The sequence below is a fragment of the Fistularia commersonii genome, chromosome 29, assembly GCF_037954325.1.
Source record: "Fistularia commersonii isolate RoL2024-O1a breed Wild chromosome 29, RoL_Fcom_v1.0, whole genome shotgun sequence".
In the NCBI taxonomy this organism is placed as follows: domain Eukaryota; kingdom Metazoa; phylum Chordata; class Actinopteri; order Syngnathiformes; family Fistulariidae; genus Fistularia; species Fistularia commersonii.
The window spans coordinates 11,037,583-11,269,287 of record NC_141312.1 but is presented as its reverse complement, the minus strand read 5'-3'; the positions used below and the strand labels follow the sequence as shown (position 1 = coordinate 11,269,287).

Below are 231,705 nucleotides of genomic sequence, written 5' to 3'. Positions count from 1 at the left end.
CTCGTTAGGTTTCTGTTTAAAAGATAAAAATAAAATACACATCACTTTCCATATTGCACACCATTAGTGCATAAATAGTAAGGCTTTTCAATGATTTATGTTTCTATATTTTCTATTATTTTCTGTCATTTTTTGGGGGGGGAGCATGGCACAGGGTGTTGAGTGATCATCCTTGGAACAAAACATTCCTGTTTTGATTCCCCCCTCCTCCTAGTGTGATGAAGTACTGTTGAGCGAGACACTGAACCCCTAACTACTCCCTTGTTGCTGCTAGACAGCATGCCAACTGCTCATGGTTTGTCCATGAATGGATTTCCCACAAGGTATGTATGTATGTATGTATGTATGTATGTATGTATGTATGTATGTATGTATGTATGTATGTATGTATGTATGTATGTATGTATTTATTTATTTATATAATTTACAAATGGAATGCAGCCTCGGGGGGGGGCATGGGCCAGTGTCTCCCTGAGCCAGGGGGGCATCCAGCGTAAAACTTTTGCCAAAACCACACATGCGAATCAATCATAATAACCGAATCAAACCAGATGGGTCGACGCCCGGGTTAACAAAAACCGCCATTGGTACTGATGACCGACTGGGAACCAATGGAAACTGGGCTACTGTAGGTCAAAGAAGGAGAGGAGAAAGGCATGTTTGGAAGCAGAGAAGATTTATGGACGTAGTGAGAGAGCATATGAAGGTAGTTGGTGTGAGAGAGGAGGATACAGAGAATAGGGTTCGATGGAGAAGGTTGATTCGCTGTGGCGACCCCTGAAGGAAAAAAACGAAAGGAGAGGAAGATACAGTTTACAAATGTGCAGACTGGCATGATGTTACTGATAAATCAATTACATATTATCATGCAGAAAACCAAAATTTCAGGTGAACAGTGTATCAAACTGGCCAAAGTGAAAATTGTACAGGCTGTTGTCTCAAAGTGGTATAGCCCATGGCAACAATTGTCACCTGTCTTAAAATAAAGCACTGGCATTCTGTTAGGGTCTTCAGGTATTGCTCTCTTTGCAAAATCAAAAACTTTATTTTAAACCCACAAGATACCAAATGTTTTTCAGGGAAAAGAGAAGGAGAAAATGCAATAACAAGACCCAGCAATGCTGGGAGCTTTAGCATTTGGTGTAAAAAAGACACTTCTTCTGTGGCCATGTGTAGCAGCTGTTGCCCTAAATTACCCAAAGACTCATTAAGATGGCAAACTGCAAGCATTCACCATTTTAAACATGCACACACTTAATTCTATTCACTGTAACTTAGCAAATCAATAAACATGTACTAATTGACTGTAAGGTATGACACTGTTGATAATTCCATACCAGTGTTTAAGCAATTCATTAAGGTGCCTCACAGGATTTTCATTCTAATCAACCTTATTATTAAAAGGAAAAAATAACTAGGCAACTTGCTCTGAGCCCCTTCTTGTTCGCAATGGTGATGGATAGGCTGACAGATGAGGTTAGACAGGAATCCCCATGGACCATGATGTTTGCGGATGACATTGTGATCTGTAGTGAGAGCAGAAAACAGGTAGAGGAAAATCTAGAGAGGTGGAGGTATGCTCTGGAAAGGAGAGGAATGAAAGTTAGTCGCAGCAAGACAGAATATATGTGTGTGAATGAGGGGAACTCGGGTGGAACGGTGAGGCTACAGGGAGTGGAGATCAAGAAGCTGGAGGATTTCAGGTACCTAGGGTCAACAGTCCAGAGCAATGGAGAGTGCAGAAAAGAGGTGAAGGGACGGGTCCAAGCAGGTTGGAATGGGTGGAGAAAAGTGTCAGGGGTTCTATGTGACAGAAGACTTTCAGACAGAATAAAAAGAAAGGTGTACAAGACAGTGGTGAGACCAGCGACGATGTATGGACTAGAAACTGTTACAATGACCAAAAGACAGCAGGCAGAACTAGAGGTTGCAGATAATGAAGATGTTGAGGTTCTCTTTGGGAGCGACCAGGATGGATAGGATCAGGAATGAGCCTATCAGAGGGACGGCACATGTTAGATGTTTTGGAGAGAAGGTCAGAGAAGCCTGAATGAGATGGTTCGGTCATGTACAAAGGAGGAATAGTGAATACATTCGTAGACGGATGCTGGAATTGCAAATGCCAAGCAGGAGGTCTCGAGGAAGACCAAAGAGAAGATAGTGAGAGAGGATATGAAGGTAGTTGGTGTGAGAGAGAGGACGATAATGAGTCAGAAATGAGTCTTTCAGGGAACAGCGCATGTTCGATGTTTTGGAGAGAAGGTCAGAGAAGCCAGACTAAGATTGTTCGGTCATGTACAGAGAAGAGATAGTGAATATATTGGTAGACGGATGCTGGAATTGGAGCTGCCAGGCAAGAGGTCTCGAGGAAGACCAAAGAGAAGATTTATGGACGTGGTGAGAGGATATGAAGGTAGTTGGTGTGAGAGAGGAAGATACAGAGAATAGGGTTAGATGGAGAAAGTTGACTCGCTGTGGCGACCCCTGACGGGCAAAGCCGAAAGAAGAAGAAGAAGAACTAGGCAACTTGCCAAGCATGTAGAGAGCACAGCCTCTTTGAGCCAAACGTGTGCCTTCCATCAAAAGGAGGAACATTAAAAAAAAATTTAAAAATTGTGGCTTGCAATTAGTTGCTCTCTTGATGTGCATGGTTTTTCTGCACCATTTGGGGGCAGACAAGTTATTTGGCATCTTTTTGCAGCTTAGGCTCTAGGCTCACATTATGATCTGTGATTGTGAAGTAACATACATCAATATATTTCAGAAATCGTTCAAAAAATCTAAATCAAGACAAAGCAACTCTGTAGCTTTGGGTAATAAAATGAGTTTTTTTTTAAGTTGAACTAGATATATGTTCAGATGTCAGTGATCTCAACAAAAGAAAAAAGGTCACTATCATTTAAGGTAGTGTTTTACCTATTTGATCCAAATTCAGATGAAGATTAGATATCTGTTATGTTGTGTTTTCTGAAGAACAGGTGAACCAACATTTGAAGTTCTTTTGGAAAACAGAAGTCAACAAAATGCAACAACCTGGTTGTATCAAGTATGCATATTTTTGGATTTGAAGTGACCTGGAAAGAAACCATTTACATATCAAGGAAATTAGTTACTTATTCAACTTAAAAACTTCATAATCACAACTTCCTTTTCTTATCTTTTTTTCCAGCAATATCAGTAAAAGTTGCCAGCATTTATTTTCAGACCTTCCCTGAAAATTACATACTCCTTTTCAGGAGCTGGACTTAGCCCTTAAGTTTCAGTGAAAGGAACTCTGAATGCTTCAGCATACCAAGACATTGTGGACCATTCCATGCTGCCAACTTTATGGGAACAGTTTGAAGCTGGTCCCTTCCTTTTCCAACATGACTGTGCACCAGTGCACAAAGCAAAATCCATAAAGACATGGATGACAGAGTCTGCTGGAGATGAACTTGACCGGTCTGCACAGAGTCCTGACCTTGACCCGATAGAACATCTTTGGCAAAGATGTTGAATTCATGAATTCGAGCAAAGACTGAGAGCCAGGCCTTGTCGTCCAACATCAGTGTGTGATCCCACAAATGCGCTTTTGGAAGAATGGTCAAAAATTCTCATAAACACACTCCTGAACCATGTGGACAGCCTTCCCAGAAGAGTTGAAGCTGTTATAGCTGCAAAGGGTGGACCAACGGCATATTGAACCCTATGGATTACGAATAGGATGTCACTTAAGTTTACATGCAAGTCAAGGCAGGTGAGCGAACTCTTTTGGTCAGATAGTGTACTTCTCTGCCACTCCCGATCTTCTCATACAACACCATCATTCATCTCTTGACAGCCTTTTGTATGCTTTTTCTAGGTGTACAAAGGCACAATGTTGCTCCCTCTGACCTTCCCTGTTCCTCTCTGCGAGCATTCCTAAAGCAAATACTGCATCTGCAGTACTCTTTCTAGACACGAAACCATACTGCTGCTCACAAATGCTGACTTCTGCTCTAGTTTCCACTACTCTTTCCCATCGCTTCATTGTATGGCTCATCAACTTTATCCCTCTTTAGGTTCTTCAATTCTGCACACCTCCCTTATTCTTAAAAATTGGCACCATCACATTCCCCAGGCATCTAGTCAATGAATAATTGAATTGAATAATGTAGACAGAAACTGTACTCTTGCGTCTCCTGGACACTTCCATACCTCCACAGGTATATCATCAGGACCATCTGCCTTTCCACTCTTCATCCTCTTCAATGCCCTCCTCACTTCACTTTTACTAATATCTGTGCTATCTATGCTAATATCTAATATTGTATACTAATATCTTACCCACATCTGCTACTTTGTGGTCCACTACCCTTCTTCTTTTACATCTAACTTCTCTTTCATTTGGGAAGAGAGAGATTATGAAAGTATTGCTTCCATCTTCCCATCACTTCTTTAGCATCTGTCAATACAGTTTCCTCTCTATTCCGAACATCACATGTACATCTTTTACATCTCTATCTCTCTGTTTTGCAAACCTGTATAAATCGATCTCTCCCTCTTTACTCTCCAACCAAACATTCAAGTCATCATACACCCTTTGTTTTGGTTTTATAATCTTTACCTTGCGCTGTATTTCCCTGTACTCCTGTCTGCTCTCCTCAGTCCCCTCAGTGCCCCTCTTCTTCACGAACGTCTTTCTGCACTTCCTCATTCCACCACCAAGTCTCCTTATCTACATTCTTTCGAGTACTTTCCAAGTACTTTAGTACATATCTCCCCGATCAAATTAGCTGTAGTTGTCCAGTCATCTGGAAGCTTTTCCTGACCACCCAGAGCCTTTCTCAACTCCTGCCACTTTGTCTTCTACTCTGCCTTTGTCCTCTGCACCTTTCTTGTCACTAGATTCATCCAGCAAATCACCAGCCTATACACTCTCACCTACAACTACCTTCATATCACATTGTCTATACTTTGTCTTACATTGTCTATACAAGATGTAGTTTACTTGCGTGCCCTTACCTCCATCTGCCAGCTATTTTCTGTCGCTTATCCTGCACTTACGGGATGCTGGACACAGACAACAGACAGACAACCATTCACTCACTCATTCGGGGCAATTTTTCCTCTGCATGTTTTTGGACTGTGGGAGGCCCAGACACAAAGAGAACATGCAAACTCTAAACAGGAAGGCCTCCTTGTCGGGATCGAACCAGGGCGTGAAGCCGGAGCGCTAACTTCTGCGCCACCATGGCATACCCCTATGCCCCTGCCTTTGCAGGAAAAAAGTATTCACATTTCCATTCTCTTTGCAAAGTCTACCACCATCTGTCCCTCTGTGTTCCTGTTCTGGATACCAAACCTGTCCATTACTTCGTCACCTCCATTGCCCGCACCAACATGTCCACACACATATACTGTGTTTCTCCTGGACACACAGTGTAAAATAAGATAAGATAACTTTGTTTATCCCCATAGGGAAAATTCCTTTGTCACAGCAGTGTAACAGTTATGTCAAAAAAAATGAAATAAATATGAATATAAATATGAGTATAAATAGAAATGCAGAAGACAGGATATAGCAAGACATAAAAAAAATCTGCTTTTCCTCCTTCATCTTGTCAACCAACTCCTGCTTTTTCTGTAATCGTTTCAATTTTCAGAGTCCCATCTCTCGGTCCCATACGCTTGCCTTTCCTCTTCTATCTCTGCTTCCAAAAACGCCTTCCTCCTTGCCATCTTCGACCCACAGTAACCCAATTTCCAATGGTACCCTGTAGGTTATTGGCACCAATGGTGATTGTTGTTAACCCGGGCCTCGACCGATCAAGTATGAGAGCCATAAGTTTGAGTCGCATATTTTGTTTTGGCACAAGTTTTATGCCGGATGCCCTTCCCGACGCCACCCTCTGCATTTATTCAGGTTTGGGACTGGCTCAGAAATACACTGACTTGGTGAATTGGCTGACCTGGTCACATTCACAATTATATATCATATAACTAAAATCATAGCAAGTAATTTTGTGATTTAAACCCTTGAATCTGTCAACATGATACATGTTATATTTAGCATGCTGAAATGTTTGAAATGTTCGATTTTTAAAAAAAAAAGAATTTAATCTGATGTAATCTTGACATATGTTTTGTTTTTAGCTTACTTCTTAGGGAACATCTACCAGGGATGACGAATGGAAATTAGCTGATGGCAATAATCTCGCTTGTTTACTTTCACTGTATGGTGAGTAATATGAACTTCTACTGTCCCCTCTGAAATAGAAAGAGGAAAACTGCAACAAAAGTTTAAAAGCAAGAAGAATGAGATTGTTGCATGTTCACTGCTGAGCAGACATTATTTTTTGGTTTCTCAGTCCAGTAGCAAATGCTCTAATTTGTGCAAGAATACCAGGTATTGCAACGCTAAAGAGTCCAAAGAAATCCAATCATGTTTGATTCTGACCCTGGATGCACCCCGAGGAAGTAAGACTTAAAATTTGGCAGTGATAATGTGGGGTATAAGTTCAGAAAAAAGAACCTCCTTGTTCTTTACAAGAGTTTTGCCTGTGTTGTCCTTCACAACAGAACAACAGAAAGTTAAGACTGTCTTGGTCACGAAACTCATGTTACATGTTCACCGGATGTAATATTTACAGAAAAATGTCAAAAGGAGAAGCTCTGTGCCATATTTTGTGCAAGATGTGTTTAAACGTTGTTTTTAAGAGCAAGTGACCATACGCAGTGAAATGAAGCCATCAGTTTTTTAGCTATAAAAACAGTGTCACTCAATGCCCTCTAGATGTCAGGCTTGTTTCGTCGCAAATAATCCACCGTCGGCAAACTTCCGATCGACGCTTTGTCACGAGGAAAAAAGTGTTGGCATTGCTATAACAGTGACTTTAACTGTGGGTGAAAATGTAAGCGAAATATGTATTTAAATAGCAAGTTTATGACAAACTTGTATCTAAGTGTATTACCCTACGCTACTTAAATAACAGCTAACATATCTCTGTTTGTGTTATTGTTGGACTCAACTGGCTTTTCACGGCGTTTTTAAGATCTTGTGACGGTATTCCACCTCAGGAATCGAACTTTTACAATTTCCTGAATAAATGTCTGGCGGCCACAATCCCCGACACAACATCCCTAAGATAACCACGTGGTATAAGCCAAAAATACTAGCCAACCACAAAATTTGTAGAGGCAACGGCGCCTGGTCAGCCAATCAGAAAAACGTAGTGGGTTACCAAGCAGCTCCTGTGACTAATGCCTGTCATATGACTGTGACACTAATGGAGACAGTTACAAGGAACAAGATTTGCGCTTGGATTTGAAAACAAGAGACGAACTGTACCGAATAATTTTGGTACAAAATGCCTCCGACCCTCTTTCAGAAACTTTTCAACAAGAGAAATGCGTTTTCGTCGCCACCTCAGAGATGTAGCAAGGAGTACCCAGCTTTCAGGTAGCTGTATTTGTGTGTGTTTGAGTGTGTAACGTTAGTACGTGTGTTTGCTAACGTTATTACTTCAGCTATGGTTTCGAAAGCCCTGACACATGCTTCGTTTCGTTAATCCTGTGAAACCACTAGTATGCGTACTAACAAATGCTACATACGTTTGCTTTTGTTTAATTTGTAACTGTTTGAGCAGATATACTTGGTTAACGTGTTTTGTCTGTTAGTGAAATTAGCCAAATGCTAAAGCTAGCTATCAGACGTTAGCAGTGCTGATGTGCATGCCATTTGGTGGTGGTCTGCTTCCTTAGTGTTTTCATTCTTTTCACCAGTATTGTTGGGAACTTGCCGTTGTTTATTTAACATTATTACACATATAATAAATGCCCCTTTCCTGTTAAAATATGAGACAATCTGCTTATCAGTCATTTCATGATAGAAGTGTCCACCGTCCCGTGTTCTTTGTCACGTCCGTGTCCTCCTTTGCGTTTCTTTGGCTTACACACACCCACCCACCCACACACACACACACACAGTGCGCGCGTGCATTGATATTTAAGTCTACATGTTGCGATAATATCAGGATGCAAACGTGATATCCCCGTTTGTTGCTCATCGCAGAAACTGGCAGACAACTTGAAGCAAAATTTATCCGACACGTCTCAGTTCTTCCGGCGGTATTGTAATTGCCACTCGCCTGCGCAGTCGGATAGCTGAGGACACATTGTGCTCTAAACACATGTGATCGACTGGGCTAGGCTAATGCCAAACACGTTAACTGTTTCAGCGTCCGACGAGTCACCGATGGGTATCCAATTTTTAAAATGATCAGATAATTGCTTGACCTAAAAGCAAAGTAAAGGAACTGTAAAGGAACTCTATGTAGTTTCATCGATGACTATCTCTCACGGCTGATTGTGTGAAACTGCACCTACACTTGGTAATAGGCTACTTTTGAATTTGTAAGAAATGCATAGGATTTGAAAATGCATAAAAAATTCCACACCTTATGTACGCACATGAATCAAAAATTCCCTGCTGTATTAAGCCTGAATTATTGATACAGTTATAGTAACACTGCACAGTAACTTTGCAATACCTATACTACTGAGACACTCTCAACACGTGGATAGTTTAAAATAAGAATTTGCATGATTTTTTTCATTTCATATTTTTAAACGGTTAATATAGTTGCAGGGTACAACAGTTAATATAGTTGTAGGGTACTATATTGTAGGATACACTCTCCCCAATTATCGGTTTTTACATCCTTGATTCCATTTGTGGCCTCCTCTTTAGTCTTTGTCCCTTCAAACTGCAGTATCTGTCAGTATTGCATTTGCAATTTCTGTTGCACCTCATAACCATCTAGCCATATACAGTAAATTCAATGTTGTGTATTTGTGATCATTACTTGATTTGACCAATCTTTTGGGGTAAAACCAGCAATGTAAGGTTGCAGATCAGTTTTGTGGCTGATTGGCAAGAATGGGTTGTTTCAGGGCCAGGGTCTTTTCTCCTTTATACACAGAACTATAGCAAACAAAGCCTGAAACAATTTGGTTGTCTCCCTGTGCTCATTGTTTCTTGAATCGTAGGTTGTTAAAAGACTTGCAAAGGATGTATGCCTTATTCAAATGTTCTTCAGTGTAAGTCATTATTCAAATGTTCTTCAGTGTAAGTCATTACTTCTCTGTCCTCTAAATGCGTTTTAGGAATTGCAACTTCATTCAAGCCAGGATCTAAGGTTTTTTTTTTTTTTTAAATCAGAGATGGTAGGATGGATATATTGGGAGACAAATAAATATTTTTGCTGTTTTGTTGCTACACACACTGGATGAACAGTGAATTATTTTGTTTATTAGCTAAAAAAATGACTAGTAGTCTTGTAGTTTACTGGCAAGCTGATACTTGCACCCTGGCCCATATACAGTAAATATTGTGAGTGCAGCTGGTGGTCCTTGATCCTATAACAAGCATCCAAGCAGAAGGGAACTCAGTATCCAGATTTATGCTCTATCCAGGTGCCATCAGGTTCAATACAGGGGCCAGGACAATGATGGGTGGCCAGGTAGGTGAGAAGGTGGATAAACTAGACTTTTGGGGTATAGCAGGAATGTGCTTGACTAAAATAATCTGTATTGTCAGGAATTCATAGTGATCTTTGGTGGATCAGTGGGGGACGGTTCTGAAATGTAATATGTAGCCTTTTCATGAGAAAAACTCATCGTTTGACAACTTTAACAAGATTTTCAAGACTCCTCCAATTCATTTTATAATTGCAATGATTTGACTAATTTGAGATTATGAAAACAGCAAAAAATGATAGTACAAAGACTGAACAATTGAATTGTTCACAGTATGCTGATCCTTTTTTTAAAGGAGGATGGTTTTTAATCTGTTTATACAGTAACTGCTTATGTACATGAGCAGAGTGGAACAGAGCAAAAACTGTTACAGTATATCATGATTTTTAGGTGGGTCATTTCCAAATGCACTAGAAATATGTAAAGTCAAGCAACAGGTCCAAAGTTAAAATTATTAATTATGTTAGTAAATAAATAGATAATTAGGACCTGCCATATTATATGAAGTCTGGAAACATTTATACATTGTGTCAGGACCAACAAGAGCACTTTTACAATGTATCCATTTTTGGTCACTCACAAATTCACACATTTGTGGCCGATGCTGCTATGCAAGGTGTCAACAGACAAAAATACATTCACAAAGTAAGTATATTGGTTTATGACTATTACCACTATGTCTGGAGGAGTTGGGGATAACCCCAATTTTCCTTTCCAATAAGACATATAAATTAATAAATATAGAGAGTAAGTGTTGCTTGCCGAGCATTATGTCTCACCCAAAGCTCTGCTTTCTGTCATCCAGAATAACACAGAGGGCATCAGGTTGGCTGACCCTGGAAGGAAAGCCCAAAAAGCCTCTCCTCTTTCTTTGGCTACAGCACATGACCACAGACAGCATACTGTACATTACACTGAGAGCCCCTGGCTCATCCTGTAGTCACTCACAGACCAGACTCTCTACTAACAGCTTTGTCCGACCCACCCATACTCAGACTATTTATCTTGTCTGCCCCCAGCCACCAGTGCTTGCTGCTTGATCTTCTTCCTGACCTGGGCATTACAGCCCAGCTTTGTTTACCTATGGAACAGTGCATATGTGGTTTTGGGCATGTTTTTGTTGCCTCAAGCTATTCAAACCTTTGAAAAGGTAATGTAATATCTGTAAGCAACAGCTTTTCTTATGAAGCAACATAGGTCACAGTACTTCAGAATACAGACAAGTGCACCTATGTGGATTGTTTAGTGATTTTTTTTTTGTTGTTGATTTTTTTAAGTTTCTTTGCAACCATATCATTATGTTTATATTTAAAGATGTGAGAAAACATTTTTTCTTTTTTGGTCATATTTTTATGTAAATACTTGTCAAAAATGTTAAATCTCTTTGTTGCTTCACTGATACATTTGAGTAAAATAAATGTTTGAAGAAATCCATGGATAGAATATTCCCTCCCCAATTTTGAAAACGTAATCACATTGCACATAAAAAACACGCTGTAGCTTAAGTCATAGTGATGTGTTTTCCTAGAGTTTACATAGTGTCTCATGTTTCCAACTGGTGCCCTTTTCCAACTACATACTTTCAATGTGTCATTTGAGGCTATCATCAATCTTGAGCTGTCATGTGCATAACGATCACATGGCAATGTTCTCAGATATTGCCCAAAAGCACTGAGTCAGAAGGTAAGAGTTGTGTAACCCTGTTAGCCATAACTTGTAGTTTTCATATTTCTTATGCAAATGAAGAATTTCATCATGGATTTTATGTTTCTGTATAATTCATGTATTTCTCATGATTGCCATTGAAAGCTTGCTTGGCTCTCTTTGTCCCTGTGACTGCGTCATGCAGGCCTGCCAGGGTTCTTTCAAGGTATGGACTGTCATCGGGCTTCTGTAAGTGCTATTTTGAGTTGCAACACAGGGTTCTCAGAGCTGCAGGGTCACAATATAGATCCAGTTTTACGTTAAGACTGTCTCCCACAAAACAGATTTGGTACTCTATGTTGGCTTAACATCTAGTTAGGGATGCAAGCAGTGGCGACCTCTCACTGCACCTCTATACTCCCACTTAATTTGATAATTTCTTCGAAGCTTGTGGTGAACGACCTGGTCTTTAATTGTTGCCTCTCTAGATTTTAGAAAACCAACATGCAACTGTCTTGCACATTTTATATCTAATTAACTTTTTTATTGTACTTTATTAATCCCTTGCTGGAAATTCCTCTCTGCATTTAGTACACCATGGATGAACCATGATCAGTTGACAACCATCTAGCAGTGCCAGGGGAGCAGTTAGGGGTTCAGTGTCTTGCTCAATAACACTTCGACAGGAGTGGCGGGAATTTAATCAGGAATGTTTAGTTTTAAGGACAATCGCTGAACCCCCTGCGCCATGCCCCCCTTATATATTTGTTTGTTTGTTTGTTTGTTTTTAACTTTTATAAGGTTGGGGAAAAGCCCGCGGGGTGCTCCACCCTGCTAGGGCACCCCCGACCCCCCGAAAAAGGGTGTTGGGGCTGGAGCGGGATGGGAGACATTGAACCCCCCCGGATTGCCAGCTGCCGCTCCACAGTGATGATTTGTTGTGTTGTATAGTTTGTCTGCAGCAAAGACATGCAGTAGGTTAATTGGAAGAAATTGGCCCTGATGTGTGAATGAGACAGTGAATGGTGTTCATGTCAACTTCAGCAATGACAGAAAAAAATCAATGGGACTGCCTTCCCCTCTATTCAGAAACTCCTGGGCCTTGCTCCAGGGTGGGGCCCCATTGACCCGCGTCTGGCCAAGGGAAAACTAGGTTCAACGTTTGTTGTCTTCATGAGGGTCTTCTGAGCCACACTTTGTTCGGTCCCTCACCTGGGACCTGTTTGCATTGGGTGACTCTTCCATTGGCATAACGCCTCTGACAACATAGCTCCCAGGATCACTGGGATGCGCAAACCCCTCTACTACGGGAAGGTGGCAGCTCACAGTGGGGTCTGTTTTGACTAGCCCTTTAAAAAAAATTTGCCCTTTGAGTGATTCACATGGTAGTGCTTTTCATGGGCGTGTATTACTTCAAAACAGCTGTTATTGGGACAACTTGCTTCAGTTATTTGTCGCTTAATCGCTGCTGTATGGCGCACATCCACACATTACAGGGTTCAGACAGACAAATCTATATCCTTCGCAGCATTTTTCAAAGCTGATATGCTCATTTGTATTAAAAGACAACAATGACAATATCAATATGCCCAAATTTCAGAAATTTTGAGGTGTCTTCCATTTTTTAGCACAAATCATAGTATTTACTGTAGCTTTCTTCTTCATAGAAATGAAAGTACATGATGCAGGTCTATGCATAGTCAGGAGTAGAAATTTTATTTCGTCCTCTGTTAGTCATTGTAGTCTGATGAAACACGTTTGCACGTATAACTCCACGTTTGCACCCACATTTCATGCCTCTTATTTACATGTTTTTTTCTTCTCACCTACAACTTTACATAGTTATTCCATCAGCAAGTCTGTTGTGTATGCCTGACAGTAAATTGGAAGGAATAATTTTATCTTTCTCCACTGAGTAAATTAGCAAGCCCTTATCTGCACATGACACAAGTATTCAAACAATGCTTTGGCCAAACCAGCCATAGTTGTTCTGCGTGTACTCACTAGTATTACAGTAAGTGCAGTATCCCGAGGGCGTTGCAGCATCTTCACCTACTCAGGATCATGTGAGTGCTGGAATGCAGAGGCTCTTGATACAACAAAAAAGAGAGGTTAGTTGTGTGCAAGACCTGCTTGCCAGCTCTCTGAAGGGGTTGCTTTTTTATTTGATTTTATTTTTTACCAAATCTTGAAGAGTTGCTTTGCCAGGGAAGTACTTCTAATGTTTATTGCATTTCTTTTTCTTTTTTCCAATGTGTAGGATGAATTGAAAGCAGTTGCCTCATGGTATTAACTTTCCAGTGCCTTTCCACTTGTTCTATTTGATATAATTATATTTCTTTTGGTTAAATAGTATCTTAAAGTAAGATGTTGGGAGTTTGTTTCAATTTTCAAAAATTCACTGTCCACAACAAAATTTCTGCAGGATTTGTGCCTCCAAAGACTGCAGGAAAGCTTACATACTCAACATCTCAGCCAGTAGCATGCTACTAAAGATGAGATGCTGTTATCATTGAGACCTCTCTCATCCCCAGGTAAACAACTCATTATGGGTTAGGGTACACTTCAGTGCGAATAAAAAAAAAATCAGAAAATCACATTGCCAGCTTTATTTAAGAATTTATTTGCTTATTATGGTGGAAAATAAGTATTTGGTCACCAAAAACAAGCAAGATTTCTGTTTCTCACAGACCTGTAACTTCATTTGTAAGAGGCGCCTAAGTCCTCCACACGTTACCTGTATCAATGGCACCTGTTTGAACTGGTTATCAGTAAAAAAAGACACCTGTCCACCACCTCAAACAGTCACACTCCAAACTCTATGGCCAAGACCAAGGCTATCAAAGGACACCAGAAACAAAATTCTAGACATGCACCAGGCAGGGAAGATTGAATCTGCAATAGTTAAGTAGCTTGGTGTGAAGAAATCAACTGTGGGAGCAATTATTAGAGAATGGAAGACATACAAGACCACTGATAATCTCCCTTGATCTGGGGCTCCACACAAGATCTCACCCCGTGGAGTCAAAATGATCACAAGATTGGTGAGCAAAAATCCCAGAACCTCACGGGGAGGACCTAGTGAATGACGTGCAGAGAGCTGGGACCAAAGTAACTCAGGCTACCATCAGTAACGCCAGGGAGTCAAATCCTGCAATGCCAGACGTATACCCCCGCTTAAGCCAGTACATGTCCAGGCCCTTCTGAAGTTTGCAAGAGGGCATCTGGATGATACAGAAGTGGATTGGGAGAATGTCCTATGGTCAGATGAAACTAAAATAGAACTTTTTGATAAAAACTCAACTTGTCATGTTTGGAAGAGAAGGATTGGTGAGTTGCATCAAAATAACGCCATCCCTAGAATGAAGCATGGGGGTGGAAACATGCTTGGTGGCTGTTTTTCTGCAAAGGGACCAGGACGACTGATCTGTGTAAAGGAAAGAATGAATGGGACCATGTATTGTGAGTTTTTTTAGTGAAAACCTCCTTTCATCATTAAGGGCACTGAATATGATATGTGGCTGGGTCTTTCTGCAGGACAATGATCCCAAACACACTGCCTGGGCACTGAAGGAGTGGCTTAGTAAGAAACATTTCAAGGTCTTGGAGTGGCCTAGCCAATCCCCAGACCTCAACCCCAGAGAAAATCTTTGGAGAGAGTTGAAAATCTGTGTTGCCAAGTAACAGCCCCAAAACATCACCGCTCTAGAGGACATCTGCATGGAGGAATGGACGGAAATACCAGCACCAGTGTGTGAAAACCTTGCGAAGACTTACAGAAAACATTTGACCTCGGTCATTTCCAGCAAAGGGCATATAACAAAGTATTGAGATTAACTTTTGTTCTTAATCAAATACTTATTTTCCATTAAAATTTGTAAAGAAATTCTTTCAAAATTAGACAATGTGATTTTCCGGAATTTTTTTTTTTCTATTGTTTCTCATCGTTGAAGTGTACCTGTGATGAAAAAGACAGGCGTCTCTCATCTTTTCAAGTGGGAGAACATGCACAATTGATGGCTGACTAAATACTTTTTTGCCCTACTGTATAACTAGTTAGTATGCACTTGGCATAAATTTAATCATCCGTCCATCTTCTGATGCTTATTGGGTCACTAGTTTGTTGGATCATAGGCTGCAACAGCAAAAGCAGAGAGACTCAGACTTCTTGGCTTGGTCACTTTGTCCAGCTTCTCCAGGGAATTTCGAGGTGTTCCAAGGCCAATCAAGACACATAGACCCTCCAGCTTGTCCTGGATCTTCCCTGGGGCCTCCTCCCAGTGGGATGTGCCCGAAAACACTTCAACAGAGAAGCGTTCAAGAGGCATTCTTACCAGATGCCCCAGCTACCTTTGAGCCAATCGCTGATGGCCGAGCTTCTCAATCTATCTCTAAAGGCAAGCCTGAACACCCTGTGAGGGAAAGCCATTTTGCTCGCTTGTATCCATTCAGTCATTCTTTTGGTAACTGCCGAGTGACCGTAGGTGAGGATGGGAATGTAGATCAACCAAAAAATCAAGAGGTTCTCCTTTTGGCACAGCTTGTTCTTGACAGCAACTGACCGATGCGGAGTCTACGTCACCGTCGATGCTGCGCCAACTTTCTGTCAGTCTCCCATTCCACTTTTCCTGAGATACTTTAACTATGCCACTTGGAATAGGATCTCGTCCCCCACCCAGGGAGGGCACTCCACATTTTTCTGAATTTAGGGTTTGGAGGTGTTCTTTTCATCTCGGCCACTTCACATTCAGCTGCAAACTGCTCAAGCGAGAGCTTGAGGTCACGGTCTGATTTAAGCCTATCATCTTCAAATAGAGGTTATGAACAGAATTGGATACACAGGACAGCATTAGCATACTGTAAGTACCCCCCCCCCCCCCCACACACACAAAGCTCCCCAATGAACACTGTCAAATGCTTTCTTAGTCTACAAAGTCTACAAAGCATACAAACATATATATCCTGATTTAAGCAAAGTTCCACGCCCTCTCCAGGACCCTCCTGAGGTTGCCGAGTCGTTATCGTAATTTCCGGACGATAAGCCGCGACTTTTTTCACTTTAACAAGGATGCAGTTAATATATGTTTTTTTTTCGGTGGGGGCTAGCGAGCCTGACGCCGCCAAAACATTTATCCTCGTCACATCGGACCGATGAAATGACAGGGAAATTCTGAGTCTGTTCAACTGTGACACCGAAGACGACGACTTTGACGGTTTAAGTGCACAGGAGGAAGGCCAAGATAGCGATTGGCTGGCTGTTGCGGCTTATATTGAAGTGCGCTCGATAGTCCGGAAATTACGGCACATGACCAGGACAAAAACCACACTTCCCCTTCCAAATCTGAGGACCCTCCTCTCCGGGACCCCCAAATAGACCTCTCCAGAGAGACTGAGGAGTAAGATCCTCCTTTAGCTGGAATACCCCCTCCGCCTCCTCTAAGTTGTAGTCTGGCCATGTTAAATGTCTCAAAGCCTAGCATATGTGGCATGAGGGATGGTTTGACTCCTCCCTGATGATCAAGTGAAGTTACAAACTTAATTGATCCCTAGTTGATCCCTCTGTTGTTGTCGTTACTGCATGCAGTTCTGAAGTACACCCATGCATGTGGAATCATGCATCCATGGAAAGTGACGGAGTGAGAGCGCTGCCCCCTTATAGGCACAAGGGAGCAGTATAGGGTCCCATAACTTGCTCAAGGGCACATTGGCAGTGCTCTTGAGGTGAACAGAAATCTTACCAGCACTAGTTCATACTTCGTATACAGGTGTCCAAGCCTAGTTCCAACAGACTACGCCACTACTACCCTGCTCAACAATTTCCTTCGGGATAAATAAAGTTGTTCTTATTCTTATTCTTATTTTACGCACCGATACCTTCACAACAGACTTTATCAGGGTGATGGTGTCCAAAAATAGAACAACTTTGTGCAAATGTTTAGAATGAACCAAAGATGAAAACACACCTACACAGCTTTGAATTGTACTTGTGGAATTTTTAAACCATATGATTAACAATTTTTGCTTCAAAGACTTCTGTAGAAATTAACAGGATATGTGTTTTTTTATAATTCTGTTGAAATGTAAGCTTGGTGAGCAAAAAATTATAACAGCTTCAAGGGAGAGAGGGCACAAGGAAGAGGGGAACAAAGAGCTGGATAACAAAAAACACAGAAACAAATCACTCCTTTATCACAGTACTCTGTGGTAGTCAGCAGCCCAGACTGCTGTTTCTGCCTCTGTCCTGTCCAGCACACACACGCTGCTCCTACGATCACCTGACAGTCCCATGTTGTGTGAATTTAGTTCAGCGCTATTATTAGACCCCTGCTTTGGCTTTTGGAGAGGGGAGAAGAGAGGAATAGAGAGAGAGGGCTGGGGAAAGACTGGCACAGTCACAATGATGCCCAGGTAGGATTCGATAAACTTGAACCAGACATTCAGTTTTTAGTTGGGTTTGAAAGTGTTTTTCGTTCCTGCTTGTTGTTTTCTCAGTGTTGTCCTCTGCCTTGTGTTGGAGAACTGTGGTAATCCTCACCTACTGTAGATAGAATTAATAGTTAATCAAGGCTACTGTTTCTAGTACTTGAGATTCTAGTTATGAGTGATCGCTTCATCACAAGCTTAAATTGTGCAGTTTAAATTTCACTATTGGTTTGGTCTATTTTTGGCTTCAGAAGAAATGTTCAACCTTGAATATGTAGTTCTAAACTCTGGATTTTCTTTTTACATGTACTGCATACTTTGAAGTTGTTTGGAAGGAAAGATTCTAAATAAATGCAACTGCTCGATGTAATAATACATACCTGTATTTAACTGTACTACAAGGTAGAACATTTTGAGTAAATTCTTTTGACACTGAGGTCAAAGCGGTACAAGTACTAGTCATGAAGTCATGTGCTGCTTTTATGAATGACTCCCCTTCTCTCCTCCGTCAGCGCTGTGACAGTCACAAGCTCACTAGGCAAATACTTCCTCATTTGCTTTATACTCTTTCTTGTTTTTGCTTCAGATGTTTTTGTGACTTGGATTTCCAGTTCATTCCTAAAGTCTACTTACTTTGGCCATTCTCATCTTTCTTAAGTCTAAGTATATAATTCACTTGTCAGATCTGATATTTTATTTTTATTTAACTTATATTCATTATTTTTTTCCAAGTCTCTAGTTAAACTAACTAAAACACCATCTTTCATGCTTTATGTCCTTTATTCTGTTACTTCTCACTGTCTTTGTTACGTCTGAGACAAAGGAAGCAGTCATCTTGGTGTCTACAAACTATTCAGAGTTCCTCTGGGCTGTTCTGTAAACAGCGCATTCTCACTTTTTGTTGTGTTGACATTTGGACAGTACAGTACATCAATTGCTATTTAGGTATGGTTGAAATATATTTTCCAGCTTGGTGATTTCTAATGGTATTGTTTGATAAAGTAACACAAATTCAGTCAGATACTGTAGAGCAGTTAAAATGAATAACAATAGTGAAACTGAATTTAAAAGTAAGCAGTCAGTTTGACATCCTCTTGACTTTTACAGAAATCTTTGAAGCAAGTAGTATAAAACAAATAGCACAAGTACAAGTCAACGCTGTGAAGGTGTTTATTCATCCTTCCTACACCTCTACACCTTCTGACAGTTTTCTATAAAGTTTACTTACAGATTACACTTGGGTTTTTGACATGCACAATTTGCGTTTTGCTTTTCCATAGGGCTCTGAACCCTGACAAATAAAACTTGGGTTTAAAAAAAAAAAGAATGACTTATCTGATGTCATTTATGACTTTAATTAAATTTTGAATGGGCTGTTTGTAATTCTATCTTCTTCTGTTGTTATTTCCCTGAAGAAATGTCTCATACTATCAGTTGAGCTAGGTACTAGCACTGTGACAACAATGCTTCAAGTTATTACTATTGTGTATGGTTGCTTTGAATAACAGCATGTGGGAAGGGGCATCTTGAAATTATCAAGGCAAGGAAACTGAAACATTTCTCTGTTACTCAATATATGTACTAATATTTTCAAACCTAAGTTCATTCTAAATATTGCTTCATTAAAGTCCCATGACTAATTGTAAAATAAATTTGAAAAAAGTGTCATTGAATAGGGAATGATGATGATGTTGATTCTACAGCCTTCAGTTTCAGTAAATGATTAGAGCTGTTTGTCCTGGTCAAAATTCTTAACAGTCACTAACAGTTTCAGACTGGTTATGCTGGACAGTTGTAATGTGTTTCACTATGAATTTAAACACAAATATCAAGGATAATACAAGAAAATATATTTCATTTATTTTGCTACTTTATACATTTACTACCTGTGTAGTTGCATAGGAACCACAAATCTACAGAATTTTGCTATGATATTCAGTATGACAATAATAAATAATTATTCATTGGGCAATTAGACAATGTTTTAGCTTGACAAGTGGGAAAAAAGGATTGGCCTTGTAATTCTATAAAGCTGTAATGTTGTATCAATGCTTCACTCAGAACTATGCATTCATACAGTTTTTTTGCGGCCGTAACATGGGAGAATATTCTCTTCAAAATGTGAACTACATAAAAGAATATATATGGTACTTTTCGCATTGTTTTCTCAGCCTCAGGGCAGCTGGTGTCTCCCTGAACCAGCCTCAGGGGGACACAGGCCAGTGTCTCCCTGAGCCCCAAGCCCAGATAAATGCGGAGGGTTGTATCAGGAAGGGCATCCAACATAAAACTTTCACCAAAACCAAACATGCAATCAAACATAATAACCAGATCAACCATTGATACCCATGACCTACAGGGAACCAATGGAAACTGGGCTAGTGTAGGTCAAAGAAGGAGAGGAGGAAGACGTCTTCGGAAGCAGAGAGAGAAGAGGAAAGGCAAGAGTCTGGCACTGAGAGTTGGGGCTTTGCATATTGGGACGATGACAGGAAAAGGTAGAGAGTTGGTTGCTATGATGCAGAGAAGGGAGGTGGATATACTGTGTGTCCAGGAGACCAGGTGGAAAGGTAGTAAGGCTAGAGGCTTAGGAGCTTTAAGTTGTACTATCATGGTAGACAAGACACATAGAGTAGGAGTTATCTTGAAGGAATGTTTTTTAGAAATGTTATGGAGGTGAAAAGAATGTCAGATAGACTTATGAGTCTGAAAGTGGAAATTAAAGGTGTGATGCTCAATGTTGTTAGTGGCCATGCCCCGCAGGTGGAGTGTGAGTTTGAGGAGGAGAAGTTCTGGAAAAACCTAGATGAAGTGATGCAGAATATCCCCAGGAATGAGAGTGGTAATTGGAGCAGACTTCAATGGGGGTGTTGGTGCAGGCAATAGAGGGAATGAAGATGTGATGGGCAGATTTGGTATACAGGATAGGAATGCAAAGGGACAGAAGGTAGATTTGCAAAAAGGATGGCGATGGCTGTAATGAACATTTTTTTCCAGAAAGGACAGGGACATAGGGTAACTTATAAGGGTGGAGGTAGGAGCACGCAAGTGCTATAGACTATATCTTGTGTATATATAGGAGAGGTAACCTGAAAGAGATTAGTGACTGCAAAGCAGTTGTAGGTGAGAGCATAGCCAGACCGCATAGGATGGTGGTTTGTAGGATGACTCCGGTGACAAGGAAGATCAAGAGGACAAAGGCGGAGCAGAGGACAAAGTGGTTGAAGCTGAAAGCGGGGAAGTGTTGTATGGTTTTCAGGGAGGAGTTGAAAGGCTCTGGGTCGTCAGGGTGAGCTTCCGGATGATTATAGAACTACAGCTAGTGCTATCAGAGAGACAGGTACGAGAGTATTTGGTGTGGGACACTGAGATGACTGGTCTGTCATCTGGAGGGAAAGTAAATAAGGAAACTTCTGGTGGAATGAGGAAGTGCAGGAGTATATACAGAGAAAGCGGTTAGCAAAGAAGTGGGACACTGAGAGGACTGAAGTGAACAGATGGGAGTACAGGGAGATACAACGTAAGGTAAAGATAGAGGTAGCAAAGGCAAAACAATGAGCGTACTGTACAATGGCCTGTATGCTTGGTTGGACAGTAAGGAGGGAGAGAATGATCAAAACAGGTTGGCGAAACAGAGAGATAAAGTTGGAAAGGATCTACAACAGGTCCGGGTGATTAAGGATAGAGAGGGAAATGTATCGACAGATGCTAGAAGAGTGATGGGGAGATAGAAAGAGTACTTTGAAGAGCTGGTGAATATGGAAAATGAAAGAGAGGCAAGGGTAGAAAAGGTGACTATTGTAGACCACAAAGTAGCACAGATTAGTAAAAGTGAAGTGAGGAGGGCATTGAAGAGGATGAAGAGTGGAAAGGTAGTTCTTCCAGATGATATACCTGTGGAGGTGTGAAAATTTCTAGGAGTGGTGGCGATAGAGTTTCTGACTAGATTATTCAATCTTAGAAGAGTGAGAAGATGCCTGAAGAATGGAGACGGATTGTGATGGTGCCCATTTTTAAGAATAAGGGGGATGTGCAGAATTGCGGCAACTAAAGAGGGTTAAAGTAGATGAGCCATACAATGAAGTTATGGGAAAGAGTAGTGGAAACTAAACTGAGAGCAGAAGTCAGCATTTGTGCTCAACAGTAGTATGGCTTCATGCCTAGAAAGACTACTACAGATGCAGTATTTGCTTTGAGAATGCTTATAGAGAAGTACAGAGCAGGCGAGAGGGAGCTGCATTGAGGTGGGACTCCATCAGGGATCAACTCTTAGCCACCTCTTGTTTGCAGTGGTGATGGACAGGCTGACACATGAGGTTAGACAGGAATCCCCATAGACCATGATGTTTGCAGATGACATTGTGATCTGTAGTGAGCGCAGAGAACAGGTTGATGAAAATCTAGAGAGGTGGAGGTATGCGCTGGAAAGGAGAGGAATGAAAGTTAGTCGCAGCAAGACAGAGTATATGTGTGTGAATGAGAGGGACTGAGGTGGAACTTTGAGACTACAGGGAGTGGAGATCAAGAGGTTGGAGGATTTCAGGTACTTGGGGTCAACAGTCCAGAGCAACGGAGACTGTGGAAAAGAGGTGAAGAGCAGGTTCAAGCAGGTTGGAATGGGTGGAGAAAAGGGTCAGGGGTACTATGTGAAAAAACAACTTTCAGCCAGAATAAAAGGAAAGGTGTACAAGACAGTGGTAAGACCAGCGAAGCTGTATGGCCTAGAAACAGTTACAATGACGAAAAGGCAGGAGGCAAACCTAGAGGTCGCAGAGATGAAGATACTAAGGTTCTCTATGGGAGTGACTAGGATGGATAGGATCAGAAATGAATCTTTCAGGGAACAGCGCATGTTAGATGTTTTGGAGAGAAGGTCAGAGAAGCCTGAATGAGATGGTTCGGTCATGTACAAAGGAGGAATAGTGAATACATCCGTAGACGGATGCTGGAATTGCAAATGCCAAGCAGGAGGTCTCGAGGAAGACCAAAGAGAAGATTTATGGACATAGTGAGAGAGGATATGACGGTAGTTGGTGTGAGAGAGGAAGATACAGAGAATAGGGTTAGATGGAGAAAGTTGACTCGCTGTGGCGACCCCTTACGGGAAAAGCCGAAAGAAGAAGAAGAAGAAGAAGAAGAAGTGAGAGAGGATATGAAGGTAGTTGGTGTTAGAGATGATGATACTGAGAATAGGGTACGATGGAGAAGGTTGATTCACTGTGGCGACCCCTGAAGGGGACAGCCAAAAGGAGAATATAAAGTTTCTCAATCTTTTACTTCGCTTTCATTCATTCTCATGGATCCCTCTGTCTTGTGTCCATTCTTCCCTGAATCTAGCTGGCCAATTCCACAGTTGGACCCCAGTCAGATCCGGCTGATAGTGTACCAGGACTGTGAGAGGCGTGGCAGAAATGTTCTCTTCGACTCTAATGCCAAAAAGAGGAGCACAGAGGAAACCCCCATCACAGTGAGTATTGTGTGGGTTCAACTATTATCAAAATATGTATTCAAATACATTGTTTTGAGACTGTATTGTGATGTGAACTGTCATATAGGATCTCCACTTTGTAAAATTATTTTACAATATTTTCAAAGTTCTTCACTCAAATGTTCAACCCCTTAGATAGTTAACCAATTATATTTTCTTTACTAAAAAAATATTATTATTCATCTTTTCTTTAACCATGTTTTCAGTGTGTATGCATGTATTGTATAAGTTCACATGTCATAAGGTTGGCATCTCTTCAGTAGCATAGGTATAACATTTAAAGAACAGACATGGTGGATATTTTAAATAGTATGCACTTATATTTTCTTGTGCGATAATGGTACACAGCCACCATCATGGTATGACCTGCGCACTGCACCGTGTATTCCTGTCTGACCCTGACCGGTTTGTCCTGGTGCTCTTATCTCCAATAATAGCCTCAGCTGACAGCCCATGTGTAAGCAGCATTCTTTCATCCTCACATGACATCCATGTCATATGCTGTCTGGCTATCTTTCTTTGTCTTTCTGTTATTTTAACATTTTTTTTCTACCGATTACGTTTTCTGTATCCCCCTTATTGAATATGGCCACCATAGCTATGACTTGATACGAAAGTGGACAATTACATGGTGGGTGATTTGGTAATAAGAGAAGTACAGGGGCTGGGAAACACCCCTGATGGACACCAGGTCTAAGAGCACAGCCTCTGAAAAGGGATTCCCTTTATGAGACCTTGTAATATGTTAGATTAGTAGAATGAAAACAAGGAGTGTGCAGAGCCAATAAGCCTCTATTCCGATAATATAGATGTAATGATGATTTAGTTAACTATCAAAAGCAACAGGAACAGTGAAGGAGGACTAAAACAGGAGGAGAAGAATGAGGAACCTATAATGTGACAGCAAGGAGAGTTTGCTCAGTAGAATGAGGAACCTTTTTACTTAAAGGGAACCAGCAGGTAATTGTGGGAGAGATGTGGTTGGAAATAAGATTTGGAATGGGTTTTGGATAGAAAAAAAAACACAAAGGCATTTCTGTGTTTCTGTGTGGCTGTAGGATCAGGTAGGGTATTCTACATTGTTTTTGTTGGGTTGAATGAGGTCAAAAAGCACACAATAATTAAAATCTAAAGACAAATATGGTTGTTGGGCCTACGCATTTAGTAGGCTTACGCTTCTGTAATAAATAAGAAAAAAGCTGGGGGTGGATACTTGTACTTATGATTTGTGAATTGATGGTCTTGACTATCCTTGACTGAACACAGCCTTTTGTTCAGTGTTTAGAATGTGTGAGCAAAAAAATATCCATTTTGGCATACTCTGCATCATTCTCAGGTATACCCTGATTTTAGGTGGTGTATGTGTCTCATCAGATTGATGTGTTGTCCAGCAAGTTGAGCAAAATACAGACACCTGCCACATTAGAGATATAAGCGAATGGACCAAAAATATGTAATTTGAAAACCAGTGTTCCATCGAGAACTTCTGGTCCAGTAGCTGTCCTGTTTCTTCTTCATCCAGAAATACACGTGTTAGATAGATAAGATAAGATAAACTTTATTGATCCCCATAGGGGAAATTCCTTTGTCACAGCAACGTAACAGTTACGATGTCAAAAAAAAAAAAAGAATTAATATAAATATGAATATAAATAGAGAGACAGATGATAGAAGATAGCAAGAAATCCACAAATAAATAGACAGCAGCAACAACATCGGGGATAATAATGGACAACATAAAGGAACAGTAAGGGTGAAAATACGATACAACCAGAACTAAACGACAATATTACTTGAGTGACAATAGCAATGACAAGAATAAAATAAATAAACAAAAATAGGCAGGATGTGTGCGGGCTGGGACCAACAAGGATAAGAAAAACAGCAGAGTTCAGACATGACATGTGAATGGGTGAGGTAGTGATATGACAAGAAAATGCTGAAATATAAATGAATTGTGGCTGAGGGAAGAGGAAATGCTTGCAGTGCTTCTCGATCACAAGTTCTGAAAACAAAGTCATATGACTGTCAGTCACATGCTGCAAGCTGCTGTGCGTGTACACACCTCACTTTGCACTACAGCAGACACAGCAACACTAAAATACGTTCTTGCTCGCAATTGCTGGCTTCATTAGTGTCACTGTGTGCGTGTGCGTGTGCGTGTGCGTGTGTGTGTGTGTGTGTGTGTGTGTGATTACCTATCATAATGATAGGTAATTTTATAGGGCACATACCACATTAAGTACAAGTCTACAGTGTTTCCAATCGTAGAAGTAAAAAACTCACCCCCCTTCTCTTATTGATTGATTGCAACATTGATTTCAAGTGAGCCATTACAAAAGCCAGGCAAAGAGCACACACACACCCATGGGCTCCCCATCCCCCAAAATACATTCCTTTTCAACAGGCTGTGGAGTTAAAACAGCACATGACAGGCTGATGAGATCACATTGCTCAATGCGTGTTGTTCAACTTCTGCTCTCACTGTACCTTTTTTCTTCTAGTAATGTATCTGAAAAAAATAGACTTGCTTTTTACTTCAGATAAGAAAATTGTATCTGATAAGGATCTCACACTGTTTTTAAGTCTATCTTTGTCATAACTTTAATTGTACTGCTGCCTGTGTTGGCTGGGACACCTTTCTATATTATGTTTTTTCTATTTTTGCAGCTTTTTCATGATACCCCCAACACACAAAAAAGAGGGAAAAATAGCCCAAAGCAAACCTTTGATCATATGTATCATATAGTCTACACAGTCAGGCACAGTTAATACACATATCATGACCATTACATTTTACATGACCACTCTAGTAATAATAGCATAAATATTTAACTCAATATAGGACATGGAAGGCTCCCATGTTCTGTGAAATATATCATCTTAAGCATGTAGCATACATGTTTAGTAGTCCAGTTCAGTAGTATGACTTTGTGCCACAGAGTTTTGGATGGGACTTTGTCTTTTATCCAGTTTAAAAATGCACTTTCTTGCACAAATGTTAGCAATTTACAGAACTTCTGTACTTCTCACTGATTCTTGGTGTCCCAAGATGCATGTGTGCTGGTTAATTTTCTCAATTTTAGCCTAGAACCTATTGTATTCCAAAACCTCTGTATTTTCCAACAAGACCATAAGCAATGGGTGAATGTGGCTGTCCCTTTTTTGCATTTTGAACAGGAATGTGAGAGATTTTTCTCAAATTTCTGACATTCTGATGAAGATATATGAGCCCCTTTTGAGTTGTATGTATTTTTTCTGTTACAAGCACTTAAAGTCTAAGCACTCCTTCAGACATCCTATTACTCATCATCTGTAAAACCTAGAAGGTCTTTTTCCCAAAGTTGCTTAAGGCAATGGGTGCCACCACTACTATAGTCCCAGAGAGCATCATGATACAATTATTGATCTATCCTCTCTATAAGAAGAAAAGATGAATGGATGAATAACTGATTACAAAATAATGCAGTAGCCCTACTGAAATCATCACTTATGCTGTGTCAATATTTTATCCCAATTGAGCATTTCAATAGATTTTGATTTAAAACACTGATAATTTTGGGTAATTGTGGTATGAAATTTTCATCTCTGTTAGAGGCAACCATTTTTTTTCTCCATATACTGAATTAAAGGAAAAGAAAATCAGTCGTACTTCGCAACTCAGAATTAAAGAATGAATAAATATAAAACAAATAATTTTTATGCAATGCATAACGGTGCAGATATTTATTGTAACTCATTGGTTACAAACAAAACAGTGAAAGTGGTTAAGTATTTGAAGTTGAGCATACATGGTTATATGTTTGAGTAAGTATGAAAGACATTTTTATTTAAGGAAGGTGGATGAATTATTGTAAGCTAATGTTAATTGAACATCACTTTCCAACACCCCATAGAGCACAGAGGCCCAAGTAAAGATGTTTGGGAAATGCTGCCCGCTCCGTCCCACAGGAGGCAGCAGTAGTTCTTTAGACAGCTCCTCCTCCTGCACCTCAGAACCTAAGGAGACCAAAGAGCAGGGCTTCCGCTTTCAGGTAATATCCATCAATTAACATGTCAATTTAATAAAAAAATCCCCTCTCCCATTATGAACTTTCATCCCTACAAATTCAGAGATACTCCTCTCCTTGTGTCTGCAGGGTTCAAGGTGTTCATCTGATGTAGTAATGCTGGGGGAAATGATGTTTGGCTCTGTGGCTATGAGCTACAAAGGATCCACTTTAAAAATCCACCAAATTCGGTAAGAATAGATGCATTAGTATCCTCTTCTCCTTTCGGCTTTTCCCCTCAGGGGCTGCCAGAGCAAATCGACCTTCTCCATCTAACCCTATTCTCTGTATCCTCCTCTCTAACACCAACTACCTTCATATCCTCTCTCACTAAGTCCATAAATCTTCTCTTTGGTCTTCCTCAAGACCTCCTGCCTGGCACCTCCAATTCAAGCATCCATCTACCAATATATTCACATACCTCCTCTGTACATGACCGAAACCATGTCAGTCTGGCTTTTCTCGCCTTCTCTCCAAAGCGTCTGACATGTGTTGTTCATCTGATTGACTCATTTCTGATCTTATCCATCCTGGTCACTCCCAAAGAGAACCTTAGCGTCTTCATCTCTGCGACGCCTTGCTCTGCCTCCTGTCTAGGCAATACAGCATTGCTGGTCTCACCACTGTCTTGTACTCCTGTCCTTTCATTGTGGCTGATAATCTTCCATCGCATAGTACCCCAGACACTTTTTCCACCCATTCAAACCTGTTTGAACCTGTCTCTTCACCTCTTTTCCACACCCTCTGCTCCTCTGGACTGTTGACCCCAAGTACCTGAAATCCTCTCACTTCTTGATCTTATAGATGCTTTAGTAACTTCTTCCTAAATGCTGATTTGGCATCAATAAAAGCCAATCCAATAGCTATTAGGTTTTTAAGAGCTGAACACCTTGCATTTATTACTGAATTCTTTTGAATTACTTATTCATTCCAGACAAAACTGTTAAAAACTGTAAGGAATACAGGTAGAGGCAATGGAGTAAGAGCAGAAAGGGGGTAAAAAAAAAAAAAAAGTCATACATTGATTTGAGAAATGAATCAATTGTAAAATGTAACAGTCAGTCAAGCATGTCGAAACTTTGGACAGAGTATACATCCTTAGGTCTTTCTGTCTTTCCATTAACATTTTCAGATCTCCACCTCAGCTGATGCTGAGTAAGGTTTTCACTGCCAGAACAGGAGGAAGCGTTTATGGCAGCCTGAACACGTAAGTATACACAATATGTACCCTCTAATCATGTGTTTCACATTGATTTCAATTACATTGCAGTTTGTCTTGTGTTATTCTCACCCCTTTTTTGTCTGTCTAGTTATGGCCCTATATGGGTCAGTGTTATAATAAAGATACCGTATTTTTCGGACTATAAGTCGCAGATTTTTTCATAGTTTGGCCGAGGGTGCGACTTATGTGTGAAATAATTGAGTTCTCTTGCTCTGAGTGTGAGTGTGTCTGTGTCTGCGTGTGTGTCTAACATTACAGCGATCGTCACACAAACACGCCAACCAATCAAAATTCTGATTGTTTGGTTGTAGCATGTGCTATATGCTATAGTTATTTGAATGACTCGTATCGTAATATGTTACATTAACATAGCCTACCAGGCACGTTCTCAGTTCATTTTTTTATGCGTCATATAGGCTATACTAGGCTATACTTATTCAGCCTCTTGTTCTCTATTCCAATTTTTATTTTAAATTACCTTTCAAGATGAAATGTCTATTCTTGATGTTGGATTTTATCAAATAAATTTCCTCCAAAAAATGCGACTTATACTCCAGTGCGACTTATATATGTTTTTTTTCATTCTTTATTATGCATTTTTGGCCGGTGCAACTTATAATCCGGAGAGACGTATAGTCCGAAAAATACGGTACTATTCATACCATTATATTCTGCGTCTTTCTTCTAAATCCCTGACTGATATTTGTGGTTGTGGTTTTCATTTGACATAGGTTACAAGACAGTCTGGAGTTCATTGGACAGGACAACAACACCCTAAGGCCTGATCAAAATACTGGCACAAACAGTCTCCTGGGAAACATAGGTAATCACAACAGTCCAGTGTCCCCTCAAGCACCTTGAGCGACTGGCCTCAGATAATCTTTTGACTTTATTTGTAATGATAGCAATAGTGTCAATGTCTTTCAAGCATCTGTGTCATAATTTATGACACCAGATTAAATATGACTGATTTTTGAAAGTCAGACTTGGTTAGGATTAATTTTACAATTTTAATTTTATTCAAAGTGTTTATTGTCATGTGCGTAGTATTGAAACATGTTTCCCTGTACAATAAAATTCTGTCTTTGCTCTCCACATTGAATGCCAAAAAGTTTAATCTAAGTATACAATAAATTTCTAATAATACAGCATAAACTAATTCAAATGTCAGCATGTGAAAGATACAATAGAAATATATACAAAAGTTTGTATTATAAATAAAGTACATATGAAAGTTATTGTTATTTACTAAAATCCAATTTATTAGTAATAGTTCATATCTGTTCATGAAAAAACTCAAATATCTAAAGGAAGAGATACTTGTAAAAGTATAGTATTCTTGGAAGTGAACTCTGGCCAAGTGCAACTTGGATTTGACCCTTTTTCCCTTGATTTTTGCATTTATGAAGTTCTTCTGCAGGTCTACAGGGCTTCTGCATTTTTGCTTTTTTCTCTTTCTGACTCTTAAACATTCCTTTCTGAATACAAAGTAGGCTGGATAGACTTTGCCAACAGTTCTCCCTTAGTGGTCCCCCACAACAAGCAAAAACAATTGGAAATTTTTCAAAGTGGCCTTTCATGTCAAATATATTGCACTAGAAATGTTCAAGTTATACAAAGATCAAGTGCTTGTGTAAAATATTTTTAAATGTAATATTTGATGTTTCCCTCATATGCCTTCAAGGCTTGAACTACAACAAACTCCACCCATATGTTTTGAAGAATAACCTCTAACTGTTGGCCAATTCTTTATTATTCTTGCTCACATTTTCAAGTTATCCTCACAGAAATGACAAAAAAAGTATTGTGTACCTGTGTGGTGTAAAGCTTGTCAGACTTGAATAATATGGTTATCTATTTTTTCTGTGAGTCATAACAAGCTTTCTTCCTCAACTCAAAAGTCCCTGTAACAGTTGTTTACAAAGAACTAGTCTTATGACCAAAGGCTACCAACTTTCTATCTAATTCATTCACTAACCACGGTTCATTTTTTTGTGTGTGTCCCCCCTTCCCTCTTATCTATTCCATGTTGTCTTTGTGCTGCGCAGGATTTTCCCAACTCTGCAGCCCTCGAAGGGCCTTCTCTGAACAGGGCCCTCTGCGTCTCATCAAAAGCGCATCTTTCTTTTCAGGTTGGCGCTTAAAACTGGCCATGGCGTTTGCCAGTTGCATGCATTTGCATAGGCCCTGATTATTGTGCTTGTGTAGTCTGTTAGCAGCATGCCTGTGTGGCCATTTTTGGCATTGGAGGTGGTAGCATGTGATCAAACTCTGATCACATGGGTCAGATAGCAGCTGCACATGTAAATCGTAAAAGAGCTTCTCTGGAACCACTTTGTTTTTCTGAAAACAGGATCATTTTAATTGCTATAAACACCTTGACAGATGACCCAGGTCTGTCACTTGTCAAACTACAAGGATTGAAACCAGGTGGCATCAGTTAAAAAGGCCCTTCTTCATCCCATACTGTAAAATTATTCAATTATTCCCATGTGACTTTACATTGACACAGAAACACTTCAACTACATAAGAAACCAAAACAACACAGGTTTACACTACAAATCACCAAGAAATATATATTCATTTTAAAATGCTCCCTTTCGGTTAAATTGAAATTTGGGATTGCAAAGTAACATGTAACGGTAACGGTAATGTTACTCCATTTATCTATCATGAAGTGCAATCAAAAAAAGTACTCGTATATATACATACATCTGCTACTACTCTCTGACCTTGGCCCTTGGGTACATGAAAACTGCTGGAATTCGATGCACAGATGCTCACAGGTGGCTGTGCGTGTAGTTGCAGTCAAAGTTGTCACAGATTCTTCTTACTTTAATCTGAATTCACATATCTTCACTAACCTGATTTCCTTGGCAACATTCATGATACTTTGACAATGATTTTCAGCTCAATGACCATATTAATCACCAACTGTGACAACAATCACACTTATTCTGCTACTTTCTTTAGCTTCTCTATTCTGTTGCGTGTGTGTGCATGTGTATGTGTGCGCGTGTGTATGTGCGCATGCGTGTGTGTGTGTGTTTGTGTGTGTGTGTGTGAGTGTGTGAGTGTGTATACACACACACACACACACACACACACACACACACGGTAACATTGTCACTTTCATAGAAGTAGACGACCTGTTTTTGGTTGTTGCGTAGCTGTTGGTGGAAGAGGGACCTTAAAAGTACTTGTTAAAGAGATGAAAAGTTCCTGAGTTCTGTGTACAGTTTGACCATCAAAAATCCTTTGCTTGAAATGATCAGGTGTGAGTGATGCTAGTGAAGAAAACTTGAGAAGAAAAATTCCTGACTACCCCCATTATTCTGTTTTTTTTTAAGCACGACCACTTAAGCTTATTTATTCAGCCCTAATTTATCACTGATTGTACAAGAAAGACCAGCGAGCTACACCAAGATCTAAATCACAAGTATTACTCTGTCTCCAGCTGGCACCCTAAAATACTAACTTGACTCATGACAGCATTTGAATATTAATCTTAGGTATGAGTGTGAGTATAAACAGTATGTTTTTTTCAGTGAGCTAAGTTAAAACAACAAATCTTATAGTTAGGGAGGTTTATGATGGACCATGTTCCATGGCAGTCTGGTTTAGGGCATCTTTTGATGGTATGGCATGCTGCTCTGTTATGAATTTGTGGAATGGACACAAAGCTCTACAACAGACATGCCCTTACACATATGCAATCTTGAAATACAAGGGCTCATGTTTACTTGCTCATTTATCTTGCTGAACCATGTTTTGAACTGCACATTCAAACATTACATTATTGCTATTCACACCCACTTTCTTAGTGCAGCTTTAACATTTTCACCCATTTAGCTCAGTATGCATTAGGATGCGTGAGGTTCTACAGACTGACAGACATACTATATGATGGTGTCCAGTTATTCAAAAAGCAACTTACTTCAACAATTTTGAGACCCTGTGATTTTTGTTAAGGAGTTGATCACTAACAGCCATTTAACAAACACAGCCGATTCCACCTCTCGCATGAGTTTGAATATATTAAAAACCATATGGTGCATTTACTGACATTCCATGTAGATGTCTTGGGTTTGTCTGTAAAAGTGCATGAGGTTTGAAGATGTCACTGGATGGCTTTCATTTTAATTTATTTTTTCAGCCATGATAAAAGTAATTCCAAATAATTTAAACCTATCTTTATGATGCATGTTGTACTACCGCTTGAGGTAAAAATTATTGGCCAAGCAGGAGCCCCCCCCTCCCCCAATTTCTTTTTTATTTATTCAACTTTCAAATGCATACTCCTGATGGAAATGGCTGCTTATATTTTGTAGATACACTGAAATTTTGTCTGTAAGGGACAAATACAACTATTCAACTATTCATATGTGTGAATTGGAGAGCTCCATAATGCTCTGTGACCATGTTTAGAATGACTGATAACCATTCTATGAGGACTATGCGCTTCCTCTTTTCTCCATTGTTCTCTTCTTTATAATCATTGTTTTTATCATCTGACTCTTTTTTTGCTGCTTTTCCAACTGTGGTTGTTTCCTTCACCCAAAACACACCCACCTATTACCGCAATCCTCATAACTCTGTCTTGCTCCTTTTCTTCCTCAAGGCTACAGCCATCCAATGGATATGCCTGGCCGAGGGCTGTATGATGAAAGAGACAGCGGCATCGCCAGGTCAGGTAGGTTAATCAGTATGCTAAACCAGGCCTCCCGAGACGGGCTGGAGTCATTTTTATTCTGGAGTTGACCCCTGTGAGAGGTGCCTGGCAGGTTTAGGCTTATTGATTGCCCCTCGTCTCGCCGCCTGCACGTTAGGGTTCAAGCCTGTGACGAGAGGGTAGCCTCCCTCCGCCTTCAGATGAGGGGATGGGTTCTGTCTGTTGTTTGTGGCTATGCACCCAACAACAGTTCAGTTTACCCACCCTTCTTGGGTTCCCTAGAAAGCGCTCCTGTTCTACTGGGAGACTTGTTGCCCAGTTCATGTGGGCAAGTGGGCAATGATAGTGTGACTTGGAAGGGTGATTGGGAGGAACGGCCTCCCCGATCTGAACCCAAGCGGTGTTATGTTATTGGACTCCCGTGCTTGTCATGGATAACAAACATATATCGTAATTAACACTGCGTTCAGGCATAAAGATGTTCATATGTGCACTTGGCACCAACACAACTTAGGCCACAGTTCTTTGATTGACCTTGTGGTCGTATCGTTGGACTTGCAGCTGAAGAGAGGGCGGCGCTGTCAACTGAACACTATCTGGTGGTGAGCTGAGGGGGTTAGGCGTGCTGGGAACGTCTGGCAGAGTCCCCTGTCGGAAGGAGTTTCAACTCCCATCTCCGGCAGAACTTTTGCTGTGTTCCGGATAACCACTGATGTGAATGAGAATGGTGAGGGATTAGGGATTGAGAAGTTCTTTCTTGAGTCCTCCTTTACTCCTCATTATACAGTTTTGAACATTCATCCTGTCAGAAAGCTGATTGTAATGTGAGGTGGAAAGGACTTTTGTGGCTGTGTTCTGGAAAGACTGCAATGGAAACCGCCCCTACCAAGCCCTCCACAATCACCCCTCAGGGGTATTATCGGTATAAGGGAGTTTTGGACTTCTGCTCAAACTGAGGTTGCGTGTAGAGAATTTAAAATCCTAAAAACCTGTTACAAGTAAAGATCTTCTCATTTAAACCTCATTATTTCCTCTCCACCTTAGGACTGTGGTGAAACTGAAGCACTAATTAATCCCTCTCAGTTATGGTCACCAATATCTTACCCAAACTGATTCAGCACTCTCCTGAAGGTGTCTCACTAGGATCATGCCAAAGACTGCTGTGTAAATATTTCACTTTCCCACTTATCAGCATCTTTTCTTGGGCTGTAAACAACCATGTGATCAGGGGTTACTTTAACTTTGTTTTAAGGTGCCATTACTGTGCTGGACCCTTGTAAAACCAAGGTCAAAAGCTACATGTCACTGTTTGGAGGTTCCCTTTCATTGAGGGTCGTATGAAAGTCATTGAGTAATTTGGGGCTGTGTGGGTGAACTAAGGATGGTTGTGAGAGTTCATGATTTGTCTATGTTTGGATGGCAGATAGATAAGTTAATATAATACTTTATTGATCCCCATGGGGGAAATTCAGGTGTTGCAGCAGCACAGGGCAGAGGACAGGTATCAAAAGACATTAAACAATAACAATAACAATAAATATAGAGACATTAAAAAGGACAGACACAACAACAGTAAAAGGATAAAAATAGATAAACTGTGATGCAAAGACTGGAGTAAAGTGACATGAGTGAGTGACAATTGCTGGTAGTAGCCATTGGTACACTCCAGCTGGTCATAGTTGTATGCTGTCCAGACTGCTGTTGTACAGTCTGATACCAGTGGGCACAAGGGAGCATCTAAAGCGTTAGGATGCTCCGCTCATTGAATGAGCTGCCAATCAGACACAGCCTCAGTTTCCTTTCAAAGAACATCCTAAAGTTCCAATCTCCTTTTAAGGGATAAAATGTTTCTATGATATAAACCCAGTGTGTGCATGCATGTGTGACACACTGCATTGACTCAATCTTATCCCATTACCTCTTATATCTTCCCCCTTACCTTACATTTGTTTTCTTCTTAACTTCTTGTCCCCCCCTCAATGTATTTTAAACTGTCTTTATTTTTTGTCCTTTCCTCTCGCTCTTCTTTTTGCACCAACCATCTTTCCCTCCACCCCCTAACTAGCATCCCTGAGCAGCCTATTGATCACTTCCTTTCCATCTCCTGGATCCTCGGTGACGAGTAGCTGTGCATCGAGCTACCAAAGGCGATGGCTCCGCAGCCAAACAACCAGCCTAGAAAATGGTGTCTTCCCCAGATGGTGAGGCGCATTGGATCATATATGAGCACACTTTTTTCCATATGCAACATATAGATTCCATGTACAAACATTTTGAATAGCATATACTACATTGCAATCATGAAATTAGCACATTGTATCTGTTTATGGAGTGAAAAATTAATGGAGAAAAACTAGACTTAGACTTCAACAGACTATTGTGATTCTGTACGCAGGACAGAACATAATTTCGTTTTGCCTGGGTGTGTGTGCAGATAAACTAGACTTATTTGACAAAATGGGTGATCGGACATGCAATTTAGCAAAGCATTACAGGATTTAGCATAATGAAGAATTTTAGTCTCTGGGGGTTTAGACTTTAATAGGGAACAGGTAGCTGTAAAATCACACACAACTACTAAACTATTACTATAAATCTTAGCAGTTTTCACAACAGCAACTGGTGCCAAAGTCTTAAATATCTTTCATGAGCAGTTAAACAAGTTGTCTGGGTACTTGATATAGTATGAATATTAAGGTTAATATCTATTGAACTACAAAGGCCTAATACTGGGTTACAGATTTGATGTCACCCAAACATTTGAAAGTTTCTGTAGCTGCATACATATTTCAGCCTTTCAGTGACTGTGTTTGTTTGGTAGTAAACAATCTATCTCTGCACATGGGTCTAATCAGGTCAGTGGAGGAAAGCTTCAATATGTCTGATGAATGTGGGGGACCCAGCCTTGGAGTTGCTCGCAAGAAGAAGATTGCTATTGGGGTCATCTTCATGTTGTCGCCGAATCCTGATGAGAACAACCACTTCCAGGATTTCTTCTTCTCTCACTTCCCTCTCTTTGAAAGCCACATGAACAAACTGAAGAGTGCAATTGAGCAGGTGAATTAATGTGCATGACTGCAACACTTGACACAGGATTAGAACTAAATAGTGGGCTAAGGTTTGTGTCTGAACCTGCTGCCACCTCATCCAAACCTGGATTATATTGATAATTTACTGAAAATTGCAATTTCTGTTTTTGTCAATGTACCTTTTCTACTCTGCAAAACGAGTGTCCCAAAAACTCAGGCAAATTATTCAAACAATCTCATGAGACAACTGTCAGCTTCCTTAATATTAAGCTAAGCATTTCCGTTTTAAAACAGTGCTTGTATTTTTAAAATGATTATTCTTTTAGTTAAGCAGAGAAAAGTGGCTTTCAATAAATGTTTTGCATTGAATTTGATGATTTTTTTTTTGTTTGTTTGTTTTATTTTGCTTATTGTTGATTTCTTGTTTAATTACTTGATTAATTGTTGACTACTCTGACTGTTGCTCTGAAGATAAGCCTGACAAGGCCAGAAAATATTCCAAAAGTATTTCTGTTAACCTTTGCTTTTGAGATGAGCAGCTTCTGTCCGCCTCATTAATGCAATACCTTATGTCTGCTGTTTGTAGCATCAAAGCCTCTGGAATACTTCTACTTTTAAACTAGTCTTTCACCTTATTAACCACCTTCTTATGCCTGCTCCTCTGTCCCCCTCCTTTTTTTTGTCTCTCCAAAGGCCATGAAGATGAGCCGACGATCTGCCGACGCCAGCCAGAGGGCATTAGCCTACAGCCGAATGGTAGAGGGACTCAATGAGTTCAGGTTTGAGCAAAACTCACTTTCACTCTGTTAATTGAATAAATGGATGTAATTCATATATTTGCTGTCCCCATATTCACCAAAGATCACACTCTGACGCCATTAAAAACAACAGCCATTGCTACACGTTATTTAAACTTTTAATGTTCAACTCTATTCCTAATATCAAGACTAGGTACATTAAATTTCTCATTTAAAGTCCCCAAATTAAGTTAAGTTGTATCTACCTTAAGTCCAGCTCTAAGTCCCAATATTGTTTTTTATTTTTAAATCCTTTGTCTAAATGTTCATTACAGCAGATTACTAAGTGCCAATAGGTCTACTCTCTAAACATGTGTTGAGACACAACATATGGAATGCTGATTAATGACCTGAATAGGATCAGACGCAGAGCCTTTATTGCAAAAGCTTTGCTTAGACGTCTGGGCTTCATCTACTCTTTCTCCGAAGAAAATGAAGCAAGATGTAAAATTATTTGCTTTCATTAAATGTTTGAAATTCAAACAATATCGTGCAGACTGTAAGGTATTTGTGTCCTGCCAATATGGCATATACAAGATAATTATAGCATTACAATAACACTGCTATTAAGTTACCCTAAGCTTGTTTGTTTCAGATTTCAGTTTTTCCACAGCTATAATTGGAGCAAGACCATAAATACCCTTATAAGGCAGACCCTTTATTTATGACTGATATTAATCAGCTGCAACAAGATAATTATGGCTAGCATATTTATACATAAACAAAGTAAAGATTCTCTTCCTGTATGATGTTTCATTTTAAATGAATTGCATTCTGGGATGTTTTACTGCTTGTTTAATTGGCTGACATGCTCTTATTCACCCAAAGTAGCACTATGTAAAAATTATACTGGATTTATGCTTAAATACAAAACTCTAAATCAGCACTGACAAAGCTTAAAATTGTGTGTGTGTGTGTGTGCGCGTGCGCTATTCATGTGCGCGCGCATGAATAGCTGTCTACACCACTACTTTCACTTCTCTACACATGCTGACAAGCAGTTCCCTGTGCCTAGCTAGTCACAGCAACCCAACCTTCCTGATTGACGACCATATCTACTTGAGGCACTGGCCACGAGCTCCAGGATAGTAAATAACACTCAGGCACCCCAGGGGAGGAGATCATCGCATAAACAAAATATCTATAATATGTCACCTTCAGATAGCAGCTAAATGTAACTTTGCCACCTTTGCCATTAAGAGGGTTTGACTTCATGGAACACTACAAATGGAAGCTGAAAGTAATGCCTTCCCTTGACGTGGATGCTGCTTTGACGTAGTTGAAGAGTGGCTATGCACACATACCCACGCATGCTGGCAATGATAAGCCTTGCTCTTAGCAAAGGGATGGCTGTATAAAAGTCACACCAGCCTCTATTGGGATTGTGTTAGGTTTTATAGTCTGTGCACTCATGTGGTAAGTGGGGCAAGTCTTATTTCCTGCTATATTTATGCACAAAGCAAATATAACAAATAATTAAAACTCATATCTGAGCAAATACCAAACTACCAGGTGTGTTATGGCTCTTTGCAGCATTGTAGTTGTTGAACTGCTTAACACAGAATTCATACCCTAAGTATCAACAGCGTAAGTCGGACTCACTTGTAGCTATCATCGCTATCATTGTATTGATAATCAATTTCTCTTAATGGAAAAGGATTATGGCTGGTTTGGAACATTTTTAGATTACAATGTTATATTTCTTGGAAGAAAATTTGGTCATTATTACAACTTTAAGACTTATGGAAATGTCTACACCAGCAGGTTCCCTGTGATACTAAATGAACCATGAAAAAAGTCCTTTGTTACTTCAGTTGTTTCGCACAAAATAGTCCAAAAGACTTGGTGTGAATGAGATGGATGGGTGCAAGACTGTTTGGACTGTCCTTTTGGTTTTGGTTTGCTTTTACATTGCACTTCGTCAAAGTAATCATATCATCCGTATAATATTATTTGGTTGAGACAATCTCTGGCCTGTATAGATAATGTATCTTCTAGCTGGATTAACCAGTTGTCACTAAACACCAGGAAAGAAGACAACCATTCATCCATCAGACAGAACGAGAATTGGAAATCCCCTTCTGCTAGCTTATTCAATGAGCATGACACAGTTTTTTGTAACTTCAGTACAATACAGTTAAACTGCGGTTAAAACCCACTGCTGTACTTCTGTTGAATATTTTTATATCAACCTGGCCCCTATAATGCAGTAATTTTTGCTTATATGGATCATTGTCCATTTGCAATGGCCTTATTCTTTGCATTACTCATACTGTACTGGAGAGTTTTCATCTGGCTCTGGGTGAGACATGCTCACCAAGGCACCCCTTGTCCCATGGAAACTCCAGTCCCTCTCAATGGACAAATGAGCCACATATAAATGCACAAACACTCAGTGCATGCCAAGATGGACGTGATTTTGTGCATATCTATAAACTGGACCGTCAGAAACACGCATGTTCAATCAGGAACTCCCATGGCCCTAATGTGGACAGCACAGAACTGTGAGATGAAATGAAGAGACAATAATGTATCTGTTCTATGTTTTTCTTTCCACATGGTCTCATCCATCGGCTCACTCTGTCTTTCATCCCTCCCCAACTGCAACTTCTTTCCAGGATGACCATCTGTGATCTCTACAGTATGCCTAGAGTGGCTGATCCTGTTTGGTTGACAATGATGTCGGGAGCATCTGAGAAGAACCAGCTCTGCAGTCACTTTATGAGGGAACTCTCCCTTCTGATGGAGCTGGCCTCCAAGAATCAGTTGAGTTTTAAGTCTTTCAGTTTGATCCCTAGCTCAGGTTATAGCAACACTATCTAAATCCCACATCCCACACAAAGATATATCACATCCAGTTTTTCTAGAGTTGTATGAACATAGCTAATCCTCGTAAGGAAACAGGTTCACTTGCTTGTCTTAATATATTATTCCTTCCTCTAAGCCGGAAGGCATGCATTGATAGGGTCTGATATTGTGCAGCTCTCTCCAGAGTGAAAGGAGCCTTAAAACAACACAGTGTGCATAATTTGTATCCTCTATTCTAACTTAAATGTATTTAAAGATACCAACAATATGCAAATACTGAAAGATTTATTCAAAAATCGTTAATAGAAAGGATCCAATTAAATATAGTAGTTCCACATCATGTTAGCTTGTGCTTCTTGGACCTTTCTCCTCAACAGAACATGCTCATCATTCAGTCGGTCGGTCTCTCTCTCTCGCTCTCCCTCTCTCAAACACACTCAGACTCTGTTGTTTTTCAGTCCCTGCCTTTATTTGTTGGCCTAAGATGGGAACTGAATAAGAAGATCCTTGCCAGTCTCAAACCACTTATTGTTTCAACGACAAAGCCATGTCAAGTCAGGGCCAGTTGTAACTAACTGAAATGGTAGCAAGGCCTTTTATTGAACATAGCACCCGTATTCAGTGCAACCTTAGAGTTTGTCTGAGTAAAAACTTTTAACTTTAAGCTCCAGTAGTCCAAATTAATATTTTTGCATGAAATATTTTGTCTTGATGAAAGCTAATTTCCAATTGATATACCACTTACAAATCAAAAAATTGCAGATACACAAGCAACACTCTTCTTTTTCTTTCGGCTTTTCTGTATTCAATATTGACAGTGGATACAAACTTTGTTCATTCTAGCATTACCTCTTAGATTCCACCTTAAATGGGGACTTCAATTTTGTGACTGAGGATCCTAAACTGAGGCACCTCAGCTTACTTGCACAACAGTTTGGTGTTACTGGACCACATCATTGGTTTTAAGAGGCATCCAGTCAGTATTCCCATGTCTGGTGTCAATTACTGCCTTACTGTGTCCTTACAAGTGATTGAACTTGATCATCATGACAGTGTTGAGTCATAGGACAGGAAGGGAAGCAGACACTTGTGGCTTGTGAATCATGCGGACAAAATGCATATGTAAATAAGTGCTTCCTCATGATTGTATTGATGTGACATCCAGGAATACATATAGAAATAATTTGACTATGCCTGGAACACAAAAGAAAAAAAGTGACAATAGGCTCTAAGAAGTGACTCTTGAAACTGTTTGTGTACCCCAACTGATAAGCCTCTCTCATGTTACAGATTCCTGCCTGCATTATTGACAGCTGTCCTGACAAATCACCTTGCTTGGGTTCCCACTGTCATGCCCAATGGGCAACCCCCAATCAAGATTTTCCTGGAGAAACACTCCTCACAGAGTGTGGATATGCTGGCAAAGACGCACCCCTATAACCCACTCTGGGCACAGTTAGGTAAGAGGGTCAAAACACAAACACCTAGGATTGATATACCCCCATAATATGATGTCTATACAGTTGGAGAGTTTAATTTTTACGTCTTAAACTGAAGTGCGCCCTTGTTACTAGAGCCTCAAGATTTTATCAGGAGTTTATTAAGTCTTGGGTCTGCAGCTGTTTTTTCTGTAATGGCAGCAGCGCAATGTGTTTATAGCTATGGCACATATTTACTTTCAGATGTTACATTGTAAATATTTAAAAGCAATATGATTTGATGCCTCCCCCCATTGTATTTTGTTGAACAGTAAAACTTTTGTTTTCACCTCATGTTACATGGAAAACTTTAGAAAGTGAGCAAATTGAGACACCCAGTGGCCATATTTGAGAATTGCGTTGTTTTTAAAAACAAGGTGATGAAAGTACCGAAGTTTTTAGACAGAATTTATTGTCATTCTGTACATAGCAGTTGTGTACAAAATGAAATTTCCTGGCATAGGCTTTATGGTATTCGGACATAAACCACAGTAAAGTGAAGGTCAGTAAGTTGCAAGTGGTAGATAAATAAATAAATGAATATCTGATTGTAGAATTATGCAACAAATAGAGAGCAGCTGAACGGTGGGCATGTGCAATGGGTATGTGCAGTTTGGAGGTGGTGCCGTTTTTAATTGCAGCAGTGGGTGGTTTGTACTAAGTGAGAAAGACAAATATCCCAGCAGTGAAATATACATTTACAATTAAATAAATATATGGATATCTGATTGTATAAACATGCAGAGCTATGCAAAAGAGGCGTGACTGAACAGTGAGTATGTACAGCAGATAGATACAGATAGGGAATATTTACAGCAGAATAATGTTTTTTTTTTTACTGTAGTATAACATTTAGTGTACAGAGGCAGTGAGTGTTTGTCTGTGTTTAAGGCACATGTGTCAAATTCAAGACCCACAGGCCAAATATAGCCCATGGTGGGACTATTCTTGGCCCACAAGATAATATTTACTTACTACTAGAACCAGCCCGCCAATATGGTGCAAGCACCATTAATACTACAAGTCCCACAATGCACTACGAGTGCTGTGGCATTTCAGTCAAGTACCAGCAAGTGTGAGCCCCACTCACTCATCAGCTGGCCTTGCTTAGTCACCTGTTGTCAACTGTCAGCTATCACTCTCCCCCAAAAATGGGTAAATGAGAGGTGGACTTTGAAAACTGGACTTCAAGACAGGTGGGAGGCAGAATATACGTTCGCGGAGAGAGCAGTGACACTTCTGATATTGTGCAGCTTTCGATTTTTATCCATTGAGTGGACTCAGATATGCGTAACAAAGGAACTTTTGGGGTTAAGATCAATGCAGGGCACAACTAGATGAAAAGATCTCTTTGAAGCGGTGTGCAGATGCGTAAATTAAATGGGGCTGCCTCGGGATAAACTTGTGGCGCAATGTGTGGTCAAAAAGAGCGGACTGTGGGCCGGATCCGGAAGAAAATGCGTGACGAAAATGACTCAGGAAACTTCTCAAGAAAAGCAACTACTCGCAGCCCACACCCATCCCAATGCATCAACTGTGGAAAAAACATTTTCATTAGAAATTACCTGGAAATTACCCTGGAAATGCTGCAGATAGAGCCATAAGAAATTATTGCTACTGAGTTTTGATTTATTTAATGTTTAATGTAGTTTTAATAGGCATTAGTTGAAGAGCCTTGTTACTTTCAGGATCAACATATGTGCAATAAATTCATCTCAGTAAGTTTTTCAATAAACACTGAACCATTCAGGCCCTCGACTTGTACCGATTTTGAAATTTTGGCCCACTGCGTATATGAGTTTGATACCCCTGGTTTAAGGGTTTTACAGTTCAATGATCTGACGGCCTGGGTGATGAAGCTGTTGTAGAACCTTGTCGTCCTAAAATAAATACTGCAGAGCCTCTTTCCAGAGGCAAGCGGGGTAAACAGTCCATGATGGTGCTGTGATGAGTCACAGCATTTTCTGAATGCATGATCTTGAAAAGGACCAGTGTCCTCTTAAAATGGGAAATTAATAATATTTACATACCAATTGTGATTTGTACAGCCTGCCTTTTCAGGTTTGGCACTGATGATTGTATTCCCCGCCGAATTCAATAATTGGCAAGATATTATTGTTCAGTTTCATCTGCAAATTTTCAAGGAGACATGTGCACTACCACATATTAGTACTGAGGACTTGTTCAGTGGTTCTGAGTGTGTTTGTCAATTTTCTAGGTGACCTGTATGGGGCCATTGGTTCTCCGGTGCGGCTATCAAGGACTGTGGTGGTTGGCCGCAGACAGGACCTGGTCCAGAGGCTTCTGTATGTTCTCACTTATTTCATTCGCTGCTCTGAGTTGCTGGAGACTCACATGCTGGACAGTGCTGAGGATGAGGCCATTGTCATGCCGGGTTCCCTCATCACTACCTCTCTAAGAAAAGGAGAGGTAGAGGAGTCAGACTATGTCCTTGTCACAGTCCATAAACCCAGCGGGGACTACTTGTCCCAAGAGACCCATGGGCCGCAACCAGAGGCTGACGATAGCAGCTGCCCTTCAGACAACAGCCTCCAGAGCAGCACATACACAAACACAGAGATTGAGCAGGGCTCAGGGAACACACTCAAGGAGGGAGAGGAGGAAGAGGAAGACAGCAGTGATAGTCAAGGGTCCAGGAACAGTGTGCTCACACACAGCCAAAGTATCATACCTGTTATCAGGACTGCACAAGTAGCTGAACCTGGGGAGATTCGAAGGGTGTCCAGCAGCCCTCTGGCTACAAAGGCTCGACTTGAGACTGTTTTTTGTGTCAGCACAGCCTCCGCCAGAAAACAAGTCTGTGGAATGGATGAACAGCACAAGGGGGAGGCGAAACTTCTTGTCCCATCCATTTCCACATTATTTGCAGCAGGGTCATCCACCACTTTTGACACTACGGAGGGTAACCAACCCATTAAAGTGCTAGCACCTCGGCCATTGGGAATTCCTCTTGAAAAAAAGCCCCCAGACAAGAACGTAACTGCTGCAGCAACAGGGCCTGGGATACTCAGAAAGAACATGACAGGGCCAATGTCTTTGACACTGGCAGAGGAGGAAGAACCAGCAACAAAAGTCACTTTCCTGATTGGCGATTCCATGTCTCCTGAGTCGGACACTGAGAGCCGCAGAAAGAAGGTAGAGGAAGAGATAAAAAGGCACAAGAAGAATCTCAAGGACAAATATCTGCTTCACCAGCAACAGCTGCTGCTCCATCAGCAACAGCATCACCAAGGACAACCTTGTCAAAAGTATCGAGACATGCAGAGAGCGGCAGTATTAAAGACCAGAACTTTTCCTGAGCCAGAGGACCAAACCAAACCGACCAACGTGGTTCCAGTCCTTCAACGGGTATCAAGCAAAATGCTCAATTGGAATTGTAATGATATAAGCGGTTCTGACGAGTTTTTCAGCCTTGAGAACTTTGGGGAAATTAAAACAGTAGACAATCTGGCCAAAGGGCGGGAGGACAGTTCCTCGGACAGTATGCACAAAGATTTGCTGGATCCCTCGGGTGTCCACCAGCCCGGTGACTATGAAGGTCACAGCATTAATGATGCAGAAAGGAGTCGGGATTTGGGTGTCTCTGTAAATTCAGGCAGTGTTGAGGTAGGGTCCAGCAGGAAAGAAAATATTTTGTTAGATGTCCAGAGGAGATGTAGGTGTGGGTCCACTGATTCCACCGACACCTGCTGCTGTGAGGGCTGTTCCGCTGAGCAGGACAAGAGCCTAATGTTGTCCATACCCATTTCCCACAATGGAAGCCACAGCAGCAAAGAGGACCAAAAACACAAGGCAATGCCTCTCAATGATTGGGAGATACCGCGCAATGAGAGCTCGGATAGTGCACTTGGGGACAGTGAAAGTGAAGAGGCAGAGGATTGGCAGGAAGAGGTGCTGGTGCCTTTCCCAGGGTGAGCAGAACATGCATGCATAGAGCCATTATTTCTCATCCTATTCATGAACTTTAATGACGTGATTCATTTTACGTTGCAAGCGCTTCATTGGTATCAGTTATGTACTGTGATTATACCTAATGCAGAAAAAGAAAAGAAACCATTTTCCCTGTCTTTCGTTGTTCGGGAAACTGCAAATGTATTGTTTTATATCTTTATACTCACAGGTCGAAGTTGGTGGAGAACTACTCAAAGCCAAGTGTTGCCAATTTTGGCCGGTCTCTGTTTGGAGGCTATTGCCCCACCTATGTGCCAGACTTTGTACTGCATGGCATGCCCAGTGATGAGAAGTTAAGACAGAACCTTATGGCTGAATTAACCCACGCTGTTCAGGTGAAAGACTGTGTTTGGACTTTTAACCCCAACTTTTTTAACACTGAATTTTCTATCATATCGAAGAAAAAAGTTTGTTCACCTATATTCATTCCAAATAATACAAAGCTTTGTTAACATGTTTCTTTAGTAATCAAGATTGTTTACGTTGAAGAAACCACGATTATATTTTTGGGTCCTGGTAATCATTCAGAAAATAATATATATATAAATATGAATGAATACTTCAGTATACATAGTGAACAACTGTTGTGTGTGAATGAGAGGAGCTCGGGAGGAACGGTGAGGCTACAGGGTTCTGCATATTTCTTTGGTTTAAATACACCTTCTTGCTCTTGCAGCATCCGGTATTGGATGAGCCAATAGCTGAGGCTGTCTGCATTATCGCAGACACAGACAAGTGGACGGTGCAGGTGGCCAGCAGTCAAAGACGAGTCACAGACGTCAGCAAGCTTGGGAAGGAAGTGCTGGTATCCAGTCTTGTATCCAGTTTACTCCAGTCCACTCACCAGCTCTACAAACTCAACCTCTCCCCAAACTTTGTATGTATAATCATCTAAGAAATTTGTAGAAACATCTAGTACTTTTCATAGATATTTTTCTGTTGTCATTGCTTACATTTTGATACACAGAATTTCTGATTTAACAACTGAAAAGGTGTGTAGGTTCTCAGTCATCCAGATCATGGTCAATTGTCAAATCTTATCGTGGGAACTGGACTTAGTTTCTCTCCTTTGAGATGTTTTAAATCTCATCCAAAGGCCTTCTTCATGTTCACTTCCTCACAGTTCAGAACTGAAGAAGCCTTTGAAGCTACTGAAGACGTCCATTTGCCATGATAAGATTTCACTTCACAACAACTGAAAACGTCTTCTGCTTTCAGCTGTCAGTGCTTTGAAAATCATTGTGCTTTTCATTTTTAAGTGTATAATGCACCTTGAGGACCGCCTGCAGGAAATCTACTTCAAAAGCAAGATGCTTGCAGAGTATCTGAAGGGCCAGACGAGAGTCCATGTGAAGGAACTGGGAATGGTATTGGGGTAAGCGAATCACTTATGATTTTGTCTCACGGATACTGAAAAAAGCCTATATTACAAGGTTGACTTTGATCAAATGTTACAGCTTGAAGTAAATAGGAGGTGTGTGAAGTCAATGTAAAGATAATTTGGCTGTTGACAGGAATGAGATAGCTTTCAGTTTCCTCAACTGTGACAGGGGCATGGGAAGAATTTTGATTTACGTCATGCACAGATTGACACATGCTGGTGTTCCGCAGTCACAGGAATGTGAACATGCCCGCTGAAGACAGTGCATGCATCAATATTTAGCAAGTCTGAAATAAGCTGTGCAGAAGACAAAAATAACTAGAAACAGACTCAAACTTAACAAGTGTTTAACATTAGCTGCATGGAAAAGGCCAATAAGCTGGCAAAGGAGAACCAGCAAAGCCAAAGCAGTTCACACCAGGGGTAGGGGTATTTTTTCTACCTTTTAAAAATTGTGGGTAAATCCACAACCTTTCCCTCATTTGTTTGCAGAATTGAGTCCAGTGACCTTCCCCTGTTGGCTGCAGTTGCTAGCACTCACTCTCCCTATGTGGCCCAGATTCTACTGTGAAGTAGCGCTGAGGTCTAAACACCAGTCAGACCGGGAAGGTATAACTGGCTCCAAAACAAAATGCCCGTCCAAGCTCTGCAGAAGACCTCGATGTGGTGGCATAACTCCTGGGCAAAATGCAGACTTGGCCTTGAATGTGACCTTGAACAACGCTGTTCTTTCTGGGTCGTAGTCCTGGCCAGAGCCTCCAAGCCGCTGCTATCTCTTTCAGTGCGATGCTGATATTTCACCACAAGAGGGAGCTCATTACCACCGGTGGAGTGTGGCTCTGCAGATAACCAGAACATTACAGAAATGATCTCCACCTCTCGCTTGAATGTTTATTTGAGTAAAAGACTGTTTGGACACAAAAGCCAAAGACTTCATTTTTTTCCATATGAAAATGAAAGTTAAAGACGCCTACCATGTAATTATGATGGGGTTTCTTTCTGCTACTGCTATGTTTTTCTTGTCCTTTTTTCTGTACAATCTCAAACCTAGTTGTATGACGTGGTGAACCATGTTTTAAGGAATGAATGAACCTTTCTAATCTACTTTGAGGTCGATGTCATTGAGAACATCATTTTAATGCAAATTGTCTTTTTTCTATGTGTTTGTTTACAGGCTAAAATTTCCCTAATATTTAAACGACAAATTGCATTAAAAGCTTATTTTATTTAGGCCAAGTGGGGCTAATTGATGCCTACTCTGGTTTGTAGTCCCATCAAATGGTTCTGGAGTGTGTAATGTTTATTTGACATTCTTTCCACAGGTACAGCACTACCTCAGATCTTCATATGGGCTGTGGATGATATATTTATAGGTGCCCCATAGAAAATCCTGAGGTATTTGATTTAAGCTATTTTAATCAGAGGAATGTCAGCATCAAATACATGCAGACTCTATGCTGTGATTTACTTTTTTAATTTAATTTTTTAAAGGGAAGGCTGTTTGATTGCTTCAGTTTAACATTACACACAAAAGAAATGAAAAAGAGAAAATCTCAATACAATGAGAGGTCCCTGTCTTGTTGAAATTAAAACGTGCATTATCTACAGTTATTTTAAAACTTAAATGCGGGTTTGTAATTATAGGTAGTGCTTTGCTATCTTCTATAGTTATGACTTTGATGTTTGCTGCACAGAGGGAAATAGTTGAACTCCTCAGGCCAGTTACAGACGTAGATGTGTATCAGCTCACACCGTTTTCATGTTTCCAGACAGTTACCAAATCAGTTACATTCACAGACAACACGCAAAAAGCACAGTACAAAGTATTATGTCATGAAACTTCTCATTAGATCCCTCAAACATTGACATGTGAAGTAATTCTATTTCATTTTATCAGGGTGCAGTTTTCTAAGGATGAAAGGGTAAACCGAGCTGCTTTCACAATGTCTTGGTTTTAAACTCTTTGCCGGATGTATCTTGCAGTGGGCCGGTTTGCATAATTTAACTTTTTTATTTTATTTCCTTTAGAGGGTAGCCAAAGACTCTGCCCCTTTTTGTGGAACTTGTTTTTAGGGGGGAGAATGATGGCTGCCTCTTAAGCCCATGCAATTTAAGATGTCTATGTGTACTCTAAATAGAGTTTATTTCAAAGAATATTTTCAGAAGATTACTCAACAAGTAAAATATAAGAATGGTAAAGTTGTAGTACTACTTCACTAATGAATTAGGCTATGAATAAGGTTTCCTCCTGGAAAGCATGTGACCTGTATGCTAGCCAGCATGGGATATTGAAATTGGCAACTTCCAACTTTGTGCCAGTAACCACACCTGATCAAAATACCCTAATAGATGACAATTCATAAAGTAATTCACAAAGTAAATAAGTCGTGAGAAAGTGTTTCAGACAGATACGTGCATCTTCTTACTCTTCTTCTTTCAGCTTTTCACTTCCCTTCTGTATCATCCTCTCTCACACCAACTACCTTCATATCCTCTCTTATAATTATCAATGGAACCTGAAAGCAACCAGAAATGCAGTAAACATTCTTTTGTTCAAGTGTTCAAGTTTTTACACATTATTTAACTTTGGAACATCGCTCAAGCTTATCAAAAACTGGAAACCAAGCTTGCTGGTAGGTAACAAAGTTAACATTCACTTTACTCAAACTCTTCTGAAAATAAAAAAAAAAAAATCACCCTGAATACAACCCAAGTCTTAATAGAAATGTGGCATTATGTCATTGCAGGCCCATAAAGAGCTCATTTTGCTGGGTAAATTAGAATACGAATGTATCGAAGATGCATCACAATATCAGCCTGTTTTGTAAAACTGCCATTGTTTTAAATAGTATGATTTTTTTTTAAAATCTACTTTCTTTGTACATGAATATGTCACTTAGTTCCTCATGGTATGTGTTACGGCTCATGTAAACTGTAAATACTCAGTTTGTTTCCATGTATTTATACTGAATTGTCTCCTCAGATTATTTTTTTCTCCCAATTTTATGGGAATGTTGTGCAATAAATTTGCCAATGTTGATTGTGTGTCTGATGAGTGTCAATTGTCAAAGAATCAATGGACTTTACACACAGTTGCACCAAGAGTATATGCATGACAGTCAAATAGTTATTCCAAAACTGAAACCGACACATGAAGAAATAATATGAAATAATTCACTTCTTGGAAGGAGGGTGGAAAACGTCTTGGTGACAGTTCACATTCGGGACAGTCATTGTTTACGTAGTTCAATCTATCCGATGAGACAATGCATGCATTTTGTATAAAAAGAAAAGGAAACAAAAAACATGCCTGGGTCTCATTCAGCAGAGCGTGTATTTTATTGACTCAATCGTTTCTTTCTTAGTTTATAAAGAGTAAAATGTCATCACACACTCTTGTCCGTAGTTTTCTTTGTGTGTACTCTACCCGGAATGGCTTGACTGAAAACTGTACCTCAAAGGTCCCGCCATTTAAAAACCTAAATAGCACCAACTGTCCCTTGCTGGTGGTTGTTTTGACTTAACAGTGGTCACTGTGTGTCATACGTGTGTGTCATACAACTAATGGCGATCTGTATATTTGCCTGAAAGTGTCCAAGGTTCCATTCTACACTCCCTCCGGCAGACGGGGTATTACAAAACGAGCGCACTAACCGCAGTTACGCAATAAAGAAAGGCGTGCCCCTCGATTGAAAGCAAATACACGTAGCACCCATGAAATTACCCCATTGGGGAGAAAAGTACTTCAATTACATGGACTTGGGGGCTGGGAAAACATACCATGCTTTGGAGCAAGTTAACGCAATTGTAAAAGCGCGATTATTATTAGTGTTATTATTTTGCAATTTCGGTTTTATCAGTACCCACACTTAAAGCTTAATGCGAGACTATTAAGTTAGCTTGTCTTATGTGATAGCAGTCTGAAGCAGAAAAGAACCCCAAAATTATCGTGTTGAATTAACTAAAGTAGTGTTATTCGTATTCTGAGCGGCGACCATTTGAAACAGCATTGTGACTTTTTATTGATGTAACGAGTCAAAAGTCGACGCTGCCTTCAGGAGCCATGGAGTTCCTACGTCCGCCCAGCTGCTATACCAGAACACAATCAGATTTTGCCATTTAAACCGATGGGGCCAAGAATTCAACACGACAAAGTGCGACAAAAAATAGCCGTACTGTTAAAAAACTGAATTTTGAGGTGGAATTGCCCTTACATCACTGTCCAAATCGCTTGATGTGTCCGTGGTCTTTTCTCCCTGATCGCCCTGAATGCAACGTCATCGCCAGCCGTCGTTAACTCTACGCTCGATTTTCCAAGAGGTGAAATCGGGATCTGATTGACGACAGCTATCGATTCAGTGTGGGAATTTCTGTCTCCAGAAATGTACAGACTTAACCACTCCTGGTATCGGAGATGTAACTTTCTGTCACATTTAAATAGTAGGTTCGGTTTTTCTGCTGTGTAGCAGAAAGGGGAAGTTTTTGTCTTTTTTTCTCTCCCTCGCCCGGTCCGCGTAGGGTAACTGCTCAACTCTATATATGCTCAGCTAAGCGAGAACAAGAAGATCCACCGGGATGTGAGAGTTTGTCAAAACCGGTCAGAGGCTAAAGTTGGACTACTTTTCCGAGGCAGTGGGTTCTGATGCGGATTTGAATCGAAGTTATGAAAATGACCGGAGCCATGGAAACTTCTTTCAAACTGGCTTTGAAGAAACCGCCCTCATCGCGGACGGCAGAGGTAAACAAAACGATCGTTTCTCTAATCTTTCGCCATGAAAACGATTTACTAACAAATAAAAAGTAACAGACTTCATTTCAATCTATTTTACCTTTGTGTCCACATTGGGTTGGTGGTTTTTCCATATCAAGAAATGTCTAATGAAGCCATTAGTAACCGCTGACAGCGTTAAAACATAAAGCTGTGGTTTGGCGGCGAAGTCTCCAGATGTCAATTAACAGCACTTCTAATTTGGGGCTGATAAACTTTTTATAAACTATGTGCATTTTTCTGTCAACTCTGACACGACAGGTACCGGAGTTTGCCTGTTTATTTAATGAACCACCGAGAGAAAGTTCATTCTTACAGCCGGAGGACGTCGCTTTTGCACAATTAGCCATGTTTTCACAAGAGCGCAGACCAAATGCTGCGTGGGTTAATGGCCGTTGCGTTTTTGGAAGTCTCTTAACCCACCTCACTGTCGCCCTGCAAAACGCTAACTTACTAAATGACAGCTTCCCATTTGAGGGTCGGTGTCAAAAACACAAGAGGGTGCTTGGTTTGCTAGCCGGGGGGGGGGGAATCGCTGCAGCTTCCTCCCTCCCCGCATCAAGCTTGGAAACACAGCTGGGTTGTCGTCCGCTTTAGTTAAACTCTCAGCCCCCAACCAAAAATAGCTCTCGCTGAAGTCCGCGTTCAGCTTCTTGTAATAGTTTCTGAAGGGTAAGCACTTTTCGAGGCGCTGTCAACTACACACACATACACAAAGGTAAAATTAAAGTCAGCACACATTCTGCTTTTTCAAATGGCCTCCCTTTTTTTAAAGAGTCAGATCCTTTTGTTTTTGTTTGTGGCTGTATGGTGGGTAAAAAGCCCCTTTCACACCTTTCATAGAGGGCTTTTGTGCTCACTTGAGTGACCTTGCTAGTGGACAAATCCACTCTGATAAAGCCCCCCACCTGCCAAACTACTTTTTCAAATACTGCACTCTTTATGGTGGATGCTGAAGGACTCAGTTTCGCTTCAGGTTTTGGAATGAGCAACTCTGAAACCGAGATTAACTTTAAATGTTGCTTCCTGTCTCTGTCTCAGTGTCTTGTAATGGGAAAAAGATGCACTTTTTTTTTCTGGACCATAGTAAAGTGCAATTGCTACACATTTAAGTATACCAACATATGCATATAGGTCACTATGATGCACATGTACTGTCAATCATTTGTGCCAGCAGGCCTCTCAGGAATAAAAAATCATTTTGCGGGACAATATTGTTTGATCACTTCCAAGCTTTGATTTGATTCTGATTTCTGAGCTGTAATTCTATTTAATTATCAACAAGTAAGTAATTTCTGTATTAGTTGGTGGTTTGAGGGGGAAAAACCAAAACCAATATATTGCCTGACCCCCTTTTAAACTAATTCTGAGATTTCCCCATTGTGAGACAATTATAAACACATTCTATACTATTTTTATTCTGACCAATCCATATTAACTGTTTCAAACTTATCAATTGTGAGACTTGTATTTTATTTGTTTTCTAGAAGATAGATTATTAATTTTATTTCTAGGATTTCATTTCGACAAAACATTTTTCATATTTTATTACATTTTGTTGATTAATGATCATTTAATCAGCTGTTATTGAAAAAAAAAGTAGCCCAGGATTTTGTGAGACAGGACGAAAAGAATCGTTTGGTTCCTCAAGTAACCAAATTTGACATTCCCAACATCCAAAAACCAATATGGGATATTTGTCTGTTGTCAAAAGTTCATCTCAGTCGAGACTGACAGCCAAATGTCAGAGATGTAAAAATGTTGGGTTGCTGTATGTTGCCGTGGATGTGCAGATGTTTGGCTCTTTCTCTGATCTTATAGCTGATCCAATGTGATTCAATGTGTGTTTCTCCTGTTTCAATGCTCTTTTGCATAGCTAACAGGTGTTTTGCTGCATTTTTGACTGGGCCAAAATAAAAACTACTATATTGGTGGCTAGACTAGTTTTTAGAGTCTAAAGTCTTAGCATTACGTCACAGTAACAACTCGCCCCAACTCCCATAGACGGCCTATTGCTGCAGCTTTTGCCCTCCTGGAGTTCTGGCAGAATGACCCGGCATCCTTGTTCTACCTTATCGAGGCACTTTTCCACCTGCGTGGAATTGTCTCGGATGATGTCAGGTACTTCCTTGTGCTGGACCAGCGGTCCACAAGGCGAGTTTTGTGCGACCCACCGCGACACAGTAAATACGCTGCCTTCAAATGGCTTCTGCTCTGCCGTGGACTTGATGGACAACATGATGTCGTTGCACGGATTGGGTGACGCTGCTTTCCTATTCCCGCACATCTTCCTGCGCCAGCTCCTGCCTCTAGTGCGCACGGCCTTGGCTTACTTTCAGTGACTGCCAGCCCCCTGCCCCTGCAGACGGTGTCAGGTAACGTGGATCCGACCGTGGTGGCCTGAGTGACCGTCCAGAGGCGATGTGGGATAAGCCTCTGCTTTTTCCACCAGCAATATAGCGTTGCTGCATTCCACCGTGCTCCTTCAAGATGCAGAGGAGATCCTAGGTCAGCACTCAAATGGCAGCCGTGTATGCTGGCAAACACGCTGAGCTGCTGTTCATCAGGGATTCGAGGTCAGGAAGACAGTTTTTGGTGGACTCTGGCTTGCAGAAGAGCCTGCTCTCTGCGACACGAGTGGATATACAGACCAGAGGCAGCGACCCGCGGATGTGCACTGCTAATGGTTCGTCAATTGCGACATTTTGCTCATCCAGTGTCTGTTTTTTTTTTTCATGGCTGCCATTTTGAGTGGGATTTTGTGATCGCCTTCACCACAGTCCCCATCATTGGCATGGACTTCCTGTGTGTGAATGGTCTGTGTCTTTCTCCACTTTTTTGTATTTGACGGGGGAGCTGGGCTTCTAGCTCATGCCAACTTTTTAGCATTCGGGGATGCTTTTCAATGTTTGCTCGCAGAAGTTCCACGCTCAATATGGCCACCTTTTCTACCGTGTCTACTAAACATGGTGTGCACCACTTCAACCGCAGGTGGGACCTCCTATTTTCATGTGGGTGCAACACATTGACATGGTTAGGCTTGCTGCTGCTAAAGAGGAGTTCGCTACCATGGAGCGTCTGGAGATTGTGAGGCAGTCCAACTGCCTCTCCGCTCCAAATGGTGGCCAAGGCCAACGGGTTGTGGTGCCTTTGCAGTGACTTTCGCAGGTAGAACAATGTCAACGCTACTCCATCTCCCTTATTTAGGATTTCTCCGTCGGGCTATTGGGCGCCACCATCTTTCCCAAGGTGGACCTGGTGCGCGGTCATCACCAGGTGCCCATGTGCGTACGATGTGTCCAAGACTGCGGTAATCACCCCATTTGTGCTTTTGAGTTTCCTTGCATGCATTTTGGTTTGAAAGGAGCTTCTCAGACCTGGCAGAGGCTCATGGACTTAGTGCTGCGCGACCTTGCATTTTTATTCCTCAATTTTGACGACATTCTGGCAGCCAGTCCGTCAGCTGATGAGCACCTGACACAGGGTTTCCGTCATTTAGATGAACAAGGCCTCATTGTCAACCCGGCTTAGTGCCAGTTTAGATTACTTGTGATTGACTTCTTGGGGCACCGCATTTCGCTGCAAGGTGCTGTCCTGTTGCCTTCAATGGTGTAAGCATTAGCTGATTGTCCTTGCCCGGTCGTGGCCAAGGCATAGCAGAAGTTCTTGGGCATGGTAAATTTCTATAACCGTTTCCTCTCTCACGCTGCCCGCTTCCTTCAGCTGCTTTACAGGCAAAGCACATGGTTGACTGCATGGGTTCAGGCTTTCAACGGGGCTAAGAATGCCCTGGCTGATGCGACCCTTCTCGCCTATCCCACACCCATGGCTCCCATAGTGTTGATGACCGATGCATCTGATGTTGCCGTTGGGGGTTTGGTGGAACGGCGGGTGGTGAATGCGGGGCAGCCCCTTGCTTTCTTTGGCAGCAAATTTCGTGATAGGGAGCGCAAATATAGCATTTTTGCTCATGTCAGCTCAGTTCATGTTTGTAAGGTATGACGCTCACTGCATGCCTCTTCAACAGCCATATGATGGACCTTTCCGTGTTCTTTAGGCAGGTGCGAAGAGTTTTGTGCTGGACGTGGGCGGGCAAAGGGAACGTGTTATGCTGGATCGGTTGAAACCAGCACACGTGGTGGTGCCCTTCAAGGTTCCCCACCATGGTTGTCCTCTGTCCAGGACTCTGGCAGCGCCTCGGCAGGTCCAGAGTCCGATGCCTCCTGCCATTTTGACCGAGGCACACTAAGGAACTAAGGAGGTGGACATTAAGGGGCGTAGCCTCTCATCCCACAGGACTAGGGGCAAGGGGGCGTTGTTTAGCCAGGGATATATTATTGATCCCAGAGGTTCACAGTTGTTGTTGGTGTTTGATGAATGGTTGGAACTCGTCTTTGTCTCTGCAATCCTTCCTTCTTTCTCTACAAGTGCAATAATAATAATAATAATTTATCCTATATTAATCCCTGTGGGGAAATTTGTTCTCTGCAATTAACCCATCATGGATGAACCATGAGCAGTAGGCATGTTGTCCACCAGTGCCAAGGGAGCAATTAGGGGTTCAGTGTCTTGCTCAACAACACATCGACACACTAGGAGGAGCTGGGTATCAAACCAGAAATTTTTGGTTCCAAAGACGATGACTCTACTGACTGCGCCATGCCATCCCCAACAATGTCTAAACAACAATGCTGTCTAGATGGAAAATGTATGTAATAAACCAATTGAAGTGCTAGCATTACAAGCATTAAAGTAAACTGAATTTCAGGTGAGAAAACATACACAGATGGTGACATATTCAATTAAGACCTGCAGAATCATCTGTAGTCAGAAGGGCAGCTGGTTCTTTGACTAAACTTCAACTGAAAATAAATGTGCTGAAATGGTGAAGTTCTTGGGGCATGTGTTTCACCCTGGACTGCTGTTCAGTAGCTGTAGTAGGTAAAAAATATTGGGTAAGGCCAAAAAACAAGCTCTATGTTTCCTAGTTGGAATTGTAGTGCAGCACTTTGAGGGCAAAATGCCAAAGTCTGAGAAGGATTTGTTGTGGAGTTGTCTGCATCTGGGCTGTGGGACTTGAGTTTGATGCATTACCTTTCAATCCTGCTTTGTGATTTGTGGTCGTAACATTTGAGACATTTATGGAAATATGAGTTTCCCAGGAAGGTGCAAGAACAGGGAAAATGTAATCTTTCACTAAGCTAAATATGTAAGTACAAAGGAAGTCAGTGGAGGCACACTGGTGTCTGGTTTATGCTGTAAGCCTACTGTTGTACCACATTTTTCAGAGGACTGTATGTGTGTGTTTTAGCTGAACTTGGTGAACTCTGGTTTGGATCCTTGATAACAGTGGTCAACAACATAAAGTTCACGGATCACACCTTTGTTTTTATATTTTTTGGTGAGATTAAATGTCTTTTGGACAGATGGTGGCATGCGTTCTCAAAATTTTGCAACTTACATGAACCAGCACTTTTAACTCTACCGAGTTTGTTATATTAAAATTCTATGAGTTAGATTGTCAAGACATACATAAAACACTTCATAAATTAAAGTATGATCAACTGAGAGTATTTTGTACAACATGGGTTTTGATACTGTGGTTAAAAACAAATTCTCAAGGTATGATAGCTGTTAATACCACAATGTCTTGTAATGAGTGTCTTAAGTCTCATTAAGTGTCTTAATGAGTGTTTTAAGTCCTCAACAATGTTGATTGTTATTATAAAACATGGCCTACAAAAATAATTTCAATAAAACCAAAGTCTTGACACTCACTCTGTTGTTCCTCTTTGACAGAAAGAAGGAAAGAAAGATGAGGCACTGTTGTAAAAATGCCTTTTGGTTTGAGGGATTGCATTCTTGGTGTTAAAAGAGATCCTGGCCACAGGCAGATATGGGAAGCTACATGGGAAGTGTGTGTGTGCGCGTGCGCATGTGCGCGTATGTGTGTGTTTGCTCTCAGTGTCTGTATTATAGTGCATGTGTATGCATACTACACTAAACTGAATATGTGCAGTTATACAGGAGCGGACCTTCATTTTCCTGTATTGATTGATACATTCAGGAAATTTCTGTCTCGTGCCTCAATCTATTTTTTTTTTTGTTCTTTGAGTACATGCAGCTCAACAGTGCCTGGAGCATCATTGCGTTAGTGGTACAAACTTTTTCAAACAATTGTTTGAGTTGACAATCAAAAATGGTGCACCTGCTTACTTCCGGAGATGGAGATATTTTCTATCAATGCACATATAATTTGCATCGTCAGCCACAGACTGTAATATGAGAATAACAGGAGTTGTAAGCTTAAAGTCACATTTTTTAAAATTCTTTGAGCAACATTAACTAATTAAATCAATTCATTGATATTAACCAGAGTTGGGCAACAGCCTTGACATTCAAAGTAATACATTTTTCCACTTTCTTCAGGTGATAACCCATAATGTAACAATAACTTTTGGTTGTTTATTCATTTCTAATTTGGTAAAAAGTGCTATGTCAATAGCTGTCTAAGATTAATTCATCATTTCCTGTTGCAGTGAAACACCTGTCATATTTTCACATGAGTCTTTGGACTCGCTCAGCTTGCCTGTGATTGGCAGCTTTTACCATCAAAGCTATAAAAAGTCTATTTCAACAATTTTCTTTTTTATTGAACATAAATTGTATAAAAAGATATACATATGCACAAATAAACATGGCAAGGTAGAATCGAATGTCAAATAAACAACCAGGGATGAGGAAGCAGAGGACAGAAGGCCATTCGTTCTGTATGTAATCACTTAACTGTACAAGTTAACAGTGTAAAAGGTTTGTGAGAAATGTTTAATGGTAGATGAAAAAGAAAGTAAAAGAAAATAAATAATACACATAATTCATTTCTTTTTTTGCTTAAAAGTAAACCAAATGTTATATCAGATACATAGTTTGCAGCGTGGTAATCGATTATCAAATTTGTTTAAAATATTATCTTTGTTTGTATGTTTGGAGCCATATATTCAATTTAGCTTAACTTTTATTGAGTTAAGATTCTATGTTCCTGGATTGATTTAACTTTTGGTCCTTAGAAAGGAAAATATCCAAGAATTTTATTTCTGATTTAATAGGGACATTGCATATTTCTTTTAGTGGCATTTCTTTAAGTTTAATGATAATCCTGAAGCCTTGGAGAATTTTTTTAATTTTTTCAACGGTTGTTGGGACTTGATGTTCAGTTTTCCAAAATAAAGTTGTGTTATCTGCCAGCTGGCTAATAATAATTTCTGTACCGCAGAAAGTATTGTTAGTATTATTACATAGTTGTACAGCTGTGTTCACCTTCTAAAAAAATAAAACAAAACACCACCACATAGAATGCTCTGTAGAAAAGTTAGTTTACTTGTCTGTATTCAATGCAAATGACAACTGATCATTCTATTTCCATTCCTTTTTGCGTCAGTTTGCTAACCCCTTTTTTTAGCTTATGGATGTTCGCGTATGTTAATATAGATATCTCAAATTGGTCTCCTTCCAAAAGTAGATGTTAGCTGTTGGTGGAAAAAATGGCTATTTGGCCACAAATCAGAGATTGGTATAAAGAACAGTAATGTAAATACAGCCTTTGATGGTATGCATTTCAGTAGCAGGCAGTTTTTGTGTGCATATGAAGTATTTTTTTAAAAACATGCAGAGATATGGGTGGCAACATGTGATTTGCAAACATGTGATTGAAACAGACAGGCATTTAAACCAGAAATGTAAAATTCACCTGCAAAACACATGCTTACAAGACGGTCATACAATTTAACTTCAAATCATCCTTAGAGCCTTTGTTTTGATAAACCCAAGTCCCACGAGGTTTGTACTGTACCCCAAAAGGTATTGCAATTTATTGTTATTACATTGTATTGTAAGATTAGCATGAACAGTCATATGCTACTTATGCTCAAGCTGTTGCAGTGCAGGTGATCCTGTTGGACAGTAATAGTTTGAAGGCATTTATGCCCTTTATAGAAAATTTTAGCCAAGGGTTATTACTTCCCCATCTCCATTTATGTAATTCCAACGAGACCTTAAATGTGTTCCACATGTGCATACACAAAAGATGCCGACAAACAGCAAATGAGGCAACAAGCGGTATGTTTGAGTCTAAAATGAAAAGGATACAGAGGAGACTGTGAAACAGACTGAGGGAGAAGAGGGAAAGTTTCTGCATGTATGTTTGTGTTTAAATGGGTAAATAAACACAGCCCTCCCCTGACCCAGGCACTAAAACTCTCCTTGTGGAGTCCATAATGCCCGTCCTAAATGAGTTGAAGAGCCAGTGGATTGTGAAGGAGGAAAAGTTTGAAATTGCTGTGACTCAAATTTTTAAATGGCCCTGCTCTGTGAACTGTCATTTTAGAGAATCGTGCAACCAATTCTTCAAGATAAACTGTATATTCAAACTGCCAGAAAAGTATCCAAATATTAAAATAGCCACTTTTTTGTATGTGGTTAGATAGGTTTGTTGTTATAAAAGTCTCAAAATTGTATGAAGTTGTTCAAGAGTGATATTTTTCAGGCTTTTGGAAAGCTCAGTTTATTAACTGACTATTACTGACAGATGTGATTTCACATGCTAACGTGCACCATCATAACTCCCATTGGTGATTGTCATTCATGCTTCTCATAATTCACAATTAAATGACTGGGTTTGAGTAATCATCACAAATCATCACAGAAATCATCACAAATCTTTGCTGCCAGTTTGACATTTTTAAAATTTCCACCCAGTAAGCATTCAGCATTATTCTCTTCATATGGAATTTCTCTTTACATCAGGTACTGCATATGATCATGTCATCCTGAATATGGGAACAGTATAATGTATGTAGTTCAAATTTAGACATACATTCGGTGTTTTTCATTAACAGGAATGCTAATTCTGTTTATGGGTGGTTTAGATAACTAATTTTAAAGCCAGGATGAGATACTGATGACTCACTAGTGATATATAAGAATGAGAATAAGAATAAGAACATCTTTACTTATCCCGAAGGAAATTGTTGTGCCAGAGTTAAAAGTAAGACATAACAATCATAAATAATAGTAGGAAATTGTATAAACAGTATAAAAAAGGGAGGAGAATAAGAAATACAAATAAAACTATAAAGTGTCTAAGTAACGAGTCAAGGCTATAAAGTATATATACTTTATAGTATATATACTTCATGCTCATTTTTGGCATGAGATATACTTTTTGTTTAGTAGAGAAATTATATTGGAATCCACTCAAATGACTAAAAAGACTACATGAACTTTTCAGTTAAAATACTTATTTTCTCAAATATCTGAATAGTTTGCCATTTAAAACCTGTTTTAATTTCCCTCATTCAAACTCCCAACAACAAGCTTTTAACCACAGGGCATTGTTTAAACGTAAACACAGCTTTTCTAGTGGCTACCAGTAACCTGAAAGGACAGTGGCTTAGGGCTCCTACTGTGCATGCATGTTTGCATGCTCATGCATATTGCAATGTTGCAATTTGCAATATGTGTGTTTGCACATGGTTGAAAGTGGCTGCATTCCACTCAGAACAGCAGGCGTGAACAGGCAGATTTTGTCAGCTCTGACCTGTTCATTCAGAATGCAGACTGAGGCTACAAGTGGGCCCACCTTGCATAGTTCAGTGAAATAATAATGATAGTTTACCTTTATTTTGATCCTCACTTGCTTTTCTCTCAAGGATAGATTTTGTATCAAATGAAAGACTTTTAATGAATATTTTTGTTGTCTATTGTATATACAGTTTTGAATGTTGCAGATACTGTCTGCTCAATTTATTAATTGTGATTCATTTGGGGCGAAAGAGTCTCTTTGTCCTCACAAAATGAATGTCACGGACTCCTTATTCATGTTTTTTTCTTTCTCCTAACTGTAGAATAGATATGGGGTCCAGAATATGGGAAGGGGAATCCCAAAACAAATAGAAAATAAAACATACCACATACCATACTATAACATTTGCGCCATATAACCATTTATATCATTGAGTGATAGTGTAGACCTTTTACCTGTCTTCAAGACATGTTCAGTGTTCTCTGAATTTTCTGGTGTAAGTGGTCAAAACCTAAAATGTGATGATGATTTCGAGTTTTTAAATCTTCATTGATCGAGCAGACATCTTAAGAAAAAAAACAACCGCTTGTTACCAAAGTACATTCAAAGGATTAGTCACACAAACGGACACTCAACTCATTCTTGTAGGTTTAATTGGGCAATAAGATGCTAAATGGAGAGAATCCCCTTAATCTCAAGTATTATTACTTTTTTTGTATTATGTCTACAGGTAAGCTGCCAAACAGCCTTCAAAAGTGCCTGTAGCTGCAGCACTCAAAGCAGGTTTATGATCTAGCAAAACTGGTCCAAAATTTGTGTCAAGAGAGAAAAGCATGTGATGAATCCAGCTTTGTGTTTTTGGTTTCATGTCACAGTTATGTGTGCCTCTGTGAGACATACATGCAAAAAGCTTGTTTTCTTTCAACTTACAAGATCTGGTTGGTTTTCACCAGGGGAGCAGTGTTCAGTGTCTTGCTCAAGCACTTCGGCACTTCGGCAGGGAGAGCACTTGCCCTCCCTGGCTAAAACGCAGATATAGCTCTCATTTAAGGAGTGTCTCTTGTTCTGAAGATATACATGGTATGCTGGGTCTTGACCCAAGGATCTTGCTCTCCTGTGATGGACTGCCTGCAGATCCTGCTGTCTTTGAGGGACTGTACCTAGTTCTTATGATGTCTATGGTATATACAGAGCTGGCTCTCTTTTGTTGTTGCATCTTTTTATGCAGTGTTATTTATCTTTCTCTATAGACACGTCTACGGTTTCATTGTTGCAGTAGATGGCATACAAGAAGAACCCAAGAACCTAAGAACAGAACCTGGTCTCCTTTAGCTGAGGAGGTTCAGGCATTAGATAACAATGCATCTTTGGTACTGTCCATCATTCAACTATTTTGAGGCACTGAAACGAAACCAAAACAGAAGGAGTGCTTTGGTGTCAAGTCTGATAATGCCTTCAGGAACCCTCAGAGGACACTGCACTGTTCTGGATGTGAGTCAGAAACTGGAAGAATTGACTATGATTTAGCCATTATTTTAACATGTCTGATGAAACCTTATTTCCTCCCTGGCAAATTATTTGGTTGTCAGCATCAGTCACTCTTCAAACAGACTGGCTGCCAGCCACTCCCTGTACAATTAGTCTGGAGCCTTGCTTGGTAGCTCTTACTTGAGCCACTGTCTACATATCACAAATCTTGCTGCCTCTGCAGTCAGCCATCTTCTACCCATACTGTCCTATGCTTCAACACTTTACATGTGTCCTAAGAATGATTTTTACACACTTTCTGGATAGACTAAAAAGGTTAGCGTTTGGACCCAGTTAAGCATGATCTAAGAGCACTGTTTTGAAAGATATAAAGCAAGCTAAGTAGTGTGATAATTTAAATTAGGTCTCTAAACAAATTTGATATTGCCCAGTCAATGCTGATCCCCGCCATCAGAGTTATAGCGATGTACTTCTGAAGTCTTTCACATTTACTTTACCAAATGATTTTACATCATCCGCATACTTTTTGCACTCAGTCATTTTCTAGACAATTCTTTGTGATCTGGATCACTTATTTGCTTGTTTGGACAACTGCTTTGCTGACAAATTTCAAAAGTATGCAGAGAGGAATGCTTACCTTTGGAATGCTGTGAATGTGACACAGGGAGTAGAGCAATCATCTTTGGAACTGAACATTCCTGGTTCGATTCCCGCCTCCTCCTAGTGTGTCGAAGTGTTGTGAACCCCTTACTGCTCCCCTGGCGGTGGTGGACGGCAGCCTCCTGCTCATGGTTCTTCCATGATGAGTGAATTGCAGAGAGTGAATTTCCGCACGAGGTATGGATAAATGATTATTATTATTATGTCAGCCCTGTAATTACTTGAGTGCACATATGTCAAAGTCAAGGCCCGCGGGCCGGATCTGGTCCGTGAACAAATTATCTCTGGCCCCTGGGATGAAATTGAATTATTATTAGAACCGGCCTGCAGGCTGAAGCCATCTGCTGGTGTTATGGCCCCACCAATACTACATTCCCCACAATGCAACAGTACTGCAGCGCAGCTAGCGGGCTTTGGTTTCATTCTTCATCAGCAGTCAGAGTAGATGTCAAATTTCAGCTACCTCCTCCCCAAAAATGGCTAATGAAAGGTGGACGCTGAGAACAGCAGATTTCAAGGCAGGTGGAAGGCAGAGTACATCTTCACGGAGGGTAAAAGGCAAACCTGTGTGTCTTTTATGTGGAGAAATATTTGGCTGCAGATAGAAAACTTGAGCCACTTTCCCAGCTGCCAGACCATGAAAGAGAAGCTCGCCACCGCTGTGTTCCCGAGTGCACAGTTTGCCGATAAACTCAACATACTTGCTGCCGACTTCCGATGCCGATTTGCTGACTTTGAAGCCCAAATTTTTTTAGTTTTTCATTCATTAAATGTTTACATTTGTTTCTACAAGACATGTGATTTTTCTTTGAAGAAAGTATTGTTTTGTGTGTGTGCCATATATTGTTCTATTTTAATTTATTGTATTTTATTTATTTATATATATTTTTCAGTTAATGGATTTCTTTTTCAGTTAATGGACTAATTGCAGATAGGAGCCATCAGAAAGAATACAACCAATTTTATTTATGTATTTTTATTTTCTCATTTTACTATTTGAAAGCAGTAATTGATATGATCATAGAGCAGCACGATGTTGCATTTTTAGTTTATAATGCATGCAATTTCATTTATGCATTTAGGTCTTGGTTCAATAGGCTATGTTCAGTCTGTTCAATATGTGTTAATAAGCACTGAATTAGTCCGACCCTCGAATTCTAACAAATTTGTTTTTTTGGCCCACCGTGTATTTGACTTTGACACCCCTGCTCTAGTGGTACCAAGGGTCAATTATTGAATTGTTGCTTCTTTTCCTTGACCCTCACATGACAGGCATCATAGATAGTTAATAGACAGATTGACATATGGCTTAATTAACTGGTAGCATCTTGTTCAAAAAACTGCACAGTTGGAATCGGACTGACTTAACAAGGCAGAGTCATGGACAAACGGACAAAAAAAAAAAACAAAAACGTCAATAATGTATGTATCATACATCATGGACTGCTATCATTAGTCTTGTTGTTGCTCATTTTTACCATCAGCCACATGCCATCACTATTGTTTTTAAATGCACATTTTTGCCATTACTATTTATTTATTTGTTAGTTCAGTCAGATTTTATTCATAAAGTGTCAATTCACAACAATTGTTTTATGACACTTAACACATTGTCTAATCACAATTGTATATTCATGTAAGACCTGCATTATACTCTGCTCTCTCTCTCTCTCTCTCTCTCTCTCTCTCTCTCTCTCTCTCTCTATCTATCTCTCTTTCTTTCCTCCTTTCTGTCCTCCTCTTTCCTTTTTCTCTCAGCCCATCTGGTTGAGGCAGACAGCTGCCCACCATGAGCAGGGCTTCATTGAGGTTTCTACCTGTTAAAAGGGAGTTTTTCCTTTCTGTTGTTGCCAAAATTTCTTATGGGGGAACTGTCAAGTCTCTGTAAATTATATGGTAAAGTTTATTGTATAGACCCACGCAATGAAAAGTTTCTTGATATAATTTCTCTTGTGATTTTCCACCATATCAATAAGAGCTAGAACATATCTTTGAGTTTTATTCAGTTTTGGCTTACTTTGTATTGTAACTGGCAACTTTTTTTTCTGACAGTGTTGATATGTAGCAAAAGTGACATCCTACCTCACTCTTTGGCCAGAACTCCGTGCCCTCAAGGATTTAAATTGACTGGGTTCAGGCGTGAGGATTGCACTTGGTCAAGGTCAGGGTAAGAATCTCAGCTAATCACAAGCAGAGATGGGCAGGCCTTCACTGAGTGGAGGCACAAAAAAGTTGCATTCTGAGTGAAAACAGCTGGTTCTTTTGTGGCAGTGATAGGTGAGAAAAGGATTGAGAGGATGAGTGAGAACAGCAATGAAATTGGGAGTCGGTTTGCCATGGATTGTGCTGATTGGTAGAAGGTTGAAACCAAAAAAACAGCGTATGTTATCTGGAATGGACTGAGGTGTTAATGTTAATAAACCTTTAATTTTTCAGATAGGCTTGGGAAGTAAATGGTCTTAAACATCGACTATGATGAACACGTTCATTTACTGGTCAACAACTCACTAACGACTGTTCCCTCAGAGTTATATGGGTTTTGGGAAGCCACAAAAAACATTCGGTGACTGAGGCACTGTCAGGGAGGGCCTGGGTGCAGTGGGTGATTCCTTATTTCAGGAAAAACCAAAAGAGAAGCTCTGGGAAAACAAAACAAATACCTCTACAACAATAGCCACAAGGAAATGTGAGTTGCACTGAAGATTAATATTTTGATACAAGTTTGTTTTTCATTGATTTGTTCTCTTTCTCCTACTGAAAAAGACTTCAGTTGGCTTGTATGTGCAAATGTCATTTTGTTGCTAGTAAGTTGTTGTTGGATGCTTTGCAAGTACAATAACTTTATAACTATTGTTACTATGTGAAATTTCATACCGCAAGATAATTTCGTTCATGGTGGAGGGGTTTTGTGAATTCCAGTGATCCTAGGCCCTAAGTTGTCTGGGGTTTTTTGCCCCTGGTAGGGTCACTGAAGACAAACAGGTCTGACATGGGGGTCCAGGCAAAGTATGGCTCAAAGAACCCGAAATGAAGAATAACAACAATGGACTCAGATTTCCCTGGCCCTGAGGCAGTCCCCCTCGGGAGCCAGGCCTTAGCAAGTAAAAAGGTGGATTGCCCTCTCCAGGCAGGGAATGAGGGTTATGGTTAGCCTAACGTCACCCTCCCCCCAAACTGCAGGAGTTCAACTATCTTGGGGTCTTGTTCACGAGTGAGGGGAAAAATGGAGTGGGAGATTGACAGGGATATAGGTTCAGTAATATGGACTCTGCATTGGCCCGCCGTGGTGAAAAATATGTTAAATGCGTATAAGTGGGTGTGTGTTTAGCAACAATGTCAGCTGAATCAGTGCTTAAAGTCGTTTTTTTGAGGCATGCTACACTTTTTGGATGACAGATGTCCCACAGCACACCACCATACACATTTTTTTTACAAAAAATTCTACTCAGTAGTTTAATACCATCCAGCGATGTTGAGGAGTATTTAATTGTTGGACCAGTCACTATATTGAAAAGAAAGACATTAAACAATGGCAAATTGGTTTCAGTCACTGAATAATACTTATAATATTTTTTTGAACACTTGATAATTTCTCACAATAGACTAGTGTGCCATGGCACAGTGGTGGAAAATGACTGGGATAAGTAATTCCAGCTGTGATCTTAACATTGAACTGAGCTGTGTCCTATACATTGGAATAGTTATCTCAGAAGCTAGAAAGGAGTGGGATCTTCTACCAAAGTATGAATGACTCAGTTGCAGTATTAAGAACAAGTATTGCAGCTGACAATTTGGGTCTGGAGTACCCTACCCATATCTCTTGGGTCTGTGAAAGCACTGCTGATATCAGTAATATCTTGTCAAACAGGAAACAAGACAATGTTCCAGACAAAGATAAGAAACACCATAACTTCATGTAAATGTTTTTCAATAACTCCCTTCAATAATTTTGGAGCATTTTACTGTAGGGTTAATAAAACCCTACGGAAAACAAATATTTTTTTCATTGACATTCTTCCTGTTAACTTTTATAGATGCTGTTGAATTACAGTTTTACATTAAGTATTAAATTATATTAAAGGAATATCATTCTTTGTGGACAGATTACATACAAGGAAGGAGATCACTATAACTATAACTATGACTTTATACTCATTGTACCAGGGGGTATACAGGTATACATTGCAAAGAGTGAGTGATGTAGATATATGCAAAATATTAATACAACTGTATCAAGAAAAGATGCAGCCCTGATCACATTCCAAGAATCAAGTCAAACCTTGAAACTCAAAAACATATATCATATCTTGATTTTAGTATTTCATCCCTTTTTTATGGTCAGGTTTGTACCTATACAGAGCATCCATTTATCATCACCAAGGGAGTACTTAGGGTTCAGTGTCTTGCTGAAAACATTTCAATAGGCTAGGAGGAGGTTAAAAAACAAACCAGGAATGTTCAGTACAAGATAACCGCCCTTACCACCTGAGAATATTGGCTTCAAACTGATTGGGGCGATTAAATGAAAAAAGGAATGTGCCTCCTGTGAGGTACATATCTGCTTGTATACTGTGTCTTATAACAGATTGATACAACACTATTCAAGTTATACAATCATAAAATTAACACAAAAAATTTGTTTAATAAGTAATCGGCTTTGAATGTTTAGTTCCAAAGTATGAATTCAAATTATAAGCTTTATAATTGATGGCAGTTAACAAAATGTTGACAGTATTTTCATCAGCCAAAATAGATAACAGATGAACATAAACTTAATTTAATAGTGTAAAGAGCCCCAGAGCACAGTATCAAATGATGTGAGTGGTAGCATTTTAAGAACATGGCATAATAGGTCATCTCAAAAGGGAAATTATTTCCTCTGTATTAAACTCAGCTTGTATGGTTTATTAATATCACTGTGGCATATTGTGCTAATTTTTTGAATCTTTCATTGTCTTCAAGGGGTTTACTAGTGGAAATATTTGTCAGTGTTGTGAAAAAAACAAACATGTTTATATATCCATACTTAAAAACAGAAGAAAAAGCCTTAATTGTTTTTGGTAGAATTCAGCTAAGCCTTCAAAAAGGCTCAGATTTTCCATTTCTGTGTGTGGCAGTGTTTCTGTGCGCGTGTGTGGCTATTTGGTTTGGCCGGAGGAGTGATGGCAGCTGTTGCACTGCTTTTTAGGCCCAACATGATCTCTCTCATGTCTGGTAGGAGGGGCCCCTTCTTCCAAGACAAAGTTAAAAAAGAGGCAAGTGATGAAGCTTGTTCTTGATTGTCATATATTTCTGACCCTCTTCTGCAAAGTACTATTAACACCTTATATTTCAATCAATTTTGGCACAACAACCCAATGGCTTTAGAGAACACTTTTTCTCTGTGATTTTATAAGTTTATACTGTTTTCATGTCTAATTTAACGCAAGTGTGAGTCAAGTTCATGGTTTTGTATTTTGGTCATGACATTTTCCCCTTCTTTCTCCTCCTACCCACTGTTTCCATAACCCTTTTCATCACCAGCACCACAGCTGTTGTCACTGGGTTTTTTTTTTATGAACCTTAGTTAGTTTTCATTGTGAAGGAACTCAGGATTCAGGATTTGCATTCTTTTTTAAATTTTTTTATTTTTTATTTTCATTTTGCTTTGTGGATTCAACTTCGATTTGCCATCTGATCTTTAAATGATTAGCAAGTGAATCATTGAGTTGTGTGATGTGGAAGTTTCACCTTATGGTGAAAGCTAGAGCAATTTATTTAAAGCCTGCATGTAAAAATGTTTGCTGGTCTCACCCTGTTCTGTTTTAAAAATAACTATATTGTCAATAGAAGTTGAGGTCTGAGCATCAAGAAAGGATTAGGTCTAATGGCAGAACATCTACAATCTCACACTCATGCTGACACTGATGTCTTTCTATACAGGACTGACTGAAAATTAAAATGTTGTGATAAAGTTCTTTATTTTCTGTAATGCAATTAAAAAAACAAAAATGTCATACATTCTGGATTCATTAAAAATCAACTGAAATATTGCAAGCGTATTATTATTTTAATATTGCTGATGAAGGCTTACAGCTTAAGAAAACTCAAAAATCATATCTCAAAATATAAGAATATCAAGAAAAAGTATACTAGTAGGATATTCTACTAATCACCACTTGAATCGTCTAATTAACTCGAAACATCTGCAATTGTTTCCTGAGCCTTGAAAAACACCAATCCCAAGTATCGGGAAGACTGCTGATACCCTCCATCAGGAGGGTAAGACATAAAAAGAAATTTCTCAAAGAGCAGTCTGTTCACAGAGTGCAGTTTCAAAGCACATTCACAAAAAGTCTGTTAGAAGGGGGAAATGTGGCAGGAAACGCTGCACAACCAAGAGAGATGACCGCAGCCTTAACAGCATTGTGAAGAAGAGCCACTTCCAGAATTTGGGGGAGCTTCAGAGACAGTGGATTGAAGCTGGAGTTCAGGTATCAAAAGCCACTGTTCATAGACGTGTCCGGGAAATGGGCTACAATAGCTGTATTCCCATGATCAAGCCACTTCTGAACTCAAGACAACGAAAGAAGCGACTTGGGCTATGGAAAAGAAGCACTGGGCAGTTACAGAGTGGTCCAAAGTCCTGTTTTCAGGCGAAAGCAAGTTTTGTATTTTATCTGGAAGTCAAGGCCCCCAGAGTCGGGAGAAAGGCTGGAGAGGAGCAAAATCCAAGTTGCTTGAAATCCAGTGTGAAGTTCCCACAGTCAGTGATGGTTTGGGGAGCCATGTCAGCTTCTGGTGTTGGTCCACTGTGTTTCATCAAGTCCAGAGTAAATGAAACTGTGTACCAAGAGATTTTAGAGCACTACATGCTTCCGTCTGCTGAAAAGCTCTATGGAGATGATGATTTCATTTTCCAGCACGATCTGGCACCTGGCCACAGTGCCAAAACCACCAGTAACTGGTGTACCGACCATGGCATTACTGTCCTCGATTGGCCTGCCAATTCCCCTGACCTGAACCCCATTGAGAATTTGTGGGGTATTGTGAGGAGGAAGCTGAAAGACTCCAGACCCAACAATGCAAATGAGCTGAAGGCCGCTATTGAAGCATCCTGGGCATCCATAACACCTCAGCAATGCCACAGGCTGATTGCCTCCATGCCACGCCGCATTGATGCAGTATCTGTGCAAAAGGATTCCTAACCAAGTACTGAGTGCGTTAATGGACGTTTTCAAGTGATTGATTTTGTTTTGCTGTTATAATTTTTTTTTAACTCGGTCTGATGAAGTATTCTAATATTTTGAGATATGATATTTGAGTTTTCTTAAGATGTAAGCCATAGTCAGCAATTTTAAAATAATAAAAGGCTTGAAACATTTCAGTTGATTTGTAATGAATCCAGAATCTATGACTTTTTTGTTTTTTTAAATGCATTACAGAAAATAAAGAACTTTATCACAATATATAATATTCTAATTTTCTGAGACAGTCCTGTATGTTCTGTTTTTGTTATTTGATATTTTTCATCATGTTCTTAAGACTAAATGTCCAGCTTACACACCTGCTTGCATGCTTTTATTTCCAAAAATTTCTAAGCTATTCATGTTATTTCTCAGTACAACAAGTTTTTGTTAGTACTCAAATAGAAGCCTGACTATCTAATCAGATAATCTATTCACATGAGGAAAATCTCATGATCTCTACAATGAACTGAGTCCAATAGCCCTACAATTAGGCTGAATCTGTGGAGTTTCAATTACATTTCACTTTACAAAACCACTTTATCTCTCTCAAATCAATTTAGGTTTGCAGGTTTGCTCTGAGGTTCGATTCTTAACTGCTAAGGCAACGTTGAACGGATACTATTTACCTAACATAATGAATGAACAATAATATATATTTTGCTGTGAAATATGCACTAGACTGCAGTAAAAGTATGACAGCATCTTGTTGCCAGTTTAATTTGGTTTCACCTCTTTCATGTCCACTATTTTTCTGCTTGGTATTTATTCTATTGCATCTGCCACAGACTTACAGGTGGCACATATCGCCCATTATGTAAAAACTAAACATAAAGCTAAAGTGTTTAAACAGTCGACAGATTATTATGATTATTATTATATTTAGTATTCTAGTCTTCCTCCTCTTTTGGCTTTTCCCTTCAAGGGTTGTCACAGCAAATCAACTTTCTCCATCTAACCCTATTCTCTGTATCCTCCTCTCTCACACCAACCACCTTCAGATCCTTTCTCACTACGTCCATAAATCTTCCCTTTGGTCTTCCTCGGGACTTCCTGCCTGGCAGCTCCAAAGCCAGCATCCGTCTACCAATATATTCACTATACCTCCTTTGTACATGACCGAACCATCTCAGTCTGGCTTCCCTGACCTTCTCTCCAAAATGTCTAACATGTGCTGTTCTTCTGATAGACTCACTCCTGATCCTATCTATCCTGGTCACTCCCAAAGAGAACCTCAACATCTTCATCTCTGCAACCTCTAGCTCTGCCTCCTGTCTTTTGGTCATTGTTACTGTGTCTAGGCCATACAGCCTTGCTGGTCTCACCACTGTCTTGTACACCTTTCCTTTCATTCTGGCCGATAGTCTTCTATCACATAGTACCCCTGACACTTTTCTCCACCCATTCCAACCTTCTTGAACCTGTCTCTTCACCTCTTTTCCACACTCTCTGTTGCTCTGGACTGTTGACCCCAAGTACCTGAAATCGTCCAACTTCTTGGTCTCCACTCCCTGTAGCCTCACCGTTCCACCCGAGTTCCTCTCATTTACACACACATATATTCTGTCTTGCTACGACTAACTTTCATTCCTCTCCTTTCCGGCGCATGCAGTACCTCCACCTCTCTAGATTTTCCTCTGCCTGTTTTCTGCTCTCACTACAGATCACAATGTCCTCTGCAAACACCATGATCCATGAAGATTCCTGTCTAACCTAATTTTTCAGCCTGTCCATCATCATTGCGAACAAGAAGGGGCTCAGAGCTGATCCCTGATGGAATCCCACCTCCATCTTGAACTTCTCTGTTACACCTACAGCACACCGTACCAGTGTCTCACAGCTAGCATACATGTCCTGCACCAGTCTAACATACTTCTCTGCCACTCCAGACTTCCTCATGTAACACCAGAGCTCCTCTCTTGGCACCCTGTCATATGCTTTTTCTAGGTCTACAAAAACACAGCTCCCTTTGGCCTTCTCTGTACTTTTCTATTAGCATTCTCAACACAAATACTGCGTTTGTAGTACTCTTTCTAGGCATGAAACCATACTGCTTTTCACAAATGCTGACTTCTGCTCTCATTCTAGTTTCCACAACTCTTTCCCATAACTTCAATTTATGGCTCTTTCAGGTTATCTCGTCTATACAAGATGTAGTCTACCTGTGTGCTCCTACCTCCGCTCTTAAAAGTTACCCTATGTTCCTGTATTTTCTTGAAAAAGGTTTTCACTACAGCCATTTCCATCCTTTCTGCAAATGAGATGTAGTATTATAGTGCTCTGCCTTATCTGAGCAATGACTCCTGATTTTCAGGACTTTATTTAGACTTGTGCTAATCTCGGCCCCGAGCGCTACGATGGTACCAACTAACATAATGGCATGAAAACACAGAGGTGTCATTGTGACATCTGGTAACATCTAAAAATATTAACAGTTGCATTTCTCATTTCCTTAAGCCTAGTATTTGAAAGAAGAACACTATTTAAAATCCTCATTTCCAGATTTGAAGTGATTAATTATAGTTTTCAATATGAAATTAGCAGGAGAGTGCGAACCAAAAACTTAACAATTACAGTTAGTGCATCCAGAATACATTTCCTTTAGAAATGTTAGGGCACTGATTTTGAGTCCTGTTTTTGCTGCAGGTGTGTACAGTCTTTACACAGAGGCTTTGGTGTGCATTGTTCATATGAGAAAAATATGAAAGGCTTGCTATGCAGCCTGGGTGTTAGCCAAGCTAGTTGTTGTGTTAGCTTGAATGGATGTGCTGTATTGTCTGCCGACAATGTCCTTTCTGTTAGCAGCATGCTTGATTCAAATACTGTACATTCTGGTGGAAGTGGATGTGGGCTGACTGGTGAATTGACCTTGTACAAAGTCAACTTCAGCCAGAGCCAGACTGGGTTCCTCCAAAAGCAAGTTCAGTCAAGTTCAGCAAATAAGTTGGAACTCAAAAGAAAATGTTTATATTAGTGTCACCTTGAAATCTTGTTGAACAAAATGCCTTTAAATAGTTAAAAGAAAAAGTACACAATACCCATTTGAATAATATTTAAGAAATGTCATCACACAATGTTTGTATTTAAGTTGCCTTGCGGATATTAAATATTACTTGTTTCATGAAAGTCCTTCAGTTTAAAAATGTAAAGCTAAAAGAATAAGGAAGTTTGCTCTCTGACTGATGTAGGAGTGGTTTTGCATATCATGAATTCTTTGTAAAAGGCTGCTTGATTATGAGAGACAGAGAATCCAGTGGGAGGAATAGCAACTTGTGAGATTGATGCATCACTTTGGCAACAAACAAACAAACAAAAATTGAATAGATAAAAAAAAAAAATCTACAAGCAAAAAAAAAAAAACAAACAAAAACATGTTCCAAGGTAATAATGATTGACAGACCACCATGCACATTACTACCATTACAAACACACACACACACACACACACAGGGACTGACACTTGCAGCAACATGGATCATGTACTTCGGCAGAATGTAATTTCTTAATTTGTAAATCATATCTTATATGTTGCTGCTGTTTAAACAGTTGTCTCCTGAAGGTAACCATATTTCCAACCTGAATTTGTATTTTGATTGGAACCTTTTTGAGTGTGTTGTCTTATCCAGGAGGTGGCAGTAGCATTGTATTTGATATGTCACATGTTTACCTTTGGTCAGCATACTCTGTCACCGCAAGCTCAGAGCATCAATAATCAACCCTTTTTTCTTAACGGTCACACTTGTTTAGATTATAGTTCAATACAAAAGTGCAAAATTGATGCTGCATACAGTTGCATGGAAAAATATTTCATAGAACTTTTACACTAAAAGATCAGTTACAACTGGTCAAGAGCAGGGGCTACACAAGGTCCTGAGCCACATGACCTTGCCACAGCTCAAATGGAAAGTCAGAGACATGCAGGAGAAAAAGCTAACTATGCGTCAGAAAGTGTACTAATTAGACATTTGGGACCTGGGATCAGATCAGCTTGTAAACCATGCAAACCTGAGAAAAGAAAGATTGAATCATGAGAGAAAGACAGGAGACCCTGAAGGAACAGAGAAAGTACTACCCTTTGAGCTGGGGTGGGAACAGAAGAGGTTTAGGAGATGTGTTCTATCCAGTTTCACACTGTACAGTAGGGCAGATAGACTATAATACTTGGTGTAACACGATTTACTGAGACCAACAAACCAGGCGAAGGCAAACAATACATAAACAGACACCTCAATAATTGAGATGCATTGCTTTCATTGCATGCATTTTGATGAAAATAGGTCTCCATTCAATTTGGACAGGAAGGTCATATTCCTTATCACCAGAGTCATCCTACATACCACCATCCCTGTGCTGTCTGGCTACACTCTCACCTACAACTACTTTGCAGTCACTGATCTCTTTCAGGTTACCTCATCTGTACAAGATGTAGTCTACCTGGGTGCCCCTACCTCTGCTCTTATAAGTTACCTTATGTTCCTGTTTTTTCTGAAAAAAGGTGTTCACTACAGCCATTTCTATCGTTTTTGCAAAATCTACCATCATCTGTCACTCTGCATTCCTATCCTGTATACCAAATCTGCCCATCACTTCTTTATCCCCTCTATTGCCTTCACCAACATGTGCATTGAAGTCTGCACCAATTACCACTCTCTCATTTCTGGGGATATTCTGCATCACTTCATCTAGGTTATTCCAGAACTTCTCTTCAGATTCACATCCCACCTGCGGGGCATAGCCACTAACAACATTGAGCATCACACCTTCAATTTCCACTTTCAGACTCATAAGTCTATCTCACATTCTTTTCACCCCCATAATGTTCCTAACAAACACCTCCATCAAGATAACTCCTACTCCATTTCTCTTCTTGTCAATACCATAATAGTGCAACTTAAAGCCTGCTCCTAAGCCTCTAGCCTTACTACCTTTCCACCTGGTCTCCTGGACACACAGTATATTCACCTTCCTTCTCTGCATCATGTCGACCAACTCTCTACCTTTTCCTGTCATAGTCCCAATATTCAAAGTCCCTACTCTCAGTCCCAGGCTCTTTCCTTTCCTCCTCTCTCTCTGCTTCTGAACACGCCCTCCTCATCTTCTTCTTGTTCTTCGACCCACAGTAGCCCGATTTCCACTGGTAAAATGTAGGTCATCGGTGCCAATGGCAGTCGTTGTTAACCCGGCCCTCGACCGATCATGGTTGCCTCGCATGTTTGGGTCTGGCAAAAGTTTTACTCCGGATGCCCTTCCTGACGCAGGCCTCTGCATTTATCCAGGCTTGGGACAAGCTCAGGCAGACACTGCTCCGTGCCCCCCCAAGGCAGGCTTGGAGAGACACGGGCCAGTGCCTGCATTATATGTACATACAGGTATATTGCGTGTGTATTAATGTACATAGATATATGTGATAAATGTGGTCCACAGTATTTTCTATGAAGTAATTGCGGTAATAAGTATTGAATGTCTGCCAATTTCCCTCCTGTAATGCATTTTTGTGTATGACGGATATGACTTGTTTGCAAAAAGTTGATCAGAATTTGAGGAAAGAACTGAAGAAACATGTAAACACACGCAGTTTTATAGTGGTTGACCATTTCATTAATCTACAGTTTAAATTTTCAAAAATAAACAACAGTGTACATAGTCACTTCCATTTGAGTAATAATGAGGGGGTTGGAAATTCATTATTCTGTAAATTTATGAAATAAACCCAAATTTGCTGAACACATCCAAGTTTTCATCTCTGGGCTAAGCCGTTTTCCTTGGCATCATTCAAATGCTTCTATGCTTCTACTCCCTGCAGGTTATATTCTGTCAGCCTCTTTATCTTGACAGCGAGTCCTGATCGAGTGCTATTTTAGAATTTGGGTCAATGTATTTGTAAGTGCTATGTCTACTCTAGATTGAGGGTGTCAATTCGATAGACAATGTTTTGGCATCAAATTCATGTCATACTATTACTTCATTGGTGATCTACAGTATTTTCCAGATTACAAGTCACAGTTTTTTCATAGTCTTGCCGGGGGTGCGACTTATACTCTGGAGCCACTTGTGTGTGCAATTATTGAACTCTCTTGCTCTGATGTGTGTGTGTCTGTGTCTGAGTGTATGTCTTTAATATAACAGCGATCGTCACACACACACACACGCCAACCGATCAAAATTCTGCGGGGGAGGGTCATGGCAAAAGTATGTTGTGAAAAACGATGCTACCGGCAAAAGAAAGTTTGAAGATAGTGAGAAACTTGTAAGGGACTGGTGAAAAGCGGAGATTACTCCTACTGAAATGAAGAAAACTAAAAAAGCAAATTGCGGGCTAAAAGCTAGGTGGCCACATCTATAGGAGAGGCTTGTCAACAGTACAGTTGCGTCTTCACATCCAGGTAGTTGCAAAGGAGATGAATATAAATGAGTTTGCGGGAGGGCCCTCCTGGTATTACCGCTTCATGCAACGCAATCGCCTCTATCAGAGCAAGGACACCATCCTGTCGGGATTCAGAAAGGCTGGAATAATTGGAACTGCAAGTGACGATGACTCTGACGTAAGCCACATACCAGTACAAGAGGAAGCGGCGCATTGTCTACCTTCGGAGTTGACGGAGTTGTTCAGAAGTGACACAGAAGAAGAAGATTTCGTTGGAAATGTTCTTAGTGATTAAGAGTGACACATATTGTTTGGTTGTAGCATGTGCTATGTGCTATAGTTATTTGAATGACTCTGACAGTAATATGTTTCGTTAACATAGCCTACCAGGCACGTTCTCAGTTCGTTGTTTATGTGTCATATAGGCTATACTAGGCTATACTTATTCAGCCTGTTGTTCTCTATTCTATTTTTATTTTAAATTGCCTTTCAAGATGAAATGTCTATTCTCTGTGTTGGATTACATCAAATAAATTTGCCCCCAAAAATGCGACTTATACTCCAGTGCAACTTATATATGTTTCTTCGTTCTTTATTATGCATTTTTGGCTGGTGTGATTTATAATCCGGAGTGACGTATAGTCTGAAAAATACAATAATCACCTACTTATCCTTTTAGATTGTGCGAGTAACTCTGAATCAGTGATATATCATAGTTACATTACCTAGGTAGATTAGTTTTCCTTTTTCCATAATTTCTACTGTTTTAACTTGTTTTTCTCTTGCCATTGCTTAACCCATCCATTATGATACTCAGCCCTACAGACACCATGTTATTATAACTGTGAGATGCTGTGTTACTTATTTCGTATTTCATTGGATATCGATGTTCCTCCACGGTAATTATTGAAATGCTCCTCTCCTTTTTAGGACCTGCACACTATTTACAGTCACCTTTATCACATGGATGTCCTTTCTCACCTCAGGGAACATCAACTAAGGTTTGTCATCTTCATTTTTTTGTGATGCCTAAAATCAGACTTCCTCCTAATTTGTCTTAATGTGTAGCATAAGATTCTTAGAAGATTCTCAGAACAGGGACATTTGCTTGTAACTGCCCGAGGTTTCTTTTGAATAAGGAGACTAATCCTCACAAAAAGGCACAGTTGTGATTACAGCAAATAAATATGTATAAAAAAAATCAAATAAATAATCAATATCTAATATCTGATATATGAGATTTACTTTTATGCTTCTTGATATCTTTTGTCAGCTTGAATTTATTTTTGGAGAAGTGACCATGAATCCTAAAAGCTGCACAAAGACCAGCTTTAACTTTCTTAGAAGATATGAACATTTTTAGATTGAATCCAAAAATGTATAAATTGATAGGATATCGAGCCTATATAATTATGTACGTGCAGCACCTGCTTTTAAGACATTTCCCTTTTTATCAAATTCAACAATCTGTTTGCAATTATTTCAGGAAATGTTAGCCTGGCTGAAAATAGAAATTTTGTAAATGGGTCACCTCAGCTGAGGTAACAGACAGTAATGAAAGAATTAACATTTTTGTCTTTTGTGTTCAGGTCGATGTGTTCCTCTGCCAGATATGAGAGACATGAGGCCAACCATATCCTATTCTAGTAAGTACAAGCGCTCCCTTAAGTAGGAGTATAAAATAATCCAGAGATTATTTTATACTTTTAAATTCTGATATTTACTCAGATTAATAACATTTCAGGACTCCTGTCCTTGAATCCTCAAATTCAGCAATTCTTGAAATAAGAAGTAATACTAATAATAATCAATAGTGTGCCTCTTACCGTTATTGCATAGAAGTGCATGTCTCAGCAGTTATTTCTTTTTAAAGCCAATCATAGTCTTTATGTTGAAATTGGCACAGGAACCTCATAGTTTGTATCTCGACTCTTAAACATCTTCTATCTCATAGAATTATGGATAAGTTATCTGTTCATTTTTTTGGTATCAAGGTTCCTGCATGTTTTATTTATTGGTCATCTGGCTATAGGACTTTACCCTCTGTCAAGTCTTTCCAGAACAGTCCGAAGTACAGTCTTAAATGCATAATAGCACAATAGTGCTGGTGTTTATTAGCTTATATATTTATCCAATCAAAACCAGCAATGTCTTTGACTGACATCCTTGGTTTTCACATGGCACCAAGCGTTGAGATGGTTCATTGTCACAGATGTTGTAAGAGCTCATAAAATGGCTCGGAAATGAAATAGGACAAATAAAATGCTTTCCTGCTCCGTATTTTGGTTGTTAACAAAGATGTGATCTAGTACAGCAACTGATTTATTGTGGAAACAATTTAAGCACTGGAGGTGGTCATTGTTGAGTGACAAAAAGTATCTCGGTTTGATTAAGGATTCAAAGGATATTTTTACTGTCATGTATACAGTCAGGAAACACGTTTCCCTGTACAATTGAAATGTTCCTTGGTTTCTTTTACTTTGCTGACCACAGTGGGTGCCAGATTATTTGAGAGCCTGTTCGTAAGTAGAAGAGACATAGTTAAATTACTGAAAACGTAAGATAATAAATAAATTAGCACAATAAGGACACTGAATGAAATATGTAGTGGAGTAGTAGTGCAGTTGTAGTGCAGTTGGTGTAAACTCCATTTAGTCCCAGCTTGCTTCATAAAAAAGAGGGAAGAAAAAAAAAAACATTAGTAGTTATAGACACTTTTTGCTGAGGGTCTTTTGCTTCTGTTTTAGTCTGTCAAGGTGTGTTGGGACAAAGTACATACTGAGGGGAGAAATAAGAGGAATAGCAAAGCAAGCTCTCTTAATTTGTAAAAATACCTATTAATTAGGGTGGTGGGTCCAGAGGTGAGACTGCCATAAGTAAGAGGACAAGCTGTAGGAGAGGAAGGGGTGGCAAATATGAGTATGGAGGAGAATATCAGTATGGAGTAAAGGACTGAGATAGCAGATACAAATTTTAATCAGTGTAACACTGTCATTTGTGATTTTTGCCTTTCTGCATTCAAGTGTTGACCAAGAAACATTATCTTATTCTAATTGTAGCTATTTGGCAATGGAACATAGTTACTGGTTTAAATACCACAGTCTGACAATATGCTGCCTGAGATTTTTTTTTCGAGGGGCAGAAAGGCAAACATGTCTACCAGCATGTCTTCTCAGTCAGCTCTGGGGGTGACATGAAAAGCTCTATAATATAGAAGTCATATTACTCATGTAATTGTACTCCCACTAATATAGTCTTGTCTTTCTTTCCTCAAGTCCAGACACCATTGCCACCTGTTGGTACATCCTGCTCTCTGGATCAGTCTTCGTCAAGGAGCACATGTACCTGGCAAGATGCTGGTATGTAACCATCAGAACACACACTCTGAACTTTTACTCTTCAATGCATTATTGGATTGTTTCTTCCTCCTCACATTTCAAGCAGCCATGTCAAATCTTTTTTAAGTGATTTTTTTTTTCTTCTCTTTTTGATATGTGACTTCATTGCTTAGTCAAAATGTTCCTTTCATATACTTCTAAAAGACTAATTTTAACAGAGGATTTTTAAGATTGGTAAATAGGTCTTGTTTCTTTTGTTGCATCCCCTGTTCAAACATTCCATCAATTTTAAATTCCTCCTGTTGTTAGTTCAACATTTTGTGGATATTTTTCACAATCAATACATTTTCTTCCTGGAATCAAACCTATTTACATCATTTTCAGTGCATTGTGAGTCCTCAAAACCTTTCCTTAGATGGAAGGTTATTCCATATATTATCATAGTTTAATAATGCATTCAGAACCACACTAAGAGAACTTATAACAGCTTTTGTTACCCTTGATAAGGATTGTGCTTCTGATCCTTCTCCATCTTCTTCTTGAAGACTTTCCCCTCCATATTTTGTTCCTCAACTGCTCAATGGTCTTGGCCAGGGGTTGGCAACTTTTAACACCAATTTCCCCACAGTAAAGAAGGCACTGGGAGCCACACAACCCTTTTGAATTTTAAAATAAATTAACATGGCGTATAACATTAGATATTTTTTTTGCCTTTCTCCAAATGCACTATGGAATTTCACTGTCCAGGGAATGTATTAGCAAAATGTGTTGCAAAATGTGTTGCAATGAACAACTGCAGAGAAAATGAAATTATATTTCTGCATTCAACTAAAAATGTTGATCTCCGAAAGAAAGACATTTGGTTGAAGGTTACTTTTGAGAAAAATTCTTTGGGCCTGGTGCTGAAGCAGATCTTGCCTGCTGGAGCACCTGCCTAACCCCGCTGAGCTTGGTTGGTGATGCATCAAACAGGGCCGATGGTTTTGAGGGTCTAGGCACATACCATGGCGAGCATTTGGGGGGAGGTATTCCTTGCTGGGTCACTGTTCTGAGTGTGGATGTGGTCCTGCAGTTCTTCAATGGAGATATCCAAGGGTCCACTTGTCTTCTCCTCAAGGAGCCTGCATGCATGCCAGAATGGATTCCTGAAGAAACTTGATCTTTCCTTCACCTTCCTTTTCCTCACTCTTCTGATGCGTTCTGCCCTCCGGAGGTGAGCAAGACATCCTCTGATCTCATCCCAGAAAGCTTTTTGGCCCCCCTTCTCAGACTCCTCTGCCTTCCTCCAATGCTCAAGGAGCTGCCTTCATCTTGCTACCAAGTCATCGATCGCTTCCTCTCTTCTGCTGCATTCTTCATACGGGATTTACCCAAACAGGTTTCGCTTGGCTACTACAGATCCGCACAGAGCATTTTGCAGCAGCCTGCACAGATGTTTATCCAGCTTTCTCCACTCTTCAGCCTCGTTGATCTTTGACCACTTGATCTTGTTCCTTCGGAGAGGGTTCTTCAGGTTCCTGGCCATTTGGCTCGACTCCATTCTTGGGTCACTTGGAGGTGCTACTGGGTTTACTTCTTGGGGTTCATCAGCCTTTCTTCCTCAGCCTTCCTTTCCTCCTACCCTGTAACATTGTGCCCTTCGGCACTGTCGTTGTTGACTTGGCCTTAGATCCTATAAGTCTGACCTGCCCTTACTAGTGCAAAGATGCACTGCACTTTACATTGCAGTGCAAGGATGCATCAGGCTATCGCTGCCACAATTCTTCTTTCCCATGTGGATGAGAAGTCCCCTCACAGTTGTTGTTTTTTCCCAGCCATACCCACACCTCCTTGAGATCTTCTCTTTTGCCGATGTCTTTGCCTTTGTTGCCGTCATACATCAGACATAAGAAATATTTGGAAGAGACTTTGGAAATTTATCACCTCACACCAGCTAACATGGAAAGACTAGTTCGTAGAGTTTTAAGTCTCAATTTAGGCTGAGAGTAGGCCAAGAGTGACATTTTACAAAAATTGTCAATATTCATCTGGATATCCTTCATCATTCCCGTTCATCCATACCGCTAACAAATACAGTCTCTGCCTCCAATACCGCTTTGGTGATTGTTTGTCTACCAGGTTTCCTTTTCCTGGTTTTGTAGGTGCTCATCTATCATCGTAAGCCCAAAACTAGGAAAAGACTGATCCAGAACTGCTCTAGGACTGCCAAGAATACTACCTTACACTTAACGACCGTCATGACAGGAGCCCACTGCGATTCCAGAAAGACTCCAGTAGAAAAAGATTTCCTTCCCCCTTTGAATTTTAAACATTCTATTGCATTGTGACTAATATTATGTATGTTGCGGTTCTGAGTTGTTTATCCAGGCCCTGGCCACATGCTGGCTAGTTTCGTATCGTTGCTAATAATTACTAATCTTAGTGACCATAGAGCCAAACGATTGTCTGGGCTAAGTAAGCGAAACCTGTCACAGTTTACATCTTTCTAGGTTTCTTTTTGGAAAACGAAAAAAAAAAAAAAAAAGTTTTTTTTTTTTCCTTAAACCTCCCTGGGTAGCGGCAGTCACTGTAGCAAGTGCTCCAGGCACAACTTTTGACCATAGCCATACTAAAATGTGTCATTCGGGTATGGTTTAGCGGAGGTTGAATTCCCTGTAGCACTTCGAGTCATGATCAAACAGCTACAGAACATCATCAGTGTTTACAAAGGATATTGCACTTTTATTGTTTTGCTTTGGAAGCTCAAGTAATAATATTTTCAGGTTTCATTTAATTGATAGACACAACATTCTGCTAAACTGAGCACACTCAAATTATTTTTGGGCAGACTTTCTGACACTGACGATTATTACATTGTTCGATAACCAATTAAAATGTATCTTGCCAAAACCTATCATATAAAACTCATGGAGACATCTTAAACTTTACTGGCATTATTCGTCCGTCAGGCACAAACATCCAGTCTAAGGACATTTCCATTTCCGAGTAGAAGGAAATGGAATGAAAATAATTTCAACCTACACTTATTTTTAGAAAAGGTAGCTTTTTTATGCCGTGAAACTAAAAGTAAGGTGAAAGTTCCAAGTCTGACATAGAGTCAGCAAGAACAGCAACACAAAGCACCAACTGTAGCAGAAAGAATTGCTGGTCAAGTATCAACAGCCTCAGGGCAGCTAGTAGTGTGTGTGTGTGTGTGTGTGTGTGTGTGTGTGTGTGTTCATTCCAGTGCGGGTCAGTTGATAAAAAGAGTAAAGGGTGGGGCTAGTGTCTGTGTGTGTGCGTGTGTGTTCGTTCTCGTAGCAGCGGGAGGTCTTGGAAGAGGTCACAGAGGGAGGTCATAGTAGGGAGTGGTGTGCATGTACACACACACACACACACACACACACACACACACACACACACACACACACACACACTCGCTCGCTCCCTCACTCATGGATGTGTATGGAATGTAGAAACTGTGGCGGAACAGTGGCTGGCCATGTGTTCCTGAGCAGCCTGCCCGCCTGGAGCTCAAAAGCACATCCAGGCAGGAAATGAGCAGGCTACACACATGCACGCACACACACTTGCACCTCCCTGGAGCCAGTTGAGAGGCTAACAGAACAGTGGAGAACAGTTTGAAGAGGGAGTGCACGCACTCTTCCCTCATTGAAACTACCATCTTAAAACCTGACTGTCACCTCATGTTGCCTTTTTACGGCAACTTTTGCTTGTCTGCTCTCTGGAGTACACAGCAAAAACACTGGGATCTACTCAAGAGCGCAGGAACAATCTTCACTTCTTCCTCTGCATTCGGATAATATGCTGGATATAATTTCATTTACTAGAAATCCAAAGAAGTGGACGACAGAGTTCCTTTTCCCGGTTAGTAATGTTTTTTTTTTTTCTTTTTAACGTCCCTTTTAAACGTATTGCTTTTTAGCCAATGAGATTGAGATGGAGAAGTGAGCTAAGGCTAATTCAGCTCAGATTTTTAAAACTCCTTGTTTTGCCCTTTCTTTGTGCGCTTTAACCCAGTAAGCTCAATTTCCTGTTTGCCGTCATTAAAGCAAGGGTATCGCTAGGAATTCCCCACGATGCTATGCTGAATAACCACCCATAGGTCACGCTGAAAAACACGGCTATTTTTTATATCTTGTTCTTTTGTTCTGTGTCTGAAAGTTGAGTTCACCGGAATAGTTGATGTTTTTGTTGTGTGCCAGTGTTGTAATGAAACATTGAATTTGTAACAGTGTTGTTTGGCAACATAGCGTATCTGTTATCCTGTGTGTGTGTGTGTGTGTGCATGTGTGTGTGTGTATAAACATATATATACAGTGATCAATGTTAGCCAACCAAACATAAAAACTGAGAACTGCCAAGACAGCTGAGAAGTAGAGTAATGTAAGTATGTTTCTATGGTTTGTGGTTTACTTTCTGTACTGTTGATCATCATGACCACAGAAACATGCTTGGAATCTCTGTCTTGATGTTTTTCATTGCACTACTTTTTTCTAAACTTTTGATTAAGCGAAATTGCAATCCCTAAATTTTACTCCACACATTACCCCAAAAAGGCTTCATTTTGAAGGTGACAATTGAGCCTGTTACTCTACGGTTTATATACAAAATATATCAAGTCTCTGAATGTCAGTTCAAAAGTATTTTTTAAAGATGACAAAGAAGCTGGTCATGTAACTTTACCACAGTCTTGATTTCTAATAACATTAAGTGGCAAAATGAAATCCGAATAGACTCGCAAGTACTGTACCAAGCAGCTGTGAGGAATATTCCATCTCCTTTTTAAAAACTGTCCTGCAGCATAGTGCGTGGCTGTACTCAACAGTGATTCTGATCCCAAAACGGGTACCACAAAGGTCCAGAATGACCTCAGACCTGTGACTCTTACCTCTCTGATGATGGAGGTGTTGGAGCAAATTGTAAAAACTCATATCACCATAACTGAACCCCTGCTCGATCCTCTCCAATTGGCTTACTGGCCAGACAGAGTGGTAGATGATGCTAAAATCCTCATAACCGACTCAATATATTGATGCCTGGAAACCCACAACATTGTCACTTTATTTACACTTTATTTTCCTTTTTTTTATCTTATTTTTATTTAATTTTATTCTAACTTTTTGTTATGATTTTATTCTGTATATCAACAGATATTTGATCTGCTCTGGGTTGCTATAATGACTCTTGTGGCCTGTTTTTTTCCTCAAATTCCACATTTTTGTCAGATTCTGTTTTCGAAACATAAGTGCAAAGTTCAGCACAGGTACGATGATTCATGGGTCACGTGGTCATTGTAAAGCAGGTACATTTAAACTTTTTACCTAAATAGCTTATAACAAAATATTTTTTTTTCAATCTGCTCTGACATTTACACACATGCTGAGCATTTCTCCCACTGGTCAATAGTTTTAACTGACAGAGGAGCAATAAAATATTTATTATGAGTTTCTTAAGCCAATCCATTTTGCAGGTACTCTTTACAAAGCATTATTTTTACACTTTCACACACGCATGGTTGTGCATGTGTTCAAGGGATGGAGACTTGATTAAAAAAAATTCAATTTGCACATCTGTATTTTAATCACATCACAGAAAGTTTGATTAATTGACTGATATACATTAGCGTAAATGTCAAAATATCTAATTTTTTGTACCCCATAATTCTATGACACAGACCAATAGAAGAGTGCAGAGAACACATTATATGACCAGTTTTACTTCCCTCTCATCCTTATACAGCTGCTGGACTTGTCTTGATATTGTCTTTCTTGGTGGTAATTTGTAATATTAATCAGCTGAATTAATCTTCAGTGCATCCTGTGAGCCCTAATCTCCTACCATGGAGAGTGGTCACAGTCCACAGCGATCTATCCTACCTGTGAATTGGTCAATTTATCAGACGTGGATTTGGAAATTTTGTTTCTGTAATTTAGCCCTGGCATGCAGTCAAGTGTTGACTGGCGGCACTGCCTGCTGTTATGCTCTGAGGCAACATTAACATTACTTGCCAGTGAGCTAACCCAAACAATTTTCACATTGAGCTGGTAATGAAGCATGTATGTGCTCCTTTGATACACACTCTCTTTGATGAAGAAAGTCCAAAGAACATTTTTCACTATACGATGTTATACTGTGTGTGATAGCATGTGTAATTTGCATGTTTGGAACTCATACACGGAGAAACAAGTGAGGTAAAAAAAAAAGTGTGATTAAAATGCATGAATTTTCACAAAGCAGTACATTTCTGTAATTAATAAATCAAAAGTAATGTATTAAAATTGTCTGTGTTTGTGTGTTTTACGCATACATTATGTATGCATTTAGAAGCAACCTCTTGTAGATACTGAAAACCAGTAGCATTAAATATCAGGCAAGTCCAAAGCACATTTTATAGTAGTCTATATTATAGTCACCCTTTTTATGAACACAATTCATATATCTCACTATTCCCTCTGGCCCACAACAATAGTCACTTTCTGCTTTTCTGTTTTTGACTCTGGCTAAAGGAATGTGTGTGTGTGTGTGTGTGTGTGTGTGTGTGTGTGTGTGTGTGTGTGTGTGTGTGTGTGTGTGTGTGTGTGTGTGTGTGTGTGTGTGCGTGTGCGTGTGCGTGTGCGTGTGCGTGTGCGTGTGCGCGCGTGCGCGTGTGCGTGTGCGTGTGATTACTGTTTTTGCCGGCTGTCATGGTTTACTACCCTGCAGCTGTCACTGGAACCCATCTCCCAAACACACGTCTCCTGTTCATCTTGACTCTGTAAGAAAAGAGGGGAGCAAAGTGATAACTGACTGAAATCTGGAACACTTTCAGTGCTGTGGGAAGAGCTTGTCGCAAATGACATCTAAATTAATGGCAGTTAAATGCATAGTCAGGAGTTTCAAGAATAGGATCCAGGTAGGAAGGGGTAGTTTTAAGTTTTGCTTGGATTTTGATTCTTATTGGACTGTTTATTTTCTTCACCAGACTAAACATTTGGTCTCATGTTCAAGAGCTTTTGTCTAATTTCCTGTGTAAGACTCAGGAAGATAGACAGGTAGCCAGACAGCTGGCGGAATATGGCAGGCGGAATATGATAATCAGTCTCCCAAATCATGAATAAGTTGTAACTGCCTTTCCTTTACTTACCCCCTACAAACAAACACACACACACACACACACACACACACACACACACACACACACACACACACACACACACACTGGCTTGGCAGCGTTGGTGTCACTGAAAGCAACAATGTGTCTTGCCTCTGTAGAGAATGTTGAGTTCCATAAAGGGTCTTGCTGACTTGCGAGCTTTAAAAGCACTCAGATTCCAGGATTTTGCCTTACTCCTTGGGAATTTCTTCTTGAGGTTCTAGATGGTCAATACATTATTTTCTGATTTTTTAATGAAACTCACATTTGATTTCATGGGAAAAATGATTTACAGAAACCTCTATCACTGTGTACTTGCAAGCGCTTAACTAAATGTCATTGACAGATTAACATATTGCTGCTTCTGGAATGCTTTCTTTGGCTGACACTGCCACCTCCCTTTAACATTGGGGTTACCATAGATAGTATTAAAATCACTATTCAAACAGATAAAGCTATTTACCGAGCTTGGATTTACATGATCAGTGCACTTTGTCAGGCTTAAGTGATCAATATTTTGCTCTATTAGTTTATGATTTTATATGAACAACAGTATACATATTTTTTGTCTTTAGAGGCAGAGACTATGTCAGTCGGGCTGGGTTGTCTTAGGTTGACTTCACGCCTGTTGCAGCCTGTTTTTGGTTAATTTTTATTTATTTTTCTTAAATGGGGGGACTGTAACAATTGTGTTAGAATCATATGCAAAAATGACAGGTAATATTGTCAGTATCTTTAGGCAGCATGTTTGGTTTCTCAATGCTAAATTACTCAAATAGGTAGTTCTTGTTACAAATTGCTATAGATGGCAAATTCACCTGTTGCATTGCTCTGTCATGCAGCTTGTTCAACAGTTTATCAGTCCTGTACAATGAGGTGATGTGGAGGTGGACTTACCAGCATATCCCTTTGTGGTCCTGCACAAACTGCTAGCAGCTTTGCTATTATGCATCTTTAAACAATGTTATGCATAATCCAGAACAAATTTGTTCCTGATTAAGAGTCCAAAATTCACAGTTTTCACACCACAGAAAAGGCCACTTGGTCAGCCATTGTTAAAGAAGCAATTGACCATGGTTATCCTGGACAGACCATTTACAGAGTTCATGAGTTAACCCATGTTTATTCAGGTCTTTATTTTCTTTAAGTACTGATGGACTGTGTCATCTGCAAATATAACCTTTAAAATAGTTGCATGAGCCTGTATTTAAGTTTGTGGATTGATGGTACTCGCACTTTCCAATTTAGAACCATAATATATGAGTTTGAATGGATATGGCTTCCCTTGTTGAATATGTCAGTGATGGGAAGTGATGGAGCAATTTTACACTCTCCAAACAACACACCAACTCAACATCACCAAGAAATTACAAGAATCAGTCTAACAGGACCGGAAGCCTAATAATAATAGGAACTAGAGAAAGTGTGTAAGTGTGTGTGTGTGTGTGTGTGTGTGTGTGTGTGTGTGTGTGTGTGTGTGTATGTGTATGTGTATGTGTATGTGTATGTGTGTGTGTGTGTGTGTGTGTGTGTGTGTGTGTGTGTGTGTGTGTGTGTGTGTGTGTGTGTGTGTGTGTTAGTGTGTGTGTTAGTGTGTGTGTTAGTGTGTGTTAGTGTGTGTTAGTGTGTGTGAGTGTGTGTGTGTGTGAGTGATTTCTATTTGAGGCAGGGGTAGGAAACACCAGAAGAGAATGGAAAAAAAATATTGCGGAATCGAATGATCTAAAACCATTGTAGAATAGGGGGACAAAAGCAGCCAAAGGAAAGACCTATAAGCAGACAAGAGCTAGACTCAATTACTAATGAAAAGGATACAGGTAATATGGGCCAAGACAGAAACCTATTGAAAAATGCACAAACTGCAGACACCAGAATGACTGTGGGGCACCATACTCAGCAATGAGATGTGAGAATGAAACTTGGCTGTCTCCCAGCTCAGAAAGTTTCCATAATTAATACCAGCCATGCCTAGAATCCTTAAACGGTGCTGAGTCACCATATGTGTGGGCCAAAAGGCCTGAGATGTGTTCACTACTGCGTCCGTTCTCAGGGAATCCCGCATGCATCATGCTGCTACCAAGTGACGCTGGAAGCAAAGATAACATATGTTTCTTGATGGTGTAAGTGTTTTTGTCCATACTACCAAGTAAGTATTGCTTAACCCGCTCCAATTAATGAGGTCTTTTTTGAACCATAACTGTAACTGATGGCTGATCAAAACAGAGAAAAATTTGAGCTTGGTGGATTGAGCATGTATCCAGGCTAAAGTATCTTTCAAATGTCAGTATGATTGGGCAAATCAATTTGGTACTACGAAACCAGTATTTGAAGCGTTGCACTGCCAGAAATTAGAATGTGAGAAATTTGAGTTCAAACACCTCGTATGTCAGGGGTGGGCAAACTGCAGCCCGCGGGCCACATCCGGCTCGTTGGTCTTTTTAATCCGGCCCGCCAAAGATCGGTACAGAATTCACACTTGATTTGAATGATTGAATGATTGGATCAATGAATGTGGGAGCTCAAACAGGAGATTATTTCATTTTTGGAGCTACTTGAGAACACTTGAGAATTTTCCTGAGCTGAATGACACAGATTGGCTTTGTGATTTAGCCCGGTGATGTTCAACCAGTGTGCCGTGAGAGATCGTTCAGTGTCATGTCTGTGACGCGATGACGTAGAGGTCAATGTTTGAGTTAGTGCTGCCTGACAGTGGCAGTTTGGCATCATAGCAAGACGAGCGAGTGACAGTGATGGAGATGGACAAAAGAAAAAAGAAAAGATGGTGAGCTCGAGGCAATACAGCAAAAGCCATCTTTCATTTGGATTCACTTTCACCGGGGATGCAGCGGCACTGACTCCCCTGTGCTTGGTGTGTGGTGAGAAGCTATCCAATAGCGGCATGGTGCCAAGCAAGATTAAACACCATCTCCAAACAAAACACCCTTCCGTTCAAAACAAGCCGATGGACTATTTTGTAGGCTTGCATACAAACTATGAGAAAGGGGCAATGTTTTGGAGAAAAACCACAAAGGTAAACCAGAGAGCCTTCAAAGCTAGGTACCTTGTTGCTGAACTTGTAGCTAAATCAAAAAAGTCCCACACTGAGACAGAAACATTAATACTGCCAGCTTGTAAAGCTTGAGCAAGAGCTTCGTGTGTGTCTTTCTACCATTACTGCCAGGATATCCATTTTGTGTTCATTAAAAGAGCCCCAGGTTTCACACGGAGTATAAATACATTAAAAACTATATTATTAACTATATGTGTGATTTGTGCTGTGATAGACTGTCATTTTGGTTGGTGGTGTGCCCCAGGACTTTGGAAATGCAAAAACTGTGCTACAGCTCAAAAAAGGTTGAAAATCACTGATTTAGCCTTTACTGTAAACATTCTGACACACATGAATGAGCTAGACATGAAGCTACAAGGGAAACACTGGTTTGTCCATGAAATGCAAGCAAATGCCAGAGCCTTCAAAACCAAGCTGGTTTTATTTTCAAAACAAATGTCCGATGAGTCTGATATGTACCATTTACAAATGCGTTTTTTTTCATATGTATTGGATCTTATGGTGACCTGGCCCATCTGTCAAATTTTGAAGGCCAATGTTTGGTCAAAATGTTTGCCAAAAAGTTTGCTGTTCAGACCTTGCAACAATACAAAGAAAAAAGCTTTTGTTGTCGAAATTGATGTGACTATTGGAAGTATTCTCAAGTCATACTGCAAACACATATTTTCCCGTGTCAGTTTTTGGACAGTTGTTTTAGAGACAGGAGACAGTCATTAGGAAATCCCACCTTTCCTGTCCAGCACATTAATCAAAGTGCTGTGTTTTTTATTATAGTTTACAGGATCCAGATTACTGGCAGAACACACAATACCAGTAAAAGTGATTTCAAGGGACCCACTGGATCACCTAGTATTTCTCAACACTGAGGTAGCAGTTACCTGCTGAAACACACTCATTGCTCGCTGCCCTTTGTGATTAGCGAAGCCAAGCGTTAAGACAGCAGGGGTTTTCTTAGCCTGAGCTCAGGCTGCCAGGGTAGTCATAAGATAGTTGCCACAAAGAATCAAGACCTTGAGGCAGGATTGGATTTGACAGAAGTGTTGCTACACCGTTTTCTGTGCCATAAAACATCATGTCTGTGGAAAATCGTTCAAATAGTTCAAAACTATTTCTATCCTGTTACCAATTACCCTTGAGAAACACACAGCAATACTGAATGAGGGAAAAACCATAGTGACCCGCGTGGTTTCAGCATCAGCTGTTCTCTTTCCAGAGAATGACACAAAGGCACAGCAAAATGGGATCTGTAAAACCGTCTAACAGAGACCCACATTGTGCATAAAATGTCATGTTTCCTTTCTCACCATTACAGTATGTGATAAACTGAGTTCATTTTGTTTCTTTTTTGCTTTAGAACTGGAGAGCTGCTTGACTCAAAAAAGAATTTGCCATTTTCGCCACACTTTCATTGTGCATTTCTGTAGATATTTATACAGGTTTCATCTTACTTTTGATTCAGGAACTATATGGCCTGAACTCACCTGCAAAGTGATGTTTTGAAAGACAGAGAAGAGGATTTTTTTTTTTTTATAAAAGGGCCAGTTACACTGGCCTTTATGTTAGTGTGTCAAAAATTACCCAAGCTAATGCAGATATCCATATGGAGACCTTTGTGTCTCCATTTCCAGTATACTATAATTGTAATATTCAGAGTTTTGCACATACATTTAGTTCCACAAAAAACTAAGGAAAAATTGACCCCCAACGATAAGTAACAATCAAGGCATCTTGATGTGTCAAGGCAATTTTTCTAAAGGTCATTTTAATACTTTTCCATCAGTCTCCGACAAAAGCAATTCCATAGCTATGATGTAATTTTCTGTTAAACCCTAGTCCATTTCCAAGATTGTGACACCAGATTCAGTTGTTAATATAATACATCAAGGGGCGGAAGTGCCATTATTGACATCTTTTCCTTATTTTCACTTATTTTCTCTATCTACATAGTTTTGGCAAGCAGCTGGGGGGAAGACGAGGCTGTGAATGCATCACCTTGGAGCCATCAGAAATGATTGTGGTGAGTAGCATTTCCCCTATTGCCCTACAAGCACTACTGTAACACATCAAATGACAAATTTAAATGTCAATGAACAAAACACATGCCAGAAAATGGAATGTGCACATCACACCTGCATATCACTGTGATGAACATAACTATATTGACTTTTTCTATGTGAAGCAGCGAGAAAAGCAATGCAATAGCATCTATAACCAGAATTAAATTTATTCATATCCAGATTCTTCTTCTTTTTCTTCTTTCGGCTTTTCCCTTCAGGGGTCGCCACAGCGAATCAACCTTCTCCATCTAACCCTATTCTCTGTATCCTCCTCTCTCACACCAACCACCCTTATATCCTCCCTCACTACGTCCATAAATCTTCTCTTTGGTCTTCCTCGAGACCTCTTGCCTGGCAGCTCCAATTCCAGCATCCGTCTACCAATATATTCTCTATCCCGCCTCTGTACATGTCCGAACAATCTCAGTCTGGCTTCTCTGACCTTCTCTCGAAAACATCGAACATGTGCTGTTCCTCTGATAGACTCATTCCTGATCCTATCCATCTTGGTCACTCCCAAAGAGAACCTCAACATCTTCATTTCTGGAGAATAAGTCATATTCATAGTTCAATTCGGAAAAATTAGGACGTCGGAAATGTAGAGGCATCTTGTGTTTCTCACTGCCACCTCAAGGATGCAGCACTTGCTGAGGGTCTTGTCTCTCACAGTCCCGTTTGCCTTTGTCTCAGACCTATTCTATCAAGACATACCAGTTCCATTGGCAATTTTTCAAAAAATAATTATCTTCTCTGTAATTACATTATGCAGAGACGTCGCATCGAGGTTAGAATCACCATGAGGAAATAGAGAAATAATTTAAGAAGCTGAACAATATGTAGGAATAGCATTCAATCCCAGTTTGACTGTATTCATTACATGGGTTACCGAGCAAAAACTGTAGTTTTCCATTCAAAATGAATCGCATTTAAATTGCTCTTAATTCTTCAGTTAGAGCAGGTAAATCAACATTTTCTCTAAAGGCCTTAAAACTCTTATTCAAATTTTGCTGACGCACAAATTGTATTTAATTTTAGACTTAGACTTAGACAGACTTTATTTATCATCCAGATTTACATCAAAATGAATCTTGGATGTGGCTCAGAGCGTAACAGGAATATTGACAGAAAAAAATATAAAAATAGAATAGTTAACAATAGTTTATGCAAAAACTTTCGTATCAATGATAAATAAAGGTAAGTGTATTACCCAGTCCAATTACAGGGAAACTTTAAGCAGGAATACAGCACAGAGGTCCCTAGTGGAGCAGTCCTGTGTATGTGTGTAGGTGAGGAGGGAGAAATATAATGAATCAAGCAACGCCTATTTATAAAAAGTTATTATTATATTATCACATAATTTAAATTTGTGAATATCCTTTTCTATTTACCCCTTTCTCCTTTTTATCGTTATTAAGTTACAGTAAAGTAGTTCTTGAAAATTGTCATTCAAAATTTAAGTCTTTTATGTCTTTCATGAAGGCATTGCTTATTTTCAGTCAAGTTACATAATGCATACAGATTGATCAGAAGTAATGGTTTGTGGTTATTGGCATTGAAGAAGTAACAGTAAGACAACAGGGTTAAGAAGGCTACAGGTTAAGAAAGGCACAATTCAAAAGGGGAAAAACTGGATTAACCAAACACATAGTTGACATAGTTTTGCTGCCCTATAAATGCTCCACTAAACAAGTAACTAGAGCAGATACAGAAATTAGGGATATTTCACAAACATTACATTTTTAATAATCATATAAATTTCAATTATTATTTGGACTTTATCATATGTTTTTTTTTTTTTCTAATCATCCAGTTATCCCTCAGCAATAGTGTTGCGCTCACAAAGAAGCAGCACTGACATAAGTACCTTACTCGTCAGCAGTCTTCACTCATAAACTAAAAGTCGTGTTAATTATGTGTCTATTCAAAATAGTAAATCCAAAGTTCTTCTGTGTTCATTTACAAATGACACATAATATCAAAGGCTTCAACCATCTTCTGTTTTTTCTTGGCATGATTTGCCCTGACCTGTTCTGACATTGACAAGTGTCCTTATTGATTGCAGTTCTACATTCATGCCTGATAGCAGAGCTTAATACTCAGGCCTGATTTGGAAGTTGTCTGCTCCACATGTGGGCTCATTCTCGTAGCAGTATTAACAGAAGTAGGGTATTGGCTACTTTCAAGGACAGAAAGTAATTCTGACCTCTGCCTTCCACAGATAATCACTGATCCTTTAAGTCCCACTTTTATTGTTCTTTTTTTAACAGCGACAGTTATATAATGAGTCGATTAAAGATGTTTGTAAGATCTCTTCAAACAGCATGCTGTCATATAAAATGATCAAGACCTTTTGAAATGACTTTATTACAATATCGTACTTGATTATAATCAGTAAGATATTTAACAATCATTTTGCAATGTTACATTTAGAATTATCAGGGAGACAGGTAAGAGAGTACTTGGTGTATCAGCTGGAAGGAAAGTAGATGACGAGACTTGGTGGTGGAATGAGGAAGTGCAGGAGTATATACAGAGAAAGCAAAGAAGAAGTGGGGACACTGAGAGGACTGGAGAGAACAGACAGGGGTACAGGGAGATACAGGGCGAACGATGACTTGTACACTCGGTTGGACAGTAAGGAGGGAGAGAATGATCTATACAGGTTTGCGAAACAGAGATAGCGATGGAAAGGATGTACAACAGGTCCGGATGATTAAGGATAGAGAGGGAAATGTGTTGACAGATGCTAGAAGAGTGGTGGGAAGATGGAAAAAGTACTTTGAAGAGCTAATGAATGAGGAAAATGAAAGAGAGGCACGGGTAGAAGAGGTGACTATTGTAGACTGCAAAGTAGCAGAGATTAGTAAAAGTGAAGTGAGGAGGGCATTGAAGAGGATGAAGAGTGGAAAGGCAGTTGGTCCTGATGGTCCACCTGTGGAGGTGTGGAAGTGTCTAGGAGAGACAGCAGTAGAGCTTCTGACAAGAACATTCAACAGGATCTTAGAGAGTAAGAAGATGCCTGAAGAATTGAGACAAAGTGTGATGGTGGCCATTTTTAAGAATAAAGGGGATGTGAAGAATTGGGGCAACTATAGAGGGATAAAGTTGATGAGCCATACAATGAAGTTATGGGAAAGAGTAGTGGAAACTAGACTGAGAGCAGAAGTCAGCATCTGTTAACAGCAGTATGGCTTCATGCCCAGGAAGACTACTACAGATGCAGTATTTGCGTTGAAAATGCTAATAGAAAAGTACAGAGAAGACCAGAGGGAGCTACATTGTGTTTTTGTAGACCTAGAAACAGCATATGACAGGGTGCTAAGGGAGGAGCTCTGGTATTGTATGAGAAAATCTTAAGTGGCATAAAAGAATGTTAGACTGGTGTAGGACATCTATGCTAGCTGTATTTGAGTATATGTGTGTGAATTAAAGGGACCCGGGTGGAAGGGCGAGGCTACAAGGAGTGGAGATCAAGAAGTTGGAGGATTTCAGGTACTTGGGGTCAACAGTCCAGAGCAACGGAGAGTGTAAAAAAGTGGTGAAGAGACGGGTTCAAGCAGGTTGGAATGGGTGGAGAAAAGTGTCAGGAGTACTATATGATAGACGACTTTCAGCCAGAATAAAAGGAAAGGTGTACAAGACAGTGGTGACATCCGTGATGCTTATGACCTCGAAACAGTCCCAATGAAAAAAAGACAGGAGGTAGAGCTAGACATCGCAAAGATGAAGATGCTAAGGTTCTCTTTCGGAGTGACCAGGATGGATAGGATCAGGAATGAGTCTATCAGAGGAACAGCACATGTTAGATGTTTTGGAGAGAAGGTCAGAGAAGCCATACTGAGATGGTTAGGTCATGTACAGAGGAGGTATAGTGAAAATATTGGTAGACGGATGCTAGAATTGGAGCTGCCAGGCAGGAGGTCTCGAGGAAGACTCAAGAGAAGATTTATGGACGTAGTGAGGGAGGATATGAAGGGAGTTGGTGTGAGCGTGGAGGATACAGAAAATAGGGTTAGATGGAGAAGGTTGACTCGCCATGATGACCCCTGAAGGGAAAAGTCGAAAGGAGAAGAAGCCATTTTCCAAATGCCACAAATTAAGCAGCTTTAACATGAGTTATTGCACTTTGTAAATGTGTAGAATGTTGGTAGCCATAGAATTATTTTTTATTTCGATTAAAATGTTTTTTGTTAATTTGTTTGATGCCTGAGTTTTGATGTCCTGTGATAAATTTGGTTTTATTCAAGCATTTCTGGTCTCAAACTGCAATAAGCCAGGTCTCACATATTTTAAAGCTAAAGTTCTACCCCTCTGCATAGTTAGACTTACAACTAAGAATTAAAAATTTTGTCTTACAATGTGAAAAAATTCCAGATTAATCCTTGTGAAATTTTGAAACCAGAACAACTCAGTAAGTCCCCCAGAAGTACTATCTACATACATCAGTACCATGCAACGTCAGCAGAATATTATTAAATCATTGTTTAGTACCAGATAAGATCTTGGCTGCTTCTTTAGAGAAGACACTGTGAGCATTGTACCGCTAGATTTTGTTAGGGTAGGCTGAATTTGATCACTTTTGGTTATCTGCATATAAGTGAGGATACATTTTAATGTTTTTGGATGTACAGTATATAAAATACCTACCCCAAGAGAAATAATTGCATAGTTACTTTATGGTCACAAGATACCAAGGGCTTAAATAGCATGAATATAGCAAAAGAGACTAAAAACACAAACAAATAACAGAAGCAAAAATACAAGGTTACATGCATGAATACACGGTATACTGTATACATATACTGTATGAATGCAAATACACACAGGTGCCTTAAAACCGTGTTGACATCACACTGCAGCTATGCTAGTCAGCCAATAGGGGCTGTGGGAATAGGCAAGGTTGTGATAATGTGAGCGATTGTCATGACTCTGGTCACATGAGTTATAGTCACAGACATTCAGTTCTAATGTGTGTGTGGTAGAATGCCATCCCCAGAGTCTAAAATAAAATAAGCAGTTGGAAAAAGTAAATAAGGAATGATTGAAAAGAGCTGAAAACAAGGATGAAACTCACAGACTTGAGGAGTGCTACCAGGCTTTATAAAATAGACAGTCAGTTAATTGCACTTGGCAAGTGAGGTTAGTTGCATACAGATGACTGGAGAATGTTAAGATGAAATATCACCACGCTATTTCAATGATCAACAGTTTGACAAAGAAAGGCAGTTGTCATTGACTGAACGCACTGGTGATCACAAGATAAATGGGGTTTCCATCATGGGAACAACTTAGGGAGACACACAGTGAGAGACTCTGATTATTATGGTCACAGGATAGAAGTTTCACCCTTAGGTTCAGTATTATCTTAAGACTGTGTCATGAGGCTTGTTAAACAGGGACAGATTTCTGTCTGCTGTAAAATGCCAGAGAATATTATTGTTCACCTCTTTTCCACATGGTTTTACTTTTAAGTCCTTGAAAGTACAACAAGCTGTCATGCAGTAGTTATTAGGTATTATTATATGAAACCAGTCCAATTTTTGGGCATGGAGGCGCAGTGGTTAGCACTTCAGTCTCACAGCACGAAAGATTTGATTCCGACAGGAAGACCTTTCCGTGTAGAGTTTGCATGTTCTTCCCGTGTCTGCGTGGGTTTCCTCTGGTCTCTCCAGTTTCCTCCCAGTCTAAAAACATGTGTCAGGTTAATTGGAAAAAAATTGGGAAAATTGCCCTAAATTACTGAGTGAGTGGATGTTGTCTGTCTTTGTACGTGGCCCTGCAATTGGCTGGGAACAAGTCCAAAGTGTTCCCCGCCTCTTGCCTGATGACAACATGCTCCAGTATCCCCTGTGACCCTGAGTTCAGGATAAGTGGTAGAAGATCGATGTCTCATTTTAATTTTTCCCAGAAAGTAAGAACCATATGAAAAAAAGACTGCCACTGAGAATAGTATGCTTTAAAAAATAATTTCCATTATTTCATGAATTTTCCTGTTTTGATGTATTTTAATCGCATTATCAACATCGGGCGTAAACAAAAGTTTAAAATAGAAAAATCTGCTGAACAAAAGGCTCTAGATACAATTCAGAACGCTTAACAGACATGCTTCAGATGGAAGACAACACCGAACGAAGAATTATGAGAATTAAAAAACTACTACTACTACTACTACTATCCACCTTGACTTCAAAAATGTCAAAATGTACACTGTGTGCACAAAGTGATTTTTTGAACATATCATAATTTTATCTATAATATCTAACTCCAATCTGTATAAAATTGAATGCTCAACACCTTATATCAAGGTGTGCATAACTATTGGGTACTTCTCAGGAAAAATGGCCCAAAAAAGAGATTTAATTGACTCTAAAAAGTCAAAAATTGTAAAAAGTCTTTCAGAGGGATGCAGTTCTAGCTGAGCTAGCTGGACCTTTTCGAGTTGAAAATGGACTCAAAATCAACTCTCAGGCCGATCGCAAATTTTTAGAAGACACTTTCTTCAAGCAGTGGTACAGGAAATGTCTGCATCTTTCAAGAAGACTTTGATTTTAATGTAATGATTTTAATGTAATGTATCACATGCATCAAAGTACTCCGCTGTGTGGCTGGCCAGTAAAATCCTTAAAGATGAAAACTAATGACATGGCCCCCTTCTTCACCTGACTTAAACCCTATTTTGAACTACTGGGCCGGGCCCTTCTTAAGCAGGAAATTTACAGTGAAGGTAAAACAGTATACCTCTCTGAACAGTGTCTGGGATGCTGTGGTTGCGGCTGCACAAAAAGTTGATTCTGACCAGATCAAGAAACTGACTGACTGTGAATGGAAGGCTTGTGACTATTATCAAGACTATAAGGCTATATTGGAGTTTTTTTTGTTTGTTTTTTTTTTTATTTCAGAAATGTTTATTCATAAATTTTGAGTTTTGAGCAATTGATACCGGGCCGCGTAAGAAATAATCAATTATTTCTGTTGGATTTATTATCTGAGTCTGAACAATCTTTATTTTGAAAAATGACCGGAATCTCTCGGTTACATCTCGGTCATTTTAGCGCCAAAAATGTAACCCTTAAGCTAGCAAAATGAGTAAAAAACAGACATCAGATGGAAAGTTTCTTTTCGAAGGGGAAAAGTTCTAGTGAAGAGAGAGAGGAAGAGCCCACAACTTCCAAGCAAAAGAAAGATTTTAACAGACAATACCAGGAGTTCTACTTGAAATATGGATTTATTGTAACAGGTGACTCCCACAGACCAAGCCACTCTGTATAATATGCGGCAGTGAGGCAATGAAGCCTTCATTACACTCCTATTATGTTGCTGCTGCAATGCTACAAGGAAGCTGCTAATAAAGTTACATACAAGTACACAGTGGGTTCACTTCTATTATTATAGTCGCAATATAAACAATCTGTGTGCCCCCCCATCCCCCCCGGTTTGTGGTAAAATTGTCGAGCGTTGACCGGTCCGTGGTGATTAAAAGGTTGGGGACCACTGATTTTGACATAAGATGTGTTTTCTTAATGTGGCACAACATGCATGAATTAGTACATTTTCAATTTCCAAAACAGATTGGCTGGAACAGATGGGCCTTAGATTTAATTCTAGAGCCAGTATCTGCGTGCTGTGCTGTTTTCTTTCTTTCTGCCTTGCGAGGTTATTCATATATTTACGGTTGGAGGGCTGGAGGAAGCTGTGAACACACGTATCAGCCAGCCTCAGAGAATAAGTATGTGAGTCAGTCTGTGAGAATGCAACGTGCTGAAGAGGACTCAGTCTTGACTTCTCAGGCAATTTTCGAGCGGGCGAACTCTTTCCAAATCTAAAATTAACAGCGGGGTCACATCTTTATTTTTTTAAATCTTGATGCAAGTACTGAAGAATGTGATTGTACTGGAATCCTACAGCATTATGGACCTTAAAAGTTGGATAAAAATTTGCATTCTTTTATACAAAAATTTTTTCCTCCCCCCTTGTGGAATTTCCTGCTCTTTGTGTTGAGTTTGTCCTTGTGTCCAGATGAATGTGCTACACTGGCACCGGCTCTCTATGTTCTGGAAGAACTGGATGTTCAACCAGGAACCAGCAACAGAGCAGGGCCAGAGCTCAGAAACTGAAGACCACATAGCACAGTTACAGAAAAAAAAAGGAGAAAAACTCAAGGATCAAAAGTTGGAATTTCAGAACCAAAGCGTGGATTACTTTCCTCGGAAATCAGCAGTTAGAGAGCACAACGTTGAAGATTCAAATTGTATTTCTGTCTGCAAGAACAGCAAGTCAAAACTGCTGAGACGAAGCTATTCTGAGCCATTCTCTCAGCTCTCAAACTGTGAAGATCGGTCTTGTAACTGTACAAATACACCTAGAAGATGTGACTCTGGTCAAAGCTGCTATTCTGAGGACCATGTTGACTGTGTATCACAGGTGGATAATGCCAGTGAAGGAGATGACGGCCTCTTGCAGAGAGAGGGTTCTCAGCGTCGGTCCAGGCGACGCTTTAGGAGGGTCAACCCCAGGGGAGAGCGGGAACTTATTACAGATGGACAAGAGCCCCTGACCTACAGCACGGTAGGAGTAACTCTGCACCTTCTGACAAAAGTTAATGCTCTCTTTATTCTAGGGAACTTATTTGTGCCATTTAAAGCAGAAGCTGTGGCTCATCCATTTTTCTTTGCCTTTATTTTTCTTTTTTCTTGTTTTTCTGTTTTGCAACTACATGCAGACTCTTTAAAATATCACATAAAAAGAAAATAATACATCATGAATATATATTTGAACTCAATGTTATCCAAGTTGTCAATGACATTCAACAATGATATTCAACAAATGTGGCTGCAGAATTAATCTATTCAGAGATGGCACAATAGAAAACATGTCTGTTTTCAAAGATTTTTACAAATATTCCTTGCTGTATTCATTAACTCCATAAGCTTATCAAATATTGGATTGCTTTATCAAATTATTTAGATGATAAAGAATGTTTTAAGAGGATTGGTAGGGAACAGATACTTGTAGAAAGTTCTGTGCTCTTACTACTGTATATACTGGTAAGGCTAATTCTTGTTCGAAAGGAAGTAATACAGAATCTAATAAATGGTATGTGCAAGGGATGATGAAGTGAAAAATACTTAAGTGCTTTTGTGGCCCAGTGATGTTGATTTTGTCTTTATGTTTGCTTTTGTTTTTTTACAATGTGAGGATTTCCCAGCCCAAAGTAAATTTTTATGAGAAACATCAAAAATGCCCGTGTCTACAGTACATTTTTCCCCGCTGATAGCATCGCTTGGGCCACCAGTGTGACAGTTGCAGTTTACTAATCACGTCTGGCAATCAAGTTGCCACATCACGTCTGCACACAGACGTGCATGAGTACACACACTTCCTTCTTATTTCAGTTACATATTGAGGGAAATAAAAAAAAAACTGGTGACAGGTGGTTATTTTGCAATGGCATAAATCGTGCTAACTATGAAGTGAATAGATCCTTTGACACTTGTGCAATTATGATTATCCTTTTGCCCCTTTCACTCTTCATCCTTGTGTTTGGGCATTTTTCCCTGGTCTTCAGAATTATGGCAACAATCAGGTTGGTAGAAATACAGAAAGAAAGTTCCTGTGCTTCTGCCTGTATTTATTTATTTTTTTTCATCGTTTTGGTACTGGATTAATTTACCGTATTTTTTGGATTATACGTCGCTTCGGAGTACAAGTCTCACCAGCCAAAAATGCAGAATAAAGAACAAAAAAAACTATTATATAAGTCGCATTTTTTGTGGAAATTTATTTGATAAAATCAAACACCAAGAATAGACATTTCATCTTTTTAAGATAAATTTAAAATAAAATAGAATATAGAACAACAGGCTGAATAAGTATAGCCTACATTATATGACGCATAAACAACGAACTGAGGAGGTGCCTGGTAGGTTATGTTAACGTAACATATTTCGGTAAGAGTCATTCAAATAACTATAGCATAATAGCACATGCTACAAACAAACAATCAGTGTCACTGTTAATCACTAAATCCAATTAAATCTTCTTCTTCGGTGTCACTTCTGAACAACTCCGCCAACTCCGAAGGTAGACAATGCGCCGCTTCCTCTTCTACCGGTACATCGCTTGTGTCAGAGTCATCGTCAGTTGCAGTTCCAATTATTCCAGCCTTTCTGAATCCCGACAGGATGGTGTCCTTGCTCTGATAGAGAGGCGATTGTGTTGCATGAAGTGGTAACACCAGGAAGGTCCTCCCGCAAACTTATTTTTATTCATCTCCTTGGCAACTACCTAGGAGTGAAGATGCAACTGTACTGTTGACAAGCGTCTCCCAGCAGCACGTTGTTCAAGAACCCATGTGTGAACTCGTTCCTCTAAATGTGGCCACCTAGCTTTTAGCGGTTAGCTTTTTTCTTTTCATCATTTCAGTAAGAGTAACCTCCGCTTTTCGCCAGTCTCTTACAAGTTTCTCACTAAGTTCAAACTTCCTTTCTGCTGCTCGATTGCCGTTTTCTGCTGCATATTTCACTGCTTCCAGGTTGTAACCTGCAGAATATGATTTTCTTTTCGGTGCCATATTTGCTCAGCCCTTCTCAGTTGTTTTTTTAAGTTACCGCTCATGTTGCAATGATCAATTTTCATGGGTACAGAAGTAGCAGGTAGCATCTTTTTTTCACATTGCACTTCTGCCATAACCCGAATTTTGATTGATTGGCGTGTGTGTGTGTTTGTTTGTGCGTGACGATCGCTGATATGTTAAAGACACACACGCAGACACAGACAGACCCACATCAGAGCAGTAGAGCTCAATAATTTCACACATAAGCGGCTCCAGAGTATAAGTCGCGCCCCCGGCCAAACTATGAAAAAAAATTGCGACTTGTAATCCGAAAAATACGGTAATTGTTCTTGGTTGAGACACCGGTTTGAGTGACAACAAATTGGTAGAGTTGGTTGTTTTCATTGTTTTCACACAGACTGACTATTCATTGTCTGCTAACACTATGTGTGGCAGGGAGAAGGAAGCTATCTGTGGGGTCAACAGATTCCTGACAGGAACGAGTTAGCAAGAACTAGTCATCCTGATACCATCTTTTTTTTACAAGAATCACATTTTTTGCACATACTTAGAATTAATAGAATGCTTGGATTTTGAATTCAACAGAAGCATTAGACCTCATTGTCCAGTTGATTATGTATTACATTTAAATTCTCTCTATATTTCAGAAACCAGCCAGGCTACTTACAAGTTCAGCAATATATTAACCTAAACAAAATGTGAAAAATATGTATTTTTGGATTCCCCTTTTGATAACGTGATGGCATTCAATAGATATTACATTGCCATATATAAAGAGATGGGGAATAAACTTCTGGCAGTTGATCAAAGGGTGTTGATTGGATGCCTTGCTGGACCCTAATAACATCAGTCATTGATTATCTCTGGGGTTTGCTGCCACTCCTTGTCTCTTAATGTCCTGCTCCACTGTGGATGAAGTTCTGTGCGGCATTACGCAGGAGGTAGCAAAGTCATCTCTGGAACCGAACATTCCTGGTTCGATTCCCGGCTCCTCCTAGTTGTTGATGTGTTGTTGAGCAACCCTAACTGCTCCCCTGGCGCTGGTTGACAGCAGCCTTCTGCTCATGGTTCATCCATGCCGAGTTAATTGCCGAGTAAAAACTTCCCCACTGGGGTTGATAAAGAATAAATTATTATTATCATGATCATAGAGCTTCTATCTCAAATCACACATGAGCACGTTTAGAGAAAATTGCACTACAATTAATGGTAGCTTCATTAAATTTATATTTTTTTGATGATTGTGGTTTTGATTAACCCCTGGTAACCTATAATCTGGATTCACAACTATATATGCCTTCAAATCTAATTTTCAGGCAATTATTGACAAATACACCCACATTTGTTTTGCAGAGTAAACAACCACTGCAGGCTGTCATTGGCTTGCTACTCCATGTTGCCAGCTAGGATCATTAATTTCATATAATACTGTTATCATGGTTCAGCATTCCCAACACACATTAAACTGAAGTTAGATTATTATTATTATTGTTACATTGCGGATACCAACAGCTTTTTACTTAACTGTTTTCATTCATTTATTATTTATACCATTTATCCTGTACTCTGGGTTGTAGAGGCATGTGGATTGTTTTTTTTTTTTTTTTAATTAATGAATTCATTATTTTTTAGTTATTTGATTGTCATGAACTGCGATATAAAGCTCTTGGTTTTGTCAGAACTAATTTGGCTTTGCTCTTAAAATGTGAACTGCATGAAGAAGCATCCTGTTCACTGGCTTAAATCAAACTGCATCAGTCTGTGCCGAAACACTGTCTGTTGCAATGCCTGTGGTTCGCAGCTTCCTGTGTTAAATAGGAAACATATGTTTTTCTCAAAATATTTAAACATCTTCATTTTGCTCAGCAGGGCATCTTATTCACATGAGTGAAGTGTGCAGTCAAAGTAGCATCAATATTGTAAAAGCTAAACTGCAAAACATCTACCCAGATTCTTAAAGTAATGACAGGTAGACATACTTTTAACCATGTCATACTTGCTCTTACTTTTTTCCCCACATATCTATAAATCATTTCATTAATTATTTGAAATAACATACAACAAACAACATTAGTTCATTATAAAAATACCACAATGATACCAGATTATTGTAGACTGTGCCTATGATTTAGGGTAAAAATCTAAGCATTTTAACTGCTTTAACTGTATTATTAAATATGAATGCTGAGAAGGCCAATAATTCGATGACTATTTAGTTCAAAAGCTACTTGGATATGTTTGCAGAATTATTAGGCAAGTGATTATTTTGACCATATCATTTTATCCATAATTTCCAACTCAAAGCTGTATAAATGCTAATTGAATGCTAATTGGATTTAATGCATATCATGTGTATTTGTATAATGACGGAGGGTGTGGCCCAAGTCTTTCAGAGGGATGCGTGACTCTTGAAATACCTAAGATATTGGGGCATGATCTCAGAACCAACGTTTTCTTGCAAATAGTCAACAGGATAGCAAGAAATGTTTCGAGAAGAAAAGACACAAGTTAACCACCAAAGATTTGAGAAGAATCAAACATGAAGCTACTAGGAACCTATTATCCTCCTGTGCTGCCATATTCTACAACTGCAACCCACCAAGAAGTAGGTAGGCTTAATGATGAAAAACCAATGACCCTTCTTCACCTGACTTAAACCCTATTTCGAACTTTTGGACCCTTCTTGAACAGGAAATTTACAGCAAAGGTAAACAGTACACCTCTCTGAACAGTGTCTGGGATGCTGTGGTTTTGGCTGCACCAAAAGTTGATTCTGACCAGCTCAAGAAACTGACTGACTGTGAATTGAAGGCTTGTGACTGTTATCAAGAAGAAGGGTGGCTATTTTTTTTTTTTTTTTAATTTCAGAAATGTTTATTTGTAAATTTTGAGTTTGTTTATTCTCACTTAAACAGGTGAAAATAAACAAGTGAGATAGGAAAACTTTGTTTTTCATTTTGTTGCATAATAATTCTGCACACTAATAGTTGCCCAATAATTGTGTGCATATAGATATTCTCTTAAGAATGCCAAAACTTAACTTTTCCTACTTAAATGTTCAGGTCTGAGGGGTTTTTAACATTTTGGATAGACCAAGAGCACTGTAGGTGTACAGTAACAAAATTAGTCCTCAAAAATACAACTTACCTTGTAATTGTGCACACAGTGTATGATCGTGACGTCACACAGTCATAATCACAATTTAGAGTCAGATTATATCATTCATATTTAGTCTGTTAACGTTCAATGAAATTGTAAAATTATGAGCAAAGTTACTTTCAGTTTCTCAAACATTTAACATGCTGAATGTCCAACACGTTTTCACATCGAAGCAACATTTTATCCTTGACCTACTGTTAAATGTCAAAATAGCGTTGCGTTCTAGGTACAATATCTGTCTCATATGCATATGTGCGTGTTTATAAAATGTAAAGTATTTTGTATGTACAAGCTCTTGATCCGATAACTTACCAGCAATGGTCTATCTTACACTTTTTTTTTCACTAGGCTGTTTTTGTTCACATGTTTAAACAAATACTGTTTTTTCTAAGAGTAGATTTCATTCATGTGTTTCAATTATCCTCTTAAGACCGCATCCACATCAGTACATCTGGACAACTGCTTTTTTTCCTGGTTTTGTGCCATTCTGGTTTCATCACACACTCTGTTGTCTGGTAGGGCTGGGAAAAATGCTTTGGGACAGCTTCATTGTTGGTTCAAACACAGTGAGAGGGCCCAATACATTTGCTGAGGAGGATGGAAGGCTCCAGGAAACTGGCCTTGATGGGAAGTGTTTTTTTTTTTTTGGACTACTAGAGTGACACTTAACTTTTAAGAATCCTGTATAGTTTTACTTGGAAGTGCAAGATTTTTTTTTTTCCTTTAACTCCATTTGGAGCATACACAGTCACTATTGAGTAAATGAGTTTTGCAATTGTCGAAATTAAATGCTCTGTTACATCAGTTTCTGTTGATGCATCCACAAGCAATGACTTCATCTGAATGATGTTGACTGTATCATATTAGCTCATTTTGACAAGCTTATCATGGAGTGGCATTGATCAGGCTACCTTAATGTCTGTGAAATGACACTCAGTTTTCATGTGTATTGAATTATCATTCAGTGTTCAAGTCACTGATATTACTCATGCTTTGTCACATCATGAAACTGCTCAGGATCCTTTCTGTCCTTCCCAGCTGTGGTTTGAAGGCCACTAGAATTGGGTAGATTTCATTCATAGGGCATCGGAATTATAAAGTCAATTAAATGTTCGTTACCTTTTAAAGGTGCTGGAATTTCCATGAATTTGAAAACCCATATATGTTTATATGCACATAAGATAGAACATCTATGGACTTACTTTGATGATTTGCAGTAAAAAACTCACTCGGTAGTGATTGCAATGGAATTTTGGTTAGTTTAATGGCTTTTACTCAGAATAACTTAGTAACATGAAGCAAAGCATGACATTTTAAGACTTTTGGCTTTGTTTACACTAGCTTGTGTGTAAGGTATTCAGCAGGGCTTTCCATCTTATTTTCAGGTGTGTTAGGGATACCGTACAATGACACCACAAAGCATTATTAAATAACAAGTAATATGTCTGCATATTCTTCATGCAGTCATTTCAATTGTATAATAATTAGGTTCTAAAGTCCCTCATAGCGCAGGTTGTAACAGCAAGACCCAAACTTCCCTGTTTCTCCACCAAATCAGTGATTCAGTGATTCAAACAGACTGGCTTTCACGTAAAAAGACAGAAAGTCTTATAGTGGAAAATCAAAAAATGAAAATTACAAAGAAAACTGTTATGTGGATTATTAAAAAAATGAAAAAACTCTATCCACATCTAAGCAGGACTGATGATATATCCCTTTAGAAGGACCCCTTTATCGTTGCTAATCAGAGATTTCATTATATTGTTCAAGTATGATTTCACGGTCTGTGTTTTGAGGAGTAAAAGGGGAAAAAGAAAAAGTATCCATGTACCAGGACATCAGTAGCTGATCCCCAGAATCTGTGAAGTGTTGTGCAAAATACAGTATTTCAAATTTTCTCTTGAGCAGGGTGGTACCAAGCATGCCAACCTCCACCCTCTCCACCAGAATCTGTGAATGTGGGACTAAATAGAAATGTGAAAGGGATACTTAATGAATAAATGTTTTTACAAGTTTAACAAGACATGGCAGTTTCACTTTTGGCACACATTTTAACCATCTTAACCTAGAGATTTTTACCTGGCTTAGTATAAGAGACTTTTGCACCCCCTATATCTGCTCAAACTGTACTGCAAAGAGAATGGGCTTGCCTTTACTCCTGCTGCTAAAGCTTCACAGCTTTAAAATCATTTCACTTTCGTCACTTTCATTTTGCTTTACATCAGAAGCAAATTAGATTTGCACGTCAATAAAATATTTTTAAGCTCTTAAGCAATGGTAATGAAAACTATTCAGCATTCATCCTACTTGAATCCCAGAAATTGATATGCCTGGTTTGGCTTAACGTTTAAATAGATGAATTTATATTTCATCTTTGCTGCCCCTCATAATTGTCTGACTCTGTCTTTTGAAACAAATGGGTGGTAAGAGAATACATTTTTTAAAAGTAAAAGAAAAAAGTGTTTGTGGTGGTTGCAGCTGGGTATATAGGATGACTGGATGGAGATTAAAGATAAAAGTACAGTGAATAGAGGAAAACATACTGTATAATTGGCCTGAAGTAGATTGAAAGGCATCAATGCTGAAATGCAACCTCAGTACTAATGCAACACAAGACAAGACAGTGTTGTTTGAGCACCAAAAATTAAGAATTGGAGGGTGAGCATCAATGAAAAGTAGTTAGTGAGGTGAAGAGACGACTTTAAAGCTATTAGTTTAAAGAAATTAAGTTGGTGTCCAAAGGATAGATGGGTAACAGAGAAAGAGAGCTGCAATTTTTATTTTTTTTGTCTAATAAGGTTTAAATGGCGGGCAAGTGCAGCAATGTATAATTTAGCAAGTTCAACAGATTTCAGTTTAGTCAAGGTTATTAATCATATTATGGCCAAGATGACAAAGGCAGAAAAGACCATTGTAGTTTTGATTCATGCAATATGTGGGTCAAACGTAGTCAAAGTTAGCCTTTAAACATCCAACTGAGACATGTAAGTTAGAATTTCAGTATGTATTTTTTCATTGTCACTAAAAGCACATTAGGGCTTAATGTTTTTGTACTGTTTTGTATGTGCTTTGAAGGTTTCCTGAAAGTATCATGCTTTGAACTCCAACATTTTTTGAAACTATTTTGAAATTGTAATCCAACTGGCGTTTGTTAACTGTTGTAAATCTACAGTAGTGTGCAACTAGTTAGGGCTGTTGTTCCTGCTAATTTAAGGGCACAAAGGCGACAACCTTGCTGAACTCACTCTCTATTTTTTATTCCTCCTCTCTTTCCCCCTTACGTTGTTCTTTTTAGCACCACGACCCATAGCTCTCTTTTTTGAGATACGTCCACCAAGAAAAGTAAATTTTATATCAAATTAGGCCACACATATTAATGATTAGCCATACTTTTATCAGTTTTATTTGAGATGAGATGAGAACAACTTCATTTATTGCGAAGGAAATTGTTGTGCCAGAGTTTCAAGCAAAAACATAACAGTAATAGATAATAGTAGGAAGGAGGGAGAATAAGAAATACAATAAAATATAAATGGTCAAAGTTAAGGCTATCAAGTGTTTTAAGCCTTAACTTTGACAATTGACAATTTGTTCCATTATACTTCCCTTTAGTTGGGTTTTGTGTTCTTAATTTCTTTCTGAAAGCTTCAGACAATGTCAAACTGGATTTTCAATGTCCCTTTCGTTAATGAACAGCCTGTTCAGCTGATTGCAGCTTATCCTATCAATTAATAGCCAAACTACAGGGTCAGCACAGAACAAAGCAAAAAGCCTTGCAATGCTTAAAAGCATATTGTGTGTCAAAACGACATACATCCTGTCAAAGAAATCAGACCTTTACTCATCCTCCATTACTTCTCCATAACCCCTGTTGTTAGCCCTCCTTTTCTCTCTGTCAAGATGCATCACTGAGCACGCTGCTACTGCTCAGTGATCATTTGGCTATTTCTTACTGTCTGCTCTTTAGCCACCCCCTATTTAATTTTGCTTATTTGTTAGTTTTGCTGTTTCAAGCCTTTGATTGAAAGTCTTGAAGTTACCCAAATCACTATTGAAATTTTACTGCCTTAGAATAACAATGATTTGCTGACCAAGTTCAAAACAAGTTTTGCTAAGAAATATTTTTTAATAAAATGATAATGCCACATTTCATTATGCATTTGTTAATTCTAAATTAGTTGTTTTTTTTTAATCTGTCTCTTGGACTTTTCCGAGACTAGAAAGGGAAGGGCTTGTTTAAATGGCAGGAATTCCTGTCATTCAGTCAAACATACACACGCATACACACAAAAACAAAGATACACCGACCTGTACAAATACACAATCTTATTGCAGTCATTGAATTCACAAAGTTGTCTCTTGTCACTGCGTGGTTTACTGCAGACCAGGCATTACCTGCGTCTACTGTACATACATTACAAGGAGCTTACAGTATGGTCTTGTATAGTCTTCTATATTGTATAGAAACTCCTCTCCACTTCACCTCATTGTGGAATGTGAACACACAGGAAGCATTCAGAATCTCATCATTCAGCAGCTTGACCAAAATCCTCTGTAGGTCAACATGAAAATTGATATGTCTACATTTTTGCAACATCCTGTCTGTTCTGTTAAGGTGTTGGTAAACTGCAGTTATCATTTGATCGTTTGGAGATATTCACTTTTTCAACCACCTAAACTCAGACTTAGAGAACCCAGTAGTAGTCAGTGTTTTTGTGCATGTGCATGGCTGTTATTGCATTATGTTGCTACAGGGACTTCAGTAGGCGTACTGTTTGAGCCCTGCAGAACTGTTGCTGTGAAGAAACAGACACATGCACATACACCCACACTCTTCGAATGCAATTTGTGTATTGTGAGACTGTTATTTAAACTTAAATCAACATTGTAATGTGATGTGTGAATCAAAACACACATACACCAACTCGGCAGTTTCCTGTCTGGTTTTACCGCCTTGGATTTTACCACAATACACTGAGATGAAGTACAACATGTTAACCATGGGTCTATTTCCTTAACACATAGATCAAAGTTTAAAATCTGTGATTATAAAGACATTTTAAGTTTAAACATACATAAAAAACTTAATTAATATTATAAATTATATGTGTTGTCAGTCATTTTGATTTAAAGATGGACTCAGTGCATAAGCTTTAACCAGTGCACTGGTAAGCATGATTGAGCTAAAAAGTTGTCGGCGTCGACACTATGATTGACTGAACTGCAGCAGTCCTTTCACTATCAGAGACGTTGCAGACAAAAAATACACGCGCTAACAGTTGCTTGGCTGCAGATCTTTTACTTGCTTATTTTCTTAACAAAAACTATGCTACATTTAGGGGAAGTTGAATAAATAAAAATGTGTTCATGCATTGGAAATTAATTGGAACGACAATGTCATTTGGATTAGACAACCAAAACCCTACCTCCAAAATAAAATCGATAAATAAATAAATTAATTTATTAAAATTATAGATTGATAAAAGTTGGTCTATAACAGTCATGCCATTATTTGTGTGTACCATAATACCATACCATTATTTGTGTGTACAAAATAGAATAATTCAAACGTAATAGAATATAATTGGCGGGGATGTCACTTTTATCAAATTGTTTTTCATTTCTGTCATATCAGTGACATGATTTAAAAAAAAAATATATATATATATATATATATAGACTATCTGTCATTTCACCGCCCTCCTCTCACTGTCTCTCTTGTGTATATACACTCCTCCGAAGGCAGGGCTCCATGTGCTGGCTTCTGATTGGCTGCAGGGTAAAAGGATGATGTCATTGTAGTCAGGAGCTGCGTATCATTTCACACAAACACATATGGAGGAGTGAGAATGTGAGTGGGGATTCTGGTTTGTAGCAGCAGGCAGAATGAGTGAAATCGGTTCAAAGAGAGGAAAAGACAATAAGATGGAAAACTGGCATTGTGAACAGATCTTTAGGGAGAGGTGAGACTAGAGACCGATGATCTACATGAAGTGAAATGGAGTCTGGAGAAAAGGACACAGCTCACTGGTGGCATTTGTGATAGCAAAATTGGATTTATGTTATGTATAAAGAGCAGGGCAATGGAGAATAAAAATAATAACTTGGAATGTGAAAGGGGAAATGTTAGGATCCTGTTCTCTGTGGAGAGTTTGACAAGAGAAACAGATCTCTCCGGGTTGAGAATCAACCGTTCAAAAAGCAACAACTCAGTATCAGCAATGGACCAATTTTAAGCAAGGTTGATAATTGGGCATTGGATGTTGATCCCCCCACCCCCATTTTCTCAGGAAATCACTCCTGAATGAAATCTTCCAGGAACAGTTGTAGACATGTGAATAACCGAAGTGAAGGTGGTAGTTGTGTTCTCCCCCAGAGCTTGAAGGGTTGAAAGCTTGAAGAAGTTGATGGCAACTTCTCTGTCAGTCCCTGTTGTATTTCCACATCTGAATGCATGTTGTTTCTTGTGACCGTCACAACAAATTCTGCATGTACTATGCTTTATTATCCCTGGATTGCACTCATTAGTGTCCTTTTTGTATTATGTTGTTGCAGTGTGCCTTTCTTGTATTTCAGATCCTATGTACTCGAAAGCAGATTGTAGTGATGGGATCTTTTGGGAGGGTGACATCTGTTATCTGTTGGAGATTTTTACTTTTTTTTTCTTTTTTCAGATTTATTTATTAATGCAGGTCGCAGCTAACAAAGAAGAGAGGGTGTCTCAGTGTTTCAGCTTAATGTAAAAAGATTTAAAGATTTAAAAAAAATCTTTTATTCTTCTCCATTATTGTCTTCCTTAAATACTCACTCTGTCTGTGTTTCTCTCCTTGAGTGCATTTATTTTTTACTCATCCACATTTCCTCAGAAGTCAGTCCATTTACTGCAGTTTTCCCCTGCTTGCTCTCTCACTTGCTTTATCTATGCCACCTCCCATCTTCTCCCCCTCTCCACTGCTCTTGTTCTCTCTCTCTCACTTGCTCACTGCACAGGTGATGTCATTCTTTTTCAGCTGGATTCTCCTCCCTTCTCCAGTCTCCCTCCTCCCCCACTGTATCCTCAATGCCTCAGTAGCAACTAGCTCTCCCCAGCGCAGCATCGTAGTCACAATAGTTTGCCTACAAGAATGGAGGGGGAAAGAGGGATGTCAGTATGAGTTCAAGATCTTAGAGTTGGCGTACAGGAGCAGGATAGAATTCTGCAACCATGGAGCTGTCCTGCAGGTCACACACATGCACTGCTGGAGCTCTGGAGAGAGATGAAGAGTTGTAAGGAGACAGAAGAAAGAGTTTGACGGAAAACAGCAGGGGAGGAGAGTAGAGCTGCAGACAAACCTTTCAAGCTTTTGGGTGGGGAGTATGGACTGCTTGGATGATTATCAGGCAAGACACTTCCACACAGGATAATGCTGATACAATGATGAACCTCTGTCTTTTGTCAGCTCAGGATCATCCATTGAAAAGTGGAATATCTGCATGAAGAGATTTGAAAATAATCAAAAGGATTTTTCTTTTCAAGTTACTAAAGAAATGTCCACTGAACTTTGCTTCATCTCGAGGCATGCAGTCTTCTTCTCTTGGATTATATTTACATTTTTTTGCACACTGGCATTACTCATGGGTTGTTTTTTTTTTTTGACTGACTAGAAAATAGAAGAACTGGAACTGTGCTTTGAGATTAAGTCTTTTTTTTTTTTTTTTGTCATCACCTTCTCAAATGCTTCTCAATGAACGCAGAGGATTTATAATAAATCACGCTGCTGATTTCCGTGCAGCAGATCCCCTTTTGTTCTACTCTCCGGCTATTTATTTCTTTGGTTGTCTTTTCTATTTTTTTGTTATTTTCATCTACTGGTGAACAAGGGGAAACTTCCCCTCACTGCCACCCTCCCTGGAAATGGCTTTCCTGGTTCGTTGCTATGCCAACTGCTTGCAGCCATGGTCCTCCAAAGTAAGCGATGTCGTAATCCCTTTTCTGGCCTGCTCCCTTGGCGTAGGATGCAGTTGGCTGCATGTATGTGTGTGCGTGTGTGTGTGTTAGAGCAAGAAAGAGCGTCGGGAGAGGTAGAAAATTGGTCACATATACATAAGAACATTTTTCCAAAAAAAGATGCATGCACTTTTCTTTTTTCTTTTGCTCTGCAAATTTATTTTCATCTGAAAGTGTCATAGAATGATGACACATGTCTAATGATGTTATGCAAAAGCCCTCACTGAGGCCTGTACAGCAAGGAAGTCTTACAATATCATCTGCTGTGCATTTGTGCGTTTGTGCGTGTGTGCGTGCGTGCGTGCGTGCGTGCGTGCACTGGTATTGATTTAACTATATTCTAAAAATACACTTAGGTGTGAACTGACATTGGTAGGTTTGCATGTTGTTTTTTTTTTTAAGTTTTTTATTATTATTATATTACTATTATTAAATTGATAAAATTACTTATATTTAATAATTACTAATATAAAATTGCAGTATGTATAAAATAATTCTGAATGAAACAGACAGATAATCTCTGATTTCTCTGCAGTAAAAATGCTAGTGTAACTGTTGCAACCTTCGCATGTCTTTCCAAACTTCTCGATGTATTTAATTTAACATTTTTTGTGTCATCATTTTATCTACTGGTTCATTATAATCTGCCTGCTGTTCACTTAGGGACATTGGAGCTGGTTACCATCAGGATATGGGTATACTGTTTTATATTATCATTTTACCCTTATTTAATAAGGTTTGCTGCTTCTAATGCAGGAAACAATTATGTTATTAATTCACAGAAGTATGTGATTTTTGCTGTGGCGGGCTGTGCATTTTACACTTAGGCCTTCAGTGGTACTCTGAATCAATCCACCCCCCAATAATTAGTTTATGGCAATAAAAAAACATTTTATTATGCAGAAATGCAGTATAAAGAGGGGCGCATCGCAGATGGATAACTCCTTTAGTGTTAAAATTCGCCCGCGAAATGCATCACGTGACAACGAAGGGATACCCAACTCTGGACTCGTCCACTGACACCCCTGCGTGTTATCAATCGCGCACCCCGCGGCTTTGTCCGGGACGCGGCCCGGCACCCCAAGTGCCCAAATTCCAAGTGTGTGTAAAGCAAGTTCTTATTAGGAAATAAACCCGACCGTTAAGGCGATGGTATGAAATGACCTCGCCTCCCCGGCTCGGGGCCAGAACCTCCTCACCTGCACATCCGCTGGACGCGTCTCAGCGAGTCTGCAGAGAGGGTGAACCATCCTCTCGGGATGACATTCATTGTACCTCGGGATATCTCTGGCCCAGGATATCTAGTAAGTGTATTTCCTGGCTTTGAATAAACCATTCTTGCTTGATCAGTTCCTGACCATTATGACGTTTTTCCCTGAATGAAATCTGATCACACCGAGACAAAGTCCGGTCCCTGGCGGGAGTCAGAAAAATGGACAGAATCCACAATAAATGCCTTTGTAGCAATCAGCTGCAACACATAAAAAACACCAATAATAACCTTATAAACTTTTAATATTATTAAGGGAAATAGCAGCATTTTACTCACCAAAATTCTGATCATTTGTAGACAAAATCCATCCTCCTTCCTTTCCTCAAAAAGAGTTCTATTATTCTGTTGTACAGATTATCTGTGCGCTTCGGCGCCAAGCACTCCCAGCAATACAATTTGCAGTGTACCTTGGAGCCTGTGAGCGGGGGGTACCGGTCATAGTTCTTGCTTGAAAATGTCGGACAAATCCTTTACCTGGTTGTGACAGGTTTGCTAGTTTAGGAGTTGCCCAACCTTTCTTTACTATGTCCAGCTTTTCTTCAAAACTCCATCTAGAAAACAGCTTTAACAATATATTAGCAACTGAATCGGTTTCTTCTCCTCCTGCAGCTGTTGTGGGTTGACAATACCGATATTAAAGAAACACAACTATATTTCTGTTCGCAGCTCGCTAGTACGCTTCTCCTCACTAATACACTTGTCCACTCTGACTATGCAATCAGAGGGTGTGAATACGCTGATGTTGCTGTAGCCTGCGAGAAGGCTTTCATGTTGCCAACTCAAAATCCGATTGGTTGAAGCAACAGTGTCATCAACACTTATTATTTGCGTAAAGGGCTTGCAGAACTGATGGTGCAGCCCCCACACCCCCCCATCGCAGATTCCTTTGACTGTGACCCTGCCTGACAACGGATTATGGCTGGAATGTGATTGGTTAATATGAAAATGTATGTCTGGAAGAGGCACAACCAGGAGAAAAGCTATGAAAGGAAGTGAACAGACCATTTGGAATCATTTAAAAGTATTCATGGACAAAATATAATAAATGTTTGTGATTCAGATATTTTTTTAGGCCAGCAGAGAAGGCCTTGCAGGCCCTTACAGCCCACTACTGGATTTTTGTGAGATTTTCAAATAGAAGAAAGAAACCCCCATCTTAAAGGTTACATGCCTGAGCCACATATCCGTCAAATTTCTTTGAAAAACGCCTACCAGAGGTCCTCATATGCCTGTCTCTTCAGGAAACCCTGTCTTAGTGCAAGAAGGCCTGCTGTGTTGCGTGTGTTTGGGTGTGTGGATGCTTTCACTAGGCTAATAGTAAGGTCCCTGGAGATGCAAGGAGGATCATCTGAAATGATTCTTAGTCTAAGACAACATGCTAAATTCTCTTAAACCCCTAATTACTTGATTTACTTAGCCCCAGATGTCTCAATCTGACCAGATGTAAGTCAAGTGTAGAGACTACAGACAAGGAAAATGTATTGTGTATGCAAAAGCAGCATGAAAATATAAAATGCCTCAAATTATTTTTCCATTTTTGTTCAAAAATGTGATTTTCAATTTGACTGTCTAATTTTATTTCACTTGCAAACTCCCCAAAACCCTTGAACACATATTCAGATGGCTCATATTTAGACTCTGACTTTTTTATGCACAAATTCAAAATGTTTGTTGGCACCCTGACTTGCTGTTGCTCCCAAGATTTTCTGGTCCACCCTAAGCTCTCGATTCTCTGCCTGTTTCTGTGTTTGTAAATTGGTCGTAAGAGTTCCTCACTAACAATGATTTGTGGATTGGTGTGGCAAGTTTATGATAACGGAGATGTAGGCAAATTCAAACTTTATTCCTTGAGACCTTAACCAAACTAACAAAGGAACATCTTGTACTAGAAACACTCGGGACCGGCTCACAGTCCTATAGTGTGAGAGGCTCTGGCTCACGAATGTGCCACACAGCCCCCCTCCCGAACACCTTTGAAGGCACTCCTTGTAACAAATTAGTCTCTTCCTGGAGGCTTAAGCAGCCTGCCATATCGACAGTGTCGTTCCCCAGACGAAATTGCAGGAGAAAGAATGTTTAATCTGTAGAGGCACTGTTGAGGTCCTGGCTGGGGATCACCCCGACAGGAAGTCATTCGGAACCACAACTTCATCAGATACCCTGTGCTCCAGTTTAGGCTATGTGTGATCCACTACCTATTCCCACCCATATACACCTCAAAACCCTTCGGGACTTGTCTCAAGAACCTGAAATGGGCCATCGTATGGGGCAGGCCTGGCCAACTTGTGGCTCCCAAGCCACATATGCGGCCCCTACACTCATGCCAATTTTTGTGTTTGTGCTGTTTTTTTTTTTTCTATGCGCAGAGAACGCTGGAGCGGCAAGCGTTTGCACAGGTTGGCCAGGTCTGGTATGAGGTTTGGAACCTCACCAAGCAGGGACAAAAAGCAGCTGACCTCGAACCAACTCGGAGGGTAATGTGTCGAGGTCCTCTTTAGGAGCTGAATGCAACCCAAGCATAACCTAAAGTAAACGATCCACCCAGTTGCCATCCAAGAGCGCGTTACACTGTGCTGCCTTAGCGGGACAGTCTCTCGCCACCTGATGAGCTGATTCACAATTGTGAGCAGGTGTGTAAAACCCTGCGAAGGAGTTAGTGGGTGCAACTTAATGTGCTGGTGAACACTGGCCACTCCCATACATGTAGTCACCCACCCATTGATTTCCTTGCAGAGGCCAGGTCACACAAACTTGGAACTAACTAACTTTACGGACACCCAAACTCCCGGGTGCAAGAGGGGAGTGTATTGAGTTGAAAACTTGATGTGCGCAAGGTCCCAGGAACCCTGCAGCGGGGACCGCGGGTGAAGACATCACACAACCCCCCTCCATCACTGCATCCTTGAGGCCAGTGTGCATCATGTGAAAGGCAAGGACAATTGTCAAAGGCCTGGACATGTTCTGGAGTCCAGTCAACAGGGTAGTCTGCCTTTTTAAGCTTCAGAGATCCATAAAGTGGCTAAAAGAGGTGGCCAGCATAAAGGGAGAATACTGTTAAAAAAAAAAAAAATCATATCTAAAAGTCTTGCAATGTTATGACAGCGACTCAGTGTGGAAATTCAGCCACTGTTTGCACCTTAGAAGGCAATGGGACTGCGCCTTGCAGTGAAATGCTGTGACCTAAGAAGATGATCACCAGAAGTCCAAACTGACAATCGGCCAGGTTGACTATCAGTCGGTGTTTGTCAAGATGACAGAAGACCTGTGTCAGGTGCTCTTTGGCCGATGGGCTGGCCACCAATATGTCATTGAGATAAACAACCATGAAGTCAGGGTAACGCAACACTGAGTCCATCAGCTTCTGAAAGGTTTGTGCTGCCCCTTCAAACCAAGAGGCATGCGTATGAACTCAAAAAGCCCAAACGGGGTGGTCACCGCAGTCTTGGGCGCATCCTGCATGCACGGGAACCTGACGATAGCTGCGGAAATGGGGGATGGAGTAGCGGTCATTTGCAGTGATGTTCAAATGGGGAAAGATGCTGCAAGGCTGCCATTACCCATTGACCTTGGGCCCCATGTGAAGCGCCGAGGCCCACAGGCTGTCTGACCACCTCACTATCCCCAGGTGCTCTATGGTGGCAAACTCCTCCTTAGCTCTGGCCAATTTTACCACGTTTTACAGTGGGAATGAAATGCTCTACACCATGTTTAGTAACTGTGGTGGAAAAGGCAGTGCCGTGATCAATGGACAATCCGCCAACATTACCGGATACTTAAAAAAAAAAACATCACACAGTACTGAAAATTAAGCGTGCTAGCATCTGGCTCCCCCTTTTGCACTCAGAAAAGGGGTGAAAGACACAGCATCAATTAAACAACTGTTTGTGACGTCAACTAGCAAAACATAAACACACAGAAAATCAGCAACAATAATATGAATATTTGAGGTGATTACAAAGTTCCACTCAAAATGGCATCCGTGGAAACAAACAGGCACCAAACTTGTCCCAAATTTTGTAATGGATGGCTTAATCTCCATCAGACGAAGAAATTTTGAGGATTCGTGGCCTATTGATCAATGACATTCCAGCCAAACACAATTGAAGTTTGAGGGCTTGGTTTTAGGAAGGAGAACAAGGAAAGCAAAATATTTGTCATTCCTTACAATCATAAGCTCTGTTCTTGTTGATGAATTACTTAATAAAAAGGCATATAATCACAGACATTCTACATCAACTCAACCTTTTAGAGAGGTACAATAAGAATTTTCCCACATCAGGGAAACGTTTGCTGAATTTTTTGAAAAAATGGCAACCAAAACAAGTGGCAGTGGAACTTTTAGACCGTTGCAGGTTTCAAAACTAATTTTCAAAAATGTTGAATATCATTTTATGATATCCAATTGAGAATAAGACAAGAAAGAGGAATAGTAATGACAGGCTATATTTAAAAAAAAAGCAAAATACATATTGAAAAGAATTAATACAAAAAAAGATGATATATCAATGTGATGTAGGTTTGAAACTATAACTTTAATTCTGAATGAGGGTACTAAGTTTTTCTTATTGGTTGACTTGTCAGCATGGCAGCCAATTAATTCACTCTAAATAGGTCTCTTGACATTTTTAGATGACCTGCACACAATAACAATAATTGTTGTAAACATTTTCTGGCAGAGAAATACTCTAAAACAAATCCCAAAGCAAATGGCGCATATCTGATAAGAGAAGCATATTGTTGTACTTCTCCATATTAATCTGCAGCTGTTTTTTTCCACTCTCCATGTTTACTATGGTCTGAGAAGACCCCCTCATGCAAAACAGTATTGTGTCAACTGTATTATTTTATCAATATATTAGCCTTTGTCTTGTTGCAAAGGTTCCTAGACACTAGCCCTTACCAAAGACTGCGCCATATTTTCCTGCTCTAGTTTCTAAGGTTAGAGGATAATCATTGAAATATGGACAGACTGCCAAAAATTTGGCATCAGATGACAGACAGCAAAATGTAGGCCAGGGGGGACCACTTTAGTGGGCAAGTCAGGCCTATTTATCTCAGGTACAAAGCACATAAGAAGCCTGGATTTACTCAGCTCCCCCATAGATAAGGCATCAATAGTTAGATCTGTTGTAGACCACAGGTTTCTCCTCTCAGAGAAAAAAAAAAACAGATCAGAGCTCTCAACACTAATATGTATGATATCCAGTCCTTTTTGGTCGAACTGTAACTTTAAATCAAATCCTTCCCCTTCCCAGTGGAACACAACCTCAGTCTACCTCCTCCCACTCCAGGAAGGCTTGTCAAAAATGTTCTGCTGTATCCCCTGACCTCAACTGCTTGCACAGAACTGGTTCTCTTATCAGTTTTTTAAGCAGTCTGTATCAAATTCTTTCTTATTTTGCCTGTCATGCATCCTGTAGCTTCCTAATTTTTTAAGTCAGATTACCTACTTTTTGGCTCCTTTATCATTTGTTTTTTGTTAGTAACTATTCCATCTTCATGTGCTAGTTCATCTGTTATTTTCCCACTCTCTTTTCCCCATTCATAATTTAAAAGTAAGTAATGGGTCATCTCGTTTTGCTTAGCTCGCTGCTGCTGCTTTTGTTTTCCTTCTGGGCAGTGCTCTGCTGCTTCCTTTTCCACAAATCGCACCTACTCTTTCCCACACCATTTGCACAGATACATGCCACCCCTCCACTCGGCTGCAGACATCTATGAAGTTGCTGCAGGTCAAGATTCAGCTTCCCTTTGCAATCAATGCATCTTGCTGAATATTGGCATTATCAGGGTGTGAAGGTCCGTGTTGTGTCGAATAGTAATGCAACTATAGAGGATTCGATAGGGAAAACAACAATGGGGTGATTGATTCTGTACTTGTATAGAAAGGACAATGAACACCAGTCATTGACATGAACAGATAAATCAGCAAAGTGTCTTGTATAAACAGATAAGTGACATTCCTGACCAACAGCATATATATATATATATAAACATATAAACTCATAAGTTCTATATTTTAAGCTAATATGGTTTTGGAAACATTTTGTTGGGTTCTGGTTTGTGCATTTCATAACTCGTGCTTTTCCTCTCAAGGTGCTTACATTGTAGACAGATTACTTTCGTAAGTTATGTTATGCACAGCCAAGTGTAATCAATTAAGTAATTAATTTGTTTGTTTCTCTAAATCTTAGTTGTTTTTACATTCTGTGATGGTTTGGTCACTAGGTTGTGGCAATGGAAGCTGTCAGTCCCAGAAAAGCGTGACTCATTTGAACAGCAAATGCAAACTGCAGGCCCCATTTAAAGGTTATTAATCACCCAGTGGACCCACAGGAATTTGGGTATGTTAATAGAATTTTTTTTGCACTGAAAGTGTGACCCTTGGTTGATGATGTAATGCCAAGCCACTTCACATTGGCCTTGATGGATTTCTAGTCTGATCTCTCTCGCATTGTCAGCATGATTGATTGAGAGACAGAGCTCTAACAAAGGGCAAGGCAATGTGGCCTCTACGCCATAAAAACAGAGATAGAGGGGTGATGGGGCGTGTTAGATGAGTGTGTCAGATGAGTGCATAACAAGAGCAACACCGCCAAGGATTGACTGAAAGAGTGACGATAGGGAGCGAGAACATCTGTCCAAGCTCTGACAATATAGAGAGAAGGCTCTTTGAATTGGATGACTGAGGTATCATTTTCACAGAAAGTAGGTGTGATCGAGATCAATATAAATTAAATTACACCAGACCATCTGCCTCATCTTCTATAAGTCAGAAATTATGATTCAACCAAAACAAAAATAAATTCTTGTGGTTGCTTTTATTTTACACTCTAATCTTACCTAGCCTTCCTTGAAATTAATCTTGTTGTGACTGTGCTTTAAAGCATCGGTTATGTATTCTACATATCGTCCAATCTATATTCATCATGTTGTCTTTAGTTGGTCATTGGATGACTTTGCTGACTTTTTTTTTTTTTTTTAAAGAAAGGAATTCAGTGAGACACTGACCCCCAGATATTTGTGGGCACAATCAGTAAAGAATTGCCATGCTGTCAAACAGTAGATTTAAGTTGGTAGACTTCAGTTGTGAAGGATCCGGATGTTTCACTCTGAGGCTTCTATGAATGGATAACTTATAAAAAGATAACCTGTCTGTTATTTTGCACCTTCTTTTTCTTTTATGCCAATGGCTCAAAAAAAATTGTGTAGGGCTAAGATGTTCAATTACTCATGGCAAATATGACTGACTGACCAGCAAGCAGCTGACTAAGCCTTACACTTTAAAAACTCACTTTTAGATAGACATTCTGCTTTTCTACTATCGATCAGAAACATTATGTTTTCATTTTAGTAAAACCTTTATAGGCTTTTTGTTAAAGGAAATGTTCACATTACATACCATCAAGCACATTATAAAAAAAGAAAGAAATCATACCTTCCTTTGGCAGGACTATCCACAGGTATTTAAATGAACATGTTTTATAAGAAATTCCACTCTTCATTTTGCTACATACAAATTTCTCTTTTCAGCTTATAGATAAGGCATTTTTACACTAATATGTTTACCACCAATTGTCTTTGAACCTAAAAGTCATATAAACCAGCATAGTTTGATAGTTTGATATATTAATAAATGCATGTAATCCCGCCGCTCTTCCTGGTCTCTTTCAAAAGCACCCACGTGTGAACTCGTTCCTCTAGCTGTGGCCACCTAACTTTTAGCCCGGGATTAGTTTTTTTTTGTTTTCTTCATTTCAGTAAGAGTAACCTCTGATTTTCGCCAGCCCCTTACAAGTTTCTCACTAACTTCAAACTTGCTTTCTGCTGCTCGATTGCCGTTTTCTGCTGCATATTTCACTACTTCCAGCTTGTAACCTGCAGAATATGATTTTCTTTTCATTGCCATTTTTTTTTGTTCAGCCCCTCTCAGTTATATTTGTAAGTTACTGCGAATGTTGAAATGATCAATTTTCAGAGGTACAGAAGTAGCAGGTAGCATCTTTTTTTCACAACGCACTTCTGCCATGACATACCCCCGCTGAATTTTGATTGGTTGGCCTGTGTGTGTGTGTGATGATTGCTAATATATTAAAGACACACAAGCAGACACAGACAGACACACATCAGAGCAAGAGAGCTCAATAATTTCACACATAAGTTGTTCCAGAGTATAAGTCGCACCCCCGGCCAAACTATGAAAAAAACTGAAAATCCGAAAATACGGTACACATGTTCACTCTTGCACGGCAGTTGATGTTGCTAAAATATGGAACTCTGACACTCAAAATAGGAAAATGATAATACCTTTAAACCACAGCAGAAAGTGTGGTCTTCTGTCTGCCTATTCATAGATTTTCACTTGATTTTCTTCTATTATTTATTTAAGTTTTGTTTTGTTTTGTTTTGTTTTAGTTGGTAAATAGCCAAGCCCAGGGCCTGAGTGCCCAACCTCAACAGTAGAATAAAGTCCAAAAGGACCAAAAACAAAGCAGTAACCACAGAGTGGAGTTGCCAGTCCAACAGACTTTGTAGTCTGTGTAAAGAAGAACTGTTCTCCTTTGCTTTTTTGTTTTTGTCTGTTGTGAGTGTAAGGCAGGAAGCATCTGTTAACAAAGGGGAGCCAGGAAGTGCTAAGGTGTGTTTTTCTGCCTCTGTCTGTCCCGAATTGCTTGTGCGTTTCTGTGTGCATAATTGCCTTTTATGTCAGCATTTCAGTGTCAAGCCTGCCCTCCTGTATCCGGTAGACCTGACCATGGCCCACCTTCCTCATTGGCTCCAGGCAGCGATGCCTTGCAGCTTCCCGTAACATACATAGCAACCCCCAAATGACACAAACTGAACAAACAGAGGAGTTACTAGTCAACAATAGTCAACAATTCTGTCAGTGTACAAATATTGAGCTTCTGTAAAGAACAGTGACCATGGCACAGGTTGCATTCAAGACATTTAGCACAAGATTATTAAGTCAGCAGGTGCATTTTGCAGATTTTTACATCCACTCCATCTGAAATTTTAAACAATGAAGAGTCTATCTTTTTGTGGCCCAGATATGTTTTTACTTTTTTTGTTACCTACTTAAGCCAGAACAGGTAAAGGTAAATCAACAGATAATGAATGACTAAATAACCTGTGAAATGCTTTTCATGTTTTTTTATTAATCTCAGAGGAAAACATTGTTACGTACAAAACCAAGTTAAATAAAGCTATAATTTTCCTGACCTGATCCATGAAAATGAAACTGAAAAAGTGATGAGCCTCTAACAGGTTTAATCACAGTTACCTTCCTGCCATGAAAATTTCCTTAAATGTGTGTCAAAGCAAGTGATGGGGCGAGTAGAAAAGTAAGATATGTAAAAGTACAACATCTACTGTTTGATAACTGTTACCGCATTTTGAAACTTGCTGCAACACATACACAAACCCACTCTCTATATGCCAATTACCCTGAATTTTCCACCACTGCCTGGTTATGACGGCTTCATCTTCCGCTACAGTTACGCTCAGCCCTGTAGTTTCTGACCCGTGCTAATTGCTTTCTTCACCATTTAAGCTGCCAGAAGTCAAAATAAGTAGTTAAGACTTTCCAGGATGAATGATCATATAGCCATTAGTAGGATCCCCGCTCTCATGATTTAGGTTGATTCCACGGAGAGACTGAAGTTTTATTAAGAATATATTGAGTATATTTGTGGTTATTCCTACAGCAAGGTTGTCTTTTTATTTCTATTATTTTCTGATATTGAGGTCCGGTGATACATTCTTACATTCACATCAATGCAGGGATTTTGCCCACTGACAGTCATTTCAAGTTGTGTTTTGAACTCTAACCTCTTGTTTAAATTCAACAGGAGATCTTTAAATTCCGCAAAAAAGGAGACTGATAAGCGCTATGTTAATATGACAAAATAAAATGCAATATTGGAAATTTACATTTCATGTATCTTTGAGTTTGCCTCAGATTTATTGTTTCTAATAGTTTTTTTTTTTTTTTTTTTTCTGTCAAAGCATCCATGCTTTGACTAGCTTTCTAAAATGAAATATCTTTTATTTTTACCACTGGTGATTAGTACTTTTCCATTGCCATGGTGACCACTTGTATAATATTTACACATACGCATGCAACACACACACCAATATCCGCATGCAATTACATGAAGTCCAATCCAAACTTATTGGTCACCAGTTCTTTAGAGTTTTAGAAAGGCACGGCCCATTTAGCATGAAATGGGCACCAAGTAGCATCACACAGACTTGCATACTTTCTTTCCACTTCTCCTTGTGGCTCTTCCTTCCTGTGTCTCATGCCTGCAGCGCTCCCAAGCAACTGGGGCAAAAGTCACAAACCTCTGGCAGAGCTAGTGACAGTGAAATTCAGCATCCTTTCTGTCAAAGCATGTTGTGAAAATGTCAACAGGACAACAAATTCCTGTCGACCTACTGGAGAACTCTACTGGCAAACATCTGTCCCGGGGTCAGGCACACCAAAAATCACTGTAATCTACTTGAAACAATAGGTGGCATTTCATTTCTCTTAAAACTGTTGAAGTGTATTCCTAAAGTAATGTTTGACCCAAGAGAATCCTTATCTAATATTGACTTTAAGTCATTGTAGAAAAGTAATTTCTTAAACCAAGTTAAAGCCAGAGTAACTATTTCTGAAAATATCTGTGTCCAGACCACCATTTGGAATTTGCAATCAGCAATAAGTGTACAAATACATAGTTTTACATCATTTTTTCCTCACTGTATTCCAAAATGGTCGTTTGGATTAATATACTATTACTTACACACACACACACACACACACACACACACACACACACACACACAAATTCATCTGGGCTTAATCATATGTCGCACTCCCGTTTGTAGGGCTAATATAATCCTTTGTCAATAATTCATACACACTATTGCTCAAAAAATAATAGCTGAGAAATTGAAGTCAACTGCTATTGACTCCTCATGTCCTAACTTGTTTCATATATTTTACTGGACCTCACCTTTTTCAATTTTCCTTTTTTTTATTTACTTTTTCCTTTTGAATATCTGTGCTCAAAATGGTTACAATGACATAGTATGCATTAAAAAGGCTTTTAATGGCTTAACAGCAGTGTCTCATTACTGACATCTGCTGGCCTTTAGTGTGCATGTCAGATGGCCAACCTTTGACCTCTAGCAATCGTTGCCTGTAGTAGTCTGACTTAGTGTGGGGCCCTGGTTGGAATTTCAAGCTAATTGAATTTAGAAACAAGACTCAAGTTTTTAATATCTTCTGCCACTGTGCATAATCATATCATAATGAAAATGTAACTTAGATTAACACCGTATATTTTTTGGACAAAGGCAATTGCATTCGGTATACTTGGTTGATGTTATATACTTAAAATTTAAGCTGGAATTCCCCCTCAATTAAGGGGTTGCTAGCATCTCAGCCAAGTCAAAGATTCCTCAGTAATCCCCGGCAAAAGGTATGAATGTCAACTCAAACACGGTTGTGAGATGCATAAAATAGTACATGGATATTTTATTTGTTTATCTTGACAATGAATGCGGCATGATCTTTAAGTGTTAAGTCAGTTTAACCATGATTTTCAGCTGCTTTAATATTCATCTTCATTGAAATTGATGGTTTGTATTTCATTGTCCTTACGTACGTCTGTCATAGTTATTCATCTCAGTCATGTCTTGTGTCAGTTTGACTGCCTGTTTTTTTGATGTTAAAGCAACAGCTGACGTGTTGACATCAACAGTGTTTTAACATCAGCCGGGAAGATTTCTTCAAAAGAGACAGAGAGACATAAACTAATTAATACAAGATAATTTACTGCTCAATATGTTCAACACAACATCATTTCAATTTATTGTGCAGCCATCAATATTCCTTGTTCAGAGACTTTCGTCAATCATTAATTCATATGTAGCAGAGTAGATTATGTAACAGCCATACATCATTTTCCTTATAGATATTGTTAGATTTCACCCGCTAAAATTGACTTGAACTAAATCCTATTCAATCCATACTGTGATATAATTTCTTTGGTCATGATCAGACTGTGGTGCAGTGAAACTGTCAGTTTGATCGTAAAATTATACCAATCGTCAACCTCGTCCTCTTCGCTGTCATAATGGGATTGTACATTTGGAGGAAGCTTATGCATTCATATTTAATCTCCTAACTATCATCTTTTATGCATGAGAGGAGTGAGAGACCCCACCCCCACCCTGGTTTGCCCATAGGGAGAGGGAAGGAGAGGATTAGAGCTGGATTAGGTGTGGCGGTGTGACTGAGAGCTCCTGCAATACACTTACTCATTCTCCCCTCCAGTCTCAGTCTTTCACATCAATGCATGCCCCTCTATGTCAGGGCACCTCCAAAAACTAATTCATACAAAACCTCAATATTTTTTCACCACCATTTATTCTATTGCATCTATGAAGGTTGGAAGTTATCCAGGTCATGGTCAATCACTGTCAAATCTTGTTATGGCATCTGGACATAATATTTGTTCTTGTAGACATTTCACCACTCATCCATGAGGCTTCTTCAGTTTGAATGGACAGTGGAGATATTTCGGTATCTGACTACTGGGGTTGGTGAGGGGCGTTGGTCCAAGTTTAGAGGTTTCATAATATTAATGAATGAGTTGTTAAGCAAAAACTAGGTTGAATAGGGTTATCATGTTGATGTGTGCACCATTATATATGTCATTTGAGGAATAAAGGTACGTATTTGGGGCATTCACCTGATTTTTAATATGAACAGGTAATTTAAGGCAGATAGATTGCTTAAAACAAAAGAAGGCTGTTATTTTACTTGTACTGAGGCTCATGCAAGAGTAACCAAAGCCTAGTTTAGTTGTTGTCAGCCCTATGTTTTCCTATCCTGCCAGTTGTCTTAATATTCGCTGCCAGATGGTTGAGAGTTCTGATGACCACCAGTTTGTGTCCAAGGGTGGGATTAATCGGTGTACTTTTGTTTTTAGTAGAACCTCATGTCCAAGCTTGTTGGATATGAACTCAGCAGCCCAAAAAGGCAGTTTTTAATCTGTAACATTATAAATCTTGTAAATCTAATGTGGTTATTAACCCTCTTGAAGTGTGCGGGGAAAGCTTCCATCTCTTGTTCCTTGTTTTTAACCCAAATGTCATCCACCTACCTTTGACAATGGGTTGGAGTTGTGCCCCTGATCAAGATAGTCTTAGTTTTAATTTGTTCTGTAAAACTTGTTGAAATTCTTTGTTTCACTGATATCACATGCAGACTGCATTATGAATTGAGGTTTTCCTGACTAGCTGAGCCATTTGAAACGTTACTGGATAGCTGGCCCATCTGAAGGAGTCAACAGTTTGTATTTAATGGATACAATGATTGGGGTTTATCATCGCTGGCTGAACAGTGCTCAGTCACCCGGAAATCGATACATTTTTATCTGTGAATTAACAATGACATGTTGTCTCTGGGTCACCTGCTCTGTCTGTCTTTTCTCATTAAACTCACAAACCGCTTAATGTTGGTTTGTGTGTTGGTTAATGTTGCTGTTGCTGTTATTGGTCAACAGCTGTCACCAAAGATGAGGGAATAAAATTTGTAATAATTTGTGTTAATGCCATGTGTGTTTAAATCAGTAAGGCAAAAATTGTAGAATAGGTACGCTGCCTGCAGTTCATAAAGTGAAGCTGTTCTGTACATCAGTATTTAATGGTAAATGGATTTCATCTAAATACACCTTTGAGTATGACTTAAAACTTATGTTAGAGACCTGAGCCAATGAAAATTAAATTGTTCTATTAAACATCCCTGATAGTACCATTCTGTGAGCGATAAAAGGACCCAGAATTATTTTTCGTTGTTGTATCTGGAATATTATAGGGATTAATGTGTGTGAAACTAAGGAGTGTATGACACAATTTGCTCTAACGTTATTCCCTGGAACCCTCCCTGGTGAGGTTTTCTGGGCATGTCCAATGAGAAGGAGGCCCTGGGGAAGACCCAGGACACGCTGGAGGGACAATGTCGCTAGGCTGTCCTGGGAACTCCTCAGGATCCCTCAAAAATTGCTGGTCCAAGTGACTGGCGGAGAGGGCGGTCCGGGCCTCTTTGCCTCAGCTGCTGCCCTCTCCACTTGATCCCACATTGGATGAGACAATGGATGGATGGATATTCCAAAAAGAATATCCTCAGTGAAATAAAAATAATCTTATTTCTGTCAATTGGGTGCTACTGCTCTCATAAGTTACAATCGTTGGGCAGACGCTTTTAACCAAAGCAACCGGATATGCCAGGGGTTGAACCAGGACCTCATACATGGGAAGCATGCGCTCTACAACTTAGCGACATACATCGCATCTACATCTCATCATATGCAGTCAATTAAAAATCAAAAAGCACAAGCCCTATCTGACAGTTTTACATTAGCATTAGATGTGTTTTACATTAGCTAACAAGTCATTGATTCGCTGCACTACAGCAATTTTAGGCATGCTTGTGTTGAATTCATACATATTTTTCCGAGTACGTCATTCATATAACATTAGTGGGCTACTGTTTTATAAATTCACCATCTGAGAAAGGTTTCTCATGTCAGCAATGAGTTGAGCTGCCTCGTAGTCAACTGTGGCATTTTCTTGTGATTCAATAGCACAAAAAAATATCTTGTTAAGCTCATAGGCTGGCTGCCATTTGCTTAACTTTCCATTCTCACTTAGCATAAGTGTAGGACATGTAGGTGTGCTGTTTGATTTCATAGTGTCTTTTCACATTAAACTTTATCATCAGCACAACACATATATAACACCTGGACTTCTATGAAGAACTAGTTATTTTCCCACCATGTCTGAATTTTTTTACACTCAGTCGCTAAATTGCTTCTCTTTTTTCTGCCATTTTTGGTTGTCTACCTCGAACTTTCTTTATTTTTATTCATCTCGTTCTGTGGTGAAGCTGTGTTTTCAATACGATAGCTTCCACTGAAACATTGAAATACAGTTTGGCACCTCTAAAGCCTCGCAAACGTCTTCAAGTGAATAAATTCAAGATTTCAACAAGAATGCAATTTTCAACTGTGGGACATATCATGTCATACAAATCTAATTTCCAAATTCAGTTTGTTGCAAATTAAAAGTAAACCACAGCCGCAGTTTGACCGTGAGCTGTGTTGTGGACACCCCTGTCTAAAAATAATCAAACATAAAGTCATAAGAGGAACACTTTGCAGTGAAACTTTCAGCTGTCCTTACTTCACTAATTTCTAATTTTAAAATCTGAAATGTTTTTGATAAGTCTCTGCGAAGCTGCTTGTATATTTTTTTCATTTTAACATAATTTGCATCATCTTTCAAAAATAAAGTTTCCACCAAAGCTTGGTACATAGTACATAGTACAATAAATCTGAAATGTTTTTGATAAGTCTCTGCGAAGCTGCTTGTATATTTTTTTCATTTTAACATCATTTGCATCATCTTTCAAAAATAAAGTTTCCACCAAAGCTTGGTACATAGTACATAGTACAATAGCTTCTTTTCTGCTACTGCTTTAAAATTTGGTTGTTAAAGATATACATTTTCAAGAAGCTAAATAGCTGCACATCTTTTCTACTGTCACAGAAGCACACTTCAGGACTTTCCTCAACAATCTTTGTAACTGCTCTGGTGAAATCTGGCATCATTAAACACTACCTGGCAGATTTGTAGACTTTCTTCTAATGGGTTTTAACGCTATAAAAATAAGCAAGCAGAATCAATTCATCAATCAGTTAAATACTATATGTGACACATTTTATCATATTTCTTATTGTAGCTAATTTGGGTCCCACTTTCAGAAAGACACTGATGAAAGAATGTATTTTGATTGCAGTCTCTGCATTCATTGTGTCTGTGTGTGCACGTATTTGGATGGAAATTCATGCCATAGAAATGACTGTTTCCGTCTTTTTTCTCTACCTGTCTGAAAGTGTTGTTAATCTGCTGCCAGGAGTGCAATCTTACTTTGATAAGCATGTAAGATGGTAAACGGAGCCCAGCCAGTCTTTTGTTATTTAGAAAGTTTCCACTGTTTACATGCGTGTGTCTTTGTGGCATTTTGCTGTTTGAGTCATATCCGTCTCTCTTCTCCGCTCTTTTATCTCTGTTATTTCCTGTCTGTCTGAGCAGCTTCCTGCTGACCTCAATAAGATGCACCTAACAGATCACGCCCATCAGCAGGTGATGCACATGCCTCCCAGCCAGTCAGGATGCAGCATTGCCAGCGACTCAGGAAGTAGCAGCCTGTCAGATATTTACCAAGTGAGTAATTCTTTTATTTATCATTATCCATACTCCTCATTTTTGTGTTTTATTTTTTCTCTATGATATCCTTTCTCTTTAGGAAAGTTGTAGTTACTTTTTTGACTTTCGCCATCATTAGCAGGAAAATCGTTGTGGGTCACATCCACTGTTAACCTCAGTCTGTCTGTGCCTTACTACCCTTGTAATCCTTAATAATTGTTTAGTTATTGTGTTTCAGTTGTTCATTGATTTTGTGCTGTAAAGGAAAGGCCACATGCAGGAAATGAATGGCACCTTTCAAGCTCAGACTATACAGTGACATAGAGAAGCTGTAATGGGTAAAGCCGAGATCCTTATGAAGGTATTCCTGACGGTGTTCACCAATAATCTGGATTTCCTCTTCACAGTAATTGCTGGGTAATGTAAGGGAATTACTGTAATTCTGGTATTTCCTAGTAATTTAGGGTGATCAATTGCTAATTCACACATCATTATACATATGTCAAAGTTAATTTCCGTACCAAAAACACAGATGACTAATAAATGAAGGGAAAAAATATAAAGAATCATCTATATTTCAAGTAAAAATCAAGATTTTTGTCTGAAACTGTTCACTTTCAGTCCCAATGTCAGCATGTTGACCTTATAATTATGTATCAAAATGTTCATTAAGGTATTACAAAAAATGCAAAGGTGTAAAGCCATAGATTGTCTCGCTCGAGTCCGATCTAAATCCATTTGATAGTTCCTAGAAAGCAAGACATCATGCCTTACTATTTGGTGAATAACCATTCTGTAAGGTGTTAGTCTTGAGTGAACAACTGATGGTGACATTCAGTCCTATTTATTAACTTATGTCTAATCCATACTTTTAGATTAGAATGTGATTGAGACAACTCTCCTGTACAATTTGTAACTGATACACAAAGTAGAAAAGCATTGAACCACTGCCTCGATCTTTTGAATTCAGATATCCCGCATTCAGTTTTAAATACTGTAGTATTCTTGAAAAATGTTATGTAAACAAACAACAAACAATCAGTTGCAAAGTGTGAGACCATACAGTCACATATCTTGTTGCGGTGCTTTGTAAACAAAAATCGCTGATGGTGTGCTGACTGAATCACTGTAGAAATCCAAACGTCCTCTGAGATCAACAAAAACTCCACCGTAATCGGTGCAGCACATTAACAGAATCTGGCAACCGGAGGTAATCCTTCCTTTCTATAACATGAGCCAAGACTGAAACGTGATTTATAATTCACATTGTTTAAGGGTTTGATTAATAACTAAAAGAATGTCATCCCAACTTCTTTGTGCTGCAGTTCTACAGTTTCAGGCAAAGCTAAATACCCGCCTAAGTATGTGCTGCAGCCTTCTAGTCTAATTGCATAGTAGCAACCCACCAAAGACCTTCTAGAATTTAGCCTGTCATTGTTACTTCTCAGTTGTTGCTCACTGTACAGTTAATACTACTATCATCTGAGTGGGGCAAGAATGTACCTATGCTTTACTTCAGCATATCATAACATTTTTTACAGGAGCAGCTCTATATTTACACTATATATATATATATATATATATGCTGTTGTACAGTCTGATGCCTGTGGGCACAAGGGAGCATCTGAACCATTCGGTTCTGCAACGGGGTGGAATGAACCGTTGGTTGAAGGAGCTGCACATCAGCCACAGCTAATCGTGCATGGGATGGGAAGGATTGTCAGGGACAGGTCCCAGTTTCTCCTTTACCCTCCCCACTGCCACCGATTGAAGATGGTCCAGGTTAAGTCCCACCACCGAGCAGGCTGTCCTCACTATCTTATTGAGCCTATTGACCCCACCAGTCCTGGCACCGCCCAACCAGCACACTGTACCGAAGAAGAATGTGCTGGCTACCATAGACTGGTAGAATATCTTGAGGAGCCCGCCACAGTTGCCAAACGACCTCAGTCTCCTCAGGAAGAATATCCTGCTATGACCTTTACTGTAGAGTGCATCAGTGTTGTGTAACCAGTCAGGTTTGTTGTTGATATGGACCCCAAGGTACTTGTAGAAGTCCACTATCTCCACCATCTCACCCTGGATGGTGATTGGTACCTGTCTCCTACGATTCTTCCAGAAGTCCACAACCACCTCATTGGTCTTGGAGATGTTGAGAAGGAGGTGGTTCTGCTTGCTCCACTCAACAAAACTCATGATCAGACCTCTGTACTCCTTTTCGTTGTCATCGTTGATGCACCCAATGATGGAAGATTTTTCTGAGAACTTCTGGAGGTGGCAGGAACCAGACTTGTACCGGAAGTCGGAGTAGAAGAGGGTGAAGAGGAAGGGAGACAGGACAGTACCTTGAGGCACTCCTGTGCTGCACGCCACAGCCTTGGAAACAAATTCACCCTAACATACTGCACCCATCCTGTGAGTTAGTCCAGGATCCAGGCAGTGATGTCAGGACGAAGCTGCATACTCGGCGGCTTGTCCTTGAGGAGGGCTGGTTGGATGCTGTTGAAGGCACTGGAGAAGTCAAAGAAAGTGACTCTCACAGTTCTTCCTGCACCCTCAAGGTGGGATAGGACCCTATGAGTGAGGAAGATGATTGCATCCTCCACATCCTTGTGCTGTCCTTACACAAACTGCAGAGGGTCTAGGAAAGCAGATAGCTGGTCTTTCAGATGCTAGAGTACAAGCCTCTCAAACGACTTCATGACATGCGACATTAGTGCCATCGGCCTGTAGTCATTAAGAGTACAATGCAGGAGGTCTTCCAGAGGTCGGGGGTGGGGTGGGGGTAGTAGCGGTTGCATGTATGTTAATGTTCCCATAGATGTAGTAGGGGGCTGGGCGGGGGGACTGTCTGTCAAAGCTTCCAGTGGGCAGCGGGAGGGTGGGCCGGTGGTGACCATGTCTGTGCTCGGGGGGATGGGATGGTGTGGTGGAGAGGCAGGTTTGTCCATGGTTGTGTTTGTGTCTGGGTTTGAGGAGATGGGGAGGCGGGGTGAGGGAGGGCTTTCCTTAAGAGCTGATGCTGTCCGGCAGTTGCGTCCGGGTTTGAGGAGAAGGTGAAGCGGGGTGAGTGGGGGCTGTCCTTGGAAGCTTCTGCTGGTGGGCAGGAGGGGGTGGCAGAGCATACGTCAGAGGTGTGAGGGGTGAGGAGGAGGGGGATGGGAGCCCAGAGTTCACTAGGGTGTCAAACCTATTGAAGAAAAGGTTTAGCTCTGCAGCAAAATCCGGGCCACCCTTGGCATAGTTTTCCCACAGCCTGTCATCTTCCTCACCTCCCTCCAAACCTCCCTGGTTTTACTCTGCTCCATCTAGGACTCAACTTTCTCCTTACAGTTGAGTTTTGATTTGTGGATTGGGTTGCAGTAAGTGATATTCGATGACCCGAAGTAGATCTCCATTTAATCATAAGCAGTTACATGGAGGCAGGCAACCTAGAGTTGTGCCATCAGCTACAACCATACATAAACCTTCTTAAATTTCTATGAATTTTTTTTTGGTCTGACACAGTGATTATTACAATTCATTTTTTTTTCATTTTATTTTATAAAATTTTATTTAAAAACATATCTGTGAAGGATACTTGTTCACATCTGTATGATCACTTCAGACATACACACCTGTAGTTTTCTTTCTTATGTTTTCCTTTGAGTTAGCCAATGCAACGTAATTTAGAGTCATATACAGCATTCTGCCACAAGTGCTATGTGCTATGTGGTTTACACCCTATCAGACCAAAAGGCTAAATGCTGTAGACTCAGCCCTTATATAATTCCTTCTCACTGTCTTCGACTGCAGTTTCACTTCTGGCTGTTTGGGTATTTACATATTGATGCTGGGTATCAGTATGGGTGGAGGTTCAGCTTAAAGAGCCAATCTCTTTAGGCAGTGATTAGAAATGTACCACATCAGACTGATCCCATTAGCCTTTCACTCATCTGGTCACTGTGATTGTTTACAGTTATCCGGTCTTGGCCTCAGTCATCAGGGTAATGGAAAGATTGATTGTGGGTCCCTCCTGCTCACACCATCCCATCTAAGCTTGATGCAGTCTTGTCTCTTGCTCTTCGTTTCTGCTTGTTCCTAATTTTATACCCTTGTCTTGTCTGTCACTCTTCTTACTTTGTTTATTCTATGTTACTTCCTTGTCAACTTTTCTTTGCTTTTTCCCAAAATTTCTTTCATTTATTTGCTAATGTATGTTGAGCTCTGACCTTAACACTATATTTATCTCTTCATTTTTAATTTTCCTGTCTTTGTTGTTAGTACATTCTGTTTCACTGGGACCTGTGTTGTTTATCTCCCTTTTTTGCCAGTGTATCAAAATGTGGAGTTAGCGTTTTTTATGGCAATTCTCAGAATGGATCCAAGGTGTTGGGTCAGTTAACATGGATCTGTGATGGGCTTGTTCATGATGCTGAATGTTCACTCTGATATTTAGGTCAAGCCAGACATCATCATCATCTCATGTGCCGTCCTCCGGAGGTCTAGAAATGTGCCTAATCACTAATCTGAATGCCAGCATAACACTTGCCTTGGTTGTCATGGTTCAGTGCTTTTTCTGGGGGTTCCACCAAGTCAGCTGATTTGGTCCACTTGGACAGCTCCCTACCAAAACAGGCAATGAGTGGGGATGTAAAAGCTTTGCTTCCTGCTGTCCTACTAGTTGCTGGGTTGTCTTTGTTCCCTTCCCACTGGGGAGCTTGCCTTGTTTACCCTGGATTATTGTTATGTTTTACTTGAAGCTCTGGCACAACAATTTCCTCAGGGATAAATAAAGTTGTTCTTATTCTTATTCTTATTCTTATTCTTATTCTTATCACCAGGGTGACGGTAAAACATCTGTTCAATAAGCAATAGCTATTGTTGGCCACACAAGCCTGCAATACAACTAACTGTTCCTGCTCAATATCAGGTAAAAAACAGAATTCATTGCACCCTAAACCACACCCAAGAAATTCCTAGTAACCCCAAATATACCCCAACATTTGTGACTCGCTATAATATTTATCTTATTTTATTTTTTTGACATTATTGCTGTTCAGCTCCACTGAACACCACAGGAGGTCTTTCCTACCTGAGGCTATCAGACTTTTTAATATCTCTCCCTTCAGCCGCAGGGAATCTCAAAATCTTAAACCTTAAAAAAATAAAATAAAATAAAAATCTCACCCACTTCCTGTAAATTGTAATAATTTATCTGTATATATGTTCATCCTTGCAATATTTAATTTCATAACAGCTTCATGTACGCTATTTTTTCATCCTCTTGTGCACTCCTTATCTTTCACTTGGTACTTAAGACCTTAATAGTCTTCACTTGTTACTTAAGACACTTTATAGTTTATTTGTATTTCGTATTCTCCCCTTTTTTTGCTGTTTATACAATTTTCTACAATTATTCGTTATTGTTATGTTTTTCTTGGAACTCTGGCACAACAATTTGCTTCGGGATAAATAAAGTTATTCTTATTCTTATTATGATGGCCTGGAATGAACCTGTCTGTCGCCGTGCTTGTTCACAAGACTATTATGGGAGCACCCATGCTCACTCACCGGCCTTTTGTAGCCCCTGCAGTCTCTCACAAGACTTCAGGAGGCTCCGTCCTCTCTCACCAGACTTCACGACCCGATTTTCCCGGTACTGGCCTTGCCTGTCTCAGATTCCCCTGCTTTTTCTGCGTTCTGATATTACAACCTGTTCACCTGCTGTCTTTCTCTGTTGGTTTGGAGTCATGATGTTGCAGTTTGGTCCATATCCCACCCGATGCACCGGTACTCGCTCCTTAATCGCGGTTTGTCAGTGAAAAAATAAAAAGCTGAGTCTGTAAATTAGGCGTCAACCTCTGAGCCGTGACTGCCCTTTTTTGTGTTGACTGCTCATTAGCATAGTTAGCATGCTGTGTGGCAAGTGTTGGCTGATATTGTATTCTTTGAAAACCACAACAGTTTCTTGGGTTGTCATACAGACGTTTATCAGACATCAGTGAAGACATTTTTTGTCCACTCTTTATTAAACAATTGGTACTCATTGTCCACTTTTCTATTCTATTATTCAGCTCTATTATGAGCTCACTTTTACAGAAGGGTTCAAACAGCAAAGCAAAAAAGTGATGTAGAACGTAATTTGCCACACTCCAACAAAAGTCAGTGTATTGTGAATCAGGAGTGTGCCATCTATTGTGAAACGTAGGTATTTCAGGGAAAAGATTAAATAAATGAGGTTTAATTATAATGAAATTTCAATTTTGGTAGGCTGGATTAAATAAAACAAAGGGCTGCAAAGGACCTTTGGGCCGCAGTTTACTCATGCCTGGACTATATATTATACAACCCATGCAGTATACATATTAAATTCAATAATAATTGTGATTATTATTTCTTGTCCAAACTATGTCTGGAATTAATACTCATTTTAAAATCTTATTCATTTCATTTGATTTATTTAACTGTCCTGAAAATGTGACTAACCTATTATATTTGCACTTGGTCATCTAAAAAATATTCTCACAGTATATCCAGCAAAGCCCTGCTGACTGATCTTATTCTCTTGATCTCTTTACCAGGCCACAGAGAGTGAGCTTGGTGATGTTGACCTCTCTGGTCTTCCTGAAGCACCCGTCGACAGCGAAGATGAAGAGGAGGAAGATGAGGACTTGGAAAGAGCCTCAGATACTCTCTTGGGCCGAGACGTGGTCCGAGAATGTCTTGAAAAAGACCCCGCTGATCGCAACGATGACGACATTGGTCAGTCTGAATGTGCAACTCAAGCAGATCTGTTAGGGCATCAATATTTCTATGAATTTAATTAAAGTTAAGCAATGCATTACACAGAGACATGGATGTAATTAACTCACAAAAAACATTTTGATCAGTTTCATAAGGTACCAACTTCATCTATTCCATCTATCCTTCAGTTATCGCACCCTGTCATGAAAGACCCCCAGCATGGATATATAGGAAGCAGTGCCCTTCCATTATGTTTTAAACAGGATATCAGCAAGACAACCTCATTAGCTGAACCTAATGGGTTCCTGAAAAAGATGTTGACAACATCAGAGGGCTGATAGAGACTGTAAAGGTCTGACCTACTGTGAGCTATGGAATGTTATTTTTCTTTTGGCCTTTAGCACTGACCAGTTTCCCTGATAGCTCAGGAGAAACAGTGCACAAATCGAAAGGAGGGTTCTGTTCTGCAAAGACACATTCTTCTTTATAAATTATATCTTGTAAGAATTAGCTGATAGCAGGTGATTTGTGCAAAGAAAACAAGTCTTTCTGCATTGGTTGCCCATTTCTAGTAAGGTTACTGTTCTGAAAAAGCAATGCTGAATGTCAGACAAAAAACTATATGGCAAGCTTCAGGCTGTTGACAGTACCAGTACATGTTGTTTTGTGTTTTTTTTTTGTATTCTGTATTTTTTAAGAAGTCTGTAATGTATAAGGCTCTAACTTTTGAAAGGTCAATAATAAATGACAGCAAAGTTGCAAGGTATGAACCATTTTTCACATTTATATATTTTTTTCTTTCTTTGACATTTGCCCTATTAATGCAGTTTGCTTTTTATCATAACCTCTTAAAAGTCTCTTTTAGAAATGAATCCATTGTGTTACATACTTGTATTTTACAGTGTATCCAAGTTACAAGTACATTTTTTTAACATCACTGAAAAGCTTGCAATTTTTGTTTTCTGTCACAATTTTTTTTCATCGTAAATTTTGTTGTTCTAATGTTTTACCCTTCTCTCTAAACTTTTTTTCAAACAGAGCAACTACTGGAGTTTATGCACCAGCTACCTGCCTTTGCCAACATGACCATGTCTGTGCGGAGAGACTTGTGTACCATTATGGTGTTTGAGGTGGTGGAGCAGGCTGGCACAGTCCTACTGCATGACAAACAGGAGGTAGAAATGCAGAATTAGATACAGACTTTGTAATTACCACTGTTAATATGCTGCAAAACCTATAAAAGTTTTTGATTATCTAAGAATTATTGCTCCATATTCATGATATTATGCAGTTTTCAAAATATTCCTTCTACATAAACTCTCCATTGACAGGTTATTTGTAAATAACCATTTTTAAAAGTGTGTGTCCGTGTGTCCGTGTGTGCCAGCACGATTGAAATGCTGCTGTTTCAATGCTGCCATACTAAGCCACTTGAGTGACAGGTCAACCACCCTTTTTTGTCTGTGGATTTGTGCTGAAGGTCAAGAATGAGCACCTAAGTAAAAATGCATAGGGTGACAAACTGTGAGAGAAAAAGGGTGAATACAAAAAAAAAAAACGTATGAGGATGGCAGGCAGGTTTTTAGCATCCCCCACCAGTTAAGTGTTGGACTGATTCACTCTTAGTACTGCATCACCTAATCTAGACTGGATGATTTAATTCACTATGATATAATTTTGACTATTTGTGCAGCAATACGAGCCTGCTAGCCTTCTTGATTACATTCAAACATATCAGCTAGAAATGTCAAGTACCCTTTAAATTCTTACATTTTATTAGTACCAATTTTCCAGTGTCTTTTCAACAACTGCGGTTGTATTCACACACGCTCACACAAACACACACACTGTAAATATTCTTCAATACTTTTTGATTTATCTATTTATTCATTTTACCTGATTCAAGAAGGACGCAGTGATGCATAAGGATGGATAATAATTATCAAGCCTTATTAGTGGTTATCAGCACTGAAAGTAGTATCTTGTCTGTTGATTTTGTTTGTCTAAAGCTGGACCTATGGTATGTGATCCTGAATGGGGCTGTGGAGATTATCCATCCGGATGGAAAAGTGGAGACCCTCTGTATGGGCAACAGTTTTGGCATCTCCCCCTCCCTGGACAAACAGTACATGAATGGAGAGGTTCGAACCAAAGGGGATGACTGCCAGGTAAAATAGAGGCTCAAATAATTTGTTCAGCTGTACATGAAAATTCTTGTCTTTCGCAAGTCACTAAAATGTTTAATCACATCTCACAAAACTATACTAATTTATTTTAGTTTACTCCAAGTTATTGTCTGAAACTGAGTATAGTTGTGACACATTTTAAATATAATTTAAAAATGACTCCATACTTCTGATATGGCTTTCTCATGGCCTAAAAAAGCCTAAAAAAGATACTCACAGGAGTGATCACAGTTAATGAACATTCCCCCAATGAGATAAAGAAAATGCAACCTTGACAAGGCAATTTTTAACTCAGGTGCCTGTGTTCTGTTTTCGGGGACATTTTGACAGGTTTGTTACCAATAAGGAAGTAGTTGTTCCATTAGTGCTGAGACAACCTGAGAAAGGGGAAGGGCTAAGCTCCTGTGGAACATGTCAGAGCCACTGCAAGTCAGTATGCAAACAGTTTTAACATAAGGTTATTACTCCATGACTATTTACTCTTGGGGGCTAGCTTTTTAGCCGAGGTAAGACTACTGTTTGAAAGTGAAAGAATTCAGTTATTCTCTCAAACTGAAAACTAAAACTAAAATGTTCCCATGTTGTTTAGGAGTCATTTTGAATTCATCTGTTGTTGGGTCTCCTGTATGTTTTGCAAATATTTGTACAAATAAATGTTATATCTGTGGCAATAATTGAATAATTTCATGTTTGGTTATAGTTTCATTTCTGTTAGAAGATTGTAAAAGTGTTGTTTGGCACAAAGAAGTGGTTGCTTTAATTCCTCTTCCCTCAGCCGCATGGAATCTTCAATCTTTGTAGTTACAGCTAACAGTTAAGACAATTCATATTTCATTGTATTTCTTATTCTTCCTCCTTTCTACTATTATCTATTACTGTTATGTTTTTTACTTGAAACTCTGGCACAACAATTTCCTTCGGGATTAATAAAGTTGTTCTCATATCATCATCTCATCTCGTTGCCAATTTAGTCACAGGTATGTTTTATGTTCATGCGCATCAAGAAAATTATTGAGTAATTTCAATGTAAAAACAAATATATTCAAAATGTCCAGTTCCTCACAGAATTTCCTGTCTTCAGTCACAAAGGACTCAGCATGGTAAAGCAGAACTAGTTAAATGCAGAAACTGATGATTTTGTTAAGTGAAGTACAGTAATTGTCAAAGCTGTAGGGTAGCAAAAGTTAGTTCTTATTGTGTTTTATTCAGTATGGCATAACAGGAAGTTGAGTTTCTGTTTCAAACTATTCAAGAGGATCTCCAAATTGACTAATAGAAAGGTCCTGGGTATAGACCGGCATGAGAAACAGAATTGTAATTTTTACTTCACATGTGTTCACCCCTCCCATGTCTCTCACTGGACATCCTCATGCTTCGACAATTCTATTATCGGAGTATCCAAAAGTGGTGTAGACTAATACTGTGCCCTACTTCACATTTATCTGCTATGCGCTTGTCATCCTCCACCAGTTTGTCTGCATCGCCCAGGAGGACTATTGGCGCATCCTCAACCATGTGGAGAAGAATACACACAAGGTGGAAGAGGAGGGGGAAATTGTTATGGTGAAAGAGCATCGTGAACTTGACCGTAGTGGGACAAGGAAAGGACACATTGTAATCAAGGTTAGTTTTACAAACTGTTCTAAAAGTTTATTTTTTTGTAAATATGCCTAGGATGTATCAGAAATGTGCCTCTATCCACAATAAAAATGGAAGCAATCCACTGCCAGATAAATAGATGAAAAATAGATGATTTTGTGTTTATAATGGTGCTCAAGTGACACTGTCTTGTGAGACTAAACTTCTGTTATCATGCTTATTCCCAACTTCAAGAATATGTCAATTACTGGATGCAACAATTAAGGAGGTTTGAGGTCCAAAGGTTTAGTCAAAGTTCAATGCAAGTAGAGTAATTAACATTGTTCATTTCACAAGGTATCTGGTGATGGTATCTTGTTTACCCTCAATTGAATTGGGTACTGTGTCTTTTTGAATCAGAAGTGGAAGAGTATACATTTCTTTTGAAAAATATGAATGCAGGAGCTCAGATTTGCCGGTGGTTAATTATTGGCATGATTGCTGTTTGCTAAAATGTTTACTTGTAGACACTGTGCGCTCCAAGGCATTTTGAGCCTATTTCCTAGCCTCTAGAGGCAGCCAGATATTGATGTTTTAATGGTCTTGAATGATTCTTTTGGCTGGCACTCCAAATGGGGGTTGTTGCCTCTGAAACGCATCCAGTGTGGAGAAGTCAATTCACAAGTGATTGCATTAATGCTCTTGTTTTCGGTTGTAATCTTTTTGTTTGAAGGCCTCTCAAACAATGCCTTCTAGTTCCTGGTTCCAGTCGAACATGGCATTTTTAACACAGAAACAGAACTAAAAAAGTTCAGTGTTTCTTTCTCAAGCAATGTATGCGTGTCTCTCATTAATGTCAAATAATTTCATTTTATCAAACAAAACTGCAACAGTACCTATCCATAAAAGCCAGATGTTGCTTTTTTAAGTTATTTTGTGTGTTTGTGATTTTGTTTAATCAAATAGTAGTGGGATGCTAGCTACATCTGCATCCTTGTTGTTTTTGTTTTTATGATTAATGTTCTCATAATTCATATAAGAATTATATGTTTTGTGTGTGTGTGTGTGAGTGTGAATGTGAGTGTGCGTGTGCGTGTGCGTGTGTGTGTGCGTGCATGCGCGGGCCCGCGTGTGCATTAATTTAGACACCAGTCTAAATCTGTCTGTGTCCCTTAACTGTAAGTGTATATGCGCTGTGCACATTTTGTGTGCATGCCTGCGTGTACTCTTGTCAATGAGTCTATCTATCTCTGTGTACGTGCACGCATGAAAATGTTTTGAATTCAAATGTGTAAATGATGGAATTAAATTGATTTTTTTAAGATCTTAAATTTGCCAGTTCTAACTTTTGATTTTCTTCTTTTCTTTTTTTGTCCCACCTAAAGGGGACCCCAGAGCGTCTGATCATGCATCTGGTAGAAGAACCATCTGTGGTTGACCCCACCTATATTGAAGACTTTTTATTGACCTACAGGACCTTTGTATCAAATCCAATGGAAGTTGGCACGAAACTGTTGGAGTGGTTCCAAATGGACAGCCTCAGAGACACGGTAAGTGAGTGTGTTAAGTGCTGTTAATTCAGACCTGATGCTCAAAATGTTTTACATGGTAGGATCACAAGCACTGTTCCCTCTAAGCCGAGCGTTTACGCAATTGCGCACTGCTCCAGCGTTCTCCACACACAGCAAATCTATGCTGTGCACAAAATAAAATCCAAGCTAAACTGTAAATAAAATAAATGTTTTTGTTTTCTTTACACTGTAAATAAATTAAACATTTAATCATAAAACTGTGAATTTTACAGTTTTATTATTTCATTTTGTTGTCCATGGAGAACAGAGGAGTAGTCCGCGATTGCGCAAACGCGCCACCTAGAGGGAACAGTGATCACAAGTTGAGTCAAAGCTATAGCGTGAATTGTGGCACTATACACACCACAAAATGAAGAGTATTTCATGGTAAAGCTGAAAAATTGTTACGTCTATGAAACAGGAGTGGGCAAAGTTTTCTAGCTTTACTTTTGCTCGAAAAATTAAGTTACTATCCCAATCTGGGAAAACCCTAAAATGGAATAACTAAGATGTAAGCTCTTTGTCTTCATTCAATAGTGTATCAACAGCGTATTGTTGGGTTGGTTTCCCGTACATTTGTGAAGTATATCAAAACAATGGTTAAACAGGAATATGTTTCAATGGTTTTTATTATATATTTTTTAGGAAGATTAAACAACAAGTTGTATACTACTGTATTTATGCTATGGCACACAGTCTTAGTAAGCAGGCACTGAATTGTATCCATTCTTAATGTTTTAATTTGTTTTTAATCTAATTGTATGATTCTTACTCCTCCTGATGTTATGCATTCATGAATTAATGGGAGAAACATGTGCCTTGCTGCCCTCATGCCAATCAATGCAATACCTCCTGCACAGCGGTTCTTTTACAGGACAGCCATTTCTTTTAAACCTGACACCCCCATAAACAGCTTTAAGTTAAGATTTGTCTTGTCCCTCAAAGAGTCTTTATTTGTTCGTCACTCAGGCTTATAATCATAAACTCTGTTAAAGAGTACGCTGTCCTGTCAAAAGCAAGTTGACTGCAGTAACATAATGTGCTCAGAAAAAAGAGACATTGTAAGAAAGGGGCATTAATTTATGATATATAAGTTGCCACTTTGACTTTTTTGTAAAGCTTACATCAATGTTATCACCCGTGTAAATATTCAAAAGGACTGATTCAGCTACTTGCTTCAAGCTATTGAGAGATTGAAGTACTGAATCCATTTGCTGTAATACTTGTTAATATTTTTTAACAAAAATATCTGGATTTTTTTTCAGACCTCTCAAACTGTAAAACTTGAAAACAAATCCACCATAATGTGGCACCTTAGAGTCACAGACATATTTTCCAAAACATTTTCAAATCATTTCAACACTTGATTGGTTGAAAATAATTTATCAGCTAAAAAAAAATAAATATATATATATATATATATATGTATATATATAGGCATATATACATATATATATGTGTGTGTGACAATATATATATATATATATATATATATATATATATATATATATAGGCATATATACATATATATGCATATGCATATATATATATATATATATATACATATATAGCACACTGTGAAACGCTTATTTCTCTAAATTGTCTGAGGAATACACTGAAGCTCTGCCATCTCTTATGGCACAGCTGGATATGACCTTTGAGTGAATGTGTACAGTGTAAGTATTCTTCAAGACCTCTCAAAGAACCCAACAATGCAAGATCTTTGAAGAAGCTATAAACCAATATGTTCATGTACACTGAGTTACACTGTCACTGTTCCTCCAAGGTCACACGGATTGTGCTGCTGTGGGTCAACAACCACTTCAATGACTTTGAGGGTGACCCAGCAATGACACGTTTCTTGGAGGAGTTTGAGAAACTTCTTGAAACCACCGTAAGTTGATGCCTTGCTTAAAATGTTGAACTAGAACACAGTCATTTTTCATGACATACCACTTTTTCATCATCACCCTACCTCCCTTCCTTTTCCTAACCCCTACTGTATTTATCTGTATGATTTTATATATCAATCCATCCATTCGACCCAACATCTTCCCCCGCTTATCCGGAGTTGGGTCGCGGGGGCGGCAGCCGGAGCAGTGAGGCCAAGTCCTCCCTCTCCCCCGCCACATGGTCCAGCTCTTCTGGGGGGACCTCAAGGCGTTCCCAGACCAGACTTGAGACATAGTCTCTCCTGTGTGTCCTGGGTCTACCCAATCACCTCCTCCCAGACGGACATGCCCAGAATACATCCACCGGGAGGCGTCCAGGAGGCATCCTGACCAGATGCCTGAACCACCTCATCTGACTCTTCTCTATGCGGAGGAGCAGCGACTCTAGTCAGAGCTCCTCCTGGATGACCATACTTCTTACCCTAAGGGAGAGTCCATCCACCCTGTGGAGAAAACTAATTTTGGCTGCTTGTATCCGCGATCTTGTTCTTTCAGTCACTACCCAGACTTCATGACCGTAGGTGAGGGTGGCAAACCAGATCGACCCTTAAATTGAGAGCTTCACCTTCTGGCTCAGCTCCCTTTTTTACCTTTTTTCGTCTGCATCACTGCAGACGCCGCACCAATCTGCCTGTCGAGCTCCTGTTCCATCCTTCACTCATTTGTGAACAAGACCCCAAGATACTTGAACTCCTCCACTTGAGGCAGGACCTCTTTCCTGACCCAGAGTGGGCATTCCTCCCTTTTCTGGTTGAGCACCATGGTCTCAGATTTGGAGGTCCTCATCCCTGCTGCTTCACACTCTTGGGGCGGTGTGGCGCAGAAGGTAGAGCAATCGTCTTAGTCGTCGAAGTGTTGTTGGGCAAGACACTGAACCCCTAACTGCTCCCCTGGCGCTGGTGGACGGCAGCCTACTACTCATGGTTCATCCATGCTGGGTTAATTGCAGGGAACGAATTTCCCCATGGGGATTAATAAAGGATAAATTATTACCCTGCTGCAAACCCTTCCAGCAAGAGCTGGAGATCATGACCTGATGAAGCCAACGGAACCACATCATCCGCAAAAAGCAGAGACTCTATCCTGCTACCACCAAACTGGTTCCCCTTAATGCCTAAAAATTCTGTCCATATAAGTTATGAACAGAATCAGTGACAAAGAGCAGCCCTGGTGGAGTCCAACTCTCTCCGGAAACGGGTCAGACTTACAACTGGCAATGCGTACCAAGCTCCGACAATGATCATACACGGACTGAACAGCCCCGTATAACAGGGTTCAGTACCCCATACTCTCGAAGCAGCCACCAAGATTCAAAAAATACATGTAAACTGGTTGGGCAAACTACCATGCCCCCTTGAGGATCCTACTGAGGGTATAGATCTTGTCCACTGTTTACGACCAGAGGCGTGGTTACCCTGCTCCTACTGGATCCAAGTTCATCGACCTGGCGGATCCTCTTCTCCAGCATTGCTGAATAGACTTTACCCACCTACAGCATCCAGAGCCTTGAGGAACCTAGGGTGGACCTCATCCACCCCTGGGGTCCCGATACTGAGGAGCTTTTTGACTGCAGTAGCAACTTCAGCTCCGGAAATAGGTGTGTCCACTCCAGAATCCCCTCAGAAAGCCCTGATAGAACTACTTCTTCAGTTTAGCATCCCTCACCACTGGGGTCTACCAGCGAGTTGCACCTGAGCCTGTTTCTGAGCCATGTTTTGTCTGGTCCCTTACCTTGGATCTGTTTGTCTTGAGTGACCCCTCCAGGGGCGTAAAACACCTGACAACATAGCTCCCAGGATCATTGGGATATGGAACCCCCTCCACCACAGTGAGGTGGCAGCTCAAGGAGGGTTTCATTTTAATTTATCATAGCTCATACAGTATAGGGTCATCGTATCACCTGTTGTTCTTTGTTAATCAAAACTAACCTACTCATCTTCAAAAATAATACTTAAATCAAAATGCAACACCTCTCAGTAGATTGTTCTAAACCTCTTCCCAGAAAATGAAGGGCCACTTGCGTCTGCTGAACATTGCGTGTGCAGCGAAGGCTAAATGGAGGCAGATCGCATTGCAGAAAGCATCAAGAGACTCCCCGCTATACTTCAGTGTGCAGGGAGGCAGTGAGAGAGGATTTGGCATCTTTGTTGAGTCAGTGGAAGAAGGGAGTAGGGCTGCTGAGGCAGGACTCAAACGGGGAGACCAGGTAAGAGGAGAGTGGAGTAACAACATCCTGTGCTCTGCATAATCTAGCTTTGTTAGGTGTTTAATTTTTTTGTTTTTCAAACAATATTCTACACTTTGCTTTTTCACTTAAGTCTCATCAGTTTAGACATAAGAAATCAAGAAATTGTAAGTTAATGAAGGATAATAATGTGCAACCCATAATGACAGCTGGAACTTGTAGCAAGTGAACTATATGCAAAGGGCATTTAAACAGAATTTCCTCATAATGTGAATTGTGGTATTATAATTATTATTACGCATCCATTGCATCCATGATCTTAGTATCTCATCTCAGTGGTAACTGAATCACACTTTTACTTTGAATAAAGTAGAGCAGATAGGTGAAGTAAACTCATAAATGAGGTTTTAAATCAACATATTACCTTCTTGTTGTTTAATTTGTACTTCATGCTCTACTATACCTAATTAGATCGTGTAAGGCCTGTGTCATTTCTTTCATCTTATTTCAGATAATGGAGATAAATGGGCAGAACTTTGAAAACATTTCCTTTTCAAAAGCTGTTGACATCCTAAGAAATAACACACACCTTTCCCTCACAGTCAAAACCAATATATTTGGTAAGTTAATAATTCAAGGTTTATGTCAAAGAAGTACAATACATTACGATTGACTTTCGGACTCTACTAATTTGACATCCTGTTGTGTTTTAAACACTTTTCTCCGTCAAGTATTCAAAGACCTCCTCAGCAGGATCTTGCATGAGAAGAAAAACGGTGGCCCCCACATTCCAAAAATCCAGGAGAAAAAAGGAAATCGGTTCTCTATACCTGATCTCCCAGGAGACATGGAATTTGCCACGGATCACAAGGCCACCAGAAAAATGAAGGCAAACACTGTGTCTGGCGGACGAAACAAGATCAGGAAGATGCTAGAGAAGACACGTTTCAGTATACTGCCACCAAAACCATTCAGGTAAAATGCTTACGTAAATATTTAAAACAATGGCTGGTTGTTTGTATGAAATCATGGAATTTTGATTTGAAACTAAACTCCCAGTGGTCCAACCATAAATGAACCATACAGTACATACCGTGTGTATCTTATAAATTTTAGGTGAAATATTAGTCTTTAAATGAGCTTTCCTAATACAAGTATTTTCCTGTTTTGATAACACTTTTGTTCTTTGCTCGTTTTTTGTGGCGTACATTATCCTTTCTATTCTTTCATCTCTTTTCAGTTACTTTTCTGTGTGATTCCAGCTGTATGAATTTGCAAAGACGTCATTATCATATCAGTCATTGTAATCAACATCCAGCTTGTTTATCAGCAGAATTTGTAGCAATTGAAAGTAAATGTGCACCCAGAGGCTCACTTTCAAATTTGAAGCCATAATATGTTGCCGAAGACCCGCATGTCTTCATCATGCCTCTCCAGCAATGATTTTGGTCAGATGGGATTTGTCAGGGCTTGTCATAGGATTATGGGAATTATATTTCTCATACATTTCTGACAAAGGCATCATCAGAAACTCCTTTTCATACCCAAAGTTATTTGTTCAGGTCCTAATTAGTTGACACATTTACAATTGTAGAAATGGCCTGGAAAAGAGAATCATATCTAAGATACATACAGTGAAGCAAAAAAGTGTTTAGTCAGCCACCAATTGTGCAAGTCTCCCGTTTAAAAAAATGAGAGGCATGTAAGTTTCATCATAAGTACACTTCAATTACGAGACAGAATGAAAAAAAAATCCAGAAATCACTTTGTCTGATTTTAAAAAATGTATTTGCTAATTATGGTGGAAAATAAGTAATTGGTCAATAACGAAAGTTCATCGCAATACTTTGTTATATACCTCTTGTTGGCAATGACAGAGGTCAGACCTTTTCTGTAAGTCTTCACAGGGTTTTCACCCAAGGTGCTGATATTTTTGTCCATTCCTCCATGCAAATCTCCTCTAGAGAAGTGATGTTTTGGGGCTGTCGCTGGGCAACACGGACTTTGAACTCTCTCCAAAGACCTGGAGATTGGCTAGGCCACTCCAGGACCTTGAAATGCTTATTACGAAGCCACTCCTTCGTTTCTCAGGCGGTGTGTTTGGGATCATTGTCATGCTGAAAGACGCAGCCACGTTTCATCTTCAATGCCTTTGCTGATCGAGGGTTTCACTCAAAATCTCACGATACATGGCCCCATTCATACTTAACATAGATCAGTCGTCCTGGCCCTTTGCAGAAAAACAGCCCCAAAGCATGATGTTTCCACCCCAATGCTTCACAGTAGGTATGGTGTTATTTAGATTCAATTCGAATTCTTTCTCCTCCAAGCACTACAAGTTGAGTTTTCACCAAAGAGTTCTATTTTGGTTTTGTCTGACCATAGGACATTCTCCCAATCCTATTCTGGATCGTCCAAATGCTCTAGCAAACTTCAGACGGGCCTGGCAATGTACTGGCTTAAGCAGGGGGGACACGTCTGGCTCTGCAGGATTTGAGTCCCTGGCAGCGTAGTGTGTTACTGATGGTAGCCTTTGTTACTTTCGCCCCAGCTCTCTGGAGGTCATTCACTAGGTCCCCCCTGTGTGGTTCTGAGATTTTTGCTCACCGTTCTTGTGATCATTTTGACCCCAAAGGGTGCGATCTTGCTTGGAGCCCCAGGTCAAGGGAGATTATCTGTGGTCTTGTACGTCTTCCATTTTCTAATAATTGCTTCCACAGTGAATTTTTGCCATGTGTATGTCGAAAACTATGAATCAAGAGTCCATCCAAGGATAGTCATATTTGCTTATGTAGAGAGCGACTGTTTTACTTTATATTTTAATCAAACAGCCAAGAAATAATTTGTAAATATAGTCTTTTTATCTAATGTGGAGATTGGTTGTAACTTGCTTTTCTTACTGGATTAGTAACCATTAAATATCCTATTCAAAAAAATGGAATGACAAAAAAAGGCTAATTGAATGTCCCTTCTCACAGTACTTTATGTCTTTCAGAAAAGGTTCTGATTCAGCTTGAATCCAGATATCACATCACAACTGTACATTATGACAATATATGTTGTGAGGATTATTTTCAGGATGATTTGAACAGCCAATCAAATCCCAATGTAATGCATTGTTTGAAGTGAATTGAATATGGAAAGAGTCTTTGCTGATGTGGAAAAAAGGGCCTGTCAGTTCACAACAGTGTTTATCAATTCACTGACACAAATGAAAAATGATACCATTACAGAGGAGGGAGAGATATCCTGTTAATATCAATCAATATACTTTGCTGCTGACAGATTATGTTAAAAGACAATTTTTGAAATGCTCTTAACTTCATCAAACACATGGAGTAATAGCCAAGCATTGACACAATGCTATGCTGTCGTACTTGTATAGATATTCTTATGTTGTTAAGTCATAAACATTAGCAAAATCACCCAATATGTTGGGTAGGTGTGTGAGAGACGCATTGTGGGTATGTACCAAAGACAGGTTTTCAGGCAACATTACTTTGCTTCTTTTTTTTTTTTTTTCCTTTTTTCTTTTTCATTTTCACAACTTAAATTTCATTTCTCTCCTGTACGTCTCCGCTGCTTCAGGGGACTGTTTCGGTAAGACCTGTTGTGCAACTCCCCCATGTTCCCATCATTTGATTCAGTGTTCATCTTCATAGCTGCACGCAGCAGTCACCCATATATCCACCCACCAGCATATTTGAAGCCATAGAAGCAGGAGTAGGGAACTGTACTAGTGTTTTTTTTTTGTCAATTTTCTTGATTGCATCAATCCATCCTCTCTCAGCTTAGTCCATTCCTGAGTAAAGACATTTGTTCCCTGTTAAATGTTATTCATGATTCAGTTTTTTAAATGCTTATGACAGATTAAATGTATTCAACGAACTGTGTCACAAAGAATTTGGAGACCAGTCTCAAGTCTCCGTTCTACATGGTATTTATTCCCTGCTTACATTTTGGATGTAATTTTTTCAATAATGAGGATATCTGACAATAAGCACTGACTATAATGAGCTTAATTTAGATATGATTTTGACTAGTGGCGGCTTGTTGATAGAGGGCCCTTCCTGCTGCCCAGCATGTCTTGAATGAAGAACAAGACAAGAATGCCATAAAATAATTTGACCAAACATGACCATTTTAGGAAAGTAAGCTATTCATTATACAACCTACAAGCACCATGTATAATCTGCATTAAAGTGTAGATAAAAATGTTCTCTCTGTTGTTTACGCAAATGAACGGTCAAGTAAGGTATATCCTGTTCTTCCGGGGCACCAAAGGTTTTAAAAAAGACTCCCAGTATAAATGGTGCATTTGCAGGAGGCTCCCTACACTACAAAAGATGGAACACCAGGGCACACACATGTTAATACAGTTGTGCTGTATTTATATTCTAATTTATCTAATCTTTCAAAGTAGTGGTGTGATCCATATGAATTATTTTTTAGCATATCCTAGTGGTGATAAGTGGTTATAGCACATCTGAAGACTCATGCATACTGCATGCCTTGGAAAACTTCTCATCAGACACAAATTTGGTCAGTTTCCTATCCACTTCTGATTTTAAACCTATGGGATATTTTATTATGATTTCTGTTTTTCCTTTCTTTAGGTTTTTGGTTATTTAAAAATTGTCTAAATTCACTCCACACTTGTCATGATTGAACAATACATTTGAAGAAACAATTTGGTCTTTGTGCCTTTTTCCTTCTTAGCAAACCTCAATGTACTCAAGTATTCCCTTTTTATTGTTTCTCCTCATTTTTTTTGTAATGTATTGTGCTACTAGTCAGCCCTTTTTCATTCTTTGTTCTCTTTGTTTATCCCATTTGTGTTTTACCTCCTTGCTAGATACGGAAAGGTTATAGCCTGTGTGACAGCAACAGTCTAATTTCAGTGCAAGCATTGCATTCCTGCACTGCATTCATTACATACTATACATTCGTAGAAGCTATATGGTACATCAAGTAAAAAAAAGATTCTCTCAGACATTATTACAGTAATAGTTATCTGGTATCATGCTTGAAGAATCCAAATTTACATGTAAATTCCATTGTAGATGATGAAATTCATCACAAAAGTCTGAAATTTGTTTTAAATTGTTTTGAATTTGCATCCACAATTTCAGGACTTTTTGTGTGTGTGTGTGTGTGTGTGTGTGTGTGTGTGTGTGTGTGTGTGTGTGTGTGTGTGTGTGTGTGTGTGTGTGTGTGTGTGTGTGTGTGTGTGTGTGTGTGTGTGTTTGTGTCCGCGCATGACAGCAACACTAGATAGAAAAGCCCCTCAGATGTAGTTTCTCCAAAGAATGTGACTCCATATTTTAGACATAAAACAATACAAGTGTACACACAAGAAATTTAAAAGGTTAAACAGGGCCCAAAATTGACATGACGAATATCAAAATTACTGACTGCATATCGTTTTTATCCGTGCTCTTTTATTTATAATGGTTGATATGTCATGGCTGGCTTGCTTTGGCTAGTCTTAATGTCTTGCGATGGTTCTGCCTGTTTGATGAACTTGTTTGTCTATTTGTCAGTGTTCCTTATCACTTGCTGCCATTCCTTAATCTGTCCTTTGAATTAAATTTAGCTCTGTCACTTCGACTGCAAAAAGAATTATATTCGTATGCTGTGGTATTCTTCGGCAAGAGCAGACGTGTGACAAAATCTCTGTAGTAACGTCAATATTGTCATAATTACGGAAAACAGGATGATATATGAGAAACAAACAAATAAAATATGAGTTTTTTTTGTGAGGATGTCAGGAAAGGAAGTGAGAAAAGATACTGTTGTCTGCTGCAAAATAAATTCCATATTTAGAATTCTAATTTTAGAATATTGAGTTTTTCTTTCATGATGTTAATCCAAACTTTTTTTTTCTATGTCTGGGTGTCTCCTGTCACACCCTTCTGACCCCCATTCTAACCTTCACCCCACCTGCTTCACTCGCCTCTTTTTCTTGTCTCATTGTGTGACCCCTGCTTTTCTTTCCAGTGATGGTGGTATGGGCCAGTCTCAGGATGATAGCATTGTAGGTACAAAACAGTGCCGTCACAGCGTGGCCATCATGCCCATTCCTGGCAACCTATCATCTAGCAGTCCTGACCTACTGCAACCGGCCACGAGCATCCTTGACTTTCCCAACCTTGCAGGTAAGGAACTAGGGCTTGATGAAATAAAGGAAGGCAATCTATTGAAAACATTTCTGTCAATGTTTTCTGTTTCCATGTTGATTTTGTTTCTTAATCATGATCAGAGTAGTCAGGTATTTTTATACATAATACACTTTTTGTGACATCCTTTTCATGAGTTTGCATCATATTTCTGTCACCTCCATCACCATTGTTTGAACCATGTTAACTGATGAGCTCTCACAAGCTACTATTCAATTAGATTCCCAACCTAATTGTTTGCTAAAGAAAATAAAGCCAGTGTAGGTGGAAAAACCTGTCCTTAATCACAGGTTTACTCTTGTGCATTGCAAAGATTTACTCTGCACAGAACGTGTAAAAACATTTTATTTGTACTGGTGGTTTTTCTACCAGATTTAGTTAAAACTTGAGTTTTAGCAACAGTTAAAACAAGAATGCTTGTGTTGGGGCTGACATGGGTTGCAGGGGTGTCAAACTAATTTTAGCTCACGGGCAACATGGAGGAAACTATTCTCAAGTTGGCCGTTCGGGTAAAATCATGACATATTAACTACTATTATGCACCTATTGTTCGATTGACTCCTCAAACCTTGTATTTTTTAGCTTTGCAAACCGGATTAAACCTGTTCATGGGCTTAATCCGGCCCACGGGCCTTGAGTTTAACACCCCTGGTTTAGAGGGTAAGACAGATTGTCTTGGAAGCAAACGTTCCTGGTTTGATTCTCAAGCTCATCCCAAGCCTGTCAAAAAGTTGCTAAGCAACATACTTAACCCCTAATTGCTGTTAAATGACTGCCTGCAGCTCATAGTTAATACACTGAGTATGATGTTTACTTGTCAAATTATGTCAAACATATCACATACATCCAAGAATTAAAAAGATCAAGTGCTGTGTTCCTTATTCCTGATTGCACCAGATCATGGTTGCAGTAGGACAAATTCTGTTTTTTAAAGTCTTAATTGTTCAATATAAGTCTTCTTTTTCTTCATCAGTCTTTTAAAATCATTTGAACCACAAGTTAGAGATGAGAGCATAAAACAGTTGAATCTCTTGAAGTTAAGCCCAAGAGTACTAGAATTGTTGAACTCATCCTCTAATCATATGCAAAACATAACTAAATACAGATGAACCTGCTGATGTTTGAGTTTCATCTTTTCTTTGTCAAAGTAATTCCAACACAAAGTAAATCAGAATACATTTTGAACACAAGTGGCACCATTCAAAATGTTTCGGAGTCATCATCAGAGAAATGTCACATTTTTTAAAGAAAAATAATAAACCGTAATGTTGTTAATAAAGTACACAGATATTAACATTAAGCAACAAAAGTTGTATTGACTGATGAAGATATTGGCTTGGTTCTATCCAAAGATGAAGCAAATGTCAAACACAAATCAATCTCCTCAGTGTCATGCACAATTTGAAAATTGCTGAAAGAGGAAAAAGACGAAAAAAAAACAAACAAAAAAAAAAAAAAATTACCACCTCAGCTTTTTGAAACGCACTGTATGTAACTTTATTTAAATATTACTTCTCATCACAGGTTTGCGGCCTCCTTTTACATATGAGTTCTTGTGTCATTGAATGATAAAGGAGCTGCTCAGGGAGTGAGCGTTATTCATTTTCTGTCAGTTTTCTGAGCCCATGATTATTTAACCAACAAAGAACACTTTTTCAGATCTATGTGAGTCCGCTTGGATACCTGTGTAAATCAGTGTATAAGTCAGAGTATATTATTTTGACCATGAAAGATGATACACAGTAAAAGATTGAGTACTGTCCTTATTTACTACACCAGTCATTGCTCAATGAGCTCAAACACACGCATGCACACGCAGTTTCAAATCTCCCCTTTTAAGCTCTACACATTACATATACTTGTGTCGTGGTTTAGCACAAAGAGGCAAATTCAACAATTGATCCACATTAATAATCCTCAACATTTCCTTTTAGAGTATGACTGTAACTGTTTCCTTAGATTTAAGTGTCAAACAGCCCTCTTAAACAGATCTCCCTGTCTGCCTTTAGGTTTTCTGCCAAAACTGCAAATTGACAAATTTCATTTTTCCTGTGTTCATTCACTGCTAATGTTTTGGTTAATTTATCATCTACTTTTACTCCCTGATGAAACAGTTCATGTGAGGGATTTATGTGACTGGCCATTTTAAAAATTAACTGTCAAAAAAATTACATTTTACTACTTTTTTCATCAGTCTGTATGTTAGAAATGTTTTATTCCTTTTGAGTGAAAAATATCATAAGATAAAGTCCTCAATCAGTATTTTGTTTGGGGGACTATCATCCGTTTAAATAAAGCAGTTTTCTCCTTCGATTTTGATAAATGTCTTGCATTTATACAAAAATTAGCATATATCTTAATATTTGTTTGACCACTATTTTACTGAAACAATGGAATGGTTGATGGAAAGCAAGCAAAAATGAATGTGAATTTCTTTATGAAACATTTTTTTTTTTGTCCAACATGTATGCTGTTTAAACATGGCTGTACTAATATCTTATACAAGTGTTGCTGTGATAAAGTTCTAGAGGAGGAAGTTCTTCCTCTTCTACATTTTTTGCTTTTCTTACTGTGTCTCAGTATTCTTTGCTTATATCTGTCTTGCTGTTTTTACATACAAATATTCTTATGCTGCCACTTTTTAGTCATTTTCTGAAGAAACATCCTCCTCTGTAACAATGCTTTCAACTGCTTTATCATCTTTACTTCTTCCACACTGTCTTTGTTCTCACATGTGTATTTGCCCCCTTTTCTACTGTCTGCTTGCCAAGCCTTGGGACTGTACTGTAAGTATAAATACTGTGCTATAGAAAGTGTTATCCCATTTGTGCCTTCTGTCCTGTTGTATTGATTGTCCTACCCCCACCCCCAACTCCACACCCACAACCTATTTTCCATAAAATAGCACTAAACTATCAACATCCTCTGCTGCGCTTTGCAATTTAAGGGAGTTTTTTTAGCAATGCCACATTTCATTGTGTGATTTTCATTAAACTTCCTCAAGGGATGTGGCATGAACAAATGAACATTCTGTCAACCTTAGGGCAGATCGGAAAATATAAACGAATAAATAAATGAATTTCCAGATAATTATTGATTTCTTGTGTGACGACATGACTGGAAAAATAAATGACAATAGCGGGAGGTTCCATTGTCATTTTTAGTTTTGTGTTTTCAAAAATCTAAGAAACATTTCTTTTTTATTTTACACTATATAGAAATCCTCTCTAAACATCTATGTCTTCAGGGGTTCTTGAAAATGAAAACCTTTTCATATGGTTATTGATTGTGTATTTGGCTGGATGTGGCATTATGATGGACCTCCAATGTTCAGGTCAGGTCACGACTCTTAAGGATTTACTAGATTAAGCCCTTCTGAATTTGATAGCTGGCAAATTCAAGGGATAAGCTTTTATAAATCACAGCTAGTGAGAAATAAAGCATGGACAGAGCCAGGACCCGCCCGACTGGCTGTACAATAATGATGAGGAGAAGCAGTTAAATAGAAATTGAGATGAACTGATGAATTTGAAGAATCTATTTTTTGCACATTAGGCAACCCACTAACCAAGTTTCATTCATGTATTGCATATTTTGTGTTAGGGTTATTTAAAACAGCAAAATGGCACATGAAAGAGTGTTCATCACCTCATTTGTCTAACACACCTACAGCCTCAACAGATGTGTAAGACTGACAGTCATACTAAAGTTTTAATTTCCGTGCTGCTAAAGTTGTCCGGAAGTCTGCTGCTGCAGCTGTTTTAATAACGGTTATAGCTATTCATATTGTTCATTACAGTTTTTTTCATAAAAATTCACATTTGATGTCCAAGTATTTAAAGTACATCAGTTTGCTTGTGTTTATGAGTTTGCAGAAGGTTACATTAAAAAAATCTATGTTTTAGAATCACTTTTTTTTATCCACAAAATACAGTATTTTAGTACTTATTTCCCTCTATCATGCTATTGACTCACACGGGCTCTCACTAACGCTGCAATCTTCATCTGTCTTCATCTATTTTATAGTGTTCTCCTAATTCTTCCCACTGAACCAGCCATGATTCACAGTTTTAAAGCTTATGCCTTTCTGTGGCTAATAGTCTGTTCCCTCTTTTATACTTAAACATAAGGATCTTTAATGCAGTCATTCACTCAGGGGGATATAACCTTTCTAATGTAGCAAGTGTTGAGGTATCTGAGTCCCAAGTAGAATATCCAATATCTGACAGTTTGAGAAAATGTAGCCAACACTAATATTCACAACATTAATTTGTCCCCTATCCTTTGAACTCATCAATGTGTGGGAGTATTTGTATACATTAATTGTCCCAACTCTTCAAGTTACTTTAGAAATAGCAATGAGCGATGAGCTAATGTTCTTCAGTTTGGGTTTAAATGACTGAATATCGAAAGAACAAAATGTGTTTTCATTTAATATTTTTTTTCTGCCAATTTTAATGCACTGCAGACTCGATTAGCACACATGCATGCTGGGGACTGTTGTGCCGTCAATATTTCTTCTATTGTGAATTCATAGCCTCTTACATGCCCTCTGTGTCTCATACTGTCTGGATTTACATATATGTTGCTTGCATTTTTTCTTACATGAGCTGCTGCATTTAAAAATGGGTTCATGTGTTTTTTTTGCTATTCCTTTAGGCCCTTCCTTTGAGGGGTTTCCCATAGCAAATCATTTGTCTGTATCTAATCTTACTTCTGTACAGCTAAAAAAAGAAGTGACATGAAAAACCTATAAATTGTATTTACATTATATAAATGTTTCAGATGCCTCTGTAGTACATATTGAGTATTGGAAATCTTAAGAATAAGAATAAGAATAAGAACAACTTTATTAATCCCGAAGGAAATTGCTGTGCCAGAGTTACAGAAAATATAACAGTAATAGATAATAAAAGAAAGGCAGAATTAGAAATAAAAATAAACTATAAACTATAAAGTGTCTCAGTGAAACTATAAAGTGTCTTAGTGAGCAGTGATAAAACTATAAGGGGTTTGACAGATAATTTAAACATAAGGGCTTGATCAAATATCTTTGTAGAGTTTCAGTCGCCGTTGCCCATGTCAAAGAGCAAACTGAAAACTTTTTTGAAAAAATGTTTTCAGGTTAGATTTTTTGCAAATTCTACCAGTTGATTCAAGATTTTTATTCCTAGCCACTGCACTTGTGAAAGCTTTTTTCCACGTTATAAAGTAATATAACATTTTGTTCTTTTCAACCCTCAGACATCCCAGACCAGGTGATCCGAGTGTTCAAGGCAGATCAGCAAAGCTGCTACATTATCATCAGTAAGGACACGACTGCCAAGGATGTGGTTGCGCACTCTGTCAATGAGTTTGGTCTTCTCGCAGCTCCGGAGACCCACTCTCTGTGTGAGGTATCAGTTAGTCCAGAGGGAGTCATTAAACAGCGACGCCTGCCAGATCAACTGTCTAAACTCGCTGATCGTATTCAGCTGAATGGCAGGTAAGCCATACTCGACTTCAATTTGTGTCAAATATTATTCCGAGACACTCTAAACATCATGGAAGGCTATATAATACAGACTTCCATTTCTGTTGAATTCACCTTTTACCCAAGTGTGTGTGACATGGGTGCCCCTGTTAAAGCAACATATGGAGAGAACACACATCCTTAAACTACATTCTAGGACAGACCCGGGCATTTTACAGCCCGCGGGCCACATCGGGCCCGCGGGCTTTTTTATCTGGCCCGCCAAACTATTTTCTTTGAATATTTTTATCAGTATTTTCAATCAATATTGAATTTAAAAAACGCTGTTTTTTTCTTTTGTTTAATTGTGTGTGGATGATTTCACGCAAAAATAATATTGGTACATTTATATGATCATTATGTTTAAATCGCAATTTTCATTTTGTGCAATTTACATGATAACCTGTCATCCCACATATAAAAATTAAATAAGAAATGTGGCCAGGCAGTCAAAATAATTGCCCACCCCTGTTCTAGAACCACTTTTTACCACAATTAATATATGGGATGGGTATGATATATTTGAGATTCTCGGGTAACACCTGTGCAGTAGAACAATTTGAGACTCTCCCGTCAACCATCATGTAATGAAAGTTTTAACTGCACAAATATGAAGACATGCAATGCTGAATGAAGCCCAAAATATAAGGCAATCGAAGAAATTTACTACCCACTTTTTGCACTTCACATTATTGCCACACAGTGCTGTTTTATTCCACAATAGTAAACATTATTGTATTCCAACCATGAGCTTTTTGATCAATTATTGAATAATATCTTTTCACATGTATCATTAATTTTGTTGCAGCTTTGCAGTTTTTACAGAAATGTGCATAAACAATATAATGTAAAACAGTATTTTTTGTATACTGATTCAATTTAGTTGTCTGATTAATGAAAAATTGCTTCCTCAGTGAAAGACCCTTGAGTGAAACTTACTAGGATCTGTGTTTTCAGTTACAGCTTTTGGAACTGTGTCCAGCATTAGCAAAGATAACTCATAAGTATGCGGGAATATTTTGGTTGCTGTTCCGAACAGGACAGAGGGCATTTTTAATGGTCATTGAAAATAAAATTGGATGCAGTTAAAGGGCGATTGTAATATTTGAAAAATTCTTGATAGATTGTTGCTTTAATTCTAGAAATGTGATATAATTACTACAGTGTGGAAACATAGTCAAGACTATGCCTGTTAAACATGTTTTCCATATCTTACCTTCAAAAGGCAAACTTTTGAGCCTTTTTCTTATTCTTAATGGCTCTTTGTCTGTGGTTCATCCTCTTGTTTCGAATCCATACCCCTCTCTTTTTTTGTCCCTTTTGGTTGCTCAGTCCTCTAACTAGGTTAGCATGAATACTTCATCGTCTTGTGGTGGTGGAGGGCTTGATAGACAACATGGCATGTCTGGAATAATTTATAGATACACACAACCTGAGTGGCTGCCACAAAGACAGAGACGGGTTATTACAGACCTTTGCTTTATTTTTGGCCACACTTTTTCACATCACCATTTAGATATTATATGTGTTTAATAAGAAACACTTAGACACAACTACCGGCACACAAATCAATTGCAAGAAAGTCAAAAATGTATGTATTCGGTTGAACAAATTAAGAATCACACCGGGATGGATATATAACACACATGCCCCCTTAATTTTTTATTTGGTAATTTTTTATACATGGATCAAGTTGTGTCAGCAGTGTGAGAAATTTGTTTTGTTGTTTCCTGTATTTTTATCAAAAGATGTAGAAAAATAGATCTTTCTTCTATTCTTTCTCATCTTCTTCACCTTATTAAGATTACAGAGGTGTTACATTTGTACACAACCCGTTTACACATCAGTTTTAGTAACAGGGGAGGCTGCTGAGAGTAAACATAGGTTTATGACATACCAGCCACTCCCTTAGGGCATCTCTGTCTCTGTGTTCTACGGAATTGGATGGTACTGATTCACAGCACTACGCAGGTGGCATCCCTGCCAACTCTTTTTTTTTCTCTTTAATTCTTTTTTTCATTCATTATGTATGATACTCCTGGAGCTAAGGGGTACATTGAGCTGGCACCTACGACTGAAATTCACAAGGTTTATGTGGCATTTTGTAACTGTGAAAGGTTACAGCTGTTCTAAATAGTAAATCCCTTTTAGCAGGTTGCCAAATTTTGTGCCTAGTACCTGTGGCTTTATGTCACTAAAGCATAAAAAATATTTTATTCTTTCATTTTATATGCTGCAAAGTGAATGCTGTTTCAGTCACTGGAATGATATCCTAAAATTTATAGCCCATGACTTTTCTTGTTTATTTTTTTTGTTTTGTGATATTCAGACTTTGTGTTTTAATTTTATTTTATTTATTTTTTGATTGAGATTGAAAAGTCTCAGAATTTGTCACTCTAGTCAAATGTCAAATTATTTTTTAACATTATCTCATTACATTATTGTCATAATCATTACTGTAAAAGAAAACTTAATGTTTCCGAGCAGATAAGTATTTTGTTTAATGCTGTTTTTCAAGCATCTGTGTCATATGTATTTCTGCTGCAGGTACTACCTGAAGAACAATATGGAAACAGAGACGCTGTGCTCAGACGAAGATGCACAAGACCTCTTGAGAGAAAGTCAAATATCACTGCTGCAGCTTAGCACCATGGAGGTTGCTGCCCAGCTCTCCATGAGAGACTTTGAGCTCTTCAGGAACATAGAGTCAACAGAGTATGGTGTTTCCTAAACCTTTAAATGTGATCAGTTTGTGTATTATGTGTATCCTAACTTCTTTCCGTATTTTTCCATTTTTTTTAAGGTACGTGGACGACTTGTTCAAACTTGACTCCTCAATTGGAAGTCGCAATCTGAAACAGTTTGAAGAGCTAATCAACCAGGAAACCTTCTGGGTTGCCACAGAAATCTTAAAGGAGCCCAATGCCCTGAAGAGAATGAAGACCATCAAACATTTCATCAAGATTGCCCTGCATTGCAGAGAGTGCAAGAATTTTAACTCAATGTTTGCTATTATCAGGTAAGAACTTTGTAATAAAAACTCATATATTTAACTTAAAAAACAAGATTATGAATGCCAAAATAAAATGGAACAATAGAACAATTTGAGCACTTGGGTCTCTTTCGACTTTGAGAGTCATTTTGAATTCTTGATTCTAAATATGGATTATTATCCAAGTACCAGAATGTTGGAAGAGCTGAAGGCAGGATTTTAATTCCCCAAAAGGAAGCAACTGTTGAATTTTGCGATTGAACTGATGCAAAGGCATGAAAAATGTATCTTGGATTTTTGGGGGACAGAAGCGGTCCTGTGTTTGAAATACCTTTAAATTGGTTATAGCACTACCGGACCCGTGATTGAACACATTTGCTAAACTTGAGCTTTGATCGAAGATGACACAACACTTTTGCAAGGCTGTGTCCCTGAGATGGACAGAAAAGTCTTCCCATTCTCAGCAATACAGGGATTCTATGCTAACTTCTATTAAGGAAATAGCACATAGAAGTATTTGGATATTTGTGACCCCCTAATTCTCTGATTAACAGCATGATGCCCAGAGACATATGCTCTCTAATTCAATTTCTTTTGCACATATTAAAGTAATTTGCAAGTTTTCCAGCTGCAGTATTCCAGAGGGTGTTCTGTGCTCTTCACAGCCTTCCCATGTGTAGCTGGAGTGAAGTAACATCATGTTCTGGAAGAGGAAATTATCAGAATGATAGATTATGATGATCAATAGAGGATCAATAGAAGACATCTTATAATGCAGTGCAGTAAAGAAATATGTATCTATTTTAGTGTCATGTAATAGTATTTAACACACTATCATTAAAGCGGTGAGCTGAAATTGTAAATGAGGATCATTAAACAAAAAAAATATAGAATTATAAATTTGAAAAGTAATTGTGAAACACCGTCTTCCGACTTTCATGACAACCACAGAAAAGATAACAAGTTTGCACTTCAAAACATTCCTGCGGTCATAAATATCATGAGTGATTCAAATTTATACAGATGATTGTTAATTATATCTTGTTATATTTATATCTTTTACATCACTCTCTACATATATACGTGTATATATATATATATATATATATATATATATATATATATATATATATATATATATATATAGTAGCACAGTAGCCTTTGTCTTTTTCACCTTCTTTTGCTCCTTCTCCACTCACTTTCAAATGTACATATACATTTTTTTCCTCCCTCACATTAGTGGTCTTAACTTGGCACCTGTGGCTCGGCTGAGGAGCTCTTGGGAAAAATTGCCTAGCAAATACGAAAAGCTTTTTGGGGACCTGCAGGACCTCTTTGACCCATCCAGGAACATGGCCAAGTACCGCAACGTGCTAAGCAGCCAGAGCATGCAGCCACCCATCATCCCACTTTTCCCAGTCGTCAAGAAGGACCTCACGTTTTTGCATGAAGGTAAATTTGCGAATTGGTCTGTTTAGTAACATGAGCTTTTCATATGGGGTCAATGCAAGAAGCAATCCAGAACAAGGGCACTTTTACTTTGAATTTCCTCCTGCAAATGTCCTGAAGAGATAAGTCATTTTTCTCTGCTGAAACTCTGGCGGCTGGTCTTCATAGTCATGTTTCTCCTCACCAGGCAATGACTCTACTGTGGATGGTCTTGTCAACTTCGAGAAGCTGAGAATGATAGCCAAAGAAATCAGACATGTGGTGCGGATGACCTCAGCCAATATGGACCCGGCTCTTATGTTTAGACAGAGGTTTGTTGTTCTAATGCTACAAGTACAAAAAAACTCTTGTTAAGATTAATAATAATCAATTATCTGAAAGTTCTAAATTTAGAGTACTCAACATCATGCCTCTATGTAATCTGTCACAAAAAAGGACTGATTTGCTTGATCACACCTGCCTCGAACTCAGATGCTCCCTTTGGAAATTTAGTGAAATAAAAGTCATTTGAGTAAGTCTTCAGTGCAGAAATCAAAACAAGACATCTATAGTACATTTTTTTAACTTTCAATAATATAACTGTTAACAGGAGAGTCTAGTGAGCAGCAAAGCACAACTTCCCTCCAATGTATGCCTCTCTGAGACTCCCTCCTGTTTATCAAATCAAAATATAAAATTTAAGTGAAAGAGGAGTGACCGCTAAATCGCTAGATTCTTTAGAAGAATTTTGCGAAACAAAAGTGTTCTGTGGAAGATAAGAAATGCAGGCAAAAAGGGAATTGCCATCACAAATTTCCTCTCGGGGATCAATTAAGTATTAATTCATATCATACATCCACTATGCAACATGGATTCGTCATAAAAAGGAATCAGGCTTAAGGTGTGGTTCGATCATTTCCCATTCACCTCCTATCTAGTTCATGGCTCTTGGTGTTTTAATTGCACTCCTTACCTGGAATGGAATGATACAAGAGCACAAAGCATGGATCCACCGGAACTGGAGGTAGAAAAGATGCAGTGTATCTCACTGAGTCCATGTCAGTGCCTGTCACTGCTGCAGTGCATGACTGCCCCCTGCAGACCCTCACTTTGTACCACAAGCTTGAGTAGATACTTAAAAGCCTTCAACTTTGTATCACTTGTTAAACTAAACAGCTTTACCATAAGACACTGAAAAAAAACACCTAACCTGTTTTCATGATGAACAGGCCCCATATACATACTGTTCAGGTTGATATGGGGGAGATGTTATCTGTGTGCTGTCCTCCCATCTCAACCATCTCAATCATTTTCTGTTTGTTTGTGGTGGCATGACATCTACATAGTCATGTCTCCTCCTCCCCGCTGACCCTTGAAATTGTCTTTACGCTTCAATCTTCACACCTCTTGCTTGCAGGAAGAAGAGGTGGAAAAGTTTAGGGTAAGTTTATCCTGGTACCGGTTTCACCAAAATTTCGGTTTGAACGAGCAAAAAATTAATTCACCGTGCATCCCCCCCCCCCCCCCCCCCTTTGTTGCCCATCACAGTAAGCTGCATGACAACTCCCCCCTTCAGTGTGAGCCTTCATGAATGTGCTTGTGTCTCATAGCTCATCCATTTACAAGCTCTCTTCACCCAAGCCATGCTGAAGTCCACCACTGACCCATTAATTGTTGCCATCTTCATGACAATTCATGCTGGCTTCTCATAATACTTTGAACTATAGATGCAGGGTTTTGAGCAATATATTTGAGGTTCAGGTTCTGCACTTTTTTCCTATCCATTGATACTCCCTCAGAAAGAGTCAAGAAGGTATTTGAACATGTTTGATGTCCCTGACAGGTCTGACTGCTTAACACAAATCATAATCAAGAGGGAGAATTCTACAGCAGTCTCTCAAATAACTTGCAAAGACAGAGGACAAGCATACTTATCTCCTATTTTTTAGTTTTTACACATAGATTTTAATATTGATAAAGCATTTTAACGAATAAGCTTTCAAATAAATCTCTGAATGTACGAGATGGGTGTCACCATGGTGTCCAAAGAAAAGGTTACCATCCTGTTTTTGATCTTTAGTAAACTAAATGGGGTGGCACGGTGGCGCAGTGGTTAGTGTTTCGGCCTCACAGCACGAAGGACTCTGGTTTGATTCTTGTGAATTGGAAAAAATTGCCATGAGTGAATGGTTGTCTGTTTGTGCACGTGGCCATGCGATTGACTGGCGACCAGTCCAGGGTGTACCCCACCTCTCGCCTGATGACAGCTGGCACAGGCTCCAGCATCCCCCGCAACCCTGAGTGCAGGATAAGTGTCAGACGATAGATGGATAAACCAAATGATTTTTTTCATCTAAGATAAATTTGTTTCATCATGAAAAAATTATCACATTAAGCAATAAACATTGACAGTCTTGTACATTTGGGGCGCAGGTTGCATAAATAGGAACAAAGTAAAATAACAATCAACAGACATCGCAGAGTTTTCAGGTTCTGTTGTGTTGTTTACATGTAAAAATGTAAGAAAGAGCGTGTAATGTAAATTGTGAGAAAATAAAAGAATAAAGGTAAACTTTGAAATAAATCCAGAAACACTTAAGCTCAGGCTCAATATTTGTTTTATATGTGCATCCTTGGCTAATTGTATGGATATCTTGTTTCCTAACCCTTTTTACCTCCATCTGACAGAATGCTCTACTGTTCTGTACTGTGATAGCATGGCATAACCAGAACTCTCTCCCAGTTGCATGGTCATGTTTTGAGATGCTATGCTCCAACACAAAGACAAATATACAGATTTTATTGTTGAAAAGCTTTGCAATTAGAAATAATCTTAACTACTCCATCATGAATTTAATGTGATTTTCATTTTTTTTATTGTATATTTATTCTTTTAATTCCTCTTGCATACTCTCTTTCTTCTTTGAATTATTTTATTTCCTTTAACCTCTCTACCACTTCATTCTTTAATTTTTTTTTGTCTTCTTATCCATGACTCCCCCCCTTGATCACCTATAATTTACTTAATTTATCCCATTCTTTTTTTTTTTATTCATATTTTTCTCTCTTTCTCATCTGACTCTACCTCATTGTGTTTCTAAATGTTCTTTTATTCCTACTCCCCCCCCAGGTCTTTGAGTCAGGGAAGCACCAACTCTAACATGCTGGATGTGCAGGGTGGTGCCCACAAGAAGAGAGTTCGCCGCAGCTCGCTTCTCAATGCTAAGAAATTGTATGAAGATGCTCAAATGGCCAGAAAGGTGAAGCAGTACCTCTCGAACCTGAGCGTGGAGATAGACGAGGAAAAACATCAGATAATGTCCCTGCAGTGTGAGCCAGCCTACAGCACCTGTGAGTTGAGTCCAAAAAGAACACAAGGATGTACAGAAAACCTTCCACATCGTACAAAGAGTAGCCAATTAGCAATGTCTGACATAAGTGTCCTCTCATACAGCATCTTTGTTGTTAAAATTAAAAAAATGGAAAATGAACATTTCTGTTTTAATGTAAGTTAGTGAGTTGACATACTGTTTGTATGCAAGGTTTGAAAGTACACTGCTTCTAATATTCTGTTTCTCCTTAATCTATTTCTTCTATCCTGTTTCTGAAGTGTCCAAGAACTTGAGTGAGAGACGATCTACCAAGTCTGACATGTCTCCGGTGTCTCTACGGTCTGCACTGCCCTCAGGGAAAACCCAAAACAGGGTGTCACAAGTACTTCAGGTCCAAGTTCCTTTATACCCCTTGAGAAAAAAAAGTACCACAAAGGACATCGGCCTTTCTAGTGAGTACACTTTTAGCTCTAGATAACCATCCCAGTTCACTTTATAAATCTTTTTGCCTTGGTTTCAAATAGTAGCCAGTATTTATTTCAGAATCTATTTTTGAATAGCGTCAGACCATTTACATAAATGTAGTGGCATTTGTTTCTCTGAAATCCCTTATGAAACGTTTTCCTTCAGCAGACTCAAATTCACCCCAGGTGGTGAAGAAGCCCCCTGTGCATTCAGCAGATGAGTGGAACTCTAAGAGACCCTCTGAAGACACCGTGTCGAGCATCTCCTCCCTTCACTCCAGCCCGGCTGTGTCACCGCAGGGCTCTCCACGCAAAGGTCTGTGTCAGAAACTGTTTTAAACGACTTCACACTGTTTTAGTGAAAGAGTGGCTTTCAGGTTCAAGAAAAAATATCTCAAGTAAATACACTGCTCCAAAAAATAAAGGGAACACTTAAAAAACACATCCTAGATCTAAATGAATGAAATATTCTTATGAAATACTTTGCTCTTTACACAGTTGAATGTGCTGACAACAAAATCACACAAAAATGATCAATGGAAATCAATTGTATCAACCCATGGAGGTCTGGATTAGGAATCACACTCAAAATTAAAGTGTAAAAACAAACTCCAGGCTGATCCAACTTTGATGTAATGTCCTTAAAACAAGTCAAAATGAATCTGTGTTGCTTCCAGAGTGGACACTATGATTTCACAGAAGTGTGATTGACTTGGAGTTACATTGTGTTGTTCAAGTGTTCCCTTTATTTTTTTGAGCAGTATATTAACAAGCATAAATGCAGTCTAAATTCACAAGTTTTATATATTTTTGCGATTGCATGTGAGACGGTAAATGACGTTTTCAGACAACCAAATTATTCCGTATTGATTAAGATATCTCCTGTTTTTCAGTAGGAGGTGTGGCCAAACCCCAGAACTCGAGCCAGATCAACCTTTCGGGATCTTCATCGTCGCTGACCAGTGATGCAAGCACAAAGGCTGGCACCATCAGCTTGCGGAGTTATGGCATAGGTGGGTCTCCCTTCCACAAGAGGATTTCTCTGAGGGCCAAAAACACACCAAAGAGTGTAGGAAAGGGAAAATGAGGAGCGACACAAAGCTGAAAAAGACAACACGATTAGGCAGGAGGTGGTTTGGAAAGAAATCAATCCATCACAACAAAAGGGAGGAATATCCAAGCGGCAGAAAGGCCAGAGGTCAAAGTCATATGTAGCTAATATCCCAGAATTCAGAAATAGGCCCTTGTTTGCAAAAATCCACACAGATTCATCTTTGGCGCATCACTGGATTTCGTCCTTACCTCCCACCCTCAAAACTGTCACCTCTGCTGAGATGCGAGTTCGAGAACCAAGCAAGCAGCATCCCCCATTAGGGCAAGGTTGATATTAAAAATTAAAAGAAGGCAATGTTGTGTATTAGAGTGTATGTAAGGTGTTGATGAATGAGTGGTGCAACATTATTTCAAGAATTCCGTGTCAAAATAAGTCTTATTTTTTTTGGTTTGTCTTAGGTGCTCTTTGTTCAGCACACACCCAGGCTAGTTTCTCATTTTATTGATGCATAACTGCTCAGACAGGGCTACATGGATCTTAAATTAAAACACTGATTTACAATTTGGATAAGAGTCATTAGGAATAACGTTACCAGTTGCACCGCAAATTTGACTTTCCTCTCGTAAATGTTTTTCTATCCAAAATCATCGTCATCTTTATTTTACCTCACTCTCACATATGACCCCTGTATCTTTCCAGGTTGTGCTCTGCTCCCCACTAGTAAGGTGGACAACTTATCGGATTCGAGCCACAGCGAGATCTCTTCCCGCTCCAGCATCTGTTCGGTTGACTCCATGCCTGCCCCCGTGCCTGACGACCGCTGCAATAGCAGCGGCAGCATCGGTAGAACCTGTCCTGCCACCGTCACAGTGACTCCAGTTACTGCTGCGTCGTTAATTAGTACAACGACGACGACAACTGCTCCAATTATGGAGAGCAAAGCAGGAACAAATGCGCACTGCAACGCTGATTACAACCAACCCAGCACAAGGTAAATTCAAATGTGTCTCTTCCATTTCGGTAAAGGAGGAAAGAATGCATCTATGGTTTTTGTTTTTGCTTTGAAATAAGATATTAAGCTATTGTCGAAAGTGTTTACTAGTGTTGCACTTTGGCCTCAACACATAATTCATTCCTATCAGTATGCTTAGAATTGATTTAAACATAGTCTTCTTCAGTTGTATTAAACTTTCTTACAATTCTCTTGCCAAACAATTGCAATAATGTGATTAATGTGATTTATAGAAACCAAGCTTTTGGTGTCAGTCCTTCAGAAATCTTAGCCAAGACCTGAATCCAATGTGGGTGGTCATCAGTCTCAACTAGTTGGGGTAGGAAGAGAGAAGGACAGAAAGATAGAAAGCAAGAGTATGATGTGCAAGGGATGGTATGAGGGTTGCGAAAGTTAGTTATAAAGCTTGTACAAATGATTACTCTTTTGCACAGATGCATGAATTCATCATGACTTTGATGCAGGGAAACTGATATGGCACTAATTTAAACTCTTGTTTTTTTATCTACACCAAGGGGTGTTGAAGGACAGAAATTGAATATTTTGCCTCAAAATCAGCAAATTTTTCCTTGTCAAGTCATTTTGTTTTAAGTGAACTTCTCACATCAAGTGCTTTCTGCTGCACAACATTGTGAAATGTTTTGATCTAGATAAAGAAAGCATGTAGCTTTATAAATAAAAATAGAAAGCACAGGTTTTCAAAAAACATATTTATGGTGCGAGTGAGACCCATTGCACTTAATCCTGTCTTTTTCTCCCAGCTGGGCAACACTTAAAGCTTATCCTTATTAAACTCTGACGAAAAGAGCCATAAAGATGCCAGCTTTTTTATTAGCACGCCAAACTTTGCACCCCCCAACTCAATTCCTTTTCCCCTTTAACAGAACAGCAGTTTTCACATACATATTTCTTTAAACCTGTCCAAGTAACTGGCACACAGCTTTTAATGTCACCTTTTTGTTTATTGTTCTTTTGTAATCATGCCATTCTGTCTAGTAAAAAGGAGAAAAAAAACTATTATATGCTGTATTGTAGGCTGCTTCTCTGATATTATACTTCCTCTGCAGCTTTAATTATATAGAGCTCAGTTTTATCGAGTTGCTTGTTTGTCATCTAAAATGAAGTCCATGAATCAGCCAACGGTTAATGAAAACGTGCTTTGTTTTTGTGAATAGGAAAACCCTATGCATGTTGGTGGTTAAAAAAGAGTAGGGTGACTCTGGACAAGAGAAAGAACTCAGTTTTGGGAAAAGATGCACATTTTAAGCTGTTTTCATTTTTCTTACATTTGGTGCTTTGACTCACTAACCTTCATGTCCGCTTTGAATAACTTTTTAAAATATTTTTATGTTGCATACTTTGACATTTCTTTTTTATTTTTATTTATCATACACACAATCTCTACTTATTCGGACAAGTCTTGCTAGAAATATATTTATTTTGGCATTTTATATCGGTCTTTATAGAGAATAAAGGTAGAAGTTAGCTCAAAACCTGTGAGCGCCTGTCTGGTGTGGAGTTCATTTTTTTGTTTAATTTAATTTTTTTTTTTCGGGGAAACATTTTGAGCTGGTGCGAGTTGTGCAACCTGAGCAGCCCTTGTTTCACTCCATTACAATCATCCATCTGTTCTCTTTCTTTGTGATTCAGCTATTTGTCAGCACCTCGGGGCTACATTACGCGAGCCTCCACTTTTACCTCCTCCATCTCAACAGAAGAGCTGGCCCGGGACCTCACCTCTCTTGACTCTGTGGTTGATAGCGGCCGAGGTAGTTGGACCTCCTGCTCCTCCAACTCTCACGACTCTTTCCAGAGTCTCCCCCCCTCCTCTTGCCGGCCCTGGGACAACGGTATCCATGGACATCCACTCTCTCTTTCTTACGCCCACCTGGGTGTCTTCAAGCACACGCAGCTCGCTGGGCCCATTGAGGAGGTAGAAGCAGCAGGCCATATTTGGGAAAATGAGGACACCAAGCATCACTCCAGAGACCCCTGTGCAGAGCAGTCCAATCAGTTGAGGCAGAGCTGGGCATCGTCCAGCTCGTTGTCCGACACATACGAGGGCAATTATGGGACAATTAAACGGAGGAACACTTCGGAGCATCCCTCCTCACCTACCAATGAAGAGGGAGGACAAAGCCCGGACCCTGCGTATAAAACGGTGACATCAAGCACAGAGAAAGGCCTGATAGGTGAGGGTTTGCAAGGGTTGATGAAGCCATGGGTCAAAAGTACTCCCTTACCCTAAGAATTTTTCCAGTTACATTTGTCACATGGCAGCCTATAATCTAAACTTTGAAATTAAAAATCAAAATAGTGCACACAGTTTACATTACTCTCTTACGTTCAGTAAAGGTTGTTGTGTACTGTACAATGTCTATCTCAAAAGAATTGAGCACCTCATCAAAGACCTCAGACTGGCCTTCTTTTGTCCAAATTGTGGAGTTGAGTACGGAGCATTGAAAAAGTAGGAAAAACCCGTGAGGTCCTAATTCTTTACAGTTCATTATCAACAAAAATGTCGCTTTATTATTATTTCCAATCACAAATGGAGAAATATTGATTTCTTTCCTAGGAAACCACTAAAATGCTAGATCTTATCACATCTTTCTTACCATATACTATATGATTATACTTAACTGAAAATATCATTGCCTCCTTGGTTTTGGAAAGTTAATGGGACTAAGTATATTTTGTTACTATTAGATGGTTCATCTGGCTATGAATGTGTCGATAATTCAACGACAACATTTACAAGTGTTGGCTCTAGCATGGTGTGTTCCTGCATGCTAAATTCATCTCATTTGTTCTATTTTGTTGCTTTAACTCATTTAGTGGCATTTTAAATACTGTGTTGTGACAGTTAACTACCACTTTGATTTGATTTTTCCATTATTTTCTTTTGTTTTCCTTCCCACTCAAAAACTTGACATTCCTCCCTTCTTCCCCCAAATCCCATCTCATCCTTCACTACCCTCCCCCACATCCTTTATTTCCATCTCTTTTACTTTGATCCACATCTCCATCTAGTTTACTGTATCACTTCCCCTGCCAAGGATGAGCGTTACCGAGCTCCTCCTCCCACCCCTCCAGGCTACCAGGGTCTGGCTCTAGGGGATGTGAAAGACGGAAAAGTAAGCAGTCCCGGTGGTCTACAGCCACGGCTTCCCCACCTCAGACCACCAGACTACAGCGTGGCCCTACAAAGAAGCAAACTCCTGCAGAGCCCTGGAGCGGCCAGCAGTCTGGCTGAAGCTCGAAGGCTTGCGAGTAACCATCACCTTCACCGCAAGGAGGCCAGAACGTCCAGCTCCTTGCAGGGCCAGGGCTTCTCCTCATCTGACGGTACCTGCCATCCCCAACAAGAGTTGGCGGACAGTGAGGATGGTATGTTCCCGTGGATTTTGAAACGAATCGATTCTTTAATTTGTTTTTAACTGCCTCTCTTAAATTTTCCTTTGTTTGCGTCACATGTTTGAGGTCCGGCTATTCACAGGTTGGTGCTGTATGTCATTTGATATTCCCCAAAATGAAGGTTAATTTGAAAGTTGGAAAATTATTTTGTTGCAAGCATTTCTACAAAAAATTCGAAACCTCAAGAATTTGCCCGATAATAATTATTATATTCAAATTTTAGGTACAGGCAGCATAGTGGCGCAGTAGTTTGCTATTCTGCATCACAGCAAGAAGGTTCCGGGTTCCATTCTGACAGAACTCCCTTTCTGTGTGTTCTGGATGTTCTCCCTGTGTCTGTGTGGGTTTCCTCCAGGCTCCATTTCCTCCTAAAGTCTAATTACATGACGTAGGCTCATCGGAGATACTAAATTGCCCAAACATGTGAATGAGAGAAGGAATGGGTATCTTTGTCTATAAGTGGCCCTGTGATTGGTCCAGGGTGTACACCACCTCTTGCCCAATGACAGCTGGGATAAGCTCAAGCACTCCCCGCAACCTTGAGAGCAGGATGCAGGCCTGGCCAACCTGTGGCTCCTGAGCCGCATTGGAGCTCTTACGTTCATGTCGACTTTTGTGTTTGTGTGTTTTTTACTTGTGCAATCACATGCCGCTCTAGTGTTCTCCGCGCACAGCAAAAAAAACCACACAAATACAAGAATCGACATGAACATAAGAGCCGCATGTGGCTTGGGAGCCACAGGTTGGCCAGGCCTGCCAGGATGGATAAATGACGTTTTTGATAAGCCTGTTTTGTGCACTTAACAGAGATAGTGGGGAGCACCACTATTTAATCTGGCATAAAATCTGGTTAGGGCATAAAACATTTGACAACTCCTCATTACATATTTTTGAAAGAATTCTTTTAAGTAACAACACAAGGGAAACCTAGTTTTATTCTCTTTAGATGCCAGACTGAGTCATAGGCTTTCTATTTGCTGAGTTATTATTGATTTACTTAATTTGAAGTCTGTGTACTTTGTGCCAAAATCTTTCTTTTTAATCCACAATAAGGAGGTGTAAAGAAAAATTGTTCTTTTCTTATATTAGTCGTATTAGTCCTTTCAGCTCGAGATGCTCTCAAATAAGCATTATTTTCAAAATCAATCAAAAAAAATGGGTATTAAGAGGGGATTGGGATAAAACAATCAGATGTGTTTTAATCAAAATAACAGCGTTTTGTGTTAATTTTTTCTGTTTTGGGGGAGGTTGTGTCTCATGCATCATTTGCAAGAAGAATCAGCAGTTTTTCAGTACACAGCAGCTCAGATAAAAAGCTTGGTATTTCCTAGCTTATGTTTAGTGTCATCAGTTTCAGAGACTCTGCAACCAACCAAACATTGTTTACTTCTGTCCTTTTCCAGATGAACAGGTGTCAGCAGTGTGAAGACTTGGGCCGCACACTCACACATGATGTTGTCTACAGTGGCAGCCCGCCATCACATGTGGCACCGTTGGCCCATCCCGCCCAAATCTCTGACACTGTGAAACACCAGTGTACCCTCTGACCAGACCGAAGTCATATAGCTTCCACTCCACCACCCAGACTTATTTAATGAATTCTTTTTAAGCCTGATCCCTATGATAAAAGCTCTGGTGAAGTCACAATAACGTGGACGGACAGACATAAGGTAACAATTATGCCTCAGACGAAAATGGTTAGTTTCCATGGAAACAGGCCATTGTTTACCTCCATTCTGCATTTTAATCTTTTGTGTATAAAGGCGTTTTATGCCATAACTACAGTTTTATCGTTCAGATTATTTTTATTTTCATCTGAGCGTTGCAAAGTTTTTATGTGAGAATAATCAGGCAAAGCCGAGAAAGGCATAATTTTGATGGGGGATCTTTTTTTTTTTCTTGTAAATGGTGTTCAGATTAAATGAAGATGAATGTAAGTAGCTGTAAAGGGGTCAAAAAATACTGCCGTTATATCGTCAATCCTTCATGGGTGTCATTTAAATACCCCTCCTCTTGACCAATATTGTTGAATTACATAGATACCCTGCACAAAACACCCAAAACCAAAATATAGCCTATTTTGTATTTTTCACATCAGATGACAGAAATGAAAAAATGTGGTTTTGTGTTTAGCACTTATTGTAAAATGACACTCCAGGTATGTGCGTGCCTATTTGTCACGCTGCTTTCTGCCTGGCCACCTTTCCTGTTGCTTCTTTGCTCTGACACCAGGTACTTCTCAGCAGCATTCTGCCTATTGGACGTTCTCAAAGTCTAACCTTTTTAAAGAGCTGAAGAACAAATGCCTTGCTGCTTCTTGTAGAATATAATACCTGGTGTTGATTTACTGAAGCAGCTATAATAAGATAATAAATTAACATCGTGTTACACCACATGCATGCACACCCTCACACACATACGTACACACTCAGACATTTGCTGGTGTGTAAGACAAAGACAGTGTTTACACTCGCTCTTATTTTGTTTACAGTGTTAGTTAGACTAGTCGTCGATGGAATTACAAGCTGAAATGTCATATGCTTCAAGTTCACTTGACCCTGTAAATTTGTTATAATGCAGATGCACCATAAACTTTGATCATATACTCACTGTGTACCTCTTTCATTGCGGGTTTGTGTTTTATTTAAAGAAAATTAGATAAATAATGTACTTTACTGCCTTGGCTTGCATCCCCATTTCTTGTTTCATTTTGTAAAATATTTAAAAAGTTTTGCTTGAGATTATTTGTATGTATTGAAACAGTCTAATTTGTAAATTCTGCAAAAATATTTTGCCATAAACAGGAAGTGGTCTTTATTTGTCTTATCTGCAGTACAGCAGTAGTGTAACTGGAATTAGAACTTCTATTCTTTTGCTGTCTGTCATGTGGTCTAAGATGCCTCTGATTTTTTTTGCCACTCAAAGACTTGAAATAATTAATTTTAATATATACAAGGTATACATATATGTGTGTATACACATTTACATATGTATGCGCTTGTACTCTATCTATCTATCTATCTATCTATCTATCTATCTATCTATCTGTGCGCGTGTGTGCGCGCATGTGTATGTATGTATACATATATATATGTATGTATGTATGTATGTTTTTAATTTACCATGAATCAATGTTGAATCATGTATAGATAAGAGAGAAAGTGTCCTCTATAAAGGCTATTTTTGAATATTTTGTTACAAGAGAAAAAAAAAACAAAGGTTGTGTTTGCTGTTTCTGCTGTTATTCAAGAATTCTTCAAAGGAGTTTCTATGAGTTCTGAGTGTTCATGATTAGTTTTTTTTCCTGGCACAGTCTGTTGTTGGTGTCATTTATGCTTGATCGTTAAGTGTAATAATAACTGCGCGCGTGTGTGTGTTTGTGTGTGTTTAATTATGTTTGCAAGGAATCCCACTCTGATCCACAGCCTGGGTTTTCATAACGGAATGGCCCGCAGCTAGTAACTTGGCTCCCGCCTACAGAGAGCTGTAATTCTCACTTGGCTTGGCTCAACCTCTGGACAAGTGAAAGGACGTAAAACTATTGTGTCCTTGTGTCCTAAGTGAAAACAAGCCCTGCTACGCTGCCATGTTTGCTACTGAATCCCTGCCTTGTTCTCAGACCTGTCCAGTCAGCAGATATTGAATACTATCCACCATACCCATCAGCCTTTTTTTTTTTTTTTTTTTTACTATTTTGAACAAAACTTTGCGACAGGCTCACTCTTTTTTGCACAACTCCATTCCTCATGCTAAAAGAATGCACAAGTCAGTATTAAATCCTTTCATGGATTGTTGGAACATTGTAGTTCATTTACATATCTTGGCCCGAACATCGAGAGAGAATTTTTGTATAATATTAGCAGTGTTAATTGTTGAATCGCAGGATTGTTGGTTGAAAATGCTGGGTTTTTTTTTGTTTGTTTTTAGCTTCAAATTGTTGCACAGAAATTTAAAACTCATTGCCTTTTCTTTGAAAACCAAAGAGGGGAGTTTGTCCTCATTTTGACACTCTTGTTTATTTTCATTCTTTGTTTTTTTTTTTTTCCTGGGATGAATTCTATTCCCTTCCCCTTTGTCCACACAGCTTGTACATTTTTCACACGTACGCTTTTTAGCATGAAAACTAAACTGGAGACTCACAACTCGCTTACAGCTTTTCTGATTGTAATTTAGTATGTTGAGATTGTCATGTTACCCCAAAATGCAATAAGATAGATGTGAATGTTTTGGGTTTTTTTTTTTTTTTTTTCAACATTTTCTGTTTTTTTTTGGCATTACAGCAGAAATGCACAATAAGCTTAAACATGGTGAGTGTGCTGCACAATCTGTACAAAGAGTTATTAACTTGATCTATTGCTTAAAATTTGCTCTTGTCTCACACTTCTCATAGCTATTGTAACTTATGTCTTTTAGAAAGACAACATGGTTTTGCTCGTAGGCTTTTTATGTATTTTTTACGAGTGATTGTAAATAGTTATATTTTTGTTTAAGAGAATGTTTAAAAAGGAAAATTACCTTTTATTTCTCAAAGTCTACTGATATGAATTTGGAAAACAAATAAAATGTTAAAAGCCAGACTGATTCTATATCTCTTATTCATGCGTGATGTTCTGTATTTGCAGATTTTATGGTCTATAAAACAACACAGTCATTTTGATTCTCTGACATTTAATTTCAGGTTTTCTTTTTTCGTTTTATTTTTTAGTTGCTTTGGCTCAGGAGTTTGCCCACAGCTATCTTGGACTTTTTGTTTACTCAGTTCTTTTATGGCATCAGTCTTCCATGAAGCATAAAACAACACTGCTCATTTTACGAATAGCGCCTCATGATTGAGTGACAAAATAAGTGGAGATCTTATGACTTCCTTGTTTGTATCTTAAAATTAACTGGTGAACTTGGAAATATACAACCAAAGTGTTTTTGTGATTAAATCTTTTACAGGAGAAGCAAAAGTGAACATTTGAAAAAACAAACACTGACTGTTCACAATATTGTCATCCGAGGTTTACATCAGAGATCTGTATTTGACTCATAGGAGCTAATGTCATAATCAGACAAAATTCAAAAAGGGCTAAATCAGGTTGGGTCATACCTCCTGTCTCCAATAATGTGGTTGTTTCACTAGCTTGTAAAATAACACTTTTTTTAGTCTATAAATCTTCACTGAAAGGAGGAGAAACCTTTGTCAAGGTGCCCACAGTTTCATACTTACTGCGCCCCGGCATTCTGCTGCGATCAGCTTTATATCACATCTGGTCAGATAGCAAGCATCACACTGAGTTTCAAGGTCGGACCCCTTTTATCGCTCATTAATGGTTTACTGTCACACAGAGCTGTAAGAACACAACCAGGGTGATGATGTTATAAAAGATGATTTACAATGAACCCTGCACACGTCTAACAAAATAGTAAAGTAGCTTGGCAAAGAAATTTGGTTGAACCTTTTTTCAAGTGTCAAAGAAAAAACAAAATACAAATAGTCAGATGTCATAGTTTCCAAAAACAAAAATGGATTGGGGTGCAATAGATTCCCTGAGGTCATAAATTAAAATTGCTGATGCTAAAACCAAAGCTAAAATTTCAGTTAATGTTTTGATACTAGATATTTTATCCTAAATGGTGTTATTTGAATAATGATTTATTAGGAATGGATATGTCAAGGGCTAGACATACCAAACCTTTAATATAAATTAGCATGTAATGGACAGCCATTGGAAGTAAACTCTTAATGCACCACGTAAAAACTTCGAGCTGATTTTGTTTTCTTTCAAGTGTCACAAGTTGGAATGACAGGAGCTACTTCTTAAAGTGATGGTCTGTAATGTCACAAACTTGACTTCAATCAGATACCTGAAAATACGCAACCGCAAACTGATACTGATACAGACACTTTATATCTTTGAAAGCAGCTTACGGTTGAAGCAGGGTAGAACGGCACATCATAAATCCAAACCCCTTCCTGTGAGAGATTAGCATTATTATTAGATTGGTGGAAAAAATAGGTGTTTCTTCAAGGTCTGAGAAACCTTGGTTTTAATTCTCAGCTAGAGGTACTGTGATTCTCTGCTTTTGAAGGCGCTTGCTTTGAATTGCCTTTCCAATCTGGTGGCTAAGGACAAATAACTGAAACCTTGGGAGATCTGACTTCAGAGTATGACTGATCTCTGCCCTCGATCAGGTTTTGGTTTTTATACTCGGATATCAGATCTATTCGGATAAGGAAAAATGTTCAGTCAGTATTATTCAAAATGAGACCGATGATAAAATGTATACCATTGTTCATACGAATACAAAGCTCTCAGTCACTCCCTATTCTCCTTATTTACACAAATTACATAATAAAACGATCTATCTTAGATTAGATATCCTAATTTACTGAGAGATAACACTCAAAATGGTTCATTTGAAACTGACCTGGGCACAATCTGAGCTGCTGTTTAAGGACACTATGTTCTTGATGTGAGATGAAGTTAAATGATGTTTAATGGAAATGGGTGTTCTGGGCAGTTTGGGAGTAGAGGTTGAAACTTGGGTGGGGGCATTTTAACCAGCATGTTCAAAGAGTCCCAGCCTTACCACTTCAGAGAGAATATTCCAGGGCAAGGAGAGAAGTGAAAGTTCGTCTCAGAGTGGGAAACGACTTAATCATATTACACACAGCTTCAATTATACATCACAAGGGCAAAAGAGCCGCACGAGGGAGTGGGAGAAAATACATGGAAAAACTCTTTGAATTGTGTGTGTGTGCGTGTGCGTGTGTGCGTGCACGCGCACGTGTGCACATGTGTGAGACAGTCCTCTCCTCTGTTTTGACTTTGAAGTTTAGAATTTGTTATAAGCATACGCTGGCAGCAGGAGGTGGAAAAATAGACGTTACTACCTGAGGGTTTTGTGAACACACAGGAGGGTCTGGCTTTCAGCATGTTCCTGTCTAAATAAAATTTGTGAGGCAAAACATTTTGGAATATGTTCTGTCACCTGTACTGTCCATGCTGCCCTTGAGCACGAGCACTGCTGTGTGACATTTATAACTGGAAAGCTGCTTTTTTCATGTTTCATCAACGGTCCTTAAAGGGACATCAAGCATAACATAAAATGAGTGGTCTGGTTCTTGTTGTAATTGGAAGCTATATGCACGTACGAGCATAGATACATAGATATAATTTCACATGGAATTGGTGGAAAATTAAAATTGGTGGATGCCCTGCTGCGGCAACACCATCCACAGCTGTTCTGACTATTTGTCATCCGTCCTAAAGGCTGCCTGCGGCTCCAACAAGGACTGCTGTCTTTGCCCCTGTATCTTACCCCCCAGTTGAGTACATGGGAATATACAGTTGTTCTGGTTTGTATGAATAAAAGTCTGATGTTTGTCTCAACTTGAGTTAAAGGTTGAGTTTAAAGTCAAGAAAAGGGTTTGAATAGCATTAAGGTCAGTATGTTCTATAATATTATTATGTGAGTTATTACATGATATTATTTTAATCTTAATAATGTTATTTTTCAATTAGTTTTTATTGTTAGCATCCTAAACATGTTTGTGAAGGTGTATTTCATTATGTGTGTAACGAATACAGCTGATTAAGAAGTGTTTTTATTTTTTTTTTATTTACAATAGTTCTGCTAAAGGAGGCGCGACCAAATAGCAATCCCTCTGCGTATGTGTCACTCAGTGGTAGAGTGCATGCTTCCCATATGAAGTCCTGTGTTCAATCCCTGGCATCTCCACTGTAAGTTTGATTCGGATAAGTATCTGCCAAATGACTGTATTCTAACCCTATTCTTTGTATCCTCCTCTCTCACAAAGTCCATAAATCTTCTTTTTGGTCTTCCTCGAGACCTCCTGCCTGGCAGCTTCAATTCCAGAATTCATCTACCAAAATATTCAGTATCCCTCCTATGTACATGGCTGAAACATCTCAGACTGGCTTCTCTGACCTCTCCAAAACATCTAACATGTGTTTTTCTGCTGATGGACTCATTCCTGATCCAATCCATCCTGGTCCCTCCCAAAGAGAACCTTAGCATCTTCATCTCTGAAACCTCTAGCTCTGCCTCCTGTCTTTTTGTCATTGTAACTGTCTGACGGGAAAAGCCGAAAGAAGAAGAAGAAGAAGAAGAAGAAGAAGAAGAAGAACTGTCTCTAGGCCATACAGCATCACTGGTCTCGCCACTGTCTTGTACACCTTTCCTTTTATTCTGGCCGATAGTCTTCTATCAAGTAGTACCCCTGACACTTTTCTCCACCCATTCCAATCTGCTTGAACCCATCTATTCACCTCTTTTCCCCACTCTCCATTGCTCTGGACTGTTGACCCCAAGTACCTGAAATCCTCCAGCTTCTTGATCTCCACTCCCTGTAGTCTCACTGTTCTACCTGAGTTCCTCTCATTCACACAAATATACTCTGTCTTACTGTGACTAACTTTCATTCCTCCTTTCCAGCGCATACTTCCACCTCTCTAGATTTTCCTCAACCTGTTCTCTGCTCTCACTGAAGATCACAATGTCATCTGCAAACATCATGGGCCATGGAGATTCCTGTCTAACCTCATCTGTCAGCCTGTCCATCACCACTGCAAACAAGAAGGGTCTCAGAGCTGATCCTTGATGGAGTCCCACTTCCACCTTGAACTTCTCTTATAGACCTACAGCATTCGGCACCACTGTCTCACAGCTAGCATACATGTCCTGCAAAATTCTAACATACTTCTCTGCCATTCCAGATTTCCTCATACAATACCAGCGCTCCTCTCTTGGCACCCTGTCATAGACTTTTTCTAGGTCTCCAAAAACACAATGCAGATCCCTCTGGTCTTCTCTGTACTTCTTGATTAACATTCTCAAAGCAAATACTGTATCTGTAGTACTTTTTCTAGGCATGAAGCCATACTGTTGTTCACAAATGCTGACTTCTGCTCTCAGTCTCCTTTCCACTACTCTTTCCAATAACTTCATTGTATGGCTCATCAACTTTATCCCACAATAGTTGCTGCAATTCTGCACATCTCCCTTTATTCTTAAAAATAGGCACCATCACACTTGGTCTCCATTCTCCAGGCATCTTCTAACTCTCTAAGATCCTGTTGAATAATTGAGTCAGAAACTCTGCCGCTGCCTCTGTTAGACACTTCCACACCTCCTCAGGATTATCATCAGGACCAACTGCTTTTCCACTCTTCATCCTCTTAAACGCCCTCCTCACTTCACTTTTACTAATCTGTGCTGCTTTGTGGTCTACAGTAGTCACATCTTCTACCCTTGCCTCTCTTTCATTTTCCACATTCATCAGCTCATCAAAGTACTCATTCCATCTTCAAATCACTCTTCTAGCATCTGTCAATACATTTCCCTCCCTCCCATTTCCCTTAATCACCCAGACCTGTTGTACATCCTTTCCATCTTTATCTCTGTTTTACCAACCTGTATAGATCATTCTCACCCTCCTTACTATCCAACCGAGCATACAAGTCATCGTACGCCCTTTGTTTTGCCTTTGCTACCTCTATCTTTACCTTTCGCCGCATCTCTCTGAACTCCTGTCTGTTCTCTTCAGTCCTCTCAGTATCCCACTTCTTCCTTGCTAACCGCTTTCTCTGTATATACTCCTGCACTTCCTCATTCCACCACCAAGTCTCCTTATCTACTTTCCTTCCAGATGACACACCAAGCACTGTCTCACCTGTCTCCCTGATGACTCTTGTTGTAGTTGTCCAATCATCTGGAAGCTCTCCCTGAGCATCCAGAGCCTTTCTCAACTCCTCCCTGAAAACCATACAACACTCCTCCCTTTTCAGCTTCCACCACTTTGTCCTCTGCTCTGCCTTTGCCCTCTTGATCTTCCTTGTCACCAGAGTCATCCTACAAGACACCACCCTATGCTGTCTGGCTACACTCTCACCTATAACTACTTTGCAGTCACTGATCTCTTTCAGGTGACCTTGTCTATTCAAGATGTAGTCTACCTGCGTGCTCCTACCTCCACTCTTATAAGTTACCCTATTGTTCCTATTTTTTTCTGGAAAAAGGTGTTCACTACAGCCATTTCCATCCTTTTTGCAAAATCTACCACCATCTGTCCCTCTGCATTCCTATCCTGTATACCAAATCTGCCCATCACTTCTTCATCCTCTCTATTGCCTGCACTAACATGTCCATTGAAATCAGTACCAATTACCTCTCCCTCATTTCTGGGAATATTCTGTATCACTTCATCTAACTCATTCCAGAACTTCTCCTTCTCCTCTAACGTGCATCCCACCTGCAGGCCATAGCCACTGATGACATTGAGCATCACACCTTCTATTTCCAGTTTCAGACTCATAAGCCTATCTGACATTCCTTTCACCTCCAGAGCATTCCTAACAATCTCCTCCTTCAAGATAACGCCTACTCCATTTCTCTTCTTGTCAGTACCATGATGGTACAACTTAAAGCCTGCTCCCAAGCTTCTCGCCTGACTACCTTTCCACCTGGTCTCCTGGGCACACAGTATATCCACTTTCCTACTCTGCATCATGTCAACCAACTCTCTACCTTTTCCTGTCATAGTCCCAATATTCAAAGTCCCTACTCTCAGTCCCAGACTCTTGCCTTTCCTTTTCTCTCTGCTTCCGAAAACGCCTTCTCCTTCTCCTTCTTTGACCTAGAGTAGCCCAGTTTCCATGGGTTCCCTGTAGGTCATCGGTACCAATGGCGGTCATTGTTAACCTGGGCCTCGACTGATACGGTTTGATCTGGTTATTATGATTGATTCGACTTAGTTTCGTTTTTGATCCTGTCGATTATTTTATCAATTTGTCCATTGAGTATGTACAGTTATCCTGTCTGATATGCTAATTAGCTCTACCTCACCAAAGTTGCATGTTTCATTTTCACCAAATTTATATTGAACCTTGCAAACTCAAATGAGATTGATTTATTTTCTGCTTTCAATTTGGCCCACTGATAGCCATGAGGGGGCAGTGGTGCATTAATTCTAAGCCTTTCCTCTCCCTGCCTTTAGGCAATAGACAACATGAGTGAAAGAATTCTGTGTGGAGAGTGTATTTCATGTTTAGAATATGACAAACCGGGCCTTGTAAGGGTCACACTTATATTAGTCTCAATTGTCTTTGTATCAAAGAGTCATCAACTCTAACCTGATACATGTTGGCTTCTAAAAGGGAGAATGGCGACCACTCCTCTAGAGATTTATCACTGTTTTAAATTGTTTGTATCATACCTGTAGGTGAACACTCCTTCTGTGATGTGTTGTGCTGCGTTGTGTTGTGTTGTGTTTTTTGTGCATATCTCTGAGTTACTGCCTTTCATTTAAAACATTATTACACATAATGTCAACACATTCATCCGTCTGTCATATTAATAATTAGTTTCAAACCATTGAAGAGGAAACATGGTGGGTTTTTCCAGCATTATTTCCACTGAAAAGCAGTTGAAAATTAAGAAGTAAATCTGTCTTTCCATCATCGTCAGCATCACATAATGCAAAGATCAATTTTTACTGAATATTTACTTACATCATTCATTTGTGCATTCATCATTGTCCATACCCCTTATCCTGCACACATATAATCAGCTATGATCGTTATTGCAGAGCATTTGGAAAAAAATGTGCGTGTGTGTGTGACATTTTTTTTTAGTAACCTATCTTTGTAAGTCTATAAAAATATGACCAAATAAAACCAATTATAAAGCACATTAAAAAGACATCAGACTTGACACAACGAAATCATCCCTTGTTATGAGCCTTCATTTTGTGCAAACTCCTCTATATGTCTCATAGTTGTAGCTTTCTTTTTCTTGGAAGCTGTAGTCTCCTGTCATCACATTGAAACTTTTCCCTCAATGACTCTCAGGCTTGATCTTCGGAGCAATGTTTGTGACCGTGATAAGCCTCCTTATCTCCGTCAAGAGGCACAAAAATAAGTAATTGGGAGAGAATTCAGTCATTAAATTAAACATATTTTAGACTGATATGAAATGGAAACCTTATAGCTTATTTTATCTTTCTGTCCTACAGTACAGAACAGGTCACATTTTTATTGTGTGTTAATCCAATTTGACGCAAATCCAACAGCAAATCCAATAGCCCTAATTTTTCAGAATGTATTTTTTCAAGGTTCTGACAAAGATTTTAGGATAACCAGGTCAGGACAGATTCACATGAACTGGTTTTTGGCAATGGTTATGGGTAGTATGAGAGCTGGTCAGTGCCGGCTGTTTACGTTGAGTAAAGGTTGATGGATTCAACTAATATTTGTACAAACCTGGGGACTACAGATGTGTGTTACTTACATTTTCAGTTTGAATTCTGTTTCACTGCAAACATTGGGATCCCCGGTCAATGGGCTTGAAAGGAAGACAGCCTCACTTGCGGATGCAATTTGGATGCAAAATTCCCTGCTGGGCCTTTGCAATCAAAATGTTTTTTTTGAATGTCTTTTATTATTGTGCATAAACTCAAATGCCATATTTGTTCAAACACATTACAATCATATGCGTATCAATATATCACATTCAAAATTTCCTTTTGATTTTCCATACACAATAATTAGTTGATTCTTAAAATGATGCTATCTTTTTAATTCACAGATATGCTATTAAATTATATATCTCTCAGGGGCCTACATTTCAATTCTAAATATAGTTTTCTGATATTGTCACTGAATAAAAGCTGTATTTCCTTCCAATATCTTGGCACTCATAATACTGTAGCGTTTTAGTCAGGGAAACACCCGGGTGACGGTCTGTTTAATGAGCAATAGCTGTTGTTGGCCACAGCCATGCCACACAGACCTGCAATATAACTGTTCCCGCTCAATTCCAGAGCCAGAATTAATTGCACCCCAAACCACACCCAAAAAATTACCAGCAACCCCAAAATCACACCAAAAACAAGCATCAACATAAACCCCAACATTCGTCACTTGCTAAAATTCTTTCATATGACTGGTACTTGAAATTCAACTCCTACTTTACTACTGTAAAGCTCTTCTTGCAAGCGTCCCATCAACATGCTATTAAAAGTTTAGACAGCTTATTTGTGCAACATAACTGGTGCTCATTTTAAATCCAGAGCATGGTATAAAACTGTGATCAACCGATTCAGAATTCATTTTACATACCCGTGGAATAGTCACAGCCCAGCGTCATACTTATTTTGTATAAACTTTGATAACTTACTGCAGTACCACATTGTGATATTGCATTGCAAATATGCATTTTTCCCAAGAGTAATTTATGTTTAGCACAACACTCACACACACTCACACACACACATACTGGCATGCATGTGACAAAAACTTCACTGTTGTTAATGGAGGCTGTTCCATTTGCATCAGATGATATGGAAGAACACATAAATAATGGTTGCAGAGCTACTGACTGAAGAGTCAATGACGGGAATAAGTAAGAGTTTCATATTTCAATTCATAAACAGCTGTTTTCAGAATAGCCTTAGTCTGAGAAAAAACATTACTTTTATACTGAGGATAAGACTGGATAGTCGTTAAACAGTGGGATTTAGGATAATCACCCCATGAAGTCAATCTCTGTATTCCATTTGTTTGACCTTGAACTGAAGCAGCACAAATGATGAGAAAAAAAGCTTAAAAGAAAATAAGTTATTTTCCTCATGTTCAGGAATATCATTCTTGAAAGAATTTCTTAATCGAGTTTCGAAGATGTTGCTGATGTGGACACAAATGCATCATGTGCTTATATCACTTTCGTAATTGAGACTCTTTCATTATAAAGCTCCGCTGACATGTAAAGTGACTCAACCATCAACTATGGTTTCTTCACTGACAGCCAATGAAATTATTGAAACTATACCAGGTTTAAGTGTATGTAAACAATACAATGGCACTTGGATACTGCACAAAACTCCAGGGGTAGAAAAGGAGAAATAACTTGCTTTCATTTAAACACTTTCCACTTGATTACATGCCAGGAGAATATTTTTCTGTCACAGTTACATCATAGGGATAATAACGCATTATTAATCAAATTCTGAGAGAAGCCTGCACCCCAGGCTATATAACTTATCAAAAAATTATACTCTTGATGTGTTGTTGGGGGCCACAATAGAAAGAATAATATCTGTCATTGGTTAAATTCAATTAATAAAACAGTGTAATTAAAAAAAAAACAAACAAAAAAAACAACTAATATGGGACATTCAATCTGTAATCCCATATCTGTGGCAACAGAACAGTATATTTGCCCTAATGGCTGCAAAACAGACCATTGCGAAAGCGTGACATGTAATTTAGTCTGTGTGATGTTGTGTTGTTAGTTTTGTTAGTTTATAATAAACCAAGCAAGGTATGAGAAACAGAAAGTAAAAGTTTTGTAGGCTCTACAGTCTCAACCTTTATTGCTTCATATTGTTCTCCTCATGCTGCAGTTTCAAGCATCTTTCATGTAAATGTAGTACTTAATAAAAATGTGATTAAGAATAGTATTTCTTTTCTTAAAAAAAAATCAGTGGCACAAAATAACAATTTGGGCTAGGCAACAGAAGAATCTAACATGATCAAAGTCACAATGACTTTGGAAGGTGCTGAGAGGTTGAATCTAGAATAAAATTCCTTATACCTATCAAATCTGTGTCATGATGGTGAAGGAATGAGACGAAACCTGCTGCCGTCAATCAGTCATCTTGTACTCTTGTATGTCAGTTATTCCTATCAGTATCAGGAGATGGTGATGGTTTCCGCCAGGGTTTCATAGAGCTGAGTCTGTCAATCACATTTATTGGTATCATGCGATGATATATTCTGGTGTCATTGCGGATATGCCAGGTCCCTTGTGTGACCTGCAGTTGTTGTGCATCCCTTCAAACTTTAAAAGTAATGTTGTTGGCAATTGATGTATCAAAATATTTGTGTTTGTTTTTTAACCCTAACCCTAAGCCTAACCCTAACACCAATTTATAAAATATAATACATTGTCTTGGAATAAGTTACAATTAAAATCAAGATAAAGCAGAGTAGGAGCAAGTAAAAAGACTCAAAAAGCCAGAAAAATGAAAACGCTGTAGTAACCCCTCACAGTTACTGGTCCCCTGAGAGACGCAGTTAAACCAGGGGAAAGGTTAATGTCCCAAAATATTTGTAAAGCAATGGTCTGATGTAAGTGATTTTAAAAGGTGATTATCCAACCTAATTATTACTTAGATAATTTTATTATACTCTGTGTTACAATGCTCATTCATAACTTGAGTGGAGGTAAAATGTGGAAAATTACAAATGGTAGTAATACTTCTAAAAAGAAAGAATATTGGTTGAATTGTAGTGATTCTTGTAGTGAAACATCTTCAGATGCATAGCTTGGGCATATCATCAGTGATGTATCTGAGTTCATTGGATGTTTCAGGTCTTTCGAAACATCAGACACCCTCTCTCAGCCAACCAAGCTGAGATTGATCAGGTTGTGCCCTAACAGCACTTGATCATGGGTTCGCCCTCTTCATCCAGAGCCAGCACTAGAGCTAGAGGCTTTCTCTGCTGCCTCTGTGTTGTTGAAGATGGCCCTCCTTCTTCTCTCTCCTGTGATGCTGATTGCAGTGTAGGCTCTGCACAGAATGTCCGGCAAAGCCTCTGCCCCCTACTTCCACAGGCAAGCACCACTCTTTCCAGCCTTATCAGTCACAAACCAGGCTGCTTTACTTTTCCCTCTTCTGCTCAAAGTCCTCCTCCAGTGAGCTCCAGCATGACAACATTCTTTGTTGTCTCTGACACCAAAATGATGTCAGGTCTGAGGGTGGTCTTAGCAACATACTGGGGGAACTTGAGTTGGCTGTCCAAATCCACTGACACCTCCAAGTCTTGTACAGCAGTGGTCCCCAACCCCCGGGCCACGGACCGGCACTGGTCCGTGAATCAATTGGTACCGGGCTGCACAAGAAATAATCAATTATTTCAGTTGTATTTACTATCTGAGTCTGAACAATCTTTATTTTGAAAAACCTTTTATTTTGAAAAATGGACGGACTCTCTTGGTTACATCTTGGTCACTTGAGCGCAAAAAATGTAACAAGCTAGCAAAATCAGTAAAAAACAGATGACAGATGGAAAGTTTCTTTTGGAAGGGGAAAAGGTGGATCCACACAGTTCCTTAACTGCTACTCCTGCCCTGGGTAGTTTTGGGTCCACTGACTCATGGAATTGCTGCACCCTCCTTGCAGGCAAGACCTTGAACTCCTCCTCAATGGACCTCAGGGGAAGTGTCAGTGTGCAGTTTCCATAGAGGGTGATGTTGCTCAAGCTCCTCAGCAGTCATAACCATCACCTCAAGTAGTGACTGATTCTTGTTTCCAGATCTGAGATGGTGGTCATCGGGAACTCGTAGAGGAGCAGAGGCCACAGTATCCTTGCCAGAATCCCATGGTGGTAAATCCACGCCTTGAATTCCCCTGGAAGGCCAGTCTTGCCCAAATCCTTCAGCCATCAATCTGTGTCCTCACAGGTGTTCTTGATGAGGTTGAGGCTGCTGTCAAAGAACCTTCCCAAGCTCTTTATCAGCTTCTCAGAGATGGTCGGGATTGGTGCTCCTGGGATAGAGAAGCGGAACTTTTCTGCCACTCTGCCCTTTTTCAAGACCAAGGATCTTGATTTAGATAACTTGAATGACATCCTGGCCCATCCCTATAGCCTCTCCACCCCTGGTAAGATCCATCTGCCTCCAGACACTGACTTGGTGGTCACTGTCAGGTCATCAATGAAGGCACGGATTGGCAGTTGTTGGATCTCAGACATAGACTTGGAATCTCTGCACTCTGGTTTTATCAACATATTCATAGCCAGAACAAACAGTATCATTGAGACGGTACAGCCTGTGATTATTCCCTTCTCCAATCTATGCCATTTAGATATTACTGCCCCTGCTGAAACCCTCAGGCTGAAGTCACCATAACTGTAGTAATCCAGGATGACATCTCTTACTGTGAATGGAACATGGTGCCTCTCCAGGGTTTTGAAAACCAGCTTATGGGGCAGAGAGCCATAGACACTGGCCAGGTCTAGCCAGAGCACCACCAGATCACCTTTGTTCTCCCTTGCCTCTCTAAGGAGCTGAGCGATCACGACAGTATGTTCTAAGCACCCTGCTACCCCGGGAACGCCACCTTTCTGCACAGATGTGTTGATGTATCCATTCTTGAGGAAGAAATCAGCAAGTCGCTTCGCTATAATGCTGAAGATAATCGTCCCTTTGACATTAAGGAGTGAGATTATTCTGAACTGACTGACGTTCTTGGAGTCCTCCTCTTTAGGAATCCACACGTGCTCTGCAAACAGCCGCTGCTGAGCTGTTTTCCCCCTTTTCCAGATGACTTTCAAGATCTCCCATAGCCGATGTAGAAATCTGGGACTGCTAAGACCTTGTAGGATGTTCCGCTTGGCCCTGATGCTGACCTGAACCTTGCTACCTGCACCCCCTCCTGAACTTCTTTCAGGAGAGGCTCCTTCAGCTCGAAGGCCTCAGCAGGCTCTGGTTGTGTTATTACAGCTTTGCACTGACCTAACATTTGGTCAAGGGTGGGGTTGCTGAAGGTGTCGTGGAGATGTTCATTGACTTTCTCCTTTGAACAGGCGAGGCGTCCAGTGTGTTTCTGTCCAAGGAGCCCCTTCATGCAGCCGAAAGGAAGCCCACTTCCTCGCCTTCTCCTTTTGTTGCCTCCTGTGTTGTTCTGCTCTGCACAGGATTAGGCACTTCTTCCCGAATATGCGACAGATATACTGTATTTTGATATGGCAATATTAATAGGTATTTAAAACAGTTAGTAGATAAGGCTGATCTCTCCTTTATTCACATTTCACTAAGTAATTGTCATTCCATTAATGTAAAAATGACTGAACTCTTTAGTCCAGACATGGTGGGAGTACATAATTTGAACAAATGTACACCATCTGCCCAAGGCATCGTTTACATTTTGTAGCAACAGCTTTAGTGTGTTGTAAAGATTATCCACATGAGAACAGATATAATGATGAAAATGTTCATTCTATGTGCCAGTTAAACTAGATTTTGATTGTTAGATTCCTTTTTTTCGGTGCAATTACTCATACAAAGAAATCTTACTAAGTTATTCAAATAAGTTTCCCAGTGCAGGATAAGCAATTACAGTTGAAGTTAAAGAACAAAAATTGTAATTAAGTTGCAGAACCCTGCATAGACGTTTACATTTATGTCAATATATAAAGGGAACATGGGGGGGTTCCCATAGATGGAGAGGAAGTGAGGGTGTGATGGGAATGGAGTGGGAGATAAAGAGGAAAGGCAGCATCAGAGGGAAAGTCGAAATAACCCCCACTGAGGAACCTGGCGAAGATCTACTGAAGAAGGGGTAAGAGTGCTGATGGGGATCTTAATAGGAGGCTTGCCTTTGAACTACATTTCAGAAAAAGGTGAGGGAGCGCAACGGGAGGTGGAAGGTTTGGAGTCTCCGATTCCATCAATGTGTAGCCATAGTTTTTAAAAACGGATGAATTGGGAGAGAGTTGTGACAATAGAAAGTGGAAAAAAGATAGAAAAAGAGAGACTGATTAAGCCAAATGTCCACCAGTGCCTTAACAGCTCCCATCAGGCCATTGATCCAGGAAGTCATTTAAGTCCAGCGACCATCTGTAGAATGATTGTCAGATTCAATTATGTCATTGAAACTGGATTTTTATAATATATTATCAAAAGCGATTGTCATTGTGGGACTAAGTTGTAAGGTAACTTGGTTGGATCCTTGAACAATCCGAGGGACATTTTAATTGATGGTGAAACACTTTTAAGAGGATTAAGCATTACCCTATTCTGATGCCTTCAAAAACAAAGAGCTGGATAACTACTGTGTTCACACACATGTTGCAGTAGTATTAACCCCGTGTCCCCCCCCCCCCCCCCCCCCCGTCCCCCTCCACACACACACTCATATAGGCTATATATCCCTATTTCGTTAATAGCAAAAAATCAGGTTTTCTGTGAAGCTGGTTTACAATGTATTTTATCCAATGCACAATCATTGTTTCTATGTTAGTGTCTTCTGATTTATGTTATGGATTTAATATAAAAAATCTACTGTATAACATGACCAAGACAGCCCTCCTGACCTGTGTCAAGAGGCACAGTTGTATGGAACTGGGAGAGAATCTAGCTTAGAGGTGTCAAACTCATTTCAGGGGTTCAAGGGCCACATATGGGCTAATTTGATGTGAAAGGCCGGAGCACTAAAATCATAGTGTAATCACCCAGACCTAACACTATATCCAATTTTTTCCTTTGGTTTAGTGTAAAGGAGAACAGGTAAATTATAAAAATCTCTATATGTAATTAATTGTTCCTTTAAAAAATACATTACGAACAACCCATTCTTAACCCAAATCATGAAGAAAAGTAAGTGCATTTTCAACAACACTCTATGCCTCTGTTTTGCATTTATTTGTGTGCATTGTGCATTACAACTGATGACAGTGACTGAACAATGACACAAAATATTTAGTCACAGGTTTGTGGAACTCAAGTCCTGGAAAAAAAAAAAAAAACACGAGCATTTTTTTTAACACATCTACAAAGCAATTCTGAAAACCTAAATTAACTCTGCACACCTTGAAATCTTAGGTAGCAGCTATTTTGTACAGACAATTACGAAAGCAAACTTGTCACTTGCCTTGTTTATGTATAAGATGTAAAAAATATACATAAACCACGACATACACAACACTGATGGCATGCATTAGAAAACATATTTCACTCAACAAACTCTTTTGTAGTGAATCTGTTGACCAACACCAAAGTATACGGTATTTACTACTAATAAGAGTGGAGGTAGGAGCACCCAGGTAGACTACATCTTGTATAGACGAGGTAACCTGAAAGAGATCAGTGACTGCAAAGTAGTTGTAGGTGAGAGTGTAGCCAGACAGCATAGGATGGTGGTTTGTAGGATGATTCTGGTGACAAGAAAGATCAAGAGGACAAAGGCAGCACAGATGACAAAATAGTGGAAGCTGAAAAGGGAGGAGTGTTGTATGGTTTTAAATGTCCTCGACTGTTGTGGTATCTACCATAGCCCAACTCAAGAAATTCCTCTGTGACAGTCAAAGTCCCGGCAACTCCACGAATAAATATGGCCAGGTGAGTGACATCTGTAATATCATTGCTCTCATCAGTTGCAACAGAAAATACTACAAAGGACTTCGCTTTGTGATTCGATGAATTGTCCAAATCCGTCGATAGTTCTGAAAGTCTGTCTGCCATGGCATTCCTCGTCAGGTGTTGCCTCGTTGGCAAAAGCCACGTTAACACACCATGTCTGAAGCCTTTAGCATGCTAATTTTTATGAACTCCCCGCCAGAGTACAGCCAGAGTTGATGCTAATGGTATGCTGACAATTAGGTGGCTGGTTTTCAGGGCAGCATTTCTGACTTGTTGGCTCCAGGTGAACACAGATTGCTGTTTCCTCAAACCCACCAATAATTCATTTATCTTTTGTCTTCTTAGTGCTCCATGCATTTTGTTGTGTTTTTTGCCAAGGTGAGTCTCATAGTGGCGCTGAAGATTATATTCTTTGAGCATCAAAACTTGCTGCACACACACCAAGCATACAGGTTTCTTATTAACCTCAATGAACAAATAAGAAGTGGTCCATTTTTCTTGGAAAATCACCAAAATGGAGATTATTTATGTTTTTATTCATGTTCTCTGTGCAAGATTGCAATATAGGATACAGTTTTATGTCCGTACGCAACCCAGTCCAAAAATAGTAAATGAGTCTGATCAAAGCCTGGGACTGCAGCTCAGTGGTACAGTACTACTAGTTAACCAACTTCTGTTATTACAACTCAGAGATTTGTAATTAATAGGTATGCTCCAGACCAGCAATTAGGATTTGCAGAATTTCTTGTCCTTCTGAAGACAAAAACAAACTCTCTATCGCTGTTAAAATCATTGTTTCACCTAAAAACTTCATGGACACACTTGCAAAATGGAGTGCCTTACACAAACAACCTAACACTGAGGTACCACCATATGTACCTCTTTTTTTTCAACATGCAGTGTTTGATAGCTATTAATACCATGGTGATGTACATTTAATATAAGAATTGACAGCTAGCAGTATTTGGCACACAGACAGGAAACTTATGAGGTCCAGGATTGTGAAACCCTTCTTCATTATCATAATTTGAATTATTCTGTCAACAAATTTTAGTGACTGCTCCAAGATTTTCCTAATGGTTGGCAGTGTTTACACTGCTAAAGGAGTCATTGCCATAAGGCCCCTCATCCACTAAATTCATATTCATTAATACTTTCCTCAATTTTTGGCCCACACTATCATCCAACTCCATATCTTTAGATTCTCAGGGATAACTGGGGGCAGGGCTGCCCCAAATCCTTTTGCTTTTCATTGCATTTAATATTAACAATACCTTAAACAGACAAACGAATCCTTTTCCTTGTCTTTGTCTTCCAATTTGAGCAGCAAAAACCTAGTAATTATGAGACCTTTATAATCCTTTCTTTCTTTCTTTTTAATTTGGTAGGTATTACACTTTGGTTATTTGGATGTATGCATTCCAGTTTTCTAAATCTTTGCATCTTTTGCCCCTTAGTTAAATAAAGGAATTCTCCCTCAACAAAGTTGTTGCTTTTAAACCTGCTAAACACTAAGATCTGGCTCCAAGACTAGAGGATTGGCCTGGACAGATAATACTGTGTCTCATATATTCCCCTTAATGTCCCTTGACATATTTTCTCATAATTTGCAGTGTCACTATCTTTTTCAAAACTGCCGAATGTGATGTACTCTGAAAATAAGGTTATCCTTCCATATAATGATAGATTGTATCCCGTTATCTCTTGAAGTAAATTTAGCTGTGTGGCATGCTTCATGATGCAATGTACTAGTTTTACATTACTTATTGAAAAAGACAACAGTTGTTATTCAGTTGTTTGCAGAAAGTCTTGTCTTTTTCCCCATGCTCATACAACACGCTGTTGTATTTCTACTCCACCCTGGCATTTGTGATGTCAGTGCACCTGCCTCTTAAAGGGCATCTGACCATTAAATTGATTTATGATTCACTGCACCAAAACCTAGATATAATGAAAATTGATTTCAGCATGCAGTTACATGTCAAGAGTTTGGTTCACCAGGACAATTTATTTGTTTCAGTAGTTTCAAATGGTATTAATTCAAAATAAATACTAACATGAAATTATATTCCGTAGTATTTTGTCTACCACTCTCACAGATGTGACTCAATTTCATTTGACAAAGTGAAAAGGCCTATGGCCTGTTGTGCCTATTTTTATGAATAGCTCCTATCCACTTAATCTCCACTTAAAAACATATGGTATATCATCGATGTTTTACTTTGCCTGTTATCAAGTGTTTTTCTTCTGATTTTTTTCACCAAAGATTCTCATCACACATCCAGACAAACGGGAACTATGACCTATTCATCACTATATATGTTTAATATATTTTTTGGATTGTCTGTGAAAGGCCAGCTGGTGTCTCCCTGAGCCAGCCTTAGGGGGGAACGGGCCAATATCTCCCTGTCCCAAGCCCGGATAAATGCAGAGGGTTGCGTCAGCAAGGGCATGCGGCGTAAAACTTTTGCCAAAACCAAACATGCCAATCAAGCATAATAACCAGATCATTCCGGATTGGTCAAGGCCCAGGTTAACGACCGCCATTGGAATGAAAGTTAGTTGCAGCAACACAGAGTATATGTGTGTGAATGAGAGGAACCCGGGTGAAACAGTGAGGCTACAGGAAGTGGAGATCAAGAAGTTGGAGGATACTGGAATTGGAGCTCCCAGGCAGAAGGTCTCGAGGAAGACCAAAGGCAAAGGGAAGATTTATGGACACAATGAGAGAAGATATGAAGGTAGTTGTTGTGAGAGAGGAGGATACAGGGAATAGGGTCAGACGGAGAAGGTTGATTCGCTGTGGCGACCCCTGAAGGGAAAAGACGAAAGGGGAGGAACTAGAAGAAGACTCAAAGTGTCTAGACTCACCACCCATTTCACCAGACGCTCCATAGGTGGTGGGAGTCAGATATTGTTGCTGGGCTCTGTCGCTGAGCAGGGCAGAAGAGTCCCTTTGCAGCTATGCCCATCACTAGGCAGTCATATTCAGGATCCACTCTGCTTACCCTACATGGGTAAGGTGCTAGAAAAGGTGCCCTAAAAATAGCCTGCTTCATACCTCCTGAATAGAATTCGCATCCAGGGTGAACATCAAAAAGGCCATCAGAAACATAGACGCCTCAACCTTTGAGCCTGGAGTGTGTGCACTGAACACATATGGAAAGGCACTATCGGCAAAGACCACATTTGCAATATCAACTCCTATGGAGTGTGACCAGCACAATATCATCATCACCAACACTCTCTTTCAGCAGAAAAAACTTTGAGACTTCCTCGCTCCAATCAGTGTCATTTCATTGACTATGTCATTGTGAAAGCCGACTGCTGCGACATGATAGACTCTGACAACTGCTGGATAGACCACAGCACCAACTATTCTACAATGTCCATCAAGTTCAAACAGAGGAGAAGGATCCAGAAGAAATAGACCCTGTGAAGACTAAACCTTGACAGCCTGAATTAAACTGCCATCCAGAACCAGAACCAAGGCTGATGTTTAGAAACGAATAAGAGAACATCTGGTGGATGGAAATGGCTATATAACTCCAGAGACTGGCAGATTCAGGTGACACCAGAGGCTGTTTCAGTGCCGCTAAGACTGTCTATGCCCATAGCTACCATGGCTCAAATCCCCTGCACTCAAAAGATTGACATTAATACATATTTGAAGGAGTATTTCCGGGACCTTCTGTATCATGAAAGCTCTGCTGAACCAGACATTGCCAGCTATATCCACAAAGTCCCATCAGAGAAGACATGGCGGAACCTCCCACCATAACTGAGGTCCAAAATACCATCTAGAGTCTTGGGAACAAAAAGGCTGACAGGCCTGATGAGATCCCAGCTTACATTTTAAGGGAATGAGGACCAGAGCTCTGGCACCACATCCATCATTTACTCCTCAAGATCTGGCAAAAGATAAGAGCTCCCCTCAGAGCTCTGGGATGCCCACATAGTGTCCAAGGGGATAAGGATGAATGTGAAAACTGCCAGCTGTTGATCTGAGTGAGATACCACCATAAACTCCTTGCTTGTGCATTGACAACCACCTGCGAGTATTATCTGAGGAGGTACTCCCTGGATCCGAGTGCGACTCCCGACCATCCAGCGGAACAACAGTGATGCTTTTCACTGCACCCAAACTAAAAATAAAAGTTACAGGAACAACAACTGCCTCTGTACATGGCCATCTTCATTGCAGCCATACTCCACCTTATCGTCCAAAAGCTGCCAATGGGGACTCCGATACTTTACAGAACTGATGGTAGGCTCTTCAACCCAACAGGTTCAAGGGCGTGGGTAAAGCCAGGCACATCACCATCATGGAGCTGCAATACACTGATGACAATGCATCTGCAGCGCACTCCCCAGACGACTTCTAGAGCATTCTAAATGCCTTTGCTAAGGTATACAGAGCCCTGGGTCTGGCCTTGAACATCCGGAGGACCCAGGCTTTGTACAGACCACCACCCAACCAGCAGTCATACTAGCCCAACATCAAAGTGGAAAACACCACTCTGGAAAACGTGGACGAAAACACTTTCCCTTCCTTGGGAGTCTTCTCTCCTCCAAAGCAGACATAGACTCTAAGGCACATATGTCAAAGTCAAGGCCCGCGGGCCAGATCCAGCCCATGAACAAATTCTCTGGCCCCTGGGATGACATCAATTATTATTAGAACCAGCCCACCGGCCGCAGCTGCCTACTGGTGTTTTGAACGCACCGATACTTCATTCCCCACTAGGCAACGGTACCCCGCTGCAGCTCAGCTAGCGGGCTTTGGTTTCATTCTTCATCAGCAGTCAGAGCAGATGCCAAATTTCAGGTTCCTCCTCCCCAAAAATGGCTAAATGAAAGGTGGGCACTGAGAACAGCAGATTTCAAGGCAGGTGGAAGGCAGAGTACATGTTCACGGAGGTAAAAGGCAAACCTGTGTGTCTTTAATGTGGAGAAAGTTTGGCTGCAGATGCAGATAGAAAACTTGAGCCACTTTCCAAGCTGCTAGACCATGAAAGCGAAGCTCTCTGCTGCTGTGTTCCTGAGTGCACAGTTTGCCGATAAACTCAACATACTTGCTGCCGACTTCTGACGCCGATTTGCTGACTTTGAAGCCCAAAAAACCAGGTTTGCACTTCTCGGTAAGTCTTTTGCAGTTGACGTGGAAAGCGCACCACCAACCTACAAGTGGAGTTGATTGAGCACCACTGCAATGACACACTGAAGGAAAAATAGAAAGGGAGTGGGTGCTGCTGAGTTTGCACGTTTCATCCCTGACACAATGCCCCAGCTGCACATCCAAGCTGCTCAGACGCTCTCTATGTTTGGCAGCACATACCTGTGTGAACAACTGTTCTCTTTGATGAAGCTAAACATAACATCACACAAGAGCCGTCTTAGTGATAGCCACCTTCACTCAATCCTGAGGATTTCCTCATCTCAGAGCCTGAACCCGAACATTGATGAACTTGTACAAAAGATGAGACACCACCAAGTATCAGGCTCAGTCTCAAAAAAGTGATCATCACAGAGCATGAATGTATTTTTACTTTTTAATTCAGTTGAATTTTTACATTTGTTTCTACAAGACATGTGATATTTCTTTGAAGAAAGTATTGTTTTGTCTGTGTGCCATAGATTTTTGTATTTTGATTTATTGTATTTTATTTATTTATATTTATTTTTCAGTTAATGGATTTATTTTTCAGTTAATGGAGTAAATGCAGATGGGAGCCATCAGAAAGAATAAAACTGATTTGATTTATTTATTCTTATATCCTCATTTTAGTATTTGAAAGCAGTAATTGATATAATCATAGAGCAGCATGATATTGCATTTTCAGTTTATAATGCATGCAATTCCATTTATGCATTTAGGTTTTGGTTCAATAGGCTATGTTCAGTCAGTTGAATATGTTTTAATAAACACTGAATTAGTCCGGCCCTCGGCTTGTAACAAATTTGTTTTTTGTCCCTCTGTGTATTTGACTTTGGCATCCGCTCTAAGGTAAACCATCACCTGAGCTGTGCCAGTGGGGCCTGTGCAAACTCAGAACAAAAGTCTTTGATGACCGAGACCTGAGAACTCAAGCAGAGCTTTTGGTCTACAAAGCTGTGATTCTACTAACCATCCTATATGGATCAGAATCATGGACCACTTACAGCAAATATCTAAAAGCCTTGGAAATATTCCAACAAAGATCTCTGCGGAAGATCCAAAGTATAAACTGTGCAGATAGACACAACAATACCAGCATTCTTGAGGAGACAAATATACTAAGCATCACTTCCATCATAATGCAACAACAACGGGATGGATAGGCTATTTTATCCATATGCCCAACGATCATCTCCCAAAGCAGATTTCGAACTCACAGTCATAAGAAGGACAGCGAGCCCCTGGTGGGCCAAAGAAAAGATTTAAGGACAACGTTAAAACCAGCCGTAACAGATCTTATATTACTTCCTCCAACTGCGAGGACCTTGCACTAAGCAGGCACATCAGGAGTAACGCAGTGCAGGAAGGTACAGTGTTAAGGAAAATATTTTTCCCCTTCTTAATAATCAATCTTGATGGGACAGTAATCCATCAGAGTGATTCTTTTATTCACACGAGAAAAGAGAGTACCGATACCTGCGAGCCACACACCAGTAGTCTCTGAAGCTTGGACATGAGCAATTTTCCTCTAAGAGAGAAAAGGTTGGATACAAGATGGTTTAGACAAGGATGGAGTCTGCTCATTCTCATTGGTTGTTTTCACCTAGCTAATGGCTACTCCTCAGCTGCACCATTGCTGGACTTGAACAAAGCCTTGTTTTAAGAGGTTTACTACTATTTAGCACAGCATGAGCCTGCTATCCACCATGCCACAGAGGCAAAGCAGCACTACTATAAGGACTGGAAAGGGCCCCACCACCATCCACAGCATCAACACGCTCATGCCCACACCTGAGCAAGATATCTGGGTCAAGGACTGGCATCCACAGCCACCTAAGGACCCACAAATGAGACTACTCTACTTTGAGAAGATAGTCCCAGAAGATACCAGGAACTCCTCACAGTCTATTCGGACTTGATGAGTGGTGACATATCTTCCAAAACTTGAACAAGTGTAGAATTTACAACAACATTTTACAACAATATATTTCTATGTACATAAATAAGATCTTATAATGTTGGCCCCACATTTCAAAAGATTTTTGTGCAAGTTTAAACATTTAATGAATCGGGAACTCACACTGTGTTGCCTTATAGGCAATTTCTGTCAGGTTTCACTTTTACTTCTTCTTCTTCTGCTTTCCCCTTCAGGGGTCACCACAGCGATTCAAACTTCTCCATCTAACCCTATTCTCTGTACCTTCCTCTCTCACACCAAGTACCTTCATATCCTTTCTCATTGGCAGCTCCAATTCCAGCATCCGTCTACCAATATAATCACTATTCCTCCTCTGTACATGTCCGAACCAGGAGTCTGGCTTCTCTGACCGTCTCTCCAAAACATCTAACACGGGGTGCTCATTATGTTGATCGTGATTTACCAGTCGATCGCAAAGGTAATACTGGTAGATTGCCATGACATTAAAAATATATAGACGTCAGCCTGTCATCCATCCCGTCACTTGATTGATATACAGGGCAGTCAGATGATATCTGATTTTTTCTGACACTGAGGTCACTGCACATGCACAAACGACGGCGCGAAGTGCAGCAAAAAATTACCATCAATTTTTAGCCATCGTTTTTCCCTTAAACTTAAGAAAGAGTGTAAAATGAGTGGGTGAGCTGGACCAAGTAAGAAGACAAAAAATGTATCGCTTTCATGAGGAATTGGAGGAGGACTTTTTTTTCCACGATGACATTTATGAAGTTTGCCTCATCCACCAGTCGAACATCGCAATACCAAAGAAGGGTGATGTGGAGCGGCATTTTCGGGCTTTTTGCCGAAAATACGACAGGGACATCCCACTGAAAAGCGAGCTGAGGAAGAGATAGGTGAAGGAACTAAAATCCCAGTTGTCTGTATAGCAGTCATTTTTCACACGACATACTTCAAAAGCGAAAGCCGCGACCGAAGTATCGTTCCGGGTGAGTCATGTCATAGTTAATAAGGCTGGCTGTAAGCAGCTACTGTCTGGACTATGCATTCCTGGTTGATTCGATGCAGTGCAAGTCAACAGTGAACTTGGATAATGATGGAAAAGTACATGTTTATTTTGTGTTGTGCAATATTGGCTCATGTGGTTATGCAAGGTACATCAACATACATTGTACATATAAAGAATGATTTACATTTTTGTTGTGGGTAGATCATTTTACTTGGTCATTTTATAAGTAGCTCGCATGCTGAAAAAGTGTGAGCACCCTTGATCTAATGTGTTTTTCTTCTGATTCATTCCTGATCCTATCCATCCTTGTCACTCCCAAAGAGAACCTTAGCATCTTCATCTCTGCGACCTCTAGCTCTGCCTCCTGTCTTTTCGTCATTGTAACTGTTTCTAGGCCATACAGCATCGCTGGTCTCATCACTGTCTTGTACACCTTTCCTTACATTCTGGCTGATAGTCTTCTATCGCATAGTACCCCTGACACTTTTCTCCACCCATTCCAATCTGCTTGAACCCGTCTCTATACCTCTTTTCCAGACTCTACGTTGCTCTGGACTGTTGACCCCAAGTACCTGAAATCCTCCAACTTCTTGATATCCACTCCCTGTAACCATACCTTTCTACCCGAGCTCCTCTCATTCACACACATACAAGTCCTTCTCAAAAAATTAGCATATTGTGATAAAGTTCATTCTTTTCCATAATTTAATGATAAAATTTAAACTTTCATATATTTTAGATTCATTACACGCAACTGAAGTAGTTCAAGCCTTTTATTGTTTTGATATTGATGATTTTGGCAAAAAAGCAAAGAAAAACCTCAAAAAAACTCTCAAAAAATAAGCATTTGTCATCCTACAAATAAAAAAAAGTGTTTTTAGTACAAAAAAAGTCAACCTTCAAATACTTATGTTCAGTTATGCGCTCAATACTTGGTCGGGAATCCTTTTGCAGAAATGACTGCTTCAATGCGGCGTGACATGGAAGCAACATCTGGTGGCCCTCCTGAGGTGTTATGGAGGCCCAGGATGCTTTGATAGTGGCCTTAAGCTCATCCACAGTGTTGGGTCTGGTGTCTCTCAACTTCCTCTTCACAATATCCAACAGATTCTCGATAGGGTTCAGGTCAGGAGAGTTGGCAGGCCAGTTGAGCACAGTAATGATACCATGGTTAGTAAACCATTTACCAGTGGTTTTGGCACTGTGAGCAGGTGCCAGGTCGTGCTGAAAAATGAAATCTTCATCTCCATAAAGCTTTTCAACAGATGGAAGCATGAAGTGCCCTAAAATCTCCTGATAACTCGCTGCATTGACCCTGCCCTTGATAAAACACACTGGACCAACACCAGCAGCTGACATGGTGCCCCAGAGCATCACTGACTGTGGGTACTTGACACTGGACTTCAGGCATTTTGGCATTTCCTTCTCACCAGTCTTCCTCCAGACTCTGGCAACTGATTTGCGATTGACATGCAAAATTTACTTTCATCCGAAAAAAGTACTTTGAACCACTGAGCAACAGTCCAGTGCTGCTTCTCTGTAGCCAAGGTCAGGCGAAGGGATGTTCCCCTGGTGATGCGTTCAAGGCATGTCCCAGTAGGAGGAGGCCCTGAGGAAGGCCCAGGACATGCTGCAGGGACGATGTCTCTCAGTTTGCCTGGGAGCACCTCAGATTCCCCCCAAAAAGGGCTTGATGAAGTGGCAGGGGTGAAAGTAGTCTAAGACCTCTCTGGTTAGCTTGTTACCTTTGCAAGACTCCGAATGAGCAGTTGAAGATGGATGGCTGTATAATAGTTTTCACTTTAATGTAAATTATGCAATTGGTGCAATTTACATGAAAACATTGAGACCTTATAAAAGCTAAAAAACCTTTTAAAATATTGCACTGACTTATGATATGATTAAGTTCTCAAACTGTTTTATAGTTCTTCTAAGCCACTTCTTTTAGCAATCACACTTTATTTATCAGATCAGAGAAACTACTAGGTAGGGCCATATACTCATCAAGTGTTGTAAAGGCTGGGACATATATTTCCAAAATTCATTGATTTCTGAACCTATTCACCTAAACCCTAACCTATTCTTATATATTTTATGCCTTGTTGTTTTGTATGTACTGGTATATGGGGTTTGTTGAACCCCTTTCAGAGTTTCTCCGCAATACCAGCAACATATGGTATGATAATAATCTTCCATTTGTTGTTGTCTTCCTCCTGTTCAATGTTCCCATGTCTGTTGGTTTATGTATAACCCTTAGGAAATTTGGTATTTCTTTAACCATACATTTTTGTTTTAGTTATAAGGAATTTCAGTATTTTTAGACTCTACTGTTTTGTTCATGTTAAAAGTAATTTTGCTGTAGAGATTTGTATTATATTTTTGTTGTTTTGTACCAATCTAAGCATCTTGTGGTGGAGTATGCAATTTGTTTTCCAGCTGGCTGGGGGCGTAAGTAAGGCAGGATGAGGTGCAACCAGGTGTGGGTGTGTGAGGGAGGAGAAGGGGCAGGAGAGCTCCACCTGCAGGAATTTCTGGACTGAAAAAGTTCAGGTTCTGCTTGATGTAAAATACCGAGCGGTCAAGCACTGTACCTACTATAGTGACTGGACTGCGGCACGACAAAAAAAAACAAAAAAAAAACAACAAAAAAAAAAAACAGTGACGACGTCAAAGAAGGACTTTGCCGTCGTGTCAGTTAGCTTAGCCAGTTAGCTTAGCCAGCTAGCTTAGCCAGCTAACCAGTTTGCACTGTCAGTAGGTGAAATAAAGAACGCTGACATTGATTCTTCTCAAAGCGTGAGTACTCCGCTTCATTTTGCTGACTGACTCTGGTCAGAGAGGGAGAATTAGCCTCTTATTTTTCTCCTACTAACCGAGTTAAAGGGCCTGTATGTTTTTTGGCTCCCACGTTCTTCAGCGTCGATCAGGCCAGCGATTGGGGGTTTATTTTTCTATAATTATTTATCTGATCACGAGCTGGTGTGTAGGTGTGGGCCCACAATTTAAAGTGTTATACAAAGGTGACACCATTCTCACTTGATTTTCCTCTGACCCTGTAATGACTGGATAAGTTTCATTTTATACATTAAGAGCCAGTGAGTCACAGGGTGACAGCCTCTTTTTGTTATTAGTACCTGGCTGATTCTGAGAAACCGGTATGACCGAGGTTCATAATTTCATTTTTATTTTTCTGACGCATTTTTATTTCTGTTTTATAAATTACAACTTATTTTTGTAAAGTGCTTTGGGGATTTGTTTTCTATAAGTAGTATTTTTTGTGATCTTTGACGTAAAAGATAAGAAGGGGTAAATACATTTGACAACAGAAAGGGGAATAATTATCGACCCAGGGCGCTGACATCATAACAGGGTCAGAGAAGTGCTACATATGATTTGGCGAAGGCCCAATTAGGGTATAAAAGTTGGGGACAAAAGAGCAACTTTTAACAACACCCCCATTACCCTAACAACCCCCTTAAACCTGGTTTCTGCAGATCAGCTTACATTGTGTTACACACAACAAGCCACCATAACTTAGATCCGCTCTGAACCCTGACAGTTATATTTAGAAACTCCCCACAGGTCATTAAAACTGAAGAAGCCTCTTGGATGCGGGGTGAAATGTCTTCAGGTGAAGAAATTCAAGTTCAGTTGCCACAAAAAAGAAGATTTTGTCAAAAATTCACCATGACCTGGATGACTGAGAACCTCCATAGACATCACACATCAACATGATAATAACTGCTACATTATTAAGAGGACAGGCCAGTGAATAGTGTGTACAAACACAAGGTCAAAATGCATTTGTGGTTTTTTAGCCATATCAATATCTGATATTTTGTATGTACAGTGTGGCAGTACAGTTTGATGTCTGATACCATTCGTTTTTCTTTGTCGTTACCTTCTGAGAAGATTTTTACCATGGATGTGTGTGTTAAATACAATAATGGCACACATAACTGAGACTGCGCCATTTAGTACGGTGTGCCTAATGGTCATGAAAATACGTTATCTATTAAAGAGACCTTTTGAAATTTGAGATAATTCTCGAATTATCAGTATGTTGAACTGTTCAACACACTGTTCAACTACTGGTAATTCGAGAATTGGGATGGTGTTTAACTTGAACACCATCCCAATATCTCGCTGCTTACATTCGGCTTAAATCTACAATAATGTCATGAATGATATCTAGACAAGACTGTTTGTTCATTCGACAGAGTAACAAATAAAGTATTTCAGTTAATTGGATTTCTATATTTTTCATTATATGTAATGCCTGCGACATCATTTTTGTTACTTAATTAAATAAAAAAAGGTAATTTAAATGGCTGTTTTCTGGTGACTGACAATGAATTAACTAAATATAGTCAGTAAAGACTGTTTTTCTCCATTAGATATTTGTCAGTACTGTTGCCAAAGCATGGCAAATCTAATAAGCGGCCAGCTAATCCTGAGAACCAGATGCCTCGGGCCTTGTCAGGAAGCCTAATGTTGAAGTCTAGTCTCTGCACCTCAACTAATTTCTGAAGACAGCATGACATACATTTAAAACAGAAAAGACTGGCACTCTAGTTCTGTCCTCTGTGCGAATTACTTGGTGGTGTGACTGTGATGTAAACTATTGAGAGAGATTGTTGGCTTGCACTCCTTGTTCAAGTTAATGTCTGGATTTCAGGAGAATGAGGGTAAGTGTCAAATATAGATTTCAACATAGACAATATTGTTGTGGGTAGTGTTATTGACATCTGAACTAAAAGCTGCAAATACATTTTAGGCTTAATAGAGAAAAGATACTTGAATTGGCTCTCCGGCTTCATCATAGAGGTGAAGCCTAAGTGCAATAGCACCTCAACTAAGTTCTATTGAAAAAATGTACAAGATAGCTCATTAGGCATTGATATCACCATTAGTTCACAAGTTCATTATGGACCAGAATGTACTGATAAAACTGGGATTAACACAAGATTTGCATGCGACAAAAATGTTGTGCCATGTTCAATCTTCCTGTTCATAAATACTATAATGTCGGAGTCAATGGTCAGAATCAGAATCAGAATCAGAATTAGAATAAGAATACTTTATTGATCCCTACGGTGAAATTGCTTTTTGTTGAAAGCAGCTCCTGCGACAGAGTAAGGGGGGCAAAAATCAAAATAGAACGCTATATGAAAATAAAGAATAAAATAGGGAATGATAAAAATGAAATGAAATGAACAGTAAAGATTGAAATAAATAAGTAAATAGAAATAAAGTTAAAGGTATGGAATAATATATAAAAAATATATGTAACACATAAATGGTTGTATTTACAAGTAGATGTAAATGATTATATTTAGTAATTTTGTGTATAAGTAAGGGTTGTTGTACAGTAAAACATTCATTGCACAGAAGACAATGGAACTATTGCACATACAGGGGATTATTGTACATGATCACTCCACCTACAGACAACTGACACTGAGTGTCTGACACTTAGAGTGAAGAGTTATACAGTGTGATGGCTGCCGGCAGGAATGATTTTCCATGACATTCGGTAGTGCATCGGGGTGGGATCGGTCTGGATCCGAAAAAACTGTACCTGACCAGCACGTTATGGGGTGGATTGGTCACAGTGTCCTATATGACCTTCACCTTGTGAATGCTTCTCCAATTGGACACCACGGTCAGAGGGTCCACTCTGACTTCGATCCCACAACATAACTGATCGTGTGATATTGCCATCACCTGTCCTCAGCCTGCTGCCATAGCACATCACAGCATAGAAGATAGTACTGGCTACCACAGATTCATAGAGCATTTTAAGCATGGCCCAGCAGATGCTAAAGGACCTAAGTTGCCTCAGCAGATGGAGGCGGCTCTGACCCTTCTTGTACTGGTTGTCAACCACAAAGTCTGCTCTGACCCCCTTGATTATAGGGGTCACCAGTTCCTTGATCCTTATAAGGTCTACCACAAGTTCCTTTGTCTTTGCCACATTGAGCTGTAGATGGTTCAGCTCACACCATATGACAAAGTTGTCCACAGCAGCCCTGTACTCAACCTTATCACCCTGGCTGACATACGACCACTGCTGAGTCATCAGCAAACTTCTGTAGATGACAGGACTGAATTGTCCATACTACCATATGTTCACACAAACAGATCATTGAAACAGTGTTACTCTAAGACCTACGGTGCAAAAGTAAAAAAAATAAAATAAAATAAATAATTTGTTGCGGAGAACAACAGCGGGTTAAGCTGAGGTATGGTTAAAGTGCAATTTCCTTTTGATTTGCTTTTAAAGTGACTGAAGTACCCAGGTGCAGTTCCAAGAAAGTGAAAGTGATAGGGGTATAATCTGTAATTAAACTTACCGTGATGTAACGATGCATGTGAATGACTTTGCTATAATTCCCTTTGTACCCATGCATTATGAATTATCTAAAGACAAAATTTTTTAATCTTTATTTCAATTTTTTTGAATATTTGCAATGGTACGACGTCCAGGGACACTCAGATATTTCAGGATTTTCATTTCTATATTTTAGAGCATGAGAGATGATATAAAATTCAAATCTATTAATGACCCTCGTGAGTCAGTTACAACAGTGATTTTAGGCAAGCAAGTTATAATGAACCAGGATTCTCTTTCATTTTTGGTTTGTGGAATGAATCTGGTCACAAGGAAGATGGACAAGGTTACAGATGTGATAGATATGATAGAAGCTGCAAAGGGAGGAGTGTTGTATGGTTTTCATGGAAGAGTTGAGAAAGGCTCTGGGTGGTAAGGGAGAGCTCCCAGATGACTGGACAACCATAGCTAATTTGATCGGGGAGACAGGTAGGAGAGCACTTGGTCTTTAGTCTGTAAGGAAAGTAGGTAAGTTGACTTGGTGGTGGAATAAAGTGCGATAGTATGCTAGATGAACAGTAAGGAGGGAGAGAATGATTTATACAGGTTTGCAAAACAGAGATTGGAAGGATGTGCAGCAGGTTCTGGTGATTAAGGATAGAGCGGGAAATGTATTGACAGGTACCAGATGATTGATTGGATGATGAAAAGAGTACTTTGAAGGGCTGATGAATAGAAAAGGGGTGAAGAAACGCATTCAATCAGTTGGAACGGTTGGAGAAAAGTGTGAGGGGTAAAGTGTGATAAAAGAATATCAGCCATAATACAAGAAAGGGTGTACAACACATTTGTGAGACCTGTGATGTTGTATGGTTTGGTGACCGTGGCATTGAGGAAAAAACGGGAAGCAGAGCTGGTTGTGGCAGACATGAAGATGTTGAGGTTCACTTTTGGAGTGACAAGAATGAATAGGATCAGGAAAAATACCATCGGTTGGAAAGCACATTTTAGATGTCTTGGAGTTCAAGTCAGATGTGGTGTGTCCTATGTAGCTCAGTGGGAGAGCGCATGCTTTGCATGTATGAGGTCCAGGATTAAATCCCTGGCATCTATGCTGTAAGTCGTTTTGGTTAAAAGCATCTGTCAAATGACTGACTGACTGTAAAGAAGAATGCTAAGGTTGGAGGCCAGGGAGGAGAACTAGTGGAAGGCCAAAGAGAAGATTTATCGATGACAGACAGATGCCAGAGGACATGAAGTTGACGTGAGAGAAGAGGATACAGAGAATCAGAATGAGAAGGAGATGCAGAGTGAAACAAAAAGAAGACTGTTATTTAAGGAAAATCTGCACTTTTGGGGAAATAAAAGGAAGAGAATGTGAATTGCATTTAGATTGCAATTGTATTCCTGCAAATTACATTTGAATATCTTGAGAATAAAATGACTACTCTGACATGGGAGCATGTTTGCCATGACGAAGATTTTTTTAACATTCTTCATCTAACACATCAATAACTATTAGGATACCTTACTCTATCCAAGTAGAGGGCAATAAGTAAAGTTATAACAAGAAAGAAACTTAAGCAATCAAAATTATGCAATGAAAACAAAGTGTGCAATTGAAATCAAGTAAACTGAGTGATTTTATCATTTGTATCCTGAAACTACTTAGGTATTTATGGCACAGCCACGGCTCAGTCAAAGCTTTCTAACCTCATTCCATAACTGCAGATGAGATTGTAAAATGTATTTGCACTTCTTTTCTTCAAAATACTTGTTACTAAACACTGCAATAATGAAAGCCTTTTCTTATATACCCACATGATTTTATATATATACAGTACATCTTCTTTTAATACATACATATATATATATATATATATATATATATATATATATATATATGAATATATACTCATCTTCTTTTAAGTAGATTCTGAAACGGTAAGAGAGAGATGTAGCCAAGAATTATGTTGTGTGGTTGAGACGTAACAATAACTGTTTTCTGTTTAGGGGGGAAGGATGCTAGTCAGAGCTGGCAAACCCAAACATAAGTTCTGTTGGGAGAGTCTGGCAGAATCCCTGTCAGAAAGTGTTTTAAGTACCACCAGCAGAGCTTCAACCATGTCCCAAGAGACAGTGGACGTTGAGTCCAAGTAGACCATGTTCTGTGCCTTCATTGTTGAGGCGGCAGACTGGAGCAGTGGCTGTAAGGTGGTCAGTGACCGGCGAACCGGTAACCCCTGAACCTGTTGGTGGACCTCAGCGTTAAGGGACACCTTCTAGCCAAAGAGGGAGTTCTACGGAGACTTACTGGCCTGTGGGGCTCCAGAGGCACCTGGCAGGTAAATGGCTAGCAGCTTTGGTGCTTGCTGAGGCAAAAACTCAGTTTGGAGTTCCAAAGGGTTCCACAGGAATTCTTTTCACTGTCCGGCGGTGGTAAAGCAGAATACCGTCAACACTATGTACAACACTGTGGGATGGCATAAGGCTGACCCCAACTTGACATGCGGTTGAACGTTCAACAAAGGAATACTTCCAAGGCTTCCTCTATCCTGAGGACACGCCCTCCAATGAGAATGTAGATTCGGTGAACTTTGGGGCGGAATCTCCTATTTCTGGGACTGAAGTTGCCGAGGTAAACAAAAAGCTCCTTGATAGCAGGGCCCAGAGGGCTGAAGAGAACCGCCCTGCGTTCCCTAAGTATCTTGGTGCTGTGAAGCCATCCTGGCTGACACGCCTCTGCAATATTCTGCATCGAGGTGAATCTGACTATCTAGCCAGAACCTCTCAGCCTCTTAGCTCAGGCTCCTTCCCCTACCAGGGAGATGGCATTCCATGCTCCTGGGGCTACTTTCAGCAGACGCAGATCAGACTGTCAAGGTCCCCCACTCTAGCCACTACCCAGCTCACATCGCACCTGACTCCCATGGCCGGTCCTATGTGTGGTGAGCCCATGGGAATGGGGACATTGCCCTTTAGCCTTAAGCTAGGCCCCATGGGTGCAGGCCTGGCTACCAGGTGCTCTTTCTTGAACCCTGTCCCCGGGCCTGGCTCCAGGGAGGGGCCTTGGTGACCTGCGTCAGGGTAAGGAAAAACCAGATTCATTCGTCTTTTTCATTACTTGGGGTTTTTCTTAAGCCACCCTTTGTCTGACCCCTCACCCAGGACCTGCTTGCCTTGGGTGACCCCACCAGGGGCAAAAAGCCACAACAGCATAGCTCCTGGGGATCTCTGGGACATGCAAACCCCTCTACCATGATAAGGTGGCAGGTTGAGGAGGGGTGATCATATATATGTTGTGTGTGTATATATATATTGACAGCTGGGATAGACTCCAGCATCCCCTCTCTTGAACTGCTGGCCGCTATGCCCAAAGGACCAGGTAGGTGCAGATCCACCTCTTTTGAGATTGAAAACTATGATATGGTTCAAAAAGAGAGCACAAAGAGAGCTCTAAAAGCTTGTAAGTGTGCTTTATACTCCCCCCCTCCCCAGGGGTATAAAGATACAAACAGGAATTAGAGGTTAGCTCATGGTCATTGTTATTTTCATTTTTGCCTCACAGTAGAAACTAGCGGAGATAATAATTTTAATAGTTGTATTTAGAATCTGACATTCATATGCAATCAATATAAACCAAACAAACAAAAAATCAAATGAATCAGGGCTGTGTTCAATCAGGGATAGAATAAGATTGCTGAATTAGGGAGGAAATGGTGACAGTAACATTGGCTTCCTGTCATCTTCGGGTCAACTGGAAGAGTGGCATCCAGTAAACTTAAAAACAAACAAACCCAAGGTAATTTACTAATGAGACTGTCATCTGAATTATGGTGTGTGGATTCAACAATATAAGACACCCAGACAATAAAGCACACAATTAATTCTTCACAACTAGCCTTAACATGGGCTTAAATCAATGTAAATTAGCTATCAGTCCAAGGATACCCAATGTTAAATAGATAGAATAAAAACAAGAACGGTGAATAATATATATGTAAGGGTTTTGTTGAATTTCTGCCATTTTCCCACATTGTGTGTCGTCATATTCCTCTTCATGTCATTGTACTGTATGTATACTTAGATATACATTCAAGTGCAATGAAAATATCTTAACCTCGAAAGAGCTTGTCCCAGTAGCCAAGCATATAGTGGCCAATGAGGTGAAAGTAATCTGAATGATATTCAGAGCTGCAGAGGAGGCACATGACACACACACACACGCACACACACTGGCACGCACACACGGAGCAGGCAGGCATGCAGGCAGGCACACACACACGCACACACACACACACACACACACTTAGGTAATTGTATTGTCACAACCCAGTTGTGGCATTTGGGACTTTGTAGTTGACACCATTGCACAAAGGGGGTCGGAATGTTGAAAATGAATTGAACCTCCACTGGGATGTGGTCCTGCCATCATTCTTTGCAATTTTTCATCTTTTTCTTCAAGGATCAGTAATTGACTGTTTCAAAATTGCCACAAGTCAAAACAGTGTCACAAAACAGCTTTATTTTTGTGGTTGGACATGGACAGGGAAAATGCCAGCTGGGAACAGATATGATAGCAAATGATTCTTTTTTCTTTTTTTTTGTATACAACACTGGTGAGCATGCATACAAATTGGTGGTTGTTCAGGGGAGGTAATTTCCCTTGTCATATACTGCTGTGTTGCAAAAGATGTTTTCTCTTCTCCCATAGCTGGTTCCCAAATTTAGAGCACAGTATCTCCTGACACACCATGGCTTCTTGCAGTTTCACTTAAACTTCTCTTCTGCTTCAAGGACCAAATGACCATCTACTAGTGACATTAAAAAGGGAAAATAGTGAGCTCTTGGGGATATTAAACAAGTCAAATAAGCATCCTTGAATCAGCATACCAATATTTGGTGAAATTGATTTTGAAGGACATTTTGGTCAAGGCTGCTGGTCATAGTGTCTGAGGAGACTTGAGAAATGTATCCTCTGCTCAGAATGTAATTTCAGATACAGTGGTCTATATATTTATACATTTTGACATTTCACAGAAAAGAATTAAAAAAGTAATGATTCATTGATTTTCATTGATTCTAATTTGCAAAGTTTAGTACAAAGAAGTCACCCAACACAAAAACTCACACCTTCACACAAAGCAGAGATTGTGCTTAATAAGATCATGTAATTTTTTATGACAATTAGCAGTAATGAAACCTATGTAAAAAGTCATAAAGGCAAAAGTTGACTTGTAAGAAAGCAACTCTATGTTTATGAAAATGTTTGTATGTTCACCTTTTACACTTGAAATGTATTCATTAATGTTGTTTCAGAGCAGGTTGAACAAGTTTGTTTAAAACCTTAAAGAGCTGTGGCCAACATCATGACTTGGCCTACCACATCTAATTTCGGATAAGTATGTCCAACAAGACATGGTGTGGCCCTAATCGTATTTCCAGTTTTGGAGAGGATTCAGCAAGGTAGATTTAACATGCACATTGCAATTTATTTATGCAAGTGTCTGTGCGTTAGTAAAATCACAAGATGGAAAGAAATGAACTTATCAGTCCTTTTGCACTGCACTAAACCACCAGGATAAGTCAATTCATTGGGTAATCTGTTAACTAGTGACCTGGACTGGACTCTATGTGTCACAGCTTTTGCTTGTAAGGCAACAACTGTGTTCTGTGTATTGAGGTTTCTGCCCTCTCATAATATTGGAAGACTTAGACATTTAAAGATGCAATACCCTCAGAGCAGTCAGTCAACTTTACTGTTAGTACTGCCATATTGTGCACACATACAAAGGATTGAAACTGCGTTTTTGCACGACCCACAGTGGAGTAGGTGAATTATAAATACTAGATAACTGTTAAGAAGACAAAAAAAATAAGGTGCACAGTGTTTTAAGGTGACGGTTTAGTACTACATTAATGAATGTTGTAACCCTATGATTTAGGTATACTACTGTATACTACTGTCTCCATCAAGAATTATCCCTGTTTTCATCTCTGTAAGCTGCAAAACACATCCTGGCCAGTTATTCAACCTTGAACATGAATTTAGTACACTCTTTAGTAACAAAGTGAATAAGAACTTGCATTTATAATTTTGAAATATGCATCTCTCAGGCTCATAGCAAATTTGCTTTGAAATATTTCTTATATTTGTATATTTCACATGAACCTAATAAATACAAAGCAGAGGCAAAGAATAGTATCCGTATGGTAGCAGCACAGTTTCATATCCGCAAAACGGCTACTTGTATCAGAGTAGTAGTCCCCAAGGTCAGAGGCAAAGCAATTTGAGACTGTCAGTCATAACACATTTACTAAATAGGAGTAATATTTTCTGTGGTGCCTCATGTTCCACTTAGCCCAAAATGACACTAAGCCCCTTGGCAGCTGTTAGCAGGAGGCTCAAGTGAACTGTTATTTTATGAATTAGACATTTTAAGTATTTACTATATCTAACAGAGCTGAGGTTGGGTAAATTGAGGTTAGGTCAGTCTCAAAGGGGGAAATGCAGACTTTCTTATTCAATGCGTTTTTCATCAAGCATGGATGATACTTATCTTAATTCTGTAATGATTTTCCCCCATTTCCCAGTTATCCTTTACTGTTCAGAAAGAGTCTTTATTCATACATTAAAATATGACAAACACACACACACACACACACACACACATTAATGGTTGAGGGCCGACATCAACACTTTAATTTTTGCTTTGCTAAACATATGAAAAAAAGGAAATTTATACACATTGTTTTTTTCTTTGAAATTGTTTTGTTGAATTTAATGTATTGATTCATTTAGTTGTTTAGTTGTTTTGGTGTCCTGAAATGTCTTCTTCTTCTTCTTTCAGCTTTTCCCTTTAGGGGTCACCACAGCGAATCAACTTTCTCCATCTAACCCTATTCTCATATCCTCCTCTCTCACAGCAACTACCTTCACATCCTCTCTCACTACATCCATAAATCTTCTCTTTGGTCTTCCTCGAGACCTCTTGCCTGGCAGCTCCAATTCCAACATCCATCCACCAATATATTCACTGTCCCTCCTCTGTAGATGACCGAACCATCTCAGTCTGGCTTCTCTGACCTTCTCTCCAAAACATCGAACATGTGCTGTTCCTCTGATAGACTCATTCCTGATCCTATCCATCCTGGTAACTCCCAAAGAAAACCTCAACATCTTGATCTCTGCAACCTCCAGCTCTGCCTCCTGTCTTTTGGTCAATGTAACAGTTTCTAGGCCATACATCATCGCTGGTCTCACCACTGTCTTGTACACCTTTCCTTTTATTCTGACTGATAGTCTTCTATCGCATAATACCCCTGACACTTTTCTCCACCCATTCCAACCTGCTTGGACCCATCTCTTCACCTCTTTTCCACACTCTCTGTTGTTCTGGACTGTTGACCCCAAGTACCTGATATCCTCCAGCTTCTTGATCTCCACTCCCTGTAGCCTCACTGTTCCACCCGAGTTCCCTCATTCACACACATATATTCTGTCTTGCTACAAATAATTTTCATTCTTTTCCTTTCCAGCGCGTTCCTCCACCTCTCTAGATTTTCCTCTTCCTGTTTTCTGTTCTCACAACAGATCACAATGTCATCTGGAAATATCATGGTCCATGGGGATTCCTGTCTAACCTCATCTGTCAGCCTGTCACCATTGCGAACAAGAAGGGGCTCAGAGCTGATCCCTGATGGAGTCCCACCTCCACCTTGAACTTCTCTGTTCCCCCTACAGCACACCGTACCAGTGTCTCACAGCTAGCATACATGTCCTGCACCAGTTTAACATACTTCTCTGCCACTCCAGACTTCCTCATACAATACCAGAGCTCCTCTCTTGGCACCCTGTCAGAGACTTTTTCTAGGCCTACAAAAACACAATGCAGCTCCCTCTGGCCTTCTCTGTACTTTTCTATCAGCATTCTCAACGCAAATACTGCATCTGTAGTACTCTTCGTAGGCATGAAACCATACTGCTGTTCACAAATGCTGACTTCTGCTCTCAGTCTAGTTTCCACTATTCTTTCCCATAACGTCATTGTATGGCTCATCAACTTTATCCCTCTATAGTTGCCACAATTCTGCATATCCCCTTTATTCTTAAAAATAGGCACTATCACACTTTGTCTCCATTCTTCAGGCATCTTCTCACTCTCTACGATCTTGTCGAACAATCTAGTCAGAAAATCTACCGTTGCCTCTCCTAGACACGTCCACACCTCCACAGGTATATCATCAGGACCAACTGCTTTTCCACTCTTCATCCTCTTCAATGCCTTCCTTACTTCACTTTTACTAATCTGTGCTACTTTGTGGTCTACAATAGTCACCTCTTCTACCCTTGCCTTTCTTTAATTTTCCATATTCATCAGCGCTTCAAAGTACTCTTTCCATCTTCCCATTACCTTTCAAGCATCTGTCAATACATTTCCCTCTCTATCCTTAATCACCCGGACCTGTGTTACATCCTTTCCATCTTTATCTCTCTGTTTCGCCAACCTGTATAGATCATTCTCACCCTCCTTACTATCCAATTGAGCATACAAGTCATCGCACGCCATTTGTTTTGCCTTTGCTACCTCTATCTTTACCTTTCGCCGCATCTCCCTGAACTCCTGTCTGTTCTCTTCAATCCTCTCAGCATCCCACTTCTTCTTTGCTAACCACTTTCTCTGTATGTACTCCTGCACTTCCTCATTCCACCACCAAGTCTCCTTATCTACTTTGCTTCCAGATGACACACCAAGTACTTGTCTACCTGTCTCCCTGATAACACTAGCTGTTGTTGTCCAATCATCTGGAAGCTCTCCCTGAGCACCCAGACCCTTTCTCAACTCCTCCTTGAAAACCATACAACACTCCTCCTTTTTCAGTTTCCAGCACTTTGTCCTCTGCTCTGCCTTTGTCCTCTTCATCTTCCTTGTCACCAGAGTCATCCTACAAACCACCATCCTATGCTGTCTGGCTACACTCTCACCTACAACAACTTTGCAGTCACTGATCTCTTTCAGGTTACCTTGTCTTCATCTTGACTACAAGATGTAGTCTACCTGCGTGCTCCTACCTCTGCTCTTATGTCACCCTATGTTCCTGTTTTTTCTGGAAAAAGTGTACTAGAGCCATTATCCTGAAATATCATAATTGCTAATGATTATATAGAAACATTGTAAAGATAAAAAATAAAACTCAAACAAAACTTTGGTTCCCCTGAGGGATAAGTTAAGGTAAAAATGACATCCTGACTCATCATAAGGCATTGAGTTTGTGGAGGATTTAAATTTCCCAACATATTGTCTTTAACCTGATCAGTGTTAATAGATAAATCACTTGATGTTTTGTTGTTGATGAGCATTTGTACCACATGGCACTGCTTACCCCTCAGGTTTATAACTGTAAATTTTTCCTCTGCCCCATTGGTCCCTGGAACCAATGTCATTTGTTACATCTGGAGCCATTTCCAAGTTACCTATAGCTAGAAGTCTCAACCATATTAGAGACACCTCTTGATGACCTCATATGGCAACTAAATCCTTTGGTGATAGATTAATTCTGCTTAATCAGTCATTTTTCAAGCAATACAGTTTACACTTCCAGACAATATGCATATGCATGTTTTCCAATTACAAAGAAAATTCTTAGTGTACTAATATTAGTTTTTGGTGCATTGAGGGGAGAGATTAATTGTCTGAGACAGTTTAAAAAAAACAGTAAATAGCTAATTATTATTATTATGATTAAAAAAATGTAACATTTTATATAAGTCCAAGATTTGTTTCCCAAAAGTTGACAAGATTTTTCCTTGGACCATAAAAACCTCTTCAAATCCCCAAGATATAGGTATGTTATTGCTTAGGAATGCTCCACTCTAACCCCTTGAGCCACACTTTTTTGGTGCATGGAGGAAGGGGGAGTGCAGTTGAGAGTGCAATGTGTTCAGAGGTACCTTGATGGACCTCCTAAAGTAGTTTGGAGGGAAGTGGTCAGCTGCATTTTCAGGCACTTTAATAACGTGGTGCTTGATGCTGCTCTGTTTTAAACTTGTTTTAAACTATAAAATTGTCTTTGAAGTTGTTTTTTTTTCTTGCCTTCTAACTGATGTTTTTAACCTTTTGGCATAATTTTCTCTGACCCTGTTATTATTTGTGGGTTTCGATATGATAAAGTCAACAAATTTAAATGCAAACTTATCAAGTTCAGAGAAGCAAAACCAGGTATAAACCTGGTAAACCAGGTAACTCCGAGAGACATATTGCATTCTGAGCCTCATTAAATGCAATATGAAGGGAGGCCTGAAGTTGGAGTTCTCCTTCCACAAGGCCACAGGGAATTTGAATACGTTTTTGAAGCTATGGGAATGACAGGGAATCCTATGTAGTGTCTCTGAACAAGGCAGGCTAAAGCTCAGAAAAATCCTTGGCTGAATTATATTTTGCTACATTAATTCTGTTATCATCATGTCCCCATTTGTAAAATAAAGTGTTTTTCTGAAAAAAACAAAACAATTAAAATCTTTGTTCTTCTTCAGGCTTGAGCAGCATAGGCAGCAAGCCCTCTAAGCAGACCTATTCATTCTTTTCACATAAGCTGGCTACTGTCAGCAGACCATAAACCTGCTGAATATTCACTATAGATTTGAAATTATCCATATGTATGAATGAGAGAATGAATGCATCTTTATGAAGTATGTGATTAACAGGTGACTGGATGAAAACATTCACAATATTTCCCCCCTCAGCAGAAACAACATACATTTGTTATGCAGCATAGTCCTTCATGCATTATAGGTTTATCATGGCTGTTCTTTGTGGTTAGACTTTAGCGTAATTTGTTTGGTCAGATTAATTAAAAGAGGGGTTGATGCAAAGCAAAACTAAACGAATCTCTGCTACAGTGCCATATGAATCTGTGCATATATTGTATGTATATTGGTCCCTTTAAGGACACAGGAATTCAAAGTTTTGTGTGTGTGTGAAGTATTCCTATTTCAATATTTGCTGTACTACTTTGTAAGAGGAGTACTGATTATGGCCTTAACCATAAGTTGTATAAATATTTAAACAATCCATTAATCTAAAGATGTTAATTTTAGTCATCATTTGAGTTTACTGACATTTTGTTGCAGGTATGTGGCATTGGCATTTTATATGAAAATATCTGCAACAAAGTTAGTGATCACATCAGCTTTTTATTCATATTGTTTCATTAGTGCCATTCCCTTCCAATGTAAAACAAACACTACATTTTGAAGACCATCTTATCTCATCTCATCTCCTCTCATCTCAAGATCTGTTTATTAACCCTTTTGAACAGTTACTCAACAGGCTTTACAAAAAAATTTAATTGATTTAATTATCTTAAAGGGTTTCCAATTCAGTCTATTTCAACACAACAATAGATGAAATACTCCTTTTGCACTCACAGAAATGAATGGGTTTTATTATTATTTTGTTGTTAAACATCTGTACATCTGAACAGATGTACAGATTAAACATCTGAACAGATGTACAGATGTTTAATGGGGCAAATAGATAAAAGTAATATCAGAGGTGAAGCTTCATCAGAAAAAAAAAGATAGTAGAGCCTTATTGTAGCCAAGATGTGCAAGCTGCTTTTGTAATAGCTTTTGTTAAGTAATAAAATTTATGGGAAACCCAGTAGGAGTTTAACTTGCATTCTCTTGCATTCTCTACTCCTCTCCCCTTAACCTTGTCCTTTGTTTTGATGAGCTTTCTCCTTTTGTTGTATCATCTGTAAAAAGTGATGGTGTATTGGAAAGGTACAAGTTACCATTTCACAAGCAAATGATAAAACACAATATTACCTTTGGCAGTGGTCAAACTCACATCAGCCAAATACAGTGTGGTGGCATGGTGGCGCAGTGGTTAGCACTTCAGCCTCTCACCATGAAAGATAGTTGTTTGATTCAGATAAGAGACCTTTCTATGTGGAGTTTGTATGTTCTCCCTGTGTCTGTGATGGACTGGTGACCAGTCCAGGGTGTACCCACTGTCTTGCCTGATGGCAGCTGGAATAGGCCAGCACCCCCCATGACTCTATGTAGGATGAGTAGAAGACAATGGCTGGATACCAGTACTGTTGTTAGTATTTGCTTAATCACTGTAATATACAATTATTAAGATTATTATTGTAATTTTCAAAAAAGAAAGACAAACAGAATTATTTTTTCACCATAAATTTAAATTTTCATCCACAGCCAAAGTGAAGGGAATCCTGCTGCTGCTATGTGTCCTCACCTTTCCACATTGCTGGTGCTGACTGTAGTTAGAAACTAAAGTGAGATTTTAAAAAGGCTGTGCATACAAAAAGGACTGAGTATCCTGTGCTGCTCCAACACCCAAACCTCCCCCTGCTGTGCTCAAAGATGAGCTGTCAGGTAATACATACAAGGATAAATACAGATTGGAGACAGAGAAAAAGCTGTGTCAGAAAAAAAAGAAGCTCAAGTAAAATCTCATTTTCTGAACTAAGGTAAGGAAACTAAAGATGTCAACACTTTTTTTTGTCACCGTAACATTTAAAGTTGATTACCTTTCCTTGCATTTTTTTTCACCTTGAAGCTGAAGCTTGGCAAACTGATTGCCAAACTTTGTTTGGCCTGATACACTTATAGAAGCAGAATGTGTTAAGTTCAAAAACATCTATGTGTCTTGTGAATATATGTTGTATATATATCTATTGTAGAATTCAGTGATGTATCATAGCGATTTCTAAAAAATAGAAACATACTTACTTTTCAAGTAGTTATAACAATCACCACCACCACCACAACAACAGCAACAACAACAACCAAAGCAGCAGCAGTAGCAGGAGCATTATCTGCACTGTTATGAGAGTCTGTATAAGGCGTTTAAAATGAATAATAAGTATGCATGGTGATAGAGAAAAGGGTAAAAATGCTTACTCTGCACCAAATATCCTGCTCAGGCAGGGCAAATCCTGTGTACACCCTGGAGCTGTGACCAGTCAATTACAGGTCCATGCATGTGTGGGGATTTTGGGTGAGACCGGAGCACTTAGAAAAACCCGAACAGACATGGAGAGTACATGCGAATTCACTATGAAAGAAAACCCTGTCAGAATCAAATTTTGAATCTTACTTTATGGCAGCTGTGTTAACCTACACAATCATGTCACCCTTAACTGTTTATCAATATCATAAATTTATCAGGGCAGCACAGGTATTGCGGTAAGTGCATCCACCTCACAGCAAGGCCTCTGCTTTGATTCTGGTCTGGCCTTTCTGTACGGAATTTGCATGTTCTGTCTGCTTGGGTTCCCCTTGGGCAAAGTCAAAAAACATACAGTATGTTAATCTTGCTAAATAACAGCTGAAATTGGCTCCAGTACCCCCCTCTCCCCATGATCCCGACTGCAAGAGAGGCAGTATGAACAATGAATGGATTTACATACGGTAGGGAAAAAAAAGTATTTAGTCAGCCACCAATTGTTCAAGTTCTTCCACTTAAAAAGATGAGAGAGGCCTGTAATTTTCATCATAGGTACACATCAACTATGAGAGACAGAACAAGAAAAAAAAAAAAATCCAGAAAATCACATTCTGTTTTTTAAATAATTTATTTGCAAATTATGATAGAAAATAAGTATTTGGTCAATAACAACAGTTCATCTGAATATTTTGTTATATACCCTTTGTTGGCCATGACCGAGGTCAAACGTTTTTTCCTAAGTCTTCACAAGGTTTTCATACACTGTTGCTGGTATTTTGGCCCATTCCTCCATGCAGAGCTCCTCTAGAGCAGTGACGTTTTGGCGCTGTCGCTGGGCGTCACGGACTTTCAGTTTTCTCCAATGACTTTCTATGGGGTTGAGATCTGGAGACTGGCTAGGCCACTCCAGGACCTTGAAATGCTTCTTACGAAGCCACTCCGTCGTCTGGGTGGTGTTTTGGATCATTGTCATGCTGAAAGACCCAGTCACATTTCATCTTCAGTGCCCTTGCTGATGGCGGTTTTCAATCAAAATCTCATGATACATGGCCCCATTCATTCTGTCCTTTACACAGATCAGTCGTCCTGGTCCCTTTGCAAAAAAAAAGACCCAAAACATGATGTTTCCACTACCATCCTTCACAGTAGGTATAGTGTTATTTGGATGCAACTCAGCATTCTTTCTCCTCAAAACACATCAAGTTGGGTTTTTTCCAAAAAAGTTCTCTTTTGGTTTCATCTTCTGGATCATCCAAATGCTCTCTAGCAAACTTTAGACAGGTCTGGACATGTAGTGTCTTAAGCAGGGGCACATGTATGGCACTGCAGGATTTGAGTCCCCAGTGGCATAGTGCGTTACTGATGGTAGCCTTTGTCACTTTGGTCCCAGCACTCTGCAGGTCATTCATTTTGTTTCTCATAGTTGAAGTGTACCTATAATGAAAATTATAGGCCTTTCTCATCTTTTTAAGTGGGAAAACTTGCACAATTGGTGGCCGACTAAATACTTTTCGCCCCATTGTATATCTTAAGCCCCCCCAATATTGGTATTAGTTAGGCTGCAACTATTCTGCTATTATCAATTAATGTCACCATAGTCTAATGTAATGCTGCCTCAGGGCAGCATGGGCCAGAGTCTTCCTTAGCCAATCCCAAGCCCAGATAAATGCAGAGGGTTGTGTCAGGAAGGGCATCAGGCGTAAAACTTTTGCCAAAACCAAACATGCGAATCAAACCTAATTACCGGGTCATACTGGATTGGTCGACAACCGGCATTGATACCGGTGACCCATAGGAAACCAATGGAAACTGGGCTACTTTAGGTCAAAGAAGCAGAGGAGATAGGTGTGTTCAGGAGCAGAGAGAGAAGAGGAAAGGCAAGAGTCTGGGACTGAGAGTAGGGACTTTGAATATCGGGACTATGACAGGAAAAGGAAGAGAGTTGGTTGACATGATGCAGAGAAGGAAGTTGGATATACTGTGTGTCCAGGAGACCAGGTGGAAAGGTAGTAAGGCTAGAAGCTTAGGAACAGGCTTTAAGTTGTTCTATCTTCTTTTGCTAAAAAGAAGAGAAATGGAGTAGGAGTTATCTTGAAGGAGGTATTTGTTAAAAATGTCCCAGAGGTGAAAAGAATGTCAAATAGACTTATGAGTCTGAAACTGGAAATTGAAGGTGTGATGCTCAATGTTGTTAGTGGTGGGATGCGAGTTTGAGGAGAAGGAGAAGATCTTGAATGAGTTAGATGAAGTGATGCAGAATATCCCCAGAAATGAGAGTGGTAATTGGTGTCGACTTCAATGGGCATGTTGGGGCAAGCAATAGAGGGGATGAAGAAGTGATGGAGATAAGGTATACAGGATAGGAATGCAGAGGGACAGATGGTGGTAGATTTTACAAAAAGGATGGAAATGGCTGTAGTGAACACTTTTTTCCAGAAAAGACAGGAACGCAGGGTAACTTATAAGAGCAGAGGTAGGAGCAACCAGGTAGACTACATCTTGTATAGATAAGGTAACCTGAAAGAGATCAGTGACTGCTAAGCAGTTATGGGTGAGAGTGTGGCCAGACTGCATAGGATGGTGGGAAGGTGAGGCTACAGGGAGTGGAGATCAAGATTATTTATAATAGATCTATAATAGATTATAGATCTATTTGGGGTCAACAGTCCAGAGCAACAGCTAGTGTGGAAACAAGGTGAAGAGACGGTGTAAGCAGGTCGAAATGAGTGGAGAAAAGTGTCAGGGGTACCATGCGATAGAAGACTTTCAGCCAGAATAAAAGGAAAGGTGTACAAGACAGTGGTGAGACCAGCGATGATGTATGGCCTAGAAACTGTTACATTGACCAAAAGACAGGAGGCAGAGCTGGAGGTTGCAGAGATCAAGATGTTGAGGTTTTCTCTGGGAGTTACCAGGATGGATAGGATCAGGAATGAGTCTATCAGAGGAACAGCACATGTTCGATGTTTTGGAGAGAAGGTCAGAGAAGCCAGACTGAGATGGTTCGGTCATGTACAGAGGAGGGATAGTGAATATATTGGTAGATGGATGCTGGAATTGGAGCTGCCAAGCAGGAGGTGTAGAGGAAGACCAAAGAGAATATTTACGGATGTAGTGAGAGAGGATATGAAGGTAGTTTGCGTGTGAGAGGAGGATACAGAGAATAGGGTACCCTTGTATTAAACAAATATCTTAATCTTTGAATAGAGTAATCAAGGCTTCTTCATTCAATGTTAATTTAATTCAGGAGCCACGAACCATTATATGCTGCTCTGCATTATGACTGTTTGCCTTCCTCCTTTAAACCTCATTCTGTCACCTATGTGATAAATAAGGTATGACCAACATAAATTACACTTCATCAACATCATAGCAAAGGACAACGTGTGACATGGCAATGACAAACCTATTACCACCATCTGTCAACCTAACCTCAAAGGAAGATGATAATAAAATATACATGCTGTCTAAACAGATAAGGGAAAGGAATGGAGGAATGAGACCATACTTTTATTTCAGTGCACATGACTGGACATGTATTCAGCCAATGTGCTATATCAAGCTCCAGAAGACTAACTTTAACCCGACTTCAATGCAGAGTGAAGCATCATGGTAGATTTGCCATTTGCCTCTCAGTCCCTCTCCCTGTCACGGCAACTCTCTCTGATGCCTGGAGAATCCTGAAGATGCTACTATTACAAATGGCATTGGTCTCAGAGGATAAGTTAGTGCTCATGCAAAATAGGATAAATGGGGCGGCAAATCAAGAGTAAGAGGACAAAGTTTGAAAAATGAATGTGCCATGAATGAACAGAAAGAGTTACTGTAAATTAGAGCGTTCTTATAAGTAATGTGAAAAGTGAAAAGGTTGAGAGCTGTTTTCTTCCTTTTGCATGACAGTAAAACCAAACTTTTTGCCCCTTAAGTTCTATGAGGCATGATCGTTATCCTTAATTATCATTAACATTGTACAGTTAAACACAATTTCAAATACAAAAATGTGTTTATTGCTGTTCCTTATAGATTGAAAAAAGCCAATTAAGCCAATTAAGAAAGACTCAATTTTCAAATCTCAATGAAGACAAATCAAATTGTATAAACAAATAAAAAATTAAAAAAACCCTGTCATTCAGTGTGTTGGGATAGGGCTAAATTTTCAGTGCATGTCTAGGTCACAGACTTATCTGGAATTAAATGGCGTGAGGAAAGGGACTCCATCGAAGCATCTCTGAAGTTCTACTTTGTTGACTAAAACAGGGCAGAATGATCATTACCCCAGGGATTTGGATCTTTTAGGTTTCTCCATGCCTTGATCCTAAATTGCTGAAGGAGTGCACCCTACTGTGATACTTTCTACTTTCTGCCGACTGATTCACTCTCTGCGGGGCTTTTTGGTGCTTCATGGTGCCCCCACCATACCAAGTGTGTGAGGAGACACTGAACAATTCCAATGTGCTTTCTCTATTTCCTATTAGTCAGTGTTGGTTTCTGTGTTCAGTATATTCAAGTAACGCAAAGAAACGTATTGACTTGTCAGTCGTTCTACTGATATTTTATCTGTACTGAATGATCCTTGACTTGATCCTCAGTCTTCTGATATCTTATGCTGATGATCAGATGTAAAAAAAACTGCTGTATATATTTTTTAATATTTTTTATTGGTTATTTTTTATTATAATTATTTTTAATTGATAATGTTCTATTATTCAGCACAGCAGATGTGTTGAATGATGTAGATGTACATATAGATCTACACATAGTCAAACTGTTTAGTCAAACACAAACTGTTTCTTAACTTTACTTATATGCTTGCTACTCAGTGATGTACTGGAGATTGGTGAAGTCAAAGTTTCCAAAGTTTTGGGGCAAAATATGGGTAATCTTGAAGTTTTACTTGATGGAATTCAAACTTTATTTTTGCTATCATGCCACACTAATATTACCTTTTACAGTTTCCTTCTCTAGATAATAATTTGCAAAACATTCAGTAAGCACTCTCTCATTTCCGCCAACAATGGTTAAAAGCATTGCCGTTTCAAATGGCAAAGGTTCATAGCAGCAATTGACAACATCTTTCAACATGTTCTCTATAAAAGTCAGAGAGGCTCATTGTAAAATATTCAATAGTTTGCTGCCACTTCGAATTCTCACTATTTGGGTATGTTCAAAAGCTAATTTAGCACAATCCCAATGTGTAATAACCTCCTTTTTTATGGAAATTTTTTATGGAATTTTTTATGGATCTTATGGAACTAAGCATAAAGCAATCTAAATCAAGAATACAGTCTGTCAGGTGTCTTAGCTCAATTACTTCTGTAATATATTTTTTTTTTTTTACAGAATTAGGAATTAGCAATTTTGAATTTTCAAATCCCCCAATCATAGAAAATCAAGCAGATGATATATTTACACAGTGATGCAATTTAGGCCAATACATATATCGATTTATTAATTCTTTTTAGTTGGCCATGATTGCAATGTGCTCCTCATCGTTCTAAGTACAATATGAAACATTTTAAAATATGTCAGTCAGTCCTTGACAAGGTATAACTTCCTGTGCATTGAGGCCAAAATGCAGTACTTAGGTTATGTAGGAAATATATGTATTTTTATTTATATGTATACATACTGTATATACTGTATATCGGTACATAGCACAATAGATCAAATAGATCACTGCTTTCATGTTATTTGGATCAATAACTGACCCTACCATCTGAATCTCACAGCAATAATTTAGAAGCACTCCAGTCTATGGCATCCACAAACTATTTTCAGATAGAAAATTGCCACTCACTGGATATTTCCTCTTTTTTGGCCCATTCTATAAAAACTATAGGGACAGCTGTGTCTTCTTCTTCTTCTTCTTCTTCTTCTTCTTTCTGCTTTTCCCGTTAGGGGTCGCCACAGCGAGTCAACTTTCTCCATCTAACCCTATTCTCTGTATCTTCCTCTCTCACACCAACTACCTTCATATCCTCTCTCACTACATCCATAAATCTTCTCTTTGGTCTTCCTCGAGAACTCTTGCCTGGCAGCTCCAATTCCAGCATCCGTCTACCAATATATTCACTATCTCTTCTCTGTACATGACCCAACCATCTCAGTCTGGCTTCTCTGACCTTCTCTCCAAAACATTGGACATGTGCCGTCCCTCTGATAGACTCATTCCTGATCCTATCCATCCTGGTCACTCCCAAAGAGAACCTCAACATCTTCATCTCTGCAACCTCTAGTTCTGCCTGCTGTCCTTTGGTCATTGTTACAGTTTCTAGTCCATACATCATCGCTGGTCTCACCACTGTCTTGTACACCTTTCCTTTTATTCTGGCCGATAGTCTTCTATCACATAGTACCCCTGACACTTTTCTCCACCCATTCCAATCTGCTTGGACCCGTCTCTTCACCTCTTTTCCGCACTCTCCGTTGCTCTGGACTGTTGACCCTAACTACCTGAAATCCTCCAGCTTCTTGATCTCCACTCCCTGTAGCCTCACCGCTCCACCCGAGTTCCTCTCGTTCACACACATATATTCTGTCTTGCTGCGACTAACTTTCATTCCTCTCCTTTCCAGAGCATACGTCCACCTCTCTAGATTTTCCTCTACCTATTGTCTGCTCTCACTACAGATCACAATGTCATCTGCAAACATCATGGTCCATGGGGATTCCTGTCTAACCTCATCTGTCAGCCTATCCATCACCATTGCGAACAAGAAGGGGCTCAGAGCTGATCCCTGATGGAGTCCCACCTCCACCTTGAACTTCTCTGTTACCCCTACAGCACACCGTACCAGTGTCTCACAGCTAGCATACATGTCCTGCACCAGTCTAACATACTTCTCTGCCACTCCAGACTTCCTCATGCAATACCAGAGCTCCTCTCTTGGCACCCTGTCATATGCTTTTTCTAGGTCTACAAAAACGCAATGTAACTCCCTCTGGCCTTCTCTGTACTTTTCTATTAGCATTCTCAATGCAAATACTGCATCTGTAGTACTCTTTCTAGGCATGAAGCCATACTGCTGTTCACAAATGCTGACTTCTGCTCTCAGTCTAGTTTCCACTATTCTTTCCCATAACTTCATTGTATGGCTCATCAACTTTATCCCTCTATAGTTGCCACAATTCTGCACATCCCCTTTATTCTTAAAAATAGGCACCATCACACTTTGTCTCCATTCTTCAGGCATCTTCTCACGCTCTAAGATCCTGTTGAATAATCTGTGTGATCCAGGTAAATCAGCAGTTTCTGAAAACCAGCAACCATGCAATGTGCAAATTCCCAAAATCACCTTGAAGAAAATCAAGTCCAGTTGCCACGACAAGAAGATTTTGACTTGTAAGTCACCTTTCTCTCCCTTTCTCATGCACCATTAGTCATAGTCAACTTGACTACATAGACATAGCATTGACTTGCTGCTGAAATGATATATCTAACACAGTGGCCTTGTATGTGTTTGTGCATTTTCTTACATATCTTGAGTTTATTTTGGTTATAACTGTGATCTAATTTACCAAAATGTGTTATCTTTGTGCTTGCACAGTGCACTTATTCGGTTTGCACTGTTCCCATGGCTGGATTACTGCAACCTTGTGCTAGTGAGTGAACGCACCATGAGTGAAAGTGTTCATGCAATGCGGAAAGATTTTGTTTTTGTTGTCTGTCAGAATTCAGCAGAATGTTGTGGTTATGTAGAGAAAGAGGACTTCCTTCTTGTATCCAAGTTCCTTTACTCATAATTACAACCCAACCTGCAACAGGCTAGTTCACCATGATTATATACTGTATGTTCACACTTAAATAAATATTTGGCTGTACAATCCTCAAAATATGGGAGCGCAGTGAGGCTTCCAACTGTTAAAGCAAAGGGTGCCACAACATGGCTCATCGCCCCCCTCAGCATGTTAGCTTTCCTAGCATCAGGCCAGGACAACAGCAGGCAACTCAAGGTATACAATGCATTACTTCTCTGGATGGAAATAGGAACTGCTAATAATAGGAGGAAAGACCCAGAAAGCTCTGCATAACATTTGACTTGATACAGCTGAGTCTCTCAAACAACAACAACTTTTGCAACTTATTATCCCCCCTCAAGAATTGTGGTTGGTAGAAATATATTCTTTATATAATATATATGAATATATCAATATATCAATATTACAATATTATATGATATATCAACTTATTGTTAGGCCAACAAAAGGTTAATAATTTCAAACACTGGCAAATAAACAACTCGAGCTTTCCCAGGATGAAGTCACTTAGCCATTTAATTTCTGTGCAATTAGGAGGGTAGACAATTAGATTGGGTTATTTGGCCGTGGCAAAACATCTGAGTAAGATCTATTCCAGGGCATTGACAGTCATATTATATTGCTTTCTATTGACAGAAAATGTGATCCAGCAACACAAAAAACAGAGAAAGACAAGTAAATCGGGCAATTAAGACAACTAGGAAGGAAACCAGTTTAAAGCAGTAACAGAAATGCATATCCAATGAAGTTACCAATCAAATAAGCTGTGGTTAACGGTGATATTAGCTTCAAAAAGGAAATCAACTAAAATTAGCATAGCTTTCCCTTTTTTTCTGTGTGCATGAGAATGTCATTGGTATTTTGTATCTATCTTGCCACATGTTTGTAATGAAAGCCAGATGCAATTGATCACTTGTGTTCAGATTCACAACAAGGTTCCATTATTGATCATTGACAATCTTTTCAGGATAAGCTAATTGTGATAGTCTGGGGTTCGTTTTGTAATTCTTTAACTCAGATGAGCTCAGATGACAGAGGATATTAAGGAAGAAGGTGGGTGGTGCTAAAACAATCCTTTATAGAACCAGTTGAGAGCATTATCACGAGGCAGGGGAGTATCAGAGGATAGGCTAATTTAATCCTTTTTTTGGAAATCTTGTTCAATGAACTGGAGCGGTGACTGGGGTTAAATGTAATATCCAGACAATAGAACTGAGCGATTGGTGGGAGAGATGGGATTTTAGATTCTGCTTACCTTAATCATCATATTGGATGCCTGATTCTGGTATGGATGCATGACTGTTCATAAATAAGACAGAGGCTGTTGCACAGAAAATTCTTAGACTAAACTAAATCACGAGTCTTTGAGAAATGAGACATGCAACCGGCCAACTTTGAGGAATTTCCAGGGTTTAGAACTGATGTCTGAAAGGTCTCTAAGAGACAAGAAATCAAGGCTGGTGGTGGTTGTTAGTTGACCTGCGGATCTGAAGAATTTATGATTTTGTCTGTTACACAGGAATAAGGACTTTCTCATTGGTATTTTCTCATTATATCATCATACCTTCATTATTCACTGCAGTTTCAATGATAATGAATATTATATATAAATCAACTTTTGGTATTATAGCCTTTTTAACAGACAAAAGGAAGTTGCAAAGAATCCTTTCATTGCACTGTTATTCATTGCAGTTTTCTGTTATGAAAAAAATCATAACATGTGCTCTGCACATGCGATATGTAGAAAAATAGTCTAAATTTGGTTCTTGTGGTCAGAATTGATATAAAAGAGAGACAACGCTAAAATATGGATATGTTATAGTTGGCAGGAGCGGGTATCACAAAAAAGGTCTTTGTAACATCCTGACTACAAAAGACAATTGCAATAATAGGGCATATGTTGTGTTAACCAAACAAATAGCGGTGCACGATTCTGTTTGATGAGCACTACTTAAGATACATTCAGATACTAAGTAAGTTACTAAGTAAGTCCATTTATGTATCCTTCATTTCAGGATTGATGAGGGAACATACGTGTAAGAGGGAGGATGCACATAATCTTCCACTAGAGACATTGATTAAATTGTTCTGTTTTTTTGTGTTAATGATATTTTACTCCTACTTGGTAAAAATTATTTCTTTCTCCTTTTAGAATGTGGGTGTACATGAATACCGCCCAGGTCAGAGTCTGGTGATTTGTTGCTCCAACTTCTTACATTCATAAATTTGATTTCTACTTAATTATGATTTTATTATGTTGTTCCCATAAGGCCTGTAAATGCAATGGCATGCCAATAATAAATCTGCCTTCTTCAGTCTCATTACATTTTTCAGAGTTAAGAGGCCCCCTGTTTACTTGTTTTATTTTAAAATGCCTCCACCCAACTAGGCCATTCACAGCCACATATTTCATAGAGGACAGGCTTAACACTAGAATTGGCCAAATGCTACTAGGGGACATTGAATGCCTCCAGAGATAGCCCTTCTGTAAACCCAAGTTGGTTGCTATCACCAAACTGGGTTACACTGCCTGCATTAATTGTTTTCTTAAGAAAATGAGCAGAAACGTGTGAACCAAAATGTTGTGAGAAATGCAATAAATCAATATTTTTCGGGACCTCACTTTTCTTTCTTTTTTATTTGTTAAGCAAATTGTTTTTATGGTCTATCTGTGAACTGAGGGAAGCCTGAAATATTCATGTACTTGATTTGAATGCCTTTGTCATATGTTTTTTGGCAGTGGGGAACCATTCTAGGCCTTATTTAATAATCAGTATTTATTGTGTTGAGTCTATTTTACTTTTTATTTCTGGCTCCATCAAATAAAGTTTGATAAAGACTTTCTATACTAGCTTTAAATTTCACCTCAAAGCTTGACTCTTGCGCTCCCTCAGTCTGTCTCACTTCTCCCTTCATGCTCTGGATCATGGGGCTGTGTAGCATTATGTACCCTTCAAATAATTGGTGTCAGGGTTCCTTGATGTATATATGAATGGATGGCTTTGTGTCTCAGAGATAACAAGCTCTTTAAGTGCTGTGAAACTATACAGTAACAGAGGGAGAGTGCTGGGGAAGAGAGACAAATCAAAGAGAAAGATGTACAGAAAGTCAGGAATGAGAATAAGAGTTCCAGATGAAAAAAAAAATACAGGTGCGGCAACAAAAGGAAGCGGCTGAAAGGGTAGGACTTGTTTCTTGAAAGGGCACTTATGGATTTGATGAGTTAGAGAAAGATGAAGGGAACTCAGATCCTTGGATTTATTTCATCCACAAAAACTGCCTTTAAAGTAGACCCATGGAAAACATGATACCTCCAGATCTGGATATTCTTATATGTCTAAGAGCTGGTAACACTGTTGGATAAAGCTGTCCATGCAAGGTTGACTGTTAT

General features: G+C 39.5%; 2 protein-coding genes and 1 pseudogene across 23 annotated transcripts; 2 read left to right on the top strand and 1 right to left on the bottom strand.

Annotated features, from left to right (window-relative positions):
• The first annotated feature begins 7,248 nt into the window (after positions 1 to 7,248).
• fnip1 (folliculin interacting protein 1) lies at positions 7,249 to 49,502 on the top strand. Of its 2 annotated transcripts, XM_086176964.1 has the most exons (18): positions 7,249 to 7,420; positions 22,903 to 23,032; positions 26,950 to 27,087; positions 27,193 to 27,293; positions 28,235 to 28,309; positions 29,056 to 29,147; positions 30,373 to 30,456; positions 32,947 to 33,018; positions 35,063 to 35,198; positions 35,853 to 36,054; positions 36,720 to 36,805; positions 39,442 to 39,588; positions 40,922 to 41,091; positions 43,328 to 45,041; positions 45,251 to 45,416; positions 45,758 to 45,958; positions 46,341 to 46,456; positions 46,955 to 49,502. In XM_086176964.1, exons 1-18 carry the CDS (start codon positions 7,329 to 7,331, stop codon positions 47,031 to 47,033), a joined length of 3,801 nt encoding a protein of 1,266 aa, XP_086033090.1. In that variant the 5' UTR covers positions 7,249 to 7,328; the 3' UTR covers positions 47,034 to 49,502. The 2 variants fall into 2 exon arrangements, with proteins under 2 accessions (XP_086033090.1, XP_086033091.1); XM_086176965.1 differs by lacking the exon at positions 30,373 to 30,456.
• Positions 49,503 to 50,745: 1,243 nt separating this feature from the next.
• rapgef6 (Rap guanine nucleotide exchange factor (GEF) 6) lies at positions 50,746 to 177,656 on the top strand. 21 transcript variants are annotated; one of them, XM_086177546.1, is made up of 32 exons: positions 50,746 to 51,200; positions 77,479 to 77,549; positions 78,138 to 78,194; positions 79,824 to 79,907; positions 92,039 to 92,108; positions 100,570 to 100,713; positions 131,290 to 131,421; positions 137,967 to 138,147; positions 139,168 to 139,304; positions 140,139 to 140,297; positions 141,786 to 141,938; positions 143,279 to 143,443; positions 145,251 to 145,358; positions 147,419 to 147,622; positions 148,113 to 148,221; positions 148,333 to 148,576; positions 153,602 to 153,759; positions 156,552 to 156,566; positions 159,025 to 159,265; positions 161,840 to 162,007; positions 162,096 to 162,311; positions 163,525 to 163,736; positions 163,921 to 164,044; positions 165,130 to 165,153; positions 166,843 to 167,063; positions 167,323 to 167,496; positions 167,678 to 167,824; positions 168,405 to 168,521; positions 169,262 to 169,553; positions 171,225 to 171,766; positions 172,605 to 172,961; positions 174,392 to 177,656. In XM_086177546.1, exons 1-32 carry the CDS (start codon positions 51,126 to 51,128, stop codon positions 174,412 to 174,414), a joined length of 5,124 nt encoding a protein of 1,707 aa, XP_086033672.1. In that variant the 5' UTR covers positions 50,746 to 51,125; the 3' UTR covers positions 174,415 to 177,656. The 21 variants fall into 21 exon arrangements, with proteins under 21 accessions (XP_086033672.1, XP_086033670.1, XP_086033671.1 ...); XM_086177544.1 differs by having other exon boundaries at positions 168,402 to 168,521; XM_086177545.1 differs by having other exon boundaries at positions 167,675 to 167,824.
• Positions 177,657 to 188,677: 11,021 nt separating this feature from the next.
• Positions 188,678 to 197,246, bottom strand: LOC147216985 (uncharacterized; annotated as a pseudogene).
• Positions 197,247 to 231,705: the final 34,459 nt, after the last annotated feature.

Excerpts from the sequence above, each read along its gene's own strand:
- fnip1 (XM_086176964.1), top strand. The coding sequence starts at position 7,329 with ATGCCTCCGACCCTCTTTCAGAAACTTTTCAACAAGAGAAATGCGTTT. Across the intron at positions 36,055-36,719 it reads TGAAGAGTGCAATTGAGCAG|GCCATGAAGATGAGCCGACG; the intron begins GTGAATTAATGT and ends GTCTCTCCAAAG. Across the intron at positions 46,457-46,954 it reads GAACTGGGAATGGTATTGGG|AATTGAGTCCAGTGACCTTC; the intron begins GTAAGCGAATCA and ends ATTTGTTTGCAG.
- rapgef6 (XM_086177543.1), top strand. The coding sequence starts at position 51,126 with ATGAAAATGACCGGAGCCATGGAAACTTCTTTCAAACTGGCTTTGAAG. Across the intron at positions 131,422-137,966 it reads GCCTGTCAGATATTTACCAA|GCCACAGAGAGTGAGCTTGG; the intron begins GTGAGTAATTCT and ends TCTCTTTACCAG. Across the intron at positions 147,623-148,112 it reads GACTCAAACGGGGAGACCAG|ATAATGGAGATAAATGGGCA; the intron begins GTAAGAGGAGAG and ends ATCTTATTTCAG.